A 242451-nucleotide genomic window follows, 5' to 3' on the forward strand; every position below is an offset into this window, starting at 1 on the left:
TTTCTTTCTTTCTTTCTTTCTTTCTTTCTTTCTTTCTTTCTTTCTTTCTTCCTTTCCTTCTTTCGTTGTTGAGACAGAGTCTCCCCCTCTCACCCAGGTTGGAGTGCAGTGGTGTGATCTCAGCTCACTGCAACCTCCACCTCCTGGGTTCAAGTCATTCTCCTGCCTCAGCCTCCTGAATAGCTAGGATTACAGGTATGCTCCACTATGCCTGGCTAATTTTTATATTTTTTAGTAAAGACTGGGTTTCTCCATGTTGGACAGGCTGGTCTTGAACTCCTGACCTCAAGCAATCCACCCACTTCGGCCTCCCAAAGTGTTGGGATTACAGGCATGAGTCACTGTGCCCAACCACAGCCAATGTAATTTCGTTTCTGAGTTTTCTTCAACTAAGGCAGGGTTTCTTAGCCATGGCATTGCTGACTTCTGTGGCTGAATCTTTCTCTGGGATGGAGTTGTTATGTATTATTGGGTGTTGAGCAGCATCCCTGGCTTCCACCCACCAGATGGCAGTAGTGTCCTTGAACATCCTTGTCCCCAGTTGTGGCACCTCAAGATGTCTCCGGACACCGATGTGTGTCCCCTGGGTGAGCACTGCTGGACTAGACAGACACTTATGACCACACTGTGATTCAGTCCCCTCTCTGAAGTGAATGTCACAGCCCAGAGTGTGAATCTGTGCATCTGAGTCTGTGAATCTCTAATCCTTGCTGTGTAGCTTTGGGCAAGGGACCAAATCTGTCCATGCTTCAGTTGTCTTATCTGTGAAGTGGGGGGGGGCTCATTAGAGGACCCCATAGCTGAATACTTGGACACAGGAACTGAGATCACTGCTGTTGCCTCTGTGTGGCTGCAGGCATCACCGCCATGGAATGGGGTGTGGAGGAGAAGCTGCTGGTGATTGGCACCCAGGATGGCATCATTGCTGTGTGGGACATGGAAGAGCAGCATGTGATCCACATGCTAACGGGACACACAGGTGAGATTTGGGAAATGGGATTTGTGAGGCAGGCAGATCACTTAAGCTCAGGAGTTTGAGACCAGCTTGGGCAACATGGCGAACCACGTCGCTACAAAAAATGCAAAAATTAGCCAGGCATGGTAATGTACACCAGTAGTTCCAGCTACTTGGGAGGTTGGGGCATAAGATTCACTTGAGCCCAGGAGGTTGGGGCTGCAGTGAGCTGTGATTACACCACTGTACTCTAGCCTGGGCAACACAGCCAGACCCTATCTCTAAATAAATAAATAAATAAATAAATAAATGTAGGGCTACATTTATTTATTGACCTGAGATCTTATTACTATTGTTTGAGGGCAAGGGTTGTGTTTTATTCAACATACTCCGTGCTTATTTGTTGAATAAATAAGTTAAAATATCCCATGTGTTTAAAAAATACATTTAACAGAATCAAGCCATAGAAAATTAGCTTTAGAAAGAATCTAATCTAGGCCAGGCGCGGAGGTTTGCGCCTGTAATCCCAGCACTTTGGGAGGCCTAGGTGGGCGGGTCACGAGGTCAGGAGATCGAGACCATCCTGGCTAACACGGTGAACTCTTGTCTCTACTAAAAATACAAAAAAAAAATTAGCTGGGCATGGTGGTGGGCACCTATAGTCCCAGCTACTCGGGAGGCTGAGGCAGGAGAATGGCGTGAACCCAGGAGGTGGGGCTTGCAGTGAGCCAAGATTGCACCACTGCATTCCAGCCTGGGCGACAGAGCAAGACTCTGTCTCAAAAAAAAAAAAAAAAAAAAAAAAAATCTAATCTAACCCTTTTATCTAATTAAGAAAACAGGTTGGGCATTTTATTTAATTAAGAAAACAGGACTCACATCTATAATCCCAGCACTTTGGAAGATGGGAGGATCACTTGAGGCCCAGAATTCAAGACCAGCCTGTGCAACAGGACCTCATCTCTACAAAAAAAAAAAAAAAAAAAAAAAAAAAGTTTTTAAGTTAGCCAGGCATGGTGGTGTGCACCTGAAGTCCCAGCTACAGTGGGAGGCTGAGAGGCTGAGCTAGGAGGATGGCTTGAGTCCAGGAGTTGGAGGCTGCAGTGAGCCATGTTTGCACCACTGTATTCCATCCTGGGCGACAGAGTGAGACCTTGTTTCCAAAAAAACAAACAAACAGAAAAACAGATGGGGATGGAGAAGGTCTAAAGAGCTGAATCAAATTCCTATTAGTTATGACATATTCAAATTTTTAAAAAACTTAAAGCAGTGCCCTAAAAAGCTCAATTGACAAGATACATAATATTGTAACACAATCTTTTGAAAAATCACAAGTGTAGTTGGCCCTCCATATCTGTAGCTTTTGCATCTATAGATTCAACCGACTGTGGATTGAAAATATTTGGAAAAGCTGGATGCAGTGGTGTGTGCCTGTAGTCCCAGCTACTTGGGAGGCTGAGGCAGGAGGATGCCTTGAGCCCAGGAGTTTGAGGTCAGCCGGGGCAACAGAGTGAGATCCTGTCGTTTGGTTGTTGTTGGCTGTGTTTTCCTTCCTTCCTTCCTTCCTTCCTTCCTTCCTTCCTTCCTTCTTCCTTCCTTCTTCCTTCCTCCTTCCGTCTCTTTCTTTCTTTCTTTCTGTCTTTCTTTCTTTCTTCTTTCTTTTCTTTCTTTTCTTTCTTTCTTTCTTTCTTCTTTCTTTCTTTCTCTTTCTTTCTTTCTTTCCTTCTTTCTTTCTTCCTTCCTTCCTTCCTTCATCTCCTTCTTTCTTTCTTTCTTTTTTCTTTCTTTCTTTCTTTCTTTCTTTCTTTCTTTCTTTCTTTCTTTCTTTCTTTCTTTCTTTCTTTCTTTCTTTCTTTCTTTCTTTCTTTCTTTCTTTCTTTCTTTCTTCTCTTTCTGTCTGGATCTTACTTTGTCATCCAGCCTGGAGTACAATGATGCAATCATGGTTAACTACAATCTTGACACCCCAGGCTCAACCAATCCTCCCACCTCAGCCTCCTGAAGAGCTAGGACCACAGGTGCATGCCACCATGCCCAGCTAATTTTTAAAACATTTTTTGTAGAGGCTAGGTCTCACCGTGTTTCCCAGGCTGGTCTTGAATTCCTGGCATCAAGCCATCCTCCCACCTAAGCCTCCTGAAGTGCTGGGATTACAGGCATAAACCGCTGTACCTGTCTCTTAAAAATAAATTTTAAGGCTGAGCATGGTGGCTCACACCTGTAATCCCAGCACTTTGGGAGGCTGAGGTGGGCAGATCACCTGAGGGCAGGAGTTCAAGACCAGCCTGGCCAACATGGCAAAACCCCGTCTCTACTAAAAGTACAAAAATTAGCCAGGCGTGGTGGTGCACACCTGTAGTCCTAGCTACCTGGGTGACTGATGCAGGAAGATTGCTTGAACCTGGGAGGTGGAGGTTGCTGTGAGCCGAGATCACGCCACTACACCGCAGCCTTGACGACAGTGAGACTCCGTCTCAAAAAGAAAAAAAAAGGCTGGGCACGGTGGCTCACGCCTGTAATCCCAGCACTTTGGGAGGCCGAGGCGGGTGGATCATGAGGTCAGGAGATCAAGACCATCCTGGCTAACAAGGTGAAACCCCATCTCTACTAAAAATACAGAAAATTAGCTGGATGTGGTGGCAGGCACCTGTAGTCCCAGCTACTCAGGAGGCTGAGGCAGGAGAATGGCGTGAACCTGGGAGGTGGAGCTTGCCGTGAGTCGAGGTTGCGCCACTGCACTCCAGCCTGGGCAACAGAGTGAGACTCTGTCTAAAAAAAAAAAAAAGAAAAAAGAAAGAAAGAAAAATTAAGTATACGGGAGCAGATGTAGTCCCAGGCTGAGGCTGAGGCAGGAGGATCGCTTGAACCTGGGAGATCGAGGCTACAGTGGGCTGTGATTGCATTACTATGCTCCAGCCGGGGTAACACAGCCAGACCCCTATCTCTAAAAATAATAACAATGTAACAATAATAGGCCTGGCGCGGTGGCTCAAGCCTGTAATCCCAGCACTTTGGGAGGCCGAGACGGGCGGATCACGAGGTCAGGAGATCGAGACCATCCTGGCTAACACGGTGAAACCCCGTCTCTACTAAAAATACAAAAAAACTAGCCGGGCGTGGTGGCGGCGCCTGTGGTCCCAGCTCCTCGGGAGGCTGAGGCAGGAGAATGGCCGGAACCCGGGGGGCGGAGCTTGCAGTGAGCTGAGATCCAGCCACTGCACTCCAGCCCGGGCGACAGAGCAAGACTCCGTCTCAAAAAAAAAAAAAAAAAACAATAATAATAAAGCATACAGGAGGATATGTATAGGCTATATGCAAATACTGCACTATTTCATATAAGGCACTGGAGCATCTGTGGATTTTGGTATCTGCAGGGGTGAAGGAAGGGCAGGGAAGAGGAAAGATCCTCCCAGGTTCAGGAAGCAGCAAGTGCAAAGGTCCTGAGAGGGGAGTGAGGTTGGCGGGTCTATAGAACAGCAAGGAAATCATGAGGCTGGAGCTCCAGAGATTGTGTCAAATAAAAAGGAGCAGTCAGCTGGGCACGGTGGCTCACACCTGTCATCCCAGCACTTTGGGAGGCCGAGGCAGGTGGATCATGGGGTCAAGAGATTGAGACCATTCTGGCCAACACGGTGAAACCCTGTCTCTACTAAAAATACAAAAATTAGCCAGGCATGGCGGCGTGAGCCTGTAGTCCCAGCTACTCGGGAGGCTGAGGCAGGAGAATCACTTGAACCTGGGGGGCAGACGTTGCAGTGAGCCGAGATTGCACCACTGCACTCCGGCCTGGACAACAGCATGAGACTCCATCTCAAAAAACAAAATAAAACAAAACAACAACAACAACAAAAAGGAGCAGTCACCAGAGGCCACATGGTGTATGACTCCCATGGACATGAAATGTCCAGAACAGACTAATCCACAGAGACAGGAGGCAGACTAGTGGTTGCCAGGGGTCGGGGAGGGGAGTGGGGAGTGACTGTTGATAGGGACAGGGTCTCCTGGGGGGTTGCGAATGTTCTGGAACTAGATAGAGTGATGGTTACACAACACTGTGAATGTGCTAAATACCACTGGATTGTTTGCTTTAAAATTATTAATGTGATAGGCCAGGTGCAGTGGCTCACGCCTATAATCCCAGCAGTTTGGGAGGCTGAGGCGGGTGGATCACTTGAGGTCAGAAGTTCAAGATCAGCCTGGACAACATGGTGAAACCCCATCTCTACTAAAAATACAAAATGAGTTGGGCGTGGTGGTACATGTCTGTAGTTCCAGCTACTCAGGAGGCTAAGGCAGGAGAATCACTTGAACCCCAGAGTGGGAGGTTGCAGTGAGCTGAGATTGCGTCACTGCACTCCAGCCTGGGCGACAGAGTGAGACTCTGTCTCAAAATAAATAAATAAATGAATTAATTAAATTAAATAAAAATTAATGTGATAAAGAAAAAAGAGGATGACTGTTTTTTGAGATTATGAAAGTGTTCTGAACTTAGTTTGGGGTGATGGTTACACAGCTCTGTGAACACACTAAAAACCACTGAATTGTGTAATTCTAGATTGAATGGGCAAATTTTGTGGTTGTAAATTGTCGATCCATAAAGATGTTAAGGATATTTTATCATTTCAGTCGAACTATGTACCATGTTTATAAATATATATACACATATATTTATCTATTTTTGTGTATGTAGTATATGTATATATTTATGCTTTATCTATATAAAGCATAATATATGTGTATAAAACACAAATATATACATACATAAAAGCATATATATATACACAAAAACATATACTTAAATATATAAATATATACTATATATATATTTTTTCAGTTTTGCCATAAACATTCTTTTGTGTCCACTGAGTTTAAAAAAAAATTTTTTTTTTTTTTTTTTTTTGGAAATAGAGTCTCACTCTGTCACCCAACCTGGAGTGCAATGGCATGATCCCGGCTCCCTGCAACCTCCGCCTCCCAGGTTCAAGTGATCTTCCTGCTTCAGACTCCCAAGTGGCTGAGATTACAGGCGCCTGCCACCACACCCGGCTAATTTTTGTATTTTGAGTAGAGACAAGGTTTTGCCATGTTGGCCAGGCTAGTCTGGAACCCCTGACCTCAACTGATTCACCCACCTTGGCCTTCCAAAGTGCTGGGATTACAGGTGTGAGCGACCGCGCCAGCCTATTTTTATTATTTTTACTTTTATTTTTATTTTTGAGATGGAGTTTAGCTTTTGTCGCCCAGGCTGGAGTGCAACGGCAGGATCTCGGCTCACCGCAACCTCTGCCTCCTGGGTTCAAGTGATTCTCCTGCCTCAGCCTCCCGAGTAGCTGGGATTAAAGGTGCCTGCCACCACGCCCAGCTAATTTTTGTATTTTCAGTAGAGACAGGGTCTGGCCATGTTGGCCAGGCTGGTCTTGAACTCCTGACCTTGGGTGATCTACCCGCCTTGGCCTCCCAAAGTGCTGGGATTACAGGCGTGAGCCACTGCACCCGGCTTTTTACTTTTCTTTTAGAGACAGGGTCTCGCTATGTTGCCCGGCTGGTCTCGGACTCCTGGGCTCAAGTGACCCTCCCACTTCGGCCTCCCAAAGTGCTGGGATTACAGGTGCGAGCCACCTGACCCAGTCAGATCCTTGTTTTGATTTTATTGTATTTTATTTCATTTATAATTTCCACCATTAATTTCAGGGGGTACATGTGCATGTCTACTGCATGGGTGTATTGAGTGATGCTGAGGTTTGGGGTACAAATGACCCCATCACCCAAGTAGGGAGCATGGTACCCAAGAGGAACTTTTTAAGCCCTTGACCCGCTTCCTCCTTCCCCACTCCAGTAGTCCCCAGTGTCTGTTGTTCCCATCTTTATGTTGGGGACACTTTTTTTTTAATGAGACAGAGTCTTACTCTGTTGCCCAGGCTGGAGTGTAGTGGTGCAGTCTCGGCTCACTGCAACCTCTGCCTCCCAGGTTCAAGCAAGTCTCCTGCCTCAGCCTCCCGAGTAGCTGGGATTACAGGCACCCACCACCACACCCAGCTAATTTTTGTATTTTTAGTAGAGACGGGGTTTTGCCACGTTGGCCAGGCTGGTCTTGACTCGAACTCAAGCAATCTGCCCACCTGAGCCTCCCAGTGTGCTGGGATTACAGGCATGAGCCACCTTGCCCAGCCTGGGACCACTTTTATAAGGACACTAATCCCATTCCCCAGGGCTCCACCCTCATGCCCTAATCACAGCCTGATGAACTGTTTATTAAGCACCATCTCCATTTGTCTGTTATATGTTGTATCTCCTCCACATCTCTCATGATGTGCCTTTCAACTACAGTTTATCCTCCTGAAGTTTTACATTTCTACATAATCCAGTTGGTCAATTTTTCCCCCTTATGCCTTCCAAATGGTTTTTTTTTTTTTTTTTTTTTTTTTTTTTTTTTTTGTTGAGACGGAGTCTCGCTCTGTCACCCAGGCTGGAGTGCAGTGGCCAGATCTCAGCTCACTGCAAGCTCCGCCTCCCGGGTTTACGCCATTCTCCTGCCTCAGCCTCCCGAGTAGCTGGGACTACAGGCGCCCGCCACCTCACCCGGCTAGTTTTTTTTTTTTTTTTTTTTTTGAGTAGAGACGGGGTTTCACCGTGTTAGCCAGGATGGTCTCGATCTCCTGACCTCGTGATCCGCCCGTCTCGGCCTCCCAAAGTGCTGGGATTACAGGCTTGAGCCACCGTGCCCGGCCATGCCTTCCAAATTGTATGTTTTCCTTAGGAAATAGCTCTCTAAGATTATTATTTTTATTTATTTATTTATTTTGAGACAAGGTCTTGCTGTGTTGCTGAGGCTGGAGTGCAGTGGAGTGATCATAGCTCACTCCAGCCTCAACCTCCTGGGCTCAAATGATCCTCCCACCTCAGCCTCCCGAGTAACTGGGACCACAGGTGCATCCCACCACACCTGGCTTATTATTTTTTTTACAAGATTATAAAAATGATAAGAGAAATCCTATAATTTTTCTAGAAGTTTCCCCCTTTTTACATGGTTATTAACTTTAGACACTGTAGATGCTAAATCTTTGTAAAACTCAATTATCTGTTTAGTACAAATTCAACATCTGGGGCAATTCATTGACTCAATCAGCTGTGGCCCTCTGAATTTTGCTCTGCCACATTTCATTATTTTCCATTTGGACAGGTTCTATCAATTTAACTAACAGAAAGAGGCTCTCAAAAAAAAAAAAAAAGAGGTGAGCAGATCACCTGAGGTCAGGAGTTCGAGACCAGCCTGGCCAACGTGGTGAAAACCCATCTCTACTAAAAATACAAAAATTTGCCAGGCGCGGTGGCACATGCCTGTTATCCCAGCTACTCATGAGGCTGAGGCATGAGAATTGCTTGAACCCATGAGACAGGTTGTAGTGAGCTGAGATCACACCACTGAACTCCAGCCCGGGGGACAGAGTGAGGCTCCATCTCAGAATAATAATAATCATAATAATCATCATCATCATCGTCATCATCGTCATCATCATTATTATCATAGGCCAGTCACGGTGGCTCATGCCTGTAATCCCAGCACTTTGGGACGCCAAGATGGGTAGATCACCTGAGGTCAGGAGTTCGAGACCAGCCTGGCCAACATGATGAAACCCCATCTCTACTAAAAATACAAAAAAATTGCCAAATGTGGTGGTGGGCACCTGTAATCCCAGCACTCGAGAGGCTGAAGCAGGAGAATTGCTTGAACCCAGGAAATGGAGGCTGCAGTGAGCCAAGGTCACGCCACTGCACTCCAGCCTGGGCAATACAGGCAAAACTTTGTGTCAAATTAATAATAAATAATAGTAAAAGGCTGGGCATGGTGGCTCATGCCTGTAATCTCAGCACTTGGGAGGCTCAGGTGCATGGATTACTTGAGGCCAGGAGTTCAAGGCCAGCCTGGCCAACATGGTGAAACTCATCTCCACTAAAAATACAAAAAATTAGCCAGGCATGGTGGCGGGCGCCTGTAATCCCAGCTACTCAGGAGGCTGAGGCACAAGAATTGCTCAAACCCGGGAGGCAGAGGTTGTAGTGAGCCAAGATTGAGCCACTGCACTCCAGCCTGGGTGACAGAGATTCTGTCTTCAAAAAAACAAAACAACAACAGCAACAAAAACAAACAAACAAAAAACCCAAAAAAGCAAAAAACAAAAAAAAGAGGAGAATTACATAATTGTTTTGAAATAATTATCCTTGGTTACGAAGATCAATAATAAGGGTGCGGCTGGAGAGGCAGTTGCTGGGGAGATAGCCTTGCAGATGTATTTTTTTCTGTAAGGTTGCAGTAGCCTTTGTGCAAGGTTGTGATTTTTGTAGTCTTTTCTGTTATCAGGCATACAAGTGTGAGAACCCTCTCTTCATACCTTCCTTCATAGCCTCCGTTTGTCAGGATTTTCTCAACGTTAGTGACTCCATTTTTATTCTGATAACTTTCACAATTCATTTCCATCCATCTTTTCTTTGGTAAACCAGGGTATTTCCCAGCTGACAAGCATTTTGATAGCTGCAAGGTCAAAATGTTCCCAGCTAATATACTCTCCCCCACCCTGGCCTGCCACAGGAGAGGTGAGGTGCGTGAAAGTATTTGCCAAAGGAACCCTTGCCATCTCTGCTTCGAAGGATTACACGCTACGCTTGTGGAACTTACTCACTGGCCAAGAGAAATTTACCATTTGGGATGGAGGCTCAAAAAATCCCACTGAACCTCAGATCTGGAGCCTTCATGTGGATGAGGCACACAAAGTTGTGTATTCGGCATCTGCCTCAAAGGTAACAAACACCTGCCCTATTTGTAAAGGAAAGCTGAGACCAGGGCATTCAAAGACAGAATAGGCCATTTCTATAAGGAGGGTTCCCTGATACAGTGGTGGAGTATGGGTGTAAACAGTGTACACAACCACTTGAGAGGGTGCCATAAGAGGTTTCAGACTTCATAGTTGGATTAGATAATCTTGGTAATTCTTTCTGACCCCAAGATTTGAAACCTTTCATCTTTTTTGAATATCAGCGTTTTAGGGCTATACATTTCCCTCACAGTACTGCTTTACCTACATCCTATACATTTTGACATGTGTTTTCATTTACATTCAGTGTAAAATACTTTCAGATTTCACTTTTGATTTCTTCTTTGGTCCATGGGCTATTTAAAAGTGTGCTATTAGTTTCCAGATAGTTGAGGGATTTCCAGGTAGGGTCCTGTTCTTTATTTTTTTCTAATTAAATTTCATTTGTATGACATAAAACCTTTCAAATTCATTAAGACTTGTTTTATAGTCTCTGTCTCTCTTCTTTCCTTCTTTCTTTCTCTCTCTCTCTTTTTTTTTTTTTTTTTTTTTTTTTTGAGATGGAGTCCTGCTCTGTCACCCAAGCTGGAGTGCAGTCGCACAATCTCAGCTCACTGCAATCTCCACCTCCCAGGTTCATGTGATTCTCCTGCCTCAGCCCCCTGAATAGCTGGGACTACAGACGTGCGCCACCATACACAGCTAATTTTTGTATTTTTAGTAGAGACAGGGTTTCGCCATGTTGGGCAGGCTGGTCTCAAACTCCTGACCTCAGCTGATCCACCCACCTTGGCCTCCCAAAGTGCTGGGATTACAGGCCTGAGCCATCATGCCCAGCCTGTTTTATGGTCTCTCTAAATGTTCCGTGGGCTTCTGAAAACAATGTCTATTCCACTGTGTTATTCCATTATATCAATCATAACCCTATGATTTCATAGTTTTATAAATGGAGACACACAATAGCATCGTGGGTAATAGCTTAGTAATTGATGCCAGGAAGAAAAAGGTCTTTATTTAACTCCCAGTTAAGTTTCTTGGGAACTGAGTGACTTTGGTCATGTCATTCACCATTCTGAGTCTCATTGCTTCCCCTTCCTCATAAGATCATGAGATATATCCTGGCATAGTGCTTAGCACACTGTAAGCACCAAATAATTGATATCTATCTATTATTATGTTACATGAGTGGTTGTTGACAGTAATATTGGTGCATATAAATCATGCTGCCCAAAATAGGAGTCACAAACCAGATGTACCTATTAAATATTTGAAATTCAGGCGGTAGGGGGCAAGGGGAGGGACAGCATTAGGACAAATGCCTAAGGCATGCAGGGCTTAAAACCTACATGACGGGTTGATAGTTGCAGCAAACCACCATGGCATATGTATACTTATGTAACAAACCTGCATGTTCTGCACATGTATCCCACAACTGAAAGTAACATTAAAAAATTAATTAATTAATTAATTAAAACACTTAAAATGTGTCCCAACATACTGAAATTCAAAGACCTAGTATAGTAAAAATAATATAAACTATCTCAATAATAATTTTTGTATTGCTTATGGGTTGAAGTGATACCACTTGGACATATTGAGTTAAATAAAATATAATACTAAAATTGATTTCACTTGTTTCTTTGTACCTTTTGTAAGGTAGCTAATGAATTTAAAATCACACGTGAGGCCTCGCCCACCTCTCCTTTATTTCTCTGAATTGGGAGTGTTAAAAATAAAATGCATAGGCCGGGTGCGGTGGCTTACATTCATAATCCCAGCACTTTGAGAGGCCGAACAGGGAGGATAGCTTGAGCCCAGGAGCTCAGGAGCAGCCTAGGCAACATAGTCAGACCCTGTCTCTACAAAAACAAATTTAAAAATAGCCAGGCATGGTGGTGTGTGTCTGTGGTCCCAGCTACTTGGGAGGCTGAGGTAGGAGGATTGCTTGAGCCCAGGAGGTTGATGCTGTAGTGAGTCATGATTGCACCACTGCATTCCAGCCTGGGTGAAAAAGAGAGGATCTGTCTCCAAAAGAAAAGAAAATGTATAAAGTATACAAGAGAACGCATCTTGCGTTTGACTCTGGGAAACTTACAGCCTAGGTCTCCTGCCAAGATGCTGCTTCCTCTTTATGATTCTATTAGATCAATGCTTGGAATCTGGAAACTGCAGAGCCGGTTTTCCATATCCTGGGAGATGCCTCTGATCCTTGGATGTGCATGGCCATGCTGGCCTCCCAGGCCACGCTGCTGACAGTGTCCAGGGATGGTGTGGTCAGTCTGTGGAGCTCAGCCACAGGAAAACTTCAGGGGCAGCAACATATGTCCAGCATCAAAGAAGAAACACCTACCTGTGCCGTCTCAGTCCAGAAGCAAGGAAAGCTTGTTACTGGATTTAGCAATGGCTCCATCTCTTTGGTAAGCACCTTTACTGTCTTTGATGAGAACATTAACTCAGCTTGAAATGCTCAGACATGCTAGAAGTTGGGAAAAATAATCTTGCCTTGTATCTTTGTTTTGTTTTATTTTTGAAATGAAGTTGAATGCAGTGGCACAATCTCAGCTCACTGCAATCTCCGCCTGCTGGGTTCAAGCGATTCTCCTGCCTCAGCCTCCTGAGTAGCTGGGATTACAGACACCTGCCACCATGCCCAGCTAATTTTTTGGTATTTTTAGTAGAGGTGGGGTTTCACCATGTTGGTCAGGCTGGTTTTGAACTCCTGACCTCAACTGATCCACCCACCTCGGCCTCCTAAAGTGTGGGGATTACAGGAGTGAGCCACTGTGCCTGACCATTTATTTATTTATTTAATTTTTTTTGAGATGGAGTCTCGCTCTGTTGCCCAGGCTGGAGTGCAGTGGTGCACGACTCCATGCCTGGCCAATTATTAGTATTGTTTTTTGTGGAGATGGGGGTTTCACTATGTTGCCCAGGCTGGTCTCGAACTTATGGGCTCAAGCAATCCAGCAATCACCTTACTTTAGCCTTCCAAAGTGCTGGGATTACAGGTGTGAGCCACTGTGCCTGGCCAGAAGTTGTTTTTTACCTTTTTTTTTTTTTTTTTTTAACTCTTTTTGTTTGTTTGTTTTTGTTTGAGACAGAGTCTCACTTTGTTGCCCAGGCTGGAATGCAGCAGCGTGATCTCGGCTCACTGAAACCTCCACCTCCTGGGTTCAAGCAATTCTCCTGCCTCAGCCTCCCCAGTAGCTGGGACTACAGGCATGCGCCACCGTGTCTGGCTAATTTTTGTATTTTTAGTAGAGACGGGGTTTCACCATGTTGGCCAGGCTGGTCTTGAACTCCTGACCTCAAGTGATCCACTTGCCTCGGCCTCCCAAAGTGCTAGGATTACAGGCATGAGCCACCATACCAGGCCAACTTTTATTTTTTCAATTAAAAAAATATTTTAAGAGACAGAGTCTCAGTCTGTCACCTAGGCTGCAATGCGGTGGCACAGTCATAGCTCACTGCAGCCTCCAACTCCTAGGGGCAAGAGTGACCCTCCTGCTTTAGCCTCCTGAGTAGCTGGGACCACAGGGGTGTACCACCATGCCTAGCTAAAAATTTTATTAAGAGATGGGGTCAGCCGGGCGTGGTGGCTCATGCCTGTAATCCCAGCACTTTGGGAGGCCAAGGCAGGCGGATCACCTGAGGTCAGGAGTTCAAGACCAGACTGACCAACATGGTGAAACTCTGTCTCTCCTAAAAATACAAAAATTAGCCAGGCGTGGTGGCGCATGCCTGTAATCCCAGCTACTTGGGAGGCTGAAGCAGGAGAATTGCTTGAACCCAGGAGGCGGAGGTTGCAGTGAGCGGAGATTGCGCCACTGCACTCCAGCCGGGGAGACAGAGCGAGACTCCATCTCAAAAAAAAAAAAGAAAAAAGAAAAAAGAAAAAAAGAAAAAATTCCAAACTTGTAAGACTTAACCCATGGAAGTGCCTGACAGGCATCCTTGGTTCTGCACAGGTTTCCTCCAAAGAGCACAGATTGCTGGAGAAGCTTCCAGATGCTGTGAGGTTCCTGGTGGTCTCTGAAGATGAGTCCCTCCTCGCCGCAGGTAGCATTTAGCTCTCATTTGGAGTAGTGAGGAAGCTAATCGGGATCAGGTTGGAGAAGGGGGTGGGGCTTGGGAACAAAGCAAGGTCCTAGGGCCAGAGGTTAGCAAACTTTTTCTGCCAAATGGCTTCGTAGTAAACATTTTTTGCAGTCTAGATGAGACAGTCTCAGTTGCAAAGACTCAACTCTGCAGTTATGGCACAAAAACTAGACTAGACACCATTTTTCTGTTCTCTTTCTTTCTTTCCTTTTTTTTTTTTTTTTTGCGATAGGGTCCTGCTGTGTCACCCAGGCTGGAGTGGAGTGACTCCATCATAACTCATTGCAGGCTTGAATTTCTGGGCTCAAACGATCCTCCCACCTCAGCTTCCTGAATAGCTGGGATTACAGGCACGCACCACCATACCCAGCTAATTTTTGTTTTTTTGTTGAGACGGAGTTTCACCATGTCGGCCAGGCTGCCTTGGCCTCCCAAAGTGTTGGCATTACAAATTTGAGCCACCACACCCGGCCTAATTTCCTCTTTTATTTCCACCATCTGCAACCTAATGGATGGTGGCATGTTAGCAGCTCAGTCAGCCCCTTTCCCCTTTCTGGCCTACAGCTCTGGGAGTGGCTTGGCCCCACCACTGTTTCTATTGCATGGTGCAGCTGCCCTCTGCCAGCAGGGACAGAGGGCCACAGTGTTACAGCCTTCCTGGGTACCCGCATCCAGTGAGTCCTAAGCTCTTGTACCATGTCCAAGAAGAATGAAGTCATGCTGACAATTGAAAAGTGATAAGGACAGAGAATTTTACTGAGCAATGAAACAGCTCTCAGGGGATAGGGGATGTGAAGGTCGGGTCATCTCTCTCAGTGTGTCTGAGTCTGGGAGTTTTTGTAGGCACAGGATGGGGGAGGGGCAGGCAGTAGGTAGCATTGGAAAAGGTAACATTTAGTTGGTTAAAAAGCATTATTCAGGCCAGGTGCAGTGGCTCATGTCTGTAATTCCAGCACTTTGGGAGGCCAAGGTGGGCCATCACCTGAGATCAGAAGTTCAGACCAGTCGGACCAACATGGTGAAACCCTGTCTCTACTAAAAACACAAAAATTAGCTGGGCACGGTGGCAGGCACCTGTAATCCCAGCTACTCAGGAGGATGAAACATGAGAATTGTTTAAACCCAGGAGGTGCAGATTGCAGTGAGCCAAGATCACGCCACTGCCAAAAAAAGTCTTATTCAGAAAGAATCAATCAGGAAAGGGTGGGCAAAAAGGCACAGGAGTTCTCACTCTGGGTTATGGATTTCATTTGGAACCAGCAGCCCAGGCTGTTTTTGGTTCAAAGGTACAATTTCACCAGGGACCTATTCCTATCTGGCTAGGCATTTGCCTGCCTCCTGCCACTATCCCTTCCTTTCTCCCTTCTTACTTTCTTTCCTCTTCTTCCTTCCTTCTTTCCCTTCTCATTTCTCTCCTTCCTCCCTTCCTCTTTACTTTTTTTCTTCCTCTCTATCTCCTTGACTCTCCTCTCTCCTTCCTCCCTTCCTTCCGTCATAGTTATCAAAGGCCTGCTGTGTGCCCAGCTTTGTGCTAGTTTCCGAGATACCATGATGAGCCAAAGAGGCAGTCCCTGCTCTTCAAGAACTTACAGTTTCATTATAATAACGTTACAAGTTTCCTTAAGATGAGTGATTAGTGGCTGGGTATGGTGGCTCACGCCTGTAATCCCAGCACTTTGGGAGTCCAAGGTGGGTGGATCACTTGAGGTCAGGAGTTTGAGACCAGCTTGGCTAACATGGTGAAACCCAGTATCTACTAAAAAATACAAAATTTAGCCAGGCGTGGTGGTGAGCACCTATAATCCCAGCTACTCAGAAAGCCGAGGTGGGAGAATTGCTTGAACCCAGGAGGCAGAGGTTGCAGTTAGCCAAGATCATGCCATTGCACTCCAGCCTCAGTGACAGAGCAAGACTCCATCTCAAAAAAAAAAAAAAAAAGAAAAAGAAAAAAAGAAAAGATGAGTGATTACAGAAGTCAGCATCCCCTTGCCCCCAACCTGCTGTGGGCTATGTGCAGATGAGGACAGGACTGAATCCACCTTCACCATCCTGGATCCCTTCTCCTGGCACCTAGCAGGGGCTCCAAAACATCCTTTTTTTTTTTCGAAACAGAGTCTAGCTTTGTTGCCCAGGCTGGAGTGCAGTGGTGCAATCTCAGCTCACTGCAGCCTCTGCCTCCTGGGCTCAAGCAATTTTCCTGCCTCAGCCTCCTGAGTAGCTGGGATTACAGGCATGCGCCACCACACCTGGCTAATTTTTGTATTTTAGGTAGAGAATAAAATACATGAAACATTGGGGTTCACCATGTTGGCCAGGCTGATCTCGAACTCCTGACCTCGAGTGATCTGCCCCCTTTGGCGTCCCAAAGTGCTGGGATTACAGGCATGAACCACCACACCCAGCCTCCAAAATGTCTCTGTTGATGGAGGGAATGACCCTCAACCCCCTCCAGGCATGAGAGGTGTAACCCCAATTCCTGCCGTTTCAGGCTTCGGAAGATCAGTGCGGATATTCTTGGCGGACTCGAGAGGCTTTCGCCGGTTCACGGCCACGAATCTGGAACACGAAGACGTGGTGGAGACGGCTGTTTTCGGTCCTGAGAACAACCTGATCGTCACAGGGTCCCTGGATGCACTTATTCAGGTGAGAGGAGATCATCCTCACCTCCGTCTCGGGAATAGACAATGTGATTCTTTGGGGATGTTTGGCTGCAAAATACAGACACCCACAAAAACGAGTGCAGGCAAAATAGGTGAGTTCACTGGGAGGATATGGGGGTGTATCCTCCGCCCCAGTGGCAGACCTGGTTGGGAATTACCGAAATGTTTAACAAAGGAGGTAGCATTCCCAAAATGATCCTCAAACCTTGGGGGCAGATTTAGGCCTTCAAAGTGGAGCAGGGTTGTGGGGGAGGAAAATTCTCAATTTAAGTTCAAAGTTGTCCAAGCTGGCGAGAAAAGTAGATGGTGAAATAGTGGATCTTCAGTGTTTTAGTCTCAGGCCCCTTGAAGTTCTCTCTTTTTTTTCCCCTCCTTCTTATGAGCTATTTTTTCCAGTTTTAAATAAATTGACAAATAGACTGTGCACAGTGGCTCACACCTGTCATTCCAGTACTTTGGAAGGCCAAGGCAGGTGGATCACTTGGGCCCAGGAGTTCAAGACCAGCCTGGGCAACATAGCGAGACCCAGTCTCTACAAAAAAACACAAAAATTAGCTGGGCGTGGTGGCACGTGCCTGTAGTCCTAGCTACTCAGGTGGCTGAGGTGGGAGGATCACATGAGCCCAGGAAGAGGCTGCAGTGAGCTGTGATTATGCCACTGCACTTCAGCCTGGGTGACAAAACAAGAACCTATCTCCAAAAAAATAAGAATAATTTTCTTTTTATTTTTTGAGACCAAGTCTCACTCAGTCGCCCAGGCTGGAGGGCACTATGGTGTGATCTCAGCTCACTGCAACCTTTACCTCCTGGGTTCAAGCAATTCTCTTGCCTCAGTCTTGTGAGTTGCTGGGATTACAGGCACCCACCACCATGCCTGGTTAATTTTTGTATTTTTAGTAGTTAATTTTGTATTTTCATCATGCTGGCTAGGCTGGTCTCGAACTCCTGACCTCAGGTGATCAACTGCCTTGGCCTCCCAAAGTGCTGGGATTACAGGCGTGAACCACCGTGCCTGGCTAGAATAAAATAATAATAATAATAAACAAAAAACATTAAAAGTTTTGAGCTTCCAGACCCTCTAAAAAAGATTTACAGGGCACCCTCCAGGGGTTCCCTGGAACACACTTTGAGAACTGCTCTGGAAGCTGCTGGGTTCAAACGTGAGGAAGGTAAAGGAATGGGAAGATGTGAAGGCCCTTGAACTACAGCCTGAAAATTCACCTTAGGTGTACTACTGAATACTACTTATTTCTTATTTATTTATTTATTTATTTATTTATTTTTATTTTTATTTTGACGGAGTCTCACTCTGTCACCAGGCTGAAGTGCAGTGGTGCAATGTCAGCTCACTGCAATCTCTGCCTCCTGGGTTCAAGCGAGTCTTCTCCTCAGCCTCCCAAGTAGCTGGGATTACAGGCGTGCACCACCACACTTGGCTGATTTTGTATTTTTAGTAGAGATGGGGTTTCACCATGTTGGCCAGGATGGTCTTGATCTCCTGACTTTGTGATCTGCCCACCTCGGCCTCCCAAAGTGCTGGGATTACAGGCGATTACAGCCACCGTGCCCAGTCAATGTATTTATTTTTATTTTTATTTATTTATTTTGAGACAGAGTTTCGCTCTTGTTGCCCAGGCTGGAGTGCAATGGCATGATCTTGGCTCATTGCAACCTCCACCTCCCAGGTTCAAGCGATTCTCCTGCCTCAGCCTCCTGAGTAGCTGGGATTACAGGCTTGTACCACCACGCCTAGCTAATTTTTTGTATTTTTAGTAGAAACGGGGTTTCTCCATGTTGGTCAGGCTGGTCTTGAACTCCCGACCTCAGGTGATCCACCTGCCTCAGCCTCCCAAAATGTTGGGATTACAGGCGTGAGCCACCGCGCCCGGCCCAATGGGCTGAAGCGCGTTTCTGAACTACGGTTGTCCACAGAAGACGTCAGATCTGCCCTCCTGTTCTGCTTCCTCAGGTATGGAGTCTGTCAGAACAGGGGACCCTGCTGGACATCCTGGAAGGCGTTGGGGCCCCCGTAAACCTGCTGGCCCGCGGTGGGGCTTTGGTGGCGTCTGCTTCCCTGCAGTCCTCATCTTTCAAAGTCTGGGATCTCAGCAACGCTCATAGGTCCCGGGTCCCTGCACCATTTCTGGACCGCACTGGCCTCACTGCAGTGTCCCACAATGGAAGCTACGTCTACTTCCCCAAAATTGGGGACAAAAACAAAGTCACTATTTGGGACTTGGAAGAAGGTTGGTAAGGTATAAGTATGGTCATTTTTGTGGGTAAGGCTTGGAGCCATCTGTCTTAGTTTAGGCTGCTGTAACAAATCATCCCTACAGGCTGGGCCCCATGGCTCACGCCTGTAATCCCAGGGCTTTGGGAGGCCTAGGCGGGTGGATCTCCTGAGGTCAGGAGTTTGAGACCAGCCTGGCCAACATGGCGGAACCCTGTCTCTACTAAAAACACAAAAATTAGCTGGGCATGGTGGCACATGCCTGTATTCCCAGCTACTTGCAAGGCTGAGGCAGGAGAATTGTTTGAACCTGAGAGGCAAAGGCTGCAGTGAGTTGAAATCGCGCCACTGCACTCCAGCCTGGGCAACAGAGCAAGACTCTGTCTCAAAAAAATAAAATAAAATAAATTATCCCCATAGACTGGGCGGCATAAGCAAGAAACATTATTCCTCAACATTGTGGAGACTGGGAAGTTCCAGATCAAAGTGCGAGCAGATCTGGTGTCTGGTGAGGACCTGTTTCCTGATTCACAGATGGCCATCTTCTTGATGTGTCCCCAGAGACAGAGAGAAATCTCGTGTCTCTTCTTATAAGGGCACTAATCCTATCACGAATGCCCCACATTCATGATCTAATCACTTCCCTGTCACTCTGCTACAGTTTGGAGGTTTGGCCCTACAAACCTGATATTGACATTTAATATCCGGCTGGGCATGGTGGCTTAAACCTATAATCCCAGCACTTTGGGAGGCAGAGGCAGAAGGATTGCTTGAGCTCAGGGTTCAAGACCAGCCTGGGCAACATGAGAGGACACCATTTCTACTGAAACTTTAAAAATTAGCTGGATGTGGCCAGTCACAGTGTTTCACGTCTCTAATCCCAGCACTTTGGGAGGCCAAGGCAGGTGGATCACCTGAGGTTGGGAGTTTGAGACCAGCCTGACCAACGTGGAGAAAACCCATCTCCACTAAAAAAATATAAAATTAGCCAGGCGTGGTGGCGCATGCCTGTAATCCCAGCTACTCGGGAGGCTGAGGCAGAAGAATAGCTTGAATCTGGGAGGTGGAGGTTGCGGTGAGCCAAGATCACACCTTTGCACTCTAGCCTGGGCAATAAGAGTAAAACTCTGTCTCAAAAAAAAAAAAAAAAAAAAAATTAGCTGGATGTGGTGGATGGCATGTGCTTGTTGTTCTAGCTATTTGGGGGGCTGAGGTGGGAGGATAGCTTGAGCCTGGGAAGTTGAGGCTACAGTGAGCCATGATCACACTACTGCACTCCAACCTGGGTGACAGAGTGAGATCCTGTCTCTTAAAAAAAAAAAAAAAAAAAAAAAAAAGCGAGGCGCAGTGACTCACACCTGTGATCCCAGCACTTTGGGTTGGCTGAGGTGGGCGGATCACTTGAGCTCAGGAGATTGAGACCAGACATCTCTACATAGAAGACAAAAATTAGCTGGGTGTAGTGGCACACGTCTGTAGTCCAAGCTACTTGGGAGGCTGTGGTGGTAGGATCATTTGAGCCCAGGAGGCAGAAGTTGCAGTGAACTGAGATAGTGCCACTGCACTCCAGCCTGGACGACAGAACAAGACCCTGTTTCAAAACAAAACAACAATAAAAAAAGAAATTTAATCCCCAGTGTTGGAGGGAGGCTTCATGGGAGGTGTTTGAGTCATAAGGACACATCCCTCGTGAATAGATGAATGCCCTCTCCTGGTGAGGCAGTGGTGGTGGTGAGTAAGTTCCTACTCTGTTAGTTCTCATGAGGTTGTTAAAAAGAACCTGACCCCAGCTACTCAGGAGGCAGAAACAGGAAGATGGCTTGAGGCCAGGAGTTCGAGACCAGCCGGGGCAACATGAACCCTGTCGCAATAAAAATAAAAATAATGGCCAGGCATGGTGGCTCACGTCTGTAATCCCAGCACTTTGGGAGGCCGAGGTGGGTGGATCACAAGGTCAGGAGTTCAAGACTAGCCTGGCCAACATGGTGAAGCCCCATCTCTACTAAAAATACAAAAATTAGCCGGGCATAGTGGCAGGCACCTGTAATCCCAGCTGCTCAGGAGGCTGAGGCAGGAGAATCACTTGAACCCGGCAGGCAGAGGTTGCAGTGAGCGCCATGGCACTCCAGCCTGGGCAACAGAGCAAGACTCTGTCTCAAAAATAAATAAATAAATAAATAAACAAAAATAAAAATAATTAGCTGGGCATGGTGATACTCACCTATAGTCTCAGCTACTAGAGAGACAGAGGCAGGAGGATTGTAGCCCAGGAATTTGAGGCTGTAGTGAACTGTGATTGCACCGCTGCACCCCAGCCTAGATGACAGAGCAAGACCCTATCTCAATTAAAAAAAAAAAAAGAAAAGAAAAAGGAAGCTGGCACTTCCCTCTCTCCTGCTTCCTCTGGCCATATGACCTCTGCACACCCCAGCCCCACTTCACCTTTCATATTAAGAAGCAGCAGCCTGGGGCCCTCACCAGAAGCAAAGTCTGGCACCATGCTTCCCGTACAGCCTGTAGAACAATGAGCCACATAAACCTCTTATTCATAATTATGCATTACTGTATTAGTCTGTTCTCACACTGCTAATAAAGGCATACCTGAAGCCGGGCATGGTGGCTCACGCCTGTAATCTTAGCACTTTGGGAAGCTGAGGTAGGTGGGTCATTTGAGTTCAGGAGTTCGAGACCAGCCTGGCCAACATGGTGAAACCCTGTCTCTACTAAAATTCCAAAAATTAGCTAGAAATCGCTTGAACCTGGGAGATGGCAGTTGCAGTGAGCCAAGATCTTGCCACTGCACTCCAGCCTGGGCAAGAGTGAGACTGTCTCAAAAATAAATAAAATAAAATAAAATAAAATAAAATAAAATAAGATAAAATAAAGTCAAGAAGACATACCTGAGACTGGGTAATCTGTAAAGGAAAGAGGTTTAATGGAGTCACAGTTCCACATGGCTGGGAAGTCCTCACAATCACGGCAGAAGGCAAATGAGGAGCAAAGTCACGTCTTACATGGCAGCGGGCAAGAGAACGTGTGCAGGGGAACTGCCCTTTACAAAACCATCAGATCTCATGAGACTTATTCACTACCATGAGAACAGTATGGGGGAGACTGCCTCCATGATTCAATTATCTCCACCTGGCCTTGGTCTTGACCCATGGGAATTATTACAATTCAAAATGAGATTTGGGTGGGGACACAGCCTAACCATGTCAACTACCCAGCCTCAGGTAGTCCTTCATAGCAACACCAACAGACTTACACAGGCCCCAGCTCCTAATACCATCCTATGGGGAGTGAGGATTTTGACATAGGAATTTGGTGGGGGGGGGGACACAAATCTTCAGTCCATAACATTCCTATAACTTCAATCAGGTAGAATGTAGCTAGTCAAAAAAAGGATTTCATTAGCAACACCAATGGACAAAGACAGGCCCCAGTTCCTAATACCATCCCATGGAGGGTGATGATTTTAACACAGGATTTGTGAGGGGACACAAATCTTCAGTCCATAACGCACCTATAACTTCAATCAGGTGGAAAGTAGCTAGTCATGGCCGGGCATGGTGGCTCACACTTGTAATCCCAGCACTTTGAGAGGCTGAGGTGGGCGGATCATTTGAGGTCAGGAGTTGGAGACCAGCCTGGCCAACATGGCAAAAACCCGTCTCTACTAAAAAAAAAAAAAAAAAAAAAAATTATCTGGGCTTGGTGGTGCGTGCCTGTAATCCCAGCTACTAGGGAGGCTGAGGCAGGAGAATTGCTTGAACCTGGGAGCGGAGGCTGCAGTAAGCCAAGATTATGTCACTGCACTCCAGCCTCAGCAACAGAGTGAGACTCCACTCCCTGAGGAAAAAAAAAATAAAGTAAGCTATTCAAAAACAGGACTTCATTTTATGCATTTTCTGCATGAGGTAGTTGGTAATCTGGTTGTTTTCATTTAGCCTGTTTTAATTCAGGTTACCTAGAAGCTGGGTCTGTGATGAGGATATTTGCACAAGTGATGTATTGAGGGGTATTTCCAGGAGAATCCCAGAGGGCGATGAGAAAACGGGGCTGACGGGAGAAACGGTTGGGCTAGAATGCAGGCTCAGCTAAAGTCCCCCTCAGCCTCATTCCACGGGGAGCCCTCGAAGAGGCACAGCACCAATCTTAGTCAATGCTGGCTGCTGTAACAGAATGCCATGGATTGGCTGGCTTAGAAAGAACAGCAAATGGGGCCAGGTGTTGTGGCTTATGCCTGTAATCCCAGCACTTTGGGAGGCTGAGGAGACAGGATCACTTGAGGCCAGAAGTTCGAGACCAGCAGTTCAAGACCAGCCTGAGCAACACAGTGAGACCCCACCTCTACAAAAAAATTTAAAAGGTATCAGGCTTGGTGGTACACACCTGTAGTCCTAGTTACTCCAGAGTCTGAGGCAGGAGGATTGCTTGAGCTGGGGAGTTCAAGGCTGCAGTGAGCTATGGTAGTGCCACTGCACTCCAGCCTGGGCAACAGAGACCCTGTCTCTCTGTTTTTGTTTGTTTGTTTTTTTTAATTTAAAGAAAGAATAGAAATTTATTTATCATATTTCTGGAGGAGGCTGGGGAGTCCAAGATCAAGGTGACAGCAACTTTAGTGTCTTGGTTAAAATAATTTTTTGGGGGGGGGCCGGGCATGGTGGCTCAAGCCTGTAATCCCAGCACTTTGGGAGGCCGAGACGGTCGGATCACGAGGTCAGGAGATCGAGACCATCCTGGCTAACACTGTGAAACCCCGTCTCTACTAAAAAAAATACAAAAAACTAGCCGGGCGAGGTGGTGGGCGCCTGTAGTCCCAGCTACTCGGGAGGCTGAGGCAGGAGAATAGCGTGAACCTGGGAGGCGGAGCTTGCAGTGAGCTGAGATCCGGCCACTGCACTCCAGCCCGGGCGACAGAGTGAGACTCCGTCTCAAAAAAAAATAATAATAATTTTTTTTTTTAACTCGGTACCTGGTGAGTGTCCTCTTTCTGGATCACAGATGGCCAGCTTTTCTTTGTCCTCACATGGTAGAAAGGAGCAAAGAAGCTCCCTGGGGCCTCTTTTTCTGTTGTTCTGTTGTATTTAAGAGACAGGGCTCACTCTACTGCCTAGGCTGGAGTGAAGAGGTACAATGACAGCTCACTGCAGCCTCGAACTCCTGGGCTCAAGCCATCTTCCCACCTCAGCCTCTTGAGTAGCTGGAACCACAGGTGCACCACCATGCCTGTCTCTTGGAGACTTTTACATTTTTAAAAATATTTATTTATTTATTTTTATTGTTATTATTTTTGTTGTTGTTGTTGTGTTTGAGATGGAGTCTCGCTCTGTCACCCAGGCTGGAGTGTAGTGGCGTGATCTCAGTTCACTGCAACCTCTGCCTCCCGGTTTCAAGCAATTCTCCTGCCTCAGCCTCCCGAGTAGCTGAGATTATAGGTGTGCAACACCATGCCTGGCTGATTTTTATATTTTTAGTAGAGATGGGGGTCTCACCATGTTGTCCAGGCTGGTCTCGAACTCCTGACCTCAAGTGATCCTCCTGCGTCGGCCTCCCAAAGTGCTGGGATTACAGGCATGAGCCACTGTGCCCATCCAAATTTTGTGTGTTTTGTAGAGATAGAGTCTCTCTATGTTGCCCAGGGTGGTCTTGACCTCCTGGGTTCAAGCGATCTGCCTGCCTCAGCCTTCCAAAGTGCTGGGATTAGAGGTGGGCACCACCACACCTGGTTAACTTTTTAATGTTTTTGCAGAGGTGAGGGTCTCACTCTTTTGCCCAGACTGGTCTTGAACTCCTGGTCTCAAGCCATCCTCTCACTTTAGCCTCCTGAATAGATGGGATTACAGGCATGAGCCACTGCACCTGGCATCTCTCCATTTCCTTGGGTCCTGGTTCACCCTGCAACTAGCAAACAAGCACCTCGAGAATTATAACCTCACTTGACTTGCTCCCTGCCATCCCCCAGAGCTTTGCCTAGCAGGCTGTTACTGTAAAAAGGTTTGCCAAGTTAATGACTGAATGAAGTTGAGAATAAGCTTGAAAATCAGGATTCTTTTCTCCTATTATTTCATCATTAACAAGGAGTTTCTTTTTTCTTTTTCTTTTTCTTTTCTTTCTTTCTTTTTTCTTTTTTTGAGAGGCAGTGTCCATCTGTTGCCCAGGCTGGAGTGCAGTGGCATGATCTTGACTCACTGCAACCTCCACCTCCTGGGTTCAAGCAATTCTCCTGCCTCAGCCTTCCTTCCAAGTAGCTGGGATTACAGGTGCCTGTCACCACGCCTGGTTAATTTTTGTATTTTGGTAGAGACAGAGTTTCGCCATGTTGGTCAGACTGGTCTCAAACTCCTGACCTCAGGTGATCCATCTACCTTGGCCTCCCAAAGTGCTTGGATTAAGGCGCAAGTCACTGTGCCCCGCCATTAACAAGGAGATTCTATACCTCTATCCTCCCAGCAGGACTGTGCCAAGTACTGTTCATGAGAAACTCAGAAATCCCTCACTGGCCAATTATCGAAGACCCAAAGGTGCCCCCACCTTCATTTTACTTCTGGGAATTGCCCACTGATGAAAGAAGCCTCTCATCTGGAAATGGCAGGGGGATGTGACCACTTCCCCTGAAATGGCCCCAGTCAATGACTGCCTGATATGGGAGTATAAAAGTCTGACCCCCTTGCTTCAAGATGGGACAATTCATGATGGCTCATGCCTGTAATCCCAGTACTTTGGGAAGCCGAGGTGGGAGGATCAGTTGAGCCCTGGAGTTCAAAAATAGCCTGGGCAACATGGTGAAATCCCGTTTCTACAAAAATTATCTGGGCATGGTGGCCCGAGCTTGTAGTGTTAGTTACTTGGGGGGTTGAGGTGGGAAAGTCACTTGAGCCTGGGAGGTTGAGGCTGCAGTGAGCCATGATTGCGCCATTGCACTCCAGCCTGGGCAACAGAGTGAGACTCCGTCTCTTAATAAATAAATACATAAATAGGCTGGGCGTGATGGCTCACGCTTGGAATTCCAGCACTTTGGGAGGCTGAGGCGGATGGATCACTTGAGGTCAGGAGTTCAAAACCAGCCTGGCCAATATGGCAAAACCCCATCTCTATTAAAAATACAAAAAAATTAGCTGGGCGTAGTGACGTGCACCTCTAGTCCCAGCTACCTGGAAGGCTGAGGTGGGAGAATTGCTGGAATCTGGGAGGCAGAGGTTACAGTGAGCCGAGATTGCGCCACTGCACTCCAACCTGGAGGACAAAGCCAGATTTCATCTTAAAAAAAAAAAAAAAATTAGTAGGGCACAGTGGCGGGCGTCCGTAGTCCCAGCTACTCAGGAGGCTAAGGCAGGGAAATCGCTTGAACCTAGGAGTTGGAGGCTGCAGTGAGCTTCGATCTTGCCACTGCACTCCAGCCTGGCAGACAGAGCAATACTGTCTCAAAGAAAAAAGAAAAAAATATATGAACACCAGGCAGGGTGTGGTGGTTCCCGCCTCTAATCCCAGCACTTTGGAAGGCCAAGGTGGTAGGATCACCTGAGGTTGGGAGTTCGAGACCAGTGTGGTCAACATGGAGAAATCCCATCTCTACTAAAAATACAAAATTAGCTGGGCGTGGTGGCACACACCTGTAATCCCAGCTACTCGGGAGGCTGAGGCAGGAGGATTGCTTGAATCCGGAAGGCACAGGTTACAGTGACCTGAGATAGTGCTATTGCACTACGGCCTGGGCAACAGAGTGAGATTCCATCTCAAAACAAAACACAACAAAACAAAAAACACCAGGGAAGCAGGGCTGCTGTGATTCACTCTCAGTGTGAGTCATTCTCATTTTTCTTCCCTGGCAGGCGAGGAACAAGATTCCCTGGACACCTCCAGTGAGGTCAAATGTCTGGAGGTTGCTGAGCAGCGCAAGCTCCTATTCACAGGTCTGGTGTCAGGGGTCGTCCTTGTGTTCCCCCTGAATTCCAGGCAGGACGTGATATGCATTCCTCCTCCCGAGGCCCGGAAAGCAATCCACTGCATGTCCCTGAGCAAGTGCGAGGACCGCCTGGCCATCGCCTATGACAACATGGTCCTGGTGCTGGACATCGCCCCCGGGGACCCCTGCCCGGTCATCAATGGGCCAAGGTACACCTTTTATACCCAGCTGCCCGAGACCATCTCCAGCGTGGCCATTCTGATGGACTACCGCGTGGTCTACAGCATGACCAATGGGGACCTCTTTCTTTACGAGTGTGCAAATTCCAAAGCATTTCCCCTGGAGGCCCACAGGAGCCGAGTTGCCTGTGTGGAGGTCAGCCACAAGGAGCAGTTGGTGGTCAGCGGGTCTGAGGATGCCCTGCTGCGTCTCTGGGACCTGCAGGCATGCAAGTGGAAATTCGAGATGAGCTACACGGTGCGTGGACTGCCTCCCCATGTTCATGCTCAACCCAGGCTTTGAAAAACCGATAGATGGCCATCCTTTACTAAGCACACACCATGGGCCATCGACCAGGGTGGGACTAGGGTGAAGAAAGTGAGGCACTTGGTCAGGCGCAGTGGCTCACGCCTGTAATCCCAGCAATTTCAGAGGCTGAAACGGGTGGATCACCTGTGATCAGGAGTTCGAGACCAGCCTGACCAACATGGTGAAACCCCGTCTCTACTAAAAATACAAAAATTAGCCAGGCGTGGTGTTGCATGCTTGTAATCCCAGCTACTCGGAACTTGGGAGGCAGAGGTTGCGGTGAGCCAAGATCACGCTACTGCACTCCAGCCTGACTACAGACACTCTGTCTCAGAAAAAAAAAAAAAAAAAAGAAAGAAAGAAAGAAAAGAAAAGTGAGGCATTTGTCTCAGGAGCAAAGTCTTTTTTTGTTTTCGTTATTGATTTTTAAAGAGACAGGGACTCCACTGTCACTAGGCTGTAGTGCAGTGGCACGATCATAGCTCATTGCAGCCTCAACTTCCTGGGTTCAAGTGATCCTCCTGCCTCAGCTTCCCAAAGCACTGGGATTTCAGGCATGACCCACTGGACCGACTGCAAAGTTCAAAGGAGTACCAAAAAGCTCAGCAATGGTAGGCCAGGTGCAGTGGCTCACTCAGTACTTTGGGAGGCCCAGGCAGAAGGATCACTTGAGGCCAGGAGCTGGAGACCAGCCTGGGGAACATAGGGATACCTTATCTCTACAATAAAATGCAAAAATTAGCTGGGCACGGTGGTGCGCACCTGTGATCCAGATACTTGGAGGGCAGAGGCGGAAGGATTGCTTGAGCCCGGATGCCACTGCTCTCTAGCCTGGGCAATAGAGCAAGGCCTGTCTCAAGAAAACAAAAAACAAAAACTCAGCAATGAAGACAATTTTTTTTTTTTTTTTTTTTTTTTTGGGATGGAGTCTTGCTTTGTCACCCAGGCTAGAATGCAATGGCACAATCTCAGCTCACTGCAGCCTCCTGGGTTCAAGCGACTCTCTTGCCTCAGCCTCCCAAGTAGCTGGGATTACAGGTAAGCACTACCATGCTGGGCTAATTTTTGTGTTTTTCGTAGAGAAAGGGTTTTGCCATGTTGTGCAGGCTGAACTCCTGGCCTCAAGTGACCCGCCTCGGCCTCCCAAAGTGCTGGGATTACAGGTTTGAGCCACTGCACCTGGCCGAGAAGTCATATTTTAATGCAATATTTTAAAAAATCTTAAATGAATACCAAAATTCCATGAAGAACAAAATCTCAACATTATAGGTAAAAACTGGATCAAATCCTACGCTGGTTTAGTGCTGCTTCACTCTCTTCACCCTAATCCTGGCTCTGTACTATTTCTTTTTTTTTGAGACAGAGTCTCGCTCTGTCGCCCAGACTGGAGTGCAGTGGTGCAATCTCGGCTCACTGCAAGCTCCGCCTCCTGGGTTCAAGTCATTCTCCTGCCTCAGCCTCCCAAGTAGCTGGGACTACAGGCGCCCACCACCACACCTGGCTAATTTTTTTGTATTTTTTTGGTAGAAATGGAGTTTCACTGTGTTAGCCAGGATAGTCTCGATCTCCTGACCTTGTGATCCGCCCACCTTGGCCTGTAATCCCAGCGCTTTGGGAGGCTGAGGTGGGTGGATCACCTGAGGTCAGAGGTTCGAGACCAGCCTAGCCAACATGGTGAAACCCTGTCTCTACTAAAAATACAAAAATTAGCCCTGCATGGTGGCAAGTACCTGTAATCCCAGCTACCTGGGAGGCCAAGGCAGGAGAATCACTGGAACCTGGAAGGTGGAGGCTGCAGTGAGCCAAGATCACGCCACTGCACTCCAGCCTGGGTGACAGAGTGAGACTCCATCTAAAAAAAAAAAAAAAAAAAAAAAAAGAAGGCCTTGTAAGTCTAGATTGGGTGCAGCGACTCGCACCTGTAATCCCAGCACTTTGGGAGGCCAAGGCAGGAGGATTGCTTGAGCTAAGGATTTCAAGACCAGCCTCAGCAACATAGCAAGATCCCATCTCTAGAAAAAAAAATTAGCCAGGTGTGGAGGTGTGTGCCTGTAGTCCCCCAGCTACTCACAAAGCTGAGGTGGGAGGATCGATTAAGCCCTGGAGTTCGAGGCTGTAGTGAGCTATGATCTCACCACTGCACTCCAGCCTGGATGACAATGCAAGATTCTGTCTCTCAAACAAAACTAATAAACAAAAATGAAGAAGTTAACATGTGAACAGTACTATTAATTAAACTGTCGACCTATGGGAATCTTTTTATTTTTACTTTTATTTATTTTCGTTTTTTTGAGGCAGGGTCTTACTCTGTCACCCAGGCTGTAGTACAGTGGTGCGATCATAGTTCACTGCAGCTTCCACCTCCTGGGTTCAGGTGATTCTTCCACCTCAGCCTCCTACGTAACTGGGACTACAGGCATGTGCCACTGCACCTGGCTAATTTTTAAATTTTTTGTACAGGCAGGGTTTCACCCACCCACCTTGGCTTCCCAAAGTGCTAGGATTACATGTGTGAGCTATCACGTCCAGCCTTTATTGGAATCTTACCAGCTTTTCAATTCCTTCCTTTTTTCCATTCTAGAATCCAATCCAGGATTCTATGTGGCATTAGCACATAGCTTTTAATTAAATAAATCATAGCTAACATCTGTATAAGCAAAGTAATTTAAGAAATTGAATCCTCATCAAAAAAAGAAATTGAATCCTATGGCCAGGCACGGTGGTTCATGCCTGTAATCCCAGCAGTTTGGGAGGCCGAGGCAGGTGGATCACTTGAGATCAAGAGTTTGAGACCAGCCTGACCAACAGGGTGAAACCTCATCTCTCATAAAAATACAAAAATTAGCCAGGCGTGGTGGCACATGCCTGTAATCCCAGTTACTTGGGAGGCTGAGGCAAGAGAATCTCTCGAACCTGGGAGGCAGAGGTTGCAGTGAGCCGAGATCACACCACTGCACTCAAGCCTGGGCAATAAGAGTGAAACTCCATCTCAAAAACAAGCAAGCAAACAAACACACATGCACAAAGAAAAATCCCAAGGAAAAGAGAGATCATCTTGTCTGTTTTCAACAGAGTTCTTACTGCAGAGGGGTCCAATGTGCTTGCTTCTCCAAGAATGACAAGTATGTGTACGTGGGCTTAAAAGATCGCTCTATACTTGTTTGGAGTGTGCTGGACGGTGAGTCATTTTGCTTTTAGGGCAAGCTTGAGCTTTGATCTGGAGAGAAAAGGCTCTGACCTGGGTCCTGGGTATTAGAGGGCCCTGCTCTGGCCACCTCTAGCTACATCCCTTAGCTTTTAGGAAGGTGTCTGCAGGCAAAGGGCCCACAATCCCTCTTCTAGACCCATGCTCTGGAGTTCGAGAACTCCCTACATAGCCTTGAGTTTGTGTTAGGGCTTGCGCAGGCTTCCTGCATACAGCCATCCTTCCGAGGATAGACTGTGCCCCTGCTGTGTTCACTTCTGGGCTCAGGAGTAGCCATGGGGTGGTATGGATGGAGTTTGGGTGTCTGAGCTGGTTGTGAGATGGAGCTGGGAAGAATGAGAACAGAAGAAGGTCAAGTCACTAGTAGCAGGGGGCTGGTTACATCACTACATTCCAGCATAGAACCCTGAGGAACCCAAGAATTCTCAATCTGTTCCAAGCCTTCCATGTGTTTGTGAAGGTTCCTTCATCAATATAAGAGGACACAGCATATTCTATTTAATAGTTTATTCCCTAGAATTGCAATGTTTATATATTGTGTCTTCTAGGATGTGGGTCTTATTTCATTCTTTGCCCCCAGGCCTTATAGATGTTAGAAGCAGCCTGTTTTTGATTTTCGTTTTGTGTTTTTCAGATGGAGTCTCACTTTGTCATCCAGGCTGGAGTGCAGTAGTGCAATCTCAGTTCACTGTAGTCTCTGTCTCCCAGGTTCAAGCAATTCTCCTGCCTCAGCCTCCCGAGTAGCTGGGATTACAGGCGCCCACCACCACACCCAGCTAATTTTTGTATTTTGAGTAGACAGGGTTTTACCATGTTGGCCAGGCTGGTCTTGAACTCCTGACCTCAGGTGATCCACCCACTTCAGCCTCCCAAAGTGCTGGGATTAGAGGTGTGAGCCACCACACCTGGCCAGAAGCAGCCTGTTTTAACACCAACCACTTTGAAAACACCATGTCTCTTGGTCTGTTCAGTATTATGCTAAGGTCTTAGCAAGAGTTAACATTGGCTGGGTGCAGTGGCTCAAGACTGCAATCCCAGCACTTTGGGAGGCCAATGTAGGAGGATTGCTTGAGACCAGGAGTTCAAGACTTGTCTGGACAACATAGCAAGACTGTCTCTATAAAATAAAAAATAAAAAATAAAAATTATCCAGGCATGGTGGTACATGCTTGTAGTCCCAGCTACTCAGGAGGATAAAGTGATCATAGGAGGTCGAGGCATTGGAGATTGAGGTTGCAGTGAGCCATGATAGCACCACTGCACTCCAGCCTGGGCAACAGAGTGAGACCCTGTCAAAAAAAAAATGAGTTAACATTTATTGTATACTGGGTACTGTCCTTAAGTCATTTAACTCTCTCAACACTCACTCCCATTTACAGCGCAAACACTGAGGCTCTGAGAGGCTGGCAGACTTGCCCAAGGTCACACGGAGTAACTAGTAGGCTTAGGTTTGAAGCTGATCTGCCTGATTTCAGTGCGCCTTTGTCACTTTCTTACACTGTCTCCTATAGAAAAGGCACACATTGTGTATTACCTCTTTGAACCCTTATGACACTGATAGAAGATAAGTATCATTGCTATCCTTGTTTGACAATGAAGAAACTGAGGATCAGAGATTAGGAGACTTGCCCAAGGTCACAAAACAAGTAAGTGGCTGAATAAATATCAGGTGGAGCCTAATAACATTGTAGTTGAATACACTGTAATCTGATACATAGCAAACTATAACACTATAATACATTGTAGTATAATATGCTGTAGCAAAGATATATATATAACTGGTATAAAGTTAGAGATGGCTCAGAAGCTGAAGGTTGAGGATTGTGGCTTTAAAAGTTCATCCTGGGCCAGTTCACAACCTCTCTTGCTTCTCCTCCAACAATAATATTTACTGAGCTCACTCTGGGCCAAAAACCTACACTAAACACATGACCTGCATGGTGACTTTCAATCTTAAAAATCGCCCTGGGTAGGTGTAGGTTCCGTTATCATTCCCATTGTGCAGATAAAGGAAGAGGGACTCTTTGGCATAGTAAATGTCATGCCAAAGTTAGTAGAGGGCATAGAGGACCTCTACACTCCATTTTTCTCATGTGTGTCCTTCTCTTCACCCTTACAGGCACCCTGCTGACAGTCCAGTTTGTCCATGCTGTAGTAAACAGAATCATCCCAACCACTAGTGGCTTCATTGCCCCCACCAGGCATGGTTATCTGATCCGAGAGCGTTTCCAGTGCCTTTCAGCAAGAGCCTCGCAGCAGGACCCTCTCAGGAACTTCAAGAAGGCAGTGTGGATGGTCAAATCCAGGCAGAGAGAGGAACTAGTGGCAGCTGCGGGAGCTCCCCGGGACTTGGAGTCAGAGAGTGCCCAGGGAAATGAAACAAAATCAAACAAATGCTCACAAGTCTGCCTGATAGTGTAAAAAAAAAAAAAAAAAAAAAAAACAAACAAAAAAAAACCTGGTGGGGGTATGGGGCTCCAATGAGTTAGCCCCATTTAATCTGGTTAAAGCAAAAAGAATATGTTTGCTGGTGTATATCTGGACCCATTGCTTCAGATTATGTGACCCAGACCTTGCCTCTTCTCATCTTTCCATTCTTCTTTTCTCTTTTTCATTTTCATTCTCAGACTTGCCACCCCCAGGTGAGCAACATGGTAGCCAATATGCTGCTGTCTCCAATTTCAATAGAAAAAAGAGCTTCTCTTTCCCAACAGTCCTAGCCTCAACTCTATTGGTCCCAATTGGCCCATATGCCTAGCCCTAAACCAATTGTTATATTTGGGAGAATGCAGAGCTCGAATTGACTGGACTGACCCAATGTCTACCACTGGAACTGAGAATAGAAGAGATTATTCCTGAGATGCAAATTCGGGTTCTGGTACCAGATGAAGGGGGAATAGATGAATGTGAGATATAGCAAACCACTGATGTGGACCACAGAACTTCACAGTTTATAAAGCTTTAGATGCTGTCATCTGATCCTCATCACAACCCACTCTTTAGGGAGGGCAGGGGTTTCTGCATCTATTTTACAAATGAGGAAGCTGAGCCTTGCAGCAGTAGTTATGATTTGATTCAGGTCACAATTCAAGGTGCAAGAGCTCTGAGAGCGAGCCTTCTGTCCCATTCCTGTTAGACCTCACTCCAATTTCAGTCTCTAGAGCACAACCATCTCTTCCACAGGCACCACACTCAAATGCTCACAGGAGCTAGTGACTAATCTAGACACTTCCATGCAGCTGGGTGAGCAGCAGGGAGAGATGGAGACTGGACATGTGGAAGGCAGAGATTGTGTCTAGGGTGGGTATGAGCTGCCTGACTCTAGCCCAGAATCGCCATGGCCAAACCAGCCCACTGCTGTCAGTGCTTCCAGTTGTAATAAGCAAAGCCAGAAATCCAGACTTTTATGCAAAAATATTCTGACTTTTAAAGTTGACGATTGGTTCCATTTGTATCTATAGCGCATTTGGCATGTGCGTCTTTGGTGATGAGCTGACTTCAGAACTCAAGCTGGCAGTAAAACAATCAACATGTTATAGTTTGTCCTTCTCTATTCCCTGGCTCCCAAACTTTTGGGATAAAGATGTGGGTTTTTAATCTTAAAAACTGGAGGCTCTTGGAAGGAGAAAGAGCTGCTGCTATCTCCCTGATTTGCTTTTGAACCATCTGCCTTGTGCAAGTTCAACAGTTAAACTGTTTTCATTCCACTTAAGTGGATCCTTCTTCTTTGCCCACAGCCTTCTAAAAGCCCTTCTCAGTCTTCTCAGGCTTTTAAACTTTAATGCTAGGAGAGTCTAAATCTTCAGGGTGGACATTGCTTCTCCCCTCCGTGGAATTCCCAACAGTCTCAATAAAAGCAACCTTAGAAACAGAGGCTTTTGAGCTGAACAAGACCCTACTGCTATCTCATTCATTCATCTTCCAAACCAGGTTTCCAAGGCAGGTTTTGGCAGTTCTGCAAATGTTAGCATCAAATTTCATTTAAAAATATTTTAAACAGTAATTTTAAGATGTATGCTTGGATATATTGGGCAGCAGCTTTTCAGGTGTTAAAGATTACTAAGGTTGGTGCAAAAAGTAATTGTGGCTTTTGCCATTAAAAATATTAAAAATAAGGGCAAAAACCAGCCGGGCACAAGTGGCTCACGCCTGTGGTCCCAGCACTTTGGAAGGCCGAGGCAGGCAGATCACCTGAGGTCAGGAGTTTGAGACCAGCCTGGACAGCATGGTGAAACCCCATCTCTACTAAAAATACAAAAATTAGCCAGGCGTGGTGGCGGGGGCCTGTAATCTCTGTTACTCAGGAGGCTGAGGCAGGAGAATTGCTTGAACCAGGAGGTGGAGGGTGCGGTGAGCCAAGATCGTGCCACACTGCACTCCAGCCTGGGTGACAGAGCAAGACTCCCTCTCATAATAATAATGATGATAATAATAATAATAATCATGGCAAAAGCCTCGGTGACTCATGCCTGTAATCCCAGCACTTTGGGAGACTGAGGTGGGTGGATCACTTGAGGCCAGGTGTTCAAGAGCAGCCTGGTCAGCATGGTGAAACCCTGTCTCTACTAAAAATACAAAAATTAGCCTGGTGTGGTGGCATACACCTGTAATTCCAGCTACTTGGGAGGCTGAGGCAGGAGAATGGCTTGAACCTGGGAGGCGGAGGTTGCAGTGAGCCGAGATCACACCACTGTACTCCAGCATGAGTGACAGAGTGAGACTGTGTCTCCAAAAAAAAAAAAAAAAGTAATGGCAAAAACCACAATTAATTTTGCACCAACCTAATAATTTAGGATTCTTCCGCCATTTTCATTTAACTGAAGAGCCCACTTAAATTGTGAAGGGAGCCCCTGAAAAAATTAGCTACTCTTTGCCACTGCTTTTCTGTGAATCAAGGGCTTACCCAGTGCAGAAATAAAGTGGATGTTGAGACCAACTAAGATTTCATCTACAAATTCTTATTTTAAATGTCTGCGTCCATCTCAACAGCCTCAGTGAGAATTAATTCTTTTGTAGGTAAATCCTAATTTAAACATTGGAAATAACTTTTTACTAATAAAATGCTGCACCAAATTATTGCTTATATTGGGGGTTTTTTGCAGTGTTTATTCATTTCAGAAAGAGTTTGGTTGCTAAGAAAGTTTGACAGTTGGCTGGTCAATGCTTGTAATCCCAGCACTTTGAGGGGCCAAGGCGGGAGGATCACTTGAGCCCAGGAGTTTGAGACCCCATCTCTCCAAAAAAAAAAAAAAAAAGGAAAAAGTTTTTTTCATTAGCTAGGCATTCTGGTGCACACCTGCAGTCCTAGCTACTCGGGAGGCTAAGGTGGGAGGATCACTTGAGCCCAGGAGCTCAAGGCTGTGGAGAGCTATGATTGCACCACTTTACTTTAGCCTGGGCAAGAGAGTGAGACCCTGTCTCAAAAAAAAAAAAAAAAAAAAAAATAGGGATGCCAAAAAGCTCAGCAATCACAACGAATAATATTTTCTCTTATTTTATTATTTTATTTTCTTTTGGAAGACAAATAAATTTTTTTTTTTTTTTTTTTTTTTTTTTTGAGACAAGGTCTTGCTTTGTTGCCCAGACTAGAGTGCAGTGGTGTGATCTTGGCTCACTGCAACCTCTGACTCCTGGGTTCAAGCAGTTCTCCTGACTCAGCCTCCTGAGTAGCTGGGACTACAGGCCACCATGTCCAGCTAATTTTTGTATTTTTTGTAGAGATGAGGTTTTGCCGTGTTGGCCAGGCTGGTCCTGAACTCCTGACCTCAAGTGATCTGCTCCCCGCTTGGCCTCCCGAAGTGCTGGGATTATAGGCATGAGCCAACGTGCCTATTATCATATTTTTAAAAATCAAAATGAATTTAAAAATGAATGATGAACAAAACATCAACATTTTATATAAAGTTGGGATCTGACTGTGCATTTAAAGGAACTGACCTCACCCTCATCCTGGCCCTGGGGACAGCAAGATACCTCACCCCTACATACACGAGACAAGTGTCTCAGGAAGGTCATATTCCTATATAAGCACACACACCTATGAGAATTACTAATTGTTAGTTAATATCTTTTTTATTTTTCAGACAGAGTCTCTCTCTGTCACCCAGGCTGGAGTGAAGTGGTATAATCATAGGTCACTGCAGCCTTGAAATTATGAGCTCAAGTGATCCTCCTACCTCAGCCTCCCAAGTAGCTGAAACTACAGGCATGCACCACCACACCTGACTAATTTTTAAATTTGTTGTAGAGAGGGGGTCTCACTATGTTGCGCAGGCTGGTCTGCAACTCCTGGGCTCAAGCTATCCCTGCAGTGTGCTGGGATTACATGGCGCCTGGCCATCAGAAATATTTCTAATCTGGCCCTTTACCAAAATATATTTATATTTACCAAATATATACCTATATATGTATGTATATACACATATGTATATACACACACATATACATATGTATATATACACATATACACATATATACATGTGTATATAAACACATACACACATACATATGTGTATACATATATGTATGTGTATGTACATGTATGTATACACACATGTACATATATGTATATGTGTATATATACATATGTGTATGTGTGTATATATACATATGTATTTATATGTACATATATATGCCTTCCCTTGGTCTTAAAGCTTGATTAAATTTAAGGTAAACATTTTTTTTTTTTTTTTTTTTTTGAGACAGAGTCTAGCTCTGTCGCCCAGGCTGGAGTGCAGTGGCGCGATCTCGGCTCACTGCAAGCTCTGCCTCCCGGGTTTACGCCATTCTCCTGCCTCAGCCTCCCGAGTAGCTGGGACTACAGGCGCCCGCCTCGTCGCCCGGCTAGTTTTTTGTATTTTTTAGTAGAGACGGGGTTTCACCGTGTAGACCAGGATGGTCTCGATCTCCTGACCTCGTGATCCACCCGTCTCGGCCTCCCAAAGTGCTGGGATTACAGGCTTGAGCCACCGTGCCCGGCCAAACATTTTTTATAAAAAATTAAAAAATAGGCTTTCTTTTTTTAGAGTAGTTTTAGGTTCACAGCAAAATTAAGTGGAAGATGCAGAGATTTCCCATCTACCCCATGCTTCCCCTCATGCACAGCCTCCTCCACCAACATCCCTCACTCTAACAAGTGGTGCATTTGTTACAATGAATGAACTTGCATGGACACATCCTTATCACAGGAGAGACAATTTATTTTTATTTTTATTTTTTGAGACGGAGTTTTGCTCCTGTTGCCCAGGATGGAGTGCAATGGTGCGATCTCAGCTCACTGCAAACTCTGCCTCCCGGGTTCAAGAGATTCTCCTGTCTCAGCCTCCTGAGTAGCTGGGACTACAGTCCACAGACTACAGGTACCCGCCACTACTCCCGGCTAATTTTTGGTATTTTTAGTAGAGCCAGGGTTTCTCCATGTTGTCCAGGCTGGTCTTGAATTCCTGACCTCAGGTGATCCACTTGCCTCAGCCTCCCAGGCATGAGCCACCACGCCCGGCCTAAACTTTTTTTTTTTTTTTTTTTGAGACAGAATCTCACTCTGTCGCCCAGGTTGGAATGCAGTGGTGCAATCTCGGCTCACTGCAACCTCCGCCTCCTGGGTTCAAGCAATTCTCCTGCCTCCACCTCCCAAGCAGCTAGGATTATAGACACTTGGCTAATTTTTGTATTTTTAGTAGAGACAGGGTTTCGCCATATTGGCCAGGCTGGTCTGATACTCCTGGCCTCAAGTGATCTGCCCGCCTTAGCTTCCCCAAGTGCTGGGATGACAGGCATGAGCCACTGCGCCTGGCCCAGGATAGACATTTTTGATAAGAGTACTTCGTAGGTGTGTTCATTCTCTATTACTACTTAGTAAATTATTGTCAACTTAGAAGCTTAAAATAACATCCACTTCTTATAATTTCTGCAAGTCAGGAGTCTGGGCATGGCATGACTGGGTTCTTTGTTCACAAGGTGTCAGCCGGACTGGGTTCTCATTGACAGCCTCAGGGTCTTCATCCAAGCTCCTTCAGATTCTTGGCAGAATTGAGCCCCTCAAAGCTATAGGAGTGGAGACCTCAGCTGTCCCTCTCCATAGGCAGTTTACAAAACAGCTGCTTCCTTCTTCAAGGCCAGCAGCATCGTATTTCTCTGCTGCTTCACCTCTGACCTCAGACTCAGACTCAGACTGTCTTTAAAAAAATTTTTTTTGGGGGCAGGCGCAGTGGTTCACACCTGTAATCCCAGCACTTTGGGAGGCCCAGGCTGGCAGATCACGAGGTCAAGAGATAGAGACCATCCTGGCCAACATGGTGAAACCCTGTCTCCACTAAAAATACAAAAAATTAGCTGGGCGTGGTGGTGCGCACCTGTAGTCTCAGCTACTCGGGAGGCTGAGGCAGGAGGATCAGTTGAACCCAGGAGGTGGAGTTTGCTGTGAGCCAACATCATGCCACTGCACTCTATGCTGGTGACAGAGTGAGACTCTGTCTCAAAAAAAAAAAAAAATTTTTTTTTTAGAGATGAGGTCTTGCCATGTTGCCCAGGCTGGTCTCCTGGCCTCAGGTGATCCGCCTGCCTTGGCCTCCTGAGGTACTGGAATTACAGGTGTGAGCCACTGCACCTGACCCAGTAGCACCTTTTTATGTTTGATAAAAATAAGAATATCCAGCCTGGGCAACATAGTAAAACCCGTCTGTAAAAAAAAGTAAATAAAAATAAAAAATTAACCAGGCATGGTGGCACATGCCTGTAGCCCTGGCTACTCAGGAGGTCAAGGCTGCAGTGAGCTGTGATGGCACCACTGCACTCCAGCCTGGGCGACAGAGTGAGTCCCTGTCTCAGAAAATAAATAAATAGAAATAAAATTAAAAGATGTCTTTGTACTGTTGTTCTCATAAATATGCACATGTGTGCACACACACAGGCATGTACACACATGCCCCAGATGGAATTGGTTTGTGGTTTTGTCAGAGGCGTTTGAAACAAGCTTACTCCATCTAGAATAGGGGCTGGGTAAAATGAGGCTGAGACCTGCAGGGCTGCATTCCCAGGAGGTTAGACATTCTAAGCCCCAGGGTGAGAGAGGAGGTAGACAGAAGACCCAGGTCACAAAGACCCTGTTGATAAAACAGGATGGAGGGGTGGTGGTGGTGTTTGTTTGTTTGTTTGCTTTTGCTTTTGTTTGAGACAGAGTTTCGCTCTTGTTTCCCAGGCTGGAGTGCAATGGCGCTATCTTGGCTCACTGCAAACTCTGCCTCCTGGGTTCAAGTGATTCTCCTGTCTCAGCCTCCCGAGTAGCTGGTATTACAGGCACATGCCACCACATCTGGCTAATTTTTGTATTTTTAGTAGAGATGGGATTTCATCATACTGGTCAGGCTGGTCTCGAACTCCTGACCTCGGGTGATCCGCCCGCCTCGGCCTCCCAAGGTGCTGGGATTACAGGCTTGAGACACCGCGCCCGGCCAATGCAAGGTTTTGTTGTTGTTGTTGTTGTTGTTGTTGTTTGAGATAGAGTCTCACTCTGTTGCCCAGGCTGGAGTGCAGTGGCGTGGTCTTGGCTCACTGAAACCTCTACCTCCTGGGTTCAAGCGATTCTCCTGCCTCACCCTCCCGAGTAGCAGGGATTACAGGTCTGTGCCACCACCACATCTGGCTAATTTTCTTTTTTTTTGAGTAAAGATGGAATTCCACCATATTGGCCAAGCTGGTCTTGAACGCCTGACCTCAGGTGATCCGCCCGCCTTGGCCTCCCAAAGTGCTGGAATTACAGGCATGAGCCACCACGCCCGTCCAGGATGCAGGGTTTTATCAGCATGACATGAAAGTGACCTCTGGTTGTTCTCACTGCTCATTATGCACTAATTATAAGACATTAACATGCTAAGAGACACTCCCACCAGCGCCATGACAGTTTACAAATGCCATGGCAACCTCCAGAAGTTACCCTATAGGGTCTAAAAGGGTAGGGATCTCTCAGTTCTGGGAAATCTTCACCTCTTTTCTCAGAAAACTCATGAATAATCCATCCCTTGTTTAACCTATAATCAATAAATAACTGTAAGTATATGTAATCGAGCAGCTCATATCACTGCTCTGCCTATGGAGTAGCCATTCTTTTATTCCTTTACTTTCTTTTTCTCCATTTTTAAAATTTATTTTTATTTTTTGAGACGCAGTTTTGCTCTGGTCACCCAGGTTAGAGCACAATGGCGCAATCTCGGCTCACTGCAACCTCCGCCTCTCAAGTTCAAGTGATTCTTCTGCGTCAGCCTCCCGAGTAGCTGGGATTACAGGTGCCCACCACCACACCCAGCTAATTTTTGTATTTTTAGTAGAGATGGGGTTTCACCATCTTGACCAGGCTGATCTTGAACTCCTGAACTCAGGTGATCCGCCTGCTTCAGTCTCCCAAAGTGTTGGGATTACAGGCATGAGCCACTGCACCTGGCCTTTTCTCTTTTTTTCTTTTTCTTTTGAGACAAGATCTTGCTCTATTTCCCAGGCTGGAGTGCAGTGACACTCCAGCCGCCATGGCTCACTGCAGCCTTGACTTCCTGGACTCAAGCAATTCACCTGCCTCAGCCTCCCAAGTAGCTGGGACGACAGACGTGCACCACCACGCTAGGCTAATTTTTGCTTTTTTTTTTGAAGAGAAAAAGTGATCTGCCTGTCTTGGTCTCCCAAAGTGCTGGGATTACAGGTGTGAGCCACCTGTCTTCCTTTACTTTCTTAATAAACTTGCTTTCACTTTATAGACTCGCCCTGAATTCTTTCTTGCACAAGTCCAAGAACCTTCTCTTGGGGTCCGGATGAGGACCCCTTTTCGGTAACACTTTCCTCTTCCCCAAATGAAAGAGGGCCTTTGCTGATCATTTGAGAGAAAACAAATTTGAGTAGATGCCACATTCCTTGCGGGGAGGGGCACACTGTGGGACAACTCTGTTGGCCCTCAAGGACGATGACTAATAGGTTGCTGGTGTCAGAGGCATTTGAACCAGAGCAACAGCATCTTAAATAGGGACTGGGTAAAATAAGGCTGAGACCTACTGGACTGCATTCCCAGACGGTTAGGGCATTCTAAGTCACAGGATGAGTTAGGAGGTCGGCACAAGATACGGGTCATAAAGACCTTGCTGGCTGGGCGCAGTGGCTCACGCCTGTAATCCCAGCACTTTGGGAGGCTGAGGTGGGTGGATCACCTGAAGTCAGGAGTTCGAGACCAGCCTGACCAACATGCAGAAACCCTGTCTCTACTAAAAATGCAAAATTAGCTGGGTGTGGTGGTGCACGCCTGTAATCCCAGCTATTCGGGAGGATGAGACAGGATAATCGCTTGAACTGGGAGGTGGAGGTTGCAGTGAGCCAAGATCGCTCCATTGCACTCCAGCCTGGGTAACAAGAGCGAAACTCCAACTAAAACAAACAAACAAAAACACAAACAAACAAATAAAAACTTGCAGATAAAATAGCCTGCAGTAAAGAAGCCAGCGAGAACCAGGATGGAGACGAGAGTGGCCTCTGGTCGTCCTTACTGCTACATTCTCACCAGTGCCATGACATTTTACAAATGCCATGGCAACATCAGGAAGTTACCCTATATGGTCTAAAAAGGGGGGGTATAAATAATCCACCCCTTGTTTAGCATATCATCAAGAAATAACTGGCCGAGCGCAGTGGCTCACGCCTGTAATCCCAGTACTTTGGGAGGCTGAGGTGGACAGATCATTGGAGGTCAGGAGTTCGAGACCAGCCTGCCAACTTGGTGAGACCCCCGTCTCTACTAAAAATACAAAAATTAGCCAGGCATGGTGGCACACACCTGTAATCCCAGCTACTTGGGAGACTGAGGTAGGAGAATCGCTTGAACCTGGAAGGCGGAGGTTGCAGTGAGCTGAGACCGCGCCACTGCACTCCAGCCTGGGTGATAGAGTAAGACTTCATCTCAAAAAGAAATCACCATAAAAATGGGCAACCAGTAGCCCTCAGGGCTGCTCTGCCTATGGAGTAGCCATTCTTTAGTCATTTACTTTCCTAATAAACTTGCTTTCAGTTTACTCTGTGGACTGGCCCTGAATTCTTTCTAGAGTGAGATCTAAGAACTCTCTCTTGGGGTCTGGATCGGAGCCCCTTTCCTGTAACAGTGTCGGAGGTGTTTGAACGAGAAGAGCTCCGACTTGAATAGGGGCTGGGTAAAATAAGGCTAAGACCTATTGCGCTGCATTCCCAGACAATTAAAGCGTTCTTAGTCACAGGATGAGATAGGAGGTCAGCACAAGATACAGGTCATAAAGACCTTGCTGATAAAACAGGTTGCAGTCAAGAAGCCGGCCAAAATCCACCAAAATCAAAATGGCCAAAATCAAAATGGTGCTCACTGCTACACTCCCACCAGCACCATGACAGTTTACAAATGCCATGGCAACGTCAGGAAGTTACCCTCTACGGTCTAAAACGGGGAGGTATGAATAATCCACCCCTTGTTTAGCATATCATCAAGAAATAACCATAAAAATGGGGAACCAGCAGCCCTCGGGGCTGCTCTGTCTATGGAGTAGCCACTCTTTATTCCTTTATTTTCCTTATAAACTTGCTTTCACTTTACAGACTCGCCCTGAATTCTTTCTTGCGTGAAATCCAAAAACCGTCTCGGGGGGGGTCTGGATTGGGACCCACTTTCTGTAACGCTGGGAGGCTTTTGTAAGAAACGGACTGTCCAGACATCTGGTGGCCACAAAGTGTTCAGTCTGCCTTCGCTGCTCTTCATACAGGAACGCACTGAAACGAAGCAGAATCCCTTTCCTGGCTGGGAGCCACGAATCTTCCATGCTTTACTTTCTAAATACCACTCCCTTCCACCCACTGCTCTCTACTTCCACTGCTCCCATCCTGGGCTAAGCCACCGTTGTCCTTTGCCTAAATGATGAAACAGCCTCCCTCCACCCTCCCTGGCTGCCCTCCAATCACTTTCCTGCAGAGCAGCCAGAGTGATCACTTTCAAATGCAAACCTGAACCTGCAGCTCCTCTGCTCAAAGCTCTTGGACGGTTTCCACCAGCATCAATGCTAAAGCCTGAACTCAGCGCATAAGGTGCTGTGTGCTCCACTCCTCTGGCTGCTCTGGGATTATCTTGTACTCTCTTCCTCTTCCTCTCTGCAGCCTGGGAAACTCATCTTTTTTTTTTTTTTTTTTTTTTAACTCTTGAAATACATCATGCTGTCTCCCACCTCAAAAATCACAGCTGTTCGTGATTTTTCTCATGATGAATGCCTACGCATTCTTCAGATCTCAGCTAGAATGCCACCTCCTCTGGGAAGCCTCCCTCATCCCCCTGCAAGACTGGGTTAAGTTTCCCTGGGTAACAGGTGGTATTTTCCAAAAATAGCCACAACGTATTTCCTGTCCCACATGATACTCCTGGACATTTTCCCTTCTCTTGAATTTAGGGAAAACTTTGTATCGGCCTCTATGGAAAGAATGCAATGGAAATGATTCTGCGTGACTTCCGAGTCTGGGTAAGAAAAGGTAATATGGGAGATGGGTGCAGTGACGCATGCCTGTAGTCCCAGCTACTCAGCAGATTGACGTGGGAGGATCCTTTGAGTCCACGAGTTCGAGGCCAGCCTGGGCCAGCCTGAGACCCTGAGTCCCACCCCCACCCTGCCATCTCCAAAAGAAGAAGAAGAAGGAGAAGGAGAAGGAGAAGGAAGAAGAAAAGGAAGAAGAAGAAGAAAAAGAAAAGATAATATGATTCCCACCTGGCTCACACGTTCACTTGTTCTTAGAATGATTGTTGTGAAGCTCAGGCTGCAAGGAGACCACATGTAGGTATTCCAAGCAATGGCCCCAGCAAGGGTCTCAGCCTGTAGCCTGTAGCAATTGACACATTTATGTGCAAGTAAACATTCAGATGATTCCAGCCCCCAGATTTTGAGCCACCCAGCTGAAGCCAAGGTTGAGTTATTCCTCCCAAGCCTGCCCAAATTGCAGATTGAAGAATAAAATGAATGTCTTTTTTTTTTTTTTTTCTTTAGACAGAGTCTTGCTCTGTTCTCCATGCTGGAGTGCAGTGGCGCAATCTTAGCTCATTGCAACCTCTGCTTTCTGGGTTCAAGCGATACTCATGCCTCAGCCACCCAAGTAGCTGGGATTACAGGTGTGTGCCACCACACCTGGCTAATTATTGTATTTTTAGTAGAGATGGGGTTTCACCATCTTGTCCAGGCTGGTCTTGAACTCCTGGCCTCATGTGATCCACCTACCTCTGCCTCCCAAAGTGCTGGGATTATAGCCGTGAGCCACTTTCCCCGTGAACGTTGTTGTCATTTGAAGCTTCTAATGAGGAAAGAGAGAGACCCTCTCATATTGTTTTATATTGTTTTATACTCAGTACCTGTTTTAAGAAAAAACAAGGAGGTGAAACCAAAGACAGGCAGCCCAGCCCCAGGCCCAAAACCGGGCCTGGGCCTGCCTGGCCTAAACCTAGTAGTTAAAAATCAACTCATGACTTAGAAACCGATGTTATCCATAGATTCCCGGCATTGTATAAAAGAATATTGTGAAACTCCCTGCTCTGTTCTGTTTCACTCTGACCGCCAGTGCATGCAGCCCCTGTCACATGCCCCCTGCTTGCTCAAATCAATCATGACTCTTTCATGTGAAATCTTTAGTGTTGTGAGCCCTTAAAAGGGACAGAAATTGTACCCTCGGGGAGCTTGGATTTTAAGGCAGTAGCTTGCCAATGCTCCCAGCTGAATAAAGCCCTTCCTTCTACAACCGGTGTCCGAGCGGTTTTGTCTGCGGCTCGTCCTGTCCTGCTACATTTCTTCCTTCCCTGACCGGGAAAGTAAGCGAGGCAGCCCCTTAGGCGGCTTAGGCCTGCCCTGTGGAGCATCCCTGTGGGGGACTCTGGCCAGCCTGAGTGACGCGATCCAAAGAGCGCTCCCAGGTAGGCAATTGCCCCGGTGGAACGCCTCTCCAGAGCAGCGCATAGCAGGCCCCCGCAGAGGATTAACACAGTGGCTGAACACTGGGAAGGAACTGGCACTTGGAGTCCGGACATCTGAAACTTAGTAAGACTAGACTTTGGAACTTGCCCACTCCATTTCAGCGGAAGTGTGGCCTGATCACCCACTGGGTGCCTGTACCGGCACTTTGGTTTTTGTTTTTGACTTGACTTAGATTGCTTGATACTCTGGTTTTGGTTTTGACCTGGCCTGGATTTCTGGATACTCTGATTTTGATTTTGATTTTGATTTTGATTTTGGTTTGATGTAAACTGCAGAAGCATGTGTGTGCCTTTTTTACCTGTTTTTTGTTTTGCGGTGTGCGTGTGGTGTGAGCGTGGTGTTTTGTCTTGAAGAAGCATGGGTCAGGCACAAATAAGCCCACCCCACTAGGAACTATGCTAAAAATTTTTCAAAAAAAGGAAAAAAGGGAGGAGGCAAAATTTATATTTTAAAAAGTTATATGGTAAATTCTTGTCCTGAAATAAATTACCTGGTTGTTTAAAGAAAAAAGTGGGCCGGGCGCGGTGGCTCAAGCCTGTAGTCCCAGCACTTTGGGAGGCCGAGACGGGCGGATCACGAGGTCAGGAGATCGAGACCATCCTGGCTAACATGGTGAAACCCCGTCTCTACTAAAAATACAAAAAACTAGCCGGGCGAGGTGGTGGGCGCCTGTAGTCCCACCTACTCCGGAGGCTGAGGCAGGAGAATGGCGTAAACCCGGGAGGCGGAGCTTGCAGTGAGCTGAGATCCAGTCACTGCACTCCAGCCCGGGCGACAGAGCAAGACTCCGTGTCAAGAAAGAAAAAAAAAAGAAAAAAAAAAAAGAAAAAAGTGTTTGTAATAAGTCAAAAAGTTGAGGCATGTCAAAAAATTGTCTGCGAAAGTCATAAAAGAAAAAAAGTTGCACAAACATGTTATGCAAAAAATGTTGTATAATTTAAAAGTAATAGGCCTCCTGAGTACTATTGAAGAAACAGTTTATGTGCAAGGTGTATAAGAAAAGTAAAATATATCATTAGTAAAAAAGTATAAGGAGGGATAAGAATGTGGATTTTTACCTACATTAAAAGGTTAAAAAAATTGTTTTGAAAGTTTAAGCAAGTTTTAAAACGTTAATTGTAAAGAAAATTCTGTGTGTAAACATATTAGCTAAAGTTAGAAAGGTATCCAGTTTTTCTGTGAACTAGATATTAGACTAAAAATGCAACAGGTTTTTCTTAAAGCATCAACCTGCTCTTTAACAAAAATTATAAAAGGTTAAAAAGAGTCTATAAAATCTTTTGGTCAAATATGAAAAATTAGATAAATATGTCTACAAGGTTTTATTAAAATTAAGTTTAATATTAATAACACACTAATATAAAGGTAAAACTTAGCTTATCTGGTATAAAAATCATACAAAAAGCATTATTAAATATAAATGGTGTTTAGCTTTTTTTGGTCTAAAAACTAATAAAGATAGGTACTAAAGGAAACATTCATTTTACTAGAGGATCATAGAAGTCGAAGACTTAAAACAAACTTTGACAATTAAGAATCTTGGTATGTGGGCACGGTGGCTCAAGCCTGTAATCCCAGCACTTTGGGAGGCCGAGATGGGCAGATCATGAGGTCAGGAGATCGAGACCATCCTGGCTAACACGGTGAAACCTCGTCTCTACTAAAAAATACAAAGAACTAGCAGGGCGAGGTGGCGGGCGCCTGTAGTCCCAGTTACTCAGGAGGCTGAGGCAGGAGAATGGTGTGAACCCGGGAGGCGGAGCTTGCAGTGAGCTGAGATCCGGCCACTGCACTCCAGCCTGGGCAACAGAGCAAGACTCCGTGTCAAAAAAAAAAAAAAAAAGAGAATCTTGGTATGCTTACCAAGATGCAAATGCCTGGTTGAAATGTATCAAATATTCCATCTTCACATTAAACAAAAGCAATTGTTATGCTTGTGCACATGGCAGGCCAGAGGTCTTGATTGTCCCTCTTCCACTAAGGTGGTCCTCCAGTTGACCAGGCATGGGCTACATGGTAGCTCTTTTCCAGGATTCTACAGCCTGGAGTAATAAGTCATGCCAAGCTCTCTCTGCTGCATTCTAAAGTCCCTGCAGGTGAGCCCCCGAGGGCCATCCAGCTTCCGTCTCCCAACACTAAGTTCACTTCGTGTCTCTCACGGCAGGGAGGAAACTTAGCATTCCTTGGAGACCTGAAGGGATGCAGTGAACTTAAGAATTTTCAAGAGCTTATCAATCAGTCAGCCCTTGTTCATCCCCGAGTGGATGTGTGGTGGTATTGGGGTGGACCTTTACTGGGCACTCTGCCAAATAACTAGAGTGGCACTTGTGCTTTAGTACATTTGACTATCTATTTCACCCTAGCATTTCATCAACCAGAGGAAAAAAATAATAAGACATTGTAAAGCGAGAGAAGCCCTTTATAGGTCTTTCAACTCTCACATCTACTTAGATGCAACTGGAGCCCCGCAAGGAACACCAGATCAATTTAAAGCTTGAAATCAAATAGTTACAGGATTTAAGTCAATATTTTAGTAGATGACAGTCAATAAAAATGTAGATTAGATAAACTACATCTGTTACAACCAACAGCAATGAGCTTTTCATGAGTTAAAAAGAAAAACTCATGTCAGCCCCAGCCCTGAGGCTACCTGTCCTGACAAAACTCTTTACACTCTATGTGTCAGAAAGAGAAAAAATGGCAGTTGGAGTTTTAATCCAGACTGTGGGGCCCTGGCCAAGGCCAGTGGTCTATCTCTTAGAACAACTAGATGGGGTTTCCAAAGGCTGGCCCCCATGTCCAAGGGCCCTGGCAGCAATGGCCCTGTTAGCACAAGAAGCAGATAAGCTAACTCTTAGGCAAAACCTAAACATAAAGTCCCCCCATGCTGTGGTCATTTTAATAAATACCAAAGGACACCATTAGCTAACGAATGCTAGACTAACTAGATACCAAACCTTGCTCTGTGAAACTCCCCACATAACCATCAAAGTTTGCAACACCCTAAACCCCGCCACCTTGCTCCTGGTATCAGAGAGCCCAGTTAAACATAGCTGTGTAGAAGTATTGGACTCAGTTTATTCTAGTGGGCCCAACCTCTGAGGCCAACCTTAAACATCAGTAGACTGGGAGCTGTACGTGAATGGGAGCAGCTTTGCCAACCCCTGCAAAGTGACTCTGAAGACAACGACAAGCCCTGCTCCAGTCACACCCGGAAGCTGACTGGTCTGCACAGGGCCGAAGCATGAGGAGACTCATCGCGAGACTCATTTTCCTCAAAATTTGGACTTGCATAGTAAGGACTTCAACTGACATTCCTCAGACTGAGGGCTGTTCCCAGTATATACATCAAGTCACTGAGGTGGGACAAAAGATTGCTACCGTCCTATTATTTTACGGTTATTATAAGTGTACCAGGACTCTAAAAGAAACTTGTTTGTATAATGCTATTCTATCCAAGGTATGTAGCCCAGAAAGTAACCAACCTGATGTGTGTTATGACCCATTTTAAGCCTCTCATGAGCACAGTTATTAAAATAAAATTAAGGACTGCTCCTTTTCTAGGCAACACAAGTAAAGTAACAGCTAGGACAGAAGAAAGCGGGGACTCCAAACATATAATCCTAAAATTTAATGCTTGTGCCACTATCAATAGCAATTGGCATAGAATAAGATGCAGTTCTTTAAATTAAAAAAAAAAAGGTTACATGGCAGGAAATAAGTATATCTGTCATAAATTAACTTCATGTGCAAATGTGTGTAATTACTGGTCTTCTGTCATCTAGACTACTTAAGAAAAGGATAAAAAAGATCCTGTTTAGCTCCAAAAAGGAGAAGACAGCGCCTCCTGTACCAGTGGAAGCTGTAACCCCTTAAAATTAATAATTACAAATTCCTTAAACCCAAGGTAAAAAAAAAAAAAAAAAAAAGGGAGAACACGTATCTCTGGGCATCAATAGGAAAAGATTAGGTCCTACAGTAAATATCTTAGTAAAAGAGGGGGTTCGTAAACTCTCTCCAGAACCAGTATTTCAGACTTTCTATAATAAACTAAATGTGCCAGTACCAGAGACTCCAGGAAAAACCAGAAATTTGTTTCTGCAATTAGCCGAGCATGTAGCCCAGTCTCTAAATGTCAGTTCATGTTATGTTTGTGAAAAAACTGTAGTAAGAGATCAATGGCCATAAGAAGCCTAAGAATTAGTGCCTACGAACCCAGTTCCTGATTAATTCCTGGTCCAAAAGAATCACCCTAATCATCTCTAGGTTCTAAAAGTCTCAATTATTGGACAATATTGCATAGTTAGAAAAAAAGAAAAAATTCACTCATTCTGTAGGATGACTTAGTTGTCTAGGGCAAAAAGTGTATAATGGTACCAAAAAAACCCAGTTACACGGTAGAGTTCCAATTACACAGAAAGAGATCCATTCAGTAAATTTCCAAGGTTGCAGACTGTCTGGGTGCACCCAGAATTCCACAGGACTGGACTGCCCTCACCAGGTTATACTGGATAAGTAGACATAGAGCCTACGCTAAGCTGCCTGACCAGTGGACGGGTAGTTGTGTTATTGGCACCATTAAACCATCTTTCTTCCTACTGCCCATAAAAACAGGTGAACTCCTGGGCTTCCCTGTCTATGCTTCCCTTGGAAAACAAAAGCATAGCCATAGGTAATTGGAAAGATGGTAAATGGCCTCCTAAAATATTATATAATACTATAGACCTGCCACTTAGACACAAGACAGCTCATGGGGATACTGGACCCCCATTTACATGCTCAACCGAATCATACAGTTGCAAGCTGTTTTAGAAATCATCACTAATAAAACCGGTCAAGCCTTGACTATTCTGGCCTGGCAAGAAACTCAGATAAGAAATGCTATCTATCAAAATAGATTGGCTTTGGACTACTTGCTAGCAGCTGAAAACGAGGTCTATAAAAAATTTAACTTTACTAATTACTGTCTACACATAGATAATCAAAGGCAAGTAGTTAAAGACATAGCTAAAAATATGACAAAACCAACACACGTGCCCATACAAGTGTAGCATGAATTCAACCCTGAAGCCATGTTTAAAAATTAGTTCCCAGCACTAGGAGGATTTAAAACTCTTACTATAAAAGTCATAACAGTAATAAAACCTGCTGACTGCTCCCTTGTTTGCTACCTGTACTTCTTCAAATGATAAAAAACTTCATTCCTACCTTAGTTCACCAAAATGCTTCAGCACAAGTGTACTATATAAATCACTATCAATCTATTGCACAAAAAGACATAAGTAACAAAAACAAGAGTGAGAACTCCCACTAATAAAAAGTGAGAGTCTCAAAGGGGGGAAATGAGGAAAGAGAGAGACCCTCTCATGTTGTTTTATATTGTTTTATACTCAGTACCTGTTATAAGAAAAAGCAAGGAAGTAAAACCAAAAACAGGCAGCCCGGCCCCAGGCCCAAAACCGGGCCTGGGCCTGCCTGGCCTAAACCTAGTAGTTAAAAATCAACTCATGACTTAGAAACCGACGTTATCCATAGATTCCTGGCATTGTATAAAAGAACAGTGTGAAACTCCCTGCTCTGTTCTGTTTCACTCTGACCGCCAGTGCATGCAGCCCCTGTCACATGCCCCCTGCTTGCTCAAATCAATCATGACCCTTTCATGTGAAATCTTTAGTGTTGTGAGCCCTTAAAAGGGACAGAAATTGTACCCTTGGGGAGCTTGGATTTTAAGGCAGTAGCTTGCCAATGCTCCCAGCTGAATAAAGCCCTTCCTTCCACCACTCAGTGTCTGAGAGGTTTTGTCTACGGCTCGTCCTGCTACACTAAGTCTTGAACTGTCTTTTTTTTTTTTCTTTTCTTTTACAGAAAGCCCAGACCTTACAATGTTTTTATTTTTTCTCTCCATTTTTCTTTCTTTTTAATGTTTTTGTAGAGATGGGATCTTGCTATGTTGCCCAGGCTGGTCTCAAACTCCTGGCCTCAAGACATCCCCCCACTTTGGCCTTCCAAAGCGCTGGGATTGTCAAGGGCTCATTTGTTACACTGCCATAGCAACATAAATTTAGGAACTGTTACATGTATACCTTCTCTTTAAAGTATTTGCTGCATGTGAAACTTTACATTTGTGTGATTACTAGATTCCTATCCTGAGAGACTGAAAGCTCTTAATAGCCAAATTTGCGTTCCTTTTTACCATCCTATTCCTGACACTTAGCAAGGTGCCTGGTAAATGATGCAGCCAATGCCAATTTACTCTCAACTTTCCTGCACCTCTTCACTTGTAAAAATAGAATGCACTTGGTCATTAATTGAATGCTCATTTATGTGATGAATGCTGACTGAGAGGCTGTGTCAGGGATTTGTGTTAGAGATGGACAAAAATATGAAATATGAAACAAACATGAAATACAAGGGACTGAGGGGAGACACAGAAGGGGACTGGGAAAGCTTCCTGAGGGAAAGGGATATTTGGGCTGTGTTTAAAAGGATGTACAGGTGCTTTCTGAATAACAAAGAGGCATGACAGTACTTTTGGCAAAGGAAATGGTGAGTGCCAATGCTTGGGGCCAGGAAGCAGCCAGGTTGGTCAGGCAATGGTGTGAAGTTCTACACAGAGGCAGTTTGCTTGGGTGGAAAATCCTGCAGGAAAAGGTTCCTAAAGACCAATTCTGACAGCCTGCAATGTAGGTGCTTAGATTTCATCTCATTAGAAATAGGAAGACCTTGGAGGTTTGAAAGCAGTGGTGGAATGAGTGGAGTTTTTTTTGTTTTTCTGTTTTTTTTTTTTAAGAGACAAGATGCTCAAAAAAAAAAAAAAAAAAAAAAGCACTGTTATGTTTCCCAGGCTGGAGTGCAGTGGCAAGATCACAGCTCATTGCAGCCTTGAACTCTTGGGTATAAGCAATCCTCCTGCCTCAGCCTCCCGAGTAGCTGGGGCTACACGTTTGCACCACCATGCTCAGCTAATTTTTTCATTTTATTTATTTATTTATTTATTTATTTATTTATTTATTTTGAGACAGAGTTTTACTCTTGTTGCCCAGGCTGGAGTGCAATGGCATGATCTTGGCTCACTGTAACTTCCACCTCCCGGGTTCAAGCAATTCTCCTGCCTCAGCCTCCCGAGTAGCTGGGATTACAGGCATGTGCCACCAAGCCTGGCTAATTTTGTATTTTTAGTAGAGGCGGGATTTCTCTATGTTGGTCAGGCTAGTCTCCAACTCCCGACTTCAGGTGATCTGCCTGCCTTGGTGTCCCAAAGTGCTGGGATTACAGGCATGAGCCACTGCACCCAGCCAATGTTTTCATTTTCATTTTCTTTCTTTTTTTTTTTTTTTTTTGAGACAGAGTCTTGCTCTGTTGCCCAGGCTGTAGTGCAATGGCACGATCTTGGCTCACGACAACCTCCACCTTCTGGGTTCAAGCGATTCTCCTGCCTCAGCCTCCCAAGTAGCTGGGACTACAGGTGCCCGCCACCACGCCTGGCTAATTCTTTTGTAGTTTTAGTAGAGATGGGGTTTCACCATATTGGCCAGGCTAGTCTCGAACTCCTGACCTTGCGATCCGTCTGCTTCGGCCTCCGGAAGTGCTGGGATTACAGGCGTGAGCCACTGCGCCCAGCCTCATTTTAATTTTTTTAAGTAGAGACATGGGTCTTGCTACGCTGCCAGGTTGGTCTTGAACTCCTGACCTCAAGCAATTCTCCCACCTCTGTCTCCCAAAGTGTTGGGATTACAGGCGTGAGCCACCACCCCAGCCTAGAGTTCTTGATAGTACCAGGGATGAGAAAGTACCAGGGGTAGGAGGCTCCTAAACTGGTCCAGATGGGAAGTGATGAGGCCAAGGATAGGGAAGTGAAGGTGGGAGGGGTAGGAGTAACTCAAAGGCCATTTAGCAAAAGTTCACCACGCAAGGACCTGTATTAGGGAGCTGGGTGTTCATACTTCATTGTCCTGTCAACTCTATAAAGCAGGGGCCAACGAACTTTTTCCATAAAAGGCAAGATCGTAAATACTTCAGGTTCTGCAGATCTGTAGCATCTTTAGCAACTACCTACTCTGTTGCAAGGCAAAAGCAGGCAGAGATGCTAGGTAAACGCGTGGGCGTGTCTGTGTGCCAATAAAACTTTATTCAGGGACACTGAAACGTGAATTTCAGAAACTTTTCACAGGTCACGGACTATTCTTCTCCTTTGGATTTTTCCCCCAGCTATGTAAACACGTAAAAATAATTCTGAGTTTGCAGGGCCGGACAAAGCAGCCGGCGGGTCTTGGTTCGCCTACCCCTGCTATATAAATCATTAATTATGATACCAATCTTAAGGAGAAGAGCCTCAGGAGTAGTCCCGCAAAAAGCACCGCCCCTCCAACATCATCAAACCCCGCCTCCAAAGGCGGAGGCTGCGCATGCGCGGCAGGCCCTCGGGCGGGGGCGGGGCGGGGCGCAGCTCCGACTTCGGACATGGCGCACGCTGGCGGCGGCGGCAGCGGTGGCGGCGGCCCCGCGGGCCGGGGGCTGAGCGGCGCCCGCTGGGGTCGCTCGGGCTCCGCGGGCCACGAGAAGCTGCCGGTGCACGTGAGTGGCGTCCCCGCCCTCACTCGGGGACCCCATCCTCTGGACCCCGCGGGCGGACGCCCCTCACCCAGGCCCCGCCCGACCCTGGCCCCGCCCGGCCCCGGCCCAGCCTCGGCCTCCCCTCTGCACGGCCCCGGACCCCTCACCCCTCACCGCTCACCTCCGCCCTCCGAAGGCCCAGCCCATCCTCTTCCCCTCAGGGACCCCGACCCCTCGTCCCCTCCTCCCGCGACCCGGGCCCACCGGGACCCTCCCCCTCTCTGCAGGTAGAAGACGCCCTCACCTATCTGGACCAGGTGAAGATCCGCTTTGGCAGCGACCCCGCCACCTACAACGGCTTCCTGGAGATCATGAAGGAGTTCAAAAGCCAGAGGTACCCGCGGGGCCACTTTCCACCTTGGGGGGCCCCCCTGGGCCGGAATCAGGCCTAGCGGGGTGAGACCTCCCCTCCCCAGGCTGCCCCCTTGGCCGGGTGACCTTGCGCAGGTTGTCGAATCTCTCAGAGTCTTAGCTCCTTCTCCTAACAAAAATGGAAATGGATAGTACCCACCTTGTGGAGCTTTGTGGGGATTCCTGGAAGCGGGACAGGGATCTGGGGGGAGGCAGGAAGGGCAAGGCCTTGCACACTCATAGAGTCAAATCGTGCCTTGATTTAATATGTTGATTTTAAAATTAGTTTTGTTCATGAAAGATTTGGTGGGACCCATTTTGATTTTTATTTTCAAACTCTGTAAAATGTTATTTGTCTTGATGATGGAAATTTTTGGCACCCTCTTCCCCTTCAGTCTTGTCCTCAAGATGCTTCTCTGAGCTCACTGTGGTCCCAGGCCTGCTTGGAAGTAAGACGCATAAAATGCTTAGTAAGGGAGCTGGCACACAGAAAACGTTTAAAACACATGAGCTGATTTTGCAGGCCCAGAATCAAGGAGGATTACAGATAGATGGGAAACGCTGGGATCGTGCCCTTGTTTTTATAGGAGGCTCACTGAGACTTGGAGTGGGTAACGTACCCACCTAAGTGGCAGAGGTGACACTAGAACTGAGACCCTCTGACTCAGACTCATGGAGGTCATATCCTTACCATACTGCTGCCCCCTCTTAAGAAACATGGTGAGGTTGGCCTGGTTTCCTTCCAGGAGCCCAGTGCTAAGGGCTGGGCTGCGATGCAGCCTGAAGGGAGACTCCATCTCTCCCCTCTTATTACACGTTTCCCATACTTGGCAGTACCATTGGTATTTATGCATTGCAATTGTTTGCTCAGATGGAAACCTGTGTCATAGTCGTCTCTATCTGATATGAAATGAGGGAATTTTTCACATTGCTTGGAGGACTTTGGCCTCCTGCCACTTCTTGGAGTCCAGGCCTTGCGGTTGGCTCTCCTGACATTTTCAGAACCGAGTGCCCATTCTTGAGTGTTTTGGGGGAGCCGAGCAATGTCAGTGTTCTCTCATTCTTACCAGGAGGAAACAAGGAGCTCAGGCCTAGCCAGTCAGGAGATAGATCGTGGTGTACAGATGCTATCACATCGGGCACTTTTTTTTTTTTTGGAGACGGATTCTCGCTGTGTCTCCCAGGCTGGAGTGCAGTGGTGTGATCTTGGCTCACTGCAACCTCTGCCTCCCGGGTGCAAGTGATTCTTGTGCCTCTGCCTCCTGAGTAGCTGGGACTGCAGGCACGCACCACCACGCCAAGCTAATTTTTGTATTTTTAGTAGAGACAGTGTTTGACCGTGTTGGCCAGGCTGGTCTTGAACTCCTGACCTCAGGTGATCTGCCTGCCTTGGCCTCCCAAAGTGCTGGGATTACAGGCAGGAGCCACTGCGCCTGGTGGGTCACATTTTAGGTTCCTTTGTTGTCTGTTGAGAAGGTTTTTATGTGGCAGTATTAAGGGAGTGGGGAATAGATTGCATTTTTCATTTACTTCCTAAGACCCTTTTGCCCACTTCCTTTGTTTCTTCTAGCATCGATACTCCTGGAGTCATCAGACGTGTCTCACAGCTCTTCCACGAGCACCCTGACCTCATTGTTGGATTCAACGCTTTTCTTCCTCTTGGATACAGAATAGACATTCCCAAGAATGGCAAGTTAAACATACAGTCGCCTCTGACGAGCCAGGTATGCTGCTACAGTGGTTCGGGTGATCTCAGCCTTCACCGCGTGTATCTTGCTACTCAGGTTGGGCCACGTGTCTCTCTTGTATCATTGCTAGAAAGCCACTTAAGATCTGTTCTTTTTCTAGACATGCTCATTGCTTCTAGCACAAATCAAAATAGATATGGAAACACCTACACAAGCAGCCTCTGCCTCCCAAATTGATCTGTTTGGAAGATTTAAATCAAGAGTGGATGTCAGGGAGGTATCCTCCTAACACAGAATAACCACCCCAGCAGTTGCTGAGGTCTTGGCTTGAGGCTTTCCCAGCGAGCATACCAGGCAGGCTTGCCCTTGTATTTGGGTATGTCCTCGTCTGCCTCTGATCACTCTGAGTACCACCTACAAAATAAAGTGGTCGAGATGGTGTGTGAATAGCCACGTTTATGGTGGTTGTGTTTCATTTCAATGTTGATAGGATCATTAGCTCAGTTGGGACTCCTGGCTTTGCTTTGGTCCTTTCTTGGGTGATAGGTGCTGGCCCTCCTTTTTTTGTTTTTTGTTTTTTGTTTTCTGAGACAGAGTCTGGCCCTGTCACCCAGGCTGGAGTGCAGTGGCGCAATCTCAGCCCAGTGCAACCTCCGCCTCCCAGGTTCAGGCGATTCTTCTGCCTCAGCCTCCAGAGTAGCTGGGGTTACAGGCATGTGCCACCATGCTCGGCTAATTTTTGTATTTTTAGTAGAGATGGGGTTTCTCCATGTTGGCCAATCTGTTCTTGGACTCCTGACCTCAAGTGATCTGCCTGCTTCAGCCTCCCAGAGTGCTGGGATTACAGGCATGAGCCACCATGCCTGGCCTCTTTTTTTTTTTTTTTAAAAAAAAAAAAAAAAAGACAGGGTCTCAATCTGTTGCCCGGGCTGGAGTGCTGTGGTGCCATCATAGCTCACTGCAGTCTCAACCTCCTGGGCTCAAGTGATCCTTTCATCTCAGCCTCCTAAGTAGCTAGTACTGCAGGTGTGCACCACTATGGCCAGCTAATTTATTATTATTATTATTTTTTGTAGTGACAGGGTCTCACTATGTTGCCCATGCTGGTCTTGAACTCCTGGCCTCAAGCGATCTGCCCACCTTGGCCTCCCACAGTGCTGGGATTACAGGAGTGAGCCACCATGCCTGGCTCACTGCCCCTTCTATCTCTGCGGTCTCTTCATGCTTGAGCTCACTAGCGCCTCTGAGAAAAAGAAAGCCTACTTAAGATTTCCTTTTATAAGATGACCATTGTCATTTTTTCCACCTCAACACTATTGCCATTTAAGGCATAATTCTTTGCTGTTGGGGGCTTCCCAGTGCATTGTGGGATGTTTAGCAGGATCCCTAGCCTGCACCCACCAGACCTTCACTCAGTTCTGACAGCCAGAAATGTCTCCAGACATTGCCAGGTGTCTCCTTGGGGGCAAAAGTGCCCCTGTCAAGAACCACTGGTGTAAGTGAACCAGCTCTCCCAACCTCCTCCAAGTCCTCGCTCTGAGAGTTTTAGCAGGGAGTGTCAGAATCTATTGCTGGATCCACTTGGTAGGTCTCTCCTTTGATGGAAGAGATGGTAGACTGTCCAGTCAATTAGGGATCTGACATTCTGCAGTCAGTTGGTAAGAGAACAGCGAAGGGTAATGTGGCAGTGCTTTCGTATTAATTCTATGTACAAGGTGCGTGTCAATTCTGCTGCTGCTCAGCCAGGCGCGGTGGCTCACGCTTGTAATCCCAGCACTTTGGGAGGCCGAGACGGGTAGATCACAAGGTCAGGAGTTCGAGACCAGCCTGGCCAACATGGTGAAACCCTGTCTCTACTAAAAATACAAAAATTAGCCAGTCGCAGTGGCGCATGCCTGTAATCCCAGCTACTTGGGAGGCTGAGGCATGAGAATTGCTTGAACCCGGGAGGCGGAGGTTGCAGTGAGCAGAGATTGTGCCACTATACTCTAGCCTGGGCGACAGAGCAAGACTCCATCTCAAAAAAAAAAAAAAAAAAAAAATTCTGCTGCTTCTGTGTGCAAGACCCTGTCTGCCGACAGCCTGTTGTCTCCTGAAAGCCAAGGAGCGAGTCTCAGTTTTTTTTTCTTTTTTGAGATGGCGTCTCGCTCTGTTGCACCGGCTGGAGTGCAGTGGTGCAATCTCAATCTCGCTCCCTGCAACCTCTGCCTCCCGGGTTCAAGAGATTCTCCTGCCTTAGCGTCCTGAGTAGCTGAAATTACAGGCGCGCGCCACTATGCCCGGCTAGTGTTTTTGTATTTTTAATGGCCTGACCACCTGGTCAGGCCGGTCTCGAACTCCTGACCTTGTGATTTGCCCGCCTCTGCCTCCCAAAGTGTTGGGATTACAGGCGTGAGCCACCGCACCCAGTGGAGTCTCAGCTTTAAAGGGGAACTTGGAAGCGTGTGGCCACTGAACTCTGAAGAGCCTTCCATTTCCTGTTTGCAAATGAAGCCCCAGGATCCAGATGTACTGCTAGCGCCTCAGACCATGAAAGCCTTAGCAAGATTAATCTCCGGAACAATCACGACTGCGGGAGAAAGCCAAGCTCATTTGCAGTAGGAGCATCCATGAGAGCACTTTGCAGAGCCTGAACGCTGTGGAAACACTGGGTGTCGTTCCTGTCACTCACTCAGAAAGAGCCGGAGTGGAAAGATGTGAACTGTGCATCCTGCATGTGAACACTGCCTTTCAGCAGAGTCCCTGCCCGTGGAGTAACTCGACTTTCAGGGCTAGATCATGAGAGGCGCCACACTGTGGTTGTATTTGGAGTTGGCTCTTCCTTTAGCCGTGGATCCCCAACCGTGGAGGGCTGGCAGTCTTGTCTCCCCGTAGGTGGCTTAGGTGACAATGACGACGGTGCAGGCCCATTGATTTGGGGAAAGGCTTGAAAAAACTTTTCACTTAGTAGCTACTCAGCAGGGCCTTGGTCATCTTCCTGCAGCCTAGGAACAGTCATTTCCAGGGCTTCCTGTCTTAGCTGTAGAGGTTTGTTCTCTTCGGGGCACCCAGGAGCCCACTCGCTTCTAGTTGATATTGACACAGGTGCTGTCAGGTTTCCAGCCCTGCTTCCCAGCAGTCTGGGCTGTTGTTTGAGTGGCTTCAGGACAGACACATGAGAGATGTCCCAGGTCCGGGCTGTGACTCGCGTGGCTTCATGAGTCCTTTGAGCTTTCGGCTCCCTGGAGTCCTTTGAGAGGCCATCGTCTGAAAGCCTCACAGGGTTTCCCACACACAGAGGCCCTGGTGATACTCTTTTTTTCTTTCTTTCTTTTTTTTTTTGTGATGGAGTTTCACTCTTGTTGCCCAGGCTGGAGTGCAATGGCACGATCTCGGCTCACTGCAACCTCTGCCTCCCCGGTTCAAGCTCTTCTCCTGCCTCAGCCTCCCGAGTAGCTGGGATTACAGGCATGTGCCACCATGCCTGGCTAATTTTGTATTTTTAGTAGAGATGGGGTTTCTCCATGTTGGTCAGGCTGGTCTCAAACTCCCGACCTCACATGATGTGTCCGCCTCAGCCTCCCAAAGTGCTGAAATTATAGGCGTGAGCCACTGCACCTGGCCATCTTTTTTTTTTTTTCTGCTACGGAGTCTTGCTGTGTCACCCAGGCTGGAGTGCAATGGCAGGATCTCGGCTCACTGCATCCCTGTCTCCTGGGTTTAAGCGATTCTCCTGCCTCAGCCTCCTGAGTAGTTGGAATTACAGGTGCCTGCCACCACTGTCAGCTAATTTTTGTATTTTTAGTAGAGACGGGGTTTCACCATGTTGGTCAGGCTGGTCTCAAACTCCTGACCTGGTGATCTGTTTGCCTGGACCTCCCAAAGTTCTTTTTTTTTTTTTTTTTAGTTTAATTGAATTTTTAAAATTTTCTTATTTTTTTGAGACGCCATTTCACTGTCACCCAGGCTGGAGTGCAGTGGCGTGATGTCGGCTCACTGCAACCTCCGCCTCTGAGTTTCAAGTCATTCTCCTGCCTCAGCCTCCCAAGTAGCTGCGATTACAGGTATGCACCACCACACTCAGCTAATTTTTGTATTTTTAGTAGAGACAGGGTTTTACCATGTAGGCCAGGCTGGTCTTGAACCCCTGACCTTAAGTGATCCTCCCACCTCAGCTCCCAAAGTGCTGGGATTACAGGCGTGAGCCCTGTGCCTAGCCTTTTTTACATTTATGAAATAGAGACAGGGTTTCACCAAGTTGTTCAGGCTGGGCTCAAGTGATCCTCCTGCGTTGGCCTCCCAAAGTTTTGGGATTACAGGTGTGACCCACCACTCCTGGCCAGTATTCTCTCTGTTTCTTAGTTTTTCTAGTTTGACTGTTTTGAAGTATCATTTTTCCCCCCCAGTTTGTCACAAAGCCTGCTGGCTACTGACAAGTAGGGAGTGGCCCATAGGTCTAAGGAAGGTGAATAAGAGAGTCCCAGCCTCAGGCAGCCTTTGGTGCAGGGTGTCTTAACTTCAGTTTTGGGGGCTTGACTATTCTTTATGGCGAGGGGCCATGCTGGGCACTGAAGGGTGTTTGAGCAGCCTCCCTGGCCTCCACCCACCAGTTGCTTCCAGATGTGATAACCTAAAGTGTCTCCCGTGTTGCCGAGTGTCCCCTGGGTGTCAGAGTTGCTCCGGTTGAGAACACGAGTCTAAAGGGGAAAGACATACACAGGCCATGGTGTGTGGCCAGTGACGACCCGGGGAACTTGTAGGAAGGAACAGCTTCTTACTGGAGCCTCGCCTCGGCCTCCTGCGTCAGCATCATTTCCTGTCGGGTAATTCAGGCCTTGGTTGTAATGTCACCTCCCCAGAGAACCCCCCTAGTCCCTACCCTGTGTCATTCTTTTTTTTTTTTTTTTTGAAACGGAGTCTCGCTCTATGGCCCAGGCTGGAGTGCAGTAGTGCGATCTCAGCTCACTGCAAGCTCCGCCTCCCGGGTTCACGCCATTCTCCTGCCTCAGCCTCCCGAGTAGCTGGGACTACAGGTGCCCGCCACCTCGCCCGGCTAGGTTTTTGTATTTTTTAGTAGAGACAGGGTTTCACCGGGTTAGCCAGGATGGTCTCGATCTCCTGACCTCCTGTTCCGCCCATTTCGGCCTCCCAAAGTGCTGGGATTACAGGCTTGAGCCACCGCACCCGGCCCCCTGTGTCATTCTTACGTCACCCTGGGTTATATATTTCAAAACGGCTAGGAAAAGAAGTTCGAAATCCATTGTTGTTGGTTTTCCTTCCTTGGTAGACTGTGAGTCCTTAAGATGAGGTGGGCCCCTCCATTGTCTTGTTCATGACTGTATCCACCTTCTGGAACATTGCCGGGGGCAGTGCGTGGTGCGGGAATGAGAAACTGGATGCTGGTGGGAACGTGGCCGCTCTCAGCTCGCGGGTCCTCTTCAGGGCAGACCCTGCCTCATGGAAGATGACAACCGGCTTGGACAGAGACAGAGATAACCCCTTAACGTGCAGCTCCTAACATAAACAGCCCCTCGACTTTCAAAGGGAGCCCCCTGCCTACTGTCTGGGGGAAGTCCCGCTAGTTGGCAACAAGTCAGTTCTTGTGTTCGTATGTTCTGGGCTCTTGGAGCAGGTGGTGACCCCTTCTCCGATCCAAGCCCTAGAGTTTATTGAGGGCTCTGCGAGTCAGGCCCTGGGGTTTATTCAGAGGCCCTGCTCTCAGGGTTCCAGTACAGTCAAGGTGGGGGTCCGGTGAGAAACAGATGGGCAGATTCGGGCTGCGTGCGGGAGGGCGCAGAGAGAGGATAGAGCAGGCCGAGGAAGGGTGGGAGGAGGTGTTGTGGGCAGGACCTGTTTCCTGAGGGACTGTTCCTGGTGGGGTGTGATGGCCTGAGGTGAGAGTGAGTGGGTGTGCTTGAGGAACAGCCAAGGAGAACGGCAGGGTCAGGAGCTGAAGGAGAGAAAGGGGAGAGGGAGCCAGGAGCATGAGAAGTACCGGATGGTTCTGGGAGGCGGTTCTGCTGCTGTGCTGAGAATCAGGGCTTAGGAGGCCCCTAGGAGACCAGGGAGGGGCCCCAAGTGATGGAGGCGGGGTAGACAGTGATGGAAACGGAGTAGATGGTGACAAGGACCAGAGAGGGTCCCAAGTGATGGGGACAGAGAGGATGGTGACAGGGACCAGAGACAGTCCCCAAGTGATGGGGACTAAGTAGACTGATGGGGACAGAATGGATGGTAACAAGGACTGGAGAGGGGTCCCCCGAGTGATAGAGATGGAGTGGACCGCGATAAGGACCAGAGACGTGCCCCGAGTGATGGGGACAGAGTGACTGGTGACAAGGACCAGAGGGGGTTCCCATGTGACGGGGGCAGAGTGGATAATGATGTAGATCAGGAGCGGGGGGGTGTCAGTGAGAGTGAGAAGTCTGGGGTGATCCCAGGATGCCTGATTCTCTGGGTAAATGTGTGGGCCCGTGCTGAGGTACGTAAGGCTGGGGCAGTTGGGGGGCTGCTGTATGTCTGTGAGGTGCCTGCCGTTTGAGGCTCTGTGAATCAGTACCCAGGTGGGGCTGTGTGTGGATGCTCAGATGGCCGTGTCGGCCACGCAGGATGGTTTGTCATTGTGTGGGAGGCAGTTCAGACTCTGCCTGACGAGGCCAGCAGGGCACGGGGAGAGAGGAGGTGCCAGAAGAGAAAGAGAAAGCTCAGCTTGTGCTGGGTGGTTTAGAGCAGCACAGTTGGCACATGGCGGCTTGGTGGCCAAAGCCAGCCTGGCTCGGTGTGATTGGTTGTGATTTTTACATTTTCAAAGGATTAAATGTTTAAAAATATTTCATATTGTGATACTATTCACATAACATAAAATTCATCATCATCAGTTTAAGGTGTTAGTATATTCACAATACTGTGCAACCATCACTACTAATTCCAGAACATTAACGTCAGCCCAAGATCAAACCCTGACCCTCCCAATTCTCCTCTCCCCCTAGCCCCTGGCAACCATGAGTCTGCTTCCTATCTCTATGGATTTGCCTGTTGTGGACATTTCATACCAGTGGGGTCATACACCGTGTGGCCGGCCGTTGGTGTCTGGCTTGTCACTCAGCATCGTGTTTTCCATGGTCATTCACATCGGAGCCAGTATCAGTGCTTCCTTCCTCGAGACTGAATTATTCTCGTGTGTGGCAGGACCACATTTCGCGTGCCCACTCATCTGTTGATGGATGTTTGGCCTATTTCCACCTTTTGGCTGTTGTGCGTAGTTCTGCAGCGAACATTCATATGTGAGGATGTGTTGGAACACCTGTTTTTCTTTTCTTTTTTGAGACAGAGTCTCGCTCTGTCACCCAGGCTGGAGTGCAGTGGCGGGGTCTCAACTCACTGCAATCTCTGCCTCCCAGGTTCAAGGGATTCTCCTGCCTCAGCCTCCCAAGTAGCCAGAATTACAAGCTCCTGCCACCACACCTGGCTAATTTTGTTGCATTTTTAGTAGAGATGGGGTTTCACCATGTTGGCCAGGCTGGTCTCGAACTCCTGACCTTGTGATCCGCCCACCTTGGCCTCCCAAAGTGTTGGGATTACAGGCATGAGCCATCGCGCCTGGCCCCCTTTTTTTTTTTTTTTTTTGAGATGGAGTTTTGCTCTTGTTGCCCAGGCTGGAGTACAATGGTGCATTCTTGGCTCACTGCAACCCCCGCCTCCTGGGTTCAAGCAGTTCTTCTTCAACCTCCCAAGTAGCTGAGACTACAGGTGTGCACCACCACACCTGGCTAATGTTTGTATTTTTAGTGGAGACGGGGTTTTGCCATGTTGGCCAGGCTGGTCTCAAACTCCTGACTTCAAGTGATCTGTCCACCTCAACCTCCTAAAGTGCTAGAATTATAGGTGTGAGCCACTGCGCCTGGCCTGAGCATGTGTTTTCAGTTCTCTTGGGTATAGACTTGGGAGTGGGATTACTGGGTCATATGGTAGTAATAATTCCATGGTCAACCTGTTGAGGGAACTGCCACACAGTCTCCCGCAGTGGCTGTACTATCCCATCTGGCTCTTTTTGCCAAGCCCTGGTCTAGAGCATGGTTCCCCATCTTGTCGCAGTGGCACACTTTAGGGGATCGGATGCATGCGGAGCTTGGAAATGCCTCCTTGGAGTGGTGGGGGGCTCGCAGTGAGCCTACAGCTGCCTCTGAAACAGACCTTGGCTCCATGCTGCTTCCCTACATACCCACACCCTGCGCGTTCCAACCCCTTCTGCTGTCAAACCTGTGAACTATGGAGAAACAGACGCAGCCCCCTGTGAGCTTGAGCAAAGAGAACCCTCGCGGACATCCCCAGAGAATCTTAGAATCCCGCCACTGACTGGGCGCAGTGGTTTATGCCTGTAGTCTCAGCACTTTGGAGGCCAAGGTGGGCAGGTCACTTGAGGTCAGGAGTTCGAGACCAGCCTGGCCAACATGGTGAAACCCCATCTCTGCTAAAAATACAAAATTTAGCCAGGCGTGGTCTCACAGCGCCTGTGATCCCACCTACTCAGGAGAATCACTTGAACCTGGGAGGCAAAGGTTGCAGTGAGCTGGGATCGTGCCATTGCACTCCAGCCTGGGAGACAGAGCAAGACTCCATCTCAAAACAAAAAGAACAAATCCTGCCACCGAGGAGAAATTGTTTTAGAATCACGGCTGCTCTGTGTCTTGTATTTCTGCTTTTCTCAGCTGAGACTTTCTAGAATTGTCTCTATACCCATTGTTCTGGGCAGAATTGTGTCATCCCCGCACCCCACATTCCACCCCAAATTCATGTATTTTAGCCCTGGCCCCCAGCACCTCAGAACGTGACTGTATTTGGAGATGGAGCCTTGAAGAGGTGATTTAAATGAGGCCGTTAGGGTGGGCCCTAATCCAGTCTGATTGGTGTCCTTATAAAAGAGGAGATTGGAACACACATCAGGGACATGCGTGTACAGAGAGACGACCACATGAGGACACAGACAGTGGCCATCCGCAAGCCAAGGAGAGAGGCCTCAGAAAACCAAACCTCCTGGCACCTTGACCTTGGCCTCCTGGCCTCCAGAACTGAGAACTACTAACTTCTGTTGCTTCAGCCAGTCTGGGCTACCTCATTGTGGCAGTCTGAGCTGATGAATGCACTCACCTCGCTGATGGTGCCTGTGCCCAGCAGAGGTACCTGTTTGAGTGCAAGACAGCAGTGGTGTGCCTGGCCTTGCCTGTCCCAGTAGATTCTCAGGGTCAGCGTTTGGGTCACGTGCAGTGTTGGGCACCGCAGGGCAGCGGAAACAGTGAAGTCTGTGTGTCCCTTCATCCGTTCACCTGATCATCCCCAGTGGGGTGAAGCCCACTCTGTTCCTCACATTGTTCCAGGCACTGGGGATACAGCCCTGATCAAAACCCCCACGCTCGTGGAGTCCACCATCTAGTCAGGGACTGACAGACAATACAATGAGTAAAATACATGATCCATAAGGTGGCGACAGGGGCCACGGAGAAAAACACAGGAGTGCTGGGAGGTGGCGTCGTTTTACTTTGGTGAAAAAACGTTCTCCAGGACTCACCACGCAGGGGTTGTCCAAGCAAAAACCTCAGTCAGGCTGGAGGAATCCTGACCGGCTGGAGACCCGGCCCTTGTGTGCTGGGGATAGTGCAGCATAATTCTGGTTTAGAAACAACAGCTCCTCCTTTGGGGGCGTGGTCCTGTCCCACCACAACATAGGAGGGAGGCAAGCTTGTTTCTATTTTTGCTCACATCGGCTGCAAAGTACACGCATAGAGGGCATTCTTGGTGAATGTTCAGGGCCTGTCTTTTCTCCCAAGCAACCGATGCACCTCGTTGCGATTGGCCTAGGGCTTAGCACCAAAAGTGTCATGTCCCTTGAAGTCCCCAACAACCTGGACGGTGGGTTGCCTCTAACCTCCAGGGTCCCCACCTTATGTATCCTACCTTGGCATCACTGTTGGCAGCATGTGCCTTCCCACGTGAAGGCAATCTTGTTGAAACAGATTGCAGAAGGCGTGGGAGACTTCTCTATGATACGCAGCCTAGCACTTGGCGCCGCAGAGGCTTAAACATCCACTTTGTACATTTCTCCTGAATGTGAAGTTTTCCAAATGGAAAGTGCTCATTGAACTTGTAGTGTTCTTTGAGTGGATGGGTAAGGATCGGGTGGTGGTGAACTGGGGAGACTCACCTGTGCACCCCGCCCTGCTTGCCTCCGGGCTCTCAGAAGTAACCTTTACCTGTCTCTAATAAAACCTGGCTCCGTGCTGAGTTTTTTCTGTTCCTGTGCAGACAGTGGCTGGGCCTGGCGTTTTTCACAATCTCTTTCCGGCGTCGGGCCTGGCAGTAACTCATTGTCGCCTTGTCAGGAGAATTCGCACAACCACGGGGACGGTGCAGAGGACTTCAAGCAGCAGGTGCCATATAAAGAGGACAAACCCCAGGTACCCCTGGAGTCCGATTCCGTGGAATTCAACAACGCCATCAGCTATGTGAATAAGATTAAGACCCGCTTCCTAGACCACCCGGAAATCTACAGGTCGTTCCTGGAGATCCTGCACACGTACCAGGTGAGAACTCAGATTACAATTCCTTGTGGGTTTTGGGTTTCATCCAGTTTGGGGCCCTGCAGATACTCAGACTTTCCTGTCAGAATTCATAAAATCTTGTGAAATTCTAATTAGTTGTGGGGTTTTTTGTTTGTTTTTTCTTAGAGTCTGACTCTGTTGCCCAGGCTGGAGTGCAGTGGCACAGACTCGGCTCGCTGCAGCCTCTACCTCCTGGGCTCAAGCCATCCTCCATCCTCAGCCTCCCAAGTAGCGGAGGCTACTTGGGGCTAGAACATGGGCGCGTGTCACCACACCTAGCTAATTTTTGTATTTTCTGTAGAGACAGGGTTTTGCCATGTTGCCCAGGCTGGTCACGAACTCCTGAACTCAGACAATCCATCCACCTCAGCCTCCCAAAGTGCTGGGATTACAGGTGAGAGCCACTGTGCCCAGTCACCTTTGTTTTTTTGTTTGAGACAGGGTCTTGCTCTGTCACCCAGGTTGGAGTGCAGTGGTGTGATAATAGCTCACTGCAGCCTCGACCTCCTGGGCTAAAGCAATCCTCCTGCCTCAGCCCTCCAAGTAGCTGGGACTACAGGTGTGCATCACCACACCTGGCCAAGACAGTCTTTTTATCAGATGACTTTGTTATTGCTTAGGCAGTACGACCACCCTTTACTTTGCTGATGACAACTGGGCTCGGCACCAGGAACTGGGGCTACAGAGACAAATGGCTGCTCCTGCTTAACTGTTCATTGCAGTGGTGGGAAGAAACTCAGAGGTGGATTGGGGTGGAAAAAAAAGGATGTGGGCAGGAGAGGTGAGTCAGTATTAACATGGTTCCTAGCCCGGATCCCTGCCCGTCTGGGGCCAGGGAGGGGACGGTCAGGTTGAATCTTGACAGATCAGTCGGAACCAGTAGGCAGGTTAGCCTGAAGGAAGGGTGGATGTTCTCAGTGCCAGGAATGGCCTGTGCAGAGGTCCAGGGGCCAGAGCAGACAGTGGCATCAGGGCGTCTGCAGGGGACTTGGGCAATGCAGGTGGGCTGGTGGCGAGGGACATCTGTGTCATGAGTGAGGCTTAGACGTCCTCTTCACCCAGACGTGGAGTCTCTAACACTTGTAATTTTTTTTAGCAGCAGAACCCATTTTTTTTTTCTTTTTTTAAATGGAGTCTTGCTGTCACCCAGGCTGGAGTGCAGTGGCTCAATCTCAGCTCACTGCAACCTCGGCCTTCTAGGTTCAAACGATTCTCCTGCCTCAGCCTCCTGAGCAGCTGGGACTACAGGCGTGGGCCTGGCTAATTAGCAGAAATCTTTTAAAAGGAAATCCGGGCAGCCTTGACATGTCGAGTAAAGAAATGGGATGTTTTTCAGCTTAAGTGTTTAAGATCAGATGGATAGAATTTGCACGCTGGGAACTCCAAGGCATTTGCTGTCCACCATGCTGGCGTCATCATGGGCCTTAGTGTCTGTGAGAGGCTGGTACAGCCCTAAGAACACTTGCTTGTCATGGATGAGTGGTTGCCGGTGGCTGCTGTGAGCGTCTCGTCTGTGTGGAGGGATGTGCTTGTGATCGTAGAATCCATGGGCCCCTCCCAGGCTTCGTGGGGTCATCACATTTCGGAAGGCGCAGGAGAGTAGGCTGTGCAGTGGCATGGGAGAGCAGTGACTCTGTTCTGTGGCACGGGAAGGGGCAGGTTAGAGACGCCAGAGATGCATTTAGACGAGGTCACAGTGAGGGGCTGCCACAGGCTCCTTCAGAGAGAGTGCCATGGGAAGGACAGTGCAGTATCCCCGAACCCAAACCAGGCTGCTGGGAGTTGGTTGAGAATGCAGACACCTGGGCCGCCATGCAGGATTCCCATTCATCAGGGCCGCCTGGCATCGGCACAGTTTCTTTGTTGTTTTTTTTTTTTCGAGACTGGATCTCACTGTTGCCCAGGCTGGAGTGCAGCAGCATCATCACGGCTCACTGCAGCCTCTACTTCTCTGGGCTCAAGCAATCCTCCCACCTCAGCCTCCTGAGTGACTGGGACTACAGGCGCTCATCACCACACCTGGCTAATGTTTGTATTTTTTGAGGAGACGGAGTTTCACCATGTTGCCCAGGTGGGTCTTGGACTCCTGGCCTCAAGTGATCCGCCCACGTCAGCCTCCCAAAGTACTGGGATTACAGGCGTGGGCCACTGCACCCAGCTGGATGGTATCTGCATTTTAAACCAGGCCCCTGGTGACTCCAGCCTCAGGTTGTCTATTTTTCTAAAATATAAGTCTGAATTGTTGTGTAAATTATCCTGGTTTTAGAATGTTGGTTCAGATATTTCAGGGATAGTGTTAGAACCAAACCAGGCAGCTCTAGGATCCATCTGGCCATGTGTTACTTACTGTTTCTCCATCTTTGTGGGATTTTCCTTCAGACTTTCTCTCTGCCACCTTCTCCCTCGGGGTTCTTATCCATAGAATGGCCACAAAACTGGTGGTGCCAACGAGCCTGGGTTCAGTGAGGTTAACTGAGCAACCAATTCAGGCACAAGCCTGTCTCAGGTCACCCCTGGGTAACTGTCACCCATTATACAGCCACGTACGTGTGTCCTGTGTGTGCTGGGGCGAACGGTTAGTGCTACCCTCACATAAGTGGGTCCCTAAAAATGAGCACACTCTGCAAAGTTGCAGAGTGTCATGGGAACTGCAGGGTTCGTGGGGAAACAGACTCAGGGTATGACATTCAAAAACTTCCTCAGTGACACTTAAAAAGAGATAGGCACCGACTCTAAACAGCAGCACCGTTGCGTGCGTGTTAAGTGTCTAGGAATTACATGAGTACTACAGCAAATAGCGTACTGACCTTGGAAGAGACCTGAGGTTGGTTTGTGGATGTGGTGGCAGCCTGTGAATTATGTGAAGGCCAGGAGGAGGATATCTGAAATCAGACAGGTCATCATGGCCTCAGATGGGGACAGGGCTGGCCCCTAGCACAGGGGAACACAACACTGAGAGAGCGCCCAGACATGGGAGGGGGTGCTGGCAGTGGTTTTGTATACTCCCACGGGGTGCTGGTCAGCCAGGAGCAGTGTCTGCATTCACTTGGTGTTTCTCCTGCACGAAATAGAAGAGAAGCAAACACAAAATTCATCTCATGTTCAAATTATTCCCGGTACTTGTATCTCATTTAGACAGACATCTTGTTCAAAAGAAGCATTCTAGCGGAACTGACTGTCTCTGCAGCATGAGTTTCCACAAACTGCTTCTCTAAGTTGAAGGTGTACTATGCATTCATAGAGATTACTAAATTTCCCTCTAAAAGGTGGTACAAATTTGTCTTTCTGCCTTGGGTGTTTGATTGTTTGTTTTTTTGAGACGGAGTCTCACTCTGTTACCCAGGCTGGAGTGCAGTGGTGCGATCTCGGCTCACTGCAGCCTCCACCTCCCGGGCTCAAGTGATTCTCCTGCTTCAGTCTCCCAAGTAGCTGGGACTACAGGCACTCGCCACCACACCTGGGTATTTTTTGTATTTTTAGTAGAGGTAGGATTTCACCGTGTTGGCCAGACTGGTCTTGAACTCCTGATCTCAGGTGATCCGCCTGCCTCGGCCTCCCAAAGTGCTGCGATTACAGGCATCAGCCACTGCGCCTGGTCTTGCCTTCCATGTTTGAGAGCACCAGTTCCCCACACCCTCATCAGAAATCCCAGCCTCTTCTGTCTGCGTAGTCAGATGAGCAGAAGATGGCTGTGGCACTGTTTTAAATTGTTTCTTTAAACATCAGTCAATTTGGTCATTGTTTCTTTTCTTCTTTATTTATTTTAGATAAGATCTTGCTTTGTTGCCCAGGCTGTAGTATGCACTGTCATGGTTGTAGCTCACTGCCGCCTTGAGGTCATGGGCCTAAGCAATCCTCTTGCCTCAGCCTCCCAAGTAACTAGGACCACAGGAGGGTGTCACCATGCCTACATAATGTTTAAAATTTTTTTTTAAATCATTTCTCAGCCCTTTGGCTAAGATCAAGTATAAAATTTTTTGTAGAGATAGGGTCTCACTGTATTGCCCAGGCTGGTCTTGAACTCCTGGACTGAAGCCAGTTTGCCTCAGCCTCCCAAAGTGCTGGGGTTACAGGCATGAGCCATCAAGCCCAGCCTAAATTGTTTCTTTAAACTTCAGTCAATATGGTCGTTGTTCTGTCTGTATGCAGATGGATCATTTCTGTTTATTATCTGAACTGAGTGGCCTTTGCACATTTTTAAGTTTTGCTTTTTAGTGGCTTTTGATGACTTTTTGGAAGGGTGGTGTTTTTTCCCCTGCAGTTTAGGTGCCACTGGTGCCAAGATTTAAAACTTGCTTCCCTTCCCACAGGCTGCAGTGGGTGCAGAGGGGCGGGAGGTGCCAGCACAGGGACTCCTCCTGCTTTGCAGCCATGGAGTGGGACTCTGGAAGCCACGCTATATTATCTGGGAGGCTCCGCCTCCACTGCCTCTTGTTCTGTGACACTCTTGGGTGTAAAATTGTTAAGGACATATTTCTAATAGCTATCTCGATTTTGCTGGCCCATTTCTGCCTTCCAACCTGGATTCCCTTTGGTCCTCTTGTTGCTTTAAGCTCTGGATCAGGCCATTTGCCTTCGGTCTCAGTGACTCTGGGCCAATAGGTGCCTCGGCTTGGAAGTCCCTTCCTTTCATGGCCCAGCGCTCCCCCTTTCCATACTTCCCATTTCCCTTGGGAAGGCCTGGGGTTCGCCCCTGACCTTGTACTTCCCCAGCCCACCCCTGATTCCAGCCAGCCTCACACCTCTCTGCCTCCTCTGCTCGTGGACACTGCTGGGTATCCCTCCTCGAGACCCCCCCACATACTCCTGGGCAGGCCCTGCCCATGGCTGGGGCTCAGGCCATGCTGGGCAGCAAGATCCACACGTGAGCAGACAGTCCTGTGGGCTCCTCCGGCAGGTGCTCTTTCCTGAGCGTCATCCCATCCCCTTCACAGAGGGCTGCGTGAGTGTCCCAGCCCAGGACATAGCACTCCTTGGCTAATGACTTGTTTTCCCTTTTCTGAAAACTGGCAGAAGGAGCAGCTGAACACGAGGGGCCGACCGTTCCGAGGCATGTCCGAAGAGGAGGTGTTCACCGAGGTGGCCAACCTCTTCCGGGGCCAGGAGGACCTGCTCTCCGAGTTTGGACAATTCCTGCCCGAAGCCAAGCGGTCTCTGGTGAGTGCAGAGTCCCTGCCTAGCCTCGGGGGCCTCAGCGAGGAGGGAGGGCTCCAGCCAGCTTGAGCCAGGTCTGGGCCAGGCCCATCCACCCTCCAGGCCACAGTAAGGGTCCCCCAGAAGCTACGCAGGTTGCAGATACCCAGGGGTTCCTCACTGTAGGCTCCACCTGCCCAGCAAGCTTGTAAACGATTCTCCAAGGTGCTTCTCTGTACAGACAGTACCCGGGTCTTGGGGTGGTTTGGGAAGCAGAGAGCATCTTCCAATGGAGATGATGGGCCCAGGGGTTCCACCTCCTGTGCCTGCCCTGCAGAGCCCCACCCTGCCTGGGACCCCAGCCCTGTGGGCAGGTGCAGGAGGGCTGGGTCCACCACCATTGCTTCCCCTGTTGGGTGAGACTGATCTGGAGCTCCAGCAGGTTGGATCTGGAAGAGCCAGTAGCGGGGGTGGCCTGTGGCCTGGCCCTGACCATGGTGGTAGAGAGCAGAGATGGGCGAGGAGGGGCCTTAGACAGGGAGGCTCAGGGCTCACCCTACATGGTCAGCCTTTCTCCCCTGCCTGTGGCCTGAAGCTGCCAGGGCTGCCTGTTCCAATTCCTCTTTTTTCCCCCACTGTGAACATAAGACTTTTTAAAAAATTGAAATGAAATTTATGTAACATCAAATTCACCTTTGAAAGGGAACAATCCGTGGCATGTAGTACATCCTCAGTGTTGTACAACCTTCACCACTACCTAGTTCCAGAACTAGGAACTTTCATCCCCTTGAAAGGAGACCCGTCTCCGTCAGCAGCCACCCCTTTCCCCTCCCCCAGCTCCTGGCAACTGCCCATGTGCTTCCTGTCTCTGTGAATTTGATTCGCCCGTTCTGGACATTTCAGATCGGTGGAATGTCACCATATGTGGCCTTTGTGTCTGGCTTCTCTCACTCAGCATCATATTTTCAAGGTTCATCCATGTATTACCATGGTTCAGTGCTCATTCCTTTTCCTGGCTGAATCATACTCTGTTAGATGGATGAGCCACATTCTGTTTATCCATATTCTGTTGATGGACATTTGGGTTGTGTCTGCCTTTTGGCTGTTGTGAACAGTGCCGCCATCAACATTCATTACAAGGATTTGTTTGAACACCTGTTTTCAGTTCTTTTGGGTAGACACCTAGGAGTGGAATTGCTGGGTCACATGGTAATTCTGTGTTTGACTTTTTGAAGAGCCTCCAAACTGTTTTCTTCAGTGACCGCACCATTTTACATTCCCATCAGCAATGGACTGCGGTTTCTGTCTCTCCACATCTTGGCCAACATTTGTTCTTTTCCAGGTTTTTTTCTTTTTTCGCCTTTTTTTTTTTTTTTTTTTTTTTGTAGCCATTAGTGTGTGAAGTTTTATTGCATTAAGGTTTTTTGTTTTTATTTTTTGAGACAAGCTCTCTCTCTCTGTCACCGAGGCTAGAGTGCAGTGGCATAATTGATCACTGTTCACTGCAACCTCCATCTCCCAGGCTCAGGTGATCCTCCCACCTCAGCCTCCTGAGTAGCTGGGACTACAGGCACCACCACGATGCCAGGCCAATTTTTGTATTTTTTGTAGAGACAGGGATTCGCCATGTTGCCCAGACTGGTCTCGAGCTCCTGGCCTCAAGCGATCCACCTGCCTCAGTCTCCCAAAGTGCTGGGATTACAGGCATGAGCCACTGCGCCCGGCCTGCTTTTATTTTTTAATTGTAGAGACAGGGTCTCACAGTGTTGCCCAGGTTGGTCTCAGACTCCTGGCCTCAAGCGATCCTCCCACCTCGGCCTCCCAAAGTGTTAGGATTACAGGCATGTGCCATTGTGCCCAGTCCATGGTTTCTTTAAGTGGCATTTATGCAGGGCGCCCGGCTCGCTCAGTCAGTACAGCATGAGACTCTTAAATAACATTTGTTACCAATTTAAGATTTTTAGTGTGTATTGGGTTCTTAGAGCCATCTAGTATATTTAGAAAGATGGGATCAACTTTTTAAAATTATTAAAAGCACTGCAGCATCTGCTGCGTGAAGTATAATCTTTATGTTAACTTTTGGATGTATATTAAAACTGTAGGAAAAAGAAACCAAGATGAAATTTGGCATTGCCCTAATTAAATTTGACTGGCCTGGATCAGAGGTTGGCAAACCTTTTCTACAAAGAGCCAGATAGTAAATGTCACAGGCTTTGCAGGCCAGCTGATCTCTGTGTAAAGACTCACCTCTGCCCTAATAGCTTGAGAGCAGTCATGGAATATATATGTCAATGACTGGGCAGGGCTGTGTGACAATAAAACTTTATTTACAAAATGGATGGGTGTGACTGGGTACCAACAAAACTTTATTTACAAAATGACTGGGCATGACTGGGGACCAGTAAGTCTTTACAAAAGGAATGGGTGTGGCTAGGTGCTAATAAAATTTTATTTATGAAAACACGCCCTGTGTTAATTTGCCATTCCCTAGCCTAGGTGGTCTTTGGGGGTCCATCTAGCTCAGATGTTCACGTGATTGGGAGATTAACTGAAAAGCAAGAACCATGTGAACTCTTGGGGAAGATCTGCTATACCTGCTTGGTGAACTTGGCTGGATGCGTGGCAGGTTTCCCCTCCAGGTCCCCTGTTCTTGTTCAGCATTTGTCATATGGTTGCCCAGCTGCATCTTTTGGGAGTCAGTTGCACCTGTTCCAGCATCCACAAAAAATCGCCGCACGTGGTGGCTCGTGCCTGTAATCCCAGCTACTCGAAAGGCTGAGGCAAGAGGATTACTTGAACCTAGGAGACAGAGGTTGCAGCGAGCTGAGATCACACCACTGCACTCTAGCCTGGGTGACAGAGTGAGACTCCATCTCAAAAAAAAAAAAAAGGGATGTACCAGTGGAGAATTGTTGTGTAGATGCCAATGTCTCCACTTACAGCTCTCGAAATAACCTTGAGTTTTGGGTAATTATTCCCCCCAAATAAGTTTTAATTCTTCTGAGTCTTGGCTGTGGCTAAATAGTAAGTCTCTATTAGTAGTAGTAGTATTGTAGCTAAATAATGTCTTTATTATTATTGTAAAAACAGTATACACTAATGAAAAAATAAGTATTAGCAGGAGTATCAAATTTTTAATGCAAACTTCCTCTCCCTTGACTCAGTTCTGTTCAGAGGTTAGCACTTCTAAGTGTCTTATATCTTTCCAGAAATTTCCTCTGCGTGTGTAACAAATACTTTTCACAAAGTAACACACAACATCCTGTTTGTTCTGCCCCTTGGCTTTTTGGGTTTTTTCCTTATTTTTTTTTTGTTTTTGTTTTTGTTGTTTGTTTTATTTCAGGTATGCCTGTCTCTTACGGCAGCCCAGAGCCAGCTCATGGTGTCTGATCGCTGCTGGCTGATTTGTTCAGATGCACCATGACTTGTCCACCTCACCCACACTTTAGGTCTTTGGAGGTATCTTTTTGTGCAGGTCCTGTGGTGGCAGGGGAAGGGGGAGTACGATGGAGGTGACCGCAGTAGCACAGAACCTTGTAGGGCCTCTCCAGCCCTGCCCACATCCTGCAGAAAAACTGCGGTCTGTCCATCGTCCCTTGCCCGTGCAGCCTTCCAGTATGTTCGTAATAGACTGTTGCGAAACAGTTCTTTGTAATGTCATTGGCACCCTGTAGGCACCCTGCTCGGGACAAGCATCCTTACCTGTTAGCCGATGGCTGGTGTAGAGCCTGGGAGGCAGGCCCCAAACGAGTCACGAGCCCCACTCCGCTCCCAGCAAGTGACGCCATCATCCCCCAGAAACACTTTCTCATTCATAGAAAAGACTTCAAAACCTGGCCCCAAGGCCCCCACCAGTGCCCTGGCGAAAATCAGCCACTTCCCTTGCTGCCTGTTTCTCTGTCCACTGCACCTTGTGTTTCTGTGGCACTGGCATGCACGCGACGAGGTGCCCCACCAGTGGTTCGCCACATGAGCCCCCGCATGGGAAGACCCAACTCAGGTGTCTCCCTCCTGAAACCCCTAGCCCCTCTCCCTCCCTCACCCATAAAGGCCTCACAGGAACCTTCTCCCAGCCTGGCAGTGTTAGTCTGTGATGATTCGGTTACCTTGGAATGTGAGCGTCTTGTTGGAGTCACCTCACGCACTGACGGAGCATCTAGCCTGGCGCCTGTGGCCACCAGTGCCCACCGGGCTGTGGGCTGAGCTGGAAGCAGTTCTGCATGCTCTGGTGCATGGGCCCAGCCATGTCTCCGGTGTTGACCACCTCCCACGTGTGTCCCCAGTTTACAGGAAACGGGCCATGCGAGATGCACAGTGTGCAGAAGAACGAGCACGACAAGACCCCAGAGCACAGCAGGAAGCGCTCCCGGCCCTCGCTCCTCCGCCCCGTGTCTGCACCCGCCAAGGTACCTGTCAGCCACGCGCAGCCGTGCTCGCATGCAGGGGCCCCAGCAAATTGGGCCTTCCCAGCATGTGGCCAGGGAACAGAGGCCCCAGCAGGGGTCTGGGGCTGGACCAGCGGTGGGACCTTTGGAAGTCGGCTCTCCTCTAGGGTGGCTGTTCATCCGTTCTCCCTGTCCCATGAGATTATTGTGAAGAAGAGGAGGAAGGAGTGTTACCCCCGCCCTAGGTCCCGAGAAACACGGTGTACCACTCAGTCTCCTTTTCACCCTCGGGACTCTCTCACAGGCAAGGCCACCATGTACATTTGTTCAGGTTGGTCACTGCAGAGCTGAGGGCAGAGACCCGGTCACGCCCTTCACCTGCAGTAGTGGTTTTCCGATTCCATTATTCCTTGTGCGGTTACTACTTGGCTTTCTACTATTGGTGGGAGCTTCCTCGTTCTGTCATTTATTTAGTTATGTATATTAGATATGGACTCTGGGTTATAATCTGTTCTAGTGTTGATATCCATACTGTTCCACATGTGGCCGGTAGGGTCCCTTTGGCTCCTGTGTCCTTTTGGCATGTCCTCATCATTCTTTCTTTGGTGGGGGAGTGGGCTTTCACTCCGCCACCCAGGCTGGAGTGCAGTGGTACAGTCAGCCTTGACCTCTGGGCTCTAGCTGTCCTCTCACCTCAGCCTTCCAAGTAGCTGGGACCACAGGTGTGCACCACCACACCTTTTTGTAGAGATGAGGTTTCACTATGTTGGCCAGGCTGGTCTCGAACTCTTGGGCTCAAACAGTCCTCCCACCTCAGCCTCCCAAAGTATTGGGATTACAGGCGTGAGCCACTGCACCCAGCTCATCCCCATTCTTCAGACACTTTGGAGATAGTTCTGGATGGACAATGTTGTCCTTCTTGCCATGATTGTGTGTCCAAGTTCAGGTCCAAGTCCAGCTTAGAGACAAAAGCCTGCAGAGACTCAACACTTGGCTTCTCCGGGGTCTTCCCAGTGCAACCCTCTTCCTGTCCACTTCTTGTTGCTGTCTTGACCCTCAGGACAAAACAGGGAGAGGATTCTGAGGTTGTCGTAGCCAGGGGCACATCTCCCTTGCCGTTTGGGTGCTGTGGCAGTCTTGCCTGTTACCCAAAGCCCTACCCTCTGAGATGGAGATCCCAGATTTGGCAGGGGCAGGTAGCTCCAGAGGTGTCATCTCGGGGATCCTGGGTAACTGGGAGGCTCCTGCCTATCCCTCACTGAGCACCTTGTGGCAGTTCCCAAAGGAAAGCACGGTCTTAGCCTTCTTGTGACTCTGTGACAGCGATGGATAGCGGCCACCGGTGGGAGGCAGAGTTAACTGCATGGAATTTCTCCCCACAGAAAAAAATGAAACTTCGTGGTACCAAAGACCTGTCCATCGCTGCGGTGGGGAAGTACGGGACCCTGCAGGAATTTTCTTTCTTTGACAAGGTGAGGGTGGGCCCTGGCTTCCATCTCAGGGATGCTATGTCCAGCTGGGTGGACTGATGCTCCCTGGGCCTGCCCCAGGACTGGGGGAGGGGGGCAGGTAAGGTGGGTGCGCTCTGAGGATGGAACAGGTGGGACCAAGGGGATGGGGCTGGCCCCCACCTTTCACTGCAGAAGGGAGTGTGGGCCACCTTGAAGCCCAGGCATGTGGTGTGGGCGGGACTCCACAGTGGGTACTGAGAGTCCAAGCAGAGTATGAAGACATACATGTCTGCCACTCTGCAGCTGTGTAGCTTTTTTGTATATCATGGATGATTGTGGGGTTCCTGCCCAGGGTCTGTGGGCAGAGCAAACAAGGTGGCTGTGTACATGAGCTGAGTTGCTGCACAGATCATGTGCACAGACTGTGTGAATTGCTGCAAGGGTTGCGTGCACAAACTGAATTGCTGCACAGAGTGCTTGCACAGACTGTGTGAATTGCATGGATCGCATGCGTGGACTGTGTGAATTGCTGCGTGATTGCGTGCACAGGCTGTGTGAATTGCACGGATCGCGTGCACGGTCTGTGAATTGCACAGATCATGTGCACAAACTGTGAATTGCTACACAGATTACGTGCACAGACTGTGTGAATTCCTGTGCAGATCGTGTACCCAAACTGTGTGAATTGTTGCACAGATGGCGTGTATGGGCTGTGAATTGCAGCATGGATCTTGTGCCCATGCTGTGTGAATTGCTACACAGATTACACGCATGGGATGTGAATTGCTGCACAGATCGTGTGCACAGGCCGTGAATTGGTGCATGGATTGTGTGCATGGGCTGTGTGAATTGCAGCACAGATCTCATTTACTTACAGACACAGCTGGTTCCCCTATCGCACATCCATGTGGGTGACTTCCAAGTGAGCCAGGCCCAGAGGCTGAGGAGCAGGGGTTCACAGTGGTCCCTGACTGCTCTCTCCACAGGTCCGCCGGGTGCTGAAGAGCCAGGAGGTGTACGAAAACTTCCTCCGCTGCATCGCGCTCTTCAACCAGGAGCTGGTGTCTGGCTCTGAGCTCCTGCAGCTCGTCAGCCCATTTCTGGGGTGAGCAGCTGACTTCCCGGGGCTCCCCATGGGGGTTCTGTTCCTGTCAACTCCATCTACTTGGTTTTTAGTTACTTTGTGCTTTACTAAAGTCCTGTTTATTGATTGACGTGATTGAGATAATTATCAATTCCCATGCATTTGTAAGGAGCGATACCCCACCTGGGTATCCTCCAGCTGGTTCCTTTAACAGTAACATCTGTAGTCAGTATCCTCACCAGAATACAGGGTCCTTGAATAATGCCTTTTCATTTAACACTGTTGTAACACCAATGAGAAAAAAACATTCATTTCTGGTCTGAGTGGAGTTTGCACATTCTCCCCATGTCTGTGTGGATTTTCTCCCGCATCCCAAAGATGTGCATGTTAGGTTAAGTGCAGGTGAAGCAGTGAGTCTCCATGGCCCCAGCCTAAGTGAGTGTGGCGGGGTGAGCGCCCTGCAGTGAGCTGGCATCCTGTCCAGGATGGGTGCCCCCTGGTGCTCTAAGCTGCTAGGATGGGGTCCGGCCACCCAAGACCCTGAATTGGGATAATTGGGTAAATCATTATTTTACTTGTTTTTACTCACTTTTTTTATGTGTACCTGTGGCTTGCATTCATTTCAGTGTTTAATTCTAGAGGTGTTTCGATCTCTCTTTAGAAATTCGATGATGGTTTTGTGACCAGAAATATGCTGTAGGAACTTCATTCTTGTTTATGTGTCAATTAGCTTGTAGCAAAATTGGTTTTGTTACACATCTTTTCACTTAAAGTCACAGCTTCCTAAAACCTGTTGATGATGTTGAGTGAGGACTTCGTGTATTGACTCTCACACAACTCCCCGATCTTTCCAGACTCTCCATGTTACTCGTACACGTCTGGTGTGTATGTTTTTATACAACTTTCTCACTGTGAAGGGTCGTGTATCCGCCGCAGTGAAGATCCTGAATAGCTTCAGGACTGTCAGGGTTCTGGCCTTAACCTTTCGTCTCCATCCCAAAACCCTGCCTCAGCTGGAGTCTGTTCAAACCCCTGGCAGCCACTTACCTGTTCTCTAGACACTAATGTTACTGTAACGGAACTGTACGGGAGGAACCCTCTGGGAGAAAGTTTTTTTTTTTCCCCCAGCATAATTCCCTGGAGATTCACCTGTTAAATACTTTTAAAAATTCTAACACTTGGGCCAGGCACAGCGGCTCATGCTTGTAATCCCAGCGCTTTGGGAGGCTGAGGTGGGCGGATCGCCTGAGGTCAGGAGTTCAAGACAAGCCTGGCCAACATGGTGAAACTCCATCTCTACTAAAAATACAAAAATTAGCCGGGCGTGGTGGCAGGCACCTGTAATCCCAGCTACTTGGGAGGCTGAGGCAGGAGAATCGCTTGAACCCAGGAGGTGGAGGTTGCAGCTAGCCAAGATCGCGCCATTGTATTCTGCCTGGGCGACAAGAGCGAGACTTTGTCTCAAAAAAAAAAAAAAAAAAAAAATTCTGACACCTGGGTCGGGCTCGGATTGGGTATGGTGGCTCACACCTGTAATCCCAACATTTTGGGAGGCCAAGGTGGGTAGATCACTTGATGTCAGGAATTAGAAACCAGTCTGGACAACATGGCTAAACCCTGTCTGCTAAAAAATATAAAAATTAGTCAGGGGTGGTGGCACACGCCTCTTGGCCCAGCTACTTGGGAGGCTCAGCTGGAAGGATAGCTTGAACCTGGGAGGTCAAGGCTGCAGTGAGCTGTGATCATGCCACTGTACTCTAGCCTGGGTGACAGAGTGAGACCCTGTATCCAAAAAAAAAATTACACCTCTGTTGCACAAAGGGAACCCTCATTAGTGGGTCAGGTCTAAGGGCAGCTTCTAACCCCTGGTGGCCAGGTCAGCCTCAGGAGGGGACTGGGACTGGGTGGAGGGGCCTGGGAGCAACTATGTACACTTGTGTCTGCTCTTGGGCTCACAGGAGCGTGCACAGTAGGGGTAGGCGGGCTTGTGAGCGCTGTGTGAGACCTGGAAGCCAGCTGGGGCCAGTGTTGCTTCCTGCACATCAGCCCTGTGACTGGGGTGCGTCACTTAGGCAGTCTGAGCCTCTGTTTCTTTGCTGTAAAATGGGGATAGTGAATGTACTGACCTACATGGAGTTCTCGAGAGCTGCAGGTGGGTACTACCTGCAGGGCCCTTCAAATACAATAGAATCTCACCAATAAAAGGAAAAGAGAGGTTTTTTTCAGCAGAGGGAAATGATGTAAGTCACAAACTTGGATCGACCTAAAGAAAGGAAGAGCATCAAGAAAAATAACACGTGAAGTTTTTTTTTTTTTCAAGACAGAGTCTTGCTCTGTTGCCCAGGCTGGAGTGCAATGGCACCATCTTGGCTCACTGCAACCTCCACCTCCCGGGTTCAAGCGATTCTCCTGCCTCATCCTCCCGAGTAGCTGGGATTACAGATGTGCACCCCCCCCACCATACCTGGCTAATTTTTGTGTGTTTAGTAGAGGTGGGGTTTTGCCATGTTGGCCAGGCTGGTGTCGAATTCCTGACCTCCAGCGGTCTGCCTGCCTCGGTCTCCCAAAGTGCTGAGATTATGGGCGTGAGCCACCGTGCCTGGCCATGATTCTTTTTTTCAATGGTTCTCGCACATGGTGGGTGCACATGTTACATGATCAGCCCATTCAGTCCTTCCTTAACCCTTTTCCCATTTACCCCAAGGATAGTGGTTGACGGCACTTGCGGCTGCAGCGTTTACCCCGAGATAACTTGGCCATGAAGCATCTCATTTTTATTACTATTTTTGCATTGCTGTCATATCAACTTTGGAAATAAAAGATACCATTTGATGTGTAGCATTCTGCTTTTAGTAGTGATATTTCCAGTTACAAAATATAGTAATTCTTAATCACTGAAAATGTCAAATCTTGGAAAATATAGCATTCCTACGTTTGATGTTAACATTGTTCTCAAACAGTTGTTTGCCAAAGATTCATTTGATGAATCTGACTGTTCCAAAATAGACGATTCTGGTGATTCAGATGATTCTGATGTTCTGTTTAGAAATAACTCCAAGAACAGTTTTTATATTTTACTTTCACATTGAAAATCAGATTTGCTTCAGCTTCAAAGAGTGTGTTTATGTAAAATTAAATGAGCGCTGGCAGTAAGTTGGACTTTTTTTTTTTTTTTTTTCTAAATGGGAAAAAGTTAAATCAACCCTGGGGACAGGTGCTGTGTGAGCCCTTTTGCGTTAACTTAAAAAATATGTGTGTGTGTGTGTGTGTGTGTGTGTGTGTGTGTGTGTATACATTCGTTCATTTGTTTTGAGACAGTTTGCTCTGTTGCCCAGGCTGGAACTAATGGAAAATAGGTTCAAGGCTGCAGTGAGCTGTGATCACACCACTGTACTCTAGCCTGGGTGACAGAGTGAGACCCTGTATCAAAAAAAAAAAAAAAAATTATACCTCTGTTGCACAAAGAGAAGCCTCATTAGCGGGTCAGGTCTAACAGCAGCTTCTAACCCCTGGTGGCCAGGTCAGCCTCAGGAGGGGACTGGGACTGGGTAGAGGGGCCTGGGAGCAACGGTAATATAATGTAAAATAAAGCACAGACCCAAGAACCCACATGGCCGACAAATGGCTTGAGTCTTTATTAAGCAGTCACCCATTTGCCCACCACCCGCCTCAAAAATAGACTGCAGGAGCGCCCCGTGTACCGTTCCAGTCCCTGCCCATCTCATTGCAAGAGTGTCCTGACTTCAGGAGTGACCACCTCCTGTACTAATGACGGTGCAGCCACCCAGGTGGGCATCGCCAAATACATAGCTCAGTCTCACCCCCATCCGGGTTTTGTTCCCTCCCTCCCTCCCTCCCTCCCTCCCTCCCTCCTTCCTTCCTTCCTTCCTTCCTCCCTCTCTCTCTTTCTCTCTCTTTTTCTTTTTCTTTCTTTCTTTCTTTTTTTTAAAGACAGAGTCTCACTCTGTCGCCCAGGCTGCAGTGCAATGGTGCGATCTCGCCTCACTGCAACCTCCGCCTCCTGGGTTTGAGTGCCTCTCCTGCCTCAGCCTCCCTAGTAGCTGGGACTACAGGCGCCTGCCACCACGCCCGGCTATTTTTTGTATTTTTAGTAGAGACGGAGTTTTGCCATTTGGCCAGACTGCTCTCAAACTCCTGGCCTCAAGTGATCCACCTGCCTCGGCCTCCCAAAATGCTGGGATTACAAGTGTGAGCCATGGTGCCCAGGCCCTGGGTTTTGTTTTCTAATACGTCTCACCTCTGGTTCCCTCCAATTCTAGTCCTTATGCCCCTCTACCTGTCCCTGCCCCTGTTATTTCTGTGATATTAGCCTCCCAGGTTTGCCTCACTCATTTGGGGATGCACAGGAGGATCGCCGTGGCCCAGGATAGCTGCTTGATTACAGTCTCGATTCCTCCCTAGTCACAGCCTCGAGTGATGAGCTGCTTTCATATCATCTTCCCAAGGGGACCAATTAAGTCCTTTCCTTTCTTTTTTTTTTTTTTAGCATCTTAAGTAATTCATAAAGTTAAAACATATTCGATGCATTTCAATACAGTTCCTAGTTATTTTAAAGGTGAGGGGCCAGGCGTGGTGGCTCATGCCTATAATCCCAGCACTTTGGGAGGCCGAGGGGGAAGGATCACTTGCATCCAGGAATTTAAGTCCACGGCCTGGCACAGTAGCTCATGCCTGTAATCCTAGCACTATGAGAGGCTGAGGCAGGTGGATCACTTGAGGTCAGGAGTTCAAGACCAGCATAACCAGTATGGTGAAACCCCATCTCTACTAAAAATAAAAAAAAATTAGCCAGACATGGTGGCCTGTGCCTGTAGTCCCAGCTACTCGGGAGGCTGAGACAGGAGAATTGCTTGAACCCAGGAAGCAGAGGTTGCAGTGAGCCGAGATTGCACCACTGCACTCCAGCCTGGGCAACAGAGCGAGCTGTCTCAAAACAAATAAAAAAACTCAACCAGCCTAGGCAACATAGTGAGACCTCGTCAGAAACTAGCCAGAAGTGGTGGCGTGTACCTGTAGCTACTTGGGAGGCTGAGGTGGCTGGATCACTTGAGTTTTGGCATAGGTTGCAGTGAGCCCTGATCTCACCACTGCACTCAGCCTGGGTGACAGCGTGAGACCCTGTCTCAAAAAAATAAATAAGGAAACTGAGGCTCAGATCAAATCCCTCTGACTTACCCTAGGACAAGCACTCATAGGTGAGCTTAGCGGGCTGTTAGGTAGCAGCCGGGGTGCTCCAGCCCCAAAGCCAGCCCTTTGCATGTTCTCTGCCTTCTGGGCACAGTGGCTGCTGGGTGTAGCGTAAACAGGCGCGTGCTGTCAGGCTGGGCTTCGATGTCTTTTGTTGTTGTTTTTTTTTCTCAGCATTTTTTGGAAGTGTTTCAGCATCAGATGTGAACCCATGTCCTCATTTTTAAGCGACCGTCCCTTACCAGGGTCTCTAACGATGGACGTTTGTCTCTAGTCCTCCCTGTCAGTGGCGTTGACATCAAATGCTCCTGAGGCTACGACCGTCGCATGTCAAGCTGAGCTTATCAGAAGGCCTTTCCCTGGTGGTCCTGGGCATGCACGTGTTGGGGTGATCTTTTCAGTGGGTTTTCTTTCTTGGGCTGCTGAAGATCTGTAACTGCCCTGAAGAACAGCCCGGAGCAGGATGGTGTTACTCTAGTCGCAGCCAAAACGGGGAGTCCTGGGGTCTGTTTGTGACGTGGGTGGTGGGCACATGGGTAGGCTTTTTCTGTGGACATGGAATGCACATTCACCTTGAGTCGCCTCCACTGGGCTCAGAATCCAGCACTCTCTGAGCCTGGGTCCCACTTGGGACGAGGGGCCCCCAGGGGCTGTGTGTGGAGCTGTTGTTGGCACCTGCGCCCAGCGGGCACATGACTACCCCGAGTTGGAATTGGGACTCAGCTTCCTACTAGCCAAGCGAGCCTCAGTGTCTTTGTAAAATGGCCATACCTCCCTCCTGGGTTTGTCAGGAGGTTAGAGAGGAAGACAAAAGGAACATGAAAGGCGAGAATCTGAAAGGCAAGGCGCTGAGCAGATGGTCAGTGCCGGGACAGTCAGCTGTTCTTGTTTCCATGTTTCGGCAGTAGAGACTCATACGGGGAAGGGCGTTAGGGGAAGGGTCTGTATGGGGCAAGGTCCGGAATAGAAGCGGACCTCTGCGTGTTCTTGACACAATACTTGGTTGGGTTAGGAACATTCACCACCACGTGGCATTCCTCTGCATGTTCAACCTGCAGTCAAGTGCTCAGCTGGGCTGGGCAGCTGAACACGGCCCAGAGAACTGCCCCTTGCAGCTGGCAGCCACATGGCAGCCGGGGTGAATGGGGTTCAGCATTCCCTTCTAGCGATCCTGATTTGTGTTTATCCCAGCAGTAGCCTTAGGCATCTCTGCAGCGTTTTTGTTGGTATCTTTCCTCCCTACGTTTCCATTGGTTTGTGGGTTTTCCTCGTGAGCAGGGTTGGCATAGGGATCTTAAATAGGCGGCACGACGGAGGCCACATCACTGAGGGGGAGCATCATTATGTGAGGGTGGGCTGGGTGGCTAGGTCACTGCAGGATTGTGGCACCAGCAAAGTAACTGCACCTTTTTTTTTTTGTAGGATCTGATGTTACTGCTTAGAGACGGGGTCCCGCTGTGTTGCCCAGGCTGGTCTCAAACTCTTGAGCTGAAGCGATCTTCCCATCTTGGCCTCCTGAGTAGCTGGGATTCCAGGCACACACCACCAGATCGGATACTATTTTAAACAGAAATCCAGTTGGCATTGTAGAGTCGTTTGCATTAAAGCCTTCCTATCGTTGACCACAGCCATGACATTATGACTTTCAAGCACGTGTCCAGAGAGGGGTTCACAGAGAGGAGTCTCCCTCATGAGGGAGGAAGACTGTAGATCAGAGATAGGCAAACTTGATCTCCGAGGGGCCAGATGGGCTATGTGGAAATGACTCATACCTCTCTTGTGCAGGCCACAGGCAGTGCGTACACAAGTGGATGTGACTGTGGGCCAGTGAAACTTTATTTACAATGGGATGGCTGGGCATGGTGGCTCACTCCTGTCACCCCAGCACTTTGGGAGGTTGAGATGAAAGGGATCGCCTGAGGCAGGAGTTCAAGACCAGCTTGGACAACATAGCAAGACTCCATCTCTACAAAAATTTTTAAAATTGGCCAGGCATGGTGGCTCACACCTATAATCCTAGCACTTTGGGAGGCCGAGGCGGGCGAATCTCTGGAGGTCAGGAGTTGGAGACCAGCCTGACCAGCATGGTGAAACCCCGTCTCTACTAAAAATACAAAATTTAGCCAGGCGTGGTGGTGCATGCCTGTAATCCCAGATACTCAGAAGGCTGACAGGAGAATAGCTTGAACCCAGGAGGTGGAGGTTTCAGTGAGCCGAGATTGTGCCATTGCACCCCAGCCTGGGCGACGAGTGGAAACTCTGTCTCAAAAAAAAAAAAAAACAAAAGAAATTAGCTGGGCATAGTGGCACATGCCTGTGGTCCCAGCTATTGAGGAGGCTGAGGTGGGAGGATCTCTTGAGCCCAGGAGTTTGAGGTTGCAGTGAGCTGAGATCATGCCACGGCACTTGAGCCTGGGCAACAGAGTGAGACACTGTCTCAAAAAAAAAAAAAAAATACCAGACCAAACAAAACAGGCAGTGGGCAGACTGGCTGTGGCTTGCAGCTCCCTGGCCTGAAGCCTGGCCTCTTCCAGTAGGGGAACGTCATGGGCTCCAGCTTCTGCCAGTTTAAGTCATCTTTTCTGGTGTATTTCAAAGCCTCCCTGTGAGTATGGGGTCAATAGGCACAGGAAGGGACCTGGTGTGTGACAGAGGGGTGGGAGGCCCATTCATTCACACACCTCGGGGCTTGCAGTGACTTCCTGTGTATTGGATTCTTCCGCCTCATTTGCGTCCATGATGTTGAATTCTGACTCTGTTTAACCTGTAATGTCCACATGAAGCCATTCTAAAATCTCCAGATCCCTCTCAGTAGGCCCTGGGGATGACCAGTTACCATTTTTCTTTATCTTTGAAGGAAATTTCCAGAACTGTTTGCACAGTTCAAGTCCTTCCTAGGGGTAAAAGAGCTGTCTTTCGCGCCACCCATGAGCGACAGATCCGGGGACGGGATAAGCCGGGAAATCGACTATGCATCTTGCAAGCGCATAGGATCCAGCTACCGGGCACTCCCCAAAACCTACCAGCAGCCCAAGTGCAGTGGGAGGACGGCCATCTGCAAGGAGGTAGCGCTCCCTGGGGCTCACATGTTCGCTGACATGGTGCATCCCCCACCCCTCCCCAGCAAACACCCAATACCCCCGTTTTGAATGAAATGCTGTGTGCTCAGCCCTCCTGAATGTTGGGTTATGGGTGGTGCTGAGATGTGGCCCAGCGAGACCACTTGAGCAGAGACAACAGTGTTGTACCCTGCTGGTAGTTTTGGCAAAACACAGAGTGTCAGGGATAATGTGGAGTTCAGCTTATTCATCTGTTATTTGACTTAGGTTTATTGCTGCCATGATTCTGCTCCGTCCCGGGCTCACTGACCTCAGTGTGTTTCTGTTTAGCTTGACCATTGGACACTTCTCCAGGGTTCGTGGACAGACGATTACTGCATGTCCAAGTTCAAGAGTACCTGCTGGATTCCAGGATATAGTGCAGGGGTCAGCAAACTCTGGCCCATGGGCCCTGGCCCACTGCCTGTGTTTGTAAATAAAGTTTTATTGGCACACAGACACAACCATTCATTTACATATTGCCTGTGGCTGCTTTTCTCACCACAAAGGCAGAGTTGAGTATTCATCCAGGATGGCCTGCAAAGTCTGAGATAGTTGCTCTCTGACCCTTTGCAGAGAGAATTTACCAATGTCTGAAATGAAATCAGCCCTCCATATCTGCAAGTTCCTCATCTGTGGTTTCAACTAACCATGGATTGAAAATCTGTGGGGAAAGAGAAACCAAAAAATGACAGTACAGCAATAAAGCGTAATCCACATTTTAAGAATGCAGTGTAACAATGATCTACACAGCATTTACATTGCATTAGGTATAAGTATTCTAGAGATGATTTTGCATAGGTTATATGCAAATAGGATTCCATTTGACATCAGGGACTTGAGTATCTGTGGATTTGGGTCTCCAAGGGTGGTTCTGGAACCAATCTCCCAGGATACCCAGGGAGTGTTCACTTGACCAAAGTCATGTTTTCCCTTAAAAACTTGATTCACCTTCCCATTTGTATAAGGCAGTTGCCTATCATATAATCAGGATTGTATTATGTATCTTGGTACTTTCTACATTGGCTAACAGTAAATTTTGGCTCCTGGGGCATGCAGCGCCGTTCACGGCGTTTCCTCTCGGTGCAGGTACTGAACGACACCTGGGTCTCCTTCCCCTCCTGGTCTGAGGACTCCACCTTCGTCAGCTCCAAGAAGACACCGTACGAGGAGCAACTTCACCGCTGTGAGGACGAGCGCTTCGAGGTGTGTGTGCTGCTGTGGCCGGGCGCCCCGGCACATGCCTGTCCCCCTTCTCCACAGGACATGCGTCCTTCCTGATCCTCCTCCACTGCCCCAGTCTCCTTTTAGGAGCAGGGATTGCATCACATTCCAGCAGCTCCTGGAAGCTTCCTGCTGGGTCTTGCTGGCCTCTGGGCTGGCTACCAGATGGCATTTTTGTTTTCTGTTTAAAAATTTTGTTTGGACTGGGCATGGTGGCACACACCTGTAATCCCAGCACTTTGGGAGGCTGAGGCAGGTGGATTATTTGAGCTCAGGAGTTTGAGACCAGCCTGGGCAACATGGTGAAACCTCATCTCTACCAAAAATACAAAAATTAGCCAGGCATGGTGGCGGGTGCCTGTAATCCCAGCTACTTGGGAGGCTGAGGCGGGAGAATTGCTTGAGCCAGAGAGGCCGAGGCTGCAGTGAGCCGAGATCGAGCCACTGCACTCCACCCTGGGCAACAGAGTGAGACCCTGTCTCCTAAAAAAAAAAAGTTTCTTTAATGTAATTTAAATTTATTTTTATTTTTTTATTTATTTATTTTGCTTGCTCTGTCTCCCAGGCTGAAAGTACAGTGGCACGATCGTGGATCACGGCTGCCTTAACCTCCCAGGGTCAAATGATCCTCCCACCTCAGCCTCCTGAGTAACTGGAACCACAGGTGCACACTACCATGCCCAGGTGGTTGTTTTTTTTTTTAACTTTTTTTGTAGAGATGAGGCCTCACTATGTTCCCCAGGCTGGTCTCCACTCCTGGCCTCAAGCAATCCTCCCACGTTGGCCTCCCAAAGTGCTGAGATTGAAGGAATGAGCCACCATACCTGGCTAATTTTTTTTTCCTTTTTTTAGAGACAGGGTCTCTATTGCCTAGGCTAAATTAATTTTTGTAATTAAAATTGTTATTGGCTGGGCACTATGGCTTACGCCTGTAATCCCTGCACTTTCGGAGGCTGAGGTGGGAGGACTGCTTGAGGCCAGGAGTTCAAGACCAACCTGGGCAACAAAGAAAGAGCCCGTCTATACAAAAAAAAAAAAAATTTTATTTTATTTTATTTTATTTATTTTTTGAGACAGAGTTTCACTCTGTCGCCCAGGCTGGAGTCCAGTGGCGTGATCTAGGCTCACTGCAACCTCTGCCTCCCAGGTTCAAGCGATTCTCCTGCCTCAGCTTCCTGAGTAGCTGGGATTACAGACACGCCACCATTCCTGGCTAATTTTTGTATTTTTAGTAGAGACGGGGTTTCACCATGTTGGTCAGGCTGGTCTCGAACTCCTGACCTTGTGATCTGCCTGCCTCAGCCTCCCAAAGTGCCAAGATTACAGGCGTGAGCCACCGTACCGGGCCACAAATTTTTTTAATTAGCCAGGCATGGTGGTGCACACCTATATTCCTAGCTACTTGGGAAGCCAAGTTGGGAGGATCGTTTAAGCCCAGGAGGTTGAGGCTGCAGTGAGCTATGATTGTGCCACAGCACTTCAATCTGGGTGACAGAGCAAGACCCTGTCTCCTACACACATACACACACACACACACCCCCCAGAAATCCTCTGCTCTCTGAGGTCCCAGGCCCCTCCCAGAGGCCTCTTGAGTTCCCCAGTGGCTGACCCCTTCCTGCCTTCCTTTCCATAGTTAGACGTTGTCCTGGAGACAAACTTGGCCACGATCCGCGTGTTGGAAAGCGTGCAGAAGAAGCTTTCTCGGATGGCGCCAGAAGACCAGGAGAAGTTCCGGCTGGACGACTCCCTGGGGGGCACGTCGGAGGTGATCCAGCGCCGTGCCATCTATCGCATCTATGGCGACAAGGCCCCGGAGATCATCGAGAGCCTCAAGAAGAACCCCGTCACCGCGGTCCCTGTTGTCCTGAAAAGGTGCCCTGCAGCATCCCGCCTTCCCTTGCCTTCCCTGCCACAGGGAGTCCCTGGAGAGCTCATTAGTGCTGTTTGTCAACAAGGGTAATCTCCAGGGGAGGTCTCTGAGCCCTAGGGCTGGCTTCCTGTATTTCCCAGTCTCCCACTCCTGAGAGGAGAGCACTGTGACCTTCTAGGACTTTCCACCTTGCACATAATCACATCTAGACATCTAAATAACTGCTTTAAGAGTCAGATGCAACCACTACACTGTGGCTTGCATTTTATTTAATGCTGCATGTCGGACACCATCCGGTGCTAGTGAACAGGTATTTATCAAGTGGCCACTTTAAGGCAGGTGCAATGCTTGGCCCTGGGGTTACGCAGCTGAGTGAGGCAGACCCAGTCCCTCTCCTCTTGGGACTCACAGCTGAGGAAGGGACCTGAGTGGTTGAGCTAGCAGCCATGCGGCGAGTGCTGGGTGCCTGAGAGGGGGCGGAGGAACCGGGAAGCCGGCCACATTGGCTCCGTAAGGCCATCACGCCCTTCCTCTGACGTGCACAGAGCCCACTGCACAGACTAGGCTGGGAGCTGGCTGGGCTTGGATCCTGGGCCCTCAGTCAAGTCCCAGAGGAAGACAGGCCAGCCCTGGGATGCTTCAGGGAGGATGCCCTGGCTTGTCCCTGGTGCTGACCCCTCTTCTCCCCGCAGGCTGAAGGCCAAGGAAGAGGAGTGGCGGGAGGCCCAGCAGGGTTTCAACAAGATCTGGCGGGAGCAGTATGAGAAGGCGTACCTCAAGTCCCTCGACCACCAGGCTGTGAACTTCAAGCAGAACGACACCAAGGCCCTGCGCTCCAAGAGCTTGCTCAACGAGATTGAGAGCGTCTACGACGAGGTACAGCCTTCCCTAGCCCTGCGGGCTGGCGGAGGTGGGGTCCTGGCTCTCCCAACCGCCAGGTCTGTGCCTCTATTTCCCTGGTGCTTAGGTGGGGTAGTGGCATTGCCCTTTCAGGGCTGTGTTGAGGCAAGGGTTCATGTCTCCATGATGCCCAGCCTGTGGCCTGCCCTAGGAGAACCAGCATCTCTGCCATTGTCTGTTTGGAGACAGAGTCTCACCCGCTTTGTCGCCCAGGCTGGAGTGCAGTGGTGCGGTCTCAGCTCACTGTAACCTCCACCTCCCCAGTTCAAGCGATTCTCCTGCCTCAGCCTCCCAGGTAGCTGGGACTATAGGCACGTGCCACCACACCTGGCTAATTTTTGTATTTTTAGTAGAGACGGGGTTTCACCGTGTTGGCCAGGCTGGTCTTGAACTCCTGACCTTGTGATCCACCCGCCTCGGCCTCCCAAAGTGCTGGGATTACAGGTGTAAGCCACTGTGCCCAGCCAACTCTGCTGTTGTCTAGAGAAATCTCCGTCCCTCCTGTGGGGCAGTGATGGACTTCAGCTTAGATGGCAGGTGGCAGCAGCCTTCATTTCTTTCTTGCCGACTGTGCCGGGCACCGGTGTGCAGAAGGAGTAATATATCATCTGACCTCACTCCTGAACCTGACTCGGCTGCAGCATTATTCTGATTTTACCAGTGGAGAAACTGAGGCACAAGAGGTTGCATTTGCCTGGGCTGGTCGCAGGGGGCCAGGGCTCTGAGTCAGTGGGTTTGAGGCTTTCAGCTGCATGTCCTCGCTGCAGGCTCACAAGGCCTGAGTTACAGAACCGAGGCCAGCGGGGCCCTCAGGTTGCCAGGAACTGGGCCTATTAGTGGCTGTGCATAGGGAGTGCCTGCCTGCAGGATCCTGAAGGGGGAAGCTTGGCAGGGTGCTGGGCATAGTGACAGCCAGCTGTCGGGAGGGTCCTTGAACACTCTTGAGGAGGTGGCTGGGGAGGGCACGCTGCTCCCCAGGCCGTGCCCAGATCACGGCATAGGCTGCATTGTCAGCCTGGTGCCCACCTGGGCAGGGGGTGTTGCCTCACCTGATTTGGTGTCTTGCTCCTGTCACTGCACAGTGAGCGGTCGCTCCTTTTACAACATAGAAACGGAATCCACAGGAGCCAGGCTGCTGGCCCAAGGCCTCTCCCAGAGCCTATGGGACTGTGGGGACCCCCTTCCCTCCCACCTCCCTCCCTGTGGGCCACCCTCGCCCCAGGCCTACCCACAGCCGCTCTGGCTTCCTCACTCTAGTCCTTGGCGGATCCCCAAGCCCAAGACCCCGCATAGGTTCTGTGGGTCTGTAGTGTCTGCAAAGTGCAGATGATGAAGTAGCCCTGGAAATCCACCAATGAGACCTCGCGTTCCTGGGTCCCTCCCTGGGGCTGGGGCTGACGAGGCAAGGGGCACCAAGGTGGGCCCCCTGGCCTGACAGATCTCTGCACATGCAGGTCCTTGACGAGTTCCAAAGTCAGACCCCCATTCCATCACATAGTTTACAAAGCATGGTTACGGGTCACAGACATGGGGACCGTGCTGCAGAGGGGCTGTAAAGGAATTCTCAGTGTTGATGCCGTAAATGAGACCTGGGGGACTTAGGAAGCAGTCAGAGGGCGGAGGCCACACGGAAGAGCCCGGAACAGGGCTGAGTGTGCAGACTCCTAGGAACCAGCTCAGTGTGCTTGGCCCCACCAGCCTCTACGCTGCCCTGCAAGGGAGGAGGAAGGGAAACCTCAGGCTGTTGGGAGACCTGGTCCTTCCCCTGGGAGCCTGCAGAGACAGCGTCCACGCTCACCTTCCCCAAGAGCCCCAGTGCGTCTGCCTCCCTGCCTCCCTCCCTGAGGGGTTGAGGCTGCCCAGCAGAGGCACTGGGTGCCAGGACAGTGGTGTGGGAGGCTGGAGGAAGGGGTGATTGTCTTGACGGTGTGAGGGAATGAAAGTCGTGATCTGGATAAAGACCGAGGGGAGGGGTGAGCCTGGGACAGGGTTTTCCAGGGAGTGAGAGCAAATGGGCATGTGCAAAGGCCCTGCACACACAGGAGGGAGCTCGGCACCCTGAAGCATCGCAGGAAGGGGCTTGGGGGCCGTGAGGCTGGAGGGGCTATGGAGGGGCACCCCGAGGGCTGGCATCTTCTGAGGGGCAGCGCCTGAGGAGTGTTAGTTGAGGTGACCATGCTCCTGTGGGCCAAATCGCCCTGGACCCAGTGAGGAGAAGGGTTGGAGCAGGCTGGTGGGAGCTGGTGGGAGGGCTGGTGACATGACGGTGGTAGCAAGCACATGCAGGGGCTGGCGGGTGACAGCAGCGGAGGTGGGGACTTGGTGACGATGGGCGTGCAGGGCTTCAGATGTGAGTAGTTGCAGGCCTCCTGGGTAGTAGATGGAGGGCAGCAGCAGAGAGGTCACGGGTCACCCTGTGCCTCCTTGACCTCATCAATAGCGTGGTATGGGCAGCCCCGGTCAAGCTGGAGTCAGGCGCCACCGTTGCTGTCAGTAGGAGGAGGTCGGCCTCAGAGGTTTCTCCATGCTGAGCCACAGGGCCCCGTTCTGTCCTAGAGCTGTGCTGAGCGACAGACCCAGGCTTGACGCTGTCAGACCCCCTGTGAGCCCTGCCCCACATCTCAGAATCCTCTTGGCTCCTCCGACTGGGGTCCCGGGATGACTTGGGTCTGCCTTGCTTCCGGAGAGGGGACCAGGGGCACATGGGGCTGCACAGGAGGTTGAGGCAAGCGACCCGGCCCCCAGGCCCTGCCTCTCACCGATGTTGGCCACCCATCCTGCTCTGGGCAGCACTCATCCACCTTGGTGACCCAGCTAACAGCGACTCGTGAACGGGCGTGGGGGGTCCTCTGGTTGGTGGGTGGCTTTCCGTCTCATGGCCGCCCTTTCCCCCACAGCACCAGGAGCAGCACTCGGAGGGCCGCAGCGCCCCCTCTAGCGAGCCACACCTCATCTTCGTGTACGAGGACCGACAGATCCTGGAGGACGCAGCAGCGCTCATCAGCTACTACGTGAAGCGGCAGCCGGCCATCCAGAAGGAGGACCAGGGCACCATCCACCAGCTGCTGCACCAGTTCGTGCCCAGCCTCTTCTTCTCTCAGCAGCTGGACCTGGGCGCCTCCGAGGAGTCAGCCGACGAGGACCGGGACAGCCCCCAGGGGCAGAGCACAGACCCCAGCGAACGGAAGAAGCCGGCGCCAGGACCCCACAGTAGCCCCCCAGAGGAGAAGGGGGCCTTCGGGGATGCCCCGGCCACTGAGCAGCCACCCCCGCCACCCCCACCGCCACACAAGCCTCTGGACGACGTCTACAGCCTCTTCTTTGCCAACAACAACTGGTACTTCTTCCTGCGCCTGCACCAGACCCTGTGCTCCAGGCTGCTGAAGATCTACCGCCAGGCGCAGAAGCAGCTCCTGGAGTATCGGACCGAGAAGGAACGGGAGAAGCTGCTGTGTGAGGGCCGCAGGGAGAAGGGCAGCGACCCCGCCATGGAGCTGCGGCTGAAGCAGCCCAGTAAGGCTCCGAAGCCTGCCGGGAGGCCCCGGGGGGTGCCTGGGGTTTGGGTCGCAGCTCATGATCTGACGTGTCCTGTTACTTTTCTTCCTGGCTTTTCATTTTAAGAGAATTCTGTGATTTCAGATGGGAAATTGCAAACAGGAGGTTGCAAGCATAAGACAGAGGTCTCACGTACCCCTCGCCCAGGCTGCACCGGCACTGGCACCTGTCCTGGGTGTAGCACCCTCTCTCCTGACCGGGGAACCTTTGTTTCTCATGGGCCTTCTCGTGGAGCCGTCACGGCCCAGCTCCACAGGGCCCTTTTACTTTCTTTTTTCTTTCTTTTTTTTTTTTGAGATGGAGTCTTGTGCTGTTGCACAGGCTGGAGTATAGCGGCGGGATCTCGGCCCACTACAACCTCCACTATCCTGGGTTCAAGTGGTTCTCCTGCCTTGGCCTTCCAAGTAGCTGGGATTACAGGCGCTCGCCACCATGCCCAGCTGATTTTTTGTATTTCTTTTTTGAAATGGAGTCTTGCTGTGTCGCCCAGGCTGGAGTGCAGTGGTGTGATCTCACTGCAGCCTCTGCCTCCCAGGTTCAAGCAATTCTCTGCCTCAGCCTCTGGGTAGCTGGGATTACAGGCGCCCGCCACCATGTCCGGCTAATTTTTTTTGTATTTTTAGTGGAGATGGGGTTTCACTATCTTGGCCAGGCTGGTCTTAAACTTGTGATCCACCTGCCTCGGGCTCCCAAAGTGATGGGATTACAGGCGTGAGGCACCGTGCCCGGCCCAATTTTTTGTATTTTTAATACAGACAGGGTTTCACCATGGTAGCCAACCTGGGCTCAAACTCCTGAACTCAGGTGATCCGGCTGCCTCGGCCTCCCAAAGCGCTGGGATTACAGGCACGGGCCACCATGCCTGGCTCCACAGCACTCTCTGTGCCATCCCCGGGTTGCTGGCCAGATTAGGCAGCCTCAGGGAGGGTGGCAGTGAACGCCAGCTACTTCGGTTTCCTGGTGATTCCCAGATTTGCCCCAGGGGTGGCGGGCGAGGGCTGCTGGGCCCCACGGGGGCATTTGTTGGGGCTCTGTGGTGCCAGAGCTTGGCCTGCGTGGCTTTGCGCACTCCAGGAGGCATATGGATGAAGCTGTGTGTCTCCACAGGTGAAGTAGAGCTGGAGGAGTACTACCCAGCCTTCCTGGACATGGTACGGAGCCTGCTGGAGGGCAGCATCGACCCCACGCAGTACGAGGACACCCTGCGCGAGATGTTCACCATCCATGCCTACGTGGGCTTCACCATGGACAAGCTGGTGCAGAACATCGCGCGGCAGGTGAGCCGGGCCGGGGCAGGGCCGTCCCTGAGGACGCTGAAAATGGCCCTGCCGTCATTTCACTCCCACCTGGGAAGGGGGCCCGTGGTCGGCACAGCAAACCTATCCTGTTTTTTCTTAATCGAGACAAAATTTGCATAACGTGAAATTACCCATTTTGATGTTCAGTTTGGTAACATTTAGTACATTCACAATATTGTGCAACCACCACCTCTGTCTAATTCCAGAACATTTCGTCTTTCCAAAAGGAGACCCCACCCCATCAGCAGCCACTCCCCATTCCCCTGCCCCGAGCCGCCGACACCCAGTCATCTGCTTTGTGCCTCTGGATTTCCCTCGTGCTTCATTCCTTTTATGGCTCTGTAGTATTCAGTTGCATGGGTAGCTACATTCCGTTTCTCCATCTCGGCTGTGGCTGCCTTACGGAGATTGTGAGCACTACTGCTCTGAGTATTTGTGTACAGATTTTTGTTCTGAGTTCCTGTTGACAAACCTTTCTTGAGGATAAATTGACAACATGGAAAAAACCTTAACCCACTTATCCTGGGGGAGGGTGGGAGTAGTGGTGTTCATCCGCGTTGGTTTTAGTAGTAGCAAAAACCCGGCCCCCGCTGAATGTCAACGCAAGGAAACCGGTCACGTAAACATCAACAGCAGACATCCCAGACGAGCTGGGTGTGGTTCCAGGACATGGGTCCTGCTTGGTTTCTGCCAGAATCATTGTTCATGGTGACCTCCGTTTCCTGGTCACCCAGTAAGGCTGTTCATCATAAAGCGGGAAAAAAGCTGGAAAATAAATAATGCCATTACTCTCCCACCCAGACACAGTCACAAGCAGCATTTCAGACAGGATGTTTCCTTCCAGGTTTTAAAGACTGCTTAATGAAAGTAAAATACACACGCAGAAAAGTCCCCAAATTTGAAGGGAGCAGATGGGTGGGCTTTCATCCACAGAACCCCTGCCCCTGTGTCCCCACCCAGCCACCTGCCACCCACGGACACTCACAACCCTGATTTCTTCTTCTTCTTCTTTTTTTTTTTGTTTGAGACAGAGTTTTGCTCTTGTCACCCAGGCTGGAGTACAATAGCATGATCTCAGCTCATAGCAAACTCTGCCTCCTGGGTTCAAGCAATGCTCCTGCCTCAGCCTCTTAAGTAGCTGGGATTCCAGGTGCTCACCACCACACCTGGCTCATTTTTGTATTTTTAGTAGAGGAGGGGTTTCACCATGTTGGCCAGGCTGGTCTTGAACTCCTGACCTCAGGTGATCCACCTGCCTCTGCCTCCCAAAGTGCTGGGATTGCAGGTGTGAGCCACTGCACCCGGCATCACCACGCTGATTTCTACACAGAGGTAGATCCCTGGTCTTGAGCCATGTGTTAACAGAAGCACACAGTGCCCGGCTGCAACCTGGGAGTGTCATTCTGTGAGATTCCTGTGTTGAGATCAACCAGCCAAGGATTCCCAGGAACGACCCCCACTGCGTCCACCTGTCTCCTGAGGACAGGCACGGGTGGTGCCCCGTGGGTGTGTCTCGTGGCCGCCCATGTCCATTTCTGCTGCTGCCCTTGGGGTAAGGCAGAGAGAGGTGTGTCCTACTGATGGAAACGTTCCGTTTCCTGGGTCACTGCTGTCAGCGCTGTGCCAGGCCGCACTCCGTGTCCTCCCTGGGGCTTAGGGCATCTCTCCATCAGCGGGGAGCTGCTCGGGTCTCGGTGGGCTCACATTGGATTTCCTGGTGGCCGTGTGTGTGGTCGGGGCCTTGTCCTTTCATGGCCGTGTGTGTGCTCGGGACCTTGTCCTTTCATGACCGTGTGTGTGGTGGGGGCTTTGTCCTTTCATGGCCGTGTGTGTGGTCGGGGCCTTGTCCTTTCATGACCGTGTGTGTGGTCGGGGCCTTGTCCTTTCATGACCGTGTGTGTGGTCGGGGCCTTGTCCTTTCATGACCGTGTGTGTGGTCGGGGCCTTGTCCTTTCATGGCCGTGTGTGTGGTCGGGGCTTGTCCTTTCATGGCCGTGTGTGTGGTCGGGGCTTTGTCCTTTCATGGCCGTGTGTGTGGTCGGGGCTTTGTCCTTTCATGACCGTGTGTGTGGTCGGGGCCTTGTCCTTTCATGACCGTGTGTGTGGTCGGGGCTTTGTCCTTTCATGACCGTGTGTGTGGTGGGGGCCTTGTCCTTTCATGGCCGTGTGTGTGGTCGGGGCTTTGTCCTTTCATGACCGTGTGTGTGGTCGGGGCCTTGTCCTTTCATGGCCGTGTGTGTGGTCGGGGCCTTGTCCTTTCATGACCGTGTGTGTGGTCGGGGCCTTGTCCTTTCATGGCCGTGTGTGTGGTCGGGGCCTTGTCCTTTCATGGCCGTGTGTGTGGTCGGGGCCTTGTCCTTTCATGACCGTGTGTGTGGTCGGGGCCTTGTCCTTTCATGACCGTGTGTGGTGGGGGGCCTTGTCCTTTCATGACCGTGTGTGTGGTCGGGCCTTGTCCTTTCATGACCGTGTGTGTGGTCGGGCCTTGTCCTTTCATGACCGTGTGTGTGGTGGGGGCCTTGTCCTTTCATGACCGTGTGTGTGGTCGGAGCCTTGTCCTTTCATGACCGTGTGTGTGTCGGGGCCTTGTCCTTTCATGACCGTGTGTGTGGTGGGGGCCTTGTCCTTTCATGGCCGTGTGTGTGGTCGGGGCCTTGTCCTTTCATGACCGTGTGTGTGCTCGGGGCTTTGTCCTTTCATGACCGTGTGTGTGGTCGGGGCCTTGTCCTTTCATGACCGTGTGTGTGGTGGGGGCCTTGTCCTTTCATGACCGTGTGTGTGGTCGGAGCCTTGTCCTTTCATGACCGTGTGTGTGCTCGGGGCCTTGTCCTTTCATGACCGTGTGTGTGGTCGGGGCCTTGTCCTTTCATGGCCGTGTGTGTGGTCGGGGCTTGTCCTTTATGCCGTGTGTGGTCGGCTTGTCTTCATGGCCGTGTGTGTGGTCGGGGCTTTGTCCTTTCATGACCGTGTGTGTGGTCGGGGCTTGTCCTTTCATGACCGTGTGTGTGGTCGGGGCCTTGTCCTTTCATGGCCGTGTGTGTGGTCGGGGCCTTGTCCTTTCATGGCCGTGTGTGTGGTCGGGGCTTGTCCTTTCATGACCGTGTGTGTGCTCGGGGCCTTGTCCTTTCATGACCGTGTGTGTGGTCGGGGCCTTGTCCTTTCATGGCCGTGTGTGTGGTCGGGGCCTTGTCCTTTCATGGCCGTGTGTGGTCGGGGCCTTGTCCTTTCATGGCCGTGTGTGGTCGGGGCCTTGTCCTTTCATGGCCGTGTGTGTGGTCGGGGCCTTGTCCTTTCATGGCCGTGTGTGTGGTCGGGGCCTTGTCCTTTCATGGCCGTGTGTGTGGTGGGGACCTTGTCCTTTCATGACCGTGTGTGTGCTCGGGGCTTTGTCCTTTCATGACCGTGTGTGTGGTGGGGACCTTGTCCTTTCATGACCGTGTGTGTGGTGGGGACCTTGTCCTTTCATGGCCGTGTGTGTGGTGGGGGCCTTGTCCTTTCATGACCGTGTGTGTGGTCGGGGCTTTGTCCTTTCATGACCGTGTGTGTGGTCGGGGCTTTGTCCTTTCATGGCCGTGTGTGTGGTCGGGGCCTTGTCCTTTCATGACCGTGTGTGTGGTGGGGGCCTTGTCCTTTCATGACCGTGTGTGTGGTCGGGGCTTGTCCTTTCATGACCGTGTGTGTGGTCGGGGCTTTGTCCTTTCATGGCCGTGTGTGTGGTCGGGGCCTTGTCCTTTCATGACCGTGTGTGTGGTGGGGCCTTGTCCTTTCATGACCGTGTGTGTGGTCGGGGCCTTGTCCTTTCATGACCGTGTGTGTGGTCGGGGCCTTGTCCTTTCATGACCGTGTGTGTGGTCGGGGCCTTGTCCTTTCATGACCGTGTGTGTGGTCGGGGCCTTGTCCTTTCATGACCGTGTGTGTGGTCGGGGCCTTGTCCTTTCATGACCGTGTGTGTGGTCGGGGCCTTGTCCTTTCATGACCGTGTGTGTGGTGGGGGCCTTGTCCTTTCATGACCGTGTGTGTGGTGGGGGCCTTGTCCTTTCATGACCGTGTGTGTGGTCGGGGCCTTGTCCTTTCATGACCGTGTGTGTGGTCGGGGCCTTGTCCTTTCATGACCGTGTGTGTGGTGGGGGCCTTGTCCTTTCATGACCGTGTGTGTGGTCGGGGCCTTGTCCTTTCATGACCGTGTGTGTGGTCGGGCCTTGTCTTTCATGACCGTGTGTGTGGTCGGGGCCTTGTCCTTTCATGACCGTGTGTGTGGTGGGGGCCTTGTCCTTTCATGACCGTGTGTGTGGTCGGGGGCCTTGTCCTTTCATGACCGTGTGTGTGGTCGGGGCTTTGTCCTTTCATGGCCGGTGTGTGGTCGGGGCCTTGTCCTTTCATGGCCGTGTGTGTGGTCGGGGGCCTTGTCCTTTCATGACCGTGTGTGTGGTCGGGGCCTTGTCCTTTCATGACCGTGTGGTGTGCTCGGGGGCCTTGTCCTTTCATGACCGTGTGTGTGGTCGGGGCCTTGTCCTTTCATGACCGTGTGTGTGCTCGGGGCCTTGTCCTTTCATGACCGTGTGTGTGGTCGGGGCCTTGTCCTTTCATGGCCGTGTGTGTGGTCGGGGCCTTGTCCTTTCATGACCGTGTGTGTGGTCGGGGCCTTGTCCTTTCATGACCGTGTGTGTGGTCGGGGCCTTGTCCTTTCATGGCCGTGTGTGTGGTCGGGGCCTTGTCCTTTCATGGCCGTGTGTGTGGTCGGGGCCTTGTCCTTTCATGACCGTGTGTGTGGTCGGGGCCTTGTCCTTTCATGGCCGTGTGTGTGGTCGGGGCTTTGTCCTTTCATGACCGTGTGTGTGGTCGGGGCTTTGTCCTTTCATGACCGTGTGTGTGGTCGGGGCTTTGTCCTTTCATGGCCGTGTGTGTGGTCGGGGCCTTGTCCTTTCATGACCGTGTGTGTGGTCGGGGCCTTGTCCTTTCATGGCCGTGTGTGTGGTCGGGGCCTTGTCCTTTCATGACCGTGTGTGTGGTCGGGGCCTTGTCCTTTCATGACCGTGTGTGTGGTCGGGGCCTTGTCCTTTCATGACCGTGTGTGTGGTCGGGGCCTTGTCCTTTCATGACCGTGTGTGTGGTCGGGGCTTTGTCCTTTCATGACCGTGTGTGTGCTCGGGGCCTTGTCCTTTCATGACCGTGTGTGTGGTCGGGGCCTTGTCCTTTCATGACCGTGTGTGTGGTCGGGGCCTTGTCCTTTCATGGCCGTGTGTGTGGTGGGGACCTTGTCCTTTCATGACCGTGTGTGTGGTCGGGGCCTTGTCCTTTCATGACCGTGTGTGTGGTCGGGGCCTTGTCCTTTCATGGCCGTGTGTGTGGTCGGGGCTTTGTCCTTTCATGACCGTGTGTGTGCTCGGGGCCTTGTCCTTTCATGGCCGTGTGTGTGGTCGGGGCCTTGTCCTTTCATGACCGTGTGTGTGCTCGGGGCCTTGTCCTTTCATGGCCGTTGGGGCGTCTTCTCTCTTGGAAAGCTGTCCGCGGTGTTCGTGCCTGTTTCCGTCGAGTCTGCCTTGTTGGTGACGGAGGATTTCTACGTCTGGCCACAAGGACTTAGTGAAACCCACAGCTGCGTTCCGACACCTTCACTTCAGCCTCCTCCACTTTCCCTCTGTGTGCCTGAAACAGGCCGCTGCCCATCACCGTCCACAGCAGTGGCCGCTCCCCGGGTGAGGGAGACACGCATGGGGCAGCCTGGAGAGAGGACACCCAGGGCCCAGCGCACGGTGTTAGGGCAGCGATGAGGGGATGCCAGGGGGCTGGCAATCTGCCCTCCCAGGCCGGGCACCCCTTATGGGCCATGGCTTTGGGGACAGCAGCCTTGCTTGTGGTACCAGGAGATTGGACCAGATGGTTTATGGAAAGCACTGATTAATGCTTTAAAAGAATCTCCCGCTTCCATAAACATCTCCTCTAGAACCTGTTAAAAACAAAGCAATGAAAATGGGCTGTCTGGCTGGAGCCGTAGTCAGAGCCTCATGCTGCCCTGCTGTCCTGGCTGTGGCCTCACCAAACCCCACCTGTAGCTCACTGGGCCAGGTGCTCACTGCAGGCCCCTCCATGCTCTTTGTAACATGCCTCGAGGCCATGTCTGGACTCTGCCTCCCTTTATCTTAAAAATTAGCATTGCTGTTTTTTAGCAGTAGCAGTAGGCATTCAGTGGGCACCTGCTGTGTGCCAGGTGCTGTCTGAAACCTGTGCGTGTCCAGGTGGTATTATATCCATTCACCAAAGCTACACACGGAACCCCCAGGGAGTGGGGTCCCCTGACCAGGGCCTGGGCTGTGCAGGCGGGTGTTTCACACCAGCCTTGTCTGCCCCACAATGCCTGCTGTTTCCATTCCTTCCTTCTTCAGTGCAAAGGTGAAAGGAGTAGCAGTATATTTACATCCAAGCATTTAGGGGAAAGGAACAGCCTGCACTCATACCACCTTCCGCTCATTCCTGGGTTTGCATTGGAACATTTTTTTCAGTGTCTTTTCTATGTGTTTCTGACATGCACACAGGGTTTGCTGGTCTGGCTTGGTCTGATCTGGCCTGGTCTGTTTTGTTCAGGTCTGGTCTGGTCTAGTTTTGGTCTGGTCTGGCCTGGTCTGGTCTAGTTTTGGTCTGACCTGGTCTGGCCTGGTCTGGTCTGGTTTTAGTATGGTCTGGTCTGATCTGGTCTGGTCTGGTTTGGTCTAGTCTGATGTTGGTTTGGTTTGGTTTTGGTCTGATTTGGTCTGGTCTGATCTGGTCTGGTCTGGTTTGGTTTTGATTTGGTCTGATTTGGTCTGATCTGGTCTGGTTTGGTTTGGTTTTGGTTTGGTCTGGTCTGATCTGATTGGTCTGGTTTGGTTTGGTTTTGGTTTGGTCTGGTCTGATTTTGCTCTGGTTTGGTTTGGTTTTGGTCTGGTCTGGTTTTGGTCTGGTCTCATCTGGTCTGGTCTGGTTTGGTTTTGATTTGGTCTTGTCTGGTCTGATTTTGGTCTGGCCTGGTCTGGTTTTGGTCTGGTCTGATCTGGTCTGGTCTGGTTTGGTTTTGATTTGGTCTGATTTGGTCTGGTCTGGTCTGCTTTGGTTTGGTTTTGGTTTGGTGTGGTCTGGTTTTGGTCTGGTCTGGTTTGGTTTGGTTTTGGTCTGGTCTGGTCTGGTTTTGATCTGGTCTGGTCTGGTCTGATCTGATCTGGTCTGGTTTGGTTTGATCTGGTCTGGTCTGGTCTGGTTTGGTCTGGTTTGATCTGGTCTGGTCTGTTTTGGTTTGGTCTGGTCTGGCTTGGTCTGGTTTGGTTTGGTCTGGTCTGGTATGGTTTTGGTCTGGTCTGCCCTGGCCTGCACACAGCCTGTCAGGCTGGTCTTCATCCCTGTGTCATGCAGTCTCCATTCTGACTTGTTTCTGGCCTTTGCCAACTTCCTCTGTGGGTGAGATGGGGGCTCCTGCAGGAGGCAGGGTGGCCGCACCACCTGCTTTCCTCCCGCCAGTTGCACCACCTCGTGAGCGACGACGTCTGCCTGAAGGTGGTAGAGCTCTACCTGAATGAGAAGAAGCGGGGTGCCGCCGGTGGGAACCTGTCCTCCCGCTGCGTCCGTGCCGCCAGGGAGACCAGCTACCAGTGGAAGGCCGAGCGCTGCATGGCCGATGAGAACTGCTTCAAGGTGAGAGGAGGCCTGGGGCTGGGAACAAGCCGGGAGGCCCGGCCACTCACTCAGCTCTGGACTCGGTCCTGGGTGGACCCTGGTTCAGCGGCTGGGACGTCGGCCCTGCTGCAGAGCCCATGAGGTACCATTGACCTACAGGAAGCGTCAGGGCTTTGGAAGGGTGGCAAAGGCGGGTGGCAGGTGGCCTTGCGAGCCTGCGCTGTGCCAGCTGGGCTGTCCCAGCAGTTGAGGTTGTCGGCATCCCTGCTTCCCAGGTGATGTTCCTGCAGCGCAAGGGGCAGGTGATCATGACCATCGAGCTCCTGGACACTGAGGAGGCCCAGACGGAGGACCCTGTGGAGGTCCAGGTGAGGCCCTGGCCCCAGTCCGTGCCATGCACACCAGGGAGCGCCTGAGGGCAGCAGCATGTGGCTCCCACCAGCCAAGTGCAGGCTGCGCAGCATCCAGAGATCCTCCCTCTGCAGGCAGCAGGCTCTCCTTGAGGCCTGGTGGGTGGGGTTGCCTCCCTCCCTGCTCCCCCCCTGCTCTCTTCTGTGCCCCCTCTCCAAAGAGCAGAGCACTCCTCCTGAGCCAGCAGGTGCGTCCCAGGGCAGGAGGGGAGGCCACCTCTCCCTGGCCCCTGACTCCCATGCAGGGCATCCCTGTGGCTGACCTCTGCACCTCCTGTGTCAGGGCTGCATCCTGATCCTAATCCCCAGCAGAGGAGCCACCTGGCCCCAGCTCCCAGTCACAATTTTTGTGGGGACAGATGTTTCCTGCTCACCTCCTGCATCCTGGTGACAGTGAGGCATTGACCCGTGTGCGTCCCCAGGGTGGTCACTGGGGCCTGCAGCTCCCGGCACCTGCCGGCGGGTCCAGTGTGTGTGCACATTACTCAGCTGGCCAACTCCATTCATTTCCTGGGGCTGCCACCGCAGTGACCACAAACCACGTGACTTCAAACAACAGAAGTCTATTCCCTCAACGTCCTGGGGGTCAGCAGGTCCACAGCCACAGTGTGGGCCAGGCCATGCTCCCGCCAAAGGTTCTGGGACAGATCCTTCCTGCTCTTCCAGCTTCTGGGGGCTTCTGGCACTCCTCACTGTGGCCTGTTTGTGGGAGTCCCGCTGTCTCTGGGTCCTCTGTTGAGAGCTATAGTCTGGGGGGGTCTCTGTCAGGGATCGGAGTCCTCCGCAGCGGCGCTCCTCATGCTCTGGAAATAGGGGGCACAGAAGCCCTGTGAGCTCTTGAACTCAGGGTCTAGAGTGAGAGTGGCCATGGCCCTGCTGTGGGGGCGTCACGGGCTGTGTCTCTCCCTGTCTCCAGCACCTGGCTCGGTACGTGGAGCAGTATGTTGGGACCGAGGGCGCATCCAGCTCACCCACCGAGGGCTTCCTCCTGAAACCCGTGTTCCTGCAGAGGTGAGAGGCCCTGAGATGCATGCTCCGTTCCTTCCTGTGGGCCCAGGGAGTGTCCCCTTTGTCCTGACGGCGGCTGGACCATGGCACATTCTCTTGCTGGGAGCACTTAGTAGGCACCTGCTGTGTGCTGAGGTGGGCCCTGCCCTTTTGCGGCTTGTGATTTGCAGAGGAGGGATTAGTAACCCCAGGACGATGAGGGGTACGAGGAGAGGGGCCAACCCCACAATGTGACAGTGGGCAGAAGAGCGGATGCCCGGCCTGAAGGGAGACGCTGCCAGAGCTGGTGGGGCCAGGCCAGAGGCGGGCGGCTGTTGCAGGACCCTGGACCAACTCAGGTTGGGCTAGGATGCCGCCTCTGGGACCAGTGGGGGCCGCTGGTGGTGTTCAGATCTGGAGGCGTTTCTTGTTGTTTCCGTTTGCTTTTCTGTGGACCCCTGGGAGGTAGCACATCTTCTGATGGTCCCAGGCCTAGGGGCTTCCCAGCCTGTAGATCCTCCTCCCACGATGCCGAGAGCCAGCCAGAGTCCATTCCACCTCCTCTTGCCCCCAGGAACCTCAAGAAGTTCCGCCGCCGGTGGCAGAGCGAGCAGGCGCGGGCCCTGCGCGGTGAGGCCAGGAGCTCCTGGAAGCGGCTGGTGGGCGTGGAGAGTGCCTGCGACGTGGACTGCCGCTTCAAGCTCAGCACCCACAAGATGGTGTTCATCGTGAACTCCGAGGACTACATGTACCGTCGCGGAACGCTCTGCCGGGCCAAGCAGGTGCCAGGGGAGGCCTGGGCTGCCCCTACACCCCCCTCCTCACCCCAAGTTCTGGGGCCCTGGGGGTCCAGCCCTCAGCCGCCCTGACACCGGCCTCTCCAACAGGTGCAGCCCCTGGTCCTGCTCCGCCACCACCAGCACTTTGAGGAGTGGCACAGCCGCTGGCTGGAGGACAACGTGACAGTGGAGGCGGCCAGCCTGGTGCAGGACTGGCTGATGGGTGAGGAGGACGAGGACATGGTACCCTGCAAGACGCTATGTGAGACGGTGCACGTGCACGGCCTGCCCGTGACCCGCTACCGCGTGCAGTACAGCCGCCGCCCGGCCTCACCCTGACATGCCCTCGGCCTTGGTTGCATCAGGGCCGTTTTCTTGAACGACCTGAGAGGCATCTCCCAGCCCCTCTGCTGCCGGACAGCGCACTCCAGGGCAGGACGCCGCTCCCGGTCTCCTGTGGGCCTGCCGTGTGCCAAACCTGAGCTACCTGCACCCGAGCCCTGGGGCTCAGCCCCACCACAGGGGCGGGTGGACGTGCTGGCCGAGGAGCAAGCAATCACGTTTGCGTCCCCGTCCGTCACATGTGCCAAATCCCTGGCAGGCGGGTAGCCCCTGCCCTGTGTTCTTACCGTGCTGGAAAAGTCACAGGTGACAGCCCTCCTGAGGCCTGCACTTCGGAGGGGTCCATGTCCAAGAGACCCTGACAAGGAAGGAGTTGAGCCCTGGGTAGGCTTGCTTGAAAAGTGAGTCCTTCCAGAATATTCTCAGAGCTGCCAGAAATGTCACCTGAGGGTTTGGGCATCAGCTCTGCCTGGCTGGTGTTCAGGCCCTCAGTCACTTTGGAAGTGAGAAGAACCCTTTAGCCAAACCTTTGGGATCCCACTTTGAAGTCAAGACCTGGAGCAGGTGGGCAGTGCCTCGGGAGACCCCACTCTGGATAAAAGACACCCAACCCCAACTCCAGCAGCTGGACTCTGGGCCCACAAGGGGAGGGACCCCAGCCAGCGTTCCCGCAGAAGTGTTCCCGCAGAGCTGGCACCACCCCGCTGTGGGGCGGCGGGCCCAGTCGTGTTCACGCAGTGGGTACCCTAGGTGTATGTGTATACACGCACAGATATTTATTATTTTCGCTCTTAGTGGTTGTTATTTCTGCAGCAGCCAAGTCCCGCAGCTCCCTGGGGCTGAGATCTCCCTTTGTGGAACTCTGAGAGCTGCCCTGACAGTCCCACCCACCGCCCAAGGAGCCCCATCCGCCTGCCTATCCCGGGACCCACATGGCCACTCCAGGGATCGCTATTATCCTTTTGTGAGGGGCTGAGGCAACTGTCCCATGAAGGCATCCAAGGCTTTCAGTGCCAAGAATCCCAAGTGACTGGGGCTGGGGATCGGTTTTCCAGGCCTCTCTCCCCCCACTGGGAGAGCCCCTGGCCCTGGCCCCTGTGCACCAGTGGGCCCAGAATAACCGCCACCCTTGCCGTCCTGCAACAGCTGGACTCCAGTTTCCAGGAAGTGGAGATGCGTTTCTAGAAGTTCCCTGTGGAACCTGGAGGCTCCGGACGCCTTTGACTCCAGGCTGGGCGATTCCGAGGCCGACCCGTCCTCCTGGGATCCCCGCCCCCGCTCCCCAAGTGTCACGCAGGCACTTCGTACGCGTCCCGGTTTTCTAAGAAGGGAACTTGCCATCAGGATTCCTGCACCAGGCTCACGGTCGTCTCGGGCAGAGCCACGTGGGCGCTGGGTGCAGCCGGAGACCCCGCCGAGCCCCTCCTTTCGGTATTCCCATCCCCGCATGCTTCTAGGGAGCGCCTCTTTTCCGTTCTTGAGGAATTTCTGTTCTGGGGCTTGTCCTTCCTTTGCAGCTGTTTTGAATGTAGTTTTCCTTTTCTATTTATTTGCACATTAAAGTTAAAAATTGAATATTGACATCAAGCCATGAGGTTATGTTGGTCTCTTCCTGCGAGAGCCTTGCTGACTTCCTGCCACCAGGTCAGTGGGCGGGACCCATGGGAGCAAGGGGTGGCTCCCACCCGGGCCCAGGGGAGTTGAAGCCCACCTCGAACCAAGATCATCTCACACCCTGCACCTGCACCACCACGACATGGGAGTGTCTTCTAGAATATTCTTTCCCAACTCCATATGCACATTTAGTGGGAATTAGAAGGGTCTCCTTCACCCGAGTGTCTCTCATGCAGAACCCAATTTAAAGATCGTGGTGTTTTCTCTAAGCTTCCCATGCCCAACCTGTCCATCTAGGCCTGCGCCTGCCCACCCGCCCCACACGACCACCCTCCATACTCCCTGGGGCCCACCCACCTCCTGGCTTTCACCATCATTTTCTCCTCATCTCCTGCCCTGTGTCTGTGTCCCAGGCCCCACACCTGCCTCCGGATAGCAGAAGCCCCCAGCTCTGCTATGTCCCCTGGCTGACACGCCTAGAGGGTTCCGAGGCAGAAGTGGCCAGCCCCTCCCCTTCAGTATGGGCTCTTCCATCCTCTGCAGGGACTGTCCCAACCTCTCTGAGGGGCCATAGCTGCCTCCCAAGGACCCATGTGCTCCCTGCACACTTGAGCTTCCCTGGCAGTTCTAACCCCTCCCCCACCAGAGGGTCAGGGCTCCCGGGGAGTGTGGCAAGCCAGACTGGAGGCTGCCCTGTTTGCTTCTGCCTCAATCCCACAGCTGGGGATGCCCAGGGTCCTCTCTGGGCCCCCAGACTGGCTTTCCTTGGTCAGAAGTGCTGCAGGGACTGGAAAAGGCTGTGCTTGTACCAGGAGAGCGAACAAAGAGCAGATCTCCAAGGTGGCCCCACCCTGAGGGGTCCACTGCCCTCAAGTAGGCAGGGCCCGTGACCTTGACAAGGTGATATGACATGAGATGAGAGAGGTCCCTCGCTGGCCCTGAAGATGTCTCCACTGTGCTGGGGAGGGGACCCCATGGCAAGGGACAGAGAGTGGCCTCCAAAAGCCAAGTGGGACCTCAGAGCCACCACTACCACCAGGACCCAAATTCTGCCCAAGTCCACCTGAGCCCAGAAAAGGCCCCCGAGCAGCAGATAAGGACACAGCCCAGCTGACACCTTGATCTCTGCCTCATTTGACCCTGAACCAAGGGCCCCAACCTGCCAGGCCGGACCCCTGACCCACGGAGAGGCGAGGTCATAGAGGCGTGTGGCTGTGAGCCTGTTCATTACCCAGAGATAGAACAGCAGCGTTAATAAAGCCGCTGTGTGTCCAGCACTTCCCCTTCCACCTCCTTCAAGTATGTGGAGGTGGCTGAGGGTCTCAGGAACCCCTACTGAGGGGGGAAATTAAAGAAAAAATTAAAAAGAGAATCTTTCCTGTATTAGGCTGACTTGTCCCAGAGGCAGCAACGGGCACAGCCCAGACCCAGCAAAAGTCTTAGTAATACTAAGAAGCCAAGACACAAAGGAATGTGCTCTGGAGCCTCTGCCAGCACTCCCTCAACACAGGGAGAAGAAAAAAGATTTTCCTTTGTTTTAGGGTATGAGTTTATAGATTCCTGTTCTCTGTAACTAGTGACTTCAAGTATTCTATCTAAGCAGTGAAGGTCATAAACCATGTGAGCAGGCCCGAGATATAGCCACCTGGGTGCCACAGTGATGGCTGTGGAACAAGCCATGCTAGGCACTAGGGCAAACCTAGATAATGGCCATCTGGGTTGCACAGCAAGAGTCACGTGTAATCCTGAGTTATGAACCTGTTACAATTTGATGAACTGTCTTTGTCCTGCCTCTGTATCCCTGCTTTCACACCACTGTAAGCCTGCTTGAAGCTAACCCACCCCGTTTTTAAAGTGCGTGTAAAAGTCAGGTGCTGTCTTTATTCTAGGCCCCGTTTTTATTTTATTTATTTATTTTTTTTGAGATGGAGTCTCGCTCTGTCACCCAGGCTGGAGTGCAGTGGTGCAATCTCGGCTCACTGCAAGCTCCACCTCCCAGGTTCACGCCATTCTCCTGCCTCAGCCTCCCGAGTAGCTGGGACTACAGGCACCCACCACCGCACCTGGCTAATTTTTTTTTTTTTTTTTTTTTGTATTTTCAGTAGAGACGGGGTTTCACTGTGTTAATCAGGATGGTCTTGATCTCCTGACCTCATGATCCGTCTGCCTCGACCTCCCAAAGTGCTGGGATTACAGGCGTGAGCCACTGCGCCTGTCCTCTAGGCCCAGTTTTTAGATGTTGAGTCTGGTGGGTCTGAGTGCACTCAATAAAGATCCTCCTGCATACACCCCAAGGTCTCTCTTTTCCTCCTGTTTCCACAACACCACATGTGATGCTGACAGAGGGCGCTGGGACAGGGGCTTCCAGTGGGGCCCCAGGAGCATTTATTCTGTTGCTACTGAGGTGTTTGTCTCACTGGCTTTTGCAACATAGAACCAGTGCTTCCTGCCTGATGTCGCCACTTGCTGGGAATGAGGCCGACTACTCCAAACAGCAAACTGAACACCATCTAGCAATTGTGTTCCTTTGTATTTGCCCAAAGGAACTGGAAACGGGTCCACACAAAAACCCGCACACAGATATCTGCAGCCTTATTCACCAGCACGCAAACTCTCCCTCTCTCCCTTCGCCCTCCCCTAAAACTAAAAGGAATGTCAACTGCCGTTTTTCTGTGACCAGCAGACCTTATCTATGCTCCCAATTCCAATTCCTTGTGAACATACTTTGTAAAGTCCTGTGAGATCCTGTCTCCTTTGCCATGCCGCTGCAAGGTCATAAAGTAACCAAAACCCAAGTTACAATTCCAGTTTTCCTCAAAATCTGACATTTCTACTAAATATACAAAAATTAGCCAGGCATGGTGGTGGGCACCTGTAATCCCAGCTGCTCGGGAGGCTGAAGGAGGAGAATCGCTTGAATCCAGGAAGCAGAGGTTGCAGTGAGCCAAAATAGTACCATTGCACCTTCAGCCTGGGCAACAAGAGGGAACCTCCATCTCTAAATAAATAAATAAATAAATAAATAAATAAATAAATAAATAAATAAATAAATAAATTTTGGCCGGGCGTGGTGGCTCATGCCAGTAATCCTAGCACTTCGAGAGGTTGAGGCGGGTGGATCACCTGAGGTCAGGAGTTTGAGACCAGCCTGGACAACATGATGAAACCCCGCCTCTACTAAAAATACAAAAAAATTAGCCAGGCATAGTGGCGGGCACCTGTAATCCCAGCTGCTGGGGAGGCCGAGGCAGGAGAATTGCTCAAATCCAGGAAGCAGAGGTTGCAGTGAGCTGAGATTGTGCCATTGCACTGCAGCCTGGGCGACAGATCGAGACTCCGTCTTAAAAAAAAAAAAAAAAAAGGCCGGGCGCGGTGGCTCAAGCCTGTAATCCCAGCACTTTGGGAGGCCGAGACGGGCGGATCACGAGGTCAGGAGATCGAGACCATCCTGGCTAACACCGTGAAACCCCGTCTCTACTAAAAAATACAAAAAACTAGCCGGGCGAGGTGGCGGGCGCCTGTAGTCCCAGCTACTCGGGAGGCTGAGGCAGGAGAATGGCATAAACCCGGGAGGCGGAGCTTGCAGTAAGCTGAGATCCGGCCACTGCACTCCAGCCTGGGCGACAGAGCAAGACTCCGTCTCAAAAAAAAAAAAAAGTTTTTATGGAAAGTAACACAGTGTACAGAAAATTCCAACAGTACAAGACAGACACATGGTTTCCTCTCCTCCAAAGCTGTCGCGCCCAGCATCCTCTGGGAAGTACCTGGGCCATCCGGGTACAGCTTGTGCCTGACGGGGCAATGTCATCATCACCTTTGCTTGCTGGGGTTCCCCCGACAGCCCATGCTGCCACCGTGTTGTTCCCGGGAAGGGGCTGTTGGCGGGCACCTCCCTGCTCTGCACTGCTGTGTGGATATCCTCCCAAGGACGTCTTCCTGTGTGTGTGTCTGGCAGAAATTCCTAGACATGGAACCCTTGAGTGTAAGGGCATGTGCGTCACTTTTTTTTTTTTTTTTTTTTTGAGACAGAGGTTCACTCTCATTGTCCAGGCTGGAGTGCAATGGCGCAATCTCGACTCACTGCAACCTCCGCCTCCCATGTTCAAGTGATTCTCCTGCCTCAACCTCCCGAGTGGCTGGGATTACAGGCATATGCCACCACACCTGGCTAATTTTGTATATTTACTAGAGATGGGGGTTTCTCCATGTTGGTCAGGCTGGTCTCGAACTCCTGACCTCAGGTGATCTGCCCCCTTCAGCCTCCCAAATGCTGGGATTATAGGTGTGAGCCACTGCGCCTCGGTTTTTTTTTTTTGAGTCGGAGTCTCACTCTGTTTCCCAGGCTGGAGTGCCAGTGGTGTGATCTCAGCTCACTGCAACCTCTGCGTCCTGGGTTCAAGCAATTCTCCTGCCTCAGCCTCCTGAGGAGCTAGGACTACAGGCATGTGCCACCATGCCTGGCTAATTTTTGTATTTTTAGTAGAGACAGGTTTTCACCATGTTGGCCAGGGTGGTCTCGATCTCTTGAACTCGTGATCCGCCCACCTCGGCCTCCCAAACTGCTAGGATTACAGCCGTGAGCCATTGTGCCCGGCCGTGCATCACTATTTTGATGCATCATCTCCAAACCACCCTGCCCCAGCATGGCCGAACTGCCGGCGTGTCCAGCCTCCCCGCACAGCTTCCCGCTCAGCTCACAGGGAAGACAATGGAGGGGGGAGCCCAGGCGTGGGTTTCCCGTGTGCGGAAGGTGTCCTCAGACACCTCTTTCCCCAAGTCATTGACGTGAAGCTGATTTTGTCATCGGTGGCTGCGGAAACTGCCCAGAAACAGGAGCAAGGTCTCTGAGACCCTGCCCCGGCTAGACTTTCTCTGGGCTTCGGTGTCTCCTCCTAGAGCTGGGTGTTGACTCTGTCCAGGACTCTGCTCAGTCACTTCCTGGCTGGTCCCCAAGTGCTCAAGTGCATGATGAGATTAGGGCTTCCCCAGGCAGGAAACGGCCACATTGGACCCCTCCCTCCCCAATCCCTAGTTCCTTTTATCTTCCCCAACCCTCATGGCCCCCAACTAGGCCCTCCTGCTCCCAGACCCCCCCAACCCCTATCCCCCATCCCCTGTAGCCCAGCCCAGAGCACACTGGGGCCAGAACCACCCATACTGGACTCCCCCAGGGCATGACAGGTTAAGGCCTCTCTGAGGCAGGGAGGGACATTGAGGGACCTTGTACAGGAGAGGAAAGGGGTACCCCCGAGCTTCAGTTTCTTCATCTGCACGATGAGCCCCCATCTGATGGTGCCCAGGAGTGGGGATGTGCTGGGGTTAGAGAAGGGAGGCCACCCTGGAGGCTGGCTCAGGGACCCTCCAACCTGATCACCTCACTCAGGGTCCCCTGTCACTGCACCTGGGGCCCCAGGCTGTGGTGGGCCAGGACAGGAGCAGAGGTGCTTCAAGAACCAAGGCTAGGGCCAGGCACAGTGGCTCACGCCTGTAATTCCAACACTGGGAGGCCGAGGCAGGTGGATTGCCTGAGGTCAGGAGTTCGAGACTAACCTGGCCAACATGGTGAAACCCCATCTCTACTAAAAATACAAAAATTAGCCGGGCGTGGTGGTGCGTGCCTGTAGTCCCAGCTACATGGGAGGCTGAGGCAGGAGCATCGCTTGAACCCAGGAGGCACAGTTTGCAGTGAGCCGAGATCGAGCCACTGCACTCTAACCTGGGTGTCAGAGCCAGACTCATCAGAAAAAAAAAAAAAAAAAAAAAAAGGAAAACAACAAAAACACAAGGAGGGGCTGGGTCCAGTGGCCCACGCTTGTCATCTCAGCACTTTGGGAGGCCGAGGTGGACAGATCACCTGAGGTCAGGAGTTCGAGACCAGCCTGGCCAACATGGCAAAACCCCGTCTCTAATAAAAATACAAAAGTTAGCTGGGCTTGGTGGCAGACGCCTGTAGTCCCTGCTACTCAGGAGGCTGAGGTGGGAGAATTGCTTGAACCCACGAGGTGGAGGTTACAGTGAGCCAAGATTCTGCCACTGCACTCCAGCCTGCATGACAGAGCAAGACTCGTCAAAAAAACAAAAAAACAAAAAAACCCCAAGGATGGGCACCTCCCAGAGGGTAATAGCGAGGGTCCCCCCAGAACCCCAGAGCAGCACGAGCCCAGCGTCAGGGACTCTGGCTGAACCTCGAGAGCGCTTCAGCTATCCTCGGCTGACCACACACTCACAAGGCACCCCTGTATAAGTGCCTTGCTTTGCTCTTGCCCAGGGAACACACGGGCAGCTGTAGGGGAGACAGCCATGCCGGGGACAGCACCTGCCAAGGACGGGGGGCACTTCAGGGTGTGTGGCTCACCTGCTGTGACCTCTGACCTCTGACCCAGGGAAGGTGTGTGGCTCGCCTGCTGTGACCTCTGACCTCTGACCCAGGGAAGCAAGACAGGGCTTTTTTTTTTTTTTTTTTTTTTTTTTTTTTGAGACGGAGTTTCACTCTTGTTGCCCAGGCTGGAGTGCAATGGCACGGTCTCGGCTCACTGCAACCGCCGTCTCCCTACTTCAAGCAATTCTCCTGCCTCAGCCTCCAGAGTAGCTGGGATTACAGGCATATGCCACCAGGCCCGGCTAATTTTGCAGTTTTAGTGGAGATGAGGTTTCTCCATGTTGGTCAGGCCGGTCTCAAACTCCCAACCTCAGGTGATTTGCCTGCCTTGGCCTCCCAAAGTGCTGGGATTACAGGCGTGAGCCACTGCGCCCGGCCTAGCAGGGCTCTTCTTATCCTGCTCACCAGAGATAGGAAGTGGGGGCGTGACTTCAGGAAGGGCCCAGAGCCCTTGATGGGCGTGGGGATTGGGGGGAGGACAGGGCTGTCATGAGAACAGTGGCTGCAGATGTGACCAGCTGGTAGGAAGTGGCCACTTGAGTCACAGATGCTTCCTGGGCTGGCCAGGGACTGGGGGTGCTGGCTATAGCTGGGACCCCTTTTGCATCTTGCTAGCCTAGCACCTGGGTGCTTGGGAGGCGCCACAGCTGGACACAGCAAGCTGGGGCACCCCGGCCTCCATAACCCACACTCCAGTCCTCCCATGGGCTGGCTGGCGAGCGGCCCTGGTGAGTCTGCAGGGGCAGGGGCAGCCTTCCCGGTTTATCTCCCCTGGCATGATCTGCTCATCCTCCCAGGCTCCAGAAGCTAGGGCTCAGGGTCCAGCGAGGCAGGAAGCCTGAGGCCACAGCCCAAAGCAGCCTGAGTGCAGTCATGTGGGGGCGACTGCTCCTGTGGCCCCTGATGCTGGGGTTCAGCCTGTCTGGCGGCACCCAGACCCCCAGCGTCTATGACGAGGGTGGGAGCACCGGAGGCGGCGATGGTGAGTGCTCCTGGCCTTGGGGTGCAGAGATGGGCTTACACAAGTGATGGAGTTGGGGGCCCGGAGCTGGGGAGGGGGAGGCTGGGAAGTTGGGGCTTCAGCCCAGCCCACCCTGCATTCTGTCCCTGACCCCACAGGGCTGGGCTATTCCCTTGAGTGTCATGTCCAGCTGTTTCCCACCAGGGCAGATCCCAGGCTCTGAGCACCTCCCTCCCTGCTGCTGCTTGTCACCTGCCGAGGCAGGGCTGACCAACATCCCCTCTCTCCCACAGACAGTACGCCCTCAATCCTGCCGGCCCCCCGCGGCTACCCAGGCCAAGTCTGTGCTAATGACAGTGACATCCTAGAGCTCCCGGACAGCTCACGGGCACTGCTTCTGGGCTGGGTGCCTACCAGACTGGTGCCCGCCCTCTATGGGCTGGTGCTGGCGGTGGGGCTGCCGGCCAATGGGCTAGCCCTGTGGGTACTGGCCACACGGGCACCTCGGCTGCCCTCCACCATGCTACTGATGAACCTGGCAGCTGCTGACCTCCTGCTGGCCCTGGTGCTGCCCCCGCGGGTTGCCTACCACCTGCGTGGCCAGCGCTGGCCCTTTGGGGAGGCCGCCTGCCGCCTGGCCACGGCTGCACTCTACGGCCACATGTATGGCTCCGTGCTGCTGCTGGCTGCTATCAGCCTGGACCGCTACCTGGCCCTGGTGCACCCGCTGCGGGCCCGCACCCTGCGTGGCCGGCGCCTGGCCCTTGGACTCTGCGTAGCTGCCTGGCTCATGGCAGCCGCCCTGGCACTGCCCCTGACACTGCAGCGGCAGACCTTCAGGCTGGCGCGCTCCGATCACGTGCTCTGCCATGATGTGCTGCCCCTGGACGCACAGGCCTCCCACTGGCAACCGGCCTTCACCTGCCTGGCGCTGCTGGGCTGTTTCCTGCCCCTGCTGGCCATGCTGCTGTGCTATGGGGCCACCCTGCGCACGCTGGCGGCCAGCGGCCGGCGCTATGGCCACGCGCTGAGGCTGACCGCGGTGGTGCTGGCCTCCGCCATGGCCTTCTTCGTGCCCAGCAACCTGCTGCTGCTGCTGCATTACTCGGACCCAAGCCCCAGCGCCTGGGGCAACCTCTACGGCACCTACGTGCCTAGCCTGGCACTGAGTACCCTCAACAGCTGCGTGGATCCCTTTGTCTACTACTACGTGTCGGCTGAGTTCAGGGACAAGGTGCGGGTGGGGCTCTTCCGACGGTCGCCAGGGAACACCGTGGCCTCCAAGGCCTCTGTGGAAGGGGGCAGCCAGGGCATGGGCACCCACTCCTCTTTGCTCCGGTGACACAAAGTGGGGAAGTCCGTACTGGGTCGAACAGAGTCCCTTCCCCTACTTCATGTCCTTCTCAGGACCTCAGAATGTGACTTTATTTGGAAATAGGGTCATTACAACTGTCACTAGTGGAGGTCACTTTGGAGAAGGGTGGGCCTTACATCCAGTGTGGGTGGTGTCCTCATAAGATAAGAAGCCAGGCCTGGTGGCTCACGCCTGAAATCCCAGCACTTTGGGGGCCAAGACGGATGGATCACTTCAGCGCAGGGGTTCAACACCAGCCTGAGCAACATGGTAAAACTCTCTCTCTACCGAAAATACGAAAATTAGCTGGGCGTGGTGGCGGGTGCCTGTAAGCCTAGCTACTCAGGAGGCTGAGGCAGGAGGATCACTTGAACCTGGGAGGCAGAGGTTGCAGTGAGCCGAGAATGCACCACTGAACTCCAACCTGCGTGACAGAGTGAGACGCTGTCTCTAAATTAATTAATCAATTTAATTCAATTTTTAAAAGACGAAAAGAGATGGCCAGGTGTGGTGCCTCACGCCTATAATCTCAGCATTCTGGGAGGCCAAGATGTGAGGACTGCTGGAGGCCAGGAGTTTGGGACCAGCCTGGGCAACACAGAGGGATCCCAACTATACAAAAAAAAAATTTTTTTTTTTAAACAAACCAGGCATTGTGGCATGCAGACGTCTATAGTCCCAGCCACTCAAGAGGCACAGGCAGGAGGATCACTTGAGCCTGGGAGGTTGTGGTCGCTGTCAGCTATGATTGTACCACTGCACTCCAGCCTGGGCAACAGAGCAAGACCTTGTCTCAAAAATAAACAAACTAAAATTAAAAAAAGAAGATGAGAGACAGCTGGGTGCAGTGGCTCACACCTGCAATCCCAGCACTTTGGGAGGCCGAGTTGGGCAGATCACCTGAGGCCAGGAGTTCAAGACCAGTCTGGCCAACATTGGGAAACCCCATCTCTAACAAAAATACAAAAATTAGCCAGGCATGGTGGTGGGCACCTGTAGTCCCAGCTACTGGGGAGGCTGAGGCAGGAGACTCGCTTGAACCTGGGAGGCAGAGGTTGTGGTCAGCTGAGATGGTGCCACTGCTCTCCAGCCTGGGCAACAGAGCGACTCTGTCCGCCCCACCCCCCAACCCACCCGCCAAAAAAAAAAAAAAAGAAGAGAAGAGGACACAGAGACACACAGAGAAGAAAGCCACGTGGCGACAGAGCCAGAGATGGGAGTGGTGCGGACGGACACAAACTAAGGGATGTCAAGACGCCAAGTGCAGCCAGCAGCCACCAGCAGCCATGAGACAGGCCTGGGACAAGCTCTCCCTCACAGCTTCCGGAGGGAACCAGCCCTGCGCCACCTTGACCTTGGACTCTGGCCTGCAGAACTGTGAGATAATAAACTCCCATTGTTTTAAGCTGCCTGGTGGTTGGTGCTTTGTCAGGGCAGCCCAGGAATCTGAAACAGGATCAAATGCTGCTTCCTGGGCCCTGGCAGCCTCTCTGGCGCGGCTTTCTACACTGGATGCAGCCCACGATGTGCTGGTGTCTGAGATGGGGCTGGGGCTGGGGCTGCATTCCCCAGAAACTCACTGCAAGTTCCTGCCCAGGAGGCTCAGGGCACCCCATCCCCAGTGCCCAATGCTGGGGCCCCACCAGGCCCAGAGCCTGGTTGGCCATTCTCATGCCCACCAGCTTCTGGCTTTGGGATTTCTCTTCAGCAACCAGAATAGCACCCCCAACTCTGCTCCCCAAAACCCATCGCTAGCATAGCTCAGACTCCTGCTGTCCCCTGGCTGCTGGGGACCCTCGCTTTTCCTCCTCTCACCTGCAGGCTGATCCTTCTTTTCACTTTCTGTCAATATCACCAGGGACAAGGTGGGACAATGGGGGGTGGGGGTGGACAGTGTGCGCTGGAGGGTTTGGGTACTGCAAACCTTGAACTCCCCTCTGCCAGGATGTTGGCAGCCGGCTGTAAGCCTTGCACAGGACAGGCCACAAGGGGCCATACCAGTGTCTACGGAGGACACCGCTGGTGTGTGGGGAAGGGAGAAGCCTCAGCACCTGGTACACAAACACACACACACACACAGACACCGCTGCTCACTCCACGGAGTGGCACGGGGCAGTTTCAAACACCACTGGGGCATGAACTACAGGGGCAAAGCAGAGGGTGGGGGGACCACTGTTGGGCTCCTCATTGGGTATATGTCTCTGATCAGCCCAACTTTGGGCAGCCCTGGGCTGGGGGTGTCAGGTGCCTGGGACACACACATACACACACACACACACACATACGCACACACAAAGTTCACATGCAACCCAGAACATGTAAGTAAGATCAGCGATGTGTATTCGTGTCAATATCCTGGAGTGATCATTTACTAGTTTTCTGAGTTGTTAACCACAGGCACAAGCTGGGTGTGTGGGTATGAGCGGTCCCCAGGACCAAACTGTGGTCCTACAACTCCATGTGGTTGTAGGATTATCTCAGGGTGCAGGTGTTTTGACATCCATAAACCCTCCTCCCCACCACTCTGAAAGGCTGGGCTGTAGATGAACACATGGGGGCTCAGGAGCCCTGGACCGTGGGCCCCCACCACCCAGCCACTACGTCTCCGACAGGCCAGGGTCTGGACCCATCTGTGGAACGGGCTGGCACTCTGGGTGCTGTGCTCTAGGTTCCCGCTGCCTGCAGGAGGCCGAGGCCTGGCCATGACCCTGGAGATGAGGTTTTATCTTACAACATCCTCTATAGCAAGTGGGCACCGGGCCTCGGGCTGAGGAAGGAGTCAAGGGGCCTGTCCCTTGTAAGGTGATGAGGGCCAGGGGTGGGGAACTCATAGGCCAGGGCAGCCTCAGACCTTGACCTCTCAGGCAGCGAGGGGCCTCTGTGGTGGCAGAGATCAGGGCTAAGCAGTGTGGGCTGAAATAAATACCACCCCGGAAAAGATGGGCAAATGCAGACATAAGCAGGTGTCAGGGGTCACAAAAGGGAATCAAAGTCTGCTGGTGCTGGTGGCAGGCAGCTGGTAGGGCCCCCCAAGGCAGGCAGGTTCTGGACCTGGGGGCCCTGAGAGTGGGCTGGTCCTCTGGGCACGGCGACATCAGGAACTCACAGTGAGGAAGCACCGGGGTCACCCAGCCCGGGCAGCCAGAAGCTGAAAGTGCATTTGCTGAGAGTCATCTGCTTCCCCGCAGGGCCTTGTGATGTGAGCCCGAGGTCCCCTGGGGCGAAGGCAGAGGGTTCCAGAGCTGGGACAGTCTTAGGGCAATTCGGGGTCCTGGGTGCCCCAAAGGCCTGGCTTTGTGTTTCAGAGAAAGGCGGCCTGTTCCGTTTTGAAGTTGCCCACGGGCTGGATGTTTTGCTAATTAGTCCACACTGTGTTTGCTCAGAAAGAGGCTTTTGGCCACACGAGTGCTTTCTGGGAATGTTTCTTCTCCCGGGAACAGAATGTCAGGCTGTAGGAGACGCCGTGGCCCCAGGAAAATGATGCCCAGCTCCAAGGCTGGGGGATTGGGGTGCTTGGAGTTCCAGCTGTAGCTAGGAAGTGGGGGGGGCGTCTCCCAAGGGACCTCCAGCTGTCCCCCCTGCACCACTCTGGTGACTGCTGAGCCCACACCTGGGACCCGAGTCCCATCCTAGGGATGGGCAGATCTCTGCCATTCTGCTCCCTGGGTTCATTTAGAGGCAGGTGTCACCTGGGCCGAGGTCTGCCCACCCACCAGGCAGAGTCACAGGCGGATAGGGACAGGATGCAGCCAGATGGTGTCGTCCTGCTCTGAGCAGGGCAGCCGTTAGGAAGAGAAGCCGCTCTGACTGGCCAGGAGAGAAGGAGAAAGATTCCTGTGGGACTGCCAGGACTTTGGGATGGGACCCCACACCCATTTCCTGAACCCACCTCCACAGGGCTCAGGCCGGCTGCCACCTCCTGATTTAGACGGCAGAACCCCAACTAGGAGGGGGACACATGGCCCAGGGCTGGCACTGCACAACTCTGCCTCCTTGCCCTGGTGGACTACAGTGATGGGCTCTGGGTGTTCACGTGCGGTAAGAGGGTAATAACGGCTTGTGTCAGACCACCAACCAAATCAAAAAGTTACCCACAGAACACTACCAGCAATGCAAAAGAACTAACTCCAGGCCAGGCACAGTGGCTCATGCCTGTAATCCCAAAGCTTCGGGAGGCTGAGATGGGAGGATAGCTTGAGCCCAGGAGTTTGAGGCAGCAGTGCACAATGATCATGTCTGTTAACAGCCATGGCACTCCAGCTTGGGCAACATACAGAGACCCCATCTCTACAACACACACACACACACACACACGCACACACACACAAATTAGCTGGACGTGGTGGTGTGTGCCTGTGGTCCCAGCTACTTGGGAGGCTGAAGCAAGAGGATCACTTGAGCTCAGGAGATTGAGGCTGCAGTGAGCCGTGACCATGCCACTATACTCCAGCCTGGGCAATACAGTGAGACCTCGTTTCAAAAATAAAAAGAATAGGCCGGGCACAGTGGCTCATGCCTGCAATACCAGCATTTTGGGAGGCAAAGGCAAGTGGATCACCTGAGTCAGGAGTTCAAGACCAGCCTGGCCAACGTGGTGAAACCCTGCCTCTACTAAAAATACAAAAAAATTAGCTGGGCATGGTGGTGGGCCCCTGTTATCCCAGCTACTGGGGAGGCTCAGGCAGGAGAATCGCTTGAACCTGGGAGGCAGAAATTGCAGTGAGCCCAGATTGAGGCATTGCACTCCAGCCTGGGTGACAGAGTAACACTCCATCTCAAAAAAAAAAAAAAAAAAAGAATGAACTATGGATACATGAAACACCACAGGTGAACGCAAGGGAATCATGCTCCAAAGATTATCTGCTCTGATTCCACTTACCTGGCATTCTCGAAATGACAAAATTACAGACGCAGAGGGGGAAAATGGCTTAGTGGTTGCAGGTGTTGAGGGGAGAGGTGAAGTTATGGAAGAGCAGCTGGAAGGATTCTGTGCAAATGGGATGTTTGTTGACTATGGTTGAGACTACACAAATCTGCCCATGAGGAAACCATACGCTGCTAACTACAGGCTAAGCTTCCCTAGTCCAAAAATCCTAAATCTGAAATGTTCCAAAATCCAAATCTTTTTGAGCAGCAACTTGACGTGCTCAAAGGCAATGCTCATCGGAGCATTTCAGATTTTTAGAGGAGGGATGCTGAACCTTAGCTAACTATATCATGCAAGCATTCTGAAATCTGAAAAAATCTGAAATCCAAAACATTTCTGGTCCCAAGCATTTCGGATAAGGGATCCTTGACCAGTATGCGCACACACACACACACACAAACGCACAGCTGTTCGCTGGTGGGTGTTGCGTGGGCCAGGGTGGAGGGAGGATGAATGTCCCACTTTGTCCCCAGGAACTCTGAGCCTCTGACCCTTTGAGTCACTCCCACTGCCTGTGGGGGGTCGGGGCAGGTGGTGGAGGGAGGTTGGTAGGGGAGGGAGCTTGGGAGATATTGAGCCTATGTCTCTGACCTCTGGGGTGGGCCCAGCTCTCACCTGTCCTCCACCTCCCCTTCCGGCTCAGGGTCTGAGTCCACCACCTCAAGGCCGGCTCCACTGAGCTTCATGTCCTGCTGCAAATGCCCCGGAGCCACAGAAGCCAGGTCATCCCCGTAGGTGGAGGACACTGAGGCTGGCAGCGGCTGCTCTGGAAGTAAGGGAGCCTCGGTCGGGAGGGCGTGGCCGGGAGGGGACCCAAGGGCCGACGGGAGGAGATCCGTGGCCCAGAGCAGCAGCGATGGGGTCCCCGAGGCTAGGCGAGGGCTAGGGTCCTCACCGAGGGCGCAGCAGTTTGGAGGCGCGGGCTCCAGAGGCGTGGCCCGGCGGCAGGCTGCCTCCCGAAGGCGGCAGGCGCTGGCGTAGACCACCCCGTCGGAGCCGCACACTGGGTCCCCCTGGGCGCCGCAGTCGTGGTCGCAGCCGCATCGCGTGATCGCCGCCCCTTCCTCAGGGGCCACCCCAGGGCCCGACTCGCCGGGGGACCAGCCTGGGGAACGACACAGGCTCGACAAGGCACGGAGGACCCCCCACCCTGCACCTTGCCCGCACCCCCACAGAGCCTGGGGGTTGGGGAGACGTCCCTGGGGCCCGGGCCCACTCCCCCCTCGGTGGGTCTTGGGGCGCGACAGTTAATGGGAGGTCCTGAGCCCTGGTCTCATGGAATTTCACGCAGGTATTTGCCTAATACTTACAAAAACAGAAACAGATTTTTTAAAAGCGGTTGTAGAAGAGAAAGGAAGCAGGGCGTCCTGTCTGGGGCGCCCTGCAACAACAGCCCCTGTCCCTGCCGCGCCTCCTCCGCACTGACTACACCCACCCCAAACCCACCTCCTCGGCAGTGACGGCTCCCACCCTCAACCCCGGCCCCTCAGTGCTGACCACAGTCTTAACACCCCCTCCGCACTGACCACACCCACCCTCAACTCCGCCCCCCGCACTAACCACACCCGCCCCCTCCTCTCTCACCTCCCCCTCCCCGCTCGGCCCCGCCCTCACCACACTGACCACCCTCAACCCACTGGACCCAGTCCCCACCACAGTGACCACCCCCTCACTGGCTTGGCCCTGTCCCCATTATACTGACCATTCCCCAGCCACTCCCCTCCGCACTGACCGCTCCTCCAGCCCCGCCTCCCCCGTACAGGCAGAGCGCCCGCCCACCCCTGTGCTGCGTCCTCCTGACTTTATGCTGGCCCCTCCTCTGCCAAGCCCCCACGAGAGCCCTCCCCGGCGCCCGCGGGTGGGAGTCTGGGTGTGGCAGGCTGCGGTGGGGGGCGGCAGTGACTCCGCGCACTTACCCGGGCCCCGGGCAGGGGCGCGCTCCACCTCGTTGCACGCGGGTCCGGCGCACAGTTCCTGGGCGAGTGGGCTGTGCGCGCTGACGTTGTAGAAGCGAGTGGCCTCGAAGGCTGCGGGACGAGGGTGGCGGGTGACCGAGTGCAGGCGCGAAGTATCAGGGGTCGGGCAGGGGGTGCGGGCGCGCGGGCCTACCGGGCTCGTAGTAGTCGTACACGGAGACTGGCAGCGCCGACGTCCTCCCCACCACGCACTCCCGGAGCGCACGGAACCGCACACACGTCAGGCACCGGCTGGGGATCTGCGGGGCAGCGGCGGGCGCAGGCTCGACCCGGGTCAGTAGGCCGGGGCGCTGAGCTTGGGCCCAGAACTGGCTGATTTCAGGGATACCCAGGACTCGTGAAACACAGAAGAAATGTGATCCCATTTTCTTTTTTTCTTTTTCCTTTTTTTTTTTTTTCCCTGAGACAGAGTCTCGCTCTGTTGCCCAGGCTGGAGTGCAGTGGCTTAATCTTGACTCACTGCAACCTCGGCCTCCTGGGTTCAAGTGATTCTCCTGCCTCAGCCTCCCAAGTAGCTGAGATTACAGGCGCTCACCACCGCACCCTGCTAATTTTTTGTACTTTTGATCAAGACGGGGTTTCACCGTATTGGCTAGGCTGGTCTCCAACTCCAGCCCTCAAGTGATCCGCCTGCCTCGGCCTCCCAAAGTGCTGGGATTACAGGCGTGAACCACCGCGCCCAGCCTAGGTCCCATTTTTGATTCTTTGGGTCCTTCCATCCCACTGGGAAAACGTCTCCGGTGGCCTCCCAAACACCACTCCTTTTTTGTGTATGTGCACACATGGCTGAGCATGTGTGGGCGCGACTTGGCATATTCACAATACTGTGCAATCATCACCTCTGTCTAGTTACAGAACAGTTTCTTTCTCCCCCAAAGAAAACCCCATCCCCATCAGCACTCACTCCCCACTCCCCCGGCCCCTGGCAACCACGAATCTTTCCAACTCTACCAATTTGCCTGTTCTGGGCATTTCATATCAATGGATCATGTACTCTGTGGCCTTTTGTGTCTGGCTTTTTTCACTCAGCATCATGTTTCTGAGGTTCATCCATGCTGTAGCACGGATCAATGCTTCACTCCTTCCCACAGATGGATAATATCCACCGTGGCCCCTCCCTGCTTTTTCCACCAACTGTCATCAGCTGAGGACACAGAGCTGTCAGCATGGCCAGCTCTGCCTGGAATTTATTCTCCCAGTGTCTTACTTTTTTTTCAGATGAGGTCTTGCGGGTCTTGCTCTGTTGCCCAAGCTGGAGTGCAGTGGCGTAATCTTGGCTCACTGCAAACTCCGCCTCCCAGGTTCAAGTGACTCTCCTGCCTCAGCCTCCCGAATAGCTGGGATTACAGAGTGCGCCATCACACCTGGCTAATTTTTGTATTTTTAGTAGAGACGGGGTTTTGCCATGTTGGCCAGGCTGGTCTCGAACTCCTGACCTCAGGTGATCCGCCCACCTCGGCCTCCCAAAGTGATGGGATTATAGGCGTAAGCCAAAGCGCCTGGCCACTTTTTTATATTTTTTGTAAAGATGGGGTTTCGCCATGTTGCTCAGGCTGGTCTCGAACCCCTGAGCTCAAGTGGTCCTCCCACCTCGGCTTCCCAAAGTACTGGGATTACAGGCATGAGCCACCATGCCCTGCCCCAATGTCTTTTTTATGGTACAAGATACTTGCAGGGAGCCACACCAGGCAGTGACCGGTGCACCCTCACCAACATGCACACCAGGGAAGCCTCCTTCACCATCCCTGGCTGGTGGTACCTCATCAAAGTAGAAGAGCACTCGGCGTCCAGCCACTTCATACCTCTTCATCCCCATGTGCTTGTCAAGGAGCAGCTGCAGAGGAAGCCAGAAGTCAGGGTCCTCAGACTCTCTGCTTGCTTCCTCTCCCATCTCCTGGAGGCAGTAGTCAGTGGGATGCTTGGACTTGCCCACAAGTTACCATGGGCTGGGGTCTGGGTGCTGGTCAGTGCTCCCCGGGCCCTGCCAGCCTCTCAACACCCAGGAGAGGACGCTCAAGGATGACTATCCCTGCCCAGAGCACCTGCCTGCCCTCTCTATACACTCCCTCAACCCAGCCCAAAGCCCAGGTCAGGCTTCTCCGTGGCCAACGAGGGGCCCGGCTGAGCCCTGCCACCTGCTGGTGTCTCGGCTGCACTATTCAAGTTCCCCTCCCAGTCTGGGATTTTTTTTTCAGTTTTTGATTTTAAAAAACCCACACCCACTCCAAGGCCTCTGAATTGACCACATTGTCATCCCCTGGTGCTCTGTGCAGCCTCCTTGGAGGGGAGGCGACAATAGGCCTGGCTTTCCTGTTCCATCCTCCCCACACAGCAGACCTCCTTTGGTCCCTGGACCTCTTTCTCCCCCAGCCAGAGCTTGGCAGTACTCCCATGTCCCTCTTCCCTCCTGTACTAAATGGGAATGTGGCACTGGTCTCTCTTAGGTTTGTGAGGGTGACAGCTGGTCTCGGCAGAATGTGGATTGAGAATACCCCATGGCTTCCCACCCAGGGCCAAAGCACACGGAACTTTGCTGAAGTTCTAGATGGCATTTATAATAGTGACAGTGGGCCAGTGCTGTGGCTCACACCTATAATCCCAGCACTTTGGAAGGCTGAGGTGGGCAGATCACCTAAGGTCAGGAGTTTGAGACCAGCCTGACCAACATGGAGAAACCCCGTCTCTACTAAATACAAAAAATTAGCTGGGCATGGTGGTGCATGCCTGTAATCCCAGCTACTTGGGAGACAGGCAGGAGAATCACTTTAACCGGGGAGGTAGAGGTTGCAGTGAGCTGAGATTGTGCCATTGCACTCCAGCCTGGGCAACAAGAGCAAAACTCCATCTCAAATAATCATCATCATCATCATCATCATCATCATGACAATGGCTCCACGGGAGATCCACCTGTTGGAGCAGCCCCCACACCACCCCACCTACTCCTCAATAGATAGATGGCCCATTTTTGCCCAGAAAGGGAGGAAAAAAGGGGCTGGGCGTGGTGGCTCTTGTCTGTAACCCCAGCACTTTGTGAAGCTGAGGCAAAGGATTGCTTGAGCCCAGGAGTTTGAGACCAGCCTGAGCAACATAGTGAAACCCTGTCTCTGCCACAAATACAAAAATTAGCAGGGCATGGTGGTGCATGCTTGTAGTCCCGGCTACTCAAGAGGCTGAGGTGGGAGGATTACTTAAGCCTGAAAGTTCAAGGCTCCACTGGGAATTTGAGCCAAGATCGCACCGCTACACTCTAGCCTGGGCAACAGAGCAAGACTATCTCAAAAAAAAAAAAAAAAAGAAAGAAAGAAAGAGAGAGAGCGAGACAGAGAGAGAGAGAGAGAGAGAGAGAGAGAGAGAGAGAGAGAGACTAAAGGAAAGAAAAGAAAGTAATACCCATAGCATTTTACAAAGGGCTGGGCTGCCAGCCAGCCTGACCCTGGGTGCCTAAGCCCTGCCTACTGTTCAGAGATCCCTGCCCACTGCTGCTCACCGGCGCCACCTCACCTGCTCCAGACTCTCGATGTCTGCCCGGAAGCCTGACAACAGGGGCACCTCGAGGACAGCCATATTGGAAGATCCTGCGTGCAGCCACCTTCCGACAACAGGGGAGAGAGAGAGGCCCTAGAGCTCAAGCCTGGACGTGGAATTCACGGTCCCCTCTCTCTCTGGAGCCCACACAGCTGATGTCCCAGGAAGCCTGCCCTGGGGCCTGGCCGGCGGGCCATTGGCACACACATCCTTGGCTTGGTTAGCTCAGTCAAGCCATTTTACAGCAGGGACACTGAGGCCAGAAGGAAACGGCCTTGCCAAGGGCTCTAGGCTTGACCAGGTCTCGTGACTAGGCACTGTGTTTTGTCCTGCACTTCACTCTGTGTCCCCAGCCTGGGAAGCAGCTGGCGACCCCCCTCTTGACATGGCTCCACAGAGCAGCCACAGTCCAGGTGTTTCAACAGTGCCACCGTGCAGGAGACTCTGGGAAATCAACCCCCTAGCTCTGGCCTCAGTTTCTCCTTCTGTAACATGGCAGGGCAGGGAGGGAAGTAACTGGGCTCTCTCTGGAGCCTGCAGTATGCCAGGCGCTTCCTACAGGGCGTCGGGGACAAGGAAGAGGAAGCCGACATTCAGTGTGCAGCTTGCAGCTGCGGGAAGTGCACCAAGCTGGACTCTGGTCTTCCCAACTTTCTGAGATGGGGAACTTGGACACATTCAGGATGAGAGTCAAGGTCAGGGCAGCCGCTACCGGGGTAGCGGCTCTGATGGGCTGTGAGTGTCATGGCAACCACTCACCCACCAATCGTCGCCATGGTGACAAGCATCCATCACCATGGCAACAAACATCTTCTTAGGATGAGGACCCACTGTGGCCGGGTCCCAGGCTCACTCCTGGAATCCAAGGGGTCTGGTGCTGGTGTTATCGGTGTCCCAGTGTTACCAGTGTCCCAGCCACACATGGCTGTCCCCATCTGGCCCATCCGCCCCAACCATACTGGAGTCTTCTGTGTCCGTTCACTTTTCTTTCATTCACTTCAAAAACTGGCTGGGTGAGGTGGCTCACACCTGTAATCCCAGCACTTTGGGGGGCCGAGGTGGGCATATCACGAGGTCAGGAGTTCGAGACCAGCCTGGCCAACATGGTGAAACCCTGTATCTACTAAAAATACAAAAAAGTTAGTTGGGCGTGATGGCGGGCACCTGTAATCCCAGCTACTCGGGAGGCTGAGACAGAAGAACCATTTGAATCCAGAAGGCAGAGGTTGTAGTGAGCCGAGATCGTGCCACTGCACTCCAGCCTGGGTGACAGGGCGAGACTCCGTCTCAAAAAAACAAAACAAAACAAAACAAAAACCACCACTGAGTGCCTGGAGCCGGAAGCTCCTCCTGGTCCCAGGAGGCCATCCTCTCCCCACATTGCGCCCTCCTGGGATGCCCACGCCAGCAGGGCAGGCGGCCTTACCTGGTGCACACCTCCAGCATCACCTTGTATTCCTGGTGATGCTGATCGGCCGCTGGGTCATCATCGTCAGCTGGGGGTCTGTCTCCTCGGGAACCCTCAGCTGAGGAGGAAGGCATGGGGGACGGGCGTCCCTGGGCCTCAGGCTCCTGGAGGCTAACGAGCAGTTGGAAAGCCGGCTTGGCCACTGGGTCAGGCACATTGTAGGTGACATCAATCTGGGGGGTGTTGGAGGATGGAGACTTAGGGACCTGGGCCCTCCACAACAGGTGCAGGGTAGGGGAGGAGAAAGGGCAGTGGGGAGGTGGGAAAAGCCAAAATTATGAGGACAATGATATTCATGACAGTTTCAGAGCTGTGCTCAGCTATGTCTGAGTCTAGGGGTCTCCCTCCCATCCACGGTGTTGTCTGGGCTCCCATTTTAGAGATGAGAAAACGGAGCTAGCGAGAGTCATCGTGGGAAACTTGCCCTCTGACTGCCAGTCAGAGCCTGTGAGATGCACCTGCCCCAGCGTGGTCTGGGGTTAAATCCAGGCCACAGCAGGCGGAATGACCTTGAGCCCTTAGGCAAATCTGCTTGAGTCACTGGGTCAGAGATCCCTGGACTGAGGGTCAAATGGATTTTCCTGGGGTGAGGGGGGCAGTGGGCAGCACACCTGAGAGGACCATGGCCACCTGCCTTGGGCAGTATTAGGAGGCTGAAAGCCTGCCCTGCGGTCTGGCCTGCTGCTGAGTTCAGAACCCTCTGGGGAGTCCCTGGGGTTCCACTGTGTGGGTGGAGGGGATGGGGCACAGGAGGACAAGCCCAATATCACCTAATGCTCCCTAAAACCTCACCTGCATCAGGCAGCAGCCGTCCCCCTTGGCACTCACAAACAGCCCCGTGGGGAGGCTGGGGATCTGAGGACAGAAGTCACCGTGAGGCCCTGCCGACTCCTCCTCCAACAGCCCCCAAGCCCTCGTCCCAGGAACACGCACCGCTGCCATCTGCAGAACCCTTTGGTTGGTCCTGTGCAGCTCGAAGGTTTCCTGGTAGTCCAGGTTGGTGGAGGCCACGGAGACAGTGAGGTTGATACCTCCAGCATAGGACAAGATGGCATATTCAGCCAAGGCCTGCAGAGCCACGCAGGTGTCCTGGGGATGGAGGAGGAGATGGCCATCAACCCCGAGACTGAGTTGGCCAGTGGTCCCCTGACTCCTGTCTTGGAAGCCTGGCCTGAAACAGGCACCAACGGGGCTGGAATAGAGACTGGACTCAGTGCAGACACCCATGGCACTGGGGGCCTCAGGACAGCCAGGTTGGCATGTCCCCAGAGGCAGAGGCTGGGCTCCCACGGAGGATCCAGGGGCATCTGTCCCTCACCCCCAACACCTGCCCTCTTTGGGGCTCTATAAAGTGAGAAGGGGCCAGACTGCCTGGCCACCTCAGAGCTCAAAACAAGGACCGCAGGGGCCCCACCCACCCAGCCCTGAACCCCTCCCTCTGGCCCTGCCCGGCTCGCCTGAGTGGAGGAGAATCCCCCGAGTGCATTTCGCTGCTGGGACAGCCACTTCACCACAGGCAGGGCGGCGGCCACGTCACCCAGCAGGGTGTAGGTCAGAAGGGCGTAGGCTGTCATTTCCACCTCGGCCGAGACCACTGCAATGGAAGAGGCCCACTGGGGACTTCTGACACAGGGACATGGGCCCAGTGCATGGAGGTATGGCCAAGGCAGGCACCCGGGAGCTGGGGTGGCCAGTACCTGACTGAGAGGTCCTGTCACCGAAGCTCAATAATGTGCCCTTGTCCATGTCCCAGGAATTTGTCAGGCTCCAGTGGGTGACCCCATCTGCAAGGAAAGGAGTGGTCAAGAGCTACCACCCCACCCAGTGTGCAGCCTGGCATCCCATGGAGCACATCCAAGCATGGGGTCTAAAGAAAAGGTACTGTGGGACCCCAGTGGGAAAAGAGTGTCATGGGAAGACAACTGGGACAGGAAGGGCCTCAAGGCTCCATCTCAGATCTGCAAACCTATGGCAGCCTTAGCCCTTCCCGTGCCCCTGGCAGACATCATGAATCAATGGCCACCCTACCCTACCCCTGGCAGACATCACTAATCAATGGCCACCATTCCCTTCCCCAGACACAGACATCACTAGTCAGTAGCCTCCCTCCTGACCAGGTACTGATGCAGCCCCTGATGTTCCCACTTAGCACCCAAGCAGCCGCACTCGACTTGCAAAGGCTCAAAGATTCTGGCTGGGTGCAGTGGCTCACACCTGTAATCCCAGCAATTTGGGAGGCCGAGGTGGGTAGATCACTTGAGGTCAGGAGTTCAAGACCAGCCTGGCCAACATGGTGAAACCCCATCTCTACTAAAAATACAAAAATTAGCTGTGTGTGGTGGTGCACACCTGTAATCCCAGCTGCTGGGGAGGCTGAGGCCGGAGAATTGCTTGAACCCAGGAGGCAGAGGTTGCAGTGAGCCAATACCGAGTCGCTGCACTCCACACTCCAGCCTGGGCGACAGAGTAAGACTGTCTCAAAATAAGTAAATAAATAAATATAAAATAATAATAATAAAAAAAGAATGGCAAGGCACGGTGACTCACACCTGTAATCCCAGCACTTCGGGAGGCTGAAGTGGGCAGATCGCCTGAGGTTGGGAGTTCAAGACCAGCCTGATCAACATGGAAAAACCCATCTCTACTAAAAAATACAAAAAATTAGCTGGGCATGGTGGTGCATGCCTGTAATCCCAGCTACTTGGGAGGCTGAGTTAGGAGAATTGTTTGAACCCAGGAGGCAGAGGTTGTAGTGAGCCGAGATCACGCCATTGCACTCCAGCCTGGGCAACAAGAGCAAACTCTGTCTCAAAAAAAAGAAAAAAAGAAAAAAAAAGAAAAGAAAAAGGCTCCAAGGATTCTGAGCTCACATGAGGTGTAAAGACTCTCAAATCCAGAGAGAAACCAGCCCACCGCCACCACCTCCCACTCCGTCCCTGGATCCTCTTTAAACTTCTCTCTTTCTGAAGCAATGAAAACAGTTCTTCAGGTGGCATCTTAATGACTTAAGCCGAGAAACCTGCCTGGGCCCCAGTGCAGCTGCTGGGGGTAGGGGTGGGGCAGGGAGGTCTGGTTGAAGTGGGAGGAGACTTAGTGTGGGGGCATTCTGAGAAAGTCGAAGCTCAGGGATTGGAGTCCCAGTGGGTGATGATTTTGTAGGTCGGAGGACTGACAGCTCGAAAAAACTTACCAGGGCTCATGCAGCAAGTGGAGGGAAGGGCGGAAGCCAGACCCAACCCTCCCCTGTCCCTTAGCACCCCTGTCCTGGGATGATTTCCAGGGAGCCTGGCCAGAGGCAGGGGATGCGTTCTCTGCTGGGGATCCCTCCCTGAGAACTCCCCTTCCTGAGGGGTTGGCATCCCAGATTTCACAGGCAAGGTGAGTAATGCTTGGGCTGGTGTGACTTGGACAAGCCACTTCCTCAAACAAAGTCACTAGCAGATGCAATAATGAACAAATACTATAATCAACAAAGCAGTTGACAAAGGAGCAAAAGGTGTCTTGTCAGTTTCCCTTTGTCCGTCCTTCCTTCCTTCCTTCCTTCCTTCCTTCCTTCCTTCCTTCCTTCCTTCCTTCCTTCCTTCCTCCCTCCCTCCCTCCCTCTTTTCTTTCTTTTCTTTTGAGCCGGGGTTTCACTCTGTCACCTAGGCTAGAGTGCAATGGTGCGATCTCAGCTCACTGCAACGTCTGCCTCCTGGGTTCAAGCAATTCTTGTGCCTCAGCCTCCCAAGTAGCTGGGGTTATAGGCACCTGCCACCATACCCAGCTAATTTTTGTATTTTTAGGACAGTTGAGGTTTCACCATGTTGGCCTGGCTGGTCTCGAACTCTTGGCCTCAAGAGATCTGCCCAAAGTGCTGGGATTATAGGCGTGAGCCACCGCGCCCAGCTGACTCATCAGTTTTTTGTTTTGTTTTTGAGACGGAGTCTTGCTCTGTCACCCAGGCTGGAGTGCAATGGTGCGATCTCTGCTCACTGCAACCTCCACCTCCCGGGTTCAAGCGATTCTCCTGCCTCAGCCTCTCGAGTAGCTGGGACTACATGACTCGTCAGTTTTGATAAATATGTTCATGAGTTGTTTACCGGGCTCCACAGTAGGCTTCCCGACGCTGTGGCCTCTGGGGAGGGCCAGGGACACCTACCTCTCATGATGGCCAGGCTACGGAGCTTGCGCAGTGCCTCAGGGGCTGCCGGGCTGCGGAGCAGGGTCAGTGCATAGGTAGTCAGGGCACAGCTGTAGGGGTCCGTGGCCAGGGGTGCAGCAGACTCCAGGAAGTGCCTCGCTTTGTCAATGGAGCCTCTCTCCTCCTGCAGGGTGGGGTGGGAAGGTGAACCCTGGGAGACTGCTCTGCCCCCATCCCACCCACCACCCACTGGCTTCTGAGGCGTCCCTGGGGAGAGCTCTGGATGACTCACAGCCCCTTACTTTGCACCCTTCTGTGTCTCTCACTGCCTGCAGACCCAATTTTCAAACCCCATCTCCTTTCTTTTCTTTCTTGTTTTTTTTTTTTTTTTTTTTCATAGGCTGGGCACGGTGTAATCCCAGCGCTTTGGGAGGGCAAGGTGGGTGAATCACCTGAGGTCAGGAGTTTGAGACCACCCTGGCCAACATGGTGAAACCCCATCTCTACTAAAAATACAAAAATTAGCTGGGCGTGGTGGCGTGTGCCTGTAATCCCAGCTACTTGGGAGGCTGAGGTAGGAGAATTGCTTAAACCAGGGAGTTGGAGGTTGCAGTGAGCCAGTATCTCGCCACTGCACTCCAGCCTGGCAACAGAGTGAGACTGTCTCAAAAAAAAAAAAAAAAAAAAAAAAAAAAAAAAAAAAAAAAAATACAGACAGCATCTCACTCTGCTGCCCAGGCTGGAGTACAGTGGCATGATCATAGCTCACTGAAGCCTTCAACTCCTAGGCTCAAGCAACCCTCCCGCCTTGACCTCCCCAGTAACTGGGACTACAGCTGCACACCAGCATGCTCAGCTAACGTTTTATTTCTTGTAGAGATGGAGTCTCACTATGTTGCCCAGGCTGGTCTCAAACTCCTGGGCTCAAGCGAGCCTCCCACCTCGGCTTCCCAAAGTGCTGGGATTACAGGTGTGAGCCACTGCCCCTGGATCCCATTACCATTCTTGTAAGTTGGCACTCCTTTTTCCAAATGAGGTCTGGCCAGGATGCCCAAGTACATGGCAAATGAGCACAGTGATACTCTAGGCGAAGCAGGCAGATCCCTGGCCACCCTTTCCCACCCAGCCCCATGGCCGGGTCTTTGTTAAGACAGCTAGCTATGGCCAGGGGCAGTGGTTCACACCTGTAATCCTAGCACTTTGGGAGGCCGAGGTGAGCAGATTACTTGAGTTCAGGAGTTCAAGACCAGCCTGGCCAACATGGTGAAACTCCATCTCTACTAAAAATACAAAAATTAGCCAGGCGTGGTGGCGGGCACCTATAATCCCAGCTATTCAGGAGGCTGAGGCACAAGAATCCCTTGAATCCCAGAGGCAGAGGTTGCAGTGAGACACCGTGCTCCAGTCTGGGCAACAGATCGAGACCCCATCTAAAAAAAGAAAGAAGAAAGAAGGGAAAGGAAGGGAAGGGGAGGGGAGGGGAGGGGAGGGGAGGGGAGGGGAAGGGAAGGGAGACGGAGTCTCATTCTGTCGCCCAGGCTGCAGTGCAGTGCTGCAATCTTAACTCACTGCAACCTCCACCTCCCAGGTTCAAGTGATTCTCCTGCCTCAGCCTCCTGAGCGGTTGGGATTACAGGCACATGCCATGATGCCTAGCTGATTTTTGTATTTTTAGTAGAGATGGGGTTTTGCCACATTGGCCAGGCTGGTCTCGAACTCCTGGACCCATGTGATCCGCCCATCTCAGCCTCCCAAAGTGCTGGGATTAGATGCGTTAGCTACTGTGCTTGTCCTCCAGTGACAAGCACCTTTAATTTTTTTGTTTTTTTAAATCAGAGACAGGTCTCACTATGTTGCCCAGGCTGGAGTGCAGTGGCTGTTCACTGGCACGATCTCACTACTACTATCAGCACAGGAGTCTTGACCTGCTCCATTTGTGACCTGGGCCAGTTCACCCCTCTTTAGGCAACCTGGTGGTCCCCTGCTCTCAAGAGGTCACCATACTGATGCTGAACCTAGTGCAGACACTTGATCAGTGCAGTGCACTATAGCCCAGAACTCCTGGGTCAAGCGATCCTCCTGCCTCAGCCTCCTGAGTAGCTGGGACTACAGGAATGCTCCACTGCACCTGGCAACAGTGTTGTTTAAGAGACGAGAAGGGGAGAAGACAGAGAAGGTCACATGCAGACAGAGGCAGGGGCTAGAGTGATGCAGCCACAAGCCAAAGAATGCCTGGAGCCCCTGGAAGCTGGAGGCAGCAAAGAAAGCTCCTCCCTTAGAGCCTGCAGAGGGAGCAAGGGCCTGCCAATGCCTTGATTTTGCACTTCTGGTCTCCAAAGCAATGAGAATGTATTTCTGTTGTTTTAAGCCACCCAGTTTGTGGCAGTTTATTATGGCAGCCACAGGAAATGAAGACAGCAGGTTTTGCCTCCTTTGGGGAATGATCTAAGACAGGGGTCCCCAACCTCCAGGTCACAGACTGATACCGGTTGGTGGCCTGTTAGGAAAGGGCTGCACAGCGGGAGGTGAGTGACAGGTGAGCCAGCAAAGCTTCATCTGTATTTACAGACCCTCCCCATCACTTGTATTACCACCTGAGCTCCACCTCCCAACAGATCAGCAGCGGCATTAGATTCTCATGGGAGCATGAACCCTATTGTGAACTGTGAGCATGTGAGGGATCTAGGTTGCAGACTCCTTTTTTCTTTTTTCTGAGACAGACTCTTGCTCAGTTGCCCAGGCTGGAGTGCAGTGACACGAGCTTGGCTCACTGCAACCTCTGCCTCCCAGGTTCAAGTGATTCTCCTGCCTCAGCCTCCCAAGTAGCTGGGACTACAGGTGTGCACCACCATGCCCGGTTAACTTTTGTACTTTTAGTAGAGACAGGGTTTTGTCATGTTGGCCAGGCTGGTCTTGAACTCCTGACTTCAAGTGATCTGCCTGCCTTGGCCTCACAAAGTGCTGGGATTATAGGTGTGAACCACTGCACCCAGCTGGTTGCACACTCCTTATGAGAATCTAATGCCTGATGATCTGTCACTGTCTCCCATCACTCCCAGAAGGGACAGTCTAGTTGCAGGAAAATAAGCTCAGGGCTCCCACTGATTCTATATTATGGTGAGTTGTATAATTATTTCATTATATATTATAATGTAATAATAATAGAAATAAAGTGCACAATAAATGTAATGCTCTTGAATCATCCCAAAACTAGCCCCTCTTCCCCAGGCCATGGAACAATTGTCTTCCACAAAACTGGTCCCTGGTGCCAAAAAGTTTGGGTACTGCTGATCTAAGAGACCAGAACCCAGAAGACTGGAGAGAATCAACTGCTGCCCTGTGGGGAAGGTCTTCAAATTCAGAAGAGAAATAGGTTGGAAGGATCTGGAGAAGGCAGAAAAAGATTCTTGGGAGAAGTGAAGTGACTTCAAGGGATGGGAAGGAGGTGGAGGGCCTGTTGAGTGCTCATTGAAGACATAAAGGAGGGCTGGGCATGAGGGTCGCTCATGCCTGTAATCCCAGTCCTTGGGAGGTCAAGGCAGGAGGATTACCTGAGGTCAGGAGTTTGAGACCAACCTGGCCAACATGGTGGAACCTGGTCTCTACTAAAAATACGAAAATTAGCCGGATGCAGTAGCACAAGCCTGTAGTCCCAGCTACTCAGGAGTCTGAAGCTGCTGTGCCATGGATCCCACCCTGCAAGGGGACTCACAGGCCTCACCCCAAGCCAAAGAGAATCACTTGAACCCAGGAGGCAGAGGTTGCAGTGAGCTGGAAAAAAAAAAGCCTCACCTCAAGGTATGTGTCATAAAAGTGCACGTATCTTGTTGTCTATAGTGATATGGACAACAAGAAGATTGGAAAGCTTCCAGGAAGGGAACAAACCAGATACAAACAGTTACTCAGAATGACAACTGACTTCTCGATGGAACACTGGAAACTAGAAGATGATAGAACATCATCAATTATTCTAAAAGAAAGCAATTTCCAACCTGGAATTCTATACCCAGCCCAACTATCATACAGGGGCAGAATAAGAATATTTGCAGACATGCAAGGTCTCAAAAAATGTGCCTCCCAATACCCTTCCTTAGTAAAGGAGGGTAGCAATTGTGCAGCATCCTGGGCACTGTCCTTTCCAACTAGAGTGGGGGTCAAGGGCTCTGGCAGGGAAGTTTCCAGAAAAATGCATTTGGGAGGTGACATATTTGACCACTTCCATGGGAGATGTGGGGGATGAATTTGAGGTATGGGGGGGTGTCATGGAATACCTGTGATCTTCCTCAGAATTCATATGTTGAAGCTCTAACTCCTAATATGATGGTATTAGGAGTCGGGGACCTTTGAGTGATAATTCGGTTTAGATTGAGGTCATGAGGATGGGGCCTCCATAGTAACAGGATTAGTGTCTTTATACGAAGAGGAAAAGCACTAGAGCTCTCTCTCCACATGTACACACTAGGGAAACACCACGTGAACACACAGTAAGAAGGTGGTAGTCAACAAACCAGGAAGAGAGCCCTCACCAAAAACCAAACCTGCCTGCGCCTTGGTCTTGGACTTCCCAGCCTCTAGAACTGTGAGAAATAAATGCCTATTGTTGAAGCCACTTACTCCATGGTATTTTGTTTCTGCAGCCCAAGCTAAGACAGGGAGTTAGGAATTCAGCATAAGAATTTGGTCAGGGGAGAACCAATTCAGCGCATAACACAGGGCAAGGAACCCTCTGGACATTGTGCATTGTGGGGGTCTTATGTCACAGCAAATCCTAGACCCACCAGTTGTCTGGATTGTGAGACCAAGAATCCTGAGAAGTGCCCAAACTCATAATTTATCATCAGAGATTGTAGAATTGATGTAGGTATTAGGGAGGGCAGATTCTTTTCACCTGGGGCTGAGATCCATCACGGTAGCCTTCTCTGCAGAGACTGTGCCATCCCCCGCCCCAGGAACGCCTCATAGAAGAGACTATGGCCCTCAAGTGTCTTGGGCCATCTAAGCCCCATCCAGTCCAACTGTCTCTGAATATCCTAACCCTTTCCCCACAAAAACATGCATGAGTCCAACATTTTGTAGGGTTCCCTGAAGCCAACCCTTGGGTCACTGGCCAGGAACCTGAACTAGCCTGAAATGATTCTCTGAAGGAGGTCTGGGGGCTGGACAGTCATGGGAGGGCTTGTACTCAGGGAACCTCCCCAGCCCCCAACACGTGCCCGATTTCCCCCTAGTAGCATGGGAATCTCTCTCTCCTCTGCTCAGATTATAAGAAACTGGATGTAACGTGACCATTGTTGATGAAAAGCGAGAAAAAGCCTCAACAATGAGCAGAAGGAGGGCAAGGAGGAAGAAATCAACCCTGGCATAAAGGAGGGAACCTCTCACTCGCTCCTCCAGTGACCAGCCCCAAGTCTCCCCAAACCCCTTGTGTACTCACCTCTGAGGCTGTGCCTGTTTCCAGGAGAGCAGCCACCACGTAGGCTGTCAGCGGGACAGTGCCGTGGATCCCACCCTGCAAAGGGACTCACAGGCCTCACCCCAAGCCAAAGGAAACGGTCCACTTCCCCCTACTTGCCCCAGGCAGCTCCAAGGAGTAGGAACAGGCAGATCAGGGCTGGGGCTCCAGGAGGAGGTGAGAGGCCCCGGAAGGAGGCTCCAGAGGCCACTCACCTGGATGTCCTTGTTCAGGACCCTGCCCATGGCTGGGAAGGAGCCATCGGCCTGCTGCTGTTGGATGATCCAGCTCTTGGAGGCAACCAGCTCCCGGGGGTCCACGAAGATAAAGCTGCGAGCCTGTGCAAAGGACTTCAGGACAAAGGCCGTGAGCCTGAAAGAGAACAGGGCGTCGCCTGAGGGGCTGCAGAATGGTCAGCCCCCACGTGCTGGTTGAAGGATTGCAGCAAGCTCCCTGTACCACTCCTGGCCTCCATTTCCTCATCTATAAGATGGGAGGGGTCCAATCTATCCCCACAGGGCTGTCAGAGTGGAGGAGGGGGCACATTGCCCAGCACTCGGTAGGGCCTGAAGATGGAGCTGTCTCCTTCCTGCCTGGACCTCTACCCTAGTGGCATTCAGGTCTGCTCCTTGCTCAGCACTCAAGGCCCTTCTGTGAGCTGGTCTAGCCCTGCCTGTCCTGCCATGTGAGGAAGACCCTTCTGGTTGCCAGCCTCATAGCCATTTCCTGCTTGGTCCTTGCCAAAAGGCCCCTGATGTCATTCAGGGGCCAGCAGCCATGTGCCTTGGAGATCTGTGCTCCTCTATGGTCCCAGCCAGTCACAGTCATGGGCATTCCAGCTACTGGGCCTGGGAGTGGCTTTGGAATGGGCGTGTGATGCAATGCTGGGAGCAGCTGCAGCCATTTTGCCACCATGAGGGGCACAGCCATGTGCCGAGGGAGGGAATACCCAGGGATGGAAGGAAGAAAACAAGCCCCGGTGCACGATGGGGCTGCTGAATCAGCCAACCGTAGAGCCTCCCCAGCCCTGCGGGGCAAGCTGATGTTCAGAATTGCTCTTCAGCCCATTTTCTGTCACTTGCAGCCAAAAACATCTCTGCTCTGTGGCCTGTCCCTCATCCACCCCATCTCCCTCGCCCTGCTTTTGCAGTTGCCACCCTGAGTAAGAGCTGGCAAGGCCAGGGAATGAATGTGTGAACAAATGAAGGAGAGAAGCACAACATGGAAGCCAGGAGGCCATGAGGGATGAAAACCAGAATTGCTAGCAGAGGAAACTTTGCAAATTCAGGATCAAAGAATAAGCTATCTTCAAAATCAAGTGGCTCTAGGCTCTGTTTATATGAATCACAAAAACAGGACACATTAGCCTGCCTGCCGGCCTGCCTCCCTCCACATCCAGTGAATTTTTAAATTTTTTATAGATATGGGGTCTTACTATGTTGCCCAGGCTGGTCTCGAATTCCTGGGCTCCATCAATCCTCCCACCATGGCCTCCCAAAGTGGTGGGATTATAGGCATGAGCCACCATGCTCACTGCAGCCACTGCCTCTCAGGTTCAAGCAATTCTCATACCTCAGCCTCCCAAGTAGCTGGAATTACAGCCTCCCGAGTAGCTGGGATTGCCACCATGCCCAGCTAATATTTTTGTATTTTTAGTAGAGACAGGGTTTCACCATGTTGGCCAGACTGATCTCAAACTCCTGACCTCAAGTGATCCTCCCACCTCGGCTTCCCAAAGTGCTGGGACTCAGGAGTTCAAGACCAGCCTGACTGACACGGCGAAACCCCATCTCCACTAAAAAAAAAAAAAAAAAAAAAAAAAATTAGCCAGGCGTGGTGGTGGATGCCTGTAATCCCAGCTACTTGGGAGGCTGAGGCAAGAGAATTGCTTGATCCCAGGAGGCAGAGGTTGCAGTGACCCGAGATCGTGCCACTGCACTCTAGCCTAGGTGTCAGAGTGAGACCCTGTCTCAGACAAAAAAGAATAAATAAATAAATAGATAAAATAAAATATACCCAAAGCTCATCCAGGCCGCTCTCCCTCTCAGGTACCTCAAATGCATCCTCTTCTTTCTACTCCCATGTTCCCTAGATCAGCCAGGACACCCCATGGCTCCCAGGCCCATCCCCACCCCATCACCAGCTATGCACACTGCAACCAGGGGGAAGTTCCATGCATTTTGTGTATGGCAGGGACAGGAGGCAAGGACAGAACCAAGCCAGCTGTGTGCTGGGAATTGTGGAATTCCCATGGTCCAGCATACTGTGCTCTCTGCTTTTCCACTGTAAAACGCAAACAGGATAAATGTTATCTAGTGATAAAAAGAAATGAGCTCTCAGCTGAACTCGGTGGCTCATACTTGTAATCCCAGCACCTTGAGAGGCTGAAGTAGGAGGATCAGTTGAGGCCAGGAGTTTGAAACAAGCCTGGGCAACATAGCCAGACCCTGTCATTCATTAACAAACAAACAAATAAATAAATAAATAGTGAGTGTGTGAGTGAACCCTAATGTAGATTATGAACAACAGTTCATAACGTTTTAATGCCAGTCCATCAATTATAACAAATGTAGCATACTAATACAAGATGCCTATCACAGGGGAAACTGTGTATGGGTGGTCGAGGTGTATGGGAACTCTATTCTATTTACTCAATTTTTCTGGAAACCTAGAACTCTTCTAAAAAGTAAGATCTGCCCAGGCATGGTGGCTCACGCCTGTAATCTCAGCACTTTGAGAGGCCAAGGCGGGCGGATCACGAGGTCAGAAGATGGAGACCATCCTGGCTAACACGGTGAAACCCCGTCTCTACTAAAAATACAAAAAATTAGCCTGGCGTGATGGCGGGCGCCTGTAGTCCCAGCTACTCTGGAGGCTGAGGCAGGAGAATGGCGTAAACCCGGGAGGCGGAGCTTGCAGTGAGCCGAGATTGCACCACTGCACTCCAGCCTGGGCGACAGAATGAGACTTCGTCTTAAAAAAAATAAAAAAGTAAGATCTATGGCCAGGTGAGGTACCTCCTGCCTACAGTCTTTGGGAGGCAGAGGTGGAGGATCGGTTGAGGCCAGGAGCTCAAGACCAGCCTGGGCAACACAGCAAGACCTGGTCTCTACTGAAATTCAAAACAATTAGCTGGACATGGTAGTGCACGCCTGTAGTTCCAGCTGCTTGGGGGACTGAGATGGGAGAATTACTTGAGCCCGGGAAGTCAAGGCTGCAGTGAGCCCTGATCATGCCACTGCACTCCAGCCTGGGAAACAGAGTGAGAGCTTGTCTCAAAAAAAAAAAAAGAAAAAAAAAAAGAAAAAAAAAATTAGTTAATTAAAATAAATAATAAAAACTAAAGTCTAATGACTATCTGTTATCTGAAATGCTTGGAACCAGAAGTGCTTCAGATTTTGAATTTGGATTTTGGAATATTTGCATTTATAGGAATCCCTTGGTATCTGTGGGAGACTGGTTCCAGGACCCCCAAGGATACCAAAATCCACTGATGCTCTAAGTCCTTGATATATGAGGGTGTAGTAGTTGCATATAACTGACACACATCCTCCCATGAACTTTGTTTTTTATTTTTATTACTTTATTTTATTTTATTTTTTATTTTTTGAGACGGAGTCTCGCTCTGTCGCCCAGGCTGGAGTGCAGTGGCTGGATCTCAGCTCACTGCAAGCTCCGCCTCCCGGGTTTTACGCCATTCTCCTGCCTCAGCCTCCCGAGTAGCTGGGACTACAGGTGCCCGCCACCACGCCTGGCTAATTTTTTTGTATTTTTTTTGTAGTAGAGACGGGGTTTCACCGGGTTAGCCAGGATGGTCTCCATCTCCTGACCTCGTGATCCGCCCGTCTCGGCCTCCCAAAGTGCTGGGATTACAGGCTTGAGCCACCACGCCTGGCCTTTTATTTTTATTTTTGAGACACAGTCTCACCCTGTCACCCAGGCTGGAGTGCAGTAGCACAATCTCGGCTCACTGCAACCTCTGCCTCAGGGTTCAAGCAATTCTCCTGCCTCAGTCTCTTGAGTAGTTGGGATTACAGGCACCTGCCACCACGCTCAGCTAATTTTAGTATTTTGGGTAGAGACGGGGTTTCACCATGTTGGCCAGGCTGGTCTCGAACGCCTGACCTCAGGTGATCCGCCCACCTTGGCCTCCCAAAGTGCTGGGATTCCAGGCGTTAGCCACTGTGCCCAGCCCCTCCTGTGTACTTTAAATCACATGTTGGTTACTTAGAACACCTAATACAATGCCCACACGTCACTTCATTTGCATGAATTCAATATTCTACTCAGCATGCAACAAATTCAACTTTTCGTTTTGGAACTTTTCGTTTTGGAATTTTTAAAACTTTTTTTTTTTTTTAAGAGATGTGTAGGGAGAACCCCTGAAACTATTGCTACAGAATAAAAGATGAAATGCTCCTGATTATTGTAAATACAAAATTGCATGCAGGATTGTGTAAAGACAATGTCAGGTTGGACTGCCAGAATGAGCCAACAGCGCGTGATGTGCTTCCCCCTGCAGAGAGCCTATGAATGGACGTGTAGTCAGGGGGGTTTCACATCACCAAGATTCCTGTCCCAGAAAAGTAGATGTTCATAGCTCTGGGAATGGAATGCGACCCTTGTGGAGAGCCTATAAATGGATGCATGGGGGGCACTTGTCCATATGGATAAGATAGGGCTATAAACGCCCTCATCTTGCCGCAGCTCTTCTAGGCCTCTTTAGGGTTAAGGCATACTCCCTTCTGAGAATTTCTGGTCTAACCGGTTGTCTAACTTCACGTCCTGTTTCTATGAATTGTTTTAACCAGCTTTTGCTGCAACTGTTACTGCTGTTCCTGTTTTAAGGCTCTGTTAGATATTACTGATGCACACACTATGTTGTAAATTCTTATCTGTGTATACTGTACTTCTGCATACAGAAGTTATGTTGAAGAATTACTTCATCCCCATGTGACCATTTCACCTCATAATCAAATGACCCTAAATCCCTCACTAACCTACCCCCACCCTCACTAAACTTAATAATAAATGCTGGCATATCCAGTGCATTGTTGGCACTGCAGGACCAGAAGGTGGTGACCCCCCCTGGACCCAGCTTTCACTATCTTGTGTGTGTCTATTATTTCTCAACCTGCCAATCTGCCTGGGAGCAAAGAGAAAGCACCATTGCATTGCGGACTGCTGGCCAGTTTCCGCAATAGAGATGCAGTTTTGCTCTGTCACCCAGGTTGGAGTGCAGTGGCACAATCATAGCTCACTGCAGCTTTGAACTTCTGGGCTCAAGTGATCCTCCTACCTCAGCCTCCCCAGTAGTTGGGACTAAGGCACGTACCACCACATCCAGCTCATTTTTAACATTTTTGCAGAGATGAGGTTTTGCCATGTTTCCCACGCTGGCTGCCGACTCCTAGCCTCAAAGAATCTTCCCGCTTCAGCTTCCCCAAAGTGCTGGGATGACAGGCACCTGCCACCACACCCGTACTCATTTTTTTTTCTGAATAGTTTCAATCTGTGGTTGATTGAATCCTGTGGAACTCACAGATACGGAGGGCTACCTGTATACTTGGGCATCCCAAATCCAAAAAATCTGAAATGCTCCAATAAACATTTCCCTTGAGCATCAGGTTGGCACTAAAAGCAGGCACAGTGGCTCACACCTGTTATCCCAGCACTTTGGGAGGCCAAGGCAGACGGATCATTGGAGGCCAGGAGTTCAAGAACAGCCTGGTCAACATGGCAAAACCTTGTCTCTACTAAAAATACAAAAATTATATAGGCATGGTGATGGGCACCTGTAATCTCAGCTACTCGGGAGGCTGAGGTGGAAGAATTGCTTGAACCCAGAAGGCGGAGGTTGCAGTGAGCCGAGATCGAGCCACGGCACTCCAGCCCAGGCAACAGGGCAAGACACTGTCTCTGATGATGATGATGATAATAATAATAATAATAATAATAATAATAATAATAATAATGTTTTGTATGTTGGAGCAGTTCGAACTTTGAATTTTCCGATTTGGGATGCTCAACCCATCCCAAATGTTGAATCACACATGTGATTCAACACATGCGTGCACACACACGGCCCACCAGGAGACACAGATCTTGATCCTGCTCTGCTCCCAGCCCTCTAACAGCACTCTCTTCCACACAGCACTAAATCCAGACTCCTGCTCTGATCAACCTGACCTTGCCCCTCCCTCTTCCCTCGTGCCAGGTCACCAACCTCCTGGCCCTGTGCTGCTCCAGCCACACCGGCCTCCCTTCTGTGGCCCAACCTCGTCAAGCTGGGTCCTGCCTCAGGGCCTTTGCAATGGCTGTTCCCTCTGCCTGGAATGCTGTTCCCTTGGATTTTCATGGCTCCTCCCTCATATCCTCCAGGAGACCTTTCCTGACCATCCCATATAACTACCCTGCTCCATCACTCTCTACTTCTTTGTTTTATAGATACAAAATTATGCTCCTATTATAGTCATTTTAATGTATATCCACAAATGCCTTAATACTCCTCCTTTCAAGAGATGGAGGCCTGATTCCCTTCATGTGTAGATGGGGTGTACTTAGCAACTCACTACTAAAGAACAGAATGTGGGCCAGGCACAGTGGTTCACACCTGTAGTCCCAGCACTTTGGGAGGCTGAGGTGGGCAGATCACCTGAGGTGAGGAGTTCAAGACCAGTCTGGGCAACATGGTGAAACCCTGTCTCTATTAAAAATACAAAAATTAGCCAGGTGTGGTGGCAGGTGCCTATAATCCCAGCTACTCAGGAGGCTGAGGCAGGAGAATTGCTTGAACCTAGGAGATGGAGGTTGCAGTGAGCTGAGACTGTACCACTGAACTCCAGCTTGGGTGATAGGGTGAGACTCCATCTCAAAAAAAGAAAAGAAAAGAAAAAGGAATAGAATAGAATGAGGCAGAAGTGACAGCCTGACTTGTAAGACCAAGTAACAAAAGGCACTGTGGCATCCTTCCCACTTTCTCTCTTGAATTGCTCACTGTAAGAGGAAGCTGGCCGCCATGTTTTAATAACACTCAAGTAGCCTCTATGGAGAAGTCCACATGGTGAGCAACTGAGGCCTCCTGCCAACAGCCATGTGAGGGAGTCAATTTGGAAACAAATCTTCCAGCCCCAGTTGAGCCTTCAGATGAAGGCAGCAACAGCCAACACCTTGACTGCAACCCCAGCAAACATCCCCAGGCAGAAACACCCAGCTAAGCTGCTCCTGAATTCCATAAGAATTAATACATAATAAATAGAGATAATACATGTTTGTTGTTTTAAATGGCTACATTTAGGGGTCACTTGTTACACAGCAGTGGATAGCTATTGCATCTTGCACAGGGTATTTCTCCTGCACTGGGCAGCGAGGACCTGGAGGCAGGAACCATGTGTTCCTTGTTCCCCCAGGATGAAGACCAGGGCCTGGTTCACTGAATGAATAAATGAATGAATGTGCATTGAGTATAAGGGAACCCATCTAGAACAGATCCCAAGTTTTAAGGCTCCCAGGTAGGATCTTGGACTCCTCCAGTAAGTAGTGAGGGGAGGCACTAACAGGATGGCACTGCACTGAGTGTATCACATGCTTATCCTATGGATCCAGGTTCTGAGGGATGTGTGGTAAGGAAACAGGCTCAGAGAGGTTGAGCATCGGGTCCAAGGCCACACAGCTCACATGAGACAGAGCCCAGGTTTGTCCAGCTTCGGGGTGGGTGCTGCTGCCACCGCCCTGCGCTTACTGCCTCCTTGTCCTACAGGGTCCGCAGAAAGACTTCCATGTTCAGAGACCAAAAAGAATGTTTTAGAAGGTGAGATGGGACCTGGAAGCTGCTGGCTACTCTATTTCCATGAATACAGTGAAATTTGATTTTTCTTGTTCATGCTGAGAATTTAATCCCTGGAAGAAGCTGAGGAAGTGTGTGCACACTGAGTGTCCAGGCCAGGCATGGTGGCTCATGCCTGTAATCCCAGCGCTTTAGGAGGCCGAGGCAGGCAGATCACCCGAGGTCAGGAGTTTGAGACCAGCCTGGCCAATATGGTGAAACCCCATCTCTACCAAAAATGCAAAAATTAGCCAGTGTGGTGGTGCACGCCTGTAATCCCAGCTACTCAGGAGGCTGAGGCAGGAGAATTGCTTGAACCTGGGAGATGGAGGCTGCAGTGAGCCAAGATCGCGCCACCGCACTCCAGCCTGGGCAACAGAGTTAGACTCCGTCTCAAAACAAAAACAAAAACAAAGTGTCCAGTACGTCACAACTTGCTAATCCTGGCTGGTGGAGACCTCCTAGGGGCTGCTGGGGCTCAGCCAACTTTTGGAGAGTGACACAGTGGCTTTAGCTGTCCCTGGGGTGGGCAGGGCCTCTGCTTGCTAGGGCATGATTAGGGCCTTGCATTATCAGTTGTCAGCAAGGCAGGGCCCTGGGACTAGAGCTGCGACAGTGTGGATGAGCTGCTGGGGCTGGGGGATGCTGGGTGTATCATCAACCCTGGGCCCCTCTGAAGCTGGGTAAGGGATGCTGCCCATGGCAGGAAATGCTCAGCCACATGTCCCCGCTGCCCGGGTTCTGGCACTGCAACTGTGCAGTGGACACTCCGTTGGACTAAAAACAGGGCAGTCTCCATGCTCACAGCTGCTGTCGGCACTACCAGGGTGGCAATCTCCGAGAAGGAGTCTGGTGATGGGCACAGAAGTTGGAAGGTCACCCACAGTCTCAGGTGAACCCCGTGATGGTGCCAAGAACTGCAGTAGCCTGAGGATCCCAGGAAAACAAGATCCAGGTGTGCCCGGCCTCCCAGGGACGCTCCCTGCCCTGGTCACCTCCCTGCAGTTACCACAGAAACAAGATCCCAGGCTTCTCCTGCATATAGCACACGCCAGCCTCGAGGCACTGGTCTGGCCTCCGACCCCTTTGCCCTGCCATCTCCTCCTGCTCCAGTCACCGCTATTCCTGGGTCCTGGGAGCTTGAGGAAGGCCAGGGCATCCAGGGCTCACTCCCAAGGGGCCAGAGAGCAGGGCATGGGGTCCTGCTCACCGTGGTAACAACAGCAGAAAGAGGAACAGTTACAATCACCAGCTCTGCACTGGCCCCAAGTCCCAGCCTCCGTCCCTGAAGCTGGGACCACCACAGTCTTTACTTCCCAGCTGTGTTCCCTGTCATCCGGGGATCAGGCGCCAAGTGATCTGGCCACACTGCATTGGATGTGAGGCCGTGGCATCAGGCGGGGAGCCTCAGAGGCCGTGCCTGGGGTGGTGGGGACTCACCACATGCTCCCCGACGCGTCCCGCTCCCCAAACGCGCTGTAGGAGCCATCCTGGCGCTTGTAGGTCAGCTGGCGCTGGTAGCCTGCGGGGCAAGCAGAGAGGACCCTGTCCTGTTGAGTGGCCTGGCCCAGGGACCCCTGGGAACCTACACTGCTCTGCCACCCCCCACCCCGGACCTCCAAAGCCACACCACATATGGGGTCCCTGGAACTGCCTCAAATCACATCTGGAGTCCTTGAAACTGCCATACACCCACATCTGGGGTCCCTGAAACTTCCCCAGACCACATGCGGGGTTCTTGAAACTAGGCTCACTGAAACTGCCCCATGTCACATCTGGGGTCCCTGAAAGTGACCCACACCACATCTGGGGCTCTTGAAACTGTCTCATACCACATTTGGAGTCCGTGGAACTGCTCCACACCACATCTGGGGGTGACATATAGAGCCAGTGGACCGTAGGGTCTGGACAGAAAGCTGGGGACAGGGGCCCTCCAAGTGTTCAATGATGAGTTTGGACTCAAACTGCTCCACACCACATCTGGGGTTCTTGAAACTGCCCCACACCACATCTGGGGTCCCTGAAACTGCTCCACACCACATCTGGGGTTCTTGAAACTGCCCCAAACCCACACCACGTCTGGGGTCCCTGTAACTGCCCCACACCACATCTAGGATCCCTGAAACTGCTCCACGCCACATCCAGGGTTCTTGAAATTACCCCACACCACATCTGGGGTCCCTGAAACTGCTCCACACCACATCTGGGGTCCCTGAAACTGCCCCACATCACATCTGGGGTTCTTGAAACTGTCTCATACCACATCTGGAGTCCCTGGAACTGCTCCACACTACACCTAAGGTCCCTGAAACTGCCCCACACCACATCTGGGATCCCTGAAACTGCTCCACACATCTGGGGTTCTTGAAACTGCCCCACACCACATCTGGGGTCCCTAAAACTACACACCACATCTGGGGTACCTAAAACTACACACCACATCCGGGGTACCTAAAACTGCCCCACACCACATCTAGGATCCCTGAAACTGCTCCACACCACATCCGGGGTTCTTGAAACTGCCCCACACCACATCTGGGGTCCTTGAAACTGCCCCACACCACATCTGGGGTCCTTGAAACTGCCCCATACCACATCGGGGGTCCCTGAAACTGCTCCACACCACATTGGGGATCCTTGGAACTACCTCACACCACATCTGAGGTCCCTGAAATGGCCTCACACCACATCTAGGGTGGCTGTAACCTCCAACTCATTCGTCTCGTTTACTGACATGGCCCCTTTGTGACTACTGGTCACATACTGGCCTCCAGTCACTCCCAGGAGGTCAGTGAAACCACCATCTTGGGGCAGCACCCTCTGTCTCCAGGTGTGGGGGCTGCTCCACCTGCTGGGACAGGAGCTTGGGAAGCTCAGAGAACTGGAGGTGCTGGGGGCAGGCAACGAGGGAGTATGGCGGGAGGCCGGTGGGCCACAGGGGCCTCCAAGGCTGGGCTGGGAGTGTGGCTTTCCTGCGAGGGCACAGTGAGCCACGGGTGGCGTGTGAGTAGAAGAGTGTGAGGAGACATATAGAGCCAGTGGACCGTAGGGTCTGGACAGAAAGCTGGGGACGGGGGCCCTCCAAGTGTGCAATGATGAGTTTGGACCCAGTGGTGGCGACAGAGGTGGGGAGCCTTCCTGGGGTGAAGGTAGAGCTACTCAGCCAGACACGGGCTGTGAGGGAAAGAAGGACGAACTGAGGGCACCACGCTGTGTGGCCTGAGCCTCAGGAAGGACAGGGCTGCGTCTACAGAGACAGGACAGGTGACAAAAGGCATTCTGTATGGGGTGGGTCTTCCCAAATTCACATCCACTTAGAATCCAAAAATGGGACCTTACTGGAAATAAAGATCTTAACAGATATCATTAAGGTTCGGATCTCCAGATGAGAGCATCTTGGATTTATTTACGGTAAGCCCTAAATCCAATGACATGTGTCCTTGTCCTTGAAAAGAGAGGCTGAGCGCCGCGGCTTGCACCTGAAATCCCAGCACTTTGAGAGGCCGAGGTGAGAGGATCACTCGAGGCTGGGAGTTCAAGACCAGCCTGGACAACATAGTGGAACCCCATCTTTACAAAGAATTGGCTGAGCATGGTGGTGCACACCTGTAGTCCCAGCTACTCAGGAGGCTGAGGTGGGAGGCTGGCTTGAGCCCAGAAGTTCAAGACTACAGTGAGCTATGATTGTACCACTGCACTCCAGCCTGGGTGACAGAGCAAGACCCTGGCTCTAAAAAATAAAAAAAAAGAAAGAAAGAAAAAGAAAAGAAAGAAGGAAAAGAAAAGAAATGAAATGAAATGAAAAGAAGAGAAAGGGAATTAGTCACAGAGGTGACAGCCATGCGATTGTGGAAGCACAGAGCAGGCTGATCAGTCTATAAGCCAAGGAACACCTGGAGCCAGCAGATGCCAGTAGAGAGGCCTGGGACAGAGTCTCCCTCAGAGCCACCAGAAGGAATCAGCTCTGCAGACACCTTTATTTCGGACTTTTGGGCTCCACAACTATAAGGAGATGACACATTTCTGTCGTTCTAAGTCACCCAGTTTGTGGCATTTTACTGTAGCAGTTTTAGGAAATGAATACAAGTGGGTTTGGGGGGAAGATGGAGGGGGTTGATTTGGGGTTTGTCGAGTCTGGACTGCGAGTTGGCTGGATGCACACAGGGTCTGGTTGTCCTGTGGAGGTACAGGCTGTTATTCACGAGGAGGGCTCCTTCGACTCTGGGTGGTGTTTAAGGACCTGAGCCTGGATGGATCCACCACGGTGTGCCTGACCCTGGGGCAGCTGGTGTCCACCCACCTCCCAGACTCTCACAAGAGCTAATCTGAGCCCCCAGGACCTGGCCTCAGTGGACTTGGCCTTCCTAGCTGTCCATGATCAGCCTTCATGATGCCAGACTTTCAGCCTGGAGCAACCCCTGAATGTTTCTTCTTTCTTCTTTCTTATTTTTTACAGTTGGGGTCTCATTCGGTCACCCTAGCTGGAGTGCAGTGGCACAATCACAGTTCACTGCAGCCTCCAACTCCTGGGCTCAAGCAATCCTCCTGCCTCAGCCTCCTGAGCAGCTGGGACTACAGGTGCATGCCACCATGTCTGGCTAATATGTTTTTATTTTTTGTAGAGACCGGAGTCTTGCTTTGTTGCCCAGCCTGGTCTCAAATTCCTGGGCTCAAGTGATCCTCCTGCCTCGGCCTCCCAAAGTGTTGGGATTACAGGCATCAGCCACTGTGCCTGGCCTTCTTTTTTCTTTTCTAAATGTTATTTTTAATAATGCTGTTATATTCTTGTTGTAAAAAAAAAAAAAATCTACACTTTAAAAAGATGCTGTTCCTCTCCCTGTATCTGAACAGCACCATTCATTCAGAATCTCATCCTAACAGCCAGAGACATCAGGCTCCTGCTGACAGTGACCAGATCAGGGCCACCCTGAATAGCCTCTTTTGCCCACTTCCTCCTCATCGCTGTGCCTGGTGTGTGGGCCGCCTCCAGCGTGGTCTTCTCCACTGAAGGCTGAACCTGACTCCCTTGCTCCCACCTCAACCAGGCAGTTTTTCCCCAATACCTTGTACTAGGTAGTCAGTGGTCTCTCTCTCCACCTCAGGGCTGAGCTGCTGGGTTTTCTGAAGATACTTCAAGACAAAGATGTTGGGAGCAAAGTGGATCATGTTCTGTTCTCCACAGCCAAAGGGCAGCCGCAGGAGGTTGTTGAGGTGGTTCAGGGTTGGCCCCATGACGTCCCCTGGTGGGAAGGAGAAGAGAGTTGAGTTGGGGGCTGTCCCAGCTCAGTAGAGAACAGGGACAGCTTTACCCAGGGATGGGAGACTGCGTGTGTCACCCAGTCAGCCACCCAACTGCCCTTTGGGACTGACACCCTCTGCCTGCTCAGACCAGCTGGTGTGCTGGCTTTGGTGACAATTTTTCACACCTTCTTCTGTGTTCTTTAGTTTTTAACTTAGGCTTTCTTTCTCTAGCTTTTCATTCTGTTCAGTGCTTTTTCCCTCACTGGCTTTTACAATGGGTGCATTGAAGGCTATACATTGGCCTCTAAGTGCAACTTTGGCTGCATCCCACAAATATCAGAATGTCTACAATCATTCTCATTCCATTCTAAATAGTCTTCCTAAAATATTCCTTTTTTTTTTTTTTTTTTTTTTTTTTTGAGATGGAGTCTCACTATGTCACCCAGGCTGGAATGCAGTGGCACAACCTCAGCTCACTGCAACCTCTGCCTCTCAGGCTCAAGCAACTCTCCTGCCTCAGCCTCCTGAGTAGCTGGGGCTACAGGCATGTGCCACCACACCCAGCTAATCTTTTATTTTTTTTAGTAGAGACAGGGTTTCATCATGTTGGCCAGGTTGGTCTCAAACTCCTGACCTTAGGTGATCCACGTGCCTCTGCCTCCCAAAGTGCCAGGATTACAGGCGTGATCCACTGTGCCCGGCCCTAAAATATTCTTTCTAAAATATTCAGATTTTTTCTTTAACCAAGAGCACTTCAATTTTTAAAAAAGTTTCTAGATGTGTGGAGTTGAAGGTGCATTTTTGAAAGTTTTCTCTCTTTAAAAAAAATTCTGGTTCTCCCATCCCCTTGACATTCTGTATTCCTCTTCTTGGCTTCCTTGTCTCAAAGATTGCTGATGGACTCCCTGGGACTCCCAGTGTCCCCTGAACACACCTTCTCTCATATTTTATTTTATTTTATTTTATTTTATTTTATTTATTTTTAGATGGAATCTCGCTCTGTCACCAGGCTGGACTGCAGTGGCGTGATCTTGGCTCACTGCAACCTCCTCCTCCCAGGTTCAAGCGACTCTCCTGCTTCAGCCTCCCAAGTAGCTGGGGTTACAGGCTTGTGCCACCATGCCCAGCTAATTTTTGTATTTTTAGTAGAGACTGGGTTTCATCATGTTGGTCAGGATGGTCTCGACCTCTTGACCTCGTTATCCACCTGCCTCGGCCTCCCAAAGTGCTGGGATTACAGGCGTGAGCCACCACACCTGGCCCCTTCTTTCCTTCTTTAGCATCTCCGCATGTCTCGCTGAGGCTGCCATTGCCCCTGCAGCCTCCCCTTGTTGCACAAACAGCCTGGCTACTTTCTCATCACCATGCTCTAGGCTACCCAGCTTCTTCTCCACCTGCTGTGTCACTGAAGGCATTGGTGCACGGATCCCAGCCGTCACCTCCTCTCCATTCCTGCCTCTCTGCTTCTTCTCCTATCTCCCTCAATTCCATCTTAGTCACTCAGCCCCGCATCCACTCTGACTTGCTCTTGTGCCTCAGAAATTGTAAACTCGAAATTCCTCTGATCTGGCCACAACCGCCTACCTGCCTGGGTACCAGGGCCTCTGCCCTCTGATGTCAGAGAGAGCCTCAACACCCTCATTTGGGCCCATCCATCTCCTTCTGGCCTCTCGCCCTCTCCTCCCTGGCTGAGGCCCATCCCAAACTCTCACCACCTTTCTGCCCAACTCCCAGCACTGGATCAATCACACAATCAGACTTTTCCCTCCAGCACCTGGGCTACTAGAGGCATCCTGATACGGTTTGGCTGTGTTGCCAACCAAATCTCATCTTGAATGGTAGCTCCCATAATTCACACGTGTTGTGGGAGGGACCTGGTGGGAGCTAATTGAATTACAGGGGCGGCTTCCCCATACTGTTCTCGTGGTAGTGAATAAGTCTCACGAGATCTGACGGTTTTATAAGGGGAAACCTCTTTCACTGGGCTCTCATTCTCTCATTCTCCCTCTGGCCATGTAAGATGTGCCTCTCGCCTTCCACCATGATTGTGAGGCCTCCCCAGCCACGTGAAACTGAAAGTCAATTAAACCTCTTTTTCTTTATAAATTACCCAGTCTTGGGTATGTCTTTATCAGCAGCATGAAAACAGAGTAACACACATCCCAACCCTACAGACCTCCTAAGGCTGCCTGCGATGTCCCTAGTCAGAGCCTCTCACCTCTACTCGGCAACTGCTCCAGACGCCTGCCCTATCACCAAGACCCCCAAGGCCTCCATCCTGCACCCCACATCTGGCTGACTTCATCAGGCATCTGTGTTTTCTTGGATCTTGTCCTTGGCCCACTTCCCTCACAGGGCTCACTGCAGGTTCTTAGGGGTCACCCCACCCTGACCTCTGCATAAGGCTTAGACTGGGGGGGCTCTGGATCTGCCATGTCACCTGGACTAGGAGTCCCTCAAGGGTGGGGTTGGGGTCAGCTCTTGGGCTGCCTCAATGCCCAGCACATGGATGGGCATAGAGAAGGCACTGGAAGCTGCTTGTCAGGTGAGTGGGTGTATGGGTGGACACCCCAGGACACAGGTCCCCAGCAAAGCCGAGCTTGAGACTAAACCTGGAGTCTCAACCTTGGCTCTTGCCACCTGACCTCCCCAAGCCAGGCTGTGGGACAGACGCACCGATGATGGAGGCGGCAGCCCGCTCAGACCCAGGGATGGCACCGTGCGGGACCCCCAGGGTGAAGGCCTCGCTGTAGCTCTCATCCACCTCCATCTTCCTCCAGATTCGGAATTCACCCATGGAGCCCCAGCCGGTGGAAAAGCCAATGAACTGCACCTCTGGTGGCCTCGGGAGGGTCCAGGCCACAATGACAGACTCGTTGGATGGCTCTGGACCGTGGCCAACCTGGAAAAAGAAACCGAGGCTGCTGGACACTGGCGGGAAGCAGGCAGTAGGCACTCAGGTGGCAGTGACACCAACTTTGTGGCCAGGGTCAGACGCCTTAGCCACACTCACAGTGCAAGGAAGGGTCTTTGGGGAATCAGAGGTGAGAAAAACCAGAGGTTACCCCATCCATTAAACAGCCCACAGAAACATAAGGCATGACATCTGCAGGTTCTGAAGTCACTGGGCTCCTTGGAACCTCTGGACCTTTGGACATGTTATTGCTCTGCCTGGAGAACATACTGCTCCCATTTTGCCTAGCGAACTCCTATTCATACTTCAAAACCTACTTTGGTTATGTTCTTCCTCTAGAAAGCTGTATTAGCTTCCTCTGTTAGGAAGCTGTGTTAGCTTCTATATCTTTTTTTGCTTGGCCCAGAAAACACGCCCGAACTCCCATTTCACTTGCTCATGTCCATTCTTCTTTTCTCCTTGACCACCTGCCTCCTCTCTCTGCTCCCAGATCCCTGGGTGCTTCCTTTGCCACAGCTCTTGCTACATGTATTTTTGGTAAGCGACTCTAGACTGAGAACAACTTGAGGTGGTGCCCTGTGTTTCCCTTGCTTCTCCCGACCCCCCATCTGAGCCTGGCACAGAATAGGAAGTAGCTAATACTGGAGGAACATGAGGTTTCTGCACAAGCCCCAGGGAGTCCTGTTGTATACCTGGATACGGCCACCATGCCAGCTGATCCAGAATGTTCTGAATTCATCCCAGGAGAGGATCTTGGCCGTGTGTGCACTGGCCACGGGCTCTCCCATCTTGCTGGTGGAGATCCATGACCTGGTGTTCTGATGCCCCCCTAGGACGATCTCGATCATGCCTGCTGTGTCCTGGGGCCCAGAAGACAAGGCCACACGGGCATCATTGTGAGCTCGCACAGCCACATCAAAGCGGGTGAGGTGCAGTGGCCGCTGCACATACTGGAACTCATACTTGTTGGGGGTGGAGATGTGGACTCTCTCTGGATGGAAGAAAGGAGATGGGGAGTTGAGAGGGCACCTGGAGGCATCCCACTTTCCCTGATGGTACCTGGAGGTGAGCACCAGGACCATAAGGAGTGGGTCTCACTGTGACTCAGCACACATGGTGGAATGGTGTTGGCCTAACAATGGCATTGGCAATGGCACACAAAAGATAAAATGGGACTGGGCAGAGTGGCTCACACCTATAATCCCAGCACTTTAGGAGGCTGAGGCAGGAAGATTGCTTGAGGCCAGGAGTTCGAGACCAGCCTGGGCAACATAGCAAGACTCCTATCTCTACAAAAATGTTTTTAAATTAGTAGTGGCATGTATCTGTCATCCCAGCTACTTGGGAGGCCAAGGCAGGAGGATCGCTTGAGCCCAGGAGTTCAAGGCTGCAGTGAGCCATGATCGCACCATTGCATTCCAGCCTGGGTTATTCTCTCTCTAAAAACAAGCAAGACTCTCTCTAAAGCAAGATCCTCTCTAAAAAACAAAAAGATAAGATGCTCAGGGATAAATCTGACCAAAGATGAGCAACGTGCTGAAAATTGAAAAGGCTGAGGAGAGGAACAAAAGAAAACCCAAATCAACGAAAGCTAGACCATGTTCATGAACTATCACGAACATGTGAGTTCTTTCCCAGATGGTTCTACAGATTCAAAGCAATCCCAATCAAAATCCCAGGAGGCTCTTTTGGAGAAATTGCTAAACGGATTCCAACATTTATACAGAGATGCAAAGGACCTAGGAGAGCTCAACTTTGGTAAAGAATCCAGCATTTTGGGAGGCTGAGGCAGGTGGACCACCTGAGATCGGGAGTTTTGAGACCAGCCTGACCCACATGGTGAAACTCTGTCTCTACTAAAAAGACAAAAATTAGTCGGGCGTGGTGGTAGGTGCCTATAATCCCAGCTAGTCAGGAGGCTGAGACAGGAGAATCACTTGAACCCAGGAGATGGAGGTTGCAGTGAGTCAAGATCTTTTTTTCCCTCTTTTCTTCCTTCCTTCCTTCCTTCCTTCCTTCCTTCCTTCCTTCCTTCCTTCCTTTCCTCCTCCCTTCCTTCCTTTTTTCCTTCCTTTCCTTTCCTTCCCTTCCTCTTTCTTTTCTCCTTCCCTCCTTCCTTCCTTCCTTCCTTCCTTCCTTCCTTCCTTCCTTCCTTCCTTCCTTCCTTCCTTCCTTCCTTCTTCCTTGTCTCCCTCCCTCCCTCCCTTCTTTTTTTGAGACAGAGTTTCTCTCTGTCAACCAGGCTGGAGTGCAGAGGTACAATAAAGGCTCACTGCAACCTCCACCTCCTGGGCTCAAGCAATCCTCCCACCTCCACCTCCCAAGTAGCTGGGACTACAGGTGTGCACCACCACATATGGCTAAGTTTTTGTTTGTTTGTCTGTTTAATTTTTTGTAGAGATGGGATTTTGCCATGTTGCCCAGGTTGTCTTATGTTTTTTCCTAAAAGCACTATAGTTTTACGTGTAAGTCCATGATCCATTTTGGGTTCATTCTCGTGTAAGGTGTGATCTTTAGGTCCAGGCTCGCATGTTATTGTTGTTGTCATTGTTTTGAGATGGAGTCTCACTCTGTCACCCAGGCTGGAATGCTGTGGCACAGTCTCAGCTCACTGCAACCTCCACCTCTTGGATTCAGGAGATTCTCCTGACTAAACCTCCTAAGCAGCTGGGATTACAGGCACACACAATCACACCTGGCTAACTTCGTACTTTTTTTTTTTGAAATGGAGTCTCACTCTGTCACCCATGCTGGAGTGCAATGGCGTGATCTTGGCTCACTGCAACCTCTGCCTCCCGGGTTCAAGTGATTCTCCTGCCTCAGCCTCCTGAGCAACTGGGATTACAGGTGCGCGCCACCACGCCCAGCTAATTTTTTGTATTTTTAGTAGAGACGAGGTTTCACCATGTTGGTCAGGCTGGTCTCAAACTCCTGACCTCGTGATCCACCCACCTCAGCCTCTCAAAGTGCTGGGATTACAGGCGTGAGCCACCACACCTGGCCAACTTTGTACTTTTAGTATTGATAAGTTTCACTGTGTTGGCCAGGCTGGTCTCAAACTCCTAACTTCAAATGATCCACCTTCCTCAGCCTCCCAAAGTTCTGGGATTACAGGCGTGAGCCACCGCGCCCGGCCAGCCTAACTTTGCTTGGTATCTGCGGTGCACATTCCTGTGTATCCATTCCCTGCGTGGTGGATGCCCCACCCTCACTGGCTCTGCCTGTCCCTAGCTAGGACATCGCTCTTCCTACACCACAGTGCCCCCTTCCCCCGGGAAGGGCAGGTACTCACTTTGCAGTGGGACAACCCCCCCAGTGTGGGAAATGGGGAAGGCCAAAGTCCTGACCCAGCCAGCTGGCCACACCTTAGCAGGATGGGTACAGGGGACTCACCACTGGGACAGAAGAATGCGCTGTAGGTGTACGCTCGGGGAACTCCTTCGGCCTGAAACAAAGAAACAAGGAGAACTGAGTGCCGGGGCAGTGAGGCGGATGGTCAGCTCAGCTGAGCAGCTGGCTCTCCCACACTAATGACTTCAAGTCCGGAGCATGTAACTGTGCTTCCAGGGTTTACTTGGTATCAGCACAGTCACACCAAGATCACAGGTGCGTGGAGCAGGACAGGGCCACCCACTTCCCAGGCTCCAAGGGGGAAACTGAGGCTGCTCCCCTTTGCTGGCCAAAAGAAACTCACCAACTACTTCTAAACTTGTCATGGGGTTCACACCCCTACCCTCCCGGCCACCCCCGTCCTCCCATCTCCCTCTGGGCAGGGGACTTAATGAGGACAAATGAGGCCAGGTTCTGAGGCCTCATTTGACATCCATGAGCATGGTGAGAGGGGCTCCTCCATCTGCCAAGGACAGGGCTCGGTCCCACTGTCTGTCCACCACATCCCTTGTCTTCTGTCTCTTCCATCTGGGTTCTCCCTTCTGCTTCTTCTATGGATGACCCCAGAAACTAGAAGGCAGCTGTCTCAGTCTCTTAAAAAGGGATGCCTAGAATTTAACCCCCTACACCTTGCGGGGCTTGGTCTGACCAACACGGACCCTATGGGGGCCCTCGGATCAGACCTCAAAGGGTTAACATGTGGCAGCTGCAGCCAGGTGGCCTGGCAGCCCCTTTCCCCATTAGGATGGTCAATTTTATTTATTTATTTATTTATTTATTTAGAGACACTGTCTCACTCTGTTGCCCAGGCCGGAGTGCAGTGGTGTGATCTCAGTTCATTGAAACTTCCGCCTCCTGGGTTTAAGCAATTCTCATGCCTCAGCCTCCCAAGTAGCTGGGACTACAGGCACATGCTACCACACCAGGCTAATTTTTTATATTTTTAGTGGAGACGGGATTTTGCCAAGTTGGCCAGGCTAGTCTTGAACTCCTGACCTCAAGCAATCCGCTTGCCTCGGCCTCCCAAAGTGCTGGGATTACAGGTAGGAGCCACCACGCCCAGCCTAGAATAGTCAATTCTAGGTGTCAACTGGACTGGGCTCTGGGATGCCCAGATAGCTGGTTAAACACTCTATCTGGGCTTGCCCAGGAAGTGCTTCCGCAAGAGATCAGCATTGGTGTTGGAGGACTGAGTAGGGCACACGGCCCTCTCCAGTGTGAGTGGGCACCATCCAAGCTGTTGAGCTCCTCCTGATAGAACAAGACAGAGGAAGATTGGTTCCACTCTCTGCCCAACTGCTTGAGCTGGGACATCGATCTTCTCCTGCTCCTGGTTCCCAGGCCTTCAGACCTGGGCTGGAATCTACACCATTGGTTCTCCAGCTCTCAGGTCTTCTAGATACACCACTGGCTTTCCTGGGTCTCTAGCTTGTTTTTGTTTGTTTGTTTTCTTTGTTGTTGTTTTGTTTTGTTTTTTGTTTGTTTTGTTCTGTTTTTTTAGATGGAGTCTCACTCTGTTGGCCAGGCTATAGTGCAAAGGCGTGATCTCGATTCACTGCAACCTCTGCCTCCTGAGTTCAAGTGATCCTCCTGCCTCAGCCTCCCAAATAGCAGGGATTACAGGAACCCAATGCCAGGCCCAGCTAACTTTTTTATTTTTAGTAGAGACAGGGTTTCACCATGTTGGCTAGGCTAGTCTCAAACTCCTGACCTCAGGTGATCAGCTTGCCTCGGCCTCCCAAAGTGCTAGGATTACAGGCGTGAGCCACCACGCCTGGCCTCCTGGGTCTCTATCTTGCAGAGGGCAGCTTGTAAACTTCTCAGCTTCCATAAGTGCATGAGCCAGTACCTTATGATAAACCTGTTCTACAGATGTATGTGTGTGAGTGTGTGTGTATAACAAATCTCATTCTATGTATGTGTGTGGGGAGGACTTCTGTTTCTCTGGTTAATCCTAATACAACCATTCCTGCTGACTGGCTTAGGGCCACTCACTCAACCTTTTGAAATCCCATTTCATCATCTCTAAGTTGGGGATAAGGACCCCCAGCCTCACACTGTGATGGGGTTATCATGCTTCAGAAGGGGTCTGGAGTCTTCTCAGTGCTACTGACTGTCAGTTCTTGTTATATTTTCTCATCCTTGCCTACTTTCATTCCAAAGCTCTCCTTGAAATTGTCATGTGTCTATACTGATGAGTCCAGGAGACGCTTGTCCCCACTCACATCCACTTCCTAGTAAACTTCCCAAGGTTGGTGCTGAGAGCCTGAGGACACTATCTCAGGCTACACCGAGCCATCCACCTGCCAAACTTTCATCTCACACCTGTTAGGCCCGATGTGGAGCCAATGGGTCATTTGCTAAGCTAGGGGGCACCAGGGAAAGCCCCAGAAGCATTGCTTGGGCCTCAGTAACCGCCTGTCTACCAGCCTAGCCCCTTGTTGGGAAAGGGATTGGGAGCAGTGGGCAGGGCCAGGCCATTGTAACCCACGGTGGCTTCTTTTTTTTTTTTTTTGAGATGGAGTCTCACTCTGTCGCCCAGATTGGAGTCCAGTGGCGCAATCTCGGATCATTGCAACCTCTGCCTCCCAGGTTCAAGCAATTCTCCTGCCTTAGCCTCCTGAGTAGCTGGGATTACAGGTGCCCACCACCACACCTGGCTAATTTTTTGTATAGTTTAGTAGAGACAGGGTTTCACCATGTTGGCCAGGCTGGTCTCGAACTCCTGGCCTCAGGCGATCCTCCTGCCTCAGCCTCCCAAAGTGCTGGGATTACAGGCATGAGCCACTGTGCCCGACCTCACGGTATATTTTGAACAGCTGTATAATCCTAAAAACTGTGCATAACCCAAATGTCCACCACAGGCGAACGGATAAAGAAAATGTGATCCATCCATCCAATGGAATATGATTGAGCCACAGAAGCAAGCACGGATCCATGCTGCACTGTGGATGAAGCCTAAACACATTGTACTGAGTGAGAGAAGCCAGAGGCAAAAGGCTACATGCTGTATGATTCCACTGATACAAAATGTCCAATAGGCAAATCCATAGAGACAGAACCAGATCCATTCTGCTGGTGGTAAGTGATACGGTTTGGATTTGTGTCCCCGCCCAAATCTCATGTTGAATTGTAATCCTCAAGGTTGGAAGAGGGGCCTGGTGAAAGGTGATTTGATCACGGGGGCGATTTCCCCCTTGCTGTTCTCGTGATGAGTGAGTTCTCATGAGATCTGGTTGTTTAAAACTGTGAAGCGGCCAGGCACAGTGGCTCACGACTGTAATCTCAGCACTTTGGGAGGCCGAGGTAAGCAGATCATGAAGTCAAGAGATCGAGACCATCCTAGCCAACATGGTGAAACCCCATCTCTACTAAAAATATAAAAATTATCGGGGCGTGGAGGCGGGTGCCTGTAATCCCAGCTATTTGGGAGGCTGAGGCAGGAGAATCACTTGAACCAGGCAGGCAGAGGTTGCAATGAGCTGAGATCATGCCACTGCACTCTAGCCTGGTGACAGAGTGAGACTCCGTCTCAAAACAACAACAACAACAACAACAACAACAACAACATCAACAATAGCAACAAAACTGTGAAGCACCTCCCCCTTCCCTCCTCCTCCTGCTCTAGCCATGTAAGACACACCTGCTTCCCCTTCACCTCCCGCCATGATTGTAAGTTTCCTGGGGCCTCCCCAACCATGCTTCCTGTACAGCCTACAGAACTGTGAGCCAATTAAACCTCTTTTCTTTACTAATTATCCAGTCATGGCTGGGCACAGTGGCTCATGCCTGTAATCCCAGCACTTTGGGAGACCGAGGCAGGCAGGTCACCTGAGGTCAGGAGTTCAAGACCAACCTGGCCAACATGGTGAAACCCCGTTCTACTAAAAATATAAAAATTAGCCAGGTGTGGTGGTGCACGCCTGTAGTCCCAACTACTCAGGAGGCTGAAGCAGAAGAATCATTTGAACCTGGGAGGTGGAGGTTGCAGTGAGCTGAGATTGCACCACTGCACTCCAGCCTGGGTGACAGAGTGAGACTCCATCTAAAAAACCAATAATAATATAAATAAATTAATAAATAAATAACCCAGTCTCAGGTATTTCTTTATAGCAATGTAAGAATGAACTGATATAATAAGCATGCACTGTGCCTCTGGCTGACCATTGGCTGGGGCCCTGGGCACAAATTCAGGGGCTCCTCATGGTTACTGGATCCCAAGAAACCTCTGCTGACTCAGCTCACAGAGGACCCCAGAGCTGACTTCCTCAATGATGCCCATCTCTTCCACTCTGCCCCTCTGCCGTGGCTTGGGTTTGCTCCTTGAGCATTAGCCCATCTCGGGCTGCACTTGTCTATCCCGGTTCCAATCTTCTTTGCCTCTATGCCCATTCTGGCTCGGGGCCAGATCTCAGAACATGGAGCCTACACGATGCCACGAATACTAGCTCCGGCTGGGCTTTTCTGCAACCTTGTAGCACAGATCTGTGCTTCATTCCTTTCGGCCTCTCTGGATTTGTCTGTTCTGGGCATTTCATATAAATGGAATCATACACCATGTGGCCTTTTGTGTTTGACTTTTTTTTTTTTTTTTTTTTTTTGAGACAGGTCTGGCTCTGTCGCCCAGGCTAGAGTGCAGTGTCTCAAGAATCCCTCTGTTGCTCAGTGCAACCCCCACCTCCTGGACTCAAGCAATCCTCCCTCCTCAGCCTCCTGAGGAGCTGGGACTACAGGTGTGTGCCACCACACCCAGCTAATTTTTGCATTTTTAGTAGGGACAGGGTTTTGCCATGTTGCCCAGGCTGGTCTCGAACTCTTGACTTTAGATGATCCGCCCACCTTGACCTCCCAAAGTGCTGGGATTACAGGTGTGAGCCACTGTGCCTGGCCTGTGTCTGTCTTCTTTCACTCAGTATCACGTTTTCTAGGTTTATCCACGTTGTAGCATGGATCAGTGAGTGCTTCATTTTATTTATTTATTTATTTATTTATTTATTTATTTATTTATTCATTCATTCATTCATTCAGACAGGGTCTGGCTCTGTTTTCCAGGTTGGAGTATAGTGGCGTAATCATAGCTCACTGCAGCCTCCAACTCCTGGCTTCAAGCTATCCTCCTGCCTCAGCCTCCCAAAGCACGAGGATTACAGGTGTGAGCCACCACACCTGGCCCTTCACTCCATTTCACAGTTGAATAATATTCCATTGCATTGAGGAACTGCATTTCATCGACCCACATTCATTTCTCTAATTCATCAACTGATGGACATTTCCTAAAATAGAAAGTGTATCCCTGACTTTGGTATAGGATTTCCCAGTTGACTGTTATAAATGCCTATGTGACAACAGCACATGGGTCTTTAGTAGACAGGCCAGACACCATGAGAGGCTTTTCACTGACACTCTCATTTAACCATCCAGCGGTTCCATTCGAATCTGGGGCTGTCACTCCAGAGCCCACTCCCTGACTGGCCAAGCCTCGTATCACTCCAGTGAGGCCCGAATTATTCCTGCCTCCTCTTTGCTCCTTGGAATTTCACTGAAGTGAAATTTATGTGGAGATGATTGAAAGCTCTCAGCCTCCCAGCAGACATAGAGGATTGCAGTCCCCTTGCAGGCCAGCAGGGGAGTAAGGCAGGGTGGTGTCCGTACTGCCTGCACCTGCCAAGCCATCCCCACCCTGGTGCAGCACCCATGATGGGCCGTGCACAGGTGATGCTTCCCCACTGACCCATGCATCCTATTCAGCTTCTTGCTCCTAAGTCCAGCTCAGTCGGTGGCACCCACAGCCCTCCAGTGGAGGAGGCAGGAGGAGCATTTTGCTGCTTTATCAAGCCACACATCCTGGTGCCTCTTGTTTCATAAATTGCTTTTCTAATTGTAGCTTCATCTTTTGCATCAACATTTCAAGTCTTCTGATGCCTATATCTTTCCCCAGAGCTTCCTGCAGAAAGCTGGACAAGTGGATACTGCAGGTGCAGAGATCATTCTGCGGCGTGGATGGGAGGAAAGGCTCCGGGGAAGGAGATCTTCAAGAGTCCCTTTGTGTGCATTGAGAAACCCCTTCTGCAAGGGGAGGAGGCAAGAACACCAGGCCTCCAGGTTCTGCAGCTCAGAGGCACTCACTGCCTCCTTCTTGGACCTTAGGAGGGCAGGCTGTGGCCCAGGGAGGATGCCCTGGCTGGGCAAAGGGTGACCAGGGGTCTCTGCATTTCCCCATCAGGACCATCCCATCCTGCTGGCTCACAGAGATCTCGGTCCCCACCTGACAGTGCTCTTGTCCCCGAGGAACCCATCACATCGCATCAACGACACCACAGCGGTGACCTGTCCACTGTCACCGCTCCGGAGTTCTACCCAGTGGGCACGTGACTCCTGGTGCTCACAGAAGCCACTTGTGTTCAGGGCCAGCAGGATCCCAGCAGGGAGGGAGAGCAGCTGTTTGCAGCTGGGCCTCTGGGGAATGTGAGACCCTTGGGGCTGCTTTTAAGGGCTGCTGTTGGTACAGCACCAAATGGAGCCTCAGTAGGGCTCTGATGTGTCCATGCAGTCAAGAAAAGATGAGGCATGGTGGCTATTGCATGCCCAGCCTTGAGACATCTGTGTGTGTCGTCTCTGGTCTCCTACCCGTTTTATGAAGCTGAGCCCCTCTTGTCTTGCAGAGCGGAGCTGGAAAGCCAGGATGCTTCCCAAGATGATGGTAAGTGGCCGATCCTGGATTCACAGCCAGGGGGTCTGTGAGATCCTGGCGCCTGCCCCTGCCCCCTGCAGCTCTGTGTCCTTCCTACACAGGCCATCCAAGGACAATGCCCCAAATGCTGAGTCATGGTGCTCACAAATGACAAATGCCTATGACAAGCACGAGATGAGGGACACAGTCTTCCTAAATAGTTCACCCAGGGGTCAGGGGGTACTTGCTGCAGCCCTTCAAGAGTCCCAGGCTGCTTCACCAAAGCCCACTCTGCACTTTAGGGAGGTATCGGACCACCATGATCCTCCAACGAGGAAGTACCCCAAAGTCCAGGCACCCCGAGCTCTCAAGCACAACCCGTGAAGGCTGCCCAGGCCCTGGCTCAGCCTCAGACCACACACTCCAGCTGGCCCCAGCTTCATGGCTGAAGAAATGAGGCCCTGGCCAAGCACCAGAGATGAGGACATCGCCTTACCTCAACCATCACACTGTGCCTGACGTGATCCACCCCGATGGGGACCCTCTTGTCAGCGTGATTCTCCTCTGGGTGTTTGCTGGACCTCCCATCCCGGCAGCAATTTGTATCTCCGTAAGCAAGGGCTTTGGCTGCAGAAATTGGATGTCTTGGTCTCAGAACAGGTCCCCACCCAGGGTGGGGGCTGTCCCATCGCTATCCTCGTCCCAGGTGTGTGCGCGTACATATGTGTGTGTGTGCATGTGCGTGTGTATATGCAGATGTGTGCATGCACGCAAGTGTGTATGTCTGCACATGTATGCATGTGCTTGAACTGTACAGGCTCATGTGTGCATATGCATGCATTTGTGCATGTAAGAGTTTGTGCATATGCATGTGAGTGCATTTGTGTGTACGAGTTTGTAGTGTGTGTGTACATTTGTGTTTGTATGTGCAAGTTTGTTGTGCATATGCATGTGTGTGCATTTGTGTGTTTGTGTGTACAAATTTGTGTGTGCATATGGATGTATGTATTTGTACATGTATTTGTGTGTATATGCATGTGTGTGCATTTTTCCATGTTTGTGTGTACGAGTTTGTATGTGAGTGTGTGTGCATATGTGCATATGTTTTTACAGGTTTGCATGTGCAATGCGTATCTGCACATGTGGGCATGTCTATGTGTATGGATTTGTGTGTGTGTATGATGTATACACATGTAGGCATGTGTGTGTGTGCATGTCTACACATGTGGGTGAGTGTGTGTGGATTTGTGTGTGTATGCAGGTCTACACATGTGGGTGTGTGTGGATTTGTGTGTGTATGCATGTCTATACATGTGGGCATGTGTGTGTGGATATGTGTGTCTGCATGTCTACGCATATGGGCATGTGTGTGTGGATTTGTGTGTATGCATGTCTACACGTGGGCATGTGTGTGGATTTGTGTGTGTGTATACATGTCTACACATGCAGGCATGTGTGTGGATTTCTGTGTATGCATGTCTACACATGCGGGCATGTTTGTGTGGATTTGTGTGTGTGTGTATGTCTACACATGTGGGAGTGTACATATGAGGATTTGTGTGTATGATGTCTACACATGTGGGCGTGTGTGTATGTGGATTCATGTGTCTGTATGCATGTCTACCCACGTGGGCGTGTGTGTGGATTTTTATGTGTGTGTGTATGCATATCTACACATGTGGGCGTGTGTGTGTGTGTGTTGATTTTTGTGTGTATGCATGTCTGCACATGTGGGCGTGTGTGTATGTGGATTCATGTGTGTGTATGCATGTCTACCTATGTGGGTGTGTGTGTGTGGATTGTGTGTGTGTGTATGCATATCTACACATGTGGGTGTGGGCGTGTGTTGATTTGTGTGTGTATGCATGTCTGCACATGTGGGCGTGTGTGTGGATTTGTGTGTGTGTATGCATATCTACACATGTGGGCGTATGTGTGTGGATTTGTGTGTGTATGCATGTCTACACATGCGGGCATGTGTCTGTGTGGACGGATTTGTGTGTGTATGCATATCTACACATGTGGGCATGTGTGTGTGGATTTGTGTGTGTATGCATGTCTACACATGCAGGCATGTGTCTGTGTGGATGGATTTGTGTGTGTATATGCATGTCTGTATGTGTGTGTGCTACACTGGGTTGGCATCTTAAGAGCCCAGCTCCCCCAACAGGTGAGACCCCAGGGCCCACCTCCCCACTCCTCCTGGGCCCATTGCTTCTGTCCTGCTTGCCCCAGTTGCTGTCCCATTTTCCTTGGGACAGTCCTGACCTTATCTGCTGCCCCATCCAGCCCTCATCCCCAACTGGGGTCAATGCCAGGACCCTTTTGTGGTCTGGAGAGGGGGAACACCCCCAGAACTGTGGGGTTCTCACCTGTGATGTTGTTGAGCCCCAGATCACTGAAGGACAGAACGACCCAGACGGGCTCAGCCTCCCCAGGGGCCACACACATCTTCTTAGTCAGATGGCTTTTGCCAGGATGCCCAACAAACTGGATGCCCTTGGGAACTGAGAGCTTCATGTACACCTGCAGAGGGTGGCATTGGCTCATGGTGCCTGGAATCCAGGCCCCCTCCCAGTGCCTGGAGGTCCAACACACATCCTACCACTCACTGCACACACCAGACTTGTCAGCCTTTCCAAGAGCCATGCTCCCCCCGGGAAGGTCCCCTTTCCATTTCCGATCAGAATAAACTACTCTCTGCTGTCTGCTGCCCCACTTGGCCTTCTCATGCCCATCTGTCTTGCTGGGCACCCTCTCCTCCCCACAGCCCTCCATATCCCCACAGGTCCAGATCTCCCTCGGACTGAAGCTGCCAGTTCCAGCCAGGGCTGCCTCTCCTGCATGTCTATCCACTCTGGGACTCCAGATGGATGCAACCTCTTCCACAGCAGGTCCACAGAGGGCCTCTCCTGACCCTCTCTCCAACTGTGCAGCTCCATGATGTCAGAGTACAGCTCTGTGTGTGCGTGTGTGTGTATTCATGTGCATGTGTGTGCTGTGAATGCATGTGTCCCTGGGTGCACACTTATGTGCATGTACGCAAGCACAGATTGCATACACATGTGCATGCATGCATGTACACACATGTGCATCTACCGGGTGAAGGCATGTGGATATGCATTCGTGTGTGTGTGTGGGCATGCTAGTTTCTGCATGCATGTGTGTGCCTATGGGTACAGAGGTGCCCTAGAAGAGATCATCTAGGCTGCTTTTATGTTATAAGGGCTGAGTTGATTCACTGCCACAGAGATTGTATTGCCGGCAAAGACTGAAATATTTCCTATCTGGCCCTTTACAGAGAAAGCTCCATGCTGTCATATATGATACCACTCCAGGCACGCCTCTGCTAGGCCAGGGAGTCAGGGATGACGGCTCCATTTACACCAAGTCCCTCTCACTCACACACATGCGTCTCCACCTCCTCCCCACCTGGCTTTGATGGTTGTTGAATCAGAGGCTGATCTCATCCCACTCCTACTTCCCTGATAGCACAGATGACGCATCCTCCCCAAAACCCCCCAGGCTGAGCCCACCCATCCCTGCCTCCCCAACATTAGAGAGGCTCTCGCCCTCCTAAATCCCCCAAGCCGACACTGTCCCACCCCTGCCTCCCTTATAGCACTAAAGCAGTCCCAACTCCCCATTGAATGGAAGAAGGCTATGTATTTAGGGGGCTGAGTACCTCAGCACAGATGCCCATGTAGTTGTAGACACTGAGCGGGATCTTGACTTGCTCCCCACGGATGATGAGACGGGGGAGCGTGAAGTCCACAAAGAAGGGCTTGAAGGTCTTCAGCAGGGAGGGCTCAGCGATGCCTAAGCCCTGAGAGGTGGACAGGGCCGTGGCCTCACCCACCCAGCTAGTGATGGAGTCTGGGACCTTCACGCTGAGTGTCTCCTCACCAGATGGGTCACTGTGGAGAGACAGACAGCCATGATGGGGGGCCCTTCCCCAGGGCCATGCCTTGGGGGGGCAGGTGGGCATGGATGACCCAGGTTGCATGGCTCAGAGAAGCACCCTAGGAGCTTAGAAACAAGCATTGAAGGCATCACAAAAGTGGCAACAGGAAAAAACTGTCCCTCAGCTCTGACTCGAATAGAAAACATGGGCTGGGTGCAGTGGCTCATGCCAGTAGTTCCAGCACTCTGGGAGGCCGAGGTGGGAGACTGCCTGAGCCCAGGAGTTCCAGTCCATCCTGGGCAACATGATGAGACCTTGTCTCTACAAAAAATTTAACAATTAGGTGGGTGTAGTGACATATGCCTGTAGTCCCAGCCACTCAGGAGGCTGAGGTGGGGGATTCACTTGAGCCCAGGTGGTCGAGGGTGCAGTGAGCTGTGATCCCACCACTGCAGTCCAGCCTTGGCAACAGAGTGAGATCCCTGTCACACACGCACAAAAAGATTATTGAAAGAAACTAAAAAAGACAAAAATGATATAAGTAAATGAAAACATATCCCATGTTCATGGATCGGAAGACTTGTTAAAATGTCAAAACTGGCCAGGCGCGGTGGCTCACGCCTGTAATCCCAGCACTTTGGGAGGCCAAGGCAGGCAGATCATGAGGTCAGGAGATCGAGACCATCCTGGCTAACATGGTGAAACCCTGTTTCTACTAAAAATACAAAAAATGAGCTGGGCGTGGTGGTGGGTGCCTGTAGTCCCAGCTACTCGGGAGGCTGAGGCAGGAGAATGGTGTGAACCCAGGGGCGGAGCCTGCAGTGAGCCGAGATCGCGCCACTGTACTCCTGCCTGGGCGACAAGTAAGACTCTGTCTCAAAAAAAAAAAGAAAAAGGAAAAAAAAGGTCAAAACTACCCAAAGTGATCTATAGATTCAATGGAACCCCATTCATAAACCCCAATGACTTTTAAATTTTATTTTATTTTGCAGAAATAGAAAACTCCACCTTGAAATTTTACATGGATCTCAAGGGACTCTGGTGGCCAAAGAAAGAAACCAGAAGAATAAAGCTGGAGAGCTCACACTTCAAAACTTACCAAAAAGCTACCATAATCAAATCAACGTGTTACTGGCATAAAGACAGACAGACCAGTGGATCCAAATAGAGAGCCCAGGAATAAACCTTGACAACATAGTCAAATGATTTCAACAAGGGCATCAAGATACTTTAGGGAAAAGACAATCTTTGTAACAAATACTGCTAGAAAAAGCAAACATCCACACGCGAAAGAATGAATTTGGACCTTACCTAATACCATATACAAAAATTAACTCAAAATGAATCCATGGCCTAAAAGTAAGAAGTAAAACTGTAAAACTCTTAGAAGAAAACAGGGCAAAAGCTTCATGACATTGGGTTTGATGATGATTTCATGAATATGAAAACAAAGGCACAGGCAACAAAAAAAGAGTAGACAAGTTGGACTTCATGAAAACTGCAAAATTTTGAGCATCAAAAGACACTACCAAAGGCTGGCATGGTAGCTTACCCCTGTAATCCCAGCACTTCAGGAGGCCGAGGAAGGAGGATCACTTGAGCCCAGGAGTTTGAGACCAGCCTGGACAACACAGCAAGACCCTATCTCTACAAAAAATTTAAAAATTTAGCCAGGAGTAGTGGTGTGCATCTGTAGACCCAGCTACTTGGGAGGCTGAGGTTGGGGGATCACTTGAACACCTGGGTGACAGAGTGAGACCCTGTCTCAAAAAAAAAAAGGGACTATCAACAGAGTAAAAAGTCAACCCAATGAGAGAAAATACTTGGAAGTCATATATCTGATAATGAAATAATACCCAGAATATATAGAGAACTCCTGAAACTCAATAACAAAAACAGCAGCATGATTCAAAAATGGGCAAATTACTTGAATAGACATTTATCCAAAGAAGATAGACAAATGACTGATAAATACATGAAAGATGGTCAACATCACTAATCATTAGGGAAATGCAAATAAAAACTACAATGAGATACACTTCATGTATTTAATTAGGATATTAAAAAAGAAAAGGAAAGAAAATAAGCTGGGCACGGTGGCTCGCGCCTGTAATCCCAGAACTTTGGGAAGCTGAAGTGTGTGGGTCACTTGAGGTCAGGAGTTTGAGACCAGTCTGGCCAACATGGTGAAACCCCGTGTCTACTAAAAATATGAAAATTAGCCAGGTGTGGTGGCGCGTGTCTGTAGTCCCAGCTATTTGGGAGGCTGAGGCAGGAGAACTGCGTGAACCTGGGAGACGGAGGGGGTAGTGAGCTGAGATTGCACCACTGCACTCCAGCCTGGGTGACAGAGTGACTCTGGGTGACTCTTTCTGTCTCAAGAAAGAGAAAGAAAGAAAGAAAGGAAGAAAGGAAGGAGGGAAGGAAGGAAGAGAGGGAGGGAGGGAGGGAGGAAGGAAGGAGAAAGAAGAAATGAAAAAGAAAATAGCATAGCAAGTGCTTGTGAGGATGTGGTAAGATTGGAACCTGGTACACTGTTAGTAGAAACATAAAACACTGCAGCTGCTGTGCAAATTAGTCTGGAGGTTCCTTAAAAATTTGAACATATGGCCAGGCACGGTGGCTCAAGCCTGTAATCCCAGCACTTTGGGAGGCTGAGACGGGCAGATCACGAGGTCAGGAGATCGAGACCATCCTGGCTAATACGGTGAAACCCCGTCTCTACTAAAAAATACAAAAAACTAGACAGGCGAGGTGGCGGGCGCCTGTAGTCTCAGCTACTTGGGAGGCTGAGGCAGAAGAATGGCGTAAACCCAGGGGGCGGAGCTTGCAGTGAGCTGAGATCTGGCCACTGCATTCCAGCCTGGGCGACAGAGCGAGACTCCGTCTCAAAAAAAAAAAAAAATTTGAACATAGAGGCCAGGCACAGTGGCTCATGCCTGTAATCCCAGCACTTTGGGAGGCCGAGGTGGGCGGATCATGAGGTCAAGAGATCTGAACCATCCTGACCAACATGGTGAAACCCCATCTCTACTAAAAACACAAAAAATTAGCCAGGCGTGGTGGTGGGTGGCTGTAGTCCCAGCTACTCAGGAGGCTGAGGCAGGAGAATGGCGTGAACCCAGGAGGCAGAGCTTGCAGTGAGCCAAGATCGCACCACCACACTCCAACCTGGGCAACAGAGCAAGACTCCATCTCACACACACAAAAGAAAAATTTGCCAGGCATGGTGGTGCATGCCTGGAGTCCCAGCTACTTGGGAGGCTGAGGTAGGGGAATCACTCGAACCCTGGAGGCAGAGGTTGCAGTGAACCAAGATTGTGTCACTGCACTCCAACCTGGTGACAGAGCGAGACTCCATCTCAAAAAAAAAAAAGGGGGGGGGGGAAGGAAATTCTGACATGGATTCTCCAACACAGATGAACCTTGCGGACATTATGTTCATTGAAATAAGCCAGTCACCAAATGACAAATACTACAAGATTCCACTTAGAGGAGGTCCCTAGAATAGTCAAGCTCAGAGACAGAAAGGGTTGTTGCCAAGGGCTGGGGGAAGGGAGGAGAGGGGAGTGAGTGTTTAGTGGAGACAGAGTGTCAGTTTTGTAAGAAGAAAGGAATCACAGAGATGGGTGGTGGTGATGTTTGCACGATAACATGAGTGTCCTTAATACCACTGAACTATACACTTAAAAATGGTTAAGATCGTAAATTTTATGTTGAGTATTTCACCATAATTTTTTAAACCAATTCATTTTTTCATCATTTTCCCTTTTTGAGACAGGGTCTCAGTCTGTCGCCCAGGCTGGAGTGCAGTGGTATGATTTTGTGTCACTGCAGCCTCAATCTCCAGGGCTCAAACGATCCTCTCACTTCAGCTTCCCAAGTAGCTGAGACCACAGGCATGTGCCACCACACCTGGCTAATTTAAAAGTTTTTTTAGAGATGGGGCCTTGCTATGTTGCCCAGGGTGGTCTTGAATGTTGCCCAGGTGGTCTTGAGTCAACTCCTGGGCTCAAGCAATCCTCCCACCTCGGCCTCCCAAAGTGCTAGGATTACAGGCGTAAGCCACCACACCGCCCCCCCCTTTAAACGGGTGTGGCTTAAAAGAGAGTTGACCAGTCCTCTTTTGGGTCCAGCAAGAACCTCCTCCTTGGTCTCAGATCTGTCTCCTCTAATTCATCCTTGCCCCAGCCAACAAGAGAGGAGAAAGAACATCCCAAATCCTAAATCCCAAATCCCTGGCTCCATCCCTGGCTCTCCACACCTGCACCCTCAACCCCATCCCAGCACAGCCCACATGGTCTCATACTCCCTGCATCCTCCTCAGCTCCTTCCATCTCATTTCAACCATGTGAAAATCCACCAGCCTCTCCTACTTTGCAGCACTTGCTCATGCTGGTGCTTCTTCCCGGACACCCTTCCCTTTCTTGCTTATTCATATGGTGGGATTCAGCTTGGGCCCCACCCTGGGGACCCTCTCTGGCTTTTCCAAAGGATTCCACCATCTTTCTCTGCCTCCCAAGCTCCATGCCCAGCCTTCCAGGAGAAGACTAACCCTACTGCACCATGATGGTTCTTTGGGCACCTGTCTACTCTAGCTACAATGAAAACGTTGAGTGCTAGGACTCTGTCTGCCTTATTCAAGGGACCATCCTTAACTTCAAAAACATCCGGGCCAGGAGCAGTGGCTCACACCTGTAATTCTACCACATTGAGAGGCCAAAACAGGAAGATCACTTGAGGACAGGAGTTTCAGACCAGCCTGTATGTAGCCTGGGCAACATACAGAGACCCCATCTCTATGAAAAAAAAATTTTTTTTTGAGACGGAGTCTCGCTCTGTCACCCAGGCTGGAGTGCAGTGGCACAATCTCGGCTCACTGCAAGCTCTGCCTCCCGGGTTCACACCATTCTCCTGCCTCAGCCTCCCGAGTAGCTGGGACTACAGGTGCCCGCGACCACGCCTGGGTAATTTGTTGTATTTTTGGTAGAGACAGGGTTTCACCATGTTGGTCAGGATGGTCTAGATCTCCTGACCTCGAGATCTGCCCACCTCGGCCTCCCAAAGTGCTGGGATTACAGGCGTGAGCCACCACGCCCAGCCCTAATAAAAATAAATTGAAAATTTTTTTAACAATAAGAAAAGCTCACCAGATATCCAGAAAGTACATACATTTGAATGACGATGGACAGATAGGCTGTCTTACAGCTGGGCCCCCAGAGCAAAACACAGTGACCTGAATGTGTTCTGATCAGCAGTCAGACCTTCCCAGGATGAGGACATACACATCCCCCAAAGCAGCCTGAGGGGCTCCCAGCTGCGTGCCTGGCTCTATCAAGCCCTTGCCACAGCACCTTGTGCCTGGAAGAAGGGCACGGCTCCAGCAGTTAGCCCACCTGTTGGCCCGGGCTGGACCAAGAGTCAGTTTTCATGCCAAACTGGTTTGCCAGGGCACACCACTGCCACTTTTTACTAGTGTCATTGGTGCTCTAACGCTGAGCATTGAAAGAAAAAAAAAGTCAATTGCATCCAGCAGAAAAGGGGTGCCTGCAATCCTGCTTCAAAGAGAACTAAACAGGGGGAAAAAATGCAAAAAGGAAATGTGTTGAGAAAGGCATCCTGTGTTTTGAGCAAGAGCTGTAGTCCCCCGAGGAGCAAGGAGTGGGGGTAGGTGGAGTCAAGTTCATGTTCCAGGGAACTGTAATCATTTTAATGAGCTCGTTATACAAACAGAGCAGATAGAGTTACCCCAAGAGGGAGCTGCGAGAGGCACAAAGACCTTGCATTTCATATTTCACAGGCAAACGTCCAAATGTGCAGCGGGACTCAAGGCTGGCTTCATGGCTTGAAGTTTTATGTGTTAGAAAAAGATGCACAGTGTCTTACTCAGATGTTGGTATCAGGCCTGCCCGTCCCACCAGGGGCTCTCTGGGCCCGCCTGAGTGCCTTTCAGTCAACCGGCAAAGTCAGCACAGAAAAGAAATCTTACTGTACCTGATGTTGAGACAATACCAAATCCATGTTTCAGGGAAGAAAGTCCTTTTTCTCTTCTCTGTTCTACGAAAAGAAAAAAAGAAATGATTAAGGTTTCATGAACGTAACAAATCTTTTACAAACCTAGCAGCTTCGCATTCTATTTGATCAGATACAATGCATTAATTTCTTTTTCCTGGAAGGGTTAACATGGTACTTCATTGGGATATAACATGTTAATTCTCTTACCTGGCAGGGTTAACAGTCTACTTGATTAGGACAAAACTTGTTTTTTAAAAACTTTATTTTAGGTTCAGAAGTACATGTGCAGGTCCATTATATAGGTAAACGTGTGTCATGGGGGTTTGTTGTACAGATTATTTCATCACCCAGGTACTAAGCCTAGTGCCCAATAGTTATTATTTCTGATCCTCTTTGTCTTCCCATCCCCCACCCTCAAGTAAACCTATCTTTTCCCCTCTTTGTGTCCATGTTTTCTCATCATTTAGCTCCCACTTATAAGTGAGAACGTGCAGCATTTGGTTTTCTGTTCCTGCATTAGTTTGCTAAGGATAATGGCCTCCAGCTCCATCCATGTTTCCACAAAAGACATGATCTTGTTCTTTTTTATGGCTGCATAGTATTCCATGGTATTTATGTACCACATTTTGTTTATCCAATCTGTCATTGATGAGCATTTAGGTTGATTCCATGTCTTTGCTATTGTAAATAGTGCTGCAATGAACATTTGTGTGCATATGTCTTTATGGCAGAATGATTTATATTCCTTTGAGTATATACCCAGTAATGGGATTGCTATGTCAAATGGGAGTTCTGTTTTTAGCTATTTGAGGAACTGCCACACTGCTTTCCACAATGGTTGAACTAATTTACACTCCCACCAACTGTGCATAAGCATCCCCTTTTCTCCACAACCTCACCAACTTCTGTTATTTTTTTACTTTTTTTTGAGATGGAGTTTCCTTCTTGTCACCCAGGCTGGAGTGCAATGGCACAATCTCAGCTCACTGCAACCTCTGCCTCCCAGGTTCAAATGATTCTCCAGCCTCAGCCTCCCAAGTAGCTAGGATTAGAGGCACCTGCCACTACAACCAGCTAATTTTGTATTTTTAGTAGAGATGGGGTTTCACCACGTTGGTCAGGCTGGTCTTGAACTTCTGACCTCAGGTGATCCACCCGCCTTGGTCTCACAAAATTCTGGATTGCAGGCATGAGCCACCACACCCAGCTTATTTGTTGACTTTTTAATAATGGCCATTCTGACTGGCATGAGATAGCATCTCATTGTGGTTTTGATTTGCATTTCCCTTTTTTTTGAGACAGAGTCTCACTCTGTTGCCCAGGTTGGAGTGTAGTGATGCAATCTCTGCTCACTGCAACCTCTGCCTCCCAGGTTCGAGTGATTTTCATGCCTCAGCCTCCTGAATTACACCTGGAATTGCAGGTGTACCTCCACACCTGGCTAATTTTTGTAGTTCTAATAGAAATGGGGTTTCATCATGTTGACCAGGCTGGTCTCAAACTCCCAACATCAGGTGATCCACCTACCTTGGCCTCCCAAAGTGCTGGGATTACAGGTGTGGGCCACCATGTCTGGCCTGATTTGCATTTCTCTAGTGTTCAGTGACATTGAGTGCTTTTTCATATGCTTGTTGGCTGCATGTATATCGTTTGAGCTCTGAGAACGGACAGACTGCCTCCTCAAGTGGGTCCCTGACCCTCATGTAGCCTAACTGGGAGACACCTCCCAGTAGGGGCTGACAGACACCTCATACAGGGAGGTGCCCCTCTGGGATGAAGCTTCCAGAGGAAGGATCAGTTAACAATATTTGCTGTTCTGCAGCCTCCACTGTGATATGCAGTTTGGTGGAGTGGACCTCCAGCAAACTCCAACAGACCTGCAGCTGAGGGACCTGACTGTTAGAAGGAAAACTAACAAACAGAAAGGAATAGCATCAATAATGACATCTACACCAAAACCCCATCTGTAGGTCACCAACATCAAAGACCAAAAGTAGATAAAACCACAAAGATGGGGAGAAACCAGAGCAGAAAAGCTGATAATTCTGAAAACCTGAGTGCCTCTTCTCCTCCAAAGGATCGCAGCTTCTTGCCAGCAATGCAACAAAGCTGGATGGAGAATGACTTTGACGAATTGACAGAAGTAGGCTTCAGAAGGTTGGTAATAACAAACTTCTCTGAGCTAAAGAGCATGTTCAAACCCATTGCAAAGAAGCTTAAAAACCTTGAAAAAATGTTAGACGAATGGCTAACTAGAATAAACAGTGTAGAGAAGACCTTAAATGACCTGATGAAGCTGAAAACCATGGCACGAGAACTTTGTGATGCAGGCACAAGCTTCAATAGCCGATTCGATCAAGTGGAAGAAAGGGTATCAGTGATTGAAGATCAAATTAATGAAATAAAGAAAAAAGACAAGGTTAGAGAAAAGAGTAAAAAGAAATGAACAAAGCCTCTAAGAAATATGGGACTATGTGAAAAGACCAAATCTACATTTGATAGGTGTACCTGAAAGTGATGGGGAGAATGGAACCAAGTTGGAAAACACTCTTCAGGATATTATGCAGGAGAACTTCCCCAACCTAGCAAAGCAGGCCAACATTCAATTCAGGAAATACAGAGAACACCACAAAGACATTCCTCGAGAAGAGCAACCCCAAGACACGTAATTGTCAGATTCACCAAGGTTGAAATAAAGGAAAAAATGTTAAGAGCAGCCAGAGAGAAAGGTCAGGTTAACCACAAAGGGAAGCCCATCAGACTAACAGCAGATCTCTTGGCAGAAACCTTACAAGCCAGAAGAGAGTAGGGGCCAATATTCAACATTCTTAAAGAAAAGAATTCTCAACCCAGAATTTCATATCTAGCCAAATTAAGCTTCATCAGTGAAGGAGAAATAAAATCCTTTACAGACAAGCAAATGCTGAGATATTTTGTCACCACCAGGCCTGCCTTTCAAGAGCTCCTGAAGGAAGGACTAAACATGGAAAGAAACAAGAAGTACCAGTCACTGCAAAAACATGCCGGATTGTAAAGACCATCGATGCTAGGAAGAAACTGCATCAATTAATGGGCAAAATAACCAGCTAACATCATAATGGCAGGATCAAATTCACATATAACAATATTAACCTTAAATGTAAATGGGCTAAATGCTCCAATTAAAAGACACAGACTGGCAAATTGGATAAAGAGTCAAGACCTATCAGCGTGCTGTATTCAGGAGACCCATCTCACATGCAGAGACACACATAGACTCAAAATAAAGGGATGGAGGAAGATCTACCAAGCAAATGGAAAGCAAAAAAAAGGCAGGGGTTGTAATCCTACTCTCTGATAAAACAGACTTTAAACCAACAAAGATCAAAAGAGACAAAGAAGGCCATTACATAATGGTAAAGGGATCAATTCAACAAGAAGAGCTAACTATCCTAAATATATATGCACCCAATACAGGAGCACTCATATTCATAAAGCAAGTCCTTAGAGACCTATGAAGAGACTTAGACTCCCACACAATAATAATGGGAGACTGTAACACCACACTGTCAATATTAGACAGATCAAAGGGACAGAAGGTTAACAAGGATATCCAGGAATTGAACTCAGCTCTGCAAAAAGCAGACCTAATAGACATCTACAGAACTCTCCAACTCAAATCAACAGAATATACATTCTTCTCAGCACCACATTGCACTTATTCTAAAACTGGCCACGTAATTGGAAGTAAAGCTCTCCTCAGCAAATGTGAAAGAACAGAAATCACAACAAACTCTCTCAGACCACAGTGCAATCAAATTAGAACTCAGGATTAAGAAACTCACTCAAAACCGCACAACTACATGGAAACTGAACAACCTGCTCCTGAATGACTACTGGGAAGATAACAGAATGAAGGCAGAAATAAAGATATTTTTTGAAACCAATGAGAACAAAGACACAACATACCAGAATCTCTGGGACACATTTAAAGCAGTGTGTAGAGGGAAATTTATAGCACTAAATGCCCATAAGAGAAAGCAGGAAAGATCTAAAATCGACACCCTAACATCACAATTAAAAAAAATCACAATTAAAAAAGAAGCAAGAGCAAACAAATTCAAAAGCTAGCAGAAGGCAAGAAATAACTAAGATCAGAGCAGAACTGAAAGAGATAGAGACACAAAACCCTTCAAAAAATCAATGAATCCAGGAGCTGGTTTTTTGAAAAGATCAACAAAATTGATAGACCGCTAGCAAGACTAATAAGAAAAGAGAGAAGAATCAAATAAACGCAATAAAAAATGATAAAGGGGATATCACCACTGATCCCACAGAAATACAAACTACCATCAGAGAATACTATAAACACCTCTACGTGAATAAACTAGACAATCTAGACGAAATGGATAAATTTCTGGACACATACACCCTCCCAAGACTAAACCAGGAAGAAGTTGAATCTCTGAATAGACCAATCACAGGTTCTGAAGTTGAGGCAATAATTAATAGCCTACCAACCAAAAAAAGTCCAGGACCAGATGGATTCACAGCCGAATTCCACCAGAAGTACAAAGAGGAGCTGGTACCATTCCTTCTGAAACTGTTCCAATTGATAGAAAAAGAGGGAATCCTCCCTAACTCATTTATGAGGGCAGCATCATCCTGATACCAAAGCCTGGCAGAGACACAACAGAAAAAGAGAATTTTAGACCAATATCCTTGACGAACATTGATGCAAAAATCCTTAATAACATACTGGCAAACCAAATCCAGCAGCACATCAAAAAGCTTATCCATCACAATCAAGTTGGCTTCATCTCTGGGATGCAAGGCTGGTTCAATGTACACAAATCAATAAACGAAATCCATCACATAAACAGAATGATTGACAAAAACCACATGATTATCTCAATAGGTGCAGAAAAGGTCTTCGACAAAATTCAACAGCCCTTCATGTTAAAAACTCTCAATAAACTAGGTATTGATGGAACATATCTCAAAATAATAAGGGCTATTTATGACAAACCCACAGCCAATATCATACTGAATGGGCGAAAACTGGAAGCATTCCCTTTGAAAACTGGCACAAGACAAGGATGCCCTGTCTGACCACTCCTGTTCAACATAGTGTTGGAAGTTTTGGCCAGGCCAGTCAGGCAAGAGAAAGAAATAAAGGGTATTCAGTTAGGAAAAAAGGAAGTCAAACTGTCCCTGTTTGCAGATGACATGATTCTATATTTAGAAAACCCCGTCATCTCAGCTTAAAACCTCCTTAAGCTGATAAGCAACTTCAGCAAAGTCTCAGGATACAAACTTAATGTGCAAAAATCACAAGCATTTCTATACACCAATTAACAGACAAACAGGGAGCCAAATCATGAGTGAACTCCCATTCACAATTGCCACAAAGAGAATAAAATACCTAGGAATCCAACTTACAAGGGATGTGAAGGACCTCTTGAAGGAGAACTACAAACCACTGTTCAATGAAATAAAACAGGACACAAACAAATGAAAGAATATTCCATGCTCATGGATAGGAAGAATCAATATAATTAAAATGACCATACTTTCCAAGGTAATTTATAGATTCAATGCCATCCCCATCAAGCTACTAATGACTTTCTTCATAGAATTGGAAAAAACTACTTTAAAGGTCATATGGAACCAAAAAAGAGCCAGCATTGCCAAGACAATCCGAAGCAAAAAAAACACAGTGGGAGGCATCACACTACCTGATTTCAAACTATACTACAAGGCTACAGTAACCAAAACAGCACAGTACTGGTACCAAAACAGATATATAGACCAATGGAACAGAACAGAGGCCTCAGAAGCAACACCCCATATCTACAACCATCTGATCTTTGACAAACTTGACAAAAACAAGAAATGGGGCAAGGATTCCCTATTTAATAAATGGTGCTGGGAAAACTGGGTAGCCATATGGAGAAAGCTGAAACTGGATCCCTTCCTTACACCTTATACAAAAATTAATTCAAGATGGATTAAAGACTTAAATGTTAGACCTAAAACCATAAAAACCTAGAAGAAAACCTAGGCAATACCATTCAGGACATAGGCATGGGTAAGGACTTCATGACTAAAACACCAAAAGCAATGGCAATAAAAGCCAAAATAGACAAATGGGATCTAATTAAACTAAAGAGCTTCTGCACGGCAAAAGAAACTACCATCAGAATGAACAGGCAACCTACAGAATGGGAGAATATCTTTGCAATCTACCCATCTGACAAAGGGCTAATATCCAGAATCTACAAAGAACTCAAACAAATATACAAGAAAAAAACAACCCCATCAAAAAGTGGGCAAAGGATATGAACAGACACTTCTCAAAAGAAGACATTTATGCAGCCAACAGAAACATGGAAAAAATGCTCATCATCACTGGCCATCAGAGAAATGCAAATCAAAACCACAATGAGATACCATCTCACATCAATTAGAATGGTGATCATTAAAAAGTCAGGAAACAACAGATGCTGGAGAGGATGTGGAGAAACAGGAATGTTTTTACACTGTTGGTGGAAGTGTAAATTAGTTCAACCATTGTGGAAGACAGTGTGGTGATCCCTCAAGGATCTAGAACTAGAAGTACCATATGACCCAGCAATCCCACTACTGGATATATACCCAAAGGATTATAAATTATGCTACTATAAAGACACACACACACATATGTTTATTGTGGCATGATTCACAATAGCAAAGACTTGGAACCAACCCAAATGTCCACCGATGATAGACTGGATTAAGAAAATGTGGCACATATACACCAAGGAATACTACGCAGCCATAAGAAAGGATGAGTTTATGTCCTTTGCAGGGACATGGATGAAGTTGGAAACCATCATTCTCAGCAAACTATCACAAAGACAGAAAACTAAATACTGCATATTCTCACTCATAGGTGTGAACTGAACAATGAGAACACTTGGACACAGGGCGGGCAACATCACACACCGGGGCCTGTCCGGGAGTAGAGGGCTGGGGGAGGGATAGCATTAGGAGTAATACCTAATGTAAATGATGAGTTGATGGGTGCAGAAAACCAACATGGCACATGTATACCTATGTATCAAACCTGCACATTGTGCACATGTACCCTAGAACTTAAACTATAATTTTAAAAAATACATATATAATAAAAATATATGGCTGGGTGCAATGGCTCACACCTGTAATCCCAGCACTTTGGGAGGCCGAGGCAGGTGGATCACGAGGTCAGGAGATGGAGACCATCCTGGCTAACATGGTGAAACTCCATCTCTGCTAAACAATACAACAAAAATTAGTTGGGCATGGTGGTGGGTGCCTGTAGTCCCAGCTACTTGGGACGCCGAGGCAGGAGAATGGAGTGAACCTGGGAGGCAGAGCTTGTGGTAAGCCAAGATCACGCCACTGCACTCCAGCCTGGGCAACAGAGTGAGACTCCATCTCACACACACACACACACACACACAAAATATATATACATATTGCTCTCAGAATAAGGATGTGTTTGTTCCAGTTACAAAAAGGCATGAGCACTTGATGTTGAAGGCATTTCTTATGCCCTTCTCCATTGAAATTTACAATTGCCTTCATGGTTTTGAGTTTTACAAAGCTGCTGCTTCTGTACCAGCTCCAGGACAAGCTCTCGGGGTCATGCATGTGAGTGGGTCAGGGCCTCTGCGGTGGTTGCCAGCTGACAGAGGCCCTGGGGCCTGCATCCCAGTCTTCCTCATCCAATCACATCTTGAAAATGCTTCCATGAATATCCAAACTACAGAATGAAGCCTAATCTGCCAATGCCCTGATTAAGAGCTGGGAAACTAGGAACCCTGTGGGCCTGCTAAATGTGTGGCCCCAGCAGGAGGAGCCTGGGAGACTGAAGCATCCAGGAACTACTGGGGAGGGGATGGAGGGGCACAAGAAGGTTCCTGTTTTATACAGAGAGGGCTTGAAAGATGGAGAGCACTTCCATGGACAGGCTCATCAGGGCTAGCCACCAGACCAAGAGGTTTCCTGGACAGGTCACAGGTCATACCTCAAAAAGGGAATCATTCCACAAGTTAGAACCTATTTGGCAGTGAGCAATACTGGAAATACTTCATAGCACACTGTGACTGTAGCCAAAGCAGTACTCAGAGGAAAATTCATAATCCTCTAATAGCTTAAGTGTTTATATTTATTTAATTTATATTTTTAATTAATTAATTTATTTATTTTTCTTTAGATGGAGTCTCACTCTGTCACCTAGGCTGGAGTGCAGTGGAGCCATCTCGGTTCACTGCAAGCTCTGCCTCCCGGGTTCACACCATTCTTCTGCCTCGGCCTCCCGAGTAGCTGGGACAACAGGCACCCGCCATGACGCCCGGCTAATTTTTTGTATTTTTAGTAGAGATGGGGTTTCATCATGTTATCCAGGATCGTCTCGGTTTCCTGACCTCGTGATCCGCTTGCCTTGGCCTCCCAAAGGGCTGGGATTACAGGCGTGAGCCACCGCGCCTGACCAATTTTTTTGTTTTTTAAATTAGAGACAGAGTCTCACTCTGTCACTCAGGCTGGAGTGCAGTGGCACAATCACGGCTCACTGCAGCCTCAACCTTCCCAGGCTCAAGTGATTCTCCAGTCTCAGCCTCCCAAGTAGCTGGAACTACAGGCATGAGCCACCACACATGGTCAATTTTTGTATTTTTTGTAGAGACAAGGTTTTGCCAGGTGCCCAGGCTGGTCTCAAACTCCTAGGCTCAAGTGGTCTGCCTGCCTTGGCCTTCCAAAGTGCTGGGGTTATAGGCATGAGCCACTGTGCCCAGCCAAGTGTTTATATTTAAGATGAGAAAGACTGAGAAGTAATTACTTTGTGTCTAACTCACAAAGGTAGAGTTGGAGAAGAAGGAGAAACAGAGTAGAAGGATGAGGAGGGAAGGATGGGAGGAAGGAGAAAGAACAAAATAAAAAACTCTCTAAACAGAGTCTCTGGGAGTTGGGAGATCAAGCCTCAGGTTCTCACCCTGCTCAGATCCCTCTGTCCTCAGACAGGTCAGCTCTCCTGATTCATTTTCTTCTCTCTTCCATATCTCTAATCCTGTGCAGTGGGGCAGGGCCAAGAATTGGGTAGGGAGGAGGTATATGAAGCACTCAGTGTCCTAGCCTGCTACGCCGATGGCCCCCAGGGAACACTGGGCAATGTCTGGAGATGTTTTTGGCTGTTACAACTGGGAAAGAGTGTGACTGACATCTAGTGGGTGGAGGTCAGGGATGGTGCTCAACACCCTGCAGGGCAGAGGACACCCCTCACAGTGCACAGAATGATCCTACCCTACAATGGACTCAATATTTGCACCTCCCTGAAAATTCGTATGTTCAAATCTTAACCTCCAAGGTGATGGTGTTGAGGTGAAGCTTCTAGGGGATGATTAGGTTATGAAAGTGGAGTGCTCATGAATGGGATTAGGGCCCTTATAAAAGGGATTCTAGGCCGGGTGTGGAGGCTCACGCCTGTAATCCCAGCACTTTGGGAGGCCACAGCAGGCAAATCACTTGAGGCCAGGAGTTTGAGACCAGCGTGCGTAACATGGTGAAACCCCGTCTCTACTAAAAATACAAAAATTAGCCGGGCATGGTGCCATGCCAGTAATCCCAGATACTAAGGAGGCTGAGGCAGGAGAATCATTTGAATCTGGGAGGTGGAGGTTGCAGTGAACCGAGCTCACACCACTGCACTGCAGCCTGAGCAACAGAGCCAGGCTCCATCTCAAAAAAAAAAAAAAAAAAAAAAAAAAAAATTTAGTGATAGCAATCGTTAATACTACACTTGAAAAACACCTGTTATTGCCAGGCGCGGTGGCTGACACCTGTAGTCCTAGCACTTTGGAAGGCTGAGGTGGGCAGATCACAAGGTCAGGAGATCAAGACCATCCTGGCTAACACGGTGAAACCCCATCTCTACTAAAAACACACACAAAAAAATTAGCCGGGCATGGTGGTGGGCGCCTGTATCCCCAGCTACTCAGGAGGCTGAGGCAGGAGAATGGCGTGAACCTGGGAGGCAGAGCTTGCAGTGAACCGAGATCACACCACTTCACTCCAGCCTGGGCAACAAAGTGAGACTCCATCTCAAAAAAAAAAAGAAAAAAGAAAAGAAAAAAAAAGAAAAACACCAGTTATTTAGTTAAAATTTTCTTCCAGGCCAGGCACAGTGGCTCACACCTGTAATCCCAGCACTTTGGGAGGCTGCAGCAGGCAAATCACTTGAGGCCAAGAGTTCAAGACCAGCCTGGCCAACATGGTGAAACCCTATCTCTACTAAAAATACAAAAATTAGCCAGGCATGGTGGCATTCCTGTAATCCCAGCTATTCAGGAGGCTGAGGCAGGAGAACCACTTGAACCTGGGAGGTGGAGGTTGCAGGGAGCCAAGATCACACCACAGCATTCCAGTCTGGGAGACAGAGTGAGTGAGAATCCATCTCAAAAAAAAAAGGCCCTCTCACTCCTTCTGCCATATGAGGATACAGCAAGAAGGCAGAAGGCACCATTAATGAAGTGGGAAGTGAGCCCTCACCAGGCACCGAATATGCTGGTGCCCTGTTCTTGGACTTCCTAGCCCCAAGAACCATGTGAAATAAATTTCAGTTGTTTATAAGCCACCCGGTCTATGGTCTTCCGTTATAGCAGCCAGGAAGGACTAAGACAAGCCCCAAAAGTCAATAGCATCAGGGTTAGAAAACCTTGCTCAATGTATAAGCCATTACCTGGGGGGGTTCCTGGAAGGAGCTGCTGCCACCAGGCTCCCTGTGTGGGGCTGGAAAGCGGGGACAGCCTCATCAGTGTAGAGGCCACCATCCTGCCGGTGGTTTAGGCTCACTCGGTCAGTCATCACCACCAGTCCCGTTTCCTAGGCAACAGACAACACCCAAACCATTGGTGGGGAAGTGGATGCTGGCAGCCCCCAGAAGCATAAGGGAATGAATCCCTTGGGACAATGGATATTGTGGCCATTGTCCCAATATCACTTTTTGGCAGCTTTGGGGGCATCATTCTTTGTTTTTTTGGTTTTGTTTTGTTTTGTTTGTTTTTTGAGACAGAGTCTCGCTCTGTTGCCCAGGCTGGAGTGCAGTGGCGGGATCTCGGCTCACTGCAAGCTCTACCTCCCAGGTGCATGCCATTCTCCTGCCTCAGCCTCCCGAGTAGCTGGGACTACAGGCGCCTGCCACCATGGGGACATCATTCTTTTACTCTGGGTTTGGTGGCACAGGCTGGGGAGAACATGGGACCCAGTGACCATCCAGGGTGGAGAAGAAGAGAGAACAGCACGTTTGAACTGTGGAACCAAATCAGATGGCCCAAACACAAAAGGTTACATGTTGCATGATTCCATTGAGATGAAACGCCCAGAACAGGCAAATCCATAGAGACAGAAAGCAGATTGACTGGTGACTGCCAGGGGCTGAGGGAGGGGAAATGGGAAGTGATTGCTACCAGGGACTGGGTTTCCTTTTGGGGGATGAAAATGTTCTGGAATTAGGTAGGAGTGGTGGTTGCACAGCACTGTGAATATAATAAATGCCACTGAATTTTAAATGGTGAGTTTTATGTTACATGAATTTCATCTCAATTAGAAAAATCATGACCAGATGTGGTGGCACATGCCTGTAATCCCAGCACTCTGGGATTACAGGCATGAGTCACTGTGCCCAGCCAGCATTAGTCCTTTTTAAGATGGATAAACCAGAGCTGGGCACAGTGGCTCGTGCCTCTAATCCCAGCGACTGGGGAGGCTGAGGCAGGAGGACCACCTATGCAGTTCAGACCCCCTGCCACCTGGGAACACAGCCACCTCCTTCTGCTTTGAAAGTTGCCAGACACATAACCAAGTTAACCAAAGCTGAGGCAGAGCTAAGAGTTACTGGCATCCGCAGCTCCCAATGAGAAGGTTTTCCTCGCAGCAAAGCATGTCAATATCATAGCACATCCCATCACAAGTTCAAGTTACCCGTTTGAACCTGACCATTGACATGCATAACATTCTGCTCTCCACGGCTTTGCAAATTGGAAGGATCTGCTTGTGAGCTTTCATTGGGGAGAAATGAAAAAGAAAAGTTTGGAAGGCTAGGTGCAATGGCTCATGCTTGTAATCCTAACACTTTGGGAAGTTGAGGCAGGAGGATTGCTCAAGGCCAGGAGTTCAACACTAGCCTGGGCCACATAGCGAGACCCCATCTCTACAAAAAAATAAAGTAAAATAAAATTAGCCAGGTGTGGTGGCATGCACCTGTAATTCCAGCTACTTGGGAGACTGAGGTGGGAGGATCACTTGAGCACAGGTGTTCGAGGCTGCAGTGAGCTATGATCGCACCACTGCACTCCAGCCTGGGCCACAGAGTGAGACCCCATCTCGAAAAAAAGAAAGAAAGAAAAGCTTCCAATTCTGTTTCCAACCCATTTCTGAATCTCCGAGACTCTTATTTCTAGGCAAGAGGACCTTAGAAGGGGGCAGAGGGATCTGAGACCACCTCTCCTTACGGTGAAGGCAAACCCAGAGTCCTTGGTGATGCCCCAAGGCCACGGGAAGACGGAGGAGCGCCGGCGTCGTTGGGCCATCAGCCCAGCCCACCAAAAAGGACCATCCTCCCTGGACACGCCAAAGGAATCAGAAACATCATAATCTTCCAGTTCCTGGAAAACCTGCAGGCAAAGGGGGACAGAGACTTGTCAGCTGAAGTTTTCTTTACAACCCAAACTGGCTCTCGTGGGTGCAGCGTGCTCCCATCCCAACCTCTTTATCACATCATGACAACCTCCAGGAGATGGGCACTGGTAGCATCAGCCCATTTTAAAATGGGCAAACAGGAGCCAGGCACAGTGGCTCATGCCTGTAATCCCAGTTGCTGGGGAGGCTGAACCAGGAGGTTGGCTTGAGCAAAGGAGTTCGAGACCAGCCTGGGCAACATAGCAACACCCTGTCCCTACAAAGACAGAAAAAATTAGCCAGGCATGGTGGTGCATGCCTGTAGCCCCAGCTACTCTGGAGGCTGAGGTGGGAGGATCGCTTAAGCCCAGGAGGTGTTGACTAGAGTGAGCTATGATCACGCCACTGCACTCCAGCCCAGGCGACAGAGCAAGACCCCAACTCTAAAAATAACATAAAATAAGACGGGAAAATTGGAGCCAGAGAGACTAGACCTGGTCCAATGTCATGTTGCAAAAATCTGATGACCTTGACTCCCTGATCTTGCAACTGCACTAAAGCAGCAACAAGGATTTATCAGACACCCATCAGGTTCCCTGAGAAATGAACCTGACGGAGAAAGCAAATCTGGATTCAAATGCAGCTCTTCATTTATTAAAATGGGAGATGGGAAAGGGAGAGCAAGAGAAGGTAAGGCCCCATGGAGGTGCCAGAACCCAAACCCGAGGGCTCTGCTCACCTGGGCAGGAGTCAGCCGGAACCCAGACCTGAGCAGGTAGACACTCTTATCAACTGCGGCGACACACACACAGCTGCCCCTTGCAGCCGTGATCCGCAGGTCGACAACCTCCCCAGGTTGGGTCTCATTTGCTGAATACGTCACCGAAACCTGGGCGCAAATGCGGCAAGGGATAAGAAACTTGGTTCAGTTGGCCGGGAGTGGTGGCTCACGCCTGTAATCCCAACACTTTGGGAGGCTGAGGCGGGTGGATCACCTGAGGTCAGGTGTTCGAGACCAGCCTGGCCAACATGGTGAACTCCCGTCTCTACTAAAAATACAAAATTTAGTTGGGCATGGTAGTGGGTGCCTGTAATCCCGGCTACTTGGTAGGCTGAGGCAGGAGAATCTCTTGAAGCCGGGAGGCAGAGGTTTCAATGAGCCGAGACAGCATTGTTGCACCCCAGCCAGGGCAATAAGAGTGAAACTCCGTCTCAAACAACAACAAAAAAAACTTGGTTCAACCCAGGTTTGGTCCAGTGCAGAGGCATCTCTTCTGCCCCACCCATGCACCCCCTGCCCACCGAGGAGAGTGGGTCTTTGCCAGCTCAGCTGGGAACATGGCCTTGCCACCTGGTTGGAACTGGTCCCACACTGTGATGAGCAGCTGGTCATTGTGCAGCGGACACAAAAAAAGGAACACGGAGGGACAGGGAGAGATGGGAAGGCAGGTGCTGGCGGACAGCATGTGGTAGTTTTAGAAGTTGCAGGGAGGAGCCAGGCACAGTGGCCCACACCTGTAATCCCAGCACTTTGGGAGGCTGAGGCAGGAGGATCACTTGAGGCCAGTAGTTCAAGATCAGCCTGGCCAAAGTGGTGAAACCCCGTTTCTACTAAAAATACAAAAATTAGCCAGACGTGGTGGTGCACGCCTGTAATCTCAGCTACTCGGGAGGCTGAGGCAGGAGAATTGCTTGAACCCGGGAGGCAGAGGCTGCAGTGAGCCGAGATCACACCACTGCACTCCAGCCTGGGTGACAGAGCTAGACTCCGTCTCAAAATAACGGTAATGATAAAAGTTGTCGCAGGGAGGGGGACGGGAGGCTGAGGGTGCTGATGGAAACAAGTGCTGTCCCTTAAATCCTGAATTCAACAAAAGCAGAAAACAATTGATGGCTTTTCTTGTGTGTTGTGAACGCAATCTCCTTTTGGGTGACTTTTGGAGACACTTCAGTAAAGATGCAACTCATGTTCCCACAATTCCTTATGTCACGCTGTGACACAACATGAGTCTCAGGTGTGTACAGACCCCCTGGCCAGCACCTTGGAGAAGCCCCAAGGGCCCTTGGCTGTGTCCCGGGTTCAGTGTGCGATGCTCTACCTGGTTTTCGAAGAAGGTCTCAACTGCAAATTGAAGGCTGTCGGCAACCCCTTCTCCATTCTCCCTGACGTAGAAGACCAGCAGGCGACCGAGGGGGACCATGCTGGGGGTCACGGCCAGATGAAGAGAGGTCACACACACATTGACCTCAGCTGCTGGGGCTGGTGGGGGCTCTGAGGTGAGCAAAAGTAGAGAGAAGTGGTGAACTCTCCGCATCTGACATGCAACCTCAGCCATTCAGGCTCTGCCCCAATTTGCCCTGCACTATACTCCTGTCTACACATTGAGACAGTCTGCATCTTCGGTTTTGAAATGCCCTTCCCAGGCTACATCCTCAGTCAATGCTGACTCTTCCCATTGACTCAGCTCTAGGGTCACCATGGGCTCCTACAGAGCAGGCTGGAATTTGCCTAGAATCATCCTCTCTGCTGGGGAACACGGTCCCTTCTCCCTGACCAGCCCTCTGCTTCCTCTGTGGACAGCAAAACCACCTTGGCCTGTCCAGGCAGCACCACTCCAGCTCCCCAGTATGCCCCTGACCCCAATCCCTCCCTCTGATTGGCTCCATCTTGCTGGGGCCTGAGGCCAGCAGACCTGGGCAGCCATTATTTGCTGACTTGAACTAAGTTCATACTTCCTTCCCTGTGAGTAAATGATCCTTAAAGGATAGAGGATCTTAGAAGCCTGTCCAGGCACTCCCAAATACTCTACTGCAAGAGAATGAAAGTAGAAAGTCTCCCAGTTCCAGAATGGGCTATCTGTTAGCTGGTTCTGTGCAGAGCTCAGAGCAGCCAGTGGACAGGCATGGTTGGGGGAAGTGGGGACAGAAGGAAACTCCTGGCCAACAGGAGGAGGTGGGTACCCAATTGGCCTTGGGGTTCAAATCCTGGCTCTGGCCCTTACTAGGCAATGGGAAAGTCCCTGAAACCCCCAACCCAAGTCACAGCCCATTCATCTGCAGATGGACACAGTGGAACCATCACCATCCCAGGCTGCAGTTGGGTTAAATGGGGACAGATTGTGGGGAGTTCCAAGCCCAGGGCTGGCCCTGGACAAGGGTTCCAGGAAGACATAAAGCCCCTGTTATTTCACCTAGAAGAGAAGAGAAGACCAAGAGGATGCAGGTGCACCATGCCCAAAGCACAACTCTGGCCAGCAGTTCTCAACCAAGGCAATTCTGCTGCCCAGGGGATGCTGGCAATGTCTGCAGATGTTTTTTGGTCATCATTGCTGGAGAGGATGCTACTGGCTTCTGGTGAGTAGTAGCCAAAGATGCTGCTCAGCATCCTACAGTGCACGGGATGGTCCCAAATGTTGACAGTGCAGAGGGTGAGAAAGCCTGCCTAAAAAAGAGGGATCTTCTCTATCTATTTATCCATCCATCCACCTATCCACTCATCTTTCTATCCATCCATCCATTCATATATTCATACATCCACCATCTACCCATCCATCTACCCACCATCCACCGTTCCCTCTATTCACCAACCATCCATCATCCATGCACCCAATCACTCACCACCACCACCACCGTCCACCCATCCCTCTATTCATCATCCATCATCCACTCACCCATCCACTATCCATGCATCTGTTTGTTCATCCATCGTCCACCCATCCATCCACCATCCAATCATCTATCCATCTGTTCACCCATCCATCATCCACTCATCCACCCACCTCACTATCCATCCACCTATTCTTCCATCCATCATCCCCCATCCATCCACCCACTTCCATCCATCTATCGATCCAACCATCCATTCATCCATCATCCACCCATCCACCCACCCACTATCCATCCATCCATCTATTCATCCAATCATCCACCCACCCATTATCCATCCATCCATCTTTCTGTCCATCCATTCATCTGTCCATTCATCCATCCTTTTGTCTATCCATCCATCTGTCCATTCATCCATCCATCCATCCATTCATCCGTCCATCCATCCTTCCATCCATCCGTCCATCCATCCTTCCATCCATCCACTGTTTTATCAGTCCATCCATCCAACCATCCATTCATCCGTCTTCCTATCTGCCCATCCATCCATCGATCCATCCCTCCATCATCTATAGGGCTATTGGCATCTAAGGGGTGGAGGCCAGGGGTGCTGCTCAACATCCTACAGTGCCTCCACCACAGAGAATGATCTTGCCCAAATGCTGATAGTGCCAAGGTTGAGAAACCTTGCCTTAGCCTGAGAGACCCTGCCTGTCTATCTATTCACCCATCATTCTATCTACCTACCTACCCATTTCAGTGATTCTCACTTGGGAGTGACTCTGCCCCCTGGGGATAGTGGCAATATCTGAAGACTTTTTAGGTCATCATACTGTGGAGAGTTGGTACTACTGGCATCTGGGGGGGAGAGACCAGGGATGCTGCTCAGCACCCTACAGTGCACAGAGTGCCACCCACTCTAGAGTGATCCACCCCCTTCTATATGTCTATAGTGCTCAAGTTGGGGACCCTGTATTGGCAAGAAAGGCTTTGAAGAGGAGGGGACTAAGGAAGTCCCCTGGGAGGAGGGCCTTATAAAGAGCACATGGTGTCAAAAAGAGAGAAAAGGAAGAGGATTCATAGGCAGAACCACCTGGGCAAAGAGGTAACAGCACAGTGTGGGCCAGTGCAAGAGCCCAGTCTGTGGCTGGCTTGTCCCTGTCCCCTGCAAACACAGAGTGAGAAGAGCCTGGGGCCTGAACCTCTCCACTTCCAGTGGCTGATCACTGTCCTCCTGGACCCAGTCTGGTATTGTTAAGGATGTGTCCCCTCTGCCCCAAGGCAGGCTCCCCTCTCTGCTAGGTCTTGCCTTGTCCCTCCTTGCAGGAGTGTTCATCTCAGTCTCAGTGGTTCGGAAGGAAGAACAGGAACCTTCTCCCTGCTGCCCAGCTCACCTGTCTCAGAAAGGTGTGTTAAACGAATCGGTTTCTCCAGGGCAGGGGCTGCCCGCTTGCTTCGCTGCTGGGTGATGTGGGCAGGCTGCTGGCCCGATAGCACAATATTGCCCCGCGCAGCCACCTCGTAGTACAGGGTAAAGTTGCAGGGACATGTGGACTTCACAGAAAAATCGGCTTCTTCCCCAACCTATGGAAGACACGCAGCATGGGGGGCCCTGCCTGGCACCAACATTGCAGCCCACTACAGGGAGACGGCCACTCTGGGGCCAGAGGGAGGCTGGGATGACTGAGGGAGCGGAGTGCCCAGCATCCAGTCCTGGCCCCTAGTTTTGTTTTGTGTTTTGTTTTGTTTTCTTTTTTAAGATGGTGTTTCACTCTTGTTACCCAGGCTGGCATGCAATGGTGAGATCTCGGCTCACTGCAACCTCTCCCTCCTGGGTTCGAGTGATTCTCCTGCCTCAGCCTCCTGGGTAGCCGAGATTACAGGAGCCTGCCACCATGCCCATATAATTTTTGTATTTTTAGTAGAAACAGGGTTTCACCATGTTGGCCAGGCTGGTCTCAAACCCTGACCTTGTGATCCACCCACCTCGGCCTCCCAAAGTGCTGGGATTAACAGGCGTGAGCCACCGCACCCAGCCAGTGGCCCCTAGTTCTGTATATGGCCTGAGGCTTACCTCCTTGCAGGATTGTGGTATAGATGAAACGTGATGATGGTGTGAAAGCCCTCAGTAAGATGTCATGCCGTAAAGAATTGAACCTGGCCCAAAGAGAAGGCTGGCCTTTGCCCATAGCTCCTGGGAGGTGATCTAAGCTCTCCGAATGTCCTGCCTGATAAGAGCGTCTTTGTCTACTTGGGGTCTTGGGTCACATCAGGTAGTAATAAATATGATTTCTGGAGGAGGCTTTGGGCCATGCAGCATCAGATCAACCTGTGGAGAAGCTGGGGAATGAGATTAGTCATGGAGGCAGGTGGTCATCTATGTCTACGTGACTGAGCCCCAGTGAAAACTCTGGACACCAGGCTGGGTGTGGCGGCTCATGCCTGTAATCGCAGTGCTATGGGAGGCCGAGGCAGGAGGATCATTTGAGGCCAGGGGTCTGAGACCAGACTGGGCAACATGGCAAGATCCCATCCCTATTTGAAAAAAGAAGAAGAAGAAAGAAACATAACTCTGGACACCAAGGTTCCAGGGAGCTTCCCTAGTTGGCAGTACACCATGCATGCTGTCCCACATCTCTGGTGGGAAAATAACACTGTCCCTGACTCTATGCAGAGAGAATAAGTAAGTTCATGTTCAGAATTCTTCCGGACTCTGCATCATCAACCTCTCGTCTTCACTGATTTTCATGTGTATTGTTTAGTGTAATAAATTGTAACCATAAGTATAACAGCTTTTAGTGAGTCCTGTTAATTCTTCTAGAGAATTAAAGAAACTGCAGTAGTGTGAGGACTCCCAAACTCTGCAATTGGCATTAGAAGAAAAAGTTGTCTTAAGAACTGTTTACGGCCAGGCACAGTGGCTCACGCCTGTAATCCCAGCACTTTGAGGGGCTGAGGCAGACAGATCGCTCAAGTTCAGAAGTTAGAGAGCAGCCTGGGCAACACAGTGAGACCCCCATCTCTACAAAAAGTACCAAAAAAAAAAAAAAAATTGGCCGGGCGTGGTGGCACATGCCTGTAGTCCCAGCTACTCAGGGGGTTGAGGTGGGAGGGTCACTTGAGCCTAGGAAGTCAAGGCTGCAGTGAGTCATGATCGCACCACTGCACTCCAGCCTGGGTAACAGAGTGAGACCCTGTCTCCAAAAAAATAAAAATAAAATACTGTTTCCTAATTTTGAATGTGCTAATGCCGCCAATGGGCTGGGCCTTCTCTTAGGATATGAACTCAATGAGTTGGGTCCTATCATAGTCCCCAAGTTCCCAGAGGGGAAAACTGGAAACTGAGGCCTTGATTCTTTGTCCAATGTCAGTGAGTGTAGGGCAGGATTCATACTCAGGGGAGCTGATGCCAAGGCCCCACACTGAACCCTGAAGCTGCCATTATTCTGATATCAGGAAAGCTAAGGCCTCCCAGGTCCTAAGATCACCCTAGGGGTTTGGTGTGTGGCCATGTCCAACACTTAGCCCTAGGAATCCCCTCCTCTGTTCCATGTTTTGCAATCTGTGCCTGTCCCCAAATGTTGGGATCACCCTGAAAGCCCAGAAGAGGGATATCTGGAGTAGGGGAAGAGTGACATTCTTGCTGTGGAAGCTTGGGCAAATCATTTCACCTCTCTGAGCCTGTTTTCCCATCTGTAAAATAAGGCTGTTATCTCCTGGACAGAGGGTCCTGAGGCTCCAATGAGATGATGTGTGTGTCATACTCAACATTGTACAGTGGACACTGTAGGTGGCTAATAAGTGTCATTCTGGCCGGGTGCCATGGCTCACACCTGTAATCCCAGTACTTTGGTAGGCAGAGGTAGGCAGATCACTTGAGCCCAAGAGCTTGAGACTAGCCTGGGCAACAAAGTGAGACCCAGTTTATAAAAAATCAAAAAACTTCGGCCAGGCACAGTGGCTCACACCTGGTAATCTCAGCACATTGAATGGCTGAGGCGAGAGGATCGCTTGAGTCTAGGAGTTCCAGACCCGCCATGGCAACATGGTGAAACACCATTTCTACAAAAATACAAAAACTAGCTGGATGCGGTGGTGGGTGCCTGTAGTCTCAACTACTCAGGAAGCTAAGGCGGAAGGATCACTTGAGCCAGGGAGGTCAAGGAGCGGTGAGCCATGATCATGCCACTGCACTCTAGCCTGGGCAACAGAGTGAGATCCTGTCTCAACCAATCAATCAATCAATATTTTTTAAGTAAACAAATAAATAAATAGTAAGAAAAATAAACGTCATTCTACCTCCCCCTAAAGCAAGAATCTGTCTGTTTAAGAAGCTGGCCCTAAGGGACTCCCAAAGCCAAATTTGGAAAATTTGAGCAGCAAAAAGAAGAATGTCGGCTGAGTGCGGTGGCTCATGCCTGTAATCCTAACACTTTGGGAGGCTGAGGTAGGTAGACTGCTTGAGTTCAGGAGTTCGAGACCAGCCTGAACAACATGGCGAAACTCCATCCCTACAAAAAATATTTAAAAATTGCTGGGTTTGGTGGCACAAGCCTATAGTCCCAGCTATCTCGGGGGGCTGAGGCAGGAGGATCACTTGAGCACAGGAGGCCAAGGCTGCAGTAAGCCATGACTGTGCCACCACCCTCTAGTCTGGGGTGCTATGGTTTGGCTGTGTCTCCACCCAAATCTCATCTTGAATTGTAGCTCCCATAATTCCCATATGTTGTGGGAGGGACCCAGTGGGAGATAATTGAATCATGGGGACAGTTTCCTCCTTACTGTTCTCATGGTAGTGAATAAGTCTCATGAGATCTGTTAATTTTATAAGAGGTTTCCCTTTTTACTTGGTGCCCATTCTCTCTTGTCTGCCACCTGTAAGACGTACCTTTCACCTTCTGCCATGATTGTAAGGCCTCCCCAGCCACATGGAACTGTGAGTCCATTAAACCTCTTTTTCTGGCTGGGCATGGTGGCTCACGTCTGTAATCCCAGCATTTGGGGAGGCCAAGGCAAGCAGATCACGTAAGGTCAGGAGTTCAACACCAGCCTGCCCAACACGGTGAAAGCCCATCTCTACAAAAATACAAAAATTAGCCAGGCATGATAGCAGATGCCTGTAATCCCAGCTACTCAGGAGGCTGAGGCAGGAGAATTGCTTGACCCTAGGAGGCAGAGGTTCCAGTGAGCTGAGATTGTGCCATTGCACTCCAGCCTGGGTGACAGAGTGAGACACCATCTCAAAATAAATAAATAAATAAATAAATAACAATAAACCTCTTTTTCTTTATAAATTACCAAGTCTTGGGTATGTCTTTATCAGCAGCATGAAAATGGACTAATATACTGGGTGATCAAGCAAGACCCTGTCTCAAAAATAAATAAACAAAAAAATAAAAATAAACAAAGAAAGGAAAAAAAGAGCGCCAAGGTCATGAAAGACAAGGAAAGATTAAATTTTCAGATTGGAGGAGACCAAGGAGACGTGATGACTAAATGTGATGTGGGGCCCTAAAGGTGATCCCGGATCAGAAAACAAGGCCATGAGTGGGAAAACTTGGGGAAATCCAAATAAAGTCTGGAGTCTGGTTAACACTGATGTCCAGTGTTGATTCTTAGTTATGACAAATGGATCATAGTCTTGTAAGATGTTAGCATTAGGGGAAACCTATCAAAATCTCAATGGCCTTTTTTGCAGAAATGGAACTGATCCTAAAATTTATATGAAAACACAAAGGACTCAGGAATCTTGAAAAAGAATAATAATGCTGCAGGACTCACATTTCCTAATTTCAAAACTTACTACAAGGCTACAGTAATCAAGAGAGTGTAGTACCAGCATAGGGAGAGACACAGAAACCAATGGGATAGAAGTAAGAGCCCTGAAATGAATCCAGACAGCTAAGGGCAACTGATTTGAAATAAGGGTGCCAAGACCATTCAATGGGGAAAGAATAGTCTTTTTAACAAACAGTGCTGAGACAACTGAATAGATGCATGCAAAAGAGTGAAGTTAGTCTGTGTGTGGCGGCTCACACCTGCAATCTCAACACTTTAGCAAGCTGAGGTGGGAGGATCACTTGAGCCCAGGAGGTTGAGCTGTAGTGAGCTATGATCACAACACTGCACTCCAGCCTAGGTGACAGAGCAAGGTCCTATCTCAAAAAAAAAAAAAAAAAAAAAAAAAGAGAAAGAGAGAGAGAATGAATTAATTTGGATCCCTACCTCACACCATATAAAAAATTAACTCAAAACAGATGAAAGACCTAAATGTAAGAGCTGAAAGTATAAAACTCTTAAAAGAAAACACAGAAATAAATCATGACCTTGGATTTGGCAATGGTTTCTTTGAGATGTGGCACCAGAAGTACAACAAGCAAAAGAAAAAGAGAAATGTGATTTCACCAAAATTAAAATTTTTTGTTGCACTAATGGACCCTGTCAGGAAAGTGAAAAGATAACCCGTAGTACAGGAGAAAATGTCTGCAAATTACACATCTGATGAGGGCTAGTATCCAGAATTTAGAAAGAACTTTCATGACTCAACAAACATAAACAATCCAATTATTAACAGTAGTGGGGCCGGGTGCGGTGGTTACATCTGTCATCTCAACACTTTGGGAGGCTGAGGCAAAGAGGATCACTTGAGGCCAGGAGTTCAAGACCAGCCTAGGTAGCATAGTGAAACCCCTAAAAACCAAGTGCATACACACAGGTAAGCATGCACATACACAAAAATGCACATGCACACTCATGCATAGTCACACATCTGTGATACAATCGTGCAGTCACACATGCATGCAAACAAACACTAAATGCAAATTACATTTTAGGGTACCCCTTGAAAATCTGAATATTGCCTATGAATTAGACAATATAATTCAGTGAATGTAATTTTCTTAGGTGTGATCTAAGAAAATGGCCTTGAGATCAGGTAACATAATGCCTTTTTTTAAGTATACATTATGGTCAAGTATTTAAGAGTGAAGCACTATCATATCTGTAACTTGCTTTCAAATGCTGCAGCCAAAAAATGTGTAGAGAAATGGGTGGATGGATGAATTGGTAGATGGATGGATGGATGAAGGGAGGGACAGAGGGAGAATGGATGGAGGAAGAGTGGATGAATGGAAGGATGACGGGTGCATGTATGGATGGATGAACGAAGGGTGGACGAATGGATGAAGGGCAGATGGATGGTAGATAAATGGATAGGGGTAGTGGGTGGATAGCTGGGTGGAGAAAGGAAAGAAGAAAGGAAGAAAGGAGGGAGGGAGAGTAAATGGATGGATGGATGATGGAGGGATGAAGGGAGGTGCAGAGGGAGGGTGGATGGATGGATGAAGGGTGGATGGATGGAGAGAAGATGACTGGATAAAGGGTAGTAGGTGGATGGATGGGTGGAGGGAGGGAGGGAGGAAAGAAAAAGGGAGGAAGGGTGAATGAATGGAGGGAGAGAGGACGGATGGATGGAGGGATGAAGAGAGGGATAGATGGAGGGATGGAGAGAGGGATGGAGGGTGGATGGAAGGATTAATGAAAGGATATAGGCAAAACATTAATTTATAAATTAATTTATATAGGTGAAAGTCTTATGGTTGTTTATTACATTAACGTTTTCAATTTCACTCTAAATTTATAAATGTCCCCCTTATAAAAAGACACCCACACAAATGTCCCCTTCTGCTTGAGATCTTGGGGGAGAAAAGGAGAGCACAAACCTTTCTCCTCTTCTTTACTAAATTTGTGGCATCAAAACAATCTTAAAAGATTGGAGTGACAGCCCCCGTTCAACAAGCAACAAGCAAAACAGGTTCAGAAGGGTAGGTGCTGAGATGTGGAGAGTCGAGACCCCAGCTCCCCGCTGCCTGGGCCCTGGTGCTAGAAGAAGAGAAAGAGGTCCCTGCACCATGCCCATCCTAGCCCCAACGTGAACCCATCTTCCCTCCATGCCCTGAGGTTGTGCCCGGGCCACTCACGGCAATTTGGTGGAAAGGAGGGGCTGGCATTTGCTGAGCCACCTCAAACTGGATTGAGATGTCACCCAGGGAGCAAAATCTAAGTGACAGAGCCAGGTCTCCCCCTAATCAGAACAACAGTCTGGCCAGCTGAGAACACAAGGTTCCTTCCTGCCCCCTGAGGAGGAGGCCAGCGCCAGTGTCCCCGCCCTGCACCGCTGGTTTAATGGCATTACAACAAGAACAGTGTGTTCAGCCAAGCTGGGCATGATCCTGTCTGACTTCTCATTCTTACAACCTCTGCAAAGGGCTGTTAATCCCAGAAAACAGGCAGTCTCGGCGCCACGATTCCTCCAAGCTGAACCCCAGGGGCCTCAATGTGATCAGAAAAGGAGTGAGAGGTTTATGGCCTGGTAGGGCCCTGGGTGCTGTAATGGCAACTGGTTTCCATTAGGGGTGACATTTCTGCCAAGGCTGGGGCTGTAGCTTGAGCCAGAGGCTCTGCTGGGATTGCAGCCAGGATGCAAACGGCCCAGCCAGTGAGCCTGCCACCAGCCCACGGAGTTAACAGAGGGGTGATGGACTTTAAATATAGATGTGTATGGCCGGGTGCAGTGGCTCACGCCTGTAATCCCAACAGTTTGGGAGGTCGAAGAAGGTGGATCACCTGAGGTCAGGAGTTTGAGACCATCCTGGTCTACATGGTGAAACCCTGTCACTACCAAAAATACAAAAATAATTAGCCGGCCATGGTGGCAGGTGCCTGTAATCCCAGCTACTCGAGAGGCTGAGGCAGGAGAAGAGCTTGAACCTGGGAGATGGAGGTTGCAGTGAGCTGAGATTGTGCCACTGCACTCCAGCCTGGGCGACAGAGTGAGACTCTGTCAAAAAAAAAAAAAAAGATATATATATATATATGTATCTAGATGTCTATGAACACACATGTACACAGCATATACATATATATGCACATATATACAGTTGACCCTTGAAAAATACAGGTTTGAACTGCCCATGTCACTAATATGTGGATTTTCTTCCACTTCTGCCTGAGACAGCAGGACCCATCCCTCCTCTTCCTCCTCCTCCTCCGCCCATTCAACATGAAGATGACAAGGAAGAAGACCTTTACAATGATCCATTCCCACTTCTTGAACAGTCAAGATATTTTGTCTTCTTTATTATTGTTTTTTCACCTGAGCCTGCCAGTGTACCTTATGATTTTTTTAATAACAATTTTGTTCCTCTAGCTTACATTATTGTAAGAATACAGTATATCATACATAGAAAGTACAAAATCTGTGTTCAATGACTCTTTCTGTCATCACTAATGCTTCTGGTCAATAGTAAGCTACAGGTAAAGTTTAGTTAAGTTTAGTTTTGAGACAGGGTCTTGCTCTGTCACCCAGGCTGGAGTACAGTGGCATGACCATGGCTCACTGCAGTCCCAATCTTCCAGGCTCAAGCGATCCTCCTGCCTCAGCCTCTTGAGTAGCTGGGACTACAGGCATGCACCACCACATCCAGCTGGGGTTTTTTTGTTTTTGTTTTTGTTTTGATACAGATGGGATTTCACCATGTTGCCCAGGTTGGTCTCAAACTCCTGGGCTCCAGCTATCCTCCCGCCTCAGCCTCCCAAAGTGCCGAGATTACAGGTGTGAGCCCCCACACCCGGTCGGGAACTCTACTTTTTGTTCAAGGTTTTTATAAACTTACAACTGCTCTTAAAAACTTAAGTTTATTGGCCGGGCGCAGTGGCTCACGCCTATAATCCCAGCACTTTGGGAGGCCGAGGTGGGTGGATCACAAGGTCAGGAGATCGAGACCATCCTGGCTAACACAGTGAAACCCCGTCTCTACTAAAAATACAAAAATTAGCTGGGCATGGTGGCGGGCGCCTGTAATCCCAGCTACTTGGGAGGCTGAGGCAGGAGAATGGCGGGTGAACCCGGGAGGCAGAGCTTGCAGTGAGCTGAGATCACGCCACTGCACTCCAGCCTGGGCAACAGAGCGAGACTCCATCTCTTAAAAAAATAATAATAAGTCTATTAATTCAAAGAAAAATACACACACACATCTTATACAATCAGAATTGCAAAATAATAGACCTAGGATAAATGAATGGCAGACACAGCTCTAAGTTCACCTTGTCTTCGCACTCAGCGTGCCTGTATGGAGAAACTCCCAGGGCCTCTGCACTAAGGGAAGGCTCAAGGCAGTGGGGAATCCGGCCCCATAGCAGCAGCTCTATGTCAGGTCTGGGTGCAGTGGTGCCGTGAGGCAGAGTGGTGATCATCATTGTCAGCCCTGGGCCACAGCCTAAATGTCCGTAAGAAATAAATAGCAGACTCGCGCAGTGGCTCAAGCCTGTAATCCCAGCACTTTGGGAGGCCGAGATGGGCGGATCACGAGGTCAGCAGATCGAGACTATCCTGGCTAACATGGTGAAACCCCGTCTCTACTAAAAAATACAAAAAAACTAGCTGGATGAGGTGGTGGGCGCCTGTAGTCCCAGCTACTTGGGAGACTGAGGCAGGAGAATGGCGTAAACCTGGGAGGTGAAGCTTGCAGTGAGCTGAGATCCGGCCACTGCACTCCAGCCTGGGCAACACAGCGAGACTCCGTCTCAAAAGAAAAAAAAGAAAGAAATAGCAATGGGCCGGGTGCGGTGGCTCATGTCTGTAATCCCAACACTTTGGGAGGCAAAGGTGGGCAGATCATGTGAGGTCAGAAGTTCAAGACCAACCTGCCCAACATGGTGAAACTCCATCTCTGCTGGAATACAAAGATTAGCCAGGCGTGGTGGTGGGCACCTGCAATCTCAGCTACTCCAGAGGCTGAGGTGGGAGAATCACTTGAACCCTGGAGACAGAGGTTGCAGTGAGCTGAGATCACGCCACTGCACTCCAGCCTGGGTGACAGAGTGAGACTCTGTCTCAAAAAAAAAAAAAAAAAAAAAAAAAGAAAAGAAAAGAAAGAAATAAATAGTAATGCATGCATGCATTCCACAGAATTCTCCCCTTGCTGGGGAGATAAGGGATCCCTGTGTCAGCTGCAGTGTTAGGTCCCTTAGAGCAGGGGTCCGCAGCTCCTAGGGCCATGGACCAGTACTGATTCATGGCCTGTTAGGAACCGGGTAACACAGCAGGCGGTAGTGGCAGGCCGGCAGTCAAAAACTTCATCTGTATTTACAGCCGCTCGCCATCACTCACATTACCACGTGAGCTCCGCCTCCTGTCAGATCAGCAGCGGCAGCATTAGATTCTCCCAGGAGCGTGAACCCTATTGTGAACTGTGCTTGCATGGGATTTAGGATGCATGCCCCTAATGAGAATCTAATGCCTGATGATCTGTCACTGTCTCCCATCACCCCTAGATGGGACTGTCCAGTTGCTGGAAAACAAGCTCAGAGCTCCCACTGCTTCTACATGATGGTGAGTTGTATCATTGTTTCCTTATATATTGCAATGTCATAATAAGAGAAATAAAGTGCAAAATAAACATAATGTCCTTGAATTATCCTGAAACTATCTCCTGCATCTGCGCCCCGGTCCGTGGAAAAATTGTCTTCCACAAAATTAATCTTTGGTGCCCAAAAGGCTGACTACTGCTGCCTTAGAGGCTCACTCATGCTGCTTTTTTTTGAGAAGGAATATTGCTTTGTCACCTAGACTGAAGTGCAGTGGTGTGATCTCAGTTCATTGCAACCTCCACCTCCCAGGTTTAAGCAGTTCTCCTGCCTCAGCCTCCCGAGTAGCTGGGATTACAGGCACGCACCACCACACCCGGCTAATTTTTGTATTTTTAGTAGAGATGGGGTTTCACCATGTTGGCCAGGCTGGTCTCAAAATCCTGACCTCCAGTGATCCGCCCGCCTCAGCCTCCCAAAGTGCTGGGATTACAGGTTGAGCCACGGCACCCGTCTCATGCTGCTTTTTGGATCCTGCATGGCCCAGGAAGGGCAGCACCTGAAAATCTTACCTGCAGTGGGTGGGAGGGTGGCTGTAGCTGCAGGTAGCACTGGCTGGGGGAGTACCAGCTTCCGAGGGAGAGGTAGCTGGGCAGGTACTGAGCCCCCACGGGCTTTCCATTCAGTGCTGTCACCTTGGTCTGAAGAACGGAAGACACTTAGGTCAACACCTGAGTCCCGAGAGCAGAAAGGGGATCTTGGGGATGCTTCTGCCTGCTCTGCTCAGAAGAAACACCCTCTCACGCTCCAGTATCCCTTTGGAGAACCCCCTCCCCAATCCTCAGGGAGTAGTATCCAGTTGTCCAGCCCGGTCTTCCTAGCTCCAAGAAGCAAGCGTCCAGCTGGGCACTGTGACTCAGCTGGGCAATGTGACTCACGCCTCTAATCACAGCACTTCAGAAGGCTGTGGCAGGTGGATCATCTAAAGCCAGGAGTTCAAGACCAGTCTGGTCAACATGGTGAAATCCTGTCTCTAATAAAAAGAATACAAAAATTAGCCAGGAGTGATGGGGCACAACTGTAATCCCAGCTACTCAGGAGGCTGAGGCATAAGAATTGCTTGAACTCAGGAGGCAGAGGCTGCCGTGAGCCGAGATCACACCACTGCACTCCAGCCTGGGCAACAGAGCAAGACTCCCTCTCAAAAAAAAAAAAAGAAGAAGAAGAAGAAAGTGTCAAAAATTGGTCGAAGGGTGTTGGGGGCCAGGCACAGTGGGTTCATAGCTGTAATCTCAGCATTTTGGGAGGCAGAGGTGGGAGAATCACTTGGGCCCAGAAGTTCAAGACCAGCCTGGGCAACACAGCAAGATCCAGTCTCCACAAAAAAATTTTTGAAAATTACTGGGGCGTGGTGGCACATGCCTGGAGACTCAGCTACTAGGGGAGGTTGAGGCAGGAGGATCACTTGAATCCAGGAGTTCAAAGCTGCAATTAGCTATGATCACACCATTGCACTCCAGCCTGGACAACAGAGCTAAACCACGTCTCTGAAATTATTTTAAAAAGAAGTTGGGCTGGGCGCGGTGGCTCACACCTATAATCCCAGCACTTTGGGAGGCCAAGGTAGGCAGATCACGAGGTCAGGAGATCAAGACCATCCTGGCCAACATGGTGAAACCCTGTCTCTACTAAAATACAAAAAATTAGCTGGGTATGATGACGTGCACCTGTAGTCCCAGCTACTTGGGAGGCTGAGGCAGGGGAATCACTTGAACATGGGAGGCAGAGGTTGCAGTGAGCCAGGATTATGCCACTGCATTCCAGCCTGGGCAACAAGAGCAAAACTCCATCTCAAAAAAAAAAAAAAAAAAGTTGGCCTGCCTCTGTCTCTGGCTCCTGGGACTCTAAATAGGGTATAAACGGGCCATACCAGAAAGGCCAGTTGTGCGATTAGATGGCTGGGCTTTGAGCCACAGGATATCAGCCCCACCTCCAGGGAAGGGAGAGGGCAGGAGACTGAGATCAATCCCATGGCCAATGATTTAATCAATCATGCAGATGAAATGAGTCCCCCACAAAAAACTTTGGACGCCAAAGCTCAGGTGAACTTTCCTGCTTAGCAATGCTCAGCTTGTGGGGATGATATATCCTGGTTCTGTGCAGAGAACACACAAAGCTTCCAATCTGGGAATCGCCCAGACCTCGCCCTATGCATCTCTCTCTTTGGTTGGTTCTAATTTGCGTCATTTTGCTATGGTAAAGCTGTAATTAAAAGGTGGTGGGGTAGTGGAATTTGCAGCCAGTGGGTGGGAAGCACAGGTGGCCCGGGGACCCCTGGACTTGCAGCTGGTGTCAGAATTCAGGGTAGTCTTATAGAGAGGGCTGTGCCCATCACCTGTGAAGTGTTGCCCAGCTCATCCGGTAGATGGTGTCAGAAGTCACTGCAACCTCCCACCTGGTATGGGGTGGGCAGGGCAGCTCTGGTTCCTCAATGAGTCTGAGAGATGCCAGGCTATGGTCATTCTCTTAAAATAGGACAGTGGGGCCAGGCGCAGTGGCTCACACCTATAATCCCAGCACTATGGGAGGCCGAGACGGGGGATCATGAGGTCAGGAGATCAAGATCATCCTGGCTAATATGGTGAAAATCATCTCTACTAAAAATACAAAAAAATTAGTCAGGTGTGGTGGTGGGCGCCTGTAGTCCCAGCTACTCGGGAGGCTGAGGCAGGAGAATGGTGTGAACCCGGGAGGCGGAGCTTGCAGTGAGCCGAGATCGTGCCACTGCGCTCCAGCCTGGGCGACTGAGAGAGACTCCGTCTCAAACAAACAAACAATGAAAAAAAAAAAAAAAAAAAAAAAAAAAACAGGACAGTGGGCCCGGCACAGTGGCTCACAGCTGTAATTCCAGCACTTTGGGAGGCCGAGACAGGTGGATTGCCTGAGGTCAGTAGTTCAAGACCAGCCTGACCAGCATGGTGAAACCCCATCTCTACTAGAAATACAAAAATTAGCCAGGCGTGGTGGGGGGGCACCTGTAATCCCAGCTATTTGGGAGGCTGAGGCAGAAGAATCACTTGAACCTGGGAGGCAGGGGTTGCAGTGAGTCAAGAATGCACTGCTGCACTCCAGCCTAGGCGACAGAGCAAGACTCTGCATTTAAAAAAAACAAAAAAACAAAAACAGAACAGTGGCCCAGGTGACCAAACAGCTGCTGTGTGTCGAACAGCAGATCCAACACAAGAAAGCGTGAACACATCTGGCTGTGAATGTCGAGTGACAAAGGCAGTGGCTTCGGTGGTTAAAACCTTTAGGGACATGATGCCCACAGAGGACAAAGTGACCACAGTGTCCTCAGTTCCCATCTATGTGTTTACTCTCTGCAGGGCCGCCAGGTCCACTGCCAGTTCCCAAAGCCAAGCACTGGGACATCCTCTCCAGTCCCTCCTGTTCTTCCCTCCCCTGATGATGGGACACCAAGGCCTGCCGGATCTACTTCTTCAAGAGCTCCAGTTTGGGGACCTCTCTGTCCTCATCTCCTGTCTGCCTGCCTGGGCCCTCCCTGAGCCACCCCTCACTGAAGACTCTGGAGTGATCACTGGGTATCAAAAATCAGATCAGGCCAGACATGGCGGCTCATGGCCTGTAATCTCTATGCTTTGGGAGGCTGAAGTGGAAGGATGGCTTGAAGCCAGGAGTTTGAGACCAGCCTGGGCAACATAGCAAGATCCCGTCTCTACAGAAAAATTTATTATTTATTGATTTATTTGTTTGTTTGTTTGTTTTTGAGATGGAGTCTCACTCTGTTGCCCAGGCTGGGGTGCAATGGCGCAATCTCGGCTCACTGCAACCTCTGCCTCTCAGGTTCAAGCAATTCTCCTGCCTCAGTCTCCCGAGTGGCTGAGATTACAGGTGCCTGCCACAACACCTGGCTAATTTTTGTATTTTTAGTAGAGACGGGATTTCCCCCATGTTGGCCAGGCTGGTCTCGAACTCCTGACCTCAGGTGATCTGCCCAACTCAGCCTCTCAAAGTGCTAGGATTACAGGCATGAGCCACTGTGCCCAGCCTCTACAGAAAATTTTAAAAATTAGCTGGGTGCGGTGCTAATTACAGGCATGCACCTGTAATCTCAGGTACTTGGGAGGCTAACTCAGGAGGACTGCTTTAGCCCAGCAGTTCGAGGCTGCAGTGAGCTATGATGGTGCCACTGCACTGCAGCCTGAGCAACTGAGCGAGACCCTGTCTCTTAAAAAATAAACAAAAAATAAGATCACTCTTTCCCCCGATACTGCCTTCCACTGAGCACCCCCGTGAGGTGGCGGAAACCACCGTTGGCTCTCTACCCGATCTCTTTCCAAAATGACTTAATGTGGTTGAGCACCTGTGAGACCATATAATCACGGTCTGCCTCTGAACCTCCACCCATGCTGTTCCACCCTCCCAGAAGCAGCCTGGCTGACGTCCCCACAGTCAGGAGTCCATTTGGAGAGATCCACTCTGACAAGACTCCATTGGTATAACTGGTCCAGGCACCCTTATCTCTCTTTGACCTCCCACCCGATCCCAGGATGGCTGTGTTGTCCATCCCACTGTCCAGCGGAACGTGTACTGCTGCAGGGCTAGGATGGGCTCCAGGCCCACTGATCAGGTGCCTGCACCCAGCCTAGGGGAGGCCCCAAGTCCGTACCTGCTGACTGAATAACAAGGGTCCGTGGGACTCACCCACCTCAAGCCACACGTGCTGGGCTGACGTGGGGATGGAGGGGATTTCAAACCCCACCAGTCCACCCTGGGACACAGCTTCACTGGTGTAGATGTTATCCTTTGGTGTCAGCTCTGCCTTAATCTGGACTGTCACCCCCTCAGCTGGGCTGCCATCTGGGTAGGATAGCTCCACCTAGAAAAGGTCACCCAAGACATAATAGAGTTAAGACGGCCATGCGCCCCAAACTGATCTGCAGAATCAACACAATCTCCACTGGAATCCCAGCGGGCTTCTTTGCAGAAATTGACAAACTGCTCCTGAAATTCACATGGCATCCAACGGGTCCCAAATAGCGAAAACAATTCTTAAAGGGAACAAAAAAGAAGGACTCACAGGTTCAGGTGTGGTGGCGTGTGCCTGTGGTCCCAGCTACTCAAGAGGCTTCCAAGGCAGACATAGAAGGGTGGGTGCAGTGGCTCACACCTGTAATCCCAACACTTTGGGAGGCCAAAGCAGGAGGATCACTTGAGGCCACGAGTTCCAGAACAGCCTGGGTAACATAGTGAGACCTCACTACAAAAAACTTAAAAATTTCAGGTGTGGTGGCATGCGCCTATAGTCCCAACTATTCAGGAGGCTGAGGCAGGAGGATCACTTGAGTCTAGGAGTTCAAGGCTGCAGAGAGCTATGATGGTGCCACTGCACTCCAGCCTGGGTGACTGAATGAGACTCTGTCTCTTAAGAAAAAAGAAATGTTCTAAATGAAGTTGCATCCCTACCTCACACCATATACACAAATAAACTCAAATGGATCACAGACCTAAATGTAACAGCTAAAGCTATAACATTCTCAGAAGAAAACATAAGGGTAGACCTTCATGCCCTTGGATTTGGCAAAGAGGTCGTGAAGTACAAATTACATGTGCCGGCCATTAGTCTGATGCCATATCAGGGTATGGACAGTTCAGTGACACTTAAACCTCACCCATTCAGACTGGTTGGAGAGCCAGCTAGAATGGGCAGACATGGATGTTTTAAAAGGAGCTTCTGAAGAACCCTAAAACAGCCCTCAGCTGTGCAGGTATTTGGTGATGGAGTGAATCAGGATTCAGCCCACATGATCCTCATTAACCACTCCCTTCTTTTTCTTTTCCTTTTTTGAGAGAGAGTCTTGCTCTGTTGCCCAGGCTGGAGTGAAGTGGCCCGATCATAGCTCACTGCAGCCTCTACCTCCTGGGTTCAAGCAATCCTCCTGCCTCATCCTCCTGATAGCTGGGACCACAGGTGTGCAATACCATGCCTGGCTAATTTTTTTAAAAAAAATTTGTAGAGCTGGGGTCTTGCTCTATTGCCCAGGCTGGTCTCAAACTCCCAGTCTCAAGCAATCCTCCCACCTTGGTCTCTCAAAGTGTGAGCCACCAACGCCTGGCCTATTTTTATTTTTTGTAGAGACTGGATCTCACTATGTTGCCCAGGCTGGTCTCACACTTTTGGCCTCAAGTGGTCCTCTTTCCTCAGCCTCCCAAAGCACTGGAACTACAGGCATGAGTCACCATGCCCAGTCTAACCTCTCCTTTCTTGAATGCAGATGGTAGATATTTTCTGTTGTATGTGAAATGCTCTTTACCAAATTTGTAGCCTTAAACCTCTTCTTCACATACATTCTGACCCTGCACAAGGTACTTTAGTTTCTACACAAGCTGGGGCCCTCAAAGCCAGGAACACAGGAGATAGGTCTCTGTGCATGGGATAGAGGTGGTTCCAACACTGGCATGGAGAAGAAAAGGGAGGTTCCAAAGCAGAGCAAGAGGGTCAGAACTCAGTGAGAGGACAGCCAGCCAGCATCACTCATGGACAGCAAAAGGGAACTGGGTACAGGCAGACGCAGGGCCAGGGGTGTGGCCCACTTTCCCCTTGCATGACACTGGGCTCTGTTGGCCTTGCCCCACTCCTGCTGCTGCAATTGGGGTGAAGTTACCCCAGGTTTATTTTTTTATTTTTTTTATTTTTTTATTTGAGACAGAGTCTCACTCTGTCTCCTAGGCTGGAGTGTGGTGGTGTGATCTCAGCTCACTGCAACCTCCGCCTCCCGCATTCAAGCAATTCTCGTGCCTCAGTCTCCTGAGTCACTGGGATTATAGGTGTCCACCACCATGCCTGGCTAATTTTTGTATTTTTAGTAGAGACAGTATTTCACCACGTTGGCTAGGCTAGTCTTGAACTCCTGACCTCAGGTCATCCACCCACCTGGGCCTCCCAAAGTGCTGGGATTATAGTCATGAGCCACCACGCCCAGCCTACCCCAGTTTAGTAGTTAAAACAAGAATAATGACTGGGTGCAGTGGCTCACACCCGCAATCCCAGCACTTTGTGGGTCTGAGGTAGGAGAACTGCCTGAGCCCAGGAGTTTAAGACCAGTCTGGCCAACACAGCAAGATCCCATCTCTACAAAAAATTTAAAAATTAGTCAGGCACCATGGCTCATGCCTGCAATCTCAGCACTCTGGGAGGCTGAGGCAGGTGGATCACCTCAGGTCAGGAGTTCGAGACCAACCTGGCCAACATGGTGAAACTCCATCTCTACTAAAAATACAAAAAATTAGCGGGATGTGGTGGGGCATGCCTGTAATCCCAGCTACTCAGGAGGCTGAGGCAGAAGAATCGCTTGAACCCAGGAGGCAGAGGTTGCAATTAGCCAAGATTGAGCCACTGCACTCCAGCCTGGGTGACAGAGCGAGACTCTTGTCTCAAAAATAAATAAATAGGCCGGGCGCGGTGGCTCAAGCCTGTAATCCCAGCACTTTGGGAGGCCGAGACGGGCGGATCACGAGGTCAGGAGATCGAGACCATCCTGGCTAACACCGTGAAACCCCGTCTCTACTAAAAAAAAAAACTACAAAAAACTAGCCGGGCGACGTGGCGGCGCCTGTAGTCCCAGCTACTCGGGAGGCTGAGACAGGAGAATGGCGTGAACCCGGGAGGCGGAGCTTGCAGTGAGCTGAGATCTGGCCACAGCACTCCAGCCTGGGTGACAGAGCGAGACTCCATCTCAAAAAAAAAAAAAAAAAAAAAAAAAAAAAATAAATAAATAAATAAATAAATAAATAAATAAAAATTTAAAAATAAAAATATTTGTTGGGCCTGGTGGCTCATGCCTGCAGTACCAGCTACTCAGGATGCTGAGGCAGGCAGATTGCTTGAGTCCAGGATATCGAGGCTGCAATGAGCTATGATCTCACCACTGCACTCCATCCTGGGCGACAGAGCAAAACCCTGTCTCTAAGAAAAAAACATATATAAGGATCACGACATCTGGACACCTCAAAATTTAATGTGCATAAGACTTGAGTGGTGGGTGGCAGGCAGAGCCTCGTTCAAAATGTCACACAGGTCTGCACCTGTCAGTCTCAGGAACAGGAGATCTACCTCTGCAGGGCTCTCAACTTAGGTCCTCAGGGGATAAAATCAACCCAGTGAAGGGCCAGGAGTGATGGCTCACTCCTGTAACCCGAGTACTTTGGGAGGCCAAGGCTGGAGGTTCACTTGAGGCCAGGAGTTCGAGATGAGCCTGGCCAACATGGCAAAACCCTGTCTCTACTAAAAATACAAAAATTAACTGGGCTTGATGGTATGTGCCTGTAATCTCAGCTACTCGGGAGGCTGAGGTAGGAGAATCACTTGAACCTGGGAGACGGAGGTTGCAGTGAGCCAAGATGAAGCCACTGCACTTCAACCTGGGCGACGGAGTGTGACTGTGTCTCAAAAAAAAAGTACCCATTGAAGAAACAGGACTGCCTTAGAGGAGCTGTTTTAATAAATGGCTACTCAAGGCCAGGCGCGGTGGCTCACGCCTATAATCCCAGCACTCTGGGAGGCCAAGGTGGGTGGATCATGAGGTCAAGAGATCAAGACCATCCTGGCTAACACGGTGAAACCCCGTCTCTACTAAAAAATACAAAAAATTAGCCAGGCAAAGTGGCAGGCACCTGTAGTCCCAGCTACTCAGGAGGCTGAGGCAGGAGAATGGTGTGAACCCGGGAGGCAGAGCTCGCAGTGAGCCAAGATCGTGCCACTGCACTCCAGCACTCCAGCCTGGGCAACAGAGCAAGACTCCGTCTCAAAAAAATAAATAAATAAAATAAATAAGTAAATAAATAAATGGCTACTCAAATGTCTGCCCAAGTGGAATAGAGTAGATTATCCTTTCCCATGGAGGAAAATGTCCCCTGCCCCTCACCTGGAACACTAGCCCTCACCACACTCTGCAAAGGTTATGTCAGGGGATCCGTTTTCAGCTGAGTCACCACTGCGGAGCTAGTGGCTGGTGGTGGTGGTTTCACGGTGGTCCTCGGGCGGGATGTGATACAGTCACCCCCAAGTTACCTTCCCCACGTAGGCCAGGCCCGGCTTGAACTGCTTCCTCGTGTCCTTGGAGTACCGGATGTCCACCAGCTGCCTCTGCACGGGGGTGGAGTCGTCGAACGCCACCTGCTGGCTCCCGTCCACACTGGTCACTGTGGCCCAGATGCTGACCCTGCCCCGGAAGTGCTCGGGGACGTCCGCTGGGATCATGTCCCTCACACAGATATCAAAGTCCTGGGAGCCCAGGATCTGGAGGGAGGAAAAACGCAGCCCGTGCTCGCTCAGGGTTGGAGTGCCCTTGAGGGATGTCCCTGAAACACACACCTGAGGTGCAAGACTCTTCAGCTGCTTGGAGGGCCAGGGGACACTTGGTGACATACCCAATCTATGCCACGGGACCATGCAGAGGGTCCCTCACTGGATCTGGACAACATCCCGGGGAAGATGGATATTGGCTCCATTGGGCAGAAGAGGAAAAAGGCCAGGCACAGTGGCTCATGCCTTTAATCCCAGCACTTTGGGAAGCCGTGGCAGGCAGATCACTTGAGGTCAGGAGTTCGAGATCAGTCTGGCCAACACAGCAAAACCCCATCTCTACCAAAAATATAAAAAATTAGCTGGGTGTGGTGGCGGGCACCTGTAATCCCAGCTACTCAGGAGGCTGAGGCATGAGAATTGCTTGAACCCAGGAGGCAGAGGTTGAGGTGAGCCCGAATTGTGCCACTGCACTCCAGCCTGGGTTAAGAAAAAAAAAAAAAGAGGCCGGGCGCAATGGCTCAAGCCTGTAATCCCAGCACTTTGGGAGGCCGAGATGGGCAGATCACGAGGTCAGGAGATCAAGAGCATCCTGGCTAACACAGTGAAACCCCCCCTCTACTAAAAAATACAAAAAACTAGCCAAGCATGGTGGCGGGCGCCTGTAGTCCCAGCTACTGGGGAGGCTGAGGCAGGAGAATGGCGTAAACCCGGGAGGCAGAGCTTGCAGCGAGCTGAGATCCGGCCATTGCACTCCAGCCTGGGAGACAGAGTGAGACTTCGTCTCGGAAAAAAAAAAAAAAAAGTAAAGAAAAGAAAAAAAAAAAAAGAGGAAAGAAATTCCCATGCTGACACAATCTCCCATGGCCCAGGCAACAGAGGGGGCATCTGCACCTGTTCAGCCCCACTCTGGGGCACCAGAACTCCCTCATTCAATTCCTATCTCAGGATCCCACCCTGGGACTTGGCAAATAATCCTTATTCAGAAAGAGCTGTGGAGTAAATCACTCCAGAAATGACAGAACTAAGACAAAGACCATGAGCTGGTAGCCTCCCAGGAGAACGGCTGGGATTCTCCAAGGTGCCAGTGGCAGGAATGGGAGAGATGGGGGGTTATGGTGTCCAATCTATGGAAGAGAAGCCTCAGAGAGCAGAGAGATGGGCCAGGCGTGTGGCGCACACCTGTAATCCCAGCACTTTGGGAGGCCGGTGGGGGCAGATCACTTAAGGTCAGGAGTTCAAAACCAACCTGGCCAACGTGGTGAAACCCTGTCTCTACTAAAAACACAAAAATTATCCCGACATGGTGGTGCATGCCTGTAATCCCAGCTACTTGGGAGGCTGAGGCAGGAGAATTGCCTGAACCCAGGAGGCAGAGGCTGCAGTGATCCAAGATCACGCCACTGCACTCCAGCCTGGGAGACACAGCGAGACTCCATCTCAATAAATAATTAAATTAAATTAAATTAAATTAAATTAAATTAAATTAAAGATATCTCAGATATAAGAGAGGGGAACCCATTGGAGCAGATGTGTCCCAGGTGGGAAAGGGACTAAGAAGGAGCTTTGGGTGGAAGATGAGGAAGAGCCAGTGCTGAAAGGGTTAATGTTGGGGCACCTACAGAGGGATGGGAATCTCCAGGAAGGAGGGTGTCTGTTGTACAGTTGCCCACTCACAATGTAACATTATGCTGAAAGACCAAAAAAGGTTACAAAACTTTACACATGTGGGAATGTAAAACAGTGCAGCCACATTGACCATTTGGCAGTTCCTCAAAAGGTTACACAGTGTTACCCTATGACGTAGCAATTCTGCTCCTAGGAAGGAACCCAAGAGAAACAAAAACGTAGGTCCACAGAAAAACTTGCACAGGGATGTTCATAGTAGCATGAGACATAATAGCCAAAAAGCAGAAACAACCCAAATGTCCACCACTGGATGAAGAAATAAACACATTGTGGTCCATGCCAAAAAGCAGAAACAACCCAAATGTCCACCACTGGATGAAGAGATAAACACATTGTGGTCCATCTGTACCAGGGAATATGATGCAGCCACAAAAAAAGGAATGAAGTGTTGATCCTGCTATGATGTAGATGGACATCAAAAACATGATGCTGAGTGAGAGAAGCCAGACACAAAAGGACAGATAGTGTATGATTCATTCACAGAAATGTCCAGAACAGGCAAACCCATAGAGACAGAAAACAGATTAGTAGTTGCCAGGGACTGGAGGAGGGAAATGAGGATTCTCTACAGAAGGACATGAAGGATGTGGGGAAGGATGGTGGAAAAATTCTAAAATTGGATAACAGCCATTGGTTGCACAACTCTGCAACCATATGAAGATGATCAAACTGTACACTCTACATGGGTGAATTGTATGCAATGTGAATGATATCTCAATAAAATTGTTTATGTTTTTATTTTATTTTAGAGATGGGATCTCACTATGTTGCCCAGGCTGGCTTTGAATTCCTGAGCTCAAGAGATCTTCCTGCCTCTGCCTTCCAAATATTAAAAGCTGGGACTCCAGGGAATAAAATTAGTGTTTATTCGTGTTTTTTTGTTTGTTTGTTTTTTGAGGTGTAGTCTCGCTCTGTCATCCAGGTTGGAGTACAGTGACATAGTCTCGGCTCACTGCAACCTCTGCCTCCAGGGTTCAAGTGATTCTCCAGCCTCAGCCTCCCGAGTTATCTGGGATTACAGGCATGCACAACCATGACCAGCTAATTTTTGTGTTTTTAGTAGAAACGCAGTTTCGCCATGTTGGCCAGGCTGGTCTCGAACTCATGGCCTCAAGTGATCCACCGGCCTCAGCCTCCCAAAGTGCTGAGATTACAGGCATGAGCCACTACACCCGGCCAAATTGATGTTTGTTTTTTTTTAACTTTACATACAGTAACCTGCGAGGAAACACATCAAAATATCGATAGTGGTCGTGTCCACCTATTGGAGAACAAGTTATCTTTATTTTCTTCCTTTTTATATTTTCTAAAGTCTCTATATTCAGCCTGCAGGAATTTTATCATCAGAAAAATTCCTGTCATATAACTGTTTCGGAAAGTAAAACAGCGGTGGCTCACACCTGTCATCCCAGCACTTTCAGGCGCAAAGGCCAGAGGATTGCTTGAGCCCAGGAGTTCAAGATCAGCCTGGGCAACATAGTGAGACCCTGTCTCTAATCAAAATTTTTTTAAAGGCAGTAAATAAAATAATAATAATAAAAGAAAGTAAAATAAAATGCATGATCGTGGAGGTGAACCTGGGGGTTGAGTCAGTGGGTAGAAGGGGTCCCTGTTTCTCACCTTGGTTGTTCTGAGGACGGGGCGTCCCACTTCGTGGCTGTAGTACCCCACACCATTAACAGTCATGTTAATCATTAAGACACCAGCCACAGGTTTTCCAAAGGTATACCTGGAACAAAAGGATAAAGCATGCTCAATTTCACAGCCAAGATGGCAGGGAGGGCCCAGCCTCAGGAAGGCCAGGTTGGCACAGTGTGGCCACTAGCACAGTGACGGATGCAGCTCCCTTCCCACCCTGCATCCTGTCCTGACAGCTCCCCCTGCAGCCTGGAGTCGGGGCAGAAGATGCCAAGGCCCTCCGATCCTCTGCACCAAGCCTCCAGGTTGACAGAAAAAGAGACGGAGGGTCAGAGAGGAACTCTGGAACTGAGAAGGCTAGGTTGGTGCTCCTCTGGAGCAGAGTAGTGCAGAGGCATGAGCGATTGTGGGCCCCTGAGGGGCACCTGAGCCTAAGCGCCCTATTAAGCTCAACCTTGAACCAGGGACTGGACTTCTCTGAGCCTCAGTTTCCTCACCCAGAGAATGGGAATCAAACTACCCTTGCAGGGGTGATGGTGAAACTTTAAATGTCTGTATGACACTCCTGATGCAGAGGGAATGCTGGTGCATGGGGAACAGGAGCAAAATGAGAGAGTGCAGGCCGGGCATGGGGGCTCATGCCTGTAATCCCAGCACTTTGGGAGGCCAAGGTGGGCAGAGCACTTGAGGTCAGGAGTTCGAGACTAGCCTGGTCAACATGGTGAAACTCTGTCTCTACTAAAAACACAAAAATTAGCTGGGTGTGGTACCACATGCTTGTGATCCCAGCTACTCGGGAGGCTAAGACAAGAGAATCGACTGAGCCCGGGAGGCAGAGGTTGCAGTGAGCTGAGACTGTGTCACTACACTCCAGCCTGTGGGACAGAGCAAGACTCCGTCTGAAAAAAACAACAATAAGGATCAACCCCTCTTGGGTCAGCACGCTGGCTGCGGGTGCTGTTTGTGCCAGGGAGGCCTACAGAGGGCAGGGAGCAGCCTTGGGGGAGGAAGGAACATGGTGGGGTTGGGAGGGGACGCCCTGGGGAAGGGAGATGCTAGTGCAGGAGAGGCACACCCTGGGGGTAGGGCATTCCTTGGGGAGGGGAGACCCTTGGGGAGGGAAGATTTTAGAGCGGAAGGGCAGGACTTGAGTAAGGAATACACAGTGGGAGAGGGGCATGCTTTGGAGAGACAGGGGTGTGCTCATAAGGGTGGGGACACCAGCATGCGAACGAAGACAGGCAGTGGGTACAGTGCAAGAGGTTCATGTGGCAGGGAGACACCGAGTACGAGGGAGGGAGGGAGCGGGGCACAGGGCACCCTTGGGGGAGCAGGGAGGCCATGGTAGAAGTGCTGCCTGTAGGAGGAGGGGGAAGCATGGTTGTTGGGGGAGAGGGAAGGGGAGGGCAGAGGAGGGGCCCAGGGGAGAGGAAGATGCTCTAGGGAGAGGGGTACACTGCAGGGAGGGGGCGCCCCCAGGGGAGGGGCACGGGAAAGGGTGATGCTCTAGGGGGTGAGCACATCCTGGGGAGGGGGCAACCACAGGGGAGGAGCCCAGCGGGGAAGGAGATACTTTAGGGGGAGGGGCACATCCTAAGGAGGGAGCACCCGCAGGAGAGAGTCACAGGAAAGGGAGATGCTAGCTGGAGGGGCACATCCCAGGGAGGAGGGAACCAGGAAGGGAGGGGCACACCCATGTGGGAGGGAGGGAGCGAGGGAGGCCGCAGAGGAGGGGAATGACCTTGAGGGAGCAGCGTGATGGTTGGGGAAGGGGTAGGGCCCCCGCAGTGTGCCCCAGGGGCCCCTCTTTCTCACCTGGCCCACACAGTGCCTGTCTCACAGGCGTCCAGGTCTCGGATATACCGGGGCGGATCAATCAGGAGCTCGAACTTGGGCAACACTGAAGAAAGAAAGCAGAGAGGAGGGGCTGGCTTCTGTCCCTAAGGTGGCCTCAGGGGCCCTGACACCCGTGCAAGGTGTCTGCAGGACCACAGCACCCAGCCACCGTCGAGGCTGACACTCTGCCCATCCACACCGCTCTGCTGAGCATCCCTGGGGATTTTGTGGGCTGCATCTATTTCTCATCTTCAGGGGACCAGGACCCCATTTTCCTCAAGGGGCCTCCTCCTGTCACTTTCAGACCACGTGCTTAGAGTGTGGTGGATTCCAACCTATCCCAGGGTGGACATGAAGCCAGGAGGCTCCTCCCAGCCCCTGTGACCCTGGGAGCCAACAAGGGGCATCCCCCGGGTGACTGCAGCGGAGAGCTGACTTCTCCAATTGCTTCTGGACTCAGCCTTGGGAGTGTCAAGCCATCTTGTCACCAGGGGCGGAGGTGACACACTGGAGCAGCCGGAAAACCAGAAAGAATCGGGTCCCGAGAGAACTCTTGTAGGAGCCTAAGAATCCCTTTTTTTTTTTTTTTTTTTTTTTTTTTAGACAGAGTGTCGCTGTGTCTCCCAGATTAGTGTGCAGTGGCACGATCTTGGCTCACTGCAACCTCCTCCTCCTCCTGGTTCAAGCAATTCTCCTGCCTCAACCTCCCAAGTAGCTGGGACTACAGGCACAAGCCACCACGCCTGGCGAATTTTTGTATTTTTAGTAGAGACGGGGTTTCACCATGTTGGCCAGGCTGGTCTTGAACTCCTGACCTCTAATGATCCACCTACCTCGGCCTCCCAAAATGCTGGGATTACAGACATTAGCTGCCGTGCCTGGCCATCTTTTTTTTCTGAGACAGGGTTTCACTTTGTCACCCAAACTGGAGTGCAGTGGTGCAATCACAGTTCACTGCAGCCTTGATCTCCCGGGCTGAAGCGATCCTCCCGCCTCAGCTTCCCCAGTAGCGGGGACTACAGGCAGGTGCCACCACGTCCAGATAATTGTTTTAAAGTTTTGTACAGACAGGGACTATGTTGTCCAGGCTGGTCTCAAACTCCTGGCCTCAAGCAATCCTCCCGCCTCGGCCTCCCAAAGTGGTGGGATTACATGTGTGAGCCACCACCATGCCTGGCCTACAATACTTTTTCTCTATAAAAGGCAAGAGTGCACTTTGGGAGGCTGAGGCAGAAGGATTGCTTGAGGCCAGGAGTTTGAGACCAGCCTGGGCAATACGGCGAAACCCTGTCTCTACTAATACAAAAATTAATTGGGTGTGGTGGCTCACACTTGCAGTCCTAGCAACTCAGGAGGCTGAGGAGGGAGGATCACTTGAACTTGGGAAGTCAAGGCTTCAGTGAGCCAGGATCACACCACTGCACTCCAGCCTGGGTGATGGGCGTGAAACCCTGCCTCAAAAAAAAAAAAAAAAAAGCAAGAGTGTAGGACTATCCCCTCAAACTATACCCAATCATCACGAGCCCTCAGTAAAAGAGGACTCATGTCATCCTCCACTTCTTCACTGCCATTTTCACCAGTTCCCTCCCTCCCTCTCCTTCCTTCCTCCGTCTCCTTCCTTCCTTCCTTCCTTCCTTCCTTCCTTCCTTCCTTCCTTCCTTCCTTCCTTCCTTCCTTCCTTCCTTCCTTCCTTCCTTCCTTTCTCTTTCTCTCTCTCTTTCTTTCGAGACAGAGTCTCACTCTGTCATCCAGGCTGGAGCAAAGTGGTGCGACCTTGGCTCACTGCAACCTCTGCCTCCTGGGTTCAAGTGATTCTCCTGCCTCAGCCTCCCAAGTAGCTGGGATTACAGGCACGTGCCACCACGCCCAGCTGATTTTTGTATTTTTAGTAACGACATGAGGTATCACCATGTTGGCCAGGCTGGTCTCGAACTCCTGACCTCAAGTGATCCACCCACCTGGGCCTCCGAAAAGGCTGGGATTACAGGTGAGAGCCCCTGCACCCAGCCTTCTTCACCAGGTTCTAAGGTTTCTCCCAGATCTGAAATCCCAACACCCTGAGATTCTCCAACTTACCATACTTCTGAACTTCAAAAGACTTGTTGTACGCGTGGCCTTGCATTTCAACAAAAATGAACCATTCTCCCAACACAGGCTGGTCAGACAAGGGGAAGCTCAGGTTGGTGATGCCTGTGTGAAGAGAGACACCCCTTTGTGCCTGGGCAAGGGCATTTTCAGAGAGCCACGGGCACGGGGAGGTACGGGAAGAGGGAGCCAGGACCCTGCTCCTTCTCCTTCCCTGGGCAGCCCCCCAGGAGAACTGGAGACCACAGAGAAGCTGGCGGGGTCTGTGCAGAGCAGAACGCTGCAGGAGCCCACCAGCGCAGCAGATCTGAGACCCTGGCGGGCTTCAAAGGGATGTAGGAAGAGACTGGACCTGGGGTTCCTGGGACGGCCTTGCAGCCAGGACCAGGGGCAGGCAGTGAGCTGGACAAATGAGGGAAATGAGCCAGCCCGGCTCATCCACTCCATTCCCCCCAACCCGAGTCATTTCCAGCCTGGGCGCTACTGACACCTGGGGTCGCATGGCTCTCTGGGGTGGAGGCATCCTGTGCACTGTAGGATACTGAGTAGCATCCCTGGCCTCCACCAACCAGATGCCAGTAGTACCAATGCCCCCCACAATCTAACGACCTAAAAAAGTCCCCCAGACATTGCCAATATCGCCTCTAGGGGGCAAAGTCACCTCTGGGTGGAAATCCCATATATATACACACACATATATATATAACATAATATATAATATATATTGCATTATGTTATATATAATATATAATATATATTATGTTATATAATATACAATGTTATATATTATATATTATATTTTGCTATATTATATATATTATGTTATATATAATATTTTATATGTTGTATATTATGTTATACAATGTATATAATATGTTATATATAATATACATTATGTTATATGTAATATACATTATATGTTATATATAGAGAGAGAGAGAGAGAGAGAAACAGACAAGACAGACAGGGTCTCCTGCCAGGACAGGGTTTCTCAGCCCCAGCACTACTGACATTTAGGGCCAGATCATTCACTGTGGTGCGGGGGCATCCTGCGCACTGAAGGGTGCTGAGCATCACCCCTGGCCTCCACTCACCAGATGCCCATTGCACCCCTTGTCTTCCACAAAAGTCCTGAGAAGCCAAAATGTCCCCAGACATTGTCAATATCCCCTGGGGGCAGAATCTCCCGCCCGACTCCCCACCCCTCTGTGAGAACCACCCCCTAACTGAACTAAAGCACGCACACACTTTAGTACAGAGCACTCTCTCCCCCAAAACATCACCCGAGAAACACCATCAGCCGCTGACATGGGAGCTGGCATTTGCTTTGCACCTGTGCCTCTGAGCCCTGCCCGCAGCTCTGTTTTCACTGGGAGCCATGGAGGAGTTGGAAAGGGCACATTGACTCTAGGCAGTGCCAGGGGGTCTTCCACTCCTGAGTGTGACACGCTCACGTGTCCCCAGTGACCATACAGGGAGGGCCATACAGGGAGGGGACAGGGAAAGTGGTTCCCCTGGGTCTCACAACAGAACCCAAAACCCACAGCAGCGCCCACGGCTTCTCCCAATCACATTGGAGTCGGAAGATGTGACGGCTAAAACAGCTTTTTCCTCCGCATATTCAGACAAAGTGGGCCTTTGATGGTTAGAGGACATTCAGGGATGTGTGTCCTGAGCACGTGTTTTGTAAGGGGTCTGTGGCCAACTTTGCCAAATGCTCCGAGAGAGAGGGGCACTGTCACCCTGGTTGAGAATCATGGGTCTACACACATCCCAAAGAATTTTTTTAATTTTTTTATTTCTTTGAGACAGAGTCTCGCTCTTTTGCCCAGGCTGGAGTGCAGTGGTATGATGTCAGGTCATGCCACCTCCATGTCCCGGGTTCAAGCGATTCTTGTGCCTCAGCCTCCTGAATAGCTGGGACTACAGGCACCTGCCACCACACTCAGCTAATTTTGTATTTTTAGTAGAGACGGGGTTTCCCCCTGTTGGCCACGCTGGTCTTGAACTCCTGACCTCAGGTGATCCACTCACCTCAGCCTCCCAAATTGCTGGGATTATAGGTGTGAGCCACCAAGCTAAGCCCCAAATGGTTTTTTTAAACAGGAGGTTGACCTCTCCCCCAACTCTGTGCTCTTAAGATCAAGTCAGCCTAGGCAACATCTTGAGACCCCGTCTCTACCAAAAATTTTAAAAATTAGCTGGGCTTGGTGGCATGTGCCTGTGGTCCCAGCTACTTGGGAGGCTGAGGTGGGAGGATCACTTGAACCCAAGAGGCAGAGGTTGCAGTGAGCTATGATCACGCCACTGCACTCCAGCCTAGGTGACAAAATGAGAGAGAAATTGCTTCTTAAAAAAAAAAAAGTTTTTTAAAAAAAGATCAAGTCCATTCTCTTCCCTGGTTCTTGCCAGCATCACCCCTGCTCTCAGCACTCGACACCTCTGTCCTGTCCACTGTCTCCAACCTCACTCCCCTAGACATCCACAGCCCTTCCCATACATTGAGTACCTGCCTGGGACATGCTTCCTGGCCCCCTTGCTTTGCCTGGCCGTCCCCCGTTCCTTCTTTGTTGCTGAAAAGGATCCTCCTCCAGGCAGCCTTCCAGGATTGTCTCTGCCACCCCAGGATGAGATGCAGCCCTGTTTGCCCTCTCTGAGTTTTGAACTTCTCCTTCCTTGCACTCATCACATTATCTAGGCTGTTTAGTTCATGTTTGCTTCCCCCATTGGGCTGAAAGCTCACCCCATGGCAGTATCTATGTGGTACCCAACAAATATCTGTGATACAGAGAGAGCAATCGAGTGAATGAGAGGGAGTAAAGAAGGCAGACAGGGAAGAAGGAACAGAAGAAAAGAGGCTGAGGCTCACGCCTGTAATCCTAGCACTTTGGGAGGCCAAAGTGGGCAGATCACCTGAGTTTGGGAGTCCAAGATCAACCTGGCCAACATGGTGAAACCCTGTGTCTACTAAAAATACAAAAATTAGCCAGGCCTAGTGGCACGTGCCTGTAATCCCAGCTACTTGGGAGGCCGAGGCAGGAGAATGGCTTGAACCCGGGAGGCAGAGATTGCGGTGAGCCGAGATCGCGCCACTGCACTCCAGTCTGGGTGACAAAAGCAAGACTCTGTCTAAAAAAAAAAGAAGAAGAAGAAAGAAAAGGAAAAGGAGAAGGAGGGAGAAGAAGAAAGAAGGAAGAAGAAGGAAGAGGAGGAGGCGGAGGAGGAAGAAGAAGAAGAGGAGGAGGAGGAGGAGGAGAAGAGGAGGAGGAAGAAGAAGAAGAAGAGGAGGAGGAGGAGGAGGAGGAGAGAAGGAGAGGAAAAAGAAGAAAGAAGAAGAAGGAAGATGAAGAAAAGAGCCTGAGACCCAAGACAGGAGACAACCGGAGGAAGGCTCACCAAGAGAACCTCCGTGATCCTGGCTGTGGTTCTACTGTTACCCTATTTCTGGACAGCCCAGGTGTGTGCATCCCCAGACTCCCCACATCCTACCTATCCCCTGCCCTCTCCTGGGGCATCGCACCCCTCACAGCCAAAGCAAAGTGGTGTATGTCAATTACACAGTCCTCCCAGTCAAAGGAAAAGAAAAAAAAAGCAAAGTCCCTTCTGACTTCTAGCTGGAAAAAAAATGTCTCATGTAATGGGATTGACAAAATCTACAACCCACAGCAGGAAGAAAGTGGGAGCAGGCCGGGCGCAGTGGCTCACACCTGTAATCCCAACACTTTGGGAGGATAAGGCAGGTAGATCACCTGAGCTCAGGAGTTTGAGACCAGCCTGGCTAACATGGTGAAACCCCGTCTCTACTAAAAATACAAAAATTAGCCGGGCATGGTGCTGTGCACCTGTAATCCCAGCTACTCGGGAGGCTGAGGCAGGAGAAGCTCTTGAACCTGGGAGGCAGAGGTTGCAGTGAGCCGAGATTGTGCCACTGCACTCCAGCCTGGGTGACAGAGAGAGACTCTGTCTCAAAAAATAAAAAAACAAGGTGAGAGCAGGTGCTCCAGTATTCCAGAAAGGTCTTGAGTTCTGAGCCGGAGCCCCGCCTGAGTCCTGGGCACAGAGAAACATGGGCAGAGGGTCCAAATCCACAGGGAAGGCGCTGTGGGCCAGGCTGAGGCTCCTAGATCCAAACCCATGACATCATCACCTCCCAGGTGGGTACTTGCCCTCCACTCCTCCTTGGTCCTCTCCAGCTGGGGCAGCAGTGGGGGTACGTTAGGGAGGGGGCCCTGGACAGAGCATATTCTGTTTTCCCAGAAGGTTTATCACATCTGCAGCCCCCAAGCTGCAGAGGAAGAAACTTACCGCAGCAGAACGGCTTCAAGTGTCTCCACTCTATCATCCGAGAGCCTCGGGGGTCCTGTTGGTGGTGGAGAGGGGCAGACACACGGAGTGAACTCGGGCTAGCCCAGCTTGTGCCCAGTGTAAGGATTTTCCCAGTCCTCTCTCGGGCATGTCAACCATGCAGCGAAGGTTCCAAGATTAATCATTAACCCCAGGGCAAAAAAGTAAAAAGCTCTGGAGAGAGAAGGATTTGGAAAGCAGAAGGGGATGGGCTGGGCCTGCCTCCTCATTTAGGGAGCTGTGTACAAACCTAGAAATGGACGTGGCTGGGGGTGGTGGCTCACACCTGTAATCCCAGCACTTTGAGAGGCCGAGGCGGGTGGATCTCCTGAGGTCAGGAGTTCGAGACCAGCCGGCCAACATGGTGAAACCCCCATTTCTACCAAAAAAGATACAAAAAAAAAAAAAAAAAAAATTAGCTGGACATGGTGCCACATGCCTGTAGTCCCAGTTACTTGGGAGGCTGAGGCAGGAGAATCGCTTGAACCCAGGAGGCAGAGGTTGCAGTGAGCCAAGATCGGCACCACTGCAATCCAGCTTGGGTAACAGAGCAAGACTCTGTCTCAAAAAAAAAAAAAAAAAAAAAAAGGAAACGGACACACACACACTCAGCCCATCCCAGGGTGGACCCAGGGACCAGGATAGAAGAGGCTGGGTCTCAGCCTTGTAAGGCACAGTGGCTCAACCCAGAAGGCAGACACAGTGAGCGAAGACACACCAGATCTTGCAGAAGGTGGGCTACCCGGGCCCCAAGTCCAAGCCGAGGAGGGACAGAGGCCACTCACCTGGATGTAGGCTTCCAGCTGTAATGAAGACACAGATGCAGTGAGTAAATCTTCCAGCAAACCCCAAACCCTTCCAACACGCTCATGCATCATTGATGCGTGGCCTCGGTCCCTGGGACAGGCAGTCGCTGTTATGGGTTAAACAGTGTCACCCTAAATTACATCCATTAAATCCTAACCCTAAGTAGGGTCTTTAGAAAAGGACCCTCAAAAGGGGAACCCAGGCATGCACTGCTTGAAACACTGGACCCTGTTAATGTCCCCAGCAACATGACAAACCCATGCCGGGTGCCTCCTGATACAAGGCACCAGGGAGGATCCAGTATCGCTTCTGCGGATCCTGCCCAAGATTCGCAACTTGAACTTGGTCACAAGAAACCAGAAGACCAACCTACTAAGGGACGTTCTGCAAAACAACGGCCTGGACTTGCCAAAACTGTCAATGTCATGAAAGACACAGAAAGGCAGTGAGGAACTAATTCAAATTAAAGGAGACCAAGAGACATGATGAACAAATGACCCAGGATCAGATCCTGGACCAGCAAAGAAACATGCTATGAAGGTTACTATTGGAACAACATGGATTTTACATTAGATATTATTATTGTGTCAATGTCAAAATTATTTTCCTCTTTTTTTTTTTTTTTTTGGTTTTTTGGTTTTTTTTTTTTACAGACAGAGCTGTGCTTTGCTACCTGGGCTGGAGTTCAAGTGCCACAATCACAGTTCATTGCAGCCTCAAACTCCTGGGCTCAAGAGATCCTCCTGACTCAGCCTCCCAAGCAGCTGGGACTATTGGCTCATGCCACCATGCTCAGCTAATTTTTATTATTTTAATTTTTTGTCAAGACATTTTTGCTATGTTGCCCAGAATGGTCTCGGACTACTGGCCACAAGCGATCTTCCCGCCTCAGCCTCCCAAAGTGCTGGGATTACAGATGTGAGACACTGTGCCCAGCCTCAAAATTTTTAAATGTGATGATCCTCCTTGAGTTGTATAAGAGAACGTCCCTGCTCTTAAAGGATACAGGCCAAGTGTTCAGGGCCAGAGAGGCACAATATCTGCAAGTTATTCTCAAATGATTTATCATTAAAATAATTTTGTAAGCACATATACATATATAGACAGAGAGGAGCGCTAGACAGAAAACACATAAATGTGGCTAGGCATGGTGGCTCACACCTGTAATCCCAGCACTTTAGGAGCCTGAGGCGGGTGGATCACCCGAGGTCAGGAGTTTGAAACCAGCCTGGCCAATATGGTGAAGCCCCATCTCTACTAAAAATACAAAAATCAGCCGGGCGTGGTGGCACACGCCTGGGGTGGCACACTCAGCTACTCAGGAGGCTGAGGCAGGAGAATTGCTTGCACCCGGGAGGCAGAGGTTGCAGTGAGCCAAGATCACTCCACTACACTCCAACTTTGGCAACAGAGCGAGACTCTATCTCAAAAAAAAGAAAAAAATAATTAGCCAGGCATGGTCGTGGGTGCCTATAATCTGGGTTACTCGGGAGGCTGAGGCAAGAGAATCACCTGAACCCAGGAGGCAGAGGTTGTAGTGAGCCAAGATCACGCCACTGCACTCCAGCCTGGGCAATAAAGCAAGAGACTTGGTCTTGGGAAAAAAAATTTTTTTTAAGCCACAGTGCAGGGCTACCTAAAGCCCTCAAAGGCATTCCTTGTTGAGGAGCAGTGGGCCAGGCACGCCCACCAGCCTTCCTCTGTCACCAAGAACTCCCTGGGGTTCTCCAGGGGGCATGGAACTGTGAAAGAAAATAGAAAAGAGTAGGTCTGGAGAGAAAGACCAGTTTCCAATAGTGGCCCTGGCTAGGGGGTCCCAAGTGGGTATGCTCCGGGCCCGCGGTTTTAGAAGCTGATCTCACCTTCTCGTTGACAGGCCTCAGATCTGGAGAGACGGTGAAGATGCTTATGAGCACTAGAAGAAAGAAGAGAGGCATGTGACACCTCCAGACCATGGCCGGCCCTCCCTGCATCCGTGCTAGCCACCCACCTCGGTGCTGGGGTCTGTACACAGGCTTGTCCGTCTGGATGAACACGGAAGCACCCCGGCGGTCCACAGTCACCGAGGTCTGGTTGTGAAAGAGGGACCCCTCCTCCGCCTGCCGGCCGCGGCCCCACACTTTCAGAAGCGCCTGGCCCCGGAGGCCCGTGGGCACCTACAGGCAGAGGAAGGAGCTTTGGGACGAGAATGTCACCCTGGAATGGGCTGAGATACTGGGAAAGGAGTTTGGAGTCTAGAATGGAGAACTCACCCCAGGAGTGACTGTGCCCCAGAGGGACACTTGGCAGTTTCTGGAGATGTTTTGGGGTGTCATAGCTTTGGGGGTGGGGACTGCTACTGTCATTTGAGAGGGGAATAAAGAGGCTGCTCAACATCTTACAGAGCGCAGGACACCCCCGCCCTCAGCAAACTGCCCCAAATATCTTTTTCTTTTTTCTTTTTTCTTTTTTTTGAGACAAGGTCTCACTCTGTCGCCCAGGCTGGAGTGTAGTGGTACTATCTCAGCTCATTGCAACCTCTGCCTCCCAGGCTAAGTGTTTCTCCCACATTGGCCTCTTGAGTAGCTGGGATTACAGGTGTGCGGCACCATGCCTGGCTAATTTTTGTATTTTTTGTAGAGGCAGGTGTTGGCCAGGTTGGTCTTGAACTCCTGGGCTCAAGCGATGCACCTGCCTTGGCCTCCCAAAGTGCTGGGATTATAGGCGTGAGTCACTGCACCCGATCATATCTTTTTTTTTGGAGACAGGGTTTACCTCTGTAGCCCAGGCTGGAGTGCAGTGGTACAATTACGGCTCACTGCAGCCTTGGCCTCCTGGGCACAAGCAATCCTCCCATCTCAGCCTCCTGAAGAGCTGGGACTACAGGCATGTACCACCAGGCCAGACTTATTTTGTTTATTTTTTGTAGAGACAAGGTCTCACTCTGTTGCCCAGGCTGGTCTCGAACTCCTGGGCTCAAGCGATCCTCCCACTTCAGCCTCAGATTACAGGCATGAACCACTGTGCCAAGCCTGCCCCAGCTATCAGCCATGCTGAGGCTGAAAAACGCTGGTCTAGTTATGGAGCCTTCTCTTCTGTCTCAACAGAGTTGCCAAGCTGTTTTCGCTCATCACCACTGCAGAGTTAGAACTGTCTGCCCTCTTGCCAAGTGAATTCATAGCCTGTGAGCAGTGGAAGGAGACCTTGATCCCTTGATATATATATATATATATGTACATGTCCAGATATATCTATAATGTATATGTGTCCGTGTTTGCCTCACTCTAAAATCACAGCACAGGCCGGGCGCAATGGCTCACACCTGTAATCCCAGCAATTTGGGAGATTGGAGTGGGCGGATCACCTGAGGTCAGGAGTTCAAGACCAGCCTGACCAACACAGTGAAACCCCATTGCTACTAAATATACAAAAAATTAGCCAGGCCTGGTGACATGTGCCTGCAATCCCATCTACTTGGGAGGCTGAGGCAGCAGAATCGCTTGAACTCAGGAGGCGGAGGTTGCAATGAGCCCAGATCTCACCATTGCACTCCAGCCTGGGCAACAAGAGTGAAATTCTGTCTCCAAAAAAAAAAAATCAACAAATAATACAAATAAAATCACAGCACAAGCCAGGCATGATGGCTCACACCTGTAATCCCAGCACTTCGGGAGGCCGAGGCAGGCGGATAGCTTGAGGCCACAAGTTCAAGACCAGCCCAGCCAACATGGTGAAACCTCGTCTCCGTAAAAAAATTTTTAAAAAATTAGCCAGGCATGTGGCAGGCGCCTGTAGTTCCAGCTACTCTGGAGGCTGAGGCACACAAGTCGCTTGAACCTGGGAGGCAGAGGTTGCAGTGAGCTGAGATCACACCACTGAACTCCAGCCTGGGTGACAGAGTGAGACTCTGCCTCAAAAAATAAAGTAAAATGAAATAAAATAAAATCATAAAATAAAATAAAAATCACAACACATATACAGTGCATGACTCCATTGATCTGAATTGTCCAGAAAAGGCAATTCACAGAGACAGGAATCAGATTGGTGGAAGCCAGGGGCTAGGAGAAGGGAGTGGGGAGTGACTGCTGATGGGGACACGGTCTCCTCTGCGGGGGATGAAAATCTTCTGAAACTAGATGGAGGGGGAGTTGCACAACCCTGTGAATGTACTAAATGCCACTGAATTATACGTTTTAGAATGGTTAGATGGCTTTTTTGTTGGTTTAGTTTGTTTTTTTGCCACACAGATGGGACCGAAAAAACAAAAAACACTTCAGTCTTCAGAATGGAGCTTACACTACACAATTCCTTCCTTCCTTCCTTCCTTCTTTCCTTCCTTCCTTCCTTCCTTCCTTCCCTCCTTCCCTCCTTCCCTCCTTCCCTACACATTCCCTCCCTCCCTCCTTTCCTTCCCTACACATTCCCTCCCTCCCTCCTTTCCTTCCTTCCCTACACATTCCCTCCCTCCCTCCTTTCCTTCCTTCCTTCCCTCCTTCCCTCCTTCCCTACACATTCCCTCCCTCCCTCCTTTCCTTCCTTCCCTACACATTCCCTCCCTCCCTCCTTTCCTTCCTTCCCTACACATTCCCTCCCTCCCTCCTTTCCTTCCTTCCCTACACATTCCTCCCTCCCTCCTTTCCTTCCTTCCCTACACATTCCCTCCCTCCCTCCTTTCCTTCCTTCCCTACACATTCCCTCCGTCCCTCCTTTCCTTCCTTCCCTACACATTCCCTCCCTCCCTCTTTTCCTTTCTTCACTATACATTCCCTCCCTCCCTCCCTTCCTTCACTACACATTTCCTCCCTCCCTCCCTCCCTTCCTTCTTTCCTTCCTTCCTTCCATCCTTCCTACACTACACATTCCTTCCCTCCCTCCCTCCCTTCCTTCTTTCCTTCTTTCTTTCTCTTTCTTTTGTTTTTAGAGACAATAGACAATTGCTTTGTCATCAGACTGGAGTCCAGTGATGCAATCAGAGCTCACTACAGCTTCAAATTCCTGGGTTCAAGCGATCCTCCTGCCTCAGCCTACTGAGAAGCCAGGACTGAAGGCGTGCACCACCATGCTCAGCTAATTTATTTTATTTTATTTTTTGGTAGAGATGGTGTCTCGCTATGTTGCCCAGGCTAGGCTCAAACTCCTGAGCTCACGTGATCCTCCTGACTCGGCCTCCCAAAGTGCTGGGATTACAGGCATGAGCCATCGCACTTAGCCGTCCTCTTATTTTTTTAAGCAGATGGGCAGAACGCCCTGGCATGTGAGTCATGCACTATAAAAGCTCCTTTCATGCTTAAAACAAACAAAAGTAATGCCTCCTGTATTAGTCCGTTTTCACAATGGTGATAAAGACATACCCGAGACTGGGTAATTTATAAAGAAAAAGAGGTTTAATGGACTCACAGTTTCACATGGCTGGGGAGGTCTCACAGTCATGGTGGGAGGTGAAAGGCACGTTTTACATGGTGGCAGGCAAGAGAGAATGAGAGACAAGGAAAAAGGGGTTTTCCCTTATAAAACCATCAGATCTTGTGAGACTTATTCACCACCATGAGAACAGTATGGGGGAAATCGCCCCCAAGATTCAATTATCTCCCTCTGGGTCCCTCCCACAACCTGTGAAAATTATGGGAGCTACAATTCAAGATGAGATTTAGGTGGGGACATAGCCAAACCGTATTACCTCCCTCTATGTGACTGGCATTTGATGATAGCTACCCTCTTGGCCATCCCTGGGCACCCAGCAGGTGGTCATTACCTACCAGCAGATCACCTGGGGAGCTATGTGCACCCCCTGTTCCTAAAATCACCCAAATGGCTGGGCACAGTGGCTCACACCTGTCATCCCAGCACTATGGGAGGCTGAGACAGGCAGATCATCTGAGGTTAGGAACTTGGGACCAGCCTGGCCAACATGGCGAAGCCCCATCTCTACTGAAAATACAAAAATTAGCTAGGTGTGGTGGGCACTTGTAATCCCAACAACTCAGAGAGACTGAGGCAGTAGAATTGCTTGAACCCAGGAGGCGGAGGTTGCAGTGAGCCGAGATGGTGCAGCTGCACTCCAGCCTAGGTGACAGAGCAAGACTCCATCTCAAAAAATAAAAAATAATTTAAAAATAAAACCATCCAACTGTGGCGTGTTCCTCTTCTGAGGACCCCTATGTCAGCATCTACTTGCGTGGTCCCTCAAGGGGTGGATGGACCCCAGTGACCATCACGGGGAACAATCTACTGGATTATCTGACTGATCGTCACAGTTCTGCACTGTTACGACCATTGCGTGGGTGAGGTCGGGGTGCACTAGGACTCCTGCTCTCTGCAGCCACACAGGGTCTATCTCAGCCCTCTCTCCAGCCACCCACCTCCTGTCTGCTCTCAGAGGGACCTCGCCTACCTGCCACCCGCAGGATCGGCCTTCTGGACCTGTGAGGTCTCTTCTGACGGCACTTTCCCTGTCAAGACCTACCAGAGCAAGGCCGGGCGCGGTGGCTCAAGCCTGTAATCCCAGCACTTTGGGAGGCCGAGACGGGCGGATCACGAGGTCAGGAGATCGAGACCATCCTGGCTAACACGGTGAAACCCCGTCTCTACTAAAAAATACAAAAAACTAGCCGGGCGAGGTGGCGGGTGCCTGTAGTCCCAGCTACTCAGGAGGCTGAGGCAGGAGAATGGCGTGAACCTGGGAGGCGGAGCTTGCAGTGAGCTGAGATCCGGCCACTGCGCTCCAGCCTGGGCGACAGAGCGAGACTCCGTCTCAAAAAAAAAAAAAAAAAAAAAAAAAAAGACCTACCAGAGCAATAAATCTCACCTGCTACTCCAATCCCAAAATCCTCACCTGGCCCTGTTTCTGGAAATATCTCAGCATTGGCCAAAGGTTGAAGAGGGACGAAAGGTGCCGGCCACCCAGGAGTAGGGTGAGGATGAGCAGGAGGGAAATACTGGAGGGGCTGAGGACCGTACGCTAGAGGGACAGGGAGGGTGGGGGGCAAGAGGCTGTGCTGAGCACATAAAGGGGGGTCGACCCCAAACAGCAGCCCCTAGAGCTTCACCCCTTCCCAGGGAGCAGATTGCCCCCCACAGGGAGAGAAAGGAAGAAGGACTTCCAGCCTTCTTTCTGTTTTTAGAGACAGGGTCTTGCTCTGTTGCCCAGACTGGAGTGCTGTGGTGCGATCACGACTCACTGCAGCCTCCATCTCCTGGACTCAAGCAATCTTCCTACCTCGGCCTACTGAGTAGCTGGGACTACAGGCGCAGGCCACCATGCCTGGCTAACTTTTTATTTTTATTTTTGGAGAGACAGGGGACAGGCTCTCAACTATGTTGCCCAGGCTGGTCTCCAACTCCTGGCCTCAAGCGATCCTCCAGTTTCGGCCTCCCAAGTAGCTAGGATTACAGGCATGAGTCACTGTGTGTGGCCAAATGCTAAGGATCTTAAGCATCTTTCTTGGGAATTGCAAATCTAGTCTTAAGAGCCCTTGGCCCCTCTCCCAGAATTATACAACCCTTTGTTAGTCTCTCTTACAAATTCCCAGCATCTGTGCTGTGAAGAGTGTCTTCCATCATGTGGTGGCCAGGGACAGCACATCATCTTAACACCTGCTCCAGGGAGCATGGCTTCCTGACTCATAAGAAAGCAGATCTAGGCTGGGTGCAGTGGCTCACACCTGTAGTCCCAGCACTTTGGGAGGCTGAGGCAGGCGGATCACTTGAGGTCAGAAGTTTGAGACCAGAGTAGCCAATATGGCGAAACCCCGTCTCTACTGAAAATACAAAAATTAGCTAGGCGTGGTGGGGGCGGGGGGCGTCTGTAGTCCCAGCTACTCGGGAGGCTGAGGCAAGAAAATCACTTGAACCCGGGAGGCAGAGGTTGCAGTGAGCTGAGATCATGCCACTGCACTCCAGCCTGGGCAAGAGAGCGAGACTCTGTCTCCAAAAAGAGAGAGAGAGAAATCAAACCACATGAAGCCAGGAAAGGAGAAAGAGAGAGAGAGAGAGAGAGAGAGAGAGAGAGAGAGAGAGAGAGAGAGAGAGAGGGAGGAGGAGGAGGAGGAGGAGGAGGAGGAGGAGAAGGGGAAGGGGAAGGGGAAGAGGAAGAGGAAGAGGAAGAGGAAAAAGAAGAAGAAAGAAGAAGAAAGAAGAAGGAAGAAGGAAGAGGAAGAGGAGGAGGAGGAGGAGGAGGAGGGAGGGAGGGAGGGAGGGAAATCTCATGACAGGAAGCCAGGAAAGGGAGCTCTAGGGACTTCATTTTTTCTCTTTTTTCCCTATGCTTCCGTAGGTATTGAAGCTGTAGGGCAGGGACCCTCAACCCCTGGGCCACAGACTGGTACCAATCTGTGGCCTGTCAGGAACAGGGCTACAGAGCAGGAGGTGAGCAGTGGGTGAGCAAATGAACCTCCATCTGTATTTATAGCCACGCCCCATCGCTCACATTACTGCCTAAGCTTCGCCTCCCATCAGATCAGCGGCGATATTAGATTCTCATAGGAGTGTGAACCCTATCGTGAACTGTGAATGGGAGAGGTCTAGGTTGCGTGCTCTTTATGACAATCCAATGCCTGACGATCTGTTACTGTCTCCCATCACCCCCAGATGGGACCATCTAGTTGAAAGAAAACAAGCTCAAGGCTTGCACTGATTCTTCCATTATGGTGAGTTATATCATTACTTCGTTATATATTACAATGTAATAATAGAAATTAAGCACACAATAAATGGAATGCACCTGAATCATTCTGAAACCATTTCTTCTGCTCCCTGGTCCGTGGCAAAACTGTCTTCCGTGAAACTGGTCCCTGGTGCCAAAAAGGTTGGGGACTGCTGCTCTAGGGTTTTGGTTCAGGGGTTCCTGAATGTGGACTTCTGGGGCCACATCCTTCTTTGCTGTAGGGGATCCTGTGCATTGTAAGATGTTGAGCTGCAGCCGTGGCCTCCACCCACCAGATGCCAGTAGCACTTGGCACCGCTCAGCCCCCACCCCAGCTGTGACAAGCAAAAATGTCTCCAAACTTTACGAAATGTCCCCTGTAGGGCAAAAGCACCCCTGAGTGAGAACTGCTGCCTTAGAGAAAGGGTTCTATCATCAAATATAAGGGAGAGGCCAGGTGCCATGGTTCACTCCTGTAATCCCAACACTTTGGGAGGCTGAGGTGGGCAGATCACCTGAGGTCAGGAGTTTGAGACCAGCCTGGCCAACATGATGAAACCCCATCTCTATTAAAAATACAAAAATTAGCCAGGTGTGGTGGTGCACACTTGTAATCCCAGCTCCTGGGGAGGCTGAGGCAGGAGCATCACTTGAACCTGGGAAGTGGAGGTTGCAGTGAGCCAAGATTGCACCACTGCACTCCAGCCTGGGAGAAAAAGCAAGACTGCTTCAAAAAAAAAAAAAAAAAAAGTAAGGCAAGAAGACCACTGCTCCGCAGCAATTAGGCACTAGTGGTATACCTCACACAAAAGGAACCACCTCAGTCTCCATTCTGATCAACGGAGATGGGCGCATTATAATTTAAAATAATTCTCAATTTAGCCCATTCATTTGTAGACTCCTGTGAGCATGTGGTAAAAGTTAAGGAATAGCTAACCCCTCAATGCCTGCAATTTCGGGGCTTACATAATCTCTGAAATCCAAGGACTCCAGTTTGAAAACCCATGTCATAGAATTATTTACATAGTTTATTACATATAATAATTTAAAAATAACAATATTCAATGTCTGAGAAGCAGTGGAGAAATTTGATCCCTAATGTACTGCAGGTGGTTCCATGAACAGGTACTGCCGTGTATTCTAGGACACAGCAAGACCCAGTGAGAGGCTTGGGTCCTGCTGGTAATTCTTCTGTCTGGGTGCTTACCCTAAAGAAGGCATCCAGAATGCCAATACAGCTTTACGTACAAACATTCTGGCGACTTACAGATTACAGTATCAAAACACTAAAAACAGCCCAGGCAGGGTGGCTCATGCCTGTAATCCCAGCACTTTGGGAGGCCAAGGTGTGTGGATCACTTGACCTCAGGAGTTTCAGACCAGTCTAGCCAACGTGGTAAAACCCCATCTCTACTAAAAAAAAAAAAAAAAAAAAGGGAAAAAGAAAAAAAAAAGCCAGTCGTGATGATGCGTGCCTGAGGTCCCAGCTACTCGGGAGGCTGAGGCATGAGAATCGCTTGAACCCAGGGGACAGAGGTTGCAGTGAGCTGAGATTGTACCATTGCACTCCAGCCTGGGTGACAGAGAGAGACCTCATCTAAAAAAAAAAAAAAAAAAAAAAAAAAAAAAAAAAAAAAACACTGAAACAATCTAAAAAAAATCTAACCTGTACAAGCTGGGGGCTTAGCAAACTGATATTTAAGAGGGGTGCGATAGGATGTTGTTTACAATAAGATGGAAATTCCAATTACAGAGACTTGGAAACATAGAAGTTGTTTACAGCAATGTGATAAGAGGGAATAGGAAACACCATGGTGTTTGTTCTGTTTTGTTTTGTCTTATTTTTTTTTGCGATGGAGTTTCACTCTGTCACCCAGGCTGGAGTGAAGTGGTATGATCTTGGCTCACCGCAACCTCCATCCCCTGGGTTGAGGCAATTCTCCTGCCTCAGCTCCCCAAGTAGCTGGGATTACAGTAGTGCATCACCACGCCCAGCTAACTTTTGTATTTTTAGTAGAGATGGGGTTTCACCACCTTGGCCAGGCTGGTCTCGAACTCCTGACTGCTGGTCTCGAACTCCTGACCTCAGGTGATCCACCCACCTCAGCCTCCCAGAGTGCTAGGATTACAGGCATGTGCCACTGAGCCTGGCCAATGATGTGTGTCCTTTAAATGAAACTAGGAAAAGAAAAATGAAACTGGAAAAGAAAATGTATGTGCATGAACAAGAATGTGTGGAAAACATGAAAAAGTGAAAAGTATGAAAACTGGATTATTGGTGGATTTCTCCTTTTCTAAATTTCTTTATTCTTTTTTTTTTTTTTTAAACAGGGTCTCACTCTCTTGCCCAGGCTGGAATGCAGTGGTGCGATCAAAGCTCACTGCAGCGTCAACCTCCCAGTCTCAAGCGATCCTCCCACCCCAGCCTCCCAAGTGGTTGGGACAACAGACGTGCACCACCATGCCTGGCTAATGGCTAATTTTTGTATTTTTTTGTAGAGACAGGATTTTACCATGTTTTCCGGGCTGGCCTTGAACTCCTGGGCTCAAGAGATCCACCCACCTCAGCCTCCCAAAGTGCTGGGATTGCAGGTGTGAGCATGGCACAAACCTCATTATTCATTTTTTACATCTCCTTTTTAAAAATGATTTTTCTCACAACACATGCAATTTCTCTTGTTCCATTCCAATTCAATTCTTTATTTCCAAGGTCAGGTTTATGCTTTTAAAAATTAACAGCTTACCTTGAGTTTGATTGTCCCTTTATCTAAAAATGAAAATAAAACGAAACAAGTTAAATGAAGAGCCGTGTTGCCCTGCCTCCCTGAGCTGCAGCCTCACAAACCACAAACTTTCTTAACCCAAACGGGTTTCATGTGGACAAACACACCACCCTGGGTCATGCTGGCCTGGCCTGGGCCAGGCTGGGCCTCTGGCAGAAGCCAGAGGTTTCCCCCAAGCTGGCACAAGCTGAAGGCCAGAGGGGATGGACAAAGCTGAGCTATTCAGGGGAAAGCTGGCCTGCCTAAGTACTTGATTTACTTCACCCCGGCTCCTGCCCAAAGTAAGCTGTGAGGGGAGTAATGGGAAAACACCAGGAGAGAGGAACAAGGAGAAGGGTGGAGAGAAAGAAGAGGTGACCGAGGTCCCTAGTGGACCTGACTGTTCTCCTATCACCTCACTCTGCTACCCACACTGAATCATCTGTGGTACTGTACTAGGTTTCTGGCCTCCAGGACTCAATTAGGTATCTATTATTTTTGCCTGCCAGCAACAATTATCCCATTTCCTGCTAACAGATCGTCAATTCCCTTAGACAAGCTACCTGCCCAGCACACAATCCACGTGGCTCCCAAGCCCTCCATCCACCTTCCTGGAGCTCTAAGCCAATTTGCATAGGCCTTCCCCCTGGCTACAGTGATTGGTTCAGGGTTGAGCACATGACCCAAAATGAACCAATCAGCACAAGCCCTCGCCTCTGGTCACAGTGATTGGCTCAGGGTTGAGCATATGACCCAAGATAGGCCAATCAGAGGGAATCCTGGGACTTTATCCAGCCATCTTGGAAAACTGGTGCTTCCCCTGATCTTAAAGGGAGACCTGGCTGCATCAGGAGGTAGGGCAAGAAGCCAGCCAGAAATACCAGTGGACTTTCTTTCTAGTTATGAGAGACCATAAACTGTTGCAGAAGCCAACTGGAGTTGGGTTTCAGTTAGCCAGCCACCCAAGTCAGGAGTAGCTGGTTCTTCTAGGACTAGAAGGGCTTCTAGAAGGTTCTAGAAGCTTCCACATTTCACCTTCTCTGACCACACCTCCCCAGGAGACAAGTGCTGCTTCAGTGGCCTTGGAGCCCCTGACCTTGTCTGTGTCTCCTGTGGCTACAGCATTCTCGACATGAGGAATGAGTCTACCTCCCCTGGGAGACTACAGCTTTCTGGGCCAGGGATCTCATTCACCATCTTGCCCAGGAGGCTGAGGCTGTTGCTGTCTGAATTTGACCAAAGAGTGAGGGGGAGAGACTGGCTGAGGGCCTGAGCTGCACTTAGTAACAGGCCTGTGAGTCCAGGTCTGAGTCTAATGGTTCAGGTGTGCTGGAAACCCAACAAAAGGTCGGAGGGAGTCACGTGATCTCCTCCAGGTCCCCTGTCCCACCTCTGGTCAAAGCTGACACAGGTGGGTGCCCCCATTCTGCCCAGATCTGCACCCACACAACTAGGGCTGCTGAGGAACTGTGAGCTGAGCTGCCCTTTCTGGGCTTTACTCTCTCCATCTGTAGAATGAGGAGAATGCAACCTGTCCTCCCTCTCTCCCTCTCGTGCCCCTGGGGATTTAGGGCAGAAGGGAAGTCAAGCAACACCCACACTGTCCCAGTCCTGAAGGCCAGCAAATGGCTCCACTTTGCAAAAGAAGAGGAAGTCCTGGTCCGGCACCCAAGTGACCTACCCAGGATGGCTCCCTGGCTCTGCACCACCGGCTCACCCTGGGCCACCAGCTGAGCGTGGATTACGACTTCCCATGGGGAGTTAAAGATGGTCACGCTGATGACTTCCTCCACACCCGCGCGAAAAACAGAGGGAGCTGCAATCAGGTAACCCCTGTAGGAAAGGAGATCCGAGGTGAAGTTTTCACCCCCAGCCCCCTGGCCTCGCTGCCACCACGGCTAGGTCAGGGCTCTCCCCGCAGCAGACTCCTGCCTTTTCCTGACCACACCTGGCTGGCACTGATGCTCTAGGAGTTTGTTCCCCCTATCAGTTCTTGAGGCCAGGGATTGGCTCATTCACCTCTGAAGTCCCCATGCTGGGTAAGAATCTGGCCTCACTGGATTTTTCAGCATCACACACCCCCTCTTACTCTCTGTATTCCAGCCTCCAGGCTGTTTGCTCAACTACTTCCTTCTGCCCCCGGACCTTTAAAAAAAGGTTTGTTTGTTTGTTTGTTTGTTTTTGTTTTGTTTCTGGAGACAGAGACTTGCTCTGTCCCCCAGGCTGGAGTGCAGTGGCGTGATCTTGGCTCACTGCAACCCCCGCCTCCCAGGTTCAAGGGATTCTCGTGCTTCAGCCTCCCGAGTAGCTGGGATTACAGGTGTCTCTCACCAAGGCTGGCTGATTTTTGTCTTTTTAGTAGAGACAGGGTTTTGCCATGTTGGCCAGGATGATCTCAAACTCCTGACCTCAAATGATCCACTCTCCTTAGCCTCCCAAAGTTCTGGGATTGCAGGTGTGAGCCACCATGCCCGGCCCATCTGGCCCAGGACCTTTGCACATGTCATGCCCACCGTCTGAAATACTCTCCTCCACAAGTCAGGTAACCGGCAGGATACCACTTCATCCTCACAGTGCACCCCCTCCCCCACCATCATGAGAAGTGCTGACATCAGCCCCATTCAGAGAGAAAGGAAACCCTGGAGAAGTCAAGTCACCAGCCCCAACAGTGACAGACCAGGATTCTGACTCAGGCAGCCAGACTCCAGAATCTGATAAAAAGAAGCAAAGGGCTTCTTTGCAACATTCATTTTAAGAACAAACCCTGAAAACAAACTATAGGGCCTCAAACAGAAAAAATTCTGAAACCAATGGAATCAAAGCAGGCCTCTCTTTCCTAAAATCTTCTGATTGACTGTGAAGTCACCTCTGGAAGGGAGGCACTACCCCCACTTTCCCGATGGGCAGTTGATGCTTCAGAAGGATAGGAACATGCACCAGATCACACAGCTGGGCAGAAGAGGGTGCTGGGGTGTCCTTAAGGGACATGACCTGAGGACCCAGGTCCTCCCCACCTGAGCTCCTGTCTCCCAGTATCTGCAGCCTTCCATGGAAAATTACAAAGGCCCTGTAACCTCATGAAACACTTACAGTGTCCCCACAATCACCAAGAGCATTATAGCAAAGGCACCACAATTGCAACCATGTAGCATGATGGAAATCCGAAGAGGGTAAAGAGGAAAACTGGACCATGCAACGAGATTAGGAGACATTTTCATTTCAATATTTTTTTATTTTTATTTAGTTATTTATTTTTGAGACTGAATCTTGCTCTGTTGCCCAAGCTGGAGTGCAGTGGTGTGATCTCAGCTCACTGTACCCTCCAACTCTAAGGTTCAAGGGACTCTCCTGCCTCAGCCTCCAGAGTAGCTGGGACTACAGGAGTGCACCACCACACTCGGTTAATTTTTGTATTTTTTGTAGAGACAGGGTTCCACCATGTTGGCCAGGCTAGTCTTGAACTACTGACCTCAAGTAATCTGGCCGCCTTGGCCTTCCAAAGTGCTGGGATTACAGGCCCACTGCACCTGGCCTTAATAGTGTCTCTAGAACAACCCAATATCCACATGCAAAAAGATGAATTGAGACCATTGCCTCACATCATGCAATTAGATTAACTCAAAGTTAATCTTAGTAACAGATCTAAATTGAAGAAGTAAAACTTGTAGAAGCACTGGAAGATAATAAAGGAGAAAGTCATTGCATACTTAGATTAGGCAAAGATTTCCTGGGTAAGATACCAAAACTATCCATAAAATAACTCATGATAAACCAAACTTCATGAAAACATCATCACAAATTTTGTATCTCAAAAGATGCAGTGTGTTTGTGTTGTTTCATGCACACGAACAATGGGTTTGGGTTGTTTTCTGCAGCCCTGGCCACAGTATGCACTGACCCTGTGATCACAGTGTGCTCCATCTGCCTTGAATAATTACCAGAGTTCAGTCCCCTGGGATCACACATGCGCTGTCCAACTCTAGGACCAACTGGAGTTTGCAAGACCCTAGGTGTGTGCTGTGTATTACATAACTCCAGCACTGACCAGGACATGCAGTTACCCTGGGTTTGTAGGTGTCCTGTCCAGCTCCAGCACAGGAATGTGGCATCCTTTAGAAGGGACATACTCTTTCTGTCTGGCTCCCAGTAGATCCCTAGAGCTTAGCCTCACATATAGTACGTGGTGAATGTAGAAGATAGAGTGAGGAATAAGTGTTCATTTTGCTTCGTCACCTTTGAAAGTCCTAACAATATGGGTTTGAGTCTTATTCCAACTGCCCAGAGAAACTGACATCACTAAATTAAGTTTCCCTGCCATTCAGAAGTTGCAGCTGTTTCCAGCTGTTGGGATGCCCGCCAGCCATTCACTATCACACCTGACCCACCCCTAGCATCTGGGCCAACACTGGCTTCTCATCCTGCTGGTCTCAGAAGGTCCCAGATTGGGGAAAGTGATGTCCGGGTCAGTGTAGACAGAATTACTCTTACAACTGCAAAGCTGTGCTGCTTTCTGGGATCAGAAATTCCTCACACAGAAATCTCTCAGGTCACAGAAGTGGGCATCCAGAGCTATTCCTAAGACGGGATCCTTTGGGCTGGGTGAACCATGCCCCTGGTTTAGAGGCCAGCTACTCTGGAATCCCAGGTCGGCCATTTGGGGACGTCTCTTCCCCAGTGCGTCTCTCAGCACAGGGATTCCATGTCACTTAACAGATGGTAAGATCCCAGGGTGACTTTAGTCAGAGGCAAACGCCCTGGAGAACTGTTTAAAACTCTCCAACGGGCCAGGCACAGTGACTCACCCTGTAATCCCAGCACTTTGGGAGGCCGAGGTGGGTGGATCACCTGAGGTCAGGAGTTCCAGGACAGCCTGGCCAACAAGGAGAAACCCCATCTCTACTAAAAAATACAAAAAATTAGCCAGGTGTGGCGGCACATGCCTGTAATCCCAGCTACTCGGGAGGCTGAGGCAGGAGAGTCGTTTGAACCTGGGAGGTGGAGGTTGCAATGAGCCAAGATCATGCCATTGCACTCCACCCTGGGCAATAAGAGTAAAACTCCGTCTCAAAAATAAAAATAAATAAAAATAAAAAAACACTTCTTTATAAGGCAGGGTCTCTCATTGGAGGCAAGGTCTGTCGTGTGGGGCTGCGTCATTCCTTGCGGTGGAAGCTGACCTGCGCATCAAAAGCTGTTTACCAGCATTCCTGACCTGCGCCCACTTGATGCCAACACCAAATGCCTCCCCCTATTTGTGACAACCAAAAATACCTCCAGACATTTCCCAATGGCCTCAGGGAGACAGAAATCCACCCCCCCCCCCCCCCCCACCCAGGGCTGAGAACCATTATTCTAAGGGATGTCAGCTTTGAAAGAAGCATCGGGATGAAAATTTGCAGGGTTCCTATTTCAGGAAGCCTAGAAGAGGAAAGTCTGGATGCTCAGAGCGCAGTAGACTGTCTTGCTTTTAAAACTGTAACCAGCAAGGACCAGGTACTCACAGCAAATAACGACACCCACCTAGTCTCACTGCTTACCAGTTTCCTGGAAACTCCTAAACAAGGGTTGCTTGAACAAGCCGCCTCCTAAACGCCCAGCTGGACTAAAATGCTGAGCTTGTGCAGACCAAGGCAGCCCCCCTGAACCCGCAGCCCTGCAGAGCTCACCAGAACTTGCCAGGTTTAGAAATATTCTCTGTGAAGCCAACTTAAGAGTTCTCCCCAGCAGCTAGTTAATTCACCTTCTCCCCGCCATCAACCCACCAGAAGCCTGCAAGCAAACCTCTAGAAAAATGTAGAAGCAAAACAAACATTTCCTCCCCCTCACCACGCCCACCCATGGGAAACTGCCCCTTCGCACTCTCCTCCCACTTCTTAGCCAAGATGCCCCTCTTACCTTCATGCCTTGGACAACTGGAAATCGCCACCCAAGATGACAGCCCGAGTCACACGAAGGGGTCGAGGTGGGGCGAGGGGAGCTGACCTCAGCGCCTTTAGCTTTTGGAAGTCCCTGTACCTCCACAGTCACTTTGGAAACTTTAGGGCGTCCCCTCCCCAAGACGATTCGGGAACAAGAGGCCAGGTCCAGCCCAGCGCGGAGGCTGTGTGGCCTTGGGTAGGTCGCTGCGACCCTCTGAGCCAGTCCCTACGACCCCCACCCCAGAAGGCGACCGACCTCCTCTGTCGCCGGGGATACTCACGGGGCCTGAGGCTGCGCGGCGCGTACGCCGTCCCGCGCCGACAGCAGTAGGAGCAGGAGCGGGAGCAACGGCCAGAGAAGGGCGCAGCTCATTTTTCGGCTCCGGCGGGGCGCTGCGTCTGGGGAGGGGGCCGGGCCAGGGCTGGGCCAGGGCCAGGGTCCGAGCGCGGCCGTCCTCGCGCCGCCGCCGGGGGCCCTTTGTTCGAAGCCCCCGCGCAGTGCGCCCGGCGCCATGCGCCCCGCTCTGCGCCCGGCCAAGCTGGGGCAGCCCCGGGCCAGCCCCCTCCCCGGACCCGCCTCGTCTCCGGGCCCGCCCCGCTCGCCCCACTCCTGGGCGCACCCTCCTGGGACGCCTGCTCCGCCCATCTCCGGACCCTGACCACCCCCCCCCCCCGCGATCCCTTCCCGCGATCGTCCCCCAACTTACTCCCCGACCCACCCGGGCCCTGCCCAATTCCTCCCGAACCCGCCTCCTCGCCCCCTACCCGGATTCGCCCCCGGATTCCCCCGTCCCCACCAGCCCCGCCTCGGACCCGACCCCCAACCACCCTCTCCTCTCCACCCAGCGTCCACTTGGAACCTGCCCCTTTCCTGGCCTCTCGCCCCCTCCCTCTTCAGCCACCCCCTTATGGCCCTCTCTCCGGGCCCACCCCTCCCCAGGGGCCGCTGGGTCTGGATGCCGCCTGCAACCTCGATCCCACAGGGGCCGCTGTGCCCCAGGCCCTGGCCTGTATCTGGTGCCCAGTACGGTGCGTGCAGCCCGAGGAGCAGAGGATCCTTTGGGGAAACAGTCTAGCCAGGGGTGGAACCTTCCAGACCCACATCTGCCCCAGGCCCCTATCTGTCCTCTCATCTCCCCTCTCCCCCACCCAAAATGTCCACAAATCCCTTGGGCCCGTCCCCTCTCTCTCTGGGCCTCAGAGTCCCCCTTCCCCTCCCATACAGCAGGGGTGGATGGCACCCCCTTTCTCTCCAAGAGCAGGGTGTCCCCTCCTGCCCCTCCCGTGTGGCCACCTCAGCGATGGTCCTGCTGTCCTAGGTCCCACTGGCAGGCAGCACATCCTATACCATGTCCCAGTCCTGGACCCTCTCCCTCCAATGTGGAGTCCCCTTCCCCCAGCTACCAGCTGTCCTCCTAAAATTCCAGTGCTAACCACACCCTCTCCTGCCAGGAATCCTCGGGGCTCCCTGTTTATTTTATGTTTTATTTTTATGTTTTGAGACCAGAATTTTGCTCTGTTGCCCAGGCAGGAATTTAGTGGCGCAGTCACAGCTCACTGCAGCCTCAAACTCCTGGAGAGCAGCCGGGACTACAGGTGCAAGCCCACACCCAGCTAATTTTTATATGTATATATTTTTAGAAACAGAGTTGCACTGTGTTGCCCAGGCTGGTCTTGAACTCTGGGCTCAAATGATCCTCCCTCCTCAGCCTCCCAGAGTGCTGGGATTACAGGTGTGAGCCACCACATCCAGCCAGGGCTTCCCGTTTATTGAGACCAAATCCAAACTCTGGCTTTGATGGCAGAGACCTCAGTCCAGTTCCTCCAACACCTTGTTCTCACTCCACTGCCTGCTTCTGCCTAATCTCTGTCTTCCTCTACCTGCTTCCTTCGCCAGACAAACTCCTGATCATTCCAGGAAATTCGAGGGAAGCTTCTCTTGCCCCCTCTCTGCCCCTAGGGATGTGGGTCCTCTAGGGGCTTCTCAGCCCTGTCCACAGCCTTTGGACCCAGCACTGATCACCCAGGCAGCACCAAGCCCTGGACTGGGCAGTGAGGA

At 50.4% G+C, this 242451-nt stretch overlaps 4 protein-coding genes and 1 pseudogene across 10 annotated transcripts; 3 read left to right on the forward strand and 2 right to left on the reverse strand.

The window, feature by feature from the left end:
• Positions 1-869, reverse strand: part of LOC115899249 — a 19463-nt pseudogene extending 18594 nt beyond the window's left edge.
• On the forward strand, positions 847-35475 carry NWD1 (NACHT and WD repeat domain containing 1). Its single transcript, XM_030935011.1, has 9 exons — positions 847-979; positions 9543-9751; positions 11910-12182; positions 13734-13824; positions 16352-16506; positions 18493-18769; positions 26586-27136; positions 30260-30365; positions 32512-35475. Exons 1-9 carry the CDS (start codon positions 868-870, stop codon positions 32811-32813), a joined length of 2076 nt encoding a protein of 691 aa, XP_030790871.1. The 5' UTR covers positions 847-867; the 3' UTR covers positions 32814-35475.
• An 18350-nt stretch (positions 35476-53825) lies between these two features.
• SIN3B (SIN3 transcription regulator family member B) lies at positions 53826-107566 on the forward strand. Of its 2 annotated transcripts, XM_030935773.1 has the most exons (20): positions 53826-53959; positions 54226-54332; positions 55920-56073; positions 66393-66593; positions 71625-71768; positions 76028-76150; positions 77512-77601; positions 78567-78685; positions 86730-86937; positions 87262-87357; positions 88060-88176; positions 89828-90066; positions 90757-90940; positions 93862-94477; positions 95627-95796; positions 103306-103479; positions 103737-103829; positions 104788-104882; positions 105433-105640; positions 105746-107566. In XM_030935773.1, the coding sequence occupies exons 1-20, from the start codon at positions 53846-53848 to the stop codon at positions 105974-105976; spliced, it is 3483 nt and encodes a 1160-aa protein (XP_030791633.1). In that variant the 5' UTR covers positions 53826-53845; the 3' UTR covers positions 105977-107566. The 2 variants fall into 2 exon arrangements, with proteins under 2 accessions (XP_030791633.1, XP_030791634.1); XM_030935774.1 differs by lacking the exon at positions 87262-87357.
• A 6914-nt stretch (positions 107567-114480) lies between these two features.
• Positions 114481-116656, forward strand: F2RL3 (F2R like thrombin or trypsin receptor 3). 2 transcript variants are annotated; one of them, XM_010361473.2, is made up of 2 exons: positions 114481-114954; positions 115227-116656. In XM_010361473.2, exons 1-2 carry the CDS (start codon positions 114846-114848, stop codon positions 116273-116275), a joined length of 1158 nt encoding a protein of 385 aa, XP_010359775.2. In that variant the 5' UTR covers positions 114481-114845; the 3' UTR covers positions 116276-116656. The 2 variants fall into 2 exon arrangements, with proteins under 2 accessions (XP_010359775.2, XP_030790718.1); XM_030934858.1 differs by having other exon boundaries at positions 114481-114700.
• Positions 116657-118604: 1948 nt separating this feature from the next.
• Positions 118605-240965, reverse strand: CPAMD8 (C3 and PZP like alpha-2-macroglobulin domain containing 8). 5 transcript variants are annotated; one of them, XM_030936992.1, is made up of 42 exons: positions 240674-240927; positions 236156-236307; positions 234457-234479; positions 225083-225248; positions 224955-225007; positions 223071-223088; positions 222247-222301; positions 217933-218046; positions 215836-215920; positions 214003-214111; positions 210460-210687; positions 206098-206268; positions 201941-202069; positions 191396-191585; positions 188495-188667; positions 187135-187284; positions 186230-186391; positions 184459-184601; positions 173697-173759; positions 167484-167715; positions 166171-166324; positions 164295-164425; positions 157132-157183; positions 154431-154729; positions 153501-153726; positions 150647-150823; positions 147024-147105; positions 137974-138130; positions 137741-137815; positions 132325-132490; positions 129881-129967; positions 129641-129777; positions 129117-129272; positions 128976-129038; positions 128142-128356; positions 126692-126779; positions 124950-125024; positions 123324-123429; positions 123131-123241; positions 122110-122319; positions 121830-121980; positions 118642-120094 (listed from the first exon to the last, which is right to left on the reverse strand). In XM_030936992.1, the coding sequence occupies exons 1-42, from the start codon at positions 240904-240906 to the stop codon at positions 120073-120075; spliced, it is 5589 nt and encodes a 1862-aa protein (XP_030792852.1). In that variant the 5' UTR covers positions 240907-240927; the 3' UTR covers positions 118642-120072. The 5 variants fall into 5 exon arrangements, 3 of the variants coding, with proteins under 3 accessions (XP_030792850.1, XP_030792851.1, XP_030792852.1); XR_004058973.1 differs by having other exon boundaries at positions 118605-120094; positions 122110-122519; positions 128976-129272; positions 240674-240965; XR_004058972.1 differs by having other exon boundaries at positions 118605-120094; positions 121830-121975; positions 128976-129272; positions 240674-240964.
• Positions 240966-242451: the final 1486 nt, after the last annotated feature.

The sequence above is a fragment of the Rhinopithecus roxellana genome, chromosome 8 (genome assembly GCF_007565055.1).
Source record: "Rhinopithecus roxellana isolate Shanxi Qingling chromosome 8, ASM756505v1, whole genome shotgun sequence".
Taxonomy (NCBI): domain Eukaryota; kingdom Metazoa; phylum Chordata; class Mammalia; order Primates; family Cercopithecidae; genus Rhinopithecus; species Rhinopithecus roxellana.

Bases quoted from the DNA above. Each gene is read 5' to 3' on its own strand.
- SIN3B (XM_030935773.1), top strand. From the start codon at position 53,846: ATGGCGCACGCTGGCGGCGGCGGCAGCGGTGGCGGCGGCCCCGCGGGC. The intron at 54,333-55,919 runs GTACCCGCGGGG...TGTTTCTTCTAG, and splicing joins AAGGAGTTCAAAAGCCAGAG to CATCGATACTCCTGGAGTCA. The intron at 87,358-88,059 runs GTCAGCAAACTC...CTCTCGGTGCAG, and splicing joins TTCCAGGATATAGTGCAGGG to GTACTGAACGACACCTGGGT.
- NWD1 (XM_030935011.1), top strand. From the start codon at position 868: ATGGAATGGGGTGTGGAGGAGAAGCTGCTGGTGATTGGCACCCAGGAT. The intron at 9,752-11,909 runs GTAACAAACACC...TGATTCTATTAG, and splicing joins ATTCGGCATCTGCCTCAAAG to ATCAATGCTTGGAATCTGGA. The intron at 12,183-13,733 runs GTAAGCACCTTT...GGTTCTGCACAG, and splicing joins GCAATGGCTCCATCTCTTTG to GTTTCCTCCAAAGAGCACAG.
- CPAMD8 (XM_030936990.1), bottom strand. From the start codon at position 240,906: ATGGCGCCGGGCGCACTGCGCGGGGGCTTCGAACAAAGGGCCCCCGGC. The intron at 225,249-234,456 runs GTAAGCTGTTAA...CTCTGCCTGTAG, and splicing joins AAGGGACAATCAAACTCAAG to GTGCCCACGGGCCTCCGGGG. The intron at 184,602-186,229 runs GTAAGGAGAGGT...TCTGTTGCCTAG, and splicing joins ACTCTGGGTTTGCCTTCACC to GAAACGGGACTGGTGGTGAT.
- F2RL3 (XM_010361473.2), top strand. From the start codon at position 114,846: ATGTGGGGGCGACTGCTCCTGTGGCCCCTGATGCTGGGGTTCAGCCTG. The intron at 114,955-115,226 runs GTGAGTGCTCCT...TCTCTCCCACAG, and splicing joins GAGCACCGGAGGCGGCGATG to ACAGTACGCCCTCAATCCTG.